Below are 288,358 nucleotides of genomic sequence, written 5' to 3' on the forward strand. Positions count from 1 at the left end.
TATTCATTGAAAATATTACATTTTAGGAGCATTGTTTAAAATCAAAATACAGTTGGGTTCATATTGATAGCAACAAATGTTCAAAGAATGAATGCTTTTAGACTGTAAATGCCTTAATATTAGGAGCTGGTCATCTGCTTTAGGACAGGAGGGCCCCTCTAAACACGTGTCTTCTTGTTACACACTGAATGAAAAGGGCGAGTAGAAACAATCATGCATGTAACCATCATTTCTTTCTCATTTCTTCCACTAACTTGATGACCAAGTAAGGATATTCAGCAAACTTTCTAAGAACTCTTTAATCTCACGTTATAAAAGAAAAATGACATACAATGGAACTCAGAGACAAACTAAAGTGCATGGAAAACTCTCCAAATACAGTTTAACTAAAAATTGTAACTGATTTATGACAATAGTAATATTATATAATCATATCCTTTGCAAAGACCACACTTCAAAAATTGAAATATTTCATAAATTGCATTCTATCTTTTAGATTACCTATACAGCAAACAGGCGGAACAAAGAAAAGACTATTCATCACATTCTGATAAATCAAATTTTGATGCCTAATAAATATTATTGAATCTGCATTAACCAACAGTACATGTAAAACTGGTATGCAACAATAGTAGCATATGTGTCATCAACCTCATTCTGCTGCAAGTGGAAATGTTTGGACAGGTTCCCCATTCAATTGCATGGTCATTATTTCAGAAAGACATTAGTTATAAATACTTCTCATATGTTCCGCTGTTTCTCGATAAGAATAATTGATTTGTTTTACTAGTTAAAGTATGTCTTTGGATTATTTATAGGCAGATAGTAGAATCAAAAATATAAATATGTTTCAGATAACATTCAAGCTTGTTGTTTAAGGAGGAGATAAGAATACTTTGGTTTATTATTAGGTAGAAAATGAAAGCCAGTTACTACAGTCTTTATATGAAATAAATCCATGTCAATACCTAGTTACTTGCTTTGAAGTGCTTCTATTTTTATAATAATAACCAATGGTATCTCCTGCCATGTAGAAAATGCAGCAGTCCATTCAAAAATGGCTTTTCTTTGTTGCAATATTTGTGTTAGATGCATTTTTTTAATACTTAGAACAATCATCCAGTTTTTCAAAGCAGCTGACATAATAGAAATCTGAAATAAATGAGCAAGGAAGAACTATCAGGTGGCCTCACTGATTAAAGTCAAAGCAAAATTTTTGTCCAGCTGGATGTAACCCCTCTGTGAAAATGCACAGAAATATATCCTGATAGCCAGTGGTCTTCTTTGACTGTTCACATAATTCAAAGCAATTTTCTAAACTTAACCATATCTGATATGGAGTGTACATCTTGTAATATCTACTTAATGTTTTTCTCTTTAATCTAGCAGGCATCATCTAGCAAATTTTATAAAAGGGAATACTTGCCAAATAATATTAAAAGCTATTCAGTTTTAATGTTTCTCAAAGGATTATGGCATATGAAACTATAAACATTGGTTTGAACTGTCTGTGCTAGGTGAAAGGCTTCATCTCTCACTTAGACCTCAGTCCAGCAAACACTTCTGCACATGTTGTAGTCCCATTGATCTCAATGGGACTACTCGTGTGTGAAATCAAGCATCTGTGTAAGCAGTTGGAGGATTGGGGCCTTATTCCAGAAAGTGCCATGAAAGCAATGCCCTGCTGATTATGTGGACTTCATAAAATTACTTTTTTTTTAAGTCAAGTCTCAGTGGTTTGTTTTGACATTAGCCTGTGGAGGTCCTGGAATAGGAAAGAATTTCATGTAACACAACAGTGTTACTCAACACCAAGGCAATGAGAGGAAGACACAGAGCAGAAAAAAACCCCAGGCATAAAGCTGGAAACTTACACACATCCAAATAGGTCTGTAAAGGACCAGTACTCTTGTAGAATCCACTGACATCACAGGGCCTTCCCTGTGAGTGGTTTTGCACTCTCCTGACAGGTCCAGTGATAGGACAAAGAGAGCTGTGATGCTCCAGCCATGAGTCATCCTGCTGTGGAGATATTTTGGTTCAACATTGTTATTTCCACCCTGCTCACTACACTGCATTTCTGTGCAGCCCTTCTTCATGGCAGCAGAAGGCCATGTGGAGGCAACAGACTGAAGTGATTCTCTCCAGTCTTTTCTATGTGGGACATGGAACATAAGGAGAAAAAAAATGTTACCAATCTAGGCTCACTATTCAGAAAGACCATGAAAGAAAACAAACTAAAAGTAAAAAGAAACAGAGAGACAAATTATCAAAGCTGAAATAATAAAAAAAGAAGACTCTCACGCCTATTGAATGGTAAATGTATATCCTAATAAGTATAACAGGGAAGTAGTTACAAGTAAGGGCCCAATACTGAAAACTCTCATTCAGCTGGAAAGAAACAATGAACTTACTCAGTAATAAAGCTACTAAAATTATATTCAGAGCCAGAGAATCAAGACAGTTGTGGTGATTCTTGCTCCCAGTGCCTCTGAAAACAGAGCACTGTTTCCCTTGCAAGATAATGACAGAGCTTTGGACATTTTCTTGAAGGTTCTCAAAGCTGCTAGACATTGAAAAGTGAAATTAAAATGTGTTTCTTTCATATTTTTTCATTCCTTTACACAACAAAATATTCCAGAAGAATGTTGGCAGATTTAGTCACTCAGCATTAAGTTGGATAACTCAGCTGAAACAAGTGAGCAAGTCCTGAGGTGGCTTACTGATGACTCTATGACCTCAGAGGAATCACTCAGGACCAAAACAAACTCATAAATGGAAATCATTCTGATTTTCCCTGATTCTTAAACATAAGAAAGAACAAAATTATAGAGGGTCTGTTCCTCAAACTCAGGGCTTACCTTGCTTTTAAGAGGAAGCTGATGGCCCAAGAACAGCACATGTTTTCATCCCTCATTCCTATAATTTCTGTTAAACACTTTTTAAAAACACTGTTCCAAACTGTGTTTTCATAGTTTCATGCATGAATCAGTACTTCTAGAGAGACAGCAGATCTTAGATGTACAAATCCCACACTCAGTCCTTAGGGATATTTTTCAGACATACTGAAATATGGTGCATAGAAAATATGGCACAATTATCATTCTCTAATTGATTTTAGTTTGGTTTCAGTTTGCAACACTTGGGGATTTTCATTATTTTCATTACATTTAGGATTTTTAAAAGCTCTAATGCCATGTTCTTTAAACATTTTAAGAACTAAATTATAAATGTACTTCTCTTCTCAAGCACAGAGCTGCTGGAGGTTCTAAGGGATCCACAGAGAGGATGTCAAGAGGATGGAGTCTCTCTTCTTGGTGGTGACAAGCAAAAAGACAAGAGGCAATAATCAGAAATTGATGTTCGGGAAGTTCCACATGAATATGAAGAAAAACTTTCCTCTGAGGGTGTGTCTGGTTCCGTCCCGCACCGGGCGGGAGATGACCTCTGGCTAGCTCGAGTCAACACAGCCACAGAATGGTCCCGGTTCGTTTCGGCTTCTCGGCTTAGCAGCTGGACCCCAAAAGTGTTGTGACAGCAACAGCAGCAGAAGAGAAAAGGCTGGCTCTCAGCTTAGCAGGTTAAAAGATGTTTATTAGCTCCAGAGTTGAGGAGCAGAGAGGCTCCGAGCTCCGAGCTGAGAGCTCCGAGGCTGAGACGCTGAGAGAGTTTTTTCCTCCCTCCTACCCCCTACAAGTGGGGGAGGGGTTCCAGGGAGAATAAAACAAGACAACAAATCAGGGAATTCAGGAGGTAACAAGGTGTGCCCACCCCCAAGCCTTGGACCACTAAAATCCAGAGCTAAAGGAATTCCCCCCAGGGGGCCTATCACCTGAAGCCCTCTCCCTGAGATTTCGCAATCTGGGAGGGCTCCTGGAGAGACAGGCTGCCCCAGAGCAAGGGGGGTGGGAGGACTGACACAAAACACCTTGTTATACAGAAAACACAAAAAGGGTTACAACATTGGGGATACAGTGAAATGAACTATAACATAAACTTCTTATAAAAACCTAATAAAACAGTTGTGCACCACCACATGAGGATGACTGACCATTAGACCAGGCTGCCCCATGAGGTTACAGAGTCTCCTTCTAAGGAGATATTCAAAAGCTGTCTCCACACAGCTTTCCTAGTGTGCTCTAGGAAACCCACCTTGAACAGGGAGGTTGGACTATGTGACTCAAATGGTCCCGTCCTACTTTACATGAAAAAATCTCAATGCTAATGCAGAAATGCGTGACATGTATCAGAAAATACTCTGAAAAGAAAGCCTGTCCACAAGTAGTCTCCCCTCCAAAAAATGTTGAGACCATTACTTTGTTTTAAAAAATATTGCTGCCTAATGTAATGGTTGTGATCAGATGATAAGGGCTTTTTCCTGGACTAGGTCAATAATAGTTATATTCAGATGTGCAAACTTAAGTTCCCACTAGTGTTTCTGGTGGGTTCAAGTATTCCACTAAACTTCTGCTAAGTCATTCCAGAAGACAAGCAGTTATCCTTAAGTTCTGAGCATTACTTGTCAGCCCTGTCTGTATGTCTTAGACACTTTCCCGGATTTAAAATTCCACTAAATACCTCCATTCAGACACTTGAATTTTTCTGCAGATGCCTGGGTTTAGCTCCTGCCTTGAAAATGGTTTGTCACATGGCTTACAGCAAGTACTTAAAGTCTTGATCCTGTGGCTACAGCAAACAGGGATTTTGATAACCTTTTTTTTTTGCACCATTTGCTTATCTTCACTCTGAGTTTGTAAGTAAATACGGAGGGGACTGTGTTTACAGTGTATGTGTAGAACATCTAAGACAGCAGAGCACCCGTTTACTACTACGATACAGACTCCATGGATAATTCTTTCAATCCTCTTTTAAACTTCTCATTAAGGCTTACCATAAATGAGGAATTTCAGTAAAAATTACGTACCTTAGAAAATTTACTTAATTCCTTTGTGAGTTTTAAATAATGAAGCACTGTGATATTTTTAGTTTGGAATATTTTGGAATGTCTGGAATGTCAAGTTCCCCAGATGATGATTAAAAGGTCAAGTAATAAAGTATATGATAAACCGTGCCTGAGATTCCTCATAAAACAAATGAGTAATGGCTGTACAAACTGTGTTGCCATGTTTTCATATAAAAAAATTCCTAGAGTCTACTATTCCTTTAAATTTGTTAAATTATAGGATTGTCTGAAAAATAGCTCAGGAATGGCTAGTTTGCAGCTTCTTTGGGGCTGAAGTCAGAGTGAAGAATGAAAGGAGTGCAACAAGGAGTAGTGCTGATGTTACTAGTGGACGTCATAGCAGAGAATGTGAAAAGGGTTTTTTTCATGAATGCGGGTCTGGTGTTGGTAAGTATCATGCTAAGTTTCTTTAGAAGTGTGTTTGTTTCTGTGAGGATTATAACATTAGATTAGAACATTGCTTGAGACACAATCACAGGAGCTCTCCAGAGCTGTCAAGCATTTGGCATATCTCAGTTATCTCTAAGGGTGGCAGGGGCCATCAATACAAAGTGGACCATCAATCAATAAGGGGTCTTCTTCAGACATTGTCTGTCAGCTGATCAGAGGAAGACTTTCAGGAATCAGCTTTCCATTATCAGGATTTGGTCTGTGATCAGAACAAGCCACTAAACCTTTTACTTTTCACTTGGCAAAAACATACACACTGGAAAAAAGTCCTGACAGTTCATTCATTTTGCTCCATCACTGGAGCCAGATGATGTTTGACTGGGGAGACCCACCCTCTTTGATGTTGTACTCTTTTGAGAGTGCCCTGCTGTGAAGAAAATTTTCTCCTTCCAAATTAAAGAGAAATATTTCTGTGTCCAGCTGTTAAATGTGACGTTTGCCATTTTTCAGTGCACTGGCTTTGTGCCATCTCGCAGGCTGTGTTTCAACCCTATCTTTTTCCTTTCCCCTTCTCAGCAGCAATATCCACAATGTGTTAGTGTCTCCAACTCCTACATACATCAATACCAAAAGGGAAAATACAAGTAATACTGCATTTCTCTGAACTACAGCAGCAATATTTACATCTTTTCAGATTTTTTTAATTAAAGCCAGTGATCCAGCATGCAATGAAGGATAAAAACCTAAAATAAGATCTATAAAAGCCGACTTCAGTTTCATTTTGATTGCAGTAGGCAAACCACACTGAAGCAAAGCCTTAGTAGAAAACATTTACTGGTTAAATGAGTGCGGATATTACTAAAACTTGTTTTGTGTCCACATCAAAAAAATGGCAGCCATTCAGCAGCCCTTGCTCTGTTTAAATTAAGACAAACTTCTCATGGTTTCTTGAATAAATATTTAGGTTTATGTAAGCAGGAAAATCTGTATCTCTCATATTTATTAAGTGTAATTTTTAGAGTTATAAAAACCACTGTCACAAAATGTGTATACAGTAAATAAAGGGTGAACTCATCATTATAACATTTTGCCTGTTCTTTGAGGTGAACAAAATGCAACAGGTTCCAGGTATTCTTCAGTTCAAGCTCTCCATAATATTTTTCATTTCCATATTTGCTGATACATAAAATGATCAATATTTGATGGATTTTGGCAAAGTCATTATTACAAACCTGTGTTCTGTAATTAATCTCAGACTGTGACCAGCAAATCTGAATAACCGCTCATGTACTCATCACATCCTCACGCTGTGAAAATTAAAACCTGACTGAAGCTCAAAAGATGAGAATGGAAATACTTAATATGGAAAATTACATGAATTGTAACAAAAACAAAGCACTTCTCCTTTAGGTATTCACTTTGTAGATACATGCCAAGAAAGAGTATATTCAGATAGATTTGATCTAGAAATAAGCAGTAAAGATGCTCTTAATCTGAACTACAAGTAACTCATGGATGTTTTTTTAAATTTTAGAATGATACTGGTTTTCAAATAAATATAAATTAACCTCTCCCCAAAAGGCTAGCAGAGACCCAAGCTACATTCTGTGGGGCTTCAGGCAGTTCTCGAAAGCTACCTGTTACCTAACAAAGGCAGTACTGGGACTGGTGATATCCAGAGATGCTGGCTCTAATGGTGTTGGCCGTTCAACAGCAGACATATTTACTTGTTCCTGGAATTAATCAACTGCTGCCACTCCTAGAAATGCGAGCAGCCCATGCCTGCTCTACAAATGGTACATTATGATGTATGATCTCTGCATTATGCTGGTTCCATGGCTCTGGTTCCAAAGAGGTGACCTTATTGTATGAATATAATTTACACTGCTCTGGTCCTTCTCTATCCTTATTTCTATACATTTTAAGAAATAATTTTCTTACTGATAATTCTAACTTTCTCTTGTTTAGCTAACCAATGTTATCCAAAATTTTCTTTGCTTGCCTCTAGTCTTCCATCAGCCACTCTTTCTTCATGTTCCTTTTTTCTGTCCCTCAATCTATCAGGTGACAGAAAAACACCCAAGAATACCTCATTAGAGTGAAAGTGAAGGACCGATTCCAAAGATTTGTGTTGGCCTCTTTCACTATTACTTTCTGCATTATTGTCTTTCACATGTAAAAGTATATACCTTACCTTTATCCTTCCAGCTTTTGTCAACACTCCTCTGTGCCAAAATTATTTTTGGTAAAAGGGAAAACTTTGCCCTAAACAGGTCTAAGTGAAAAGGTAGAAGTGGTTTTTACAGGCCAATACAGATGAAGGAGGACTATTTCAGAAATAGTCAAGTAGCTTGAGTAGCAAATCTGCTGGTCTTAAATGACCACTTTTTTACAAAGAAATTCAAGGCAGATAAAATAATTTGCTGCCAATAGAACCAGTGATTATAATCCACCTTGAATATTTTACCAGTAAAATGATTTATACAAAGCAAGTTTTATTTTTCCTCAAGACTAAATTAAAAAAAAAATAATAAAATAACCCAATTATTTTTGATGGTTTTCCCACATCCTCAAAATTTATTACAAAGGGGAAATTAACAATTTTTTTAGCAAGGCTGCCTGTAAAATTATTTTGTTGGAACTGCTCAAAACCTCACAATGGTTGTAAAAAATAACAATAAAAAAATATTTTGTAGCAAGGGTTTTTTAGTTGTTTTTTTGGTTTTGTTTGGTTTTGGTTTTAATTTGGATTATTTCAATTTTATTTATCAAATTATAAATTTTCATTGTAAGCTTAGTGTGCCTTAAAAAAATAAAAGAATTTTGAACTGAAAAATACACCTCCTGTTTAGAAAATGTAAGAACTCCTAATTAGATAATTTTTAAACTATTTTTCCCCAAGCTTTATTAATGAGAAATTTCCATTAAAACTGACTCTCTTTTTTTGCCAGGTTTTATTTTCAGAGTATTCACTTGAAAACGAAAAATGTTTCCTTGGGAAACTCCAACAATTTGTAACTAGTTATCTGTTGTACCCCAGTTAAAGACACGCATAGAAACACTCATAGCACCTAAGAGCTTGCAATCTAAAAGACAGATAAGGCTAAATGAATTGAGAGACCCAGAAAATGTGATGAAAGTGTAACCTTTCTCCACTTCTTTCCTATATCTTTCTCCCACGTGCTCAATCACAAAAAATTGTCTGCTTAAATATAAAAAGAAGAATAGGGAGTACAACTTCACAGTTTTCCTGAGTTAAGCAGGAATAGCCACGCTTCCCCTCTGCCAGATAGAAAAGCTTTGGTTTCCCAGTGTGGTACAGATCTCTACCAGCTTCCTCCTATTCCTGAGGAAAATAAACCTTGGATGTATCTGCAGGGGGATTAAAATCTAAGCCCTTTCTTGGCCAGTTGGCATCCCCTGACTGTCAGTACATGGGAAGGCAGGCAGTGTAAATCAGATATGTATCACTCCACGTATTTGAGGACAAAGGGAAGACATAGTAAAGAAAGGGCAGAGAAACTAAACAATGTAGAGAATAGATATTTTTGCAAAGGGTTCCTCAAGAACCCCTTGCTGATAGTAAGCAAATAAGTCCTTGTTCAGCTTTTTTTTAATGGTTCACAGACTGTATATTTACTCTATGTGATTGACTTTTCTAACTGGTTTGACCATTATATTTGTAAGATGAGAGAATATTAAAAATAACTGTGAGCCAATTCTTAGCAATACCCTCAGACTAACTGTTTTCAAAGAATTTGATGAAGCTATAATAAAAATCAATTTATCCCCAGAAAGAAGCACTTCTTGTTCTCAAATGATGGATTTATGATTTCACGCAAGCATGAATATCCTAGAGCTCACCCTTTTTAATAAGGAGTCTTTTAAAATACATAAAATATTTGTCCTAATGAAGTAATGGTTTCCTAAGGTTTTGCTTCTTTTCTGTACTGCCTACAGTTTTATGTCTTTGTTGAAATGTGTCATTTCTTAAATTATGTTGTTTTCCTAAGTCTACTATATTCTTTTTCTAACCCACACTAAGAAAGCATAATTGTCAGACATTATGTTTTGAGGGCGAACTGACCTCCAACATATTGTGGATAACATAAATTTAATATTTTATAGTTATTCTGAAATCATTCTTAAATCCAAAATCCTTGGTTGCTTAGTATCTTTTAACTCACTCCACCTAACAACAGTAAACTAAAGAGGCCAATGTTTTCTGCAGAAAATCAAAGTAAAAAGTGAGAGGCAAAGATGAAAAAGTACTTTAACTTTTAGGGAGGCACTGCTATTACAGAGTCACTGCCAGCTCTAAGATAAGACAATCCAAAAAGCTGCTGCAATCCCAGGACTGTCATTTTAGCCTGTTCAAATTTGTCTAAAAATTCTCCAAGAATCTGGGAGTATAGGATGAGTGAGACAGGAGAGGTTAATGCACTGTGATTCTAGTCTCTGCTGACTCATTCTGTCAAAAAATACTGAGGTTCCTCCAGCAGAATATGATTGTATGTTACTGTGGTAGATTTTGTTTATTTTTCTCAAATGCCTTTCATTGTCCAGTAGAGAGCAGAGAAGGATCTGAGTTACTCCAGGCTTCAAAGGGAAGACATTTATTTTGTCCAGATAAGTAAATTGTCTAGTAATCCCATGTGGCATCTGGATAGGAAATATATTATACTTACTAGAAAATTGAGAAAATCCTTGGAATCAAGGGTGAATAAACAAACTGACTGAGAGGAAAAGACACTTACCAGAGTCTTAATAATGAGGTACATTCAGGAGCATTCCATGCTTTAAAGGGTAGTTTTGCAGTGGGCATGATGAATGAAGCCTGGTTTTAGTATGGATGTGTGTCTTTTGTCCCCAAAAACATTCACTGCTGTAATAATCTCCACTTTGACACTGATTCCAGTGTGTGACACTTGTGTGTAAATACTTTTCATTTATTATGCACTTACTACTGCTGCTATCACTGGAAGTTCAGCGCACAGAAGATCAAAATGTACAGTGCAGTCTGTCACTGTGAGTGTAGGAGGAATGGGGTCCTGGGGCACTGCACCTTGCAGCAGTGTAAGCAGAAAAAGTTATAGTGGTGACTAAAATTGCTCCCAAAAATACCCAGTAGCTTTTGCTCAACAGTGAGACATAAATTGGGTGACTGAGCTTTGCTGAGTTGCAAAGGTTTTTGGTTTTTTGTTTGTTTGTTTTCTTGAAAGCATCCCAAAAGCATTTAACTTTTAGATATCACTTTGCGAAATGTAAATTAGCAAGAAGGTGAAATCTGGAACCGTGCAGGACAGAAAAGTCCTGGTGCACAGTTTGTACATGCTCAACAAACCTCATGTGTTTTACCAACTGTGCAGGCAATAGGTCCAGATTGCAGCTATTGTTTTCCCAAATCTCTGAAAATTTAAGCTGCTGCATATTTGGAAAAATACTGTTGCCCTGACAATACCAAAAAAAGTGTGCCCTGTATGCTTTTCATATTTGACTTCATTATATATACAGGATATCCTGTATTATACACACTGGTGGTTCTAAAAGATGAAAACTACTTTCTCTCTTTTCTTTTTTTTTTCTTTTTTTTCTTTTTTTTTTTTTCCCCCTGTTTTTTCCACATTTCAGGAGATTTACCTTTCTGTCTATGAGATCAAAATCAGTGAAAATGAAGGTGCAATTACTGTATTCCTACCAATATAGTTCTGACTGTTAATTAAATCCATTTTAATCTCTACAGGTAAATCTTTAGCAATCAAATTGCTAAAATGTTCAATTGTAGATGCTTTCCATAATAATTACACTTAAATGTCATGTTTTGTGACATTTTCCCAATCTAAAATGTGTTTTATCTAAAAATGTTCAAAACCAACATTGACCAAAACAAACCCTCAGATTCTAATGGAGTTTTTAACACTGTACATACAGTCTGAATCAGACCCAAAATTGTACTAATATGTGCAGCTCTTAATATAAAATTGGGTGGAAGTTCTACAGACAGTGTCAAAAGGCATCATGCTCCACAATGCAGAGCATCTGTGTCTCAGTCTTTTAATTACACTGTAAATCCTCTAAAATTCAGTACAATAATAACCAGCAGAAGCACATAGCTAGCAGATTTTTAAATTATAGTGGTAATGGAAGAAAAAGAGCAGGAAGGCCTTACTACACTTTAACAAATGATTGCAGCACTTTTCACCTGTGATATTACAAAGATATGTATTGCAATTCCCACTTTACATCTGATGTAAACCATACCATTAACTTTGTAAGTCTGTTTAGTCTGTCAACTTTAACGTTCATCTACATATACTGTTCACATAAATTAGAAAAAAATCCAAACCTCATCACATATGTCATTCACATACTGAATACAGTCAGTTCTGAGATTTGTATTGATTTGATATCCTCGAGAGTAAAAAATAAATAGGACTCAAAAGATCCATCATGATGTAATTATCCAAAGTTTTCCTTTTAAAATGCATCCCTGCTTGGTTCCTGACAAAATAATTTTAACTGCAAATTTGCAAATGTCTCAGTTATAAAACTGCACAGATCTGAACTATTATAGTCAAAGCTCAAATGTTTTATAATTACATTTTAAATATGGCATTAATATAAAAATCTCATCTCAAACAACCAAAACAATTTAATATAAGTTGCTATGGCAATAACCAGGTCATTATATATATATATATATATATATATACACACACACAAACACACACACATACTTCATTATGTAATCCTGAACTTCTTCTGACCTTCTGGCAGCTACGCTTGGGAACAAATGTTATACAATAAATACATTAACAGCCTTTTATTTGGGGGGGGGGGGAAAAAAAAAAGAGGACAATAAATTTAAGCAACTTTTGTTTTGGTAGATATGTTGGATGCATTGCATAGAGAAAGATATAATATATATGGTATATATCATATATATCTGTAATAATCACAAATTTAAAATCTTACTGATTTAGAGCATATCTACACAGCAATCAAAGTGATTTGGACTGGTACAGACAAGTCTGTGCTCTGGGTGTAAATTAGTTACCTAAGTCTTGACAGCAGGGGATGTACTTACAGCTACTTAATATGCCTTACTGAGAGTTTGCTCTCTTGTGGTAAGGTAATTTTTGCTGGAATTACATCTCTTATAAGACTGAAATAATTATCCTGATTAAAATTATTTGGCTTGTCTGCCCAGAAGTGCAGAAACATCTTTACAAACAATACAATATATTCTGAGTGAATTTGCAATAAAGGAACCTGATAATAAATATTGGGGCATTATAAGTGTTTTCCTTTGTTCAGATGCAGCGTAAAATGAAGCTTCTCACTCACTTGAGGGCAGGATTCATTTCACAAAGCCATAACCAGCTAGGGTTAAGTATATAACCTCACCCTATTGCCCAATGTCCTTGTACAGAGAGCTGAGAGAAAGAGGCAACATCAGAGCGCAACGTACAGTAATCAAGGTTAACTCCCGCAGATCAGGTACTTACTGATATCAAAAGTTATTACCTGATGCTGCAAACATGACTTGCTGTAAATTGTCGCACCCTAGATGTGGCCCCAGTCTCTTACTGAGACTTGTTACTGAATAGTTCAGCCATTTTTTGTATTGTTTTCTCATGCTCCTGAAGAAAAGGGTATGAACAATTTTTATAATCTCAACATGGAAATGTGACTATTGCAGAACATTTTTTATTAGAAAAACAAAAATACCTTCTCTATACAAATTTATTTATAAGTAAATGTATAGAATTATATCAGTCTTAAAACAGTTAGCCACCACTATGACTATGAAAGCATGCTGTTGGGTTTTTTTTCAATATTCTTTCCAAAATGTACTTCTCCTTTTTTTTTTTTTTTTTTTTTTTTTTTTTTTTTTTTTTTTTAAGTACACAGCAGTAACACCAGTTTTTAGGAGAGCTATGGTTTGAAGCCTGCTGAAAGTTGCTTCCCTAAAGTGACTTTTCCTATTCAGTAAATGATTACAGCAGGGCAAAAGGAAAAAAGCAGAAGGGGAAAAACCACATTTTTTTTCTCATATTGCTCACAAAATTACTGTGTTGGTGAAGCTTTTCAGACACATGCTCAAAACTTAAAATAAACAAATAAATAAATAAAAGTGTTCCCCTTCCACTCAATTTTAATGCCAAGACTTGGCAAGCTGGCACATCTCAAGCCGTTTTATGGAAACCTTAAGATAATATGTGGTGGCAAGAATATGAGAATGTCTGGAGCATGACAAGAATGGGATACCACTGCTTGAACTGTAGAAAAATCTTGACATTTCATATGGCAGCACAAAATAGTAAAGCCTGGTGAGTCTAACTATTTCAGCCTTATCAAACAGAGGAGCAAAAAACCTTTACTTAAGACCAGAGGCTCTAATTCCTCCACTGGGAGGAGGGCCAAGTGAAGACATAGTTTCCACATGGAAGATGCAGCAGTTCCAAACAGTCCATCACTCCATGTCAGAACCTGGTTGCTCTGAGAGGGCAGGTGGGATTCTGGAAAAGCAGCTGTGGCTCCCCTTGCTGACCTTCCTCTCTTTTCTCTCCATGCCAGATCACCCAGCAGGCCCAGTGTAAACACACCTTGTCCTGTGGTGCACATGAGTATCTTCTGGGCTCTCCAAAGGCAGAGGTCTTTGCAGATCTTTGTCTTAACAGTGGAGAAATCACTGCTGTTGAAATTGGATTTTTGGGATGAAAACCATACCCAGCCATGTACAAAATAAAGTGCCAACTCTGCCTTCCAGCAAAATCTAATTAGAAAGACTTAATCAGAGAGAAAATCATCATGATGCTTGCGCTAGTATAAAGTAAAAGGAACTGAAACACAGAAGAGAGTCCAGTGTATCTACACAGCCACTAAGAAAAAGGATTGTGTGAAACTATGTAACAGTGTCATCTAGTGACCCTTTCCACAATCTTATCCAGACAGCGCAAGCAGCTCCAGGGAAGGCCATTTTTTGCCCTGCTGAAGTGACCTGTGCCCACGCACTCTGTTGACACTTGGCATTCAGCTGTAGCAGGACTTCACAAGCAAACTGAGAGCATGTATACACAAATACAACATTTGCAAACAATTGTCTGGTGAGTGTACCAGATATCATTAACTCTCTATGTGGAAATCCTAGTGGAATGCCAGTGCTAAGCATGGTATAGGTCCTGCCTTGTGTCATAGAAAGCATCTGTCATGATGCTGCTGAAATATAGCCCATGATTATACCACCTAGTGAGACTCCTTTGAACTCAGTCCTTCATGTAATCTGCAGGACATTTCACAAGGTCCTGCAGACCACCAGTGAGCTGCGGATAGCATTTTAGTAGCCTGTAGTGAAAGTAGCCACAGCTACGAGCAAGCAACTTGGTTGTCTTCTTTTTCCTTTCTAACAAGTGACCCTATCACCAAGGATTACCCTGGGGGTGTTCAAGGGTAGGATGGATGGGGCTTTTGAGGAACCCCATCTAGCAGGAGGTGTCCCTGCCCATGAGACAACAGAGGGTCATTAAGGTCCCTCCAAACCCAAACCATCTTATGATTATGTATCAGTAACCAGTGACTAAATCCCATATCATACTTCCTTATTTCTAAGCACATTCACTGAATGCAAACTAACCAGCCTATACGGCTCATGAGAGCCCTTTAGCATGTAACTAGAGAGTTGCTTCTCTGTTTTTTCAATTTTTTTAATTCTTCTTGCCTGAAAGTCTGCTTCCCACACAAGCAACCATATAACAAAGACCATTAATAAAAATGAAAAAGCTTAACTAAATATATTGAATACCTTCCTTTTTAGAGTTATGAAGTTCTTCATAAAGTGCAATACTTGCCAAAGAATACAGTTAAAGGCACGAGCATTTTGTTATATTTCCATTATAATTAATTAAATTGTCAGAAACATTGTCCAAAGAGCATTCATTCTGACAAACTTGGAAAATCTGGAAAATGTAATGCAATTGTCTTGTCTATAATTCATGCTCCAGTTTACAGGGGTATTAACTACACTGCTACATTTATTGCCTATTTGTAAACTAAAAAAAAAAAAAAAAATAGAATAAATGCAGTTTAAGTGCATTGAGGCTTTTTGCAGAAAGTTTAATTTTTGAATCATATTCACCTCCTTCCTTTGCTTTACACTGTACTGCTTAGTGCTTTAAATGATATACATCAAAACTTAATGTAACATTCCAGAAAAATTAAGAAAATGTTTTGTCATTGGTTTGATAATTAATATTTTGATTCTGCTGTAAGCTTAATACTTTAAATTGAGTTTAGCACACACACACACACACATACACACACATGCACATGCATATACATACAAAAATTAATAAAGGGTTGTCATTCATGTTCAGATTTTTCTACTTGATCTTTGTACTTACCATGCAGCTGAAATACATTTGGCATTAAATTAGGTACCATCATAATAGTAGTTCAGAAAAACAAGCAAATTGAGACACCTTTTTTCTTCCTAGGGCACTTAAATCTTGTATTCAGTTTAATCACCAAGCTCTGATCACTAATTTGGGTGCTTTCAGAATCTCTAGCCTTGCTAACCTGTGAATGCAGCTTAGTGCATCACACCCAGGCACCCGGAAAGGATGCATCCAGGCTAAGAACATTGAAAACTCAACTATATCGTGCTATGCAGGTGCAATAGCTCATTCAGATATAAGTCAGCTCAACACCTCATTTTAGAGGGTAGATATTCCACTGGTGACCAAGGGGCACTAGCCTCTGATGAGCATACCTCTGCTTTTGGCGTATCAGCTCAGCTCTCTCTGGGCGAACATCTGTACACAGCAATCTCACAACTAGTTCTATATGGCTCATTTTTGGCAGTCCTACAGAAAATAAGTTTAAAAGCCAAAGCACGGGAGGGGGGAAAGGGTGAGGAAAATGTTTACAGTAATGCTCTTAGAGCAAGGTTAAGACAAACTGAAAGAATAAAGACAAAGAAAGAAAGTTCCAGATATGTGAAGGAGTCCCTTGTCTTTTGTTTTGAAACAAAGTTATAAGCACTTTGCTTTGCCAGAACAGTCTCAGAAATGTGTAACAAGAAAAGAAGGAAAGGAAAAACCTAGCAGAATTTCAGCTTATATATATATAAATACCCTGAACCTCCTTTCTGTACTATGAATAAGAGAAAAGGCTTCTCTGCATCCTTTCCCAGACCTGATCCAAGGACCAGCTTACCAAGGGACCCCAGGGCCCAGGCATAAGCTGTAACCAAAGCTGAAGCAGCACAGCCTTTTGCCTTTAGGAAGAGAAAATCTCAAGATATCATGAGCTGTTTTCAGGTACCTCTTCTCAAGGGGAACAGGAGGGCCAACGCTTCCACTTCTTCAGCACAATATCTCAGGACAGCTTATGTACAGCTGTCACCTCTTGTTTCTCATATGCAACACTGCTGATCCCTCCTTTCTCACACTGATCCATCGCTTCATTCCTTCCCCACCCCCTCCCTTTATCCACCCATTCTTTCTTTTTCACCTTCACACTGTCTTCTTTCTCAGGCTTTTCATCCCAACCCCACTCTGTGTTCCCAATATAGATAGATATAGATATATAGATATATACATTTCAATGTTCCTTTCTAAAACAGAGAAGCATTTGGATACCTCAGCAATCTGTCAAGTTGCATCTAACAAGAAAACAAGAAAAAAAGGTATTTTTGTTGCCTTGAAACTCATCCTCTTTATCTGCCCTCTTCCATGATTTCCTTTATGGCACCAAAACGACCATAAGCTAGATTTTTGTTGGGACATGATTTATATATTTATCAGGCAGGTGACTCCAAACTGGTAAAAAAATGTAAGCATTAAAAATGTGAGATAAAAGAGATTCTTCTGTAATAAGTTGGCTTAGTTCTTAACCAACTTTATAGGAATAAAATGTAATAACAATGCAGTGAAGTTGAGAGAATGCTCTGAAATCCTTGAGCATATGAGTTTGGGGTTTAATTTCACATGAGTAACATCCTTGATACAGCCACATTTGGAATTGTAAGGTATCTCTGCGAGAACTATTAGACTGAAATGACTGAACTTCAGACAGTACATTTTCTTTGTAACTGCAAGGACAAATCAAACATATATGAATGATGTTCAAAGAAATAAATTTATAAAGCTAATTCTTACTTAGAATATTTATAGCAAAATAATGCAAGGTTTTGTATGTGCTGCATAGATCTATTAGTTAAAAAAAATTATTTAATAAGTGACAAACCCAAAAGAAAAGTTTTATGTGGTACTGGATACCCACCCAAGTAGTTAAATCAATTCCTTTCTGTTTAATTTTGCTTGTTGTTTTTCTATCTGAGCTGCCAATTTTATAACATATTAGGGAAGAAGTAGGAAAGCCTTTTTGATTGATAACAAGTTCAGATTTTTGTGTCAGATCAGTAGAGATTTTTTTTTTCAGAGTAAGAATTTCTTATGTTGCTTTTACATTCTTAGACAATTATTCTACAAAAATTATTTAAATGCTCTTTTTTTAGCTGCTTTGACAAGAACACGAAAACAGTTCACATCACCCTTGACCTGTAGGGTGTACATCATCTTGTCAACATATAAACAAACACATGATGGGCTGTATTTTAATAGATTCTGTAAATATCAAGATCCAATTCATCAAAAAGTTTGCCAAAGTGACAGCTGTGGGGGTTGCAGTATGTGGTCGCATGTCCATTCAGCATTCTTGCAATAAAATTCATTGCAAGAAAATGCAGAGCTACTGTTGCTATTTCTTCCACATTATTATTTCTCTGGAAATCTGGGTTAAGCTGTAGCCTGTATAAGCCACTTCATGTATAAGAGAAATTTGCAGTCTTCCGGGCAGAGCCACAGGGACAGCTTTTTTTATAATAATCCCTCTCCTCTCTCCCCATCTTTATCAGACAATTCCTCTGATGTGCTGCACTCTGTCATAAAAGAAGGCTGGGAGGAATTCATAAGCACAGAAACTCTTACTTTGGAGAATGAACAGAACTCAGTTTTGATAAGGTTTACACAGACACAGTAACTTTTCATGGCTGGCTTCATAGCTTTATGAATTTCAAAGCTAGAAGGGACTGTTCGATCATCTGGTCCAGACTTCTTCATGGCCATTAACTTCTATACAGGAAAAGACATAGAAAAAAGGGAGAGGACCAGTATGCGCTTGAGGATTGAGTGACATAGGTACCTGGTGCCCCTATAGTGCCAGGGAGTTGTTAATGGAGTTAATGGCCTGAGGCCTAGAGAGAGCCAGGACAGCCATACCTGAAGCTCTAGAGATTGTTACGTGTGTGCAAGGACAGCAGCAGTCAGCCTAGGGCACAAATATGCTGGCCATGAAATGAAGGGCTAACACCTCACACCACTCCCCCTGATCCAAGGCCCTGCAGCAATTCTCTGGCTCCCTCGGAAAAACACAGAGAAAGCAGAATTTATCTGGACAGCTGAGGGAAGAAATTCTCAGAAAACACCCCAGTGAAGATGAGAATCGTATGTAAAGTACTAGAAGGAAGATGCAGACAGTCTTGCTCTCCTCATGTACAGCCTGGGAGGTAAAGTAAAGGTTTTGGAGTTTCACAGGCCGTGAAGGCAAAGGCTGAGGTTGTTGAATCCAAAGATGCACAACTTGACACATATGCTGACCTTTTAAAAGCCAAAGGTGCCAGACTCTTCTAGCAAGAGATGCTTATATTTTACTGCTAAATATATTTACCTTCCTCTTTTGAGATGCATTTTTTTCTAGCTTCAGCTTCTAAACATGGTATTTGCTTTATCATTTCTCATCCATTAAATGGAAAATCCATTCTGCTGGGTTGAATTTTCTTTTACATATATAAATGTCTAAACCAAGAAGTCAAATCAACTCTAACCTCTTCCATAATGAAGGCATTACATCACACTCCATTAAGAACTATACTCAAAGGCGTTTTTTTCCAGAAGCTGATCACCTCCACAGCCACAGTACTCTTTTTCCACAGTAATCTAGTTGTGGTCTCTAGATACAAGGTAACTTTTCAAAGACATTTCAGCCATACGATACTAGTCATATTATACAATTTATAGCTACCATGACCATTTGCTGGAGAGTTAAATGCCACTCAAACATAAATTCCTACTCTCACGCAGAAAGCCAAATTCTCTCTCCTTGGCCCCTGGTGCCTTTCCAATAGACTCCTCCAGGATGAAAAATTAAAGAGACTGATGTATGAATTTTAAATATTTTTCTCTCTTTGAAGCTCCTAGCATTTTTGGTTTTGCTTGAATGGAAAGTAACATTGGAGTCTTTTTACTAACTATAAAGTACAAGCAACCATGAAACAGAATGAAAATGACTAAAAAATCTTGCAGTCTGACAGCAGGGCAAAGCTCAGAAATCTTGATTCTGGAAATGACTTCATACTTTCTGTGAGTTCCTCAACACCACCAGCTTCCAACAAAATTGAAAGGAGCAAATGAAAATGCAGAACTTTGTAGCAATGTTGTGATGTGAGCTTAAACATCCAGGCCTCCAGTTGTGGTATTTACAATTGTCACACACTCAAGAGAAAAGTCTTCTAACCCAATTGGTTGTAGTTAGGCACAGCAACTGATTTTTGGTTTGGTTTACTTTGGTTTAAGTACTGAAGCTTACCTAGAGTTCTCAAGACCTTAATATGAAACCATTCTACTTTCACCCATAAGATTTGTGATCAGTTTGAGCAAATGTTAGAACTGATTCGGCCTGTATATGCAAAACTGCCTTAATATAAATACACAAATAAAAACACAATATAAAACCTCTTCTGGCTTTTGCAGTTGCATCACTTGCTTTTGATTAACTTAATCCCACTGAGCAGTCCAGTCCGTGTTAGAGGTAGGATAAATCACCTGCAGCTACAAGTGGAAGATTTAAACAGATTCTTTCTGTTTTCAGAAAGAATAGTAAGGTGTTGGTCAAACTGTCACAATTTTTTTCCTGACAGGAATGGAGCAGAGTCATGTCAGAAGGCATGGAGATTCAGCTCCCTGTACTCATAACGCTGTCTGGGTACAATGGGGTTTCAGCCCATAAGACAACTACACTTGCAAGGATTTACACCCTTGGGCATGGCACTGTGCCAGCAGACATATGCCCACACGGTTTACACCCCACAGCAAGCTCCTGTCTGGTCAGCTCTGGTCAGCTTAGACCAGAGACACAACAAGCTGTCGCCCAGGTGTTCCTGCCCATGGTCCACCCTTGGTGTTTCCTAGTACAGTGCTGAGGACATTAAAAGAACTTTAAGAAAACCTTGCATGCCCAAGTCTGTACATAAAGCTATCTTTTAAGGTACTTTCAAGTTTTGAAACTTTGACGTAGATAAAATATTTAAATTTATCAGCAAAAGTCTGGGGAAAATCCAGAGTAGAACACGTGCGTGAAAATTACTGGTTTTGAATGCTATAATTTTTTAATGTTTTGCCCATGACATTCTGTGGGATATACATGACTTATCATCAGACAGCACCAGCACAAAACTGAGTAATAGATTAGTAACAGCCGCGCAATGCTCATGAGACAAGTCTAGCCTGGTTTGCGGGAGTGCTAAAATTTCCTCTAATCTTTGAGAACAAAGAGAAAGAATAGCAGTAATCTTCTACCCCACTCATAGTCAGAGAAAGCCCTGGCTTTTTCTCCAAACTCGTTGTCATTACACTGCCTATTCTTCATCTTCCTCAAATACATTGTTTTAACAGCCTGCATCTCTCTGCTATTCCAATTTCTCCTGTGACTTAAAGGTCTGCTTTTTCAGCCTGTATAGATACTTGAGTTTGCTGAGAAAAAGATATCTAGCTCTCTGATTTTTACATTGAGACTTTCAAAGGGTATGAAGGAGAAATTTAGTCAGCCTTTCAGTCTATGGCAGTCTGATACTTGGATGCTGAACTACAAAGTCTTTCTCAAAAAATTTCTCAACATTAATCCTGTTAGATATTTAGCAAAAAAGTTAATATCAAGTTGCAATGAATGGCTGCAGCATTATTTTAATAAAACAGCGGAATTAACTGTGGAAATATTAATGTACATCCAGACCAACTTTGCTTTTGAATGAGAATTTTTTTTCCATATTTGATGTCAGATGACAGCTATAATGGTTGCTCTCAACAGCAAGCTTAGGGTTAATTCTTCAAATAAATCAAATCACTGTCACTACAGAAGGAAAACGCCAAGACGTTTGTTCCCTGTACAGGAAGCCCTAAAATAAAATCATATCAGTTTGCACAAAAATCACAAGAATAATTTTTACAGTAACAAATAGTTTTAAAATAATAATTAAATAAAAAATAAAAAATAAGAAAAGTAAGAAAAGTAAGAAAAGTTAAAAATTAGTAAAACAGACCCAATGGTGGTCCATATAGGCACTAAGTTGTCTATAATCATAAATTATTGCCAAGACAATAAATTGCCTTGTCTTAACTATCACTGTAGCCAGCTATTTTCTCTGCAGATGCAGCAGCAGTGTTATATCCTTGATGTCTTTCATCCCTTAAAACAGACAAATGAAAGCCAAACACACATTTCTCCTAACCTGACTGCCAACCAGTGGCTGGGTGCACAACAGAAGCAGAGTTCTGCTCATCTTCAGAGAGGGCAGGAGGCACTGAGCAAACTTCTTCAGTGGCTATCCCTGTTATTTCCAATTGTGATTGATAGCCTCCTGAGAGGCATTGCTACTTCTGATCATAAATACAGCCTCTGCAACTTGCAGGCCATAGGGTGTAAATGACTAGTGTAAAGTATAATACGTGGACCTGTGAGATTCCAGAAGAGATAAGTAATAATGTGGAAGAAATATAAATTAAGAACGAGGGATTAAGGAGAGTAAGACTCCACCAAAGTCTTTAAAGTGATCCAAAATGGCAGTTACTATATCTTTGAATGAGACACCATCTGATTTGGCTTCGCAGCAAACTACAAAATTGCACACAAATTAGCCTCTCAAAAGTAAAAGAAAAATCAGTTTTAGACAACAAGGTAAAACTTCTGCAATGCTACTGCCACTGGGTCATGTCATTTTCATGTAATTTGGGCATGAAAATTAACATCTTATTGAATAAACAAAAACTCACAAAGGTTAAGAAAAGAGACAGACAAATATGGTCTTTGGAGGAAAGGGAGGCTACGGACCTCAGCCTGACCTTCGGCCATCTTTTGTTGGGAGTGGCAGACCTCAAGGTCAAACAGCTACTCAGCCAGAGTTATGGTCTGAGCCCACCCAGGCTCAGATATATAGCCTACTCTAATGCAGGCTCTGCCATGTGGTGGGCTGCAGACACCCCTGAGCCCAGGCTCTGTGGCTGCTGCTGAAGTCCCGACTGCTCAAAATTCACCAACCTCCTAGACTGGGGGCATATGAGCACCATCCAGGAGAAACAAGCAGAAAGGTTAATATTCCTAAAATACAACCTTTAATTCCAAGCAACTTGAATGTGATCTTGGTTTGATCAAAATAGAGAACGGAATTCAGATGAGGTAACACTGATGCAAAGATTTGATCATCTATTTGGCACCCATTTTTTCCTACATATTTTCATGATTAATGTGTGGTCTAAGGAAATGCCAGTATTAATCTTCATTTTGCTTATATTTTGATAAAATTTTATCAGAAACTGAGCTTTTTAAACTCTGAATTTTAAACATGCTGAAAGATATGCAAAAAATTAAACTCTACACTGTTGGTACATGAGCAACAGAAGAGATTCAGGTGGGTGAAAATCTTTGGTTCCCACACAGAAATAAGACCTCACAGTTATCAGGAAGAAAAATGTTAGAATCAGGGCATGGTATCTAACAACACACAGGCTTGGGTCCATGCAAAAAAGAACACTGCTGGAAACACAGCTGAGGTCCCAGCTTGGTACATTTCAAGAACTGCCCCAAAGGGTTACAACAGATTCGGGTGAAATTTCTAAGTTTGTGTAACTTTTTGTGCATTTCTATTAGAACTGGTCAAAACTAATCTGCAATTTACAGTTTTGGATGTAAACTTTTTTAAAATTAACCCCTTTTTTCAGGTACCTATTAGTTTTGTGTAAGTATTGTGATGATAATTTTGCATCAGTTAAAAAGAAACATATTTATGTTCATTAAATGTTTCTTCCTGAACTTTCTGAATGCATGCCATTTAGGAATCCTACCAGTCTTCCTGCTCTGAGATGGTTAATGGCCCTAAGTTATGGATAAGAATTTTTTTTTTTTTTAAAACGGTTTATTCTTTTTTTCTCAACAAATGTCAAATCTCATAATGTTTGATCTGAAAGACAAATAATTTTTTGTAGTGGCAGAAAAATGTCACTTTGTTACTGCATCTATCACTGAAATATTTCTGGTCACAATAAAATAAATTATTTAAGACCATAAACCCAGGCTAAAATCTACAACTCTCTCTTCACCTCTCCAATTGGAAATTAGTATGTGCTTTATTAGAAACTGATTATACAACAAAACAAAACAAAACAAAAAACCACACCAAACACACAAACACACCTACACCACACCAAACACAATCTGAGTTCTCCTCATTTTTGTCAAAGTGACTGAGCGTCTCTTTCATCTCTTTTTATTGGAGCAGTGAAAATGGGGAGGGCATTCAAGACAGCTTAATAAAGGAATAGGAATAGGAATAGGAATAGGAATAGGAATAGGAATAGGAATAGGAATAGGAATAGGAATAGGAATAGGAATAGGAATAGGAATAGGAATAGAAAGAGAAACAGAAACAGAAACAGAAACAGAAATAGAGAAAATAAAAATAGAATCTAAAAAAGAGGTTACTTTAAAAAAAAAAATACTTACATGGTGAGGTTTTTTTGCAAAATTATGGTCTAAAAATGGTGTTAGTCACCAGTACACACTGTTATAAAATTCTTTTCACAGTTTGACAACAGTTAATACCTTGCTTTCCACAGTGAATGCTGACATGGCAACAGGCAAAAAGTACGTGTAAAATATTCCAAAAAAGTGACCTTTGCAGAACAAGATTAGTCTAGGTAAAAACAGATTTGCGTACTTCATATGCATTTCAGATGACACTTTGCTTAATGTAGAATTACTAGTTTAGGGTTTTTATACTGGCCACTACTCAATTTGCAAATCTAGGGCTCCATTATGGGTGAATAACATGAAAAACAGAGTCTTCCTATGGCCTCTATTTCATAGGAACTGGCAGTCATGATAAAAACAACTATTCTCTACTTTGTAGTTCCACAGATGAAATCAAAACATATTTAGAAATACCCTCAGGTCAACAAATTTACATTCTTATATACCAGTAGGTCTCCACACAGAAAGTATGAGGTTCAATTACTGATAAAATATAGAATTGTTTATGTACATCTTGCTAAATCCAGGTAACTAATATACAATGCAGTACAAACAACAAATTTATGAGCTGTAAATTTTCTGCAAGATACAGAAAATAAAAGGTTTTTCTTTGATTCTAGTACTCATCTAACTAAACACAGTGCAATTACCACACAGCTACTGGCAGTGCAAACCTCACTTTCTTCACAGCAATATTGTCTTTAGGTCTAATGAATGCATTTATACAAAGATCCCTTTACATTTACTGTAATATTGTTGCTGTATAGACAGCAGCAGACAATATGCAGGTGGTTCTGCCAATCTGAAAGAGCGACTAACCTATCTTAAAAAAAAAAAAAAAAAGAAAGAAATAAGAATTGTGATTACACTGGTACTGTGTTATTCAGTCATGCCTGAAGACGTCCTTAAATCAAAGCTCCCAGTGACATCAATGGCTGTCTTGTCTAGGCAGGGACTGATTAACAGCTGCAGGACATCAGTCTTGGGAACTCCTGATACGTATATGATACAAAATAGCTTTTTGCCAGCTACAACTGGGTCTCATGTACAGTTTGCAAAAAGAATCTCCTGAAATCACCTGCATTTTAAGGTTTTTTCCATGCAAATTACCTTTTTCCATATAAGTAGGAAACAGTGTGGTTTTGTGGTTGGTGGCTAGCATTTTGTGGCTTTATTGTGATTGTTTTAATATGGGAAATCTTCTAGAGCATATTTGCTTTGTGACATCATTTCTTGATCGTGTCTTGCAGAAATAATTGACCTACATCAAGCTACTGTGCTCTATATCTATTGGTTAATTAGAACTTCAAGATGCAACAAATAAAGCACACTATTGACTTTTAAATCATCAATCAAATAAATATTTACAGCTGCAATTTGCCAAAATTATTTGTCTTTCAATAACAGATCACAAAAAGTATATGTACTACAGATTCAAGTGAATGACTTGGCTGTCAACAAACAAATTACAAACAGAAGGAAAAATAAGTGTTCCGGCTATCATTACGGGCTATAAATAGCTGATGTGGTTCTACTTTAAAGATATGTGATCCTCTATATTAGTACACTTTCTCAATGCATAATTGACCTTGAGATGGAGAGTAACCTCACAGCAGAGTGGCTTTTCTTTTAAAGAACAATGAGTATAGGTATTAGAGGATGCGCCTGTTGTCAATGATCATTGCTGAAATCTGCCTATACCACACCGGGACAATCAATTTTGTAAATGATTGCAATAATCAAGGAAATTGCCTAATTTATAAATCCGGGCATACAGCATTTTAATGGATTTCTACATTTTAATGCTGATGCTTTCAAAGCCAAATGAATTGTTGTCCAAGCTGTCACTACACAAAATGATAAAAACATTCAGTCTTCCGGGTAACTACATCTCATGGATATTCAGACCATCAGGTAGATAATCATTCTTTAGTGAAACCTCTGATAGTTTCCAGTTACAAGACAATGGCAAAAAAAAGCCACAGTTTCCTTATGAAAAAACCTTCTGGGAACTGAGGGCCAAAAATAGTTAAGAATTACTGAAATAAGATGCTAAAAACATTCTTAACATCCCTTGTCCAGGTAAGACAGCCCACAGTTCTACCCCTTACACCTTTTTTCCATAGGTAAAAAAAACCCACCAAGAAACAGAATAATCATATTTCTATAACTAAAAGGCTGGTATAACAACTTTTTGGCCATGGATTCTCTCAGAGCAGACATTTTTCAAACAGAAGGAGAACAAATGCAGGACATGACGCCAAGGCTGTGGCTAGTCAGTAATTCTACCTAAACCACCCTCCATCTCACTCTCCACCTTCAAGCTGGTTGTGCAGATGTAGTTGTACAGGTATTGCTATTCTCAGTTAAACCTTAAGCAATTGATTTCAGCCAATAGTGGGCTGGCAGTGCTTTACTTACTGCTCAATCTCACTAACCTGACATTTATGGTGTACTGATTGGCCTATGTCAGTGGTGGTGGTTGTAAATTCACTTTGAAAAGCTTTGTGTTAACAGCCTTCAACCAGGCTCCGAGACGAGCATGAGCAGGCAAGCTGACAATTGCTCGACCTCCTGCCCTTATTACAGTGAGTAAATCAGGCTTTGAGCCATTAGGCTGGAGCCCGAGGCCTACGCAAAAAGGATTGACATGACTAAAGGTCAACCTCTGTCACACATGTGTAACAATTTGGATAATGGAATTCTGTAACTTATCTGGAAAAGGTGCCAAGTGCATAGAGGGAAGGTATAGCCTGGGCTGAATTTTCCAGCTTTTATGGTAAGGGATGGCTTAAAAGTCTGCACTTTAAAGTCCATGCACATTTGGTGCCATGGAATCTGGGAGACCAAAATGCATAGAGCAGTGATTGAGGCAGTTCTGCAGAACACTGAGTGTCACCACCACCTGGAAAAGCTCACAGCGCTGTTTCACTTAGTCAAATCGATATTAAATACCTTACTGCCATCAGGCCCACAACACATTTTGAACACTTGCATAGGTCATTAAAGTACTGCCTTTATTTACCAATTTTGAATCAAAACCCAGTAGAAATAATTACCTGTTAATGGTATGATAAACTAATTGCCATTCCAGGCCTTACAAACTAGTCTCATCCAACAGTGGAAATTACTGTAATAATTAATTAAATTAAAAGGTCAAATGTTTCCATAACACTGGTGCCTAGTCAGCAACACAGAAAGGTAGTGGTCAAATAAGGACAGAATTGAGGTTTTTTATTTATTTGTGTTCCACTTCGGTATTTTTGCATATTACATAATGAAATCTCAAAGGTGAGATTATGCGCCATGGAAAAATAGTCCCTGCATGACCTAGCAATTTAGATAGATAGATATATAGATATAGATATAGATATAGATATAGATATAGATATAGATATAGATATAGATATAGATATATTTTCTTTTTTTTTCCCCCCTGGGAATAGTGTGGGTCCAGACGCGTGCGTGTTCCATGCAGTCCTCAGAATTGCTGTTTTCAGTAACACTGTTAAAATTCTGGGGCTGTATCAAACTCCAAACACCAAAGTTTATTCCAAACTTCACTTTGTTCAATAGGAAGAGAATCTGTCCCTGTGCCGAATGAGATTTCTTTTGTAGCACATGTGCTTAAGCATACAATACATACGCTGTGTAGACAGAAAGAACATACCAAAAACATGAAGATACATGAAGATAATGCATGGGAAAGTCTTGTAAAAGTTGCGGGTCCTCTAAAAGATACATCAGGATTTTGTTTAGCTTTCCTAAGAACAAAAATTATTAAAGTATCTTCTACACTTGGGATCACACTGACTTTTTATGGAAAAGAGTTTGAAATTTACAGAAGTTATCTGGGAAAATGTGTTAGTAAAAGATCCAGAAATACTAATGATAGAGGGCTGTTTTGTAGATGCTTAGCACAATTTTCTTTTAAGGTACATAAATCAAGGAAGCTGTAGTGCTGAACATCTTTTTACTGAGCTTACATCTTAGCATGCTAAATGACCATGACATTAGTGGTATTTTTCCACAGCATGGGAACTTAAAATACATGTAAAAATAAAAATTATTGGGCTTTTTCAATGGAAAAAGATGCAAGAGTCATACATCATACAGAATCCTCAGAAACAGCAAAACAAGAAAATAACAGAATGGCACCAGCTGTTACTTTGAATAACTTAAGATACAAAAGTAAAGTAACTAAGGAGGTTTTTCAGGAAAAAATTACTTGAATTTCATGAACATGACAAATTTAAAACAGAGCTGACAAGGAGCCTGGAATACTAGATGAAGGATTGCTGAGAAACATAATTTTCACTTTAACAGAATGATAACATACACATAATTCTATCCCCAGTGCTTTTCTGTAACAGCAAATTTAGTCCAAAACTGCAGCCTTGAGAACTTAATACAAATCTGTCACTATAACTGTAATGACTGCTTCATTTGAAGGGTAAGGATTCTCTGTGTATATTAATTTGCTAAAAAATGTCCAGTATTGCTGCATGGGCCTCGGCCAGGGTGCATCCCAGCAAAAGGCCTGGTTTTGGTCCAGCAGAAGGCACAGACAATATTTTCCTTTGCTTCAGTTGAGACGCAAGAAGGCTGATTAGTACCCATACGGCACTTTCTTAAGACGACATGCACACTTTCTTGTGCCAGTTAATTTTTTTCTTTTTTTTTGGGGGGGGGGGTTAAGGGGGGGGGGGGACGGACCCAGGGGTAGAAGGAAGCAGTGGCAGAGAGGGCATTTTTTAGGGGAAAAATGCGTAACACAGGTTTAGCATGTTGCACTTACTAATGACTGCCCTGATACATATATATGTATTTATATATATAATTTTATTCATCCCTGTAGAAAAAGCTGCATATGATAAAGCATTACTTCCAAAAATGTTAAACTTCAATTAAGTAAAATTGAAACAAAGTGAAAAAATATATTTTATAGTCTTGGGCTGTTGCAAGAAAAATAAAAATAACTATTTGACCACTGATAAAAGAAAAAAGAAAAAAGAAAAAAGAAGAAAAAAGAAAAAAAAAAAAGAGAGAGAGAGATAGGAAACTCTTTATCAGTCATATGAACAACAGGAAACCATAAGACTGTATCCTTTGATATGTTTGTCAGTAAAAGTTTTCTTCATCTAAGCTGCATTTGTAGCTGTTTCCAGAATTCACAGTTTAAAGTTGGGAGCCTGAAAAATTTCAACTACTAGAAAGTATGCCCATTTAAACTTCAGTGTTTTATTCTAATATAATTTAAGTGTATATTGTATACATTCCTTAAGTCTACTCTTATTAAATTTTGATGTTAAACAGAAAGGGGAAACCATGTGCAACTAGATTAATTTATCTCCAGGGAGTAAGGACACATTAATAATTGAGATAAAGTTTTCATATATGTTGGAATCAAGTGTGCCTTTCCACTTCTTTATTAGAAAACACATTAGTGGAAAATTATCTCATCCTCATCAGTAAGACCTAATTGCAAAGAAAGTCTGTTTCTTTGCAATAACAAAAGGATTATTCTCACTACTTCAAAATAATATTAAAAAAAAAAAAAAAAGGATCAGAAACATTATCAAGCACTGCTGGAATAAATGCCTGTATTACCAAAGAGAGTGTTTACTTAATACACCCAGTCCTGTTTTTGTTTTAAACAGAGTTTTGTTTTAATCAGAGTTTATTTTGTTTTTTGTAAAATACAAGCAAACCCTGGTTATAGAAGCGGGCCAAAGGGGGGGGGGGGGGGGGGGGGGGGGGGGGAAGCACTACAACTGAAATGACTTATATTTTTGGCTTTCTGAAAGGCTGATCTTTCTGTAAGTTACAAAAAAATTATCTTGGCTGATTGTGAGAGAACTCCATCATTTCCCATGAACACCCATAGGTGTCAAGGCCGGCTGTGAGGTAATGGAATAGTGTGTAATTTACTCTGCGTTGTTGTACATTATGCTGTGTGGATTACATACAAAGCAAACATCGAGTGCATGGTGGGAACACTTGTGCAGACAGACTGAAGCATATTTCCATGGTATTGAACTATACATCAAATGCAATGCTTCTGATGTTTCCCACAACAAAGAATGTTTAAAAAAAGCCACAAAAACAGTGACTACACTTAAATGTGTTCGCAATAGCCCTTCTGTTTTCCTGGCGTACACAAAGAACTGTAAATTCAAACAAATATCTAGCAACTTTACAGTGCTGTGACTAAAATATCAAAATGCAATTTTTGGTACTAAAAATATTAAATTGTCACCATAAGGTCCATCAAGACCTAATGCTGAACAGCTGATTTGTAAACACACTTGCATTTGCAGCTCTCTGGGAAATATTGGTGGAAGAGAATTGATTAAAGTCACAACTTTTTATAAAGGGACTATGATGAGACATTCCTTTATCATTTATAGTGATTTATTCCACACTTTTATACCGTATAGACTACATGAATACAAATTACTTAGATATATACTGTCATTCGCTTTTATGCATTTTCATAGATCAGGTTTTGTAAAATCACACACACTCTCTGATTACTTTTTAAAATATATTTTCTTTATTAATTATTGGTTTTCTTATAGATAAAGTATTCTAAATTGAAAGACAAAGCAAATGAGAAACAGCAAAATTTCAGCTAGAACTTGGAGTATGTGTTTCTTTGATAACAGTTTTTGTCATTAACAGAAATAATTCAAGACTACGAGCTGCCCAGTAATATGTTACTGTTAAATCAAATTGAATTCTTATTTTTAAATTAATTAAATTAAAATACATGCATTTTGCTAGCCAACGGGAAATCTCTGCTGCATGTTGAGAACACTAGAGTAATCCCACACACAAAAGCTGACAACCACTTATGGGCTTAATCTGGTACATACAATAGTACTGGTTTTTATTTTTTCCTTAGTATTGTTTCAGGGTTTGCTTATATACATATTTTAAAAGCCCTAGCTTCTTTCATAGTTTCAAAACTTTTTATGTTAACCTGAAATATGATTAAAAATTCTTGTTTATTTGAAAAGATACTGTCAAGACTTGCAAGTTTACTTGCATAAAATGAATTATTTTTTTAAAAATTGATAATGTAAATATTTATGGAAAAATTATCTGACTCCATTTATTTTATCTAAATGTCAGTATTTTATGTAATATGTGGATCTGGCAATCTTGTTTTACTATTATATATTCTGCTAATTAGAATAGTCTAAACCACAATACCCTACTTAAAAATTAGAGCCTCCAATATCATTATAAAGTGTTCCATAAAAAATATTTGATTGATAACATTTCCCAAAATACTGTAATTATAATCACTGGGCTTTGGTAGGAACACATTTAAATCCAAATTATGAATATATGTTGTACAAGAGAAATTCCATCTCCACAGGAGGCAGCAACAAAATTCCCAGTCATTGCAATTCATCCAGTTCTACTGATCACATTCAGGTGTGTTATGAGACTGATCTTTTTGATGTGAAAATCTCTGTCTTGCCACTGTGATATTTTTGGGTAAACAGTTTGAGACAAAGACCCTGATATGTTGTTTATTATTTGTTCATACATAGGAAGGCATAGGAGCTCCTATTATACCACCCTCCCAAATATTTTTCAAAGATCCATTCACTTTCACTGTACACACACTGAAGATAGCAAAAACCCTCTGCATCTTCATGGATTCCTTATATTCTGAAGATTTGTATTTGGTCTAGATGAGCAAATAGGACAGATCTATGGGTATGTTTCTACTGATTGTTGCAGTTAGTTTCCGGGCAAGCAGAGACTGCAGCTACAGAGGACTAAGCAGAACTAAAAAATTACACCTTCTAGTAAAAAAATCAAAGAAGAAATTAATGACAAAAGACTATGAAGAGAGTAAGCTCTTTCTGAGATGCAGGGATTATAGGTTTTCCATAACAGTTATCACTGTTACCCTCTCTAAGACGGTGACAAATATTAAAAACAAACCGAAAACCACCAAAACCAAAAAACAACCTTGAGATACCTGAAAGTGGCTTTCACACAAAAGTACTGGAAGCTTCATTAGGAGAATGCATGGTAGGTACAGGACCAGAGCTGAATTAAACTGAAAAAACATTAACTCCTTCACTCTGCAAAGGGTCAGGCTGTAGAATAGGATCTTGGGCTTGTTTCAGCAGCTTTCTTGGACTGGCTGGGGGCCACAGCAACGGTGCAACACTCAATCTCAACCCACAGGTGCTGCTCTAACATGATTCAGCTGGCGCTGTGATCTGAGAGCACCATCTGCTCTTGCAACTCAGGTCAAAATATAGAAAGCTGTGGGTGTTGTAAAACCTTCAGACTTCTCTGATCAAGCCTCTCTACTACACATTACAACACCTGAAACAGCCAGCTCTTCTGCAGACCAACTGGAGCTCTGTGCTGGTTTTCTGGCTAGCCTGTATCACAGCAAGGCTTTTGCTTGCCCGGGCTACATTTTTAAATCTGCTTACTCTGTTTATTTGAATTGAGGTTTTATTTGCTTATTTTCATGGCTAGTTTTGGTGCTAGTACTTCATACAACCACACTCCATGCTTACTTCAAAAAGATCAAATTTGACAAGGAAGGAAAGACATAACTTACTTCCCAGAGATGCTGAGTGTTCCTGATGGCACCTGCTTGAACCTTCTCTGGCAAGAGCAAGATTCCCTGGAAGGGCCCAATCCAGGTGCCCTGTTGGATCCGTTGTGCTGCACAAATGCCGTAGGCTAGGCCAGGCACTGTACTGGTGCACAGACACACTTCCCGGGGCAGGTCCCGGAGCCACTCCGGGATCTCGGGTGGAGGAGCTGCCGCGGCCGCGCTGCTAGTGCCCACCAGCCGGCGTAGAGAGTGCAAGGGCCCGTGCATGGGGCACTCACCATTGCGGTTATCAGCACACATGTCACATCCTGAGGGACAAAGAGGGAAAAACACTATCAGTACGGTGCTGCTGGCCACCACCACCACCACTGCCATGGGCCATATCATGCACATCACGACCCCTGTGCTTGCCCTGTCATTTTGTGGCAGTACAGCCAGTACCCATTCACACCGTGCCCCTTTGTGTGCTGCTCAGGCTGGTTTCCCAGATCTCACCAAAGCCCTAAATAAGAAATTCCAAAGGCTGAGCAGAAGTCCTGCAGACAATTTGCAAGCCTGGTGTATTCACAAACCTGCCAAGATTCATTTACATTAACAATGTTTTTAAAGATGAATTTTTTTACTAATACAAACAGCCCAGTTAAACCATCCCAACGTGTTTAAGTGAGACATTTTAAAGCACAGTCATAGTGCCTTACCAGTCCCTCTCAACTGCCTTACCACAGCTCAGCCGAAGCATTTAATTGGAACAAGATTTAATTTAATCCTTATTTTAAATGAACATTCACTCTGCTTTTTACATTAACATGTGTGTGTGCATGCCTGTCTGTTTGGAAAATAAAACAAATAAACCAGAACCTTATGAATGACAAATTGGAACCTGCATGTCCATTTACATTCCTAAAGACAAATCTAATCTTAAAACTGAAATTATGCAGCAAATAATAGTGGTTCCTAGAACTCATTTGAAATTTTATTTATTGAATAAGAATGCATGGGTTTTTTGCTTGTTACATGAACTGAAGCTAGGCAAAAAACAAACAAACAAACAAACAAACAAACAAATAAAAACCCACTAAAACAGCACATCTGAGATTGTGAGCAATTCCTATGAAAAAGATCCATTTTTAAAACTGTTAATTTCCTTAACTGTTGTTAATAATGAATGATATGTCCCTATTTTGGGAAGATCCTACCATGATTTTTCTTTTCTGAGCAAAGAAAAATTTGGTTAAATGTTTCCACTACACACCATTCCACATGCCGCAATTGTACATCTTCCAGGAAAATGTTTTATGTTCAAAAAATTAATTTCTCTGGAGATATGCTGAGTTAACATAACAGTGAATCTCTTGAAATAGGTTGCCATCTTCTTCACATTTCATTTTTGCAGCACAATAAAGGTTTTAATTTAAATTTATTCCAGAATTATGAAGGAAAAAAAATAATTATGGCATACTACTCTCATAGCAAGTCCTAAATCTTTCTCCTAATAATTTTATATACCACTCTTTATAAAAACAGAGCACAGCATTCATTACAGAAGCGGGAGTTTCTTGGTCTGTGCCACAGATTTAGACTTGCTAGACTGCCTGCAACCACAGTTTCAATTCTCAGGGGCCCTGACTCAGATGTTCTCCTTTCCAAAGTGGATGTACTGTGTATTAAGTAGGCCTCTTTCCTACAGATACTTCGAAGAAAACCCCTCCCCTCATTTCAGCAAAAGCTCCTAAAGGACAATAAAATATGCATCTTCAAATTATGGCTTCTATGTGTATTCTGCAGTTTTAGACATGCTATGTAAACACTCTTTCCTGTTATCCTCTTAAATTTTACTATTAAAAAGTGGAGCATTCAGCAACAAGAAATTATTACTAAATTACACGTGGAAGCTAATTTTGCTCAAAATCTTTATGCCTTTGGGTCTTGCAGAAAACACACTTCTCCACCCGTTGCTTGTCTGTTCAAGTTCCCTTCCCGCAGCATCCGTCACAGAAAGCAAGGAGACAAGCCCTGAGCTGTGCACGGCTCCGGCGGTGCCGCTGCAGGAGGGCTACATGCGAACCTCGCCCCAAGCCGCCCATCCGTGACAGGTCCGGGCAGGAGGCAGGGGAACGTGGGACAGCACGGCAGGACAAAGCCGACTAGTGGGGACCGTGCTCACGTCGGCAAAAGCGTGACTTTGGCTGGAGGGTGAGATTTCGCCCCACCTTAAGGATATAATCCCTGCCGCCAAAACGATTTCTGTTGGGCTAAACCGCAACTGCAGAGGGGTTTTTGCTCTCTCAGCCACATCAATTAGAGGTGGATGGAGGATGGGATTTGCAGGACCCCAGGGAAGATATTTCTGGCAAGTCCTAAAAGAAGATTATTATGCAGCAGATATTCCTACAACTATTCTGAGGCATGATGAATTAAAAGCATCAGGTATATGCTGGGGGGGAGGAGGGGGCAGCTGGGGGGTTTTTTGTTAATATTTCCACAGCTCCTTTGGAAAGCGAGGTGTCACCACAGTATCTTTTCTTCCCTTTCCTCTTCAAAACCAGTCATCAAGAAGCCCTGTGGTTTTAGCATATCCAAAGATGTTAAGGGCAGCACTGTGGTTTGGCACTGAGGGTCACAATAGGAAAGGATCCCAAATAGGAGAAAGGAAGAAAAAACCCCAAGCAACAAAAAAACAAACCCACAATCCAAAACAGTTTGGCATGTGATGAACTCTAAGCAGATGATGGCTGAACTCTGTGATCTACAGTTGGACTTGATGACTTCACAGATCTTTTCCAACACAAATTGTCCTATGATTCTATGAAATCTGGCATCTACCCATGCAAGTTAGAAAGAAAACATCTTACAGGAAAACTGAGAGCTTAAATAAATGGTGTCTAACCATGATGTCATTTAGCACTCAGGGTAGACCCTTGAGTTCTCCTCACAATTAGCTGCTTACAATGGCTTTCTTAAAGGAACTGTATCTCTGGAGAAATTTACATTAAACATGCTAAAGTATCTTCATGACTCCAGTCAGACAATTTCAGCATCAAGTTCCTGCATCTGACCACCAGATACCCATAACTTTTCATGCACAAAAATTTCAGTACCTGCCTAGAACAATAATTTCTTAGCTTCATCTTGACAATATATGTGCATGCATTTGGGTTAAACGTTTTATTTCTACATTTCTGGCAAAAAGAAACTAAGAAAAAAAAAAAAACCAAAAAACCTAAGAAATTGTCAAAAAATATTAAAAACCCCCAGTGTCACTGTCATTTACCCTTACAGAAAGTCACGCATGGTGATATTTATTTTCCACTGTCCAAAAACAGTGGTAATGTCTTAATGTTTGGCAGTGACAGTATCTGATCCCCTGCTGTGTTACTTTCCCTTTGTCCTGCCAAAGCTGAAAATTTGGAAAATGGAACATCTTTTGAAACTGTTTTGGCTAATGACTTGTTGATGAGAAGGGAAGAATCTGTCTTTAATACTAAGCAGTACTGAAATTCTTCTTAGTTTCATGCTTTATACATTTAACTTTAGTTGTTATATAATTGTACAAATAAAATCTTAAAAAATTCTCATAAATGTTGTAAGGAATGGAAGCCATCCTAGATATATTTTACCATGCCTGGAGTAAAAAGCTACTGTGCATCTTTTCCTTTTCTGTGACTAACTTCTATGTAATATGTAGAAGTGTCCATTTAAAGACCATCACTGTAGGCAGTGTATTCCTTCGCCTCAGAGGACAAGGGGAGGATTTCCTTCCTGTCAGATTGGGAAAAAATAAAGAACTCCAGGACTTGTATATTATCCTGCCTCACAGCGACATCAACAGCATCATCTTCATGTATACTGCAGAGTACAACGGGACACTCTGCACCAACATGCTTAATAAGAAATGGAAAAGAAACAGGAATTTGAGAGGGAGAGCGCTGTCGTCCACTGACATCACCATCATCTCCAAACTGGATGGTGGCCATTATGTCCCACGCTGCTGCTGTGGGGAGTTCACAAGAAAGGGATGCTTGTACAAGTGTGAACTTCCCAGAGGATGGCCACACAGGGTGACAAGGAGAGGTATACTGGGCCCTTCCAGTTTTGGCTTCAGAGAGCACCTGTGCGTGAGTGCAGGGCTTCACTGAGAACAGCTGAAATGGATAATTCCACTGTCTGTAATAGCATCAGTCAAGCCCCAAATCAAGTCAAGAAAAAGCAAGAAATGCGAGAAAATTGGAGGACTTGCTGGAAATGGAAAAATAAAGGAGGACTGCAGCCAGAGCAGAGTATGTCCTGATAAAATGTAAAGATGTAGAAGGTAAAGTCAGTGGGAATATTCCATTACAGGCCCAGATACAGCCAAATACTTTGGAAGGAGATCAGTTTCTTACTTTATACCTTCATATTCTATAGATAAGGAGGATTAAGGAAAGGAAGACACAAGAAAAAGAAAATTAAAGGATTTCCTAGTGGCGCTGTTTGGCACGGTTCTTATGGAAGGACTGCAATATGTTACTGTTTATGTGCCTCCAGAAAAATGAACGCAGTGTAATGCCAATACTATAACTCTGTGTGAGAACAATTAAAAGTACTAAACCTAAGCAAAAAGACATATCATTGCCCCCAAAATATAATTTTAAACACTCACCCCCATAAATAACACTACTACTGCATGCTTTAAAGCAAATGTGAAAGGAAAACCCTTTTGTCGGTGAAAACTAGGGTTCAACCCAATGGTTTTACCAGCAAACCAGCTGTAACAATAAATGAAAGATATACATTTTTTCCCTCAGCAATAATATGCTTCAAAGGTGCAGTTAGACTGGATACCTGCAGTTTGCTGGTATTAAAGAAGGGTGGCCTCTGACCCTCTGCTTCATAATTCACCACAAGCATGCAGGTATCCAGTGTACGTGGCCATCATTTCACATGGTATTACTCACTTGCAAGTATAAATCACTGCGGCTGGCCCTGCATCTCTGTCTGGGCCCGAGTACCCAGCTAAGCAGGAGGGAGGACTGGAAGAGACAGTACTCTTTCGTTTCCTGAGGGCTGGAGCTTTCCAGGGAAGCAAAGCCTCCCTCGTACTTCAGTTTCCTCCCCATCGATGAGCCGATATCTACCTCCTTTCACCAAATTATTGGCAGTTTCTTTCAGACTGCCTCACTGGAGTCAGACTTTCGGGGGGCGGGGGGGCCAAAACACAGGTGTACTTTCTCGTTGGGTGCCCGCTGTTTATCTACTTATTTATTCTAAATACTCTTTGCTCTAAACACTCTGAGAGCGGGACCAAGCTCAGCCCTCTGACCCACGGCCGTCTCCGGGTCCGGCCTTCCGAGCCCCGTCTCTGGCAGGGTTTTAACCCCCTGGCACGCCCTGGCCGCTCCCCCCGCGGCGCGGGGGAGGCGAGCGGAGCCCCGCCGGCAGCACCGGCGCTGTTCCCGCACCAGCGCAGGAGCCGCCGCGGGGTCCGTGACTCCCGGTTGGGGGTCAGGCACACTCCGCGCCAGCTCCTGTGGGGAAGACGTTGTTCGGGAGTCCGCTTGGGGGCCCCGAAGTGGGTCAGAGGGCTCGCCCCGCCTGCGGAGAGGTTTTCGGGTTATTTTCAGGAGGTGAGTGGGGGGCAGGTTGAGGGAGGTGGGTTTGATTTTCCCTGCCTTCTACTTTAGGTACGAATGAATTAAATTTCCGTGTCAGGTATGAGAAGATTAGGAGAATATTGTGTGTAGATAAACCTTGCCACCCTCTGCCCCTGAGAGACCCCCATATACAATGCAGAGATGATGAATAGGCGCTAGGAGAGGAGATCGAAGTTCAGTCCGCGCCGGCTCCACTCTCTCCTACAAAACTATAGGGCAATTAATTGTGGCTTGTCCCCTCATCCTTCATCTCCTGGTGGCACATATCGATGGAGATTACTGCTGATGGACCATTTTATCACCCTAAATAAACAGTCACCACCTTCTCTAACCTCAATCTAATGTATGGCTATCTGCCATGTTTAAGGGTGCTGGGTAACTAATGATGTAAAATAGCTAAATCATACAGGTTACCAGCAGTCCAGAGGAGAGGAAAAAAAAAAAAAAAAAAAAAAAAAAAAAAGGAGGGCCGAAAATTTTCCACACCGATCCACTTCACAGCATGTTATATATACATTGTCTCCCCATAAATTGAATGGGAAAAGGTGTGCAAAGTGCTTGGTCGCTTGACGCTTCAGTTTTACACAGCGTATTTATTACCGTGGCAGTCTGGTGCTTTTTGGTGAAGGTGGAGGAGTCACAGAGTTCTCAGTGCGGAATCGTCTCCCCAGAAGCTAGGGGCAAGCCTCCAAGGGAACAAGCTAGTCCCGCAGTCCCCGAACTCACCCTAGATCTCCTCCTGGCCGCTCGAGCGCTCCTCCCCCAGAGCCCAGGAATACCCTGGTCCTTCCAGATTCAAGGCTGGGAAGCAAACTGTCCCCAGCCGCCTGCCTCATTATCGGGGCTTTAACATAATCCCCGTTACTTCCCTGGGAGTAAAGACTGCTGGGCTCTAATTGGGGTTTTGTCTCTTGATTGCTTTTTTTAATTATTATTTTTCCCTAGCTAACCCCGTTTCAATTTAGAACAATTACATACAGACGCTTAACCCACAGCTCCTAGGAGGCCCTTGCCCCCCTCCCTCGCCCAAGATCGTGCCATATTTATTGATATTTGACGATCAAGGCGTGTGTCTACTGGGAAGCCGCCGCTCATTCATCTTCCCGCGGCGGCCGCCCGGCGCCAGGCCGGGCCGGGCGCTGGAGAGCGGGGCCGGGCGGGGTGGCGGGCGGCCGGGACAGCCTCGGCAGCCGCTCGGGCTCCCCCGGCCGGTCCGGCCACCGCCCCTGCCCCGCCGCGGCCCCGCAGAGTGGCCGGGACATAGGCGGAGTTCGCCGGCGCCTCTCGGGAGCCGGTGGGACCTGCCGGGGAGCGGGGACACGCAGGGTTGCCCCGGAGAAGAGGGGGATGCTCTGAATGGAGAGACGGGTAGTGTTTGGGAAAGGAGGGGAGACGGGGCACTCTCTCGGTTGGTGAAGGAGGTACAGCTAAGACTAGAGCCCGAGAAGCAGACGGAGGCCTGCTGGGCCGGGCCGAGGAGCAGACCGACGCCCCCGCTCCCGGGAGGGGATCAGTCCCGGCGGGTGGGTGTCTGTGCCGGGTTCGGGAGAATCCGCCCTTCCCGGGGTCTCCGTGGGGCTGTCCGGAGATGGAAGCAAGTACAACTCAAACTAAAGTAGACGGCTCCTCATCTCACCCAGAGCCCCCACCTCCTTCCCCTCGAATGGGCAGTGAGGGTGGGAGTGATGCGAAACGGCAAGTGAGGAAGTCAAGACGGCTGGAAATCCCGCCTGCCCACGGACCGCTAGCGTGACCCCGGCAGCGCTCCGGGAGCCGCGCAGGGGCAGCCAGGCCCGTGCTCTGCAGCTTGTTCCCTTGATCGTGCGACTGCTTGGAGTGCGTGGCACGGCACAGGCTGTGGTTGCGGCACTCCTTTACTGAAAGTTTACTTTTTCCTTTATTTCTTTTAAGCCCGAGCTGCCCAATGCAACTGCCCTTGGTCCCGGAAGACTGAAACGCTCGCGTTGGAAGTTTTCGCTCAGATGCAACTAATAACGGCTGGAGCGAAAGCCGCCCTGTAAACAAGTAAATTATAAGAATGTTTAGAACTAACTGAAGACAAACAAAACAAAACAAAAAGGCGAGATGGCGCTGGCTGCCCTCTGCCCGTCCTTCCGACGGCGACAGCTGTCCCATCGGAGCCGGACGCGATTCACAAGAGTCCTTTCTGCAATCGACCCGTTTGCTTTCCCGAAGACACCTTTAATATCGCGCTCGGGAAGAAATTATCTAGGCTTAGCCTCTGACTCTGCGGGGTGCTATTATTCCACTCACTCCTTAGAAATGCCCCTTCCCTGAACCGCTTTTTAATATTCCTTTCTCCTTTTAAAACCTTTACCCGTTAGATTTACGGAGCGGCTCCGAGGAGCAAAACGTGTATTGTCTGAACGGTTCGGCTGTGGATTTAGAAGAGCACTTCAGATTCCATTTTCTGCATGTAATTTATAAGATCACATTTTCTTCACCCGAGAAGACAAAATACACGAACAGGTTTCACCACAAGGTAAAACTAAGCATGAAGAAGTCGCTCAAAATAAAGCCGACATCTAATATAGAAAGATTTGCAATGTTAAGAAGGCGGAAAAAATCTCCAACAAACTCCGACTCAACTTTCTTCCCGGACATACGCACAGAGCTGAAGACTGTACTTGCATCCACGCAGTTTAATTAATACACAACAGGGTGTCATGGAAACTTTCAAAACAAACTGCTCATCTGAAATTAAATTAAACGAATCTGCGTTTTGTTTGGTCGTGTGTTTAGGGATAGCTGGTTTGGAGCACATACTGTCTGTTCAATAGCCTTCCTTAAAGAGACATTTGGGGAGGGGTGGTTGAGAGGAACAACAAAAATAAAGAGTTTTAAGAACTCTTAGGGTAAAAGAGAGTGTTTAAAACAATTTAAAAAAAAAAAAAAAAAAAAAAAAAAAAAAAAAAAAAGAAAGCATGGGCTGAATCCATGTGTTTTAAGAGGGACAGATCAGTGTGCTCAGAATGTTAGTTATAAAACTGATGAACTAGTAGGAGTTCATATAGTTCTTTCCATCCCGTGCATTTCCTCTATCGTGTCATATAGATAGATACAGGGGGAAAAAATACAGGCAAAATCAGTTTCTAAAATTACAAACCTCTCATCCATACAGATGCTTAATAGTAGGGACCCCCCCTTCCACCCCCCAAAAACCCATCCCAACTGTATAATTGGAAACAGCAGTATAAGACTCATTATAACCATAAAGTACTAAATTTACTCTGACACTCAAGCAGACCTTTTCGTCTAGAAAATCGGCTTTTCTCTTTAAATGACTATGTCATGCTTTTCCGTAGGGGTGAAAACTAAAACCAGCGAGGTGTTAACGAGGTCTGAAAGGAAACCATATTCCGAGATAAGAAAGAGGAAGACTTCTCCCTAGACCATCTGATGAAAACTGCAACTTTTCCCCTGACCAGCTCGGAGGAGTAATTGATTTCTGAGTATTCAGCGAAGCCTGGGCTTTCCGGGCAAGAATGGAGTGGGACATACAAGGCGAGAAAGGACCGGCTTTGTAACTAGTTGCTCTGAACCTTTGCTGAATCAATTTTCCTAAGCAGCCCTCCGAAAAAAAATCTGCCCCCACCACAGCCTTTCCAGGGAAGGACCTGGGTTTCAGACAAGGAAAACTGCTACTGAAGGGCTGCCGCCCGTCTCCTGAAAGAACTGATAACAACGCAAAAACTAACGAGAGGGAAGGGCGAGACGGTGGATGCTCCTCGTGGAGTGAGAGCGGTGGAGACACCAACTGCGGTCCCCAGCCTGGAGCGTCCCCGGGCTGGCCCGTACGCGGAGAAGCGGAGAGCGGGGGTGGAGGAGTGCGAGAAAGGGCACGATACGTACGGTTGTTGGGGTCGCTGGTGTGCTGGTTCAGCGGGATGATCTCCATGCGCTGCTGCCCGTACAGGTAGTAGTCCAGCTCCTCGGCTGTGCAGCGGAACCGGGTGGCACCACGGTCGCCACATTTGCCGCCGCCGCTGCCGGCCCCGCACAAATCCTTGCCCTGCAGGGGAGCGGGCGCTCCCCCGGCCGGGAGCTCCGAGCTCTGCAGCGGGCCGAAGACCGGGAGCTGGGTCACAGGCAGGGAGGTCAGACCAGCCAGAGAAGCCGCCGACGCAGCGACGCACGACGAGGTGGAGGAGGAAGACGGAGTGGACGAGGAAGAGCAGGAGGAGGCGGAGGAGAGAGAGGTCGGACGCTGGCGGAGGCTATCAGCCGGGGGCTCGGCTCTCTCGGGCGGCTGGAGCTGCGAGAGGGGCCCGCTGCTTTTGAGCTGGCTGCTCTGCGGGAAAAGCTGCTGCCAGTGCTGCAGATAGGCGGGATCCACCTTCAGGAACGCGGATCCGCCGGGGTCTCCGGGCTTCAGCATCGCTCTGCCTGTGGAGCGGGGAGGAAGGGGACAGAAGACGTGAGACCCCCGCCCCGCCCCGGCAGGGCCTCTTCGACTCCACGCTCGGACACACGCTCGGACACACGCGTGGGCTCTGCGCCGCGGCTCTGCGAGATCGGCGGAGGGACCGTGCGCCCGTTGCTTTCCCTGTCCGTGCCCAGGTTCGTCAGGAGAAAACCTCGTCCCGAAAAGCCTCAGGACGAGAAACGTGGTGGCCGGAGAGACCAGGCTGTCCCCCGGTACCCGGCCCGGAGCACGGGCAGGACGCGGGCGGTGGCGGGCAGTCCCTCAAGCCGGCCCGCGGCCGGAGAGCCCCCCCGCCGCCCCGCAGGGCGTGCAGCTCACCCCGTACCCGGCGCACGCACTGTTTTCTCTTTTCACTCCCTTCCCTCTCTCCGCGGAAGCAAACGACTCTCCGCTGACAACAGGGAGGAGGAGGAGGAGGCGGAGGAAAGTTCAGTCACACGCACACGCGCGGGTCTCTCCTCTCCGGCCGCTGCTGTTTTCCACTCGGGCGTTCACAGGCGCGGGGCGCGGGCCGGCAGTGTCCCTGTCCCCGGGAGAAGGTGCCCCGCTCTGCCGGACAAGTCGCAGGGGCCCCGGCCCGGGTCTGCCTTACCTGAGCGGGGTGAGCACTGCTGCGCGGGAGGCGTGCGGAGGTGTCGGCTGCCCCGGGAGCTTCGAGCTCGACAACCGCAAAGATTTCTCTGGTCTTTGTCCACGCGGGAGCGGGGTCCTCCAGGTGCCGGTGACCGCCGGACCGGCTAGCTGCGAGCCGCCAGGCTCCCTCTGCTGTGGCTGCGCATCGTAGTCGCGGCCGGGCGCTCGGCTCCTCTCTGGCAGGCTCTGGGCAAGACACGTGGGTTTTACGACACCGCAAAATAAAAGTGTGTGTGGTGTGTACGAGAAGGATGGGAGGGATCGGGAAGTTACCAGCGAGTCTGGATGCAGAGCTCTTTTTGGCAACTTCCCCCACTTTGTTCCTTGCTTAACTTTTAAAGCTGCCCCTTTCTTCCCTTCCCTCCTCCTTCTCTCCCTCCCACCCCCCAGCTTTCTACCTCTCTCCCTCTCTCCAGTTTCCCTCCCTCCAGTTTCCCTCCCTCCCTTCCTCTCTCTTTCACTCTCTCTCTTCCCGCCTCCCCCCCCAACCCACCGCCCTCCCCGCCCCCCCCCCTCCCCCAGCTCCAAAGCACGATCGCCCCAAAAAGAGCTGTGCTTTTTGGCTTTTATCTTGACAGGAGGGGATCGGTGGCCCGGCGCCCTCCCGAGCAGGATCCGCGCTGCTGCGCCGACCCCAGAGCCGAACTGCGGGAGCTCCCGACCCCGCCGGCCCAAGCGTCTCGTACCCGGCCAGCCTCCCGTTAGTTCTGCTCTTTCCTTACTTGTTTTTTGCCCCTCGAGGGCTAGGGTGGATTTTAGACACCCACCCGACCTGTCCTGATACTGTCTCAGGTAGTTTGCTTAACATGTGTGCTGGATGGCGTGTCTTCCTTGCGCTCTGTTAACTGAGGCCGGTGCCAACATAGCGGAGGGAACCCACCGCCCCAGGGTTTCTCCTTCCTCAGACCTTGCATCCTCCAGCACTACAATCCCGCCTCACTCCTGCTCTTTGTGCTCGGTTACAGCGCAGCTCAAGAAGCGTGCCAGAGAGAGATGCAACCTGTGGTGAGAAACTTCTCACCTCTAGTGACTTTTCGTCCTCGCTCTGCTTAGAAATTTGCGTTTCCTGCCTCGCTGCTCAGTTTTTGAGCTCACGTATCAGTGAGTATTTAACAGGTTGGGTTTTGTGTTTTTTTTGGTTTTTTTTTTTGTTTTTTTTTTTTTTTTGTTTGTTTTTTTTTTTTAATCTTTCTTTTCAGTTTTTTCCCTACACCGTATGAAAAACCAGACGAGAACTATAATCTCCTAGGTACATCGCACGTATGCCTTGCATTTAGGACAAAATGCACAAACTACCTTACCAACACATCTGTAAAGAGCCCTCGCAGACAGGTGTTGTGCTGACACTGAATGCACAATTGCCTACAAACATAAGGTGTGAGAGTGTAAAATGTTATCACCATTCTCCCCACCCCGTTTCTAGTTTGTTTCTTTCCCAGCCTTCATTCTCGCAGAGCCTGGGAAAACTGCTGCTGTTTAGACTTTGTCTGTGTCTAAGGCAGGACATTTTAACACAAATTTGAGCAGGACTGGGGCAAAAAATGTTTTGACTGGAGTAATTTTGACAAGGTCATCCGTCATCTGTTGTATAGATTGATAACACCTAAATTAAAGGCAAACACTAGTAGGAACACTCCCAGCACCCATTTTTAGGGGTTATAAAGTTGGATATAAAGACCTTCTTTAAGTCTTTTATCAATTCCCTTACGCAATATGTAATAGTTTTCATCCCTCTAGATCTATTAATCCTCTTTCTGAAGTTCTGCAGCGCTGCCACTCAGCTGCGGGACCGAGGTGCGGGCTGTGAGTCTGCACCGTGGCTGGCGGTCGGTGTTGGATGCACTGACAGTGGGCGCGCTTGGTTTTCCTGTTTTCACTGCATTCATACAATGTCTCGCCCTTACCCAGCTCCTTCCTGGTCACAATTTTATTACTCCCCATCCAAAACTTTTTTTTTTTTTTTTTTTTTTTTAACGTGCAGATCTGTGCTATGGTTGTTTTCCTTACTGGACTTCTTTCGAAAACACTGACTTGCTTTTGGTGGTAGCAATTTCAAAAATTCGTTTCGCGCTAGAAAAATGTGACGAAGTAGAGGAAAGATCTTAACTAATAGACTCAAGTACATAGTCAATACCTGCATTTGCTTCGAGTTGCGAACAGAAGTATTCCATGAGGGTTCATATTCATGAGTACTCCAATCTGTTGCTTTTGACATTGTTTTAATAGACAGAAAAGTAGTGCTTCGAGCTATCAAGGTGGCAGAATAAAATTTATAGTCTCCCTTGACACTCCCGGACGCTGCCGAACCAGCGGAGGGGAAGTAGGAAGGCTCGCCGTCTTTGCCCGTTCCGGGGCCATGCGGACGGCAGGGAGGGAGCCGAGCCGGTGCCCTCAGCAGCCCGGGCCCGGGCCCCGGGCTCTGCCCGCTGGTCCGGTCGGTGCCTCACCCCGGCGGGGACGGCGGGCACACCGGGCACACCACGCTTTGTCGTTTGGCTTTTGTCCTTAGCGACAAGGAGCCCCGCTGCGCCGGGTTCGCTCGACCCAGGGTGCGAACGGAGGAGAGCGCCCGCGGGGAAGGTCGGTGAGACGCGGGACAGCGCCGGTGCCGAGCGCGGGCGGGAAGAGCGAAGAGCGGGGCTCCCTGCACCGGGAAAGGCGGCGGCGTGCCTCGCCAGGGCAGAGGACAGCTTCTCTCCAAAACCTCGCCGCTCCCGGCCCCTTTACTCCCTCGGGAAGTGCAGAGCAGGCAGATCCGTCAGCAGGACTCCCAACCCTGGACGTGCACCTCCCGAGGACGGCTTTAGCCAACCCTGACCTCTGGTCTCGCTTTCCCAGGCAGAGCGATCTGAGCGCGTCCCTTCTGTCTCTCCCGAGTTAGTCTATTTGCTGCTATTTCTTGGGTTTGCTTTTGTTGCGAGCGTTTGGGGTTTTTTTAAAATAACTCAAAATTTTTTTTATTTCTTTATTCGTGGATGTAAAGATGAGAGGGGGTAAAAAACAAAGGAGGCTTTTACTACTGCCATCTCCTTCATATTCTCTCAGGCTTTTTCATTATTTAGAGGACGAGTGCTGAAACAAATCACATTGACCGTTTAGAAGGCGATCAAACCTTTATAAAAATCCATCCCCTACGAATCGATTGGTGAATATTTGCTAGGAATTTGTTGAAAAGAAATAAATAAGGAGGGTAAGTGTATTAAATGCAAAGAGGGAACACAGTGGTGTTTTTCTTCATTGATTAATGACCTCTAAAATAAAACAAGCGGGAAGAGGAGCCAAGATCAATAAATTAGCTACCCAAATTCATCATTTTCCCTGTAATTTTTTTTTTTTTTTTTTTTCCTTTTAGGGTGTTTGGTTGGGTTTTCTGGGGGTTTCTGGTTTTGTGTGGTTTTTTTTTGGGGGGGGGGGTGTATTTTTTTTTTTTTCTCTGCTTTGTAAACAACACTTATGAAGGATGCCATTCTCTTTGGAAACTCGAAGGCTTTATTTTAGGCTTGGGTTAGAAAAGGGAGCCAAAACCCTTTTAGCAAGGGATTGAATCGGGGACACCCTATCTGATTTCGTTTGACACACAATTTAAAAGTTTGCCTTTCATATTAATTAATTCTCCTGATCTGGGGAAGACAAATGGTCGGTTACCTCTGACAGGAGTCCGATAAAGGATTCAGCAGCCTTCCTTCTCGCCCTAGGCGTCTCCTCATTTCAGTTTTAAGGTCACGAGCGGCCGAGTTAATAATTCATTAATATAGACATTTATTCAGATGGGATTCACGGGGATTCGCGCTCTCCTACATCTCACCGTTCGGATTCCAGTTCCCCTAGAAGAGAAGAAGAGGGGGAGAAGAAAGGATGGAGGAAGGCTCTACACAATGCCCTACACGGACCTATCTCTACGCACGTGTTTAAAACGTGGTGCTCCCAACGCGAGCCCTGCCGGGGCAGCCCAGCCCCGCTCAGGCGGGCGCCGCTCCCCAGGCCTGGCGGCACCCGCCCCCTCCCGAGCCCTTCCCGAGCTGAAGCCAGGCACTGCCCTCCCCCTTCTACTTCCCTGGAATCAGCAAGCAGCCCAAGCGCGTCTAGAGTCGATGAAATTGCCCGAAAAAGCCACTGGCAGCGCGCCCCGGGGCCGGGCACAGGGTGCAGGTCAAAGAGGGCTGCGCGGGAACGGCCGCGACCGCGGAGCCGGGGGTGTCAGCGGGGGTCTCTGCCGGGGTCTCTGCGGGGTCTCTGCCGGGGATCGCGCCCGGGGGGTGCGCGGGCGGTGCACAGGCCGGGAGGGGCCCCCGGGGGGCGCTCTCGAGGCCCGGAGGGCGGGTGTCGCTGCCGCCGCCGCCGCTGCGAGACCCCGCGGGCCCCGGGGTGTCCCTCCGAGCGGGTGGGACGGGCGCCTGGCCCCGCCGTGCGACACGAGCGAGGCCGCCCCGCTGCCCTCCCCGCGGCGTGCGGAGCTGCGGCGGGCGCAGGAGCCGCCGGCCCCCAGGGGAGCACGGGCGCTGAAGGGGCTCCTCCACGAAAGAGAACTGCGTCCCTTCCTTGGGAGCAGGTGGTAAGAGGTTGTCCGAGGGGGTCTGCTGCGGGGAAGAAAGGAAAACACCTGGCCACGTGGAACCGGACAGCGATTGTTAAATGGTTTGGCCACGGCCACGAGGCAGATGCCAGCCAGATCCGTAATGACTTTCTGCCACTATTGACCTGATACGGATGTGAAGTAGTGACCCTTGGGGGGAAATGCGCTATAGTCTATTATCAATTTCCCCAACCAGCAAATCCTTATCAGAGATTCAAATACTTATGCCCGTCAACAAAACTCTGCTCCAAGAAAAGCACACTGCAGATGGGACGAGAAAAGGAATTCTCAGTTGTAAAGACCAACTAAAAAGAAATCAAGTCATGGCATGAAGAAAGTTGCCACGACAAATTTGGGGTAATTTAATTCCTATTTTCACACAGAACCCATCTGAAATCACTCTCAATTACGTGAAATTTATAGGTGGGGTTTTTGGTTTTACTTTTTTTGTTTGTTCATTTGTTTGGGATTTTTGCTTGTTTTGTGTTTTTGTTTGGTTTTGTTTGGTTTTTGTTTTTGTTTGTTTGTTTGTTTTGTTTTTGTTGTTGCTGGTTTTGTGGGGTTTTGTTATTATTGTTGTTTGTTTGGGGTTTGGTGGTGGTTTTTTGGGTTTTTTTTTCCCCCTTCCTAAACCCAAAGACAGTGTTTGATCTATAATGCAAGTACTTCAAGATGTTTTTCCAGACAGGATTCTAGAACTTAAAATCCATTCTCTGGGTAATAACAGGATTAATTGGCAGAATACATTAATCACCTCTGACATCTTTAAGCCCAGCTTTTGAATTTTTTTTATGTTTGCAGTATGAGTGCACACTCTTACTGAACATACATCATTCAACAATTAAAAAAAAAAAAAAAAAAAAAAAAAAAAAGTGTAAGGGAGCAGTCTGAAAAGCAGACCTCCTTTAAAACCCCTGATGTCAAACCTTCCAAAACCAAGTGACTCAACATTTTGAATACAACTCTGGGTGGCTACTTCAAGCAGCAAAACAGTGTAGAGAGTTTTCCTTTATCTAAAAATATCTCTCGGAAATACAGAATCTATTAAATATGATTGTTTGCATGTGACATAAGAATGATAAGGTCTGGACAAAACTGCCATAATATTTGTAGAAATAAATGGAGATTAAGGAGTTTCTTTCCAAATTTGGTGCAGGATTATAATAGAGATTCAATGTTTCAGACAGAAAAACCTCACATTCTCTGTTTTCCATTTAAGTACTTTTTCAAAACTTTACTTTTCTAACAGGTTTCTCCAGGCCTGAAGTCTAGTAGTTTGGTTTTTGTGGGGTTTTTTTAAAGAGGGACAGGGATTGTTTGGGTTTGGTTTGTTTGTTTGGGTTTTTTTTGTTTGTTTGGTTTGGTTTTTCATTTGTTTGTTTTTTCTTTTTCTTTTATAAATCACCACTGATTCTATTGATGGGCATAAGAAAAGACTGACAGTTCCAGTGAACACGAGTTTAAAGCAAGGATTGTATCTTCCTTTGCTTTGCGTACTATGTGGTAAAAGGCTGCAGGTACAATTCTGAAATATCTGCCCTGCCAGTGTTCACTATTTCTTACTGGTCTATGTCTGGTATGATCTTTTGCTTAAAATAAGACCACATGTCAAACTAACTTCAGCAAGTCTGATGCTTGAATACCTTGTTCATTCTGACACCAGTATTCAGGAAAAACCACCTTGGATTTTATAGTTTAATCCCAGCCAGCAGCCACTCGTTCCTCCCCCACCACTGGGATGAAGGAGAGAATGGGAAGGGTAAAAACCAGAAAACACATGTTTTGATAAAGAAACAGGTTTATAGGGAAAGCAAAAACCATGCACACAAGCAAAGCAAAACAAGGAATTAATTCACTGATTCCTATGGGCAGCTATCTTCAGGAGAGCAGACACATAAAGGTAACTTGGGAAGACAAACACCATCACTGCAAGAATATGTCCTTTCTGCCTTCTTTCCCCCTCACCTTATGTACAAACCATGATGTCACCTGGTCTGGAACAACCCTTTGGTCAGTTGGGGTCACCTGTCCCAGCTGTGTCTCCTCCCAGCCTCCCATGCACACCCAATGTCCTCACCGGGATGGAAGTACAAACAGCAGGAAAGGCCTTGGCTCTGTGTAAGCCCAGATCAGCAATAACAAAACATCTCTGTATTGTCAACCCTGTGTTCAGCACAAATCCGAAACACAGTCCCATACCAGACACTGTGAAGAAAATTATTCCAGCCAAACACAGAACATTGGTAAAGTTTTGTGTGTAGAGAAGGAACTGGGGAGGGGGTAATAGTCCAATAGTCCTGGAAGGGGTGCTAATGAGTACCATGATGTGTACCATGCATACTGTGAAAAATATCTGGTCACTACTTTAGCCGGAAGTAGAAAATTTTAGCTGCTACAATTTAGCTGCAACATTATTGCTAAGTAACATCTGAGGGATGGAGTTTTCTAGGTGAATGAATAAAACGGAACATTATATGAAGTTGAATTCTCATGGAATATCTAAATCAAGAACTGTAATACCTAAGTAACTACAGGAGAGTACTTGCCACTCTACCACAGTTGCTCTAGATCAGTTTCCAATGCTTTACCAGACAAATGTTTGTTTCAGTTCTTCACATGGTTAAATATTTCCCATAAAGTTACCTAGAACTATAGAAGTCCAAAACTGAATCCAGAAATACTGATGTACAAAAATAAATGACACAGATTAAACATCTGGCTTTTCAATAGAAAGCAAGCATACTGAAGCTGGCAATTTTCTGCAGCAAGGTTTACATTCTGACATACTGTAGTGTGAATTATTAAAAGCAGAGAGCCAAAACCAAAACAGCTCATGTATGGAAATATATAAAATGACTACTCACTTCACGTGCTGCCTAAGTACCACACTGTGAAATCCTGCACTCTTCCCTTCTGACTAACAAGAATCAGTTTTTCTAGATTCCTGTTTGGTTTCTGACAACTAGACTAGCCTTGCTATTTCACCTTGTGCACCTGAGCTAGATCCATACTGGGAACTAACCCCCTGATCAAAAAAAAGCAAGTAAGCGTTCTGTAGCCCGTCACAGCTATTTATCCTCCATCTAGCTGAGCTGATATTACTAAAAGGCAAAGCTCTAGAGACACATGATTTTGTCGGCTATTCCAAATTTTGGCTGGAACAGGTTAGGTACTCTGCTACACTGGCAGTGCAAGTATGGATTTTGGGTTTAGGATAAAGAGAAAGCATAAACTGAGAAGAAACACTTTGGTTGCTGAGTTCAGTACATGGACATTGCAGTCAGCTGAAGAACAGCTGTGAAGTAAAAAAAAGTTTAAAAATAAATAATTTCTCTACTGCATGCTGAAAGAGCTCTACACCCTCCTTCTTCCCCTGAAAACAGCCAATAAGAATCTCAGGGCTTTTAATAGAAAAAGGAGGGAAAAAAAAAAACCAACCCAAAACACATAAAACTTCAGAATACAATGCACCATAGGTAAAGAAATGGAAAGACAATTGATACCATAGACCTCTGCTCTGAAACAAGAGTTTGTCAAGTGGAAATGCCCAAAGGACCTTAGAAAGTGAATACCCCACAGGGAACAGAGGATATAAATATGTCAAAGTGTAGTGGTCAGGTTTTTTAATATTCATATAAAACCAGTTAAAACCATAAACCTTTCAAGACATTAAGCACATCAGTGCACTTTTATCAGTTCCTGGTATTTGAAAGAAAGAAAAACAAGAATAATTTAATAAAACATGATTTTGTATCAAGAAAAAATACAAAAAACCCCTATGCAAAGCATATATGCCACCGCATGGTGGCATATAAAGATCCAATGGGGGGGAAAAAAAAAAAAAAAAAAAAAAAAAAGTACGGGAAAGTGCAGTTTAAGACAGGTGCAGCAGTTATTACAGGAAACTTATAGGACAACACATGGTTAGTAAGGTACAGGTGTTTCATATGTTGGTAACTTAACTGAAGTATTATACTGTCCCTTTGAAATTTATTCTTAGAGCATAAGAGGCTATTGTCCTGAAATAACTTTAATCACATTTCTTCTGGAGCTTACAATCTGCAGACAGCATTATGAAAAGGAATCGAATCCTTATTCAGTCCATGCCAGCCAGACTAATGCAAAATACCCTGAGAGGCAGGCTAACGTTAAGTCTCGTGCTGAATGAAAGGGACCTCCCACACAGCTTGTTCTTCTGGTTCAACATGTAATTTTTAGCTGTCAGGTGAAAAAAATAAACCATAAAAAAACATAAAAAATCAACTATATAAAATTTACTGTTACCATATTTTAAGCTAATTAGCCATATAAATGTATTTATTTTTTATTGTAAAGTTCCTAGTAGGACTATTGTTTCCACTAGAGCCTTTATAAATTTCAGATTTCCTTAAAGTTAGTAATTTCAACCTGTTACATTTATATTTCCAGAGAACGTAAAATTGTCACAGTGTCCACAACGCTCCGTCAGCGTAGCCACAGGCTAGCTCAGCCTCACACTGCATCTAGCGTGTGATGGGGTCGGGGTGGCAATCTGGGCAAGCCACCTCCTACCTGTGGGGTCTTTGCTCCCCCACACCAGCAACAGCACCTGATGGAAGTCACGACTGCGGCGGCGGATAAAGAGTCGGCACTCTCTGAGAGGGTAACAGGATGGTTTATTGGAGGGGAGTCCGGCAAGGAGCCCCGCCTTGCACAGCCACTGCTCAGAGAGAGCCCTGAACAGAGCTGCTCCTGATCTTTTAACCAGGGGAGGATCCAGGGGTGGCGACAATGGATCAGCCAATCAGGGTACATGGGGGTGTAACAATGGGTGTAAACCTTCAATAGGGATCCAACCACTGAATGGGGGTGGGGGATTTCCCAGGCTCCCTCCAATCCCTCGATGCCCTCCCTGGATGGTTATGTAACAAGCACATGGAGAAAGGAACTACAACACAGAACAGGGGGTACACTGGAACAAACCATTACAGAATCCAATATTAAATATATAAAACAGATAAAATAAAACATGCACCGCCACATAAAATAAACAAAGTCATGCTGTCAGTATCATGTATAATAAGGAACTTAAGGGACAAGCAGCATATGCAGCTCAGTGGAGTTCTCGCACAAGTCATTACTTTATTGCCTTTTTTCAGACGCACAAACACAAATCATGCTTCTTAAATATGAACGGATTAGTGGACTATTTCTGAAATAGATTTATAAAATTCCAGGATGTTATCACTACTTTTCGTATGAAACAACCCATTACTCTGGTGGAACAGATTTGTAATGCATAGACCTGTATGGATGATTAAAACATGCCACACAATTCAATACAGTGACACCACTTAAGATAAAATGCCCTTAAACCCACTGATAACATAAAAATATGACACTTTAGCTAAGAGTATTTGTACTATACTATATTTACAATAATGCTAGTTCACTTAGCATGCAAGTAATCTTCATTATAGAGAGGAAGCAGATGCAGTCATCACACAAATACAATGTAATCTAAACCACGACATGTCCTAGACATCTAAACTAAACCTGCAGTATTTTAAAAGCTCAAACAGATCCTAGCAAGAAATTAATTTTACATTCTCTGTTGACAGATTTCTGTCCTTCCTGTTCCTGAAAAGCAGATTCTAGTTACATATCCAGGAGGTGACGTGAGTACACTCCTGATCTTACTCTTCTGCTCTGCTAAACTTCACAGTCCTTGAGCAACCCTGGCATATACCTTTTCAAACATATTCTTCCTGCCATTTCACTGTTAATTTGGTTGCCCCAACATGTAATCTTGTTTTTCATGGAACTACCAGAGAGTTCCTCAGATTTGCAAAGCCATTAGAGAAGAGCAGAGACAGAAAAGTTGAGCAGCTAGCAAGAGAGCCAGAGACACTACATTCAGAAATCAGCATCAGGAAATGTAAAGATATAGAAGTGGTGCCCAGGAAAAAAAATAGAAAAAAATGCAGATGATGTTTTTCCTGATGTTTTTTCTAGTTCTTTCAGACCGTAAAGCCTCGAAATAAAGGACCACAATATTAGACTCAGTTCAGTGAATGCAGAACAATGCAAGTAGTACAGAGCATAATAAATGCCATATTAAAGCATTCCTTTTATGACTATATTTATAATTCCAAAGCAAAAAACTATAGGACTGGAAGGGAGGAAGACAAAGTATACATTTTGAGAAGATCTCTTATATACTATATATGATTTCTTCTTTTATATTTAAGTTTTTGGTAATCAAGAATAAAGGGTAATAAGAGTGGGCAAATTTTGATGACATCAGTGCATCCCAAGTCTCGCTGATTTCAGCAGGGCAAGTATTACAATAAACACTATCAGGCACTCAGAGTACGAAGCTTGCATTTTTAAATCAAGCACTCGTTGTCTATCTTATTCCTAGAAAAGACTGAAGGTTTGCAAGATGTGGCTTTGATCACATGCTTTATACAAAAGAAGTATGGACCATTTTAATATAGATTTATGATCTATATGATTTACATAACTAAGGACTGCAGTAGTTCTCTTGAGTAGTTTGTAGGGAAAATGATTCCTCAGCTAAAACCACATGACCTGAAGAAATTACAGAATCATTATTACTTCTGTTGAAATTTGCCTAATCATGTATAAAAGGAGACAACATTCACAGACTAGTTCAGAATAACCTAAGGACCTCATTCAGCTTCAGCAGGTGAACTGGGCCTTTCAACAAAATCTGTTTAATCTTTGAACAAGAAAACTTTCAAAGACACATTTTTCAGAGTGCGTTTTCCATGGAGGGTGTTCAAGGGGCATTTTGTGCAATAATTTTTATAAAAGAGAGTTTTCTAGAATGGTGCATGGTATGCTGATGTGTGCGTAGGCTTTATAGTGCGCCCTGAGTGCATTTTCAACTTGAGTTCCAGTGCATTTATGTCCATTCATTTTTGTTAAAATATGCACATACAGACAGCTATAGAATTCTGGAAATTAATCTGACAGCTATGTATTATGTTACCTTTGTATCCTAAGAAGCCAATTGCAAATCAATAGGGGTTCAGTGAGAAGGAATAGACACTGCATAAAATAGAGTATGATACTGGATTCATTGCATCTGGCTTAGTATTCAGTAGAATCTTGGAACGTATTTTCACTTGCCAAATGACCAAAGCATATACTTATACCAAGATCGATCGATCGATCGATCGATCGATCGATCTATCTATCTATCTATCTATCTATCTATCTATCTATCTATTGCTATACACACATGGAATATAAGAATATATAAAGTATATATAAATTACTAGTTTGTTAAATGTAGTCATACCCTAGCTTGAATAGACATGTGAAAATTGCCATTTCAAAGCAAATATTACTGTTAAATGTACTTAATTTCACATTATTTAATGGGAACTTGACACTGTGCTGAAAGCTGTCCCTAAGCCATTTACACTAAGATTGCTACAATTGTATCTGTTTAAAATAAAAATATGACTGTAGTCAGGAAAGTGACTACATAAAAGTGACATCTTTCAACAGCGTTACTCCTGGTCTTCACTCAGTCATAGCTGTTTTTCCTTCTTCTGTTTTTCTATGATTTCTATAAAAATACTTTTCCACCACTTTTAATTTCTGCTAATTGTGTAGAATCAACATGGTGGTAGGAGAATTAGTAGACAGTTTTCCATTTATGCAAGATAACCAGATTTATTAGTTGACCTCTGATTCTTTCATTTTTATTATCTGTGATATGGTGTGATCAGAAAAAAAAAACAAAAAACCTTTTGATTTTTGAACCCAGGTTGTATTTTCTGGAATAGCTGTATTAAAACAACTTTGAATTTCTCAAAATAATAAATGCAGTGTAGAAAATGTAAGAGACAATGTAAAACATAACCTTCAGTACTGTACGGCGAGAGTCACTTAAAATTCTTATTTTAAGCATTTTCCCACATAAAGTCTGTTATAAAAAATCACCAATATTGGAAACCTGGGGTGTTCTATTACTGGACTCATCTAAAAGATATTTTTTATTAAATAAACCCATATTTCATACAGTCTTATAAATCATGGAAACAATGACCCAAGAAAAATGGAATTAAGCTTTCCTTTTTCTAACTTTTTAAGGCTTCTTTTTCAACTTGAAGGAAGTCAGATCACTTACTAAATATCCCAGATACTTTCAGAATATTCTGGAAAATAGATGCTGACATTAGGAGGACTTGGTTATATAAAGCATTTAAAATAATATAATCTATAAAGAGAAACGGACCAGCATTTTGGTATCCTTTTTGAGAAACATGATGTGTTGGGTCTGTTGCACGCAAGAAATACCAAGTGTAACTTAAATAAAAAGGGCTGAGAATAACCCTTATTAGTTGTCTATAAGATGAGAGCTGCTAAAATAGGGCATCGGATTTGTAAGGGAGAAATATCTAGAGTATCAATACAGAATGTAATCAAGGCAACTATGTGCAAGTACTTTCTGGAACCAATGACTGGTGATTTCACTTTACACATCTTTGTTTTACATCTCCAGAAAAGCTGAGGAAAAGACCAGTGCTAATAGACACTGTGTTGCAAAAAGAAGAGATCTAACACCCGAAGACCTAAGCAGACCTGCCAGACTGTATAGAATTAAATTATATCTGGGCAGGTGGGTACCCAGTGGACAGTGCTGTCCACATAAAATGGCATGGAAACCAGCAAAATGCCACAAAAGATTTGCACTGAGACACAGAGAATGAAAAAAACACCAGGACCTAAATCTGTTTATATCCTGAATAGTGTGCACAAAACTGTGTCAGATAAATAGGCTGAGACAGGATGGCTGGAAAACCATGAGAGCTCTGTAATGATCCTCCTTTCTTCATGATCCCATAGTCCTGGTCTCTGTACCCAGGTTAACTATTTTTCCCGAAAATGTAATAGGCAAACCTTCCTGTTTGCAATAATGTCTCTACAGAGGTACTGGTTATTACTGACTTGTAAAAATATTTCGATATCTCCTGATATCTTTGATATCTCCAGGTGAAAAATAGTGTATGCGGTAGGTATATAAACTATTAATAGAATGGCAGTGAAGAAACCCACACACTGGCCAGGAGAGCTGGTTATTAACCATCAGAACACCTTTTCTTGCCTGTTTTTTGCTATGATATGTGTAACATGCTCCGGAGTGTGTGCGCCTGTGCATACGCGCATGAGAGAAAGGGACAAAAAGAGAAAGGCAGAATGATTATGTGCATAAGAGATCTCAATGAAAGCTAGAACAAAATCAATCTGAGTTGCCAAGAGACCTGATGTTCTATTATGATCAAAATAATGTCAAAATAAATTGAGAAGTCAAGCAGCAGCAGCAAAAAATTTTGGTACAAAGACCAAAAATTAACTCCTCAGAATACTGTTTCCCAATGCAGAGAACAGAGTCCAGTTTGAGATGAAACCAAGAAATGTTCTTTGAAAGATACTGCCACATTTACACATTTACACAATCACAAGAAAAAAAAAAATTAAATAGAAAATGCAAGCTCTTCTATTGGTACTTTTTTCTTAAAACTGGACTGGTAATTGTTTTACTTTGTGTCATTATTAAGACATTCTCCATCATCAAAGAAAGATTAACAATGTGAGAACCCAGTGGGATTAGAGAATGAAGAAAAACTGTAACTGTTTAGACCAAAGATTTGGCAAAACATAATAGTGCCCTGAGGTGCTGGAACATAAAATGTCAAAAGTATTTGTAGTTTGAAAATTTTGACAGGCTCAAGATTTGGAATTAGAGAATTGTTAGTGTTGGCAGCTTTGTTAGAGGGCGAGTAACTCATAATGATCTTAATTTTGTTCTCCAAGTGAGATGTGAACAGTTCACAAAGTTCTGTTGATGGAGGAAGAGCCAGGTTAGTCAGCTTCCCTGCAATAAAAAGTTACAAGAAAGTAGGGCAGTCTGCCCGTTCAGCAATTAAGTTGAAATAATAAGCAGATCTGGCTTGTTTCAAACCCTTTCTGTACACATTTATATAGCACAAACTTGTAAATGTACATGCAGACAAGAAGTCCTCAAAAAGCATTTAACTTACAGCCCAGAACATTCACTTTTGAGTACATCTTCTGGAAAGAAGTGTACAGAGTTGATATGCCCTTTAGGATACTATGAGGATGGTTAAGCTATTATATATTTAAGAGAAATCTGAAAATCTGAAACATCCTGAAGCAATCAGTAGTATAAAAGGAAGCTGCTTTGGTCTGGAAGAAAACTACATTCAGTTAAAAATTAGTGGAAAGCTAAGATGTCACAAACCTTATTTAGGTTTTATTCAGGTTTTATCAAGTGGTTGAGAGATGGGGTGTTGTTGGTTTTGGTGTTGTTTTTTCTTGTGTGAGTGTGCACGGGCTTTGTTTTTTTTGTTGGGGGGTGGCTTTTTATTTGGCTAAGAATAAATGGTAGTAAGAAGTAAAAAAGAAATCATGTTAATTAGTACCTCCATCAGAATTTTTATCTACAAAGCCTCTTACGAGTTTCACTAACTGCAGATGGCTATGCTCCAGATGAAGACACCAAGTCAGTGAAAATAATGTAGGTCTTGATCCTGCAAGGATTAAGTATGGCTTTAGATTTCACACATAAAAATATATTCTTTGAAACCACTGGAATAAGTGCCCTGTGAACAGCTAAGCATTCAGAGGAAAGTGATCCAGAAGTGAGCATATTTCCTTTGCCTCTGTGCTTAAATTTGATGAATACAGCCTTTGGTAAAGCTACCAAAAGTTCTAATCATGGCAAATAGATCACAGTTGATAGACCACAATGCTGTTCTTGGAGCTAACATGACATGTAAGATTTGGTGTTTAACTATATAATCCAAAATCTTTCCAAAACTGCCTTCACATTTGTATAGATTTTGTCTTGTTTCTCTTACCATATTAATTACTAGCAGAGAATGCTTCAGTTATTTCTCCATGAAGAAAAAGATGATAACATGGTGCTATTTGTTCTATTTTAGGAAATGGAGAAATTTGCTTCACCCTTGATGCCTTCAGTGTTTATTTTGGTGAGATTAAAGACAGAGTACATATGGCAGTAATTCTGGTATTTCTTCTTGTGGGTGAATCACACAGATCAGACAAATTCGGAAATGATGTTACCACGTAATTTATTATCAGAAAGGGCCATAAACAGTAAGTGAGAGAAGTTCAAACTCTCAGCAAAAGTAGGGAGATTATATGGTATCATGGAACAGATATGATGGGGATCATCAGACACAAGCCCCTACTCAAGCAAGACACCTACAGCCAGTTGCGCAGGACTGCGGCCCATCAGGTTTTTCATATCTCCAAGGATGGAGTCTCCCCACCATCCTGGGCTACCTGTGCCAGTGCTCAGTTGCCCTCACAAGAACAAAGTGTTTCTGGGTGTTTAGACAAAGCCTCCTTTGTCTAAACATCTCAGCATGTGACCACTGCCTCCTATCCTGTCTTCTGGGCACCACTAAAAAGAACCTGGCTCTCTTTGCACTGTGCTTTCGAGTATGTACATGCATTGGTGAGATTCTCTGAGCTTCCTGCTCTCCAGGAGGAAGTCTTTCAGACTTTCTACATAGGAGAGTGTCCTAGGGTAACTTAATGATGCTTGTATCCCCAATCGTCTGTTCTGTTTGTGCTGTACATTGAGTCCTGTGCCTTTAAGACTGGTTCTAAGAGCAAGGAGAAGCGCGGAGTTTGTTTTGAGAAAACTGCCTGACTCCTCCACATTCTTCTGCGGACGGGGTGTTCGGCAGAGGCTTGGAGAGACTGCAGGACAGAGATCTTTTTTTTGCTTTTAGTTAGTTTCAGCTAGCTAGGGCAGAGAAGTTCCCTGGACTGTTTTTTTTTTCCTTTTTCTTGGAACTGTTTAAACCTGCTCTGGACTGAAAACCCAGGGGAGCACTGGGGGCTGCACCTGCAGCCCACCGGGGCCTGGACCTCGGCATTTTCCAGCAGCGCCGGAGAGACTGGGACTGAGGAGACGCTGAGAGAGAGAGCCGAGCTACAGCCACGGCAGGGACTTTCTCAATTTGCCATCTCACTTCAGAAGGAGAGGTTTTATTGTTTCATATTATTCATTCTTTATACTTGTATGCACTTTATTTGTTTAGTAAAATAGCTTTTTCCACTTTTCTCCAAAGAGGTTTTTTCCAACCAAAGGACTGGTTGGAGGGAGGGGCCACTTGGGTTTGCTTCCCAGAGGGATCCTATACAGGGGTTTTCCCCCAAATTTGTCTCCAAACCAGGACAGAGAGATACTCCAATCCCTTCATTTTCTTTTTGGCTGGACTATCTCCAGTATGTCCATGTCTCTTTTACTGGGGAGTCCTCAACTGGGGTGCAATCAGTTTTAGAAATAAAATTATGGCAAATAGTAGCTGTTTTTCCTGTTTTGGTGTGTTAATTAATAGGAATTGATAATGTAATTTCAAGTGATGTAACAGAGAAGAGTTTTGAGGAAAAAAGTGAGAGCAGCAAGAAAGCTGTTATCAAAGACTGTACATGTGAGCACAGCTGCATGCCTTATCTCAACTACCTGAATATCCTGATCAAACCAAACATCAAACCAAGCATCATATACCATCTGTATAACTTAACCTTTTGTAAGAGTCTTAGTGCTCATTTGAGTGAGAAAGAGGAGTTAAAGACCACTGCAGCTAGTCTCTAACAAGTGGTCAGAAGTGGTACAGATGCAGACAAAGGGTAAACGGCAACACCCAGTGGGCAAGTCAACACCAGAATCTACAACAAATCCTCAGCAGAACTGAGTTGCTGAATTAGTTGTTTTTGCAGTGCTTTGGAAGGAAAAAAAAAACAAAAGCATTTGTTCATATGTTGAGTGGAAAAAAATATGGGTACAGAAGGGTGCAATAGGGTATGAGATCCTAGAACTGAGTCTGTCCTGCTCTTTTTTAGGGTACATCTAGATGTTCTGTATAATCTTACATAAGAAACCACTTTTCTATTTTCTTTCTTTCACCAATGTAAAACTGGATCTATTAATAATGAGGCTTTCGACTGAGGTGTTCTGGTTCACTGATCCATCAAATAACTGATCAACAAAGAAGAAAAGTACATTCTCTACCAGATCAGCAGATTTACATGACCTTCTGCATACTAATACTACTATTAGTAGTATTACATATGACATAAAGGACCAGATAGTCTGTCACTCGTGAAGCATAGGAAGAGAGAAGGAATGGATCACTACTGGCAGTAGCCCACAACTGAGTCAGATTAGCTGAAACACAAAGGGCATCTTAAAAATAAATGTGTAATCAATGTGGTTTCCGATTTTGACTTGTCCTGTTGCACCCATAAGAAGTCCCAGAAGTCTGGCTTTTTATACCACATCACAGACCCAGCCTCCCCCTCTCCCCCAGGGAGATTTATCACAGCTCCGCATTATAGGCTACGTATTCCTGTAACACGTCATATTTTTACACATTTATTAGTTCCCCTTTTCAATGACCAGGGAAAATGCCTTAGAGAAAAAACAGATTAAGGAGTGTAGACTATGAAATTACAAAAAATAATGTGTAGCTGCAGTTACACAGAAAAAGGATAATCTCACCAATGTTATAAATTGCCTATCACTCAATAACCTACAGCAACATGCAGGGACACAATGTAAAATGAGAGGCTAGTATTATCATTAATGAATGAGTTACTCAGACTTGTTACCTTTCCCTCTCCAATCCTAACTACGGAAGATATAATCTGTTGGAAAATTCTGAGTAATTAGGGGTTAATACAAAAATCCTGCAATGCCCCTTTCCCTTCCTCTGAAACTCAGTAGGAAACACTCCTTTGATGACCTTAGGATGTAATGTTATGATAGCTTCATAGCCTTGCAGCTACACTAAAGTTACCTGCTGGGCTGGTGAAATCAGGAAAACTTTTGGGAACTCTCCTCTAGCTGAATAATCATGGTTCTTGGCCACTAGACACACTCAAGAAGGAAAAAAGGCGTCAGTAAAAGCAGCTGAAATTTATCTACATTACTCATCTCTCAGGCCCTTTTATTTGCCATGTTGAAAGGAGAGGAAGATAGCTCTGTCATTAGGTTTCAGGTGTCTTTTGACTAGCAGTCTTTGAAACACCTACTTCAGTCCTTCTGAAGAAAAAAATCCTTTAGTATCAAAAGAGTTCCACTTCAAGTGACTTCTCCCAATACCTCTCCATTTTTCTCCAAGTCCAGTTGTGCTACTTCTGTTTCCTATGTGGTTGAACCAAGGTGGGAAAATGGGATAAATAAAATGTAACATAATGCAATTAAGCAATCTACGACAATATTACCCCAAAAAGGTTATGCCTCCATGATGCATAACCGCAATTCTTGAGCATATAAATCTGTGAAACAATATGAACCTTTTTTTCCCAAAACAAAACACCCTAGATGTATTAACTAAAATTTTATGAAAGACTGCATTTTATGTCATCCCTTCTGATCCTTACTCCTTTCAGAGTCAATGGTAGTAGCCACTAGGGCTATGTGTAGTCAATGGGAAACTTTAAAAACACTTTTCTTTTGCATTCAAGTGAAAATGGAAATAGAAGGCAGGGCTGAAAATATGTATTCCTTAGTGTACTTTTGTTCTTATCACTTCTGTCCATCCTTCTTTTTGTGCTGTTGGCATTACTTAGGGGAAAAAGGGTATACAAAATAAACATGAACTACTTGAATTTTCACTGAGTCTTGTCTTCTCTTCACATTTATGCCTTATTTCTAGGATAAACAAGAGTGAGTCTGTTCTCCAAGTCCTATTGAATTTACTGCATTGATCATGATATGGGGATAAAAGTGTTGTTAAGTGTCTAAGCACCCAAGATTTGATGTATACTGGTGTTGTGGTGATATTAGTCTGAACCAGGTCACAATGCAGTTCTTAACACCAGACTTTTATTCCTGAGTTGAGGCCGTCTGAAGTCAGCTTTGTACGAAGGCAGCTTTGATGACACCTGAAGTCAAGACGGACATTCATGACTTCTGTTAGCTCACTTACTCTACTCCAGAGGGCATCTCCTGGCTACCTTTTTTAGACAATTTCTTTCAGAATCTTCTAGGCTGATATATAAAATTCTGAGTTTGTTTTGAAAAGCAAATCCTCTTACTACAAAAGTCTTTATTCAACTGCTTTTTTTTTTTTTTTTTTTTTTTTTTTAATGGGAGAAATTAAACTGCCACTGCAACTTCTTTTCTAAGTAGTTGAGTATATGTCAGAGATGGATGGGACAATGTGCAAAGCCTTTTTCCTGCTTCTGAGTCTAAGAGTCCTCTTACATGGATTATTATACTTTCTGCCACCCCAGGACTGGCAGCTGTCAACAACTAAGGTCTGGGTCTCCTTAAAGTTTGTAGAGATAATGTTCTTAATAAAACAGCAAATAATTAATGATCTGTAGCTATCTATAATAATTTGTCCTGAGAAGGGACCTGTAGCTGATTCTGTAACAGATGCCTTCTTCCCTAGCCAAGACAATTTTGAAAAACACTTCCTTGGGGAGCCCAGAGTTCTAAAAACAAACAATTCTATTAATCTGAAGTACAGTGCCTTCCCAACATGTCTGCTGTTCAGAAAGCAAAATGCAGATAATTTTCAATTGGCTAGTAGACTACAATTTTAGAATCAAGGAAGTTAGTTAACTGAATTCAACTGTTTGCCCAGAATACTGAGGATGTGCTTGTCTTATAACAATCCCCTGCATAATATTAGTGACAGCAAGTCTTATTACTCATAACAGCCCAGATTGCTCATGACAAAACACTTGGTTTATTTTGTTGCTTTCCCCTGCTTTCCACCACAAGGCATCTTTGGTTTCTTTAGCAACTCTGAAGGCCTGTGAATACCCTTTGAAAATATGCTTTCTATTAAGTTTACTTGTCTTCCTGACACTACTGCTAGGTAGACACATAAATGCAACATCAGCAGGCAACACAAACAGGAATTTAGGGAAGGACAACTGCTTTCCACCTCATTCCATTCACTCAGACAATACATGATTTTGAACATGACTGTGCTGAAAAAGTAGATGCAAAACTGGATAGGACCTCAGTGACTGATGGTGTCCTCAAAGCCTTAGGCAGTCAGCTTCAACTGAAATATCTGAGATTGTTCAAGATCTCAGCAAAATTCACTGTTTGCTTTATCAGGTACCTTGCCCAGCAGGCAAGAGTTTCCAGGCAAGATAAATGTTAAATAAAGCAGTTGTAGATACTGACACTATCTGGTTATCCAATTTCAGACAGGATGCCAAGGCCTCAGAGTGACACAGAACTCTGTGTACTACTGCAAAGAATGTCTCAGGCAGATGGTTAAAGCACCATCACACAGCACAATTTTGCCCTTACTGTGACTCAGAATGAGCTAATAGCGTAACAACTTTCTTGTCAGGATCCCAACGTCATAATCGAGGAGGCACTAGCATCCATTGGAAGATGAAGACAGAGTTGTCATTGTACTGCTGGAAGCAGCTTCAGAGGGGATTCACCATTTTCCCTCCCAACTTTTGGAAAATACAGACTGAATCTGCAACTGAGCCACTGATATGTATGTAACAATGAGGCAGACAGATGAACTAAACTGTTTTGTAAATCTCTGAAAATGTCAGTGGGAGAAGAAGAGAAGGAAGGAAAGTGAATGTGAAGTCCTAACTTCATGTTTTTCCCGGTTTGCCACAGTTTGAACTTGTGCCTGTCTTCTTAGCTGTTCTTCAGAGACAGTCTGCTCCTGTTCCAGCTTTCACAGAGGAATTATTTCTAATTATTTGAAATCTGAAATCCATGGTCATCTTATTTTCCTCCAGAAAGCAGGATTGGGACACCTTACAATTTTTCTTATCCAGTTCATGATGAAAATGTAGCTTGTGATAGTATCCATAGTCACACAGTCCTATTCTAGGTCTGAAGGGAGAAGCATGAATCACACCTCTACCTTTGAACTGGTAAGACAGACACAGCTATGGATAAGCTTCATTTAATCACATCATAGCTGTACAATGTCTCTTCTACCACTCTGGCAGAAAAGACCACATGTGGACACTCTTAGCCTCACTAGAAAAACATCCTTAGCCAAGTTGATCCTTAAAGGCTGCCAAATATATAAATCTTACACCAGCAAATGTAAAAATCCTACTCAGACAGAAAATGCAATTAATGGGGAAGCATCACAGACAGAAGACAGAGAGAGGAGAAGGTCAGCCAACAAGGACACTCCTGCTGGAATGCCTCACCAGCACACTGTTCCTGTGCTCTGGAATATCCTGCTCTGACGGACGCAAACACCACTTTGTTAGAACTGAGTTTACACTGATGCTAAAGAGGCAGAATAAAGATCCAAGTTCTAATTTACATTTCACACATTTTTCCAGTGAACTTAGTTTGCTTTTGTAAATAGTTTAAATTTAATTTTATAATGACGTTGTAATTTATGAACCACACCATTAAAAGACAACACTTTAGCTGTGGATGACATTGTTTATCCTTTAGGGGAACATTTGCTGCATTAGTTATAATATACATAGCCAATGTGTTTATGAAACAAGTACCAACTTTGCCTTCATGTTCAGGAAGATTTACTGGTTCAAATTTACAGATTGGTGTCCTAAGCGTGAAAACAGTAGTTTGCATGTCACATGATATATCTATCTGCCTTTACAGCAGTGTATAAGCACAACAGTTGTGAACATATTCTGGATTTACAATACTACTGAGGTCTTCTACAAAGAGATACATATAAAGCTGTCACTTCCCTGACTATGTTGTCAGAAGTTAGAGAATTTTGACGTAGAACATTGCTGAGTCTAAAAAAGTCCTGGATTTCCTGACAATGGGCAGAGAGACAGAGCCCCGAACAGGAAAAAGCATTCCTGGAAATGAATTTTATTGTAGTCCTGTGTCTTCAGCAGCAGTTACAACTGGCAGTCTTAGGGCTGACTTTTTTTCTCACTTGTCAGATTGATTAAAGGAAAGACGTGAAGGAAAAGATCTGTAAAAAAGGGAATTTCCTAGAAGCCTGCAATGCCAATGAAATCACAAGAATGCTAATGTTTAAAGAAGCCTGAACATTTTGGAACAAAACAGTACATGGACTTTATCAATCTGATGTTTTAATGAGAAGAAAAATGCCACCATTAGTTTGCCAAGCCAAAATTTCTCTATTTCTAAGAATACCTTTGACATATCCTTAGATACAATCAGAGAAACATCTGCTTTGTTTCTACTCTGATGCTGCTTCTGCTAGAAACCAGGGCTGCATTTTAAGATATGTAAAAACTGACATAAAAGTAAGTCAGCTTCCAGGTAGCTTTTATGGGATTACATTTAAATCCACCAAGGTCTATTTTGAACTAAAAACCAATAATCAATGCAAGTCCTTGGGGCCTCTAATGAAGATTGTATAGAATTTAATGGATTAAATAAGGGGGACTCTCCAATCTGTTTCACCATCCAAATCATTAGTTTGTCACCACAACTGTGGGATATGCCATCCAAAGCATTATGATATTAGCATGTGTTTCCAGACACAGAGAAAATATAGCATCCAGCATTGTATAAGCAATCTAAAAAACTGAAAGAAAAGCAATGTTTTCAATGGTGTTAACAATTACATGAAGTAATTTGGCACATAAAATACAATGTGAAATTATATTTCTGAGAGCATTGCCCAATGATGTCTGATCTTTGAGCTATTTATCTCAGGTTTCTTCACTTGCAGTCACAAATTTGATAATTTTCATAGAATCAAAGAATAGTTTGTGTTGGAAGGAGCCTTCAAAGGTCAGCTAGACCAAATGCCTGCCATGAGCAGAGACATCTTAGACTAGACCGGGTTGCTCAGAGACCTGCTCTGTTTGCTCAGACCAATTGAAATTTCCCAGACTGTTCCTACTTTTTTTCTTACAGTTCTTCATATCAATGGGTGACAAAACCAAAAATCAGTAAAATATTTAATCACAATATACTAAGAAAATGTACTGACATTTAAGGCTTAGCAGTATTGTTTCATAGGAAATACAGGGAACACAAATGGCAAGTGGTAAACTTGCCATTAGCATCAGTTTCTGATGAATTAAATATTGAGAAGTGACAGCTGTATGAGCAAATTTTCATTCCAGACAATTGCATTTCCATACATTATGAATATTCTATGTATTTTGTAAGAAATTCTTGGTTTAAAATGCTTTTCTTCAGGGCTTAGGGGGTTGTTGACACTTTTGAAAATAATCACTAGACTACTAATCTTTTTCACTAGCTTAACTGTAAAATCTAAAAGCAGGACTGAAAAATTCCACCATGACTGAAAACTACTTTCCCAAAAATGAACACGATGCTTAAAATCCCAACTTTTCATGTCAGACCTCCTGGTTCCTCTTTTGATGGTAGGAATTCAATGCTGAGATCCTTCATATACCTCAGCACCAGAACTGCAAATATAGGGGTGTATTGGGTCTGGCTGGGATGGGTTCTTTTCTGCACAGCAGCCCTCACCTTGCTTTGCTGTGAGCTGGTGGCTGGAAAGGTGCTGGTCATGCTTTGGCTGCTGCTGAGCAGCCCTAGCACAGCACCAGCACTGTCTCCCCAGTATTCTGCCTCCTCCCTCACCGCAGCAACTGGTACGTGTACTGAAGCCCTAATTACTGGGAAGTGGCTGGATATCACCTGCAGTTGGGAAGTAGACAATAAATATTTTCCTTTCCTTTGCTTCCATGCACAACTTTTGCTTGCTTTTTGTTGTTGTTAAATTTCCTTCTTCTTAACTCATTGCTGTTTTCTCAATCTCATTTTCATCCCCCTCATACTGCTGAGGAGATTGATAAAGCAACCTGGTGAGCAACTTGTATGCAGCTAAGACCACCCCACCACAGAGAGGTCCTGCTGCCATCTCCTAAACTGCGAGTCAGAATTATTTCCAAATTGCCTGAAATTCCTTTTGCAAAAATAACACACATTTCCATTCATTACAAGCACTACAACAATGAAATGCAAGGTTCACTGCTGGAATAAGTTACTAGGCAGAAAATGTAAAATTTACGAAGCATATGAGAGTAGGATTTTTATTGAAAAAATCACTCAGAAAAGAGACAAGCAACTTAGCACAGAAAATGCTAAGAGAAAGAAGAATAGTTTCAATGGTGTTCATTTGAACATACACAACTGTCTTGATTTATGTAACCTAAAAATGTGTATTCTATTTCATCTGTTGAAAGCTGGTCTTCGGGAGGTGTTTTATCCTTCTTATTCCCGACGAGAGGGGGGCGGATGCCTTCTGATAATGGCCCAGCCATTAAAACCAGGTGGGGCAGTGTTTCTTATCTCTTTCACCACCCCTCCATCCTCCAGGGGGACATCTTCTGATAATGGGCCATTAGGGCCCACCAATGACATGACACATTCCCTCACCCCATTGTGAGATGCTCCACGCAGTGGGGGAGGAGCCAGCTGTTCCCAGCTACATAAAAACTGGGACTGAAGGACACAAGGGATCCTGTTTTTCCACTGGATGCCCGGAGGAAGACTGGACCCATCTTGTCACCACTGGATTTTCTACAAGACCATCTCTATTCCACAGAACTATATCTATTACTCCAGGAGGACTTATTTCGACTGCTTCCAACACCCTGACCAACAGAGTGCCAGCTCATATCCCTGACTCTGTCTGGGTTTTTCCAGGATTTTTGTTTGCTTCCTTGTTTGGGTGGGTTTTTTTGTTTGGTTGGTGGGTTTTTTTGGGTGGGGTTTTTTTTTTTTTTTTGGTGTTTTTTTTTTTTTTTTGGGGGGGGGGGTGGGTTGGGTTGTTTTGTTTTGTTTTTTTTCCTTTTTTTTTTTTTTTAAATATATATGTATTCCTAGTAAAGAACTGTTACTCCTATTCGCATATCTTTGCCTGAAAGGTCCTAATTGCAAAATTATAATAATTTGGAGGGAAGGGGGTTTACATTCTCCATTCCAAGGGAGGCTCTAGCTTTCCTTGGCAGACAACAGTTTTTCAAAACCAAGACAACAACAAACACTACTAAAATGTCAATACATGCAGAGTTATTATATCGTGTTCATCAGAATATCACCTTTTCTTTTAAATGTGAGAAATCGTTACATTTTCCTAGATACTGTGACATGGGAATTCTTAATGAGCATCAGTGTACAGAATTTTACCTGTGACTGATTGTATCACTGTTCAGAAAAAGGATACTAAGTAAAAACACCAACTATATATATTCACTAACAGCTGATCACGTAATGCCCACCTTGCACACAGGACTACTGTCCTTTCCTTGATCCTTACACAATCTTGGCAGAATTCCTCTAGCTGTTGAACCAGTTTAATGTACAAAAATGTACACAAAATTTTTCATATAGGCAAAGGATAATGGTAGGTATTTCTCAAAAATTTGATCTCTGATTGGCAAGATCTCCAAGAAGAATATTACAGCTCTAATAAAATACTTTGTTTACTTCAGTGTATATTTTCTGAAAGACCTGAAACATGCAATAAATAGGGTGGTGCCTAAGTCAAGTGTGGCAGTTACCTGTATATGCATAAGAATAAAATATAAATAAAAGTTAAAGTAAATAAAGACATGAAGAACTAAACACAAATCCCTCTTAAGGTAGATTAAGATATCTTTTCTACATAGTGCAATCTGTCAGATAGCAAATAAATACATCTTTTCAGAAACACTGCATTTTACTGAATAGAAATTACATAGAAACTAGACAGATGAGGTCCTTGATCAGACATTACTTTTAACATGACAATAACAATGCAGAACTTAAGGACACTGAAATTACATTGCTTTGTTGTTGTTTTGGTTTTTTTTTCCCCGCCGCTGTATCTTCTAACCCATATTTCCTGTACTAATGAGGCTAGCTTTGTACCTCTGTCAGCACAGCAGGAGAGAGAAATATCAAGTATCCTCACCTTTCACTTATCTTGAAACAAACCACCAACATATTTTCCTTCCATTTAAAACCATCCTGGCAGCAGCTTCCTCCCTTGTTCTAGATGCTCAGGTCTTTTCTAAAATGTTCAGTTTTCATACAAAATATCTCTAAATATCCAATGCTTTCTTTATGATTTGTAAATGAAAAACTCTTGTAATTTTCACTTTCCTTTTGAACTGCTTCAAGTTACATTTTCCCTTTTTATTACTACAAACTCATCTGGTATTTGAAGGGTGAGGGTCAAACCTATTCATATGCCCTAGCACTGCTGATTATGTTTGTTTTCTTCTGAATGTTACCCCTAGGTTGCCATTTACCTCCCACACAATTAGTGAGCTTTCACATGTCCTTCTTTCCCTATCTTTCCCTCGCTCCCCTCTGCCACCAAGAACAATTATAATAATAATTGAAATTATCATATGAAAAGAACAAACTTGTACCCATTCTTCACCATAGACGTGATGAAATGCTACTTTTTCAGTGTCCCATTTCCATATTTGAGGAAGGAATTATCTTTTTTTCTTAAGAGTCTAGAAACACAGATTACATATTCTGATTTGTACCTCTGGGCATTATCACGCTGGAAGTATCAATTACTGGAACTTAAAGTTATTGACCAAGACATACTTCACAAATACCTATGTACTTACCTTTAGTGTAAGTAGTGCCATGGAAAAGAGACTATAGCCGTAATTTAGGGATATGCAGTAGTGTTTGGAGAACTGGAATGAGCAACTTACTATAATTGGAAGTAATATTTGGGGAAGGGAAAAAAAAATAGGATCCTATGTAGTTTTAGGGTTTTTTCCCCCTAAGTTTTAGCTTTTTTGCCTTGACAACAAAGAAACATTACTGTACATTTCCTTACAGCTATGCTTTACTGGGAAAAAAAAAAAAAAAAAAAAAAAAAAAAAAAAAAAAAAAAAAAAAAAAATCAGTTTTGCCCTAAGGGATCTTATGCAACCACAGACATTATGAAAAACAGAATTTAAATGAATGACTATGTGCTAAATGAGATGTGCAATTACAGATAGCTCTGATATCCTGTAAACATATAGGCTCAAAATGGTTCTGCCTCCAGCTGCACTATTTTAAAAACACATTGCTGGTATCACCTAAATAAATGTTTTGACCATTAGAGTGGAAAGGGTGACACTTCAAATTGTGTTTAGATACAAATTTTAAAAAGCTTAAAAACTATTCACCAGAAGGAAGACACTTATCCGGAGCATAGGACACATTTATTTTGCATAAGTGCACCAGATGACAGGAGCAGTCTAAGCCATTTTACAAGTAGTTTAATAGAAGAGACAGCACATAAGATACACTCCATCTTTCTGAAGTCACATAAAGGAAAAGACAAAAGAACACAAACAAAACTTCCCATAAACCTCTTTCTTCATTATTCATGAGGGCCATATACAGTGACTTACAATTTGCAGACCTTAAGCAGTTTGGTTTTTTGTTTTTTTTTTAAAACTGTTGCATCTTAGAATCATATGTCAGGCCACAACGGCTCTGATCTTTTATCACTTTTAACCATTTTATAATTCAGCTGGTATATAAGATGTAATGGGGCATTTCTTAGTCTTTACGGGATTAAAGTTTGGCTTTAAACCTATGATTTTATTCTGCCAGTGATACATTAAATAAACAAGACAAGTAACGTGATGACAGTGTGAAACTTTATGGACAAAGATCAGTCCTGGAAGGGATGACACACTCCCAGTGAGTCAGTCTTGAGCATCAAAAATCCATTTCAAAGTGAGAAAATAAAAATAAAACCTCAGTTACAGCAGTCTTACAGGACACAGTGCTTACTCCAAGTCTTATCCTGGCAGCTATCAAGCAGTTAACATCCATGAAACTGCCTACAGAACCATAAAACATTCTTAGGTGTACCAGAATTCTTTTACCTGTATAACATGATATACTACAGCAATTTGGATATTGAAATATTTCTATATCACTACAATAAATCATAGCTCATATCTTGCCATAGTGCTGAAGGGAAGTGCTAGAATTACTGCCAATGCTAGTACTACTAGAAAAATCTGTCAGACTCTATACGCTCAATCGTTCTCTCTTCTGCACCCATTTTAAATTGTAGAGAGCCTATAAGAAACAATGAAGCATCTTACTACAGACACTATTACTTAAATTGAAGACTGTCAAACAGTAGCAAATTACTCTTTTAAAAGTTTGGTGACTACAAGAGACAAACACCCAAATAACCCACCAGCTAGCTCTAAAATGCAATATCCTGTGTGCCATAATACAAACACGAGACAGCCTAAGCATATTCTTTGAATGGGCTACACAATCTTTGCTACAACAGCCTTCTGTCACTTGAAAAACTTTAAAATACAGGAGAAAAAAAAAAAAAAAAAAGAAAAAGGCAAGAAATGACAAAATGTGCTTATCTGAAGCTTCTACTCATGTGTAAGGACCAAGGTAGTATTTCAACTAAAAGCTATACATCCAGATGATGCCTGCTCCAATGCTTGACCCATGTGGAAAGATAGAAGGAATTGGGGTTGTTTAGTCTACAGAAAAGAAAACTGAGGGAAGAAATGATAACAGTTTTTCCAAATCAACTTCACTGAAGAGGTGAAAAAAATTGTTCATGGCTAGGAAAGATGTTCATGGAACAGGAAAGAATGTTTTTCTGTTGTAGACCCTCTCTTGATTTTGCAACTTTTTTTTTCCTTAATTTTAATTTTAATATGGAGAAGTTGCCTCGGTGCAAAGCCACAGTGCATTCAGTGTAGCTCTCAGCACACTGTAACCAGTTGGTGTAAAAGAGTTTGCAAATACCTCAAAATTCTTCAAGAAAGCTATGAATAATTAAAGCAGAAAAGTAAAAACTTCATAACAGGTTTTTACACATTGTCTAGTTTCTTTGCAAGGATTTCTTTCTTTTTACAGCTAGCACAAAGTTTACTGTTTGTCCGGCTTTTGTGTACTTCCAATTTGATAGTCATGACATCAAACTCCTACAAAAAAAAACATGTACAAGATGTACTTCTTTTAGCATCAGGAAGAGATTTTCTGTGTAAAATTGACTTTTCACTGAACATATTAAGTTTCTGCCTCTTTTCAAGTTTTCCTCTTTAAACATTGTTTTATCTTCTTCCAAAAATTATTTAGCAGCATCACCAGTATGCATAAACTTTCCAAGATAATGTAAACCAGATCCCGTCTCATCTTCTCATCTTGCTGTTTCTAAATATCTTCGGTGCTATCAAGCACTCCTTTCATTCTTCCTGCCTTATACTGCCATCTTGTACATGGATGAAACATATTTACACTTCAATAAACAGGGAAGGAATCCTTGCAAGCATCAACATTTTTATTGAGGGGGAGTGAAAGGGAACTCTTGGGAGTACTGTGATTAGATAGTGTCATTCAGCATAGCTACACCTTCATACACTCTGCATTAAGGAGTATTAAATTAAGGAGCATCTCAGCCAGATCATCTTTTTTGTGTCTTCCCAGGTCCTTGCTCATTCTTCTGCACCTCCTGGTTTGAATCAGTGTACTGCTCTGACTGAATTGCTCTGAGACAATACAGTCTCATCAGCCAGCCTTGGTCTTTCAAATTCAAAACTTGGAATTAGTCTTGGCTCCACATTTTTCCTTATTTCTTTATATATTCTTTATATATAAAGAATATATTTCTTTATACATTCACCTGCATTTGAAGTATCAAAAATGTTCTGTCCCATGCATGCAAAATCTAAAAATACTTCAAATTAAAAGACTAAAAGGTTTAGGTTAGATATTAGGAAAAATTCTTCATGGTGGTGGTGGTGAGGCATTGGAGCAGGCTGCCCAGAGAAGCTGTGGATGCCCCATCCCTGAAGAGTTCAAGGCCGGGTTTTGGATGGGCTCTGAGCAACCTGGTCTAGTGAAAGGTGTACCTCCTTATGGCAAGGGAGCTGGAACTAGATGATCTTTAAGGTTCCTTCCAACTAAAATCATTCTATTATTCTATGATTCTCTAAACAAAGATGGAAATGTAAGTTTACACCACCTGGATTTTAAAACTATTGAGACTTATGTGATTAGATACATATACAGACTGAAAATATTTCTGTCACTATAAGACAGAATCCTCAGCTACCGTCTAATGAATTTATACAGCAACATAGATTTTTTTAAAGTTTATATCCAACTACTGGAACAAATCAGTAAGCCTTTGGACTTTGTTATATTTCTGCGGTAAATCTTAATGTCAGAGTTAGCTGAGCACCATTGCTATGTGTTTGCAGTGCAAGGAAGGCAGCTGAATCAGAATATTAAATTCTCAGTACCTTATAAAACTGGCAGTGAATATAAACACATATTCAGTTTACTCTGAGTAAACACTCATGCTAAAATACCTGCTAGAAGTGCACTGACATATCAAAGAATATAGCATAAGAGACATGCTTCCTTTTGGGTCAGCTTTGATATTTAAAGAATATGACTGTGTAATATTGTGGTCATTAACAATGGGATCAGAGAAGTGCCATAACCACCTCTACACACATGAACTAGTTTTGGTTTACTAAAATGAACAGATCTAAATAGCTGCAGGATAAGCATCTTGAACCATGCCCTGAAGCCCCATATCCCTTAGTGCTGATGGCATTCCCCGGGGGCAGGACTTCAGTAAAACTCTCAGTTGTACAAAATGCCAGCACATAGGTCAAATGTCAAAGTTAAGTCCTAGACTAGTCCAGATGGCTCTTCGACTCAGGAACTACAAGTATGTTTTACACCTCTTGAGGAAAAAGGATCTATTTCTGTCAGTCATCCATTAAGCAAGATGTTAATTTGGTGATTCTGATCATGTCCTATGTAACGTGGAAGCTGTAACCACCCCCTCTGCTGTGCCCGTGAAATTAATTTTTACTGTAGTAGCCTGATGACAAATCTCGTTACACTCAGATACACTAGTGCAGGCAGCATGTGGGCAGAATGGAAAAGAGCAGGAAAGTTACATCCCCAATGAAAGACAGTGATCCCCCCATAGAGTCAAAAGTGAGCATCAAGGTATGCTGTGTTCTGGATTAGATGAGGAATGAATTTTGAAATGGATCTTTTTAATGTACCAGCTTACCATGTTCAGAGGAGCCTTGCCATACAGGAACCAGATGCCTGTCAAATGCCTGCCTGAGAGAATGTGTTCCACAAACATGCCTGCACACTTCAAGTGCAGTAGAGTTTGGTCAGCTGCACAAGCCACCTGAAAACACACAGTGGAGACACCATTTGTTCATGGACAAGTGCACCCTTTGCTGCCCAAAACCAGCTGGACGGCCAGGCGCAGAGAGTGGAGGTGAATGGAGCTACATCCAGTTTGTGGCCAGTCACAAGTGCTGTTCCCCAGGGCTCAGTGTTGGGAACAGCCCTGTTTAAAATCTGGAGAAGCCACTCTGCCCAGAAAAGGACCTGGGGGTGCTGGTTGACAGTAGCTGAACATGAGCCAGCAGTGAGCCCAGGTGGCCAGAAAGGCCAATGATATCCTTCCCAGCCTGTATCAAAAATGCTGTGAGCAGCGTGACCAAGAAAAATATTATCACCCTGTATTGGGCACTGGTGAGACCACCTCAAATTCTGGGTTGAGTTTTAGGCCCCTCACTACAAGAAAGACTTTGAAGCGCTGAAGTGTGTCCAGGGAAGGTCAATAAAGGTGGGGAACAGTCTATTGCACAGGTCTGATGAGGTGCAGCTAAGGGAGCTGGGGATGTTCAGCCTGGAGAAAATGACAACAAGGGGACACCTGATCACTCTTTACAATAGCATGAAAAGAGGCTGTAGCGAGGTGAGGGTCAGCCTCTTCCTCACATGTAGCAAGCCTTAGGAGAAGAGGAAAGAAATATCCCTAAACTGTGGCAGGGGAGGCTTAAGTTGGATAATATGAAAAGTCCTTTCATGAAAAGGGCTGTAAAGTACCATCCAGGGAAGCGGTAGAATCACCAGCTCTGGAGGTATTTAAAAGATGTAGATGTGGTGCTCAGGGACATAGTTAAGTGCTAGGCATGGCACTACTTGGTTTATGGTTGGATTGATGATCCTAAAGGTCTTCTCTTACCAAACCAATTCTATGGCTCTGTGGCTATTGTCTCTACTACTTGTCAGCTGAGGCACAGTCTCAACCTGAGGGGTTCAGCAGACATGCAGCACACGTGTGGTGGTACAGAGTGCATTCTCCCCTTGGGCACTGCACCTGAGCTCCGGGATGGCTTTGCAATTTTCTGTGTAAGTGCTATGCCACACACCCACAAGCACAGCGCTGCTGAGTTTAAGCCTGAGTGTGTTTACATAAGCCACTGACAGCCTCCTGCTTGTAGTGTATTAGCGTCTATTATTACTTTCATATGTTGGCAGCTGAGAGGCCACAAAATTTCACTGTGTGCTACAATTTACAAATTTTCTGGGGACTGCAGCAGCAACACCATTTCAAGCAGGCCCTGAATGCAAATGATTTTTTTAGCAGGTAATGGCTTGGGAGAAATGTTTGTGCTTGATGAATTCCTTTAGTACTGCTATTTATTGTCCAAAGCCACAGGTGCGAGCTGAAGTGGGTGCCAAGCAGCGCAACACCACTGCTAACACAAATTAACCAAAAAGTATTACAAGTGCCTCACAGGCTTCTGTTTCTACTCAGCACATAAAATACAGCAAAGATGAAAGACCAACAACCCACTTCCAAAATCACAGAATCAGAGAACTAGTCAGGCTGGAACTGGACAAGGCACTCCAGGTATGTCCTTACCAGGGCTGGGGAACAGGATCACCTCCCGCGACAACGCTCTTCCGAATGCGCAGCCCAGGGTACCACTGCCCTTTCCCACTAGGGCACACTGCTGGCTCAATATCTTAAGCGTTTACTGTTTTGGCTACCTCACCCACATGCGGGACCCTCCTGGGCACACAGCCTGGCCGAAGCCGAAGGCTGGGGGGTCGTGCCCCTCTCAGGTACCGCAGCTCCCGTTGGGAGAGGCTGACCCGCGGCTCCCGGCCGCCCGCCAGGAACGTGCCCCACCGACCCCCCCGCATTTGTACCCGCCCCAAATTCAGCCAGGGCGCTGGGCCCGTCCTGGCGGTCCCCGCACCCGGGCAGTGCCGGGGCCGGAGCTCAGACCCCGGGCAGGTCACCGCTCCTGCCGGGATGGGTGACGGCTTCCCCAGGAAGAGACCGATCTCTGAGATGAGAGATCGCTCCCCGGGATTGGTGGCCTTTCCCCGGGATGGATGGCCGCTCCCCGGAGCCCCCCGCCCCGGCGCGGGAGGAGCCGCCCTTCCCTGGCGCAGGCGCCGCAGCGCTCGGCCGGCGCCATGGCCCGCGGGGCGCTGCTCGGTGCCGTGGCCTGTCTGTGCTTCCTGGCCCCGGCGGCCGAGGCCTTCAAGAGGAGGGGACCCAGCGTGACCGCTAAGGTGACTTTCGCCCGCGGCCGCGGCGGCGTCTCTGCCGCCGGAAAGCCTCGGGACGGGTCGGGCGGGGCCCGGGCGGGGATGTCCCGCGGCCGTGGCGGCAGTGCCAGGGGAGCCGGCCGGCCTCTGCCCTGCCCCGCTCCCACAGCCAGCCCCGCGCCGCATCCCGGGCACAGAGGGCTTGGGGCGGGCTGGCAGAACGCCAGGACGTCACCGTTTTGTTAGCTGGTGGTGGTTGGTTGGTTGGTTACTTGGTTCTTTAACGCCTTTGCTTTGGGCATGCCGCCTTTCTGTAGGCCCTAGGACCCCGCAGAGTTCAAGCCAGCAAAGCCTGTCTCTGGCTCGCAAAAGTGGAAATTTTTAAATTCCTCATTCCTCCAGCGCTGTTGCGGTCTCTACTGATGCCAGGACAGTTTGGGGCTGCTGGCGCTACCAGGCTGCCCCGAGTAGGGGGTGTTTAACTGCGCTGCGGCTCGTCAGTGCCATGGGTTTTATTCATTCCCCCCTGCCCTCTCTCCTGAAACGCCTGAAGAGGATCCAGCGGAGGGCTGCGAAGTTCATCAGGGGAGTGGGGTATCTCTCTTGCCGGGGGAGTTGGGCCTGTTCAGCCTGGAGAAAGAACGACTGAGAAAGGACCTTATCAATGTCTATGAGTATGTGAGGGGAGGGTGCCAAGGGGATGGACCAGGCTCTGCTCGGTGGTGACAAGCTGATGCACAGGAAGTTCCACCTGAATATGGGGAAGAGCTTCTTTACTTTGCAGGTGACTGAGCACTGGAACAGGTTGCCCAAAGAGGCTGTGGAGTCTCCCCCACTGGAGACATTCAAGAACCATCACACAATTCTCTGCCATGTGCTCTGGGACGGCCCTCCTTGAGTGGGGAGGTTGGGCCAGGTGACTCGCTGTGTCCTTTCCTCTCCGAGCCACTCTGTCATTGTGTAGAGCTCTTGGTATTGAGAGCAGTCCCTTTGTTGGCCCCAGAGGAGGTGTCCGTGGTGCCTGTGAGGCGCTGCAGGCCAGGATCCGTGGGGCTCCATGCTGCAGGGCTCCTGGGCAGGCATGATGGATGGGTTGTGGGGCCTGCAGGCAGAAGAGGGATGCACCTAGTTACTGCAGCACGCCAGTATCTCTTTCTAAAGTATGTTTGGTGCAGGAGGTGGGGTGTTTAGTCCAACTTTGGATAATGCAGGAATTCCGTGTTTCAGCCCCCAAGTGTCTTTCCACTTGCAGTCAGGAGAGAGCGTATGCATGCTGGGAAAGACACCTACACTCATGAAAGTGTGACAGGGAAGGGCAGGGGCAGAACTGCTTTCTCTAGCATGGCTTCAGCATCCTAAGCCCTGGACTGTGCCTTTGTCTCTGTACTTCATTGCCACTGTTGTCTGCAGCTGCTTACAGTTTCATTGCCATGGACTTCTAGACCACAGGTGTGGGTTTTTTGTGTGGTGGGTTTGTGGGTTTTTTTGTTGTTTTTTTTTTTTGGTTTTGTTTGTTTGTTTGTTTGTTTGTTTGTTTTTTGTTGGGGAGGTAAATTTGGTCTCCAAATAATCTTCTGGCAATATATTCTCATTTAATTATGCAAAAAGTACTTTCCTTGCTTATTCCTTCTGCCCAGGCCATAATTTTATGCCCTTTTCTGATTGTTGTGGCACATAAAGAATTGCATTGCAATTTCCCGTGTCCTAGGCAGTGGTAACTTTACAAAGCTCATCAAATCAAACCAGTTTTTTCTCATCCAGTTTAAGTAGTTTTCTGTAACCTTTGTTCATATAAAAGATATTCCATACCTGTTGTACATCTGTTCTGCCCATTTTTCTTCATTTTTTTAGGTTGGTTTTATCATTCTGTGATAGAGAAGCCAGTATTACATGCAGCACTCAGGGTGCGAATGCACAATACAGATGTGAGCTCATCTCTTTTCTGTATCCATTTAATTATTTCTAGTATTTTTTTCCTTCTCTGACCTTCACAAGGCCAAAGCCAAACCTTTCACTAAACTGCTCAGGATGATTTCAGATGTGTTTTGGCCCACTTGTGACTCTACACCATGTACAGTATTTTTGCATTTATGAGGTTATTACATTCCCTGGTCTCTAAGAATCGTGAGATCTTCCTTTCACAGTCAGCTTTAGTTTCCCTGAATAATTGAATGCTTTTGTCCATTTTTTCAATTAGATATACACCATCTTGTGTAAATTGTATATTTATATGAGAACCAGCCACTTTTACTGGTGTGTTCTTTTTTCATTTCAGTCTTGAAATACTTAACTTCAGATTGTAAATATAATTAAATATTTATAAAAATATTAAGACTGAAAATTTATAATATTTATTTTCTTATCTTCTTGGTGAAGAATTCGGCCAGATGTTTTTTGAGATTTAAAAGTGCTGTATTGACCAGCTCATGAGTGTCTACATGCTTACTGAATTTCCAGAGAACCTGTGGAAATACACTCATGAGAACATGGCTTTTCTATGCAGAAATAGTGTCTAGGGCTACCAGATATTTCTGTACTTGATTTTGTGGTGAAAAATACAGAGAGACACATTTTTAAAAGCACTGGGTCTGCTGCTTAGGCAAGCAGCAGTGCCACATATGAAGCCTTGTGGCTGTGCTAGGCTTCCAGCCTATGATGAACTTGTCTCCTTGTGCTGTCAACAAAGCATATGATGTTCCTGCTCTGTGGGGTGACTGTTCGGTAGCCTTGGCCTTGTTATTTATATATGCCTATGTATTTCAAGCACAGTCCTACTAGAATAACATTTTGAGGCAAAATAGACAGGCAGTGGGTTTAGAAAAGGTAGGAAGGCAAAACCCCTTACGTAGATAACCCTGGCACAATTCAGAGAGATTTGTTTATAAAACTGTTAAAAAGTTAGTGAAAGTGTGCTGTTAATACTTTGGGAGCCACACATCTAAAAAGCAAGTTATTCAGTGCCTAGTGCCAAGGAAATGAATGAGGTGTATCAAAAGGAATTTTATTTCCTTTATAGCGCTTTTATAGTGCTAGCCAAAAGTTCAACACTCAAAACCACATGGAAGATCAAGAAATGGTAGAAATGTTTAGTAGGAGAGCATGAAAGAGGCATTCACATTGGAGAGACTGTGGTCATTTATTATCATTATTGGACTAATTTTTAGCATTACAGACAAGTAATACTTGGTTGAGTGCCACAAGGAACAGCAAATACCACATCATAGGAATACACATTGCTGTTTCCTAGAAGTTGTAATAGCCTTTATGTAACTTTTTCAGAACTTCAAAATGCCTCATTTCCTGACAGCTGTTCCTATTTTCAGTAGTTATTGGAACATTTTTGCACATTCAAATATGCATTCATAGATTGTGAGCTAAATTAAAATGTCCTCATAACTCATTTGTCTTTTTGAAGTTGCTCTTCAGTCACATATACATTGAAGCTTTTAGGCAATCAGCTGAATAATCTGGCTCAGTTATTTCTCTGCTGGGTTTGAATTCATGCTTAGGAACGTGATAGCTTGCTTGAGCCATAGGATTTTCTTCTCACTGTTTGTCAATTCAATGAAATTCAGGCTTTTGTGTATATGTACTGATGCCTAGAACAGTGAAGCTCATGAGTGGATACCAAACTGTCATTTGTGGGGAGTGTCAGTACTGTAGTTCCTTGTTATTTTCCCCCTTATGGGAATAGCATGTTGTTCTTCCTTACTTTCATTTTATTTTTTCCATTCAGCTTTGAAGACTTATGTGTCTGGGAAAAATCTTCTTGGACGCAAGAAGGTATCTTCAAACTTGAGATACAGCAGTCCCACTGAGCCATTAAAAGCAGTAAGAATCAAAATACACAGTCACCAGTTCTCAAATAGTTTTTTGCATAACCTGATTTTGGTGGCTCTGAAAGGATTTCTCTGAAACAGCACCCTTAGGAATTGCAGGATAATATTAATACAGACCAACCAGAAGTAATTTCTTACCACCTTACTCTTTGAAAAGCTTGGCTGTTTGTTGTGCTCACATCTATATCACTTTTGTTCCCATCACAAAAATATTCAGGTGTTCTTTGATGTGAAGATTGGAGACAAAGATGTTGGCAGAATTGTAATTGGATTGTTTGGAAAAGTTGTCCCAAAGACCGTGGAGAACTTTGTTGCGTTGGCAACTGGAGAAGTAAGTTTGCGGTTTTCCTCTACTGTGTACACAAGTTTGGCTTGGGAAGGCAGTGTTTGATTAATACTGTTTCATTTGTGAGCTGTCCATCTTCATTCACTGGAGCCGGTGCACAAGTGACATCCCCAAGGACGTGCACTAGTGTGTGTGTCTTCTCAGGTCCTTGTTTCACAAGACTTAATTATGAGATGCTGGGTATGAGCACCTCAGTCTGTCCCTACCTTGCAGATCTAGCATGTGGAGTTACTGTGGTCAGATATCAGTCAAATAAAGCCAATGGCTTTGATCACCTGAATAATACTTTCTTTCTGGCAGTGCAGTCAAGCTGTGTTTACCTGCACCTCAGTTTAATGTGTTTCTTGACAGTATTATTATCGCTTGGTGGTATATTCTGTGAAATCTAGCCGTTCACAACTTGTGTATTTCCACATGATTGCATATAGAACTGGATGTTATATTCATTTAAAGAATTATTTCATTTTCTTAGAGAGGATATGGATACAAAGGAAGTAAATTTCATCGTGTCATAAAAGACTTCATGATCCAAGGCGGAGACTTTACAGCTGGAGATGGATCAGGAGGTAACATACTTAGTATCTTCCAGGTTCCCTTTTCTTTGTTCAAATGTGCTGAAAGTATGGGCAAACCAGCATATTCCTTCACGGTTTCTGCTCAGATAAATGAAAAAACACCAAACCAGCCCACATTTGTTTTAGACCATCTAGTACTTTTCCAAGTATCATGTAGCCTAAGCTGCAGCTATTTGGATTATCGGATTTATAAGTATGAGTAGTTCTTCCTTTGTCCTCAATTTTTGCAGATAGCTCTTTTCTGTCTGTGACTTGTCCCCATTCAAGAAGCATGGCTTTGTGTGCTGGGCTGGAGCCACGTGACCAGCTGAGCTGCTCCTACAACTTACCGTCTCCAAAAGATGGATGTCTCCACCCTTCCCCTGCTCTGGCTTTGTGACAGCGCTCCTTCCCTGAGGCACTCACTGATTGCATGTATAGGTGAACCTATTCAAGTCATCCAACAGAAGCCTAATCCATGATGAAACACTGAAAGCGCGTAGAGGGAAGGCAGGTAGGGAAGGAGGAGGCTGTCCTCTCTGCCCTCAGCTCAGCCTGTTCTGAGGAACCTCTGAAATGTGCTATGAGTAGGAATTTCATAACAGGGAGAGAGAAAGAAATTACAAGATGAGGGTCATGCCCTCTCCCCATTTTTCTCTCGCTCACTTAAACTGAAACCATAAACTTGCTGGTGCTGTGCGTCCTGGCTGTGTGTATCACTTCTTCCTCCAGAAGAACAGTTCAGTCCACACAGAGGGGCAATACCAGTGCAGCATCTCTTGCACTGCACTCACTCTGGCTGCAGATTTCTTCTCTTCCTTTACATGCACATTCTTCACATGCTACGATTTGAACTGTCTGCATGAACTGTTAGTGATTTCCCTGCTGGGATAGAATGGAAAACACACATTCCTTTTCCTAGCAGTGAACAATGGGGAAGACCATGATACCAAAGACATAGTTTTAGCATTAAAGATAGGCAGCATTTATTTGCCTGCTGATGTTGTTTATTGGGATAGCATCAGGTGGTGTTGAGAACAGCATCCTCATTGTGCTAGGCACTGCACAAGTAAAGAGTGAGACAGACAGCCTTATCTTTTTGGAGTGATGGTGGTTTAACCATAACTGATGTGTTTTTTCTCTGAACTATTTTAGAAACATCAGAATCTTTATATTGTGGTTATACACATCCATACCAAGTATTTTAGTCTAACTTCCATTTGGTTTTCATATGTTTCTAAACATGCCTAAAGCAATTCCTTAGCATAAGGGAAAGTTTTAAATACTGAAATTGTTATGAAACATGGCAGCCTTATTGTTAGTGCCCATAAGAATGTACTTTAATTTGCTCAACAGGATAAAGTATACTATTGTTCAGTGGTGTCTGTAAACCAGACCTTTGAAGGTATGCAGCTTGCTTAAATTCAAAGGATAAAGCATCATCAGCTTTAACTATTCTCTTCTTTTTTTGTGATGGTTTAGCTCACCTTTACACACAAAATAATTTTAGTTATGGAGTTGCTGATGGTTGAACAGTGATGCTGCTCTGTTTACTCAAACAATGAATCTTCAAGTACTGAATTCATACTTTGTTTTTCCTATTTTTGAACAAAAATGGGCGCTTTTTTTTTTTTTTTAAATGTTTGCATTCTTATTTTTTTTGTCATAGGAAGAAGCATCTATGGAGAAAGGTTTCCTGATGAGAACTTCAAGCTCAAACACTATGGAATTGGATGGGTTAGCATGGCTAATTCTGGCCCAGACACCAATGGATCCCAATTCTTCATCAGTGTTACAAAGCCTTCCTGGTTAGATGGAAAACATGTAGTATTTGGTAAAGTCCTTGATGGAATGGTAAGTTTAAAGTAGCAATTGATCCGGACAAATTGTGTCCCATATAGCCCTCTTACCATAGTTCAGAAACAGTTGAGTATTCATCTAATATGTACGTGGTAGAAAATGATTGTGAAGAGCCCTGGCTGGACAATTTAGAACTGAAATAGCAGAAATGGAAACTTGTGCTATGCTTTTGGCTTTCACAGCCCTTGTTTCAGACTGCTAACCACTGAAATCAACACTGACACCTTTGCAGATTACAAAGAGCTTTGGAGAAAGTTCAGCTTCTCCTTTCAGTAACACTGTTACCCATGAAATAATTCTTTTTCTACAGGCTAAAATCAAATTTTGTAGCACATGCTAGTTAACTTTCACTGTTAAAGGTTTTTAGAAACATGTGAATGTAAAGCATGCAAACACATACTGATGAGAGGCCAAATATAATTTTAAGTTAAAAAATTATATTTTCAAGTGATTATACTTTTATATGTCTGGTTTTCCTTACAAATTATTCCTTTTTAATCTGTGTTTTTAAATTATGGGGGAAAACATGAGCTGCTGCATGGACTTTGAAGAGTTTGAAAACATCAGAATACTTTCCCCTCACTCCCACATTCATACAGAATTCCATTTTCATAATCTATACTAGCAGCTGTAAATTTTTGAGAAGATACTTAGATTTATGTTTCAGTTTAGTCAGATTAATGGACAAATACCCAAAACCAAGTTGTCAATATACCTAAATTAATTTTATCCTTTAAAAATATTGGTGGCATTGGTTGCATCACACTAAGAACCTCTACGTGTGTGTTATATGCTTAAGGTAAAAGCAGTAACCAGCACAGTTATGCTGTACAATTAGAAAAATAACGCTTGCCTTTTCTGATCTCTGGATTCACTTTCTGCTCACAGGCCACAGATAGAATGTGCCAGTTTAATCAGCTGAATGTACATTTTCAGTTGCCCCTTCAAAATGTTTTTGTTGGCTGAAAGATTTTCTAGGAGGGCAAACAGCCTTCCTTGTGCTTCTGTCAACTGTGTGTGATTTACAGAGTGGCACAACTGCTAATGTTGAAAAAAAAGGATGTGGGAAGTTGACAGGGTAAAGGTCTTTGTTCACAAGCTGGTTAATAAGCAGTGATGTTAGGCGCACTTCATTGTTTCTGGGGCACCAGGCTTCAGCAAGTGGAGTTTCTCTGCCTAAACGGAACCTTTCTGTTTGTTCTTTTATTGTTTGACAGTCTGTGGTGCACTCGATAGAACTCCAGCAGACAGATGAACATGATCGCCCTCTTCAAGACTGTGTGATTGTGAACAGTGGCAAAATAGCTGTAAAGGAACCATTTATAGTTGAAGTTGGTGACTGGTGAGACCAATAGTCAGAATGAAAAGTAAAACTTAATCACTTCTTTAATGCCTGTTTTTGAGCAGTCTCAATGGTCTACTGAGTTTTCTCCTCAAAACGTGAAGACACTTTTAGGCAATATTTACCATTTGCCAAATACAGAAAAGATATGACTATTTCTATAACAACTTGCTGGAGCTTCCATTCCTTGAAATTCAAGACATATCCCACCAAATTCTAGATCTTGCAGAAAAAGTCTTTAATTAAAAATTATAGCAGTAATTCTATTTTTTCAAGGTTTAAAATACAGTAATTTTGTTCTCTTTGGAAATTTTAGCAATATTTGTTTTTGTCTTTTCAACTGAAAATATTTACTATAACAATACCAGCATTTTAAAAAATGTAAAAAAAAAAGTAAAATATCAAAGCGTTTTGAATAAATAAACTTTGATTTCAAATAAATACTTGAGAGCATTTTTTCCTCCACCCCCAAGGCCTTTTTTCTCACCTCAACTGATTCCACAAAATTTACAAGGGCTTTTGCTTTTCAGTAGATAAGGTTGTAAGGTTAGAGCAGAGATGGTAAATTTTCCTAATCTTCTGTCGATAAGTCCCTACTGTATTTTAGAGAACCACAGTACTCAGATACCATTCTGTGATCAAGAACCAGCAGCTTTTCTGTCTATTATTGAATAAGATAATCAGTTAGAAACTGATTAAAACAGAAGAATCTTTGTTTTACAGCATGGTAGATTTTTTTGTATTTTGTAACACCTAACTAATGGTGTTAGTTTTAAAGTTTTGCTGCAAGTTTGAGAACTTCAGGTTCAATTTTTGTGATGCTTCATAAATAACTCTTAAGCTGACAACTGGTAGCTTTAGAGAAGATCAGTGTCGGGTAATCCTTAAGAGACACTTGGGTTAAGTTCATACAGAACTTCACAGGGCAGATACGTGCATTTTTTTCCTTTTGAGTTGACTGTTTTAGGACTCAAGATGGAAGAGGCAGTGCCAAGATCTGATGAAGGACTCATCCTGTACAGTGGGCAGCACACCACTCCTCTTTGTGGTGACTAGATTCCTGTAGGGTGTCCTGGAGCCTGTGTGAAGTATCGAAAGGTAGAAGAGACTGCTACAACACAGAGCTTGTAGGTACCTACTGGCATTCCACTCACAAGGAAACAGGAAAAAGCTGTGGGCAGGAATTTACTCCATGTTCTCCTGACATGTCATTTGCAGTTAGAGGATGCTTCTGCTGGTTCTTCATCCACAGCCCTGAGGTCTCTCCTGAAGGTAAATACACTTCTTTTCTGAGACCTGTGAAAAGATTACTGTCCTCTGCAAACAGAACTGGAGGAAAACTTGGCAAGGGCTTCTAAATTTGCCTAGTGCTAGGCAATCAAATTTCCATTTTACCCCTGATCACTTTTCTTTCTACTAGCTGTTTGAAGTAAAATTCTCTGAAAAGCACCTCTGGGAGTAGGGTTAACAAGCAGGAGTGAGAATACCCCAGACTGCTTTGCCCAACTGGCTTTCTGCCAGTAGTTGAAAGCTTTCCTGGAGGCTGAGCATACAGACCTCATAAAGTTATGCTACCTGAACAAGTGCTGCAGTCACAGGCCTACCTTTTATCCAAGTCCCACCTTTCCACTCTTCCCAAACAGCTTCCAACCACATTTAGTAGTTAGAGCAGGCAACCCATGTGTCTCCAGGATCAGACTTAAATCTGTACCTAGCTTTGCCATTGCTACTTTTGTGTAACATTCCATTCTGCTGATGAGCCCAGTGGCTTGCTCTGTGTTCCATTACACTGATTTTTTTTTTTTTTTCATGAAGACATACAGTTTTGTAAGGCTACCATGTTCAGCTAAGCTAAGAGCTCTAAATGAGCAGACACACAGGTATTTTCTCATACTTCATGTGGAGACATCTATGAGGCCCATCTCAGATGACAGAATCTCAGAAAAATTTCAATAGAAAAGCACAAAAAACCCCACTGAAGTGGTACATTCATGTCTTAGTAATTTATTTTGTAATGTCCAGTAGCACACATACAAATTTCCAGGTAAATCTGAACATACATATATATGTATCAGTTTTAGTTTGATCATAGTATTCTTCCTTTAGTTTACCACAGAGTTGTATTTTCTGTGATTTATAAGATGTTAATATATGAAATACAGTCAGCAAGTGGAGAGTAACCAAACACACAGGGTAGATGTCATAACTGAATGGAAATGTGTAAAAGCCACGTAAAAGCTCCTGGTAAGTAAAATAATTTCAACAGGAATCTAGAAGATTTCCTTAGAGAGTGCTATGTGTTTCAGAATGTGAAAGCATGTTTCCAATTCTGCGCACACACTCTTCAGCCCTTTTAATCCATCCAGTGCCAGCAGTGGGTCATGTGCTGGGAAAAATCCTGGTGCAAAATGGTTTAGTGTTTGCTTTAATAGAAATTACAGAAATAATTAGTAAAACTTTTCAAAGGTTAGCATAATTCAGTGTATGACTTAGAACATTTAGTGTTAAATAGAGCATGTCAATATATAGTAGGCATAAATAACTTCAATACTGTTGTTTCCTTATCTTTTTTTTTTTAAAGCAGCAACTGTAATGACAGTGATTTTATTTAAAAAGACATAATGCTTGAACTTAAACTGAGGTTGTGCCTCTTGCTTCTGAGCATAATTTTCACATCACAGAATTTTATTCCTGTTAATTCTATTAACCACGACTCAGAGACTTGTTTCAGCTTCTTGTCTTGTATTACTTCTACCTGGGCAGTAAATGAGGATAAAATATTCCATGGAGAATTCCGTCTATAACTACATTTGGAAAGTCATCTGAAAAAAGAAAAAAAAAGAAAGAAACTTACTTACTTATCAATTTCAGTACAATATAAATGTTTTTGTGAAACTTAACTAGGTAAGGCCTCATTTACTTAGGGTTACTGCATCACTCAACTGTTTATCCATGTTGGGGATGTGGCATTAGTAATGCTGTTTCAGCACTAAAGCCACTTCAGGGTAGCACTGGGCATTGCATGAATGTGCTGGCAGATTTGTAGCTTATTGATTTAAAGGAATGTTCTAATACTTAATGCTGCTAGGCTCCAGTTCTTTATCTGAATCTTTTCTTGCAAGGAAGATGGATTACACTGGCAATTCAGTTTCTAACAAAATCTCAATATACTTAAAGAAATTTCATGATTACTACTGGGAATACTTCAAAGCTGTTTTTTGTATTGTGGTTTACAGCAATGTTTAGACTGAGAAGGCTTGAGGATGCCTGTACAAAGATGATTATTTGAGGCAAGAAATTTTCAGGTTGTCCAATCAACATAAAAAGTCATGTTACAAAATGTCATCCTACGGTACCACTACTTTGTTGTCATGGATGCAGAGGAAATCACCAGTTAATTTTCATGTTGCATTTGGCATGAAAGAATTGCCTGATAGAACACAGTAAATAGATCCATGTACATGAATGTATACTGTTGAGTTGGAAAGATTTTTGAAATGCACCAACACCTAAGGTTTTGATGAAAGGTCTATTTAAATCGCCAGGCATTAAAACTAAGAATTTCTGATCACATCTTGCAACCTTAAAATTGTTAGTATACTAGAAGTGGATTTTCTGCTATGAACAAACTGTTTCTGATGCAGAAACACTAATCAAACCTTCAACTATCAGCCTACAGGATATTCACAAAAGGGAGATACAACTTTTATAAAAATCATTAGTATTTGATAAATTAGATCACCTAATATGGGCGGGAATTAGGATTTGTCCGTAATTCTTTCACAGAAATAATTTTGGAAGTAAAAATATTGAGAAATAGTAGATTTAGACCCTATAAAAACAATCCTTATTGTCTTAAATGTGTTATTTCATTGTTATTAACAAAGTGATTTCAGAATATTACAGATATTATGAACAGAGGTATTTTAGGATGTTTTCATGAACTGTAACCTCAACTGTAATCAGTATATGCATAATTCTACCCAGCTTCTCATAGTATGTTATAATTATAAATTACTTGCTACTATTTTGAATCCAATAATGTTTCCTCAAATCCTGTAAGCTCATCTGTCCCAAATTACCCTAGCAGAATAACCCTATGCAGTTTTCATTAATGTTATCAAAAGTACACTTGTAATGGTGATCTGATGCTTTCCTTCTAGATTAAATGATGCAGTTCCAGAAACCAGTTTTTATTGGTTCTCCTATAGGAAGAATATATAGGAAAATAAGGATTGATTTTCAAAATGATACAACTTCATGACGTTAGATTTAATGTGAGCCTTTTCTGCTTAAATCAAGCATATAAATTTTAAGTTAAATACAACTAAAGTGTGTATGTGTATATATATATATATATATATATCTTAGGTATAAACACAAAAAAAGCACAGTCTTGTAGATCTGTGATGTTTGTATGAATTAAAGAATCATCAGAACAATTTTCAAGCAAAATAGAGTAAATCTAAAATCCCATTTTTTAATCTTCCAAAGTATCACCTCCAGTTTGAAGCATATGGAAAAATTGTTTCAACAATTCAACAGTGTTTAAAGCCCAGTCACTGGAATACTAGCAAGATTATATTTAATATCTTTAATAAAGAAAAGTAACAGTGCAATGACATGGTAAAAATGTTCTTCGAATATTATATTCCAGAAATAGTTATTTATTTTGTCTAAAACTCACATTATTTTCTATTTATTGAAATATGTTAACACTGGCATTCCTGTATCCAGGAAAGACTTCTGATTGAAATTCACCTTCTTCAAAGAATACATACAACAAATATTTATTTCTTACTGGACACTTACTTTTGGTCATAGGTTGAACAACCTTGGCTGTTTTTACAAAGGAATCAGAGTCTATCAAAGTAAGAACTGATCAGAGAGGGAAAATTTTAGAAAGCTCATCTATATTTTCTCTGTGCTGCAAACTAAAAACAAGAATTAAAGGCAATGGTAGTTGTGTAAAAACTTTGTTTCTTTATAACTAGACTTGAGTCAACTGGTAGAGCCTCTAGACTCAGGATTTGGTTTTCTTCTTCCTTTTTTAAACCACAACTCACATTCTAATTTGTGTTGTAATTCATTAAGTTATAGAATGACTTGCAGTGTATTTGATGTTTTAGGGTTTTCAAATACAAAGAATATTCACCTGCCATATAAAATTCTAAATACTGTGGATCAAGACCAGAAAATGGCTTGGCGAAAGTTTGAAATGTCCTTTGTTTCAGATGTCATTAATGAGGCCTACTCAATATTTAAACATGTTACTCATTAGAAGAGGCCTTTATCTTAAGGCTTTTTTTGCATAACTTAACAATTACAAAATTCATTGGAAAGTTCCTAATGATTTCACAAAAAGGAAGCTTACCCTTACTCAGAGTACATATTATGGAAGGGAGATAAATACCATCACAGAACTGCAGAATCTTGAAGTCTTATAGCAAAATATTACATGTCGGCTGGAAATACTAAGCATCCCAACTTTTTGGCATAACTGTATACGAAATCCATTTTCTCTTTTTGGAATGGTATGGAGTTACACGATGTTTGTTATTTATTACCAGGGTTTTGAGGAATCAAGTGTACAATTAGCAGGAACATTAAAGACTAAGATTAAGACATGCAATGTGGTTTATTCCAAATATTAGTATAGGCAGCATCTGGACCAACTTATAAACAGAGGTTACTCTTTGGGTGATTCTTCATTACTGTAGTCACTTGGGTCAGACATGACCCTCTGCAGTGACCTCCTCCCCTTACCGTGCTTTGGTTCATCGATTTTGTGATTTGCACTTCAGCCTCAAATGAACATTGGGTCTGTGAGATCAGACTAGTGCTAAGTCAAAGTAAAAGCTAAACAGCCTTGTAATGTGTCTTCTGATGTGGACCTGAATCACACTGGATCTCTGTTGTCTGTGTTTCACTGTAGTTGCATGCCGGAGTTCAGTAAGACTTCATGGGTCAATAGTGTTTGGCCTCACTACTAGCTAGTGTGGACACTGCCTGCAAGAGAGACTACTTAACCCTCTCAAAATACATGAGCTTGTCCCTATGGTTTTGATAAACAGCTTGGAAAAAAACCCAACAGAACCACAGAATAGCTGCCACTGGGAGATGACTGAAGGTGATCTGGTCCAAACTCCTGTTCAAGCAGGAGAAGCTGCAGACAGTCACCCAGGATCAGGGCCTGGCAGTTTCTGAGTGTCTCCAAGAGTGGAGACCCAACACCACTCCAGACAACCTGTGTCCAGGCTTAGGAAAATGTTCCTTATGTTCTAGTCCTATCACTGGGCAGCACTGAAGAGATTGGCTTTCTCTTTCTTATGCCCTCCCTCCACTCAAGTATTTATAAACATCTTGAGAAAATCTCAAGGAAGTACACTCCATTCTCCAGAAAAAGCAAGAAAGTGTTCTTTCCTAAATTGATTCTTAAAAATTCAATGAATTTCAAGGCAGTGTGAGAAACTCATTTCTACACAGTATTTTGTAAAATGAAACAAAATGCCACATTAAAAAAGAATCTATGTGCAGTTTAGGGAGAAAATTCTCTTCTGAAAGCATATTACATTTTTTAATAAAATATTTAGTAGAAACAACAAGTTCAAACAGGTAAAATGACAAAGCCAAGAGGAACATACTCTGAAAATGGTACTTTTTTTTCCTGCACACATTTAATTTAAGACAGGGTAAATTCCCTGAATTATTAATTCAAAAACCTTTTTATATTAAAAAGAAAAGTTTATAAGAATTTCAAACACTCTTTTGAACCACGTAAGTCTAATGTAAATGTCCTGTGAAAATCACTTACACTTAAAGTACACTTTTTTTCCCCATAGAGAGTTCTAGAAGTTAGAAATTATAAGAAATAATCCAAATGGAAATACAAACACGCTTGCAGTAGATTGACTGATGTTTAGGGAAAAAGCACTTACAAAGGACTAAGCCTCAAAGTTCACATCCTTCAGGCAAAACAGCCAAAGGGTCAACAACAAAAAAAGAAAAGCAGCTTTCTTCATCTTTTGATTTGAATTCTCAGTAGGTTTGCCTGAAAGAAAAACTGGGGGAGAAAATTCCACCCTTTTACAAATCACCTATCCCACTTTGTGTTTTAATGTTGGTTTTTTTTACACAAGAACTATCGTTTTATTGGAAAGTTACTAGATTTTGGACCAGTGTCATTTGACTAAGTCGGTATTAGTAATAATAATGTGGTTTATGCAGTGCAGGGTCAGATCAGTAAAGTGCCGTTAACAGATGACAGATTTGATTACCGTTGGCTTTAGGCAAGACATATGGATCCCTTAGGAACAGCAGCACAGGCTGGTGGGACAGTTTGCTGGAAAGGTCAAGAACAGGGATGTAAGTATCAAGGGACAGCAAACAGACTATTCTACAAACTAGCTTTGATAAAGTGAGGAGCCATGCAGTGCAGTTTCGCACACCAGTGCTGCCCAGAAGGGCAGGCTCCATCTCCTGAAAGCAAACCTCACTCGTCCTCAGCCATATAGTGAAACCCTCAATGTCAAGCCGAAATGAAGGGGCTACATACAGGAGGAGTGGCCTGCAGCTGTCTCTGAGATCTCCTGATCCTGCTCTGCTCCCCTCTGCTCCCTGGCATCTGGTGTTGTCATGCAGGCTACCAGACCACAACGAAGCTCCATGTCTATAGGCTCTCCAGGCCACCAAACAGACTCAAAATGCCACCATGTTCTTACAGCCCCTAAAGAGGTTGGTGTACCCGTCACCCATGGAGAGAAGTCCTTGGAAGCCCCCATGCCTGATTTCCGCCCTCAGCCATGGCATGGACAACCTCCCCAGCCCAGCCCTCTCCACTCTGCTCTGTACATGTACATTCCAAGCTCTAAATGCATAGGGAAGAGCCTAGACCACTAATTTCTTCTGCTAAATCTTCTTGCTATAAAAAATACATTCTCAGATACATTTTGGAGCTGGCAGTATTCTGTCAGTTTTGTAAGGAATTTCTCAACACTAGTATAACTATGTTCAAGCCACACTAAAAATGGATAGATATAGCACAGCTGATGGTAACATTTAACAAATACATCTAATTTTAATGCTAAACTACTTCTAACTTGTTAACTGAAAGGAAAAATTAAAGTAAATGCCAACAATTTAAGTAGTTTATTAATCAGGTGCCCTACAAAGAGTTGAAATCAAGCTCACCTTGATTCTTCAGATTCTGTTTCATCAAAAGAGCTGCAAGTAAAGTGAGAGGAAGCTTTGGTTACAACAAAATTAATTTTACAATTAAAACCCCCAAATCCTTTAAGAATCACCAAAGGGGTTCTGGTCAGTGGCCACATAATGCACATAAGGAAATGTATGTGGGAGATTGTATCATTTTATAATCACCACTACATGAAAATTACAGCACGCACTTTACTGTAATAAATTAATTTCCATCCCTGTATCTATCTATCTGTGAAGTACTGAGGTATAGTTCCACTGAAGATACTGGCTGATGTCATTAACTGCAAGTGAAAACTACAAGCCTGATAGCTTTCTGAATCACTCTGGACACTGCCCTGGGCCATAGAGACCTCCAAGCCCTCCAAGAAGGCTTCAGAATTATCTTCAGGTAAACTTTCCTTGTCACCACTGCAGCTTACCCCAAATGGAAAAGGGCCATGTGGCTTTCTGGGAAGCATGTTCTGGTAACGCTTCTGCACTATCAACCACGTCATCTTACACAGCAAAAGAAATCTTCCCTGCAAAGTTCATAGCTGCAGATGGTAACAGAGCTTCCAGTTACACTGGAAGTACACTGGCTCAGGTACTTCTGTAGTTGTTACACTCATCATACTAAGATTGCCTTCTGCCACCCTGGTTAGGAACCCTTCCTAGGGAATGGGCAGTTGGGTCACTGGGGTAAAGTCATCAGAATGGTGAAAGAACCTTATTTTTGAACACACAGAGTGAAATCATAAGATGATCATGGAATGAGCTTCCATTTTGTGCAGATACTATGATCATAAAACACATGTAAAGGCTTTCTATGCAATTTTAGTCTGTGCTTATGAATATCTTACATTTCAGTAGATATTTCACGATCTACAAGAAAGTCATATTTTTCTCATCTAAGCTCTCCTTTGCTTTCCAAGAATATTAACTTCCCTTCTGTCTTTTAACATGCTGGATTTATTTTACGACCCTTTGGGGATATATAAACATACTTAACATGAACCTAATGCCCATTTATTTTATAGTGTTAGAGTTGGCAGCAAGACCATTTTAAGTCAATAGAATTGCATCAGCACTGAGTGGATATGGGCCTTTTGGCCTCCGTATATTTTTCAGTAAAGGAGAGCTTACCCACAGCTTTCTGCTTTTGGCAAGGTAGGTACATGACGAACATTCAGAAAATCAAGAAATATCTTAGGGAGCTCTTCATTTTCCAGAATTACTGTCTATAAAAAAAAGGCACAATAGAAACCCACATATTAAAAATATTTTAGATATCACACAGTTTCATTCAAGCTGCTAAAACATTTCTCTCTTGCAATAGTTTTCAACTCTCCATTTTTCTACAACTCTGTTGAAATGACTCATTTTGATAGGAAAACCACAGTTCTTGATGAATCACCCAGAAATACATTCAGCTTATGCTACTACATTCTTTTTCACCTGCCATCTCTGGTTCCAACCTACATGCCTCTCAAGCAGAGATGTTTGATTCTGGAACTAAGTTATGGCATGCTCATTTGTGAATAAAATTCTGTTTATTTAAAATATAAAATAAAATAGCCTCAGCTCAGTGCTTTCATGTTCAACTATCACCTGGCTTATGAGCAGCAGAAATCTCCATTTGTGCAGTCTTTTTAATGCATGTCTTGGTAAATGACAACAAGGGAAACTCCTTGCTTGGCTTGACAGGTCAGCTTATAACATAACTCCATGTACCTGCACTACGGCTGCGAATGACAAAGCTCTGATCACACAGCTGCTGGCCAGACTTGCCATTATACAATGGCCACATAATGGCCAGACTACATCCTCTGTTTTTTTTCTTTGATGAGATCATCTACAGTTTTCACAAGGCAAAGAAAAACAGTTCATAAATTCAACCAACATCTCACCTGAAAGATTAAGCTCGTATTTCTTTACTGTTCATACTGACATACATTCTGAAAATGGGTATTTCACAAGAAAAAGGAAGCCATAAGCTTTCTTAAAGAGATTTCCTTCATAAACCTCAAGTGAATGTATGAATGGAAGAAACTTCACTGGATTAAAATTAAATTGACTCTTCACTGGATTAAAATTAAATTGAAAAAGCTTTCCATGTTCATCCTGTTCACTTTCCCACCCTATGATAGAAGAAATAAACATAGAGAAGCAAGTCTGGTGATGGAAAGACACATTACTCCTACATTCAGGAGGTAACTTACTCCTGCGTGTGTATTTTTTAACATTATAATATCACAAGGGAGACACAATGGTAGATAGAGGATAGCAGGATCACAAAAAAAGAGAAAGGTTGGAAGAGACATCTAGAAGTCATCGAGATTTTATAGCAGGTTTTATAGCAAATGGTTTTGTTATTTGTGTATGGAAAACCTGCTTAATATTAAAATTACATAAGATGTCAATGGATTTGAAAAGCATTTAAAATCAAAGATATTTGAGAACTGGATCTTTTTTTATATTACATCTGCAACTCTGAATTCAGAGGCTACATTTTCTCAGCAGCTGAGGCCATCACTAAAATGTTTGAAGAAAAGAACAAGGAAAAATGCAGCTTTTGAACTTTGTTGCTCTAGATTTTAAGGGATGCAACAAACAAGGAGGTCTAAGATGCTGGTAAGTGTTAAGCCTTTCAGTTCACCTCTATATGAAGATGCTGCATTAAAAAAATGCCACTTTGTTTGCATTCTGCAAAATCAGCACCCTGCTGTTGCAAAATTTATCCCTTTCTGCATTCAGGTTATGCACAAAAGAAGGTGTGGAGCTGGATGCATATTCAGAGGATGTGTGAATTGCATAGAAATGTGTATTACTGGCTCAAATAAAACCACCTTGCTAATTATATGCAATGAGGAACCACAGAAAGTCATAGAAAGATGTATAAGGGCATCCAGTGCTTATATGCAACTTCATGCTTAAAACGCTTGACAGCTTTTTCTAAAAGATGAGCTGCCTGCTGAGGCTGCTGAATGGAGCAGGGAAGAACAGAAGGTTACACCATTTTATAAAAGGAAAACTACTGACAGCTTTTAAAAGCCTATTTGCTTCTACTTCCACTTGCTTGAGATTAATACCTCAGTCTATTTTGTTGTTGTTTTTGGGTTTTTTTCCCCACAACATGTATCAAGTCAACCCAAGCCCTGCTATTTCTGGCCTAACCAAACACCTTTCACAAGAAGAAGTAAGCAAATAGCATCCATTTTAGTGTGTTAAGCCATACAGTTTTTTAGCTGTCAATAACTCTCCTTTGGTGATCACTAAACTTGAAAATATAGAATTTGCAGAGAAGCAAAGGCAATTTTGCATTGCACTGTTTTTGTACACCACCACTGCTGATTGGGAATTTTGTCATTTCCAGAATTTTATGAAGGAAGGAATGATTGCATTGACCAAAGAAAGATTTTTCAAGTGATGTAGTGTAATGTGACATGGATTTTTAAGCATCAAAAAACCCCCAAACCCTGAAGTTTACAAGTTAATTATACTAATGGGGGCAAATTATCTTCTGGCTTGACTTCATTGGCTTTGATTCAACAAGTGGTGAGGACATAATCTTGCCATTTAAAATATATGGTGGAAACCAAAGGAAAGGGAAAAAAAAAAGCCTGATAACAACAATAAAACTAAATCAAACCAAAGAAAAAACAACAAAACCCCCACACAAACCCCAACCAACCAACCAATACCAAAACAAAACCCCCACAAGCACCAATCAGCCACCATGGATTTGTTGTATCTGTCTAAACACGTTTCCTAATTCTGGTGGTGACCCAAAATGGATGTCTAGAAAAAAATAAGCATTCTCAGCTTGCTATTTAAGTTTAAAAAAAATATACTCTTAAATCACAAATGTTATTATAATTGCTTTAATTTACCTGGAACAGATTTTTTTACTTCAGTCTGAAAACTTGTAAGAAATCTGTATTTTGCAAACCTGACAATCTTTAAATGATAGGTATGCAAAAAAAGGAACCAGCAGGTAGTTTCTCAACCACTGCCTATAATTTGTGATGTAATATGCTCAACTGCAGCATTTGTTCAAGTGAGTACATGACATTGGCTTGTAAGCATGGCTAGCTACCTTTTTTGCCCTGTTTTATTTCAAAGAGATAAAAACTTCCATTTAGTTTTGTTGTAATGTGAATTTTTGTTGCATCCAAATTCTATCAAGATCATAGTAATGAGTTTCAAATACAGGTCCCAGAGTGCTAAAAAGGCTAATTTAAGAAAAAACCCCCAGGATACATATTTCCTTCCTAAAGTAAATAAAACCCTCTCTTCCCCCAAAACTAAACGAGCTAATACAACCTCTAGCAAGTGATTCGGCAAGTGACTCCAGAAATACATTTTTTAACTCATTGATTTCAGCTGAACTAGAAGTGTCTTATTTCCTTAAAAAATTGTAAAGGGTGTTTATCTGATACTGTCATACTTTAATGAACTACTCTGTGCTTCGGGAGATAAACCCACAACACAACACAAGGGAAAGTCTGATGTTTACATCAGCAGAAATGTCTTTTTCATTGGAAGGGTGCAATTATTATTATGTAAGACAAATAATAAAATCCCCAATTTGTCTACCTTATCAGTTTCATAAAATCATGTTCCCTCAGGATGTCATTGATTAGTTGCACATGTTCTTTCAGTGACATCTGAAATACTTAATTGTCGGTTATCTTTTCTCCTTCAGTAAGTAAAATATAGTCACAAAATTGCAAAGGGACTTGTTCTGCCTTAACCTTAGCTAGATGCCATCATGCAGTGGAAAATAGTCCTAAAATATCACAGGACAATGCACTCCAACAAGGGAGACATATAAACAGCATAATGATTTCCCATGAGTTTCCTTTTTAGAAAATTGTCACTAAAGCCAGGGTAAATGGTGACATATCTTCACAGAGGACACTGTGAAATCGAACACTGGCATTCTAGTTAGGCCCAAACCTACTCATCAGCCAATTATAACAGTAACTGAACATCTTGCTGAAAACCTAAACAAGACCACTTTGCTAACCTTCAGAGATCATGCCACAGAAATGCATCATTTTCTATTATTATTATTATTATTATTATTATTATTATTATTATTATTATTATTGCTGTTTTTAATGAAGAAATATTTAAAAATCAATTTCTTACAGTCTCCTTTCACACTTTCTTGAGGTTGCTGGAAGAGCTGTTGGAAAGGGAGAAAAGTGAGTGGGAGCTGAGTTACAGGGTTCTTACAGACTTTTCCATTCAATCGGGTTTATTTTGAAAGGTTGTACTGTTAGGGTGAAAAAGTTCATGACAGTTTTTCCTCTCTTCACAGGGAAAGATGCTTCACAATACCTAATTCAGTGGTGCAGCTAAAATGGGGGAAAAGAAAATCAATACATTCCAGCTACAGTAAGTAGGCTGGAGTGTCAGTCTCCACTGGGACCAAAATCCACATCTTTTAGAACATTTTAGAGTCTATATTCTTCTATTAACCTGCTTTTCCTGAACTGCTTTACACAGCCCCATGAAATGATTAAAAGGTAATCAAAAGAACATATTAGCTAAAAAAACCCAAAACCCCACCAAGTAGAAAAAGGAACCAGACTTGTAAGAGTAAGCTTTTTTAAAGAAATAACAGATACAATAATGTTTTATGGTATCCATTGTGAAGAACTATGAAGAAACTCACTCCCTTGTTCAGTGAGGCTTCTTAGAGGTTATTAACTAGGATTAATTCTAAAAATAATTTCCCTTTTTCATTACTACCAGAAGTATACACGTATATAAGAATAGAAGGAGTTTATCAAACGTGCTTAAAAATGTGCTTAAAATTTCCAGAAGCGTGCAAACACACGTACAACACAGAAGTGATGCTCCATATGAAGCATCAGCTAACTAACACTCCCACAAAGAGTGTTAACACTTCAAAGGAAAGTCAACAGTAAGAGTGACATCGGCGCAGTGGACCTTGAAAGGGAACAAATGTTGACTAAAGGTATTATAAGACAAAACACATCCAACAAAGGTCCAGAAGTTCTAACTGAACTATCTGAAAGATAATGTAACATCACAAGAGTTTCAAAAAAAGGACAGAGGGGAATTGCACCTCTGAACCTCACAACTGGAGGACACTTCCTGTGAGCTTAAAACTCCCCCAGTATGTCATGAGTGACAAATCCATCTATCATAGGAATATCAAGCTATGCAACGATAAATTAGATGAAAGGGAAGTCCAATAGGTTAAATGACTACTGGATCATCACCAAATGTGTATGCAGGAATTCATAACAGTGTCTATAACTTAAACTGCAAGGCAGTTTGCTCATTTTGACTAAAAATACTACCACATAGGTCTCAGGATGAGAGCACTTTAGCTACAAACCTAGTTGAAAACACATTTACAGTTCCAACTAACATTTAACTATTAAGTGCAGACTCGTGACTAAGTCTACAAATCCATTTGATGTGAAAAATAAAATATTGATTTTTTTTTTCCAGAAAAGTGGGAACATAATTTAGTGGGAGCAAACAGTGAACTTTAGTAAAAAAGGAGACCAGTCCTTGAATGATTAGAAACAAAGTGCAAGAACAGTTCCTTTGAAAAATACAAATGAAAGGAAGCGGTCAATACAATTTCCTGACACACTGCTCAAAGAACTGGAGGTTAATACAAAGCTGGATGAGAAATTAAGAAATCAAGAGTAAAAGGAAAAGAAACAGGCAGAAAGGAAAAGAAGGGCAGGCCAAGTTAATGATATCATAAAAACACAGCAGGAACAAGAAAGGCTTTTAAAAATAAGTAACAATAAAAAGTAATACAAAGAATGACTACATCCTCTAATGACAGACACAAAATTAGATGCTGATTTCAAAATGTGTAAATTGAAGTATTTTTCAGAAGTAACAGACCACTAGGAACATGGAAAATGAGCAAGTAATTAAGACAATGTGAATAGTGGTGGTGATAACAAACAGGTACAGAAATACCTTAGATATATATATATATATATATATATATACACACACACACACACACACACACACACACACACTCTCACAATATATATTTTATATATATATATGAATCAGTAGAGCCTGAAAATATACATTCTAGGAAGAAACACAAATTAGATAGTTAGGTTTGGAAAAGTCTTCTCAAGAGTACAGGGGAAGAAGGCTTGTTAAAAAGCAAGCATATTTACAATTACAAGACACAGTAAGTTGCAGTACTGTTCTCTAAAAGCTTAAAAGAATTAAATACAAATATACTAGAGTAAAAAATACACTGAGCATTCAGGAGAAGCAAGGTGCCTCATTTACCCTGCCTTCTGCCAATTCTTCTCCCAGGGTAAGCTCCAGCAGGCAGTGTCATGGAGTACCAGAATGCTCACCTGAGACAGGCAGCATCTGAGTCCTCTTACACAACCCCTCAGACCAACACATTCACTGGTAAATGCCAGAATTTCCTCATAAAACACTCTAGATACAAACCAGCCACAGGAACCGCACACAGCACAATTCATGTCACCAGAAGCGCATGCATTTTCCCTGTTCAGGATATTTCTGCTGTCCATTACCAGAGACACTTGTTATCTATGAATTACATTTTGAGAAACATCATCAAGGAAAGAGACCACTAAGACAAACAAGGAAAAAAAAAAAAAAAGAAAAAGAGAGAGAAGAAGTGAAGAAATGTAGTTGCAAACTATAACACCTGGCAAATTTCAAAATTGATAGGTTTTTGTTTTCTGTCCGGTACTGCCCTTCTTCTACGCTGATCCTTGTGTATCAGGGAGAAGGTTGTATAGGAAAAAGCAGCAAAACCCTGCAACAGATCTCACCAGGTAACTAAATACTATCATAAATACATCATCTATTTTAAGGTGGAAATACGAGTTCTAGATTTTCCAAATTTGCAAGTCCTAACCTTCTTCCTCTAATATGAGGGTTTAGTGTACATTTTTGTCTATTTAGTGTGTGACAACCCGTCCAACCCTTAACCCAGCACTGCTGAATCCATCACTAAATCAAGTCCCTAAGTGCCACATTTATATGTCTTTTAAATACCTCTAGGGATGATCACTTCCCTGGACAGCTTGTTCCAATGCTTGATAACCTGTTCCTTAAAGGAATTTCCCCTCACATCTGATCTAAACCTCCCCTGGCCCAACTAGAGGCCATTTCCTCTTATCCTGACACTTATCTGAAAGAAGAGACCAGCCTCCATTCTGCCACAACCTCCTTTCACGTAGTTGTATAGACCATCCTTTCATGTGGAGTGATCGGGTCCTCCCTGAGAAAAGTTTTCTCCAGGCAAAACACTCCCAGGTCCCTCAGCTGTTTTCCCACAGGACTTAGGCTCCAGACCCTTCCCCAGCCCTTCTCTGGACATACTCCAGCACCTCAACATCCTTGAATTGAGGGACCCAGATCTGAATCCAGGATTCAAGGTGTGGCATCACCAGTGCCCAGAACAGGGGGACAATCCCTGCCCTGGTCCTGCTGGCCAGTGTGGACACAGGCCAGGATGCCATTGGCCTTCATCACCTAGGCAGTAGCTGGCCCACGTTCAGCTACTGTTAACCAGCACTCCCAGGTCCTTTTCTGCTGTGCAGCTTTCCAGCCACTCTGCCCCAGCCTGTAGCACTGCAGGAGGCTGTAACAACCCAGGGGCAGGACACAGCTCTTTGCCTTCTTGAATCTCATCCAATTGGCCTCAGCCCATCAATCCAGCCTGCCCAGATCCCCCTGCAGAGCCTTCCACGATTCCCCAGCAGATCAACATTCCCACCCAACTTAGTGTCATCCGCAAACTGAGAGGGTGCACTTGATCCCCACATCCAGATCATGGGTAAAGATTTTAAACAGGGCTGTCCCCAACACTGAGCCCTGGGGAACAGCACTTGTGACTGGCCACAAACTGGATGTAGCTCCATTCACCTCCACTCTCTAGGCCTGGCCATCCAGCAAAGACTATGTCTGTCCAAGACATGAGTGGCCATTGTGAAGCCATCAGCATTCATTGCTGTCAGATTTAAACTCAGACTATTCAGCATACACACTTCTATTTTCCCTTTTTTTGGATCCTCATCAAAGCATTTCTGTAGTTGACATCATAAAACACACAGGCATTTTCTTATTACAGTACCAAGTCAGCAGGAGCATGGTATTCCTTAAAAGAAAACTCCACTTCCTAATTTTCTGGATTAACAATGGCGTAGAACATATATTGTTTATAGCTGCTTTAGAATCAGAGAACTAAAAATTACAGTAATAAAGATGATGATGATAATGATTATGGTAACAACAATAATAGTAATAATAATAATAATAACAACAACCACCACCACAACAACGGTGATGATGATGACAACAATAGAATACCATGAGAGAACTAAGTATTAATAAAGTATATGCCTGTACCAGGAAGTTAGTAACTACAACAAGGAGTAGAATTATTTGGAACAAAAATAAACACATCTGAATGGAAACATATCACAGAACTGCTGTGACCGAAATAGAGAGATTTTGGTTGGATGGTTACTGACTAGGTACTACAACAGCGGAAAGGGACTCTGTTTCAGATCTTACTCTGAACCCTGAAAGGATAGAGACTACTTCCATTTCCAAAAAACTTTTGACAACTCCCAACCCCCACACCCTCTCACCTCCCCCTGAAAAGCCTGATGGCAAACTCAACAAAGATAAGTAAGTAATTATAAGATCACTGTAAAGATAAATAAGTTGTTACAACATAGGTTAAGAGAACATAGCTCTGAGTAATGCAAAGAATGATGAACCTCAGAATGCCCATTAGTGATTGGGGGAGTTAGCTGATGATGGCTATAACAGCATTTTCACTTCTTTTTAACTTCATATGGAATCTTCCACAGCTCCAACTCATTTTGCTGGCTTTGGTGAGAACAAGGAAAGAGCCAGATGTTTGATAAGGTCTGAAGAACTTATCTATGAAAACAAGTCTTGCTTCCCACAAGAATGACAATTTCATACAAATCTCATATCAAAAATTTAAAAGTCATCTAAGCATGATTTCCTCTTCTGCATTGTTTCTACAAGATCCTGTAACAAAAATGCTATTCAACTCTACCATAACTTCTTATTTTGTCTCTATGACGTTTTCTTGTCAGATGTTTTGGGTCAGAGTAAACTCTTGAGAAATGATTCTACATTCCCTTTGAAACTAATTAGACTAAGCAGCAGGTACCCACTCTGAAGTCCAAACAAGAGAATGTAGAAAGCCCAGGGAATTCACTGCACCTGGGGTTAATGAACTCAATTGTGTCATTTTTGCAGAGGTAAAGCAGGGGTAATATAGCTAATGAAATATATTTAGATTTATATGGTGGTGGGTTTTGGGCTTTGTTTGCTAATTTTGAGAGCTGGTAGCCCTTTCAGCACAAAATACAATGTTGAATAAGTACTCTAGACTATTTTGTAGTGTTGGAAGTGTAGTTACAAGGAAATTGGCAAGCTTTATTTTAAAATCTGAAGCTTACTTAATTTTTAATCAACTTAACAAGAAAATACATGTTGTGTGCAGGACATTTACTTACCTTTATCAGGAAAGAAAGGTAAAAATCTCTGTGTGGGACTGGGGTTTTTTGGTTGGGTTTTGGGGTTTTTTCCCCCTGAATAACTAATATACTAACAACTTTGATATCTTGATTCTGTACTTGAGGAAGCTGTTGCTAACACAATGGCAAAGAAGCACAAAGTATATTTTGACCACTGATGAACTCAGAAATGGAGAAAACAAAGAAAACTGGAGTCAATCCTAACAGTATAGAGAGACACCCCAGGTACAGAACAAGAATATGAATGTATTCGTTTAAATTTGTAAAGCAAAATGCCTTCTTGTAGCAAGAGAAAATGCTGTTTTGAAACACACACATATCCATGTTCTTTATGTTAACTTCTGTTTGTAAACTTTCCTATGTTTCAAACATTTCCTTAGCCCCACAAGAAAGCAAGACCAACACAGAACAATGCAACAAATGCTGTGCTGACAGCATTGGTAATTGATTAAAAACTATCTGTTTTCTGAAAAAAATCACAAAGGTTTGCTTTGAAAAACACTCATAAGAAATCTCTACTATGTATTGGAACCAACAGGTTAAAGTCAAAGATTCAGACAATGTCTTCTTGCCTGCTTATGCTATAGACACATCATAACAAATGGTCAATATATAATGATACTTAACCATATGGATATTAAAAAGGCATAGATAGCATTTCATAAATTACACAAGTAAACTGAAATCAGTGTCAGAACAGAGAAATCTGAATAGATAAAGTAGGAAATTTCTTAACATCTACTGATATGCATGTTTAAATTAAATTCTTGATAAATAACTAGCTATTTACTATGATGTGACAATGTTTTGCCAGGGGTCATAACTCAGTCATTATTTTCATTAAAAAGAAAAACAATATAAAAGAAATGGAGGACAGTAGAGCAGTTATAATGGAGTAAATTATTTAATTTTATTTTCCTAAATAAGATAAGAACAGGAAGATGCTCAAGACTGTCCAAAAGCAACAGTAAGCATTTCTGGCAGTAAGTCACTGCAGAACAGTCAGGTGAGCAAGAAAAGCTTTAATATGGGTTGTGGAAACACTTAACCAGTCCTGTTTTGTCACAAAGAATCTGAATTTAACTCTCATACTACAACACTTGTGGATCGTGGCAGTTGGGTTATTACTGTGTGAAAACAGATTGATCAGAGACTATAACCTGCTCCTCAGAACCACCCACTAAACTACTTTCAGGATTAATAGTTAACTAAATTAAAAATAAACTAAAATGTTTTGTCTTAGAACAAACATGCCTATACTACATTTGCTGATACCCTCTTCTACCACATATCTGCATTTTGTTAAAATGTGCCAAAGAATTAGAGACCTTGTTCATGCCAAAATTCTGCATTAAATATCCTTCCACATAAATTTTCAGAGAAAGCTGACTTTGTCATGTCTGCATGTCCTCCATTACAGGAGAGATCCAGCAGCAAGTTATTAAATTCTGTATTCTTCAGTCATATTCAGCTGCTGAGCAGAATCAAGCCAAACATATTGAAGTATGATTTTATTTCACTAACAAATCAACAGTCTTTACACAAGTAGGACGAAACATGTATAAATCAAAAAACCATAGCAGTTAAGACTTTTGGTGTGGAGCTTGTGATGCTAAATTCTGGCTATTTTTAAAATCCTACGTATTTGTTTGCTCATGGATTCAATCTGCATCAGGAATTAATGTCATCAGAAGTGTCAGAACTGCACAAAGTGTTTCCCTTCCTCTGCAAATACAGAAATCCTGATTTTGTTCGCACAGGAATTCACTGTTTTTCTTGTAAAAAACCCAAAGAACCCCCCATCCTTCCTTTTTTTACTCCGACCACCCTGGCAAAAAACCTCACCTCTCTTTCAGAGAAATGAGCATGCCTTGTTACATGCTGCTCTGTAACTATAGGAGCAAATCAATAGCAGCTGAATGCCATCTGCTTCGGGCAGCAGAACAGCACCAAAAGTGTGAGCAATGCATCTTCCCTTATTGAAAGGTTATTTTATGCAAGTAAACAATTCATCGTCTTCTTGCACGCTTGATGCTCATTTACCACTTTTGATCAATAAAATATGCAAAACAACAAAAAAATTGAATCCTAAGAGTAGTTCTGATGCCAGTGTGATAGCTAATCAATACCAGGTCTCTGCTCAGTAAGGCAGCCAGTAGGGTAACTCCTTTATTGTATGAATCCAGGAGAAAGTGTGGAAATGTGTCTGATTATCTATAAAATGCAATAAGAGAGTGGGAAACACAACTTCTATCCTGAACATTTTTAAAAAAAGAAAAAAAAAGAAAAAGAAAAAAAAAAAAAAAAGAGAGAAAAAAAGGAAAGGAGAGCCACTACTTTAATTGTGTTTCCCCCTTAACTATGCAAAGGTTAATAATGTCAACTTGCTTGATCATTTCTTGGAAAGAATCTGCTATTATGGTGTTGATAGAGTTTTACTATTATTAATACAGGTATTTGGTGAAATTGTAGTCATTACAAGACATACTTTGGACAACAATCCCTCTTCCTTCTGAAGTTGCTCTACCTTATTAAGCCTCAGTTTTCAATGTATTTATGGTTCAGGTGAACTCAGTTTTTCTGTTAAAAACAAACTGCTATGGGAATTTCTTCTGCACAGTGTTTCTTTTAGTCAGACCACAAACTGCCTTATTACATTAAGCCTCCTGACAATTGATTCAAGGAGAATACTTTTCTCCCAACAAAGAAAACAACATCATTTTTACAGATACTGCAGAACAAAACCTCCAATTTAAAGAGTTTCCTAAAATAACATAAAATACTTGAAACAACAGTTGCTACCCACAAATGCTCTCTAGTCTAGTGTACCAGATATCCTAATATTTAAAAAAAAAACCCCATTAAAATTACTTCTCTCTCATTTGAACAGCAAATTTCTAGATTGTATCACAAAGCCACAAGTTAAGCTGCACACTCTATATTATGATCTGCACTTAACACAAAATTTCCTTCAAACTTCTTTCCTGCATGTTTCTAGAAACACAATTATTTCAGTCTGTGACCTTTACATATGTTTGGTTATTTGCACTACAAAAAAAAAAGCTTAATATTCTGTAGAAGAGTATCTTATGCAGGGCTTCCATTTAAGAGAACGAAGTACAAATTTTATTTTTAAAACCTTGATTTTTTTTTTTAATATTTGCAATGCAAAGGCATTTTCCAATGCACAAGTTATAGTATTTGAGAAAAGTTCTATTAAAGTGAAACCAAGAAATACTAAATAAAACCCAATTTCACCATAAGATTATAGCCAAATAGTAACTTGTAGTCAAGCAGCAGCACTTCTACACAGAAAAGGCAAAAAAATCTCTTCTTATCAGTTCAGTTCTCATTACTATTGCAAAAAGAAGACAAATGGAAAAACATATCTGTAAATCAACATATGCAGAATTTTTAAGGTTATTACTGGTAATTAAAAACATATTCACACATGTGGAAAAAGTCCTTCTGAACAGTCAATGAAACTTACTGAATGTAAGATAGATTTGGGTTTAGGATTTATTTAAATCTGTGAATTAGAGGCAGGTTTGTAAGCAACAGTTCAAAATTTTTCTTTTGTAACCTTGTAAAACCCCTAACATTTGTAGCGGTAACAAGCAACTGCCTCTTCTGTATAATGTAGCTTGGATCATGTTCCTCCTGCATCCCTTCTTCAGAAATGCTTATGAGTTTATATGAACTTCAATATATGCCTTGCACACATTTATAGAAGCCAAAACAACTTTGATCAAATTAATAATACAGAACATAATAGTGAAAGTGCAGTAGCTTGGAGTCAATGACCCAACCAGCAGCAAGGGTATAATTTAAAGTCAGAAATTTCCAGTGCATGCACTGTTAGCCACAGTGAACCTGTTACTGCTCTAAAGGGAATTGTTTGCCTCTTATTAGATTTTCTACAGCACAGCCATAAGTGATAAATGTACTGCTGTACTCACTGTCAAGTTAATCAATGCTGCCAAAGTTTTGTTGACCTAACAGTAATCCATAAACTGAGCGGCATTTTCTCTATCCCTATGACATCTCAGTCCTCAGCGGGGATACAAATCTTACAACAGCTTCTCAAAAAAACAAAAGAAACCCAAAAAACCCCAAACCAGCAAAATAAAATAAAAAATAAAAATAAATAATAAAAAAAGCAAAGCAGGGGGAAAAAGATATTTTCAAAATTCTGTCTTTGATTTAGCAGACTGTGAGAATGCCTTGCTCTCTGACAAACTGCTTAAAAATGATGGCTATGCAATCAGTTTGATGGCTAAAATAGTAGCAAATGGATAACTTCATGGAGGATACAGCTTTGCCTACTAAAAAGAAGGTTAAAAACAGCTTCATGAGTCTTTCAAGGAAAACAAGGAGTTGTGATTACAATTTACATGTAACTATAGATTAGTGCACTGGTTGGAACAGAACACATTGCGGCAATTCTGAAGACACTAATGTGAAAACAATAATAAAAAATCACCACCAATAAAACTTGTCTATTGCTGTGTCTAGCTGTAATTCACAGTCCATGAGAGGCATCACCACTAGAAAGAAGAAAAAGTCAGGAAACAATCCCTGGTAGCTGCTCTATAAACAAACTGCTGCCATGCTCTCACAAGCAATTATAGACATATGAAATATGAATTGCCATTGATTTTTCTTCTAGAGGTCACTCTGCTCCATGTTTTACGCAGTCTAGGCATTTATTTGGGTGGCAAACTGACAAGTTTTTACAGAATTAACAGAGCAATGTAATCCATGCTCAATCACAGGTACTTCATTATGGCTCTGTTCCTTGACACTCGTCCCTCCCAAAACTCACCGGCAAGGGAGTCCTCGATTAAGTTGAGAAATGATGCAATTACTTGTGAAAAGCGACCATCCTAACTTGGTCACTGAATGCTTATTTACCTTTTCTGTGCTGATGGTACACAAGCAGCATCAGCGGGAAGGCTGCGTATCGCACCATAGCAATTCTGTGGACAATGTTTTGATTTGGCTGAAAAACTCTCCACATTTTTGTTACTGAAAGAGCGATGACTTCTCCAAAACAGAGAAAAACTATTGCAATTTAGCCTGCTAACAGAAGCAGAATAGCTATCTGTATTTCAGTTAAAAATTATCATAACATTAGAATGCTACAAGAATGCCAAGATGTTCTTATAAATCCTGTATTTTTGATGTTATATTCTCACTTAGCAATTACTTGATGTTCCTCACTTAGCAAACAGAGAAATACTTTATTATAGTCAGTAAACTCCACAAATCAGGTCGAAATTGAGTATCACAGATAATGAATCATATGTTCATTATATAATCCATATATTTTAGACAGCAATCTCCCTTATTTCTATTACTCCCTTTGGCACAGGTATTTGGTCTCCATGTTTCCCAGAAGAACTTGTAAAAAAACCTGGTGTTTCACCTCTTCTTCCCAGTGGTTATTCTTTCTCTGAGGGCTCTGGTTTACCTTACAAGAAAGCTTTAGCATCTGGAGCTAGGTAGAATTGTTATTTAAGTCACATTTCTTGGTGCTTCAATGAAAAGGCAGAACAATACTATATACAGTGCAACAGAGAGCTTAATCTAGACTGCACAATGAGCAAATAAAAGTGAATTTATGCCACCAGATGTGGATGTAGTGTAAGGGTTCAGAAAGGATTCATAGTACAACAGAAATCTACAAAAGACCTAGCATTGTCTGTTAACTGGCCAAAGAGATGACCTCCTATGGCCACAAAGATGACCTTCAATATATCATCATCAGAAAACAATACTATAACTAGTTATGTAGATTGAGTAAGATTGAATAAAGTCAAAGGGACAAAATTAAATTTCAGGGGAAACCCAAAACAAGAATAGGTTGGAAGATGGAGAGATGAAAGAATCTGAAGTTGAAAGAATCTGCTATCGATACAAAAAGGACAATATGGTGGATATAACTGGTAAATATACTACAGGCAAAATAATTTACATGTCTCCATACACAGAGTAACAAACCCATCAGTCTTGTCTGATGATAGACTTCACTCTGACTTCCTTAGTGAACATCACTGCTTTGTAAAATTGGAAAAAAATTATTGACAAACTAGAGAAATTTGGATTCTTTGGGGGATTTTTTTGCCACTTAAAATTTGGGATGTCAAACTTGGCTGCTGGACCTCTTCACTGAAATGTTGTCTGTACTTTTACACGAATAGTACAGTTCCTGAGTATCTGCATTGAACCATAGTTATGAAGTGTCTCTGACGACATTAGAGGGCAAATTTGTCAGAAAACCCACTGATCTTTATTTCCAATACTACAAAAAGACCCCAATATTTTGTGGTAACTTACTCTTGCAGTACATGTTCTTGTGATTCCAGCACTTAAAGCTGCATAACTAATTCAGGTCACATAATTAAACTTGCCTGAATTTGATTAATTGTAAAAAAATCCCCCTGTAAAGCAGGTAAGCACTATTGCATGGCATACGACAATATCATACAGAAGTACAAACGGTTTTTTACTGTGAAGTTATACATCTGCTGCTGTTCATAACTATTAGCACGTATCACTGCTTGACCTTGACTGAGTCCAAATCCACAGAGAAACGTCTGATGGGATAATGTGGAGATGGCTGCTTAAATGCTGCTGATTGCAAGACTGTAGACTCTGAATTCTGTGCATGGTCTTTGTTCCTCCACACACTTCTGTGGCTTTGTGAGTGTTTTTTTAAATGAATGTTACATCAGGAACCTTTCCCACTGAACTAGGTGCAAGAGCTGGATCCCACACTGAAAGTGCACTTGAAGAACTGGATGCCTTGACATCTAAAGAAACTAGGAGAGGTTTCACTTGTCGAACTTCCTCATGATTTTTTTGGAAAATCTAAGTATTTCAGAAGCCTTAGAAATCTAAAATTTCTAAGTATTTCAGAAGCCAACATTAAGGGGAAGATGCTCAGAAGACCATGGTTACACAGAACACAACTGTGATCTTATTCAGTTGCCAGCAAGGATACAAAGAAAAATACTGTAAATTACTTATATTCAAAGTCCTGTGTCTGTTAAGTTTGTCTCTTATTGTCAGTTCATGAGCTGATATGACACCTTACTACTATGGTTATGAATGCTGAATTCTGCTAATGATGATGATATTCCAGAAATAAAAAAATATGAAGCTCAAAAATATATGAAGCTCAAAAAATGGAGCATGAACTCCCCCAGTTAGATCCATATAACTGGAATGACATTTTCTCAGAAGGTTTTATTGGGAAAGTTATCACTGACCTTTTCATTTTCCTAGAATAGATGTACCCAGTGGGCAGCAACAGCATAAGAAATAAGACTTTTATCCAACCATTTTAAAACTGTAATTCTGCAAAAGCAGACTCCAGCCACATTGCTGCTGTAAAGGCCAGAGATACACCACACAATCTGATGCTCTCAGAAGTTTTAAAAGTTCTCTCAGAGCAGTTTTAAAAGCTTTGGCAGCTGGTATATTTGTGCTATCAATTTACAGGAATGATGCCAACACACAGAGCAGCAATATAACTTACCTAGCCAAGGTAGTTCTATAAAAACTGACAGAAATTAGGCTATTTCATATGCTTTCTTCTTGATGAAGTACATTACTCCAAAGCAGAATACACAAAGCAATTATCAACAAACAAGCAACTTGTAAAACCTTTTTAAAACATGTAAGTATTCGGAGCCTATAAGTTTATTTCAATATCTCAGGTGACAGAGAGGCTTTCTCCTCATAATGATGTGTGCACTGTCAAAATGCTGACATGTAAGGAGAGCATCCAGGTGCTTTTTCTGTGTTTTGTCACTAAGAGAAATACCCAGAGAACCCACATACTGAATGATGTTTACACCATGTGGACCAATGCAATTTGGCATGCACAGGCAGCTGGAAGAAAGGAACACCCATTCAAATGTCTAGATATATAGGAACACAAACCTGTACTAAAGGGGATTCAAAATACAGTGTGTAGGCTGTCACTACCAAACACAGGGGTTACTGATCAATAACATAAGCAAAGCAAACTTGGAGATTACTGTGTCTATAAACACAAGTGTTGAAGTATACGCAGGGCTTTCTTATGCTTCAGATGCAATTGGAATAAATCTTGTGATGATTTTGAATTGTATAATCTGTGATTTTCGCATGTCTTTTATTTCTATAGCACATGTAAAATTTTCCTTTGTTCTTAGTGGCTACTCTCAGCTCTGTTTTGTTGCATCAGTTCTTCTTACTGCTTTATGTAAAATTTGCATCCATTGATAATGTTGGTTCAGTCTAACTGTTATACTCAGCTTTGAACTAATTGCTCTCAATTAATCTGTTCCACTCTTAGATAGCTTATTTATCAGATTGGGAAAGATAGATTTAATGGTGCTTGCTGGAAACAAGTTCTTTAATTGGAAATACCTGAGTGCTTAGCTCACTTTGTGCTCTAGCAATTAAGGACAATTTGGAAAAGCGTTTTTCCCCCTACTTGATTAGATCCAAAGAAGCAGACAAAACAAATGACAACATCACCTAGCAATATTGGTTCAAATAAAAGCCCAGCAGCCAAATTACTTACTATGAGAAATGTGAACCATCCCCATCAATTCCAATGCTGTGTTACATTCATTTTGCTGTATCTTTGCCTCCCAAGTAGGTAAATGGCAAAATTTCTTTCAAAATGCATAGCTCTATGCCTGCCTCTATACAATTATCCCTTTCCACAAATAAGCCAAATCAACCAAAGAAATTATTTTTCTTGATTAAGCTCCCACATTTCTCTTGGGACGAAACAAAACAAACAATTAATCTTTCCTTATTTGTTCTCAGAAGAACCTGCATCCCTTAAATGTACAATAACCAGGGTACCTGTGGCAGGCAGTCGGCAGCAATTAGGCTTGTGCTGAAATGAATGGACTAGAGTCAGAATGCCTAATCTGCTGAGAGTTTCTACAGGAGGGCAAGGTTAGACCAGGAAAATTCCCTTGCTGTGGAAACACTGTTAAAAATTACCACCTGACTTCAGCATAATTAACAAGGTTTGGGAATTTATATGAACTGAGTAATTGAAAAGAATTAGCAAGAGATATATACATTAATCTTCACCAGTTACAACATGCCTAATGAAATTAAAGGTTGTACTTCTGCTTCATGCTTTGTTTCTGCAAACTTTTTTTCACCTACAGAAGAAAAAGTGTATTAGATAACGGCAATTACAAGTATGAGAAATAAAACCCAAGAAATCGCACCACAATTTTTACATCGATACTTCTTGAAAATTTTCTTATCTATAATTCACAGTATTTATCAGAAGTAACCCTGAAAGTTTCTTATTTTAATGTCCATATTTTCAAAGTCTACAGGAAAAATCCACATCAGAGTTATAAATTTAGGCATAATTCAACAATGTGCATTTGTTTGCAAATGTACCTTCACAGAAATCCAAGCCCATCTTAGTCAAAAAATTCTACAATTAATAGGTTTAGTATAAAATGAGCTTACATGTAACTAAGTCTATATTATATTCACACAATGGAGACAATAAGCAGGTGGAAAAATAAAAGGGACAATCAATAGTGATGTGGGTAGAGACAGACAATGTTAGAAAAGATAACAAGCATTTGTTAATCTTCTAAACTACCCATGACCACAGGACCTTCCCCACTTAGTTCACTCTGAAATCTTCAACATCTTTCAGAAAGGAGTCATGTAAGACTGCATAAATGCCAAGAAAAGGCAGCACACACAGACACATGGGAATTAGATCTAATGCAGGAGCATTCAATTTACTGCAGAACTAAAGGAGAAGGCTCACTAACCACCCTGCCACAACCTATCTCAGGAAGACTATTCGCCTCTTCCTGTGCTCACCCCTTTTACATACTTATAGACCAGCTCTCATGTTTTGCTTAGCAGTCCTTCTCGCAAAGAATTCTTCTGTTCCTATGCCCCCTCCTTTCAACATCTAAAGCAAAAGGTCAAGAATTACTGCCTATTTCTTTCAGCATCTTTCTGGTAAACCCCCCATGATTAGTTTCACAGCTTGTTAGGTTTTGTTTGTTCATTTTTTTTTTTTTTTTCAGAATGGTCTGTGTTAAATGATACAAACAATATTGGACAATAAAGTTAGTATGGCACACTAGAATCAAGCTTTAATTCAGCTTCCTTATGTATAAGGATTTATTTAACACTGCTTACACATGTGGCATGACCCTACACTACTCTTTCCCCCAGAATGAGTTCTTCATCCAAAGCAAATAATGAATAGTTCAGTTATTCAGCATATATTCCATATTTTGTTTTCTTCCTCTGGCTTCCAATCACAGCCTTGTGCTTTACAAGCAGATTCAAATACTGCTGTTAAAAAAAAAAAAACAAAAAAAAAAAAAAAGAAAAAAAGAAAAAAAAAGAAAAAAAAAATCACTTCTTCATGAACATTTTTCTCCTGCCCTCATGTGCCATTTATAAATGTGTAAAGAATATTAATGGTGCATCTTCATTTACACACAAAGAGTGCATGCAGAAGAATGCTTCCAGATTGCATGAAGTTAATGCAATCTAGGTCTAAACCACATTCTAATTTAATGCTGTATACTACTGAACAACCTTAACAAAACACAGTGTGTTACACTACACATACAATAATAACATACTCCTTCAGTAGAAAATAAGTTTATCCCTTTATCAGCATTTCATTAACTTTACAGATTAATTTTGAAGAAAAAGCCCTTAAGATTTAACTTGCTTTGAAAGTCCAATTTAAAAAAGCAATAGTCATTTGTATAAATAAATGTAAGAATTACTTTATGTAAAACAGCACAGAATAAGAACTGAAAATGTGTTTAAAATGCTATGAATTGATTAAAAAGATGGGAGAAACCTAAGCCTTTCTACTGAACTTCAGGTGGTGACAATAAGACTGCAGTAATAAGTGCCCTCTCCTTCCTTCTTTACTATAATGGACAAAAATTTTTGACTTCCCTCCACTTTCCCCAAAGATCTCAAGCAAATCTATTAAATATCTATTAAGGAAAAAGAAAATTTATTGCCTACGCATCAAATGTGGAGCTGCATTCAGGATAAGGAAGGTGAGTACATTTTCTTTCATCACTGCTAAATGTATTAAGCATCTCATACTTTGTATGTATTTAGAAGGAATCAGGGCCATTAGAACAATCATCAGCAGACTACAGGAGTGTGCCAGCCTTTGAATTTTAATATCCCTAGTTCTGCCTTCATGGACTGTGACTTAGACAGAGAACTTAATTTCTTTCTCTCCTCTTAAATATTTTCCAGTTATTCTGAGCATATGCAGCCATGACAGAGAACTTTTCTCACTGTATGGAAATGCATGATTAGTTCATCTTAACTTGGGCAAAAGTATGTAACACAATATTATGATACACAGTATAATAAAAAGAGAACAAGCACTTGGACATGGTTTCTAAACATGTCACAACTACTAATGCAAATTCTGTGCTTAACTGAGTAAAATTTATTTTGATCACCTCTAACATGTAAGAGTGAAATAAGAGAGTTCATACAGCACAATCCTATACAGCAAAACCAAACTGATTATTGAAGATGAAGGAAAAAAGTATTAATCATAAATCACAACAAAGCACAAGCTGAAAAGCAAAAAATTAACTCCTGAAACACAAACCAGGTAATTTTCTGAGCATGCTTGAAAAATGCTTCAAATAATTCTTTATAAATCTTTGCAGGCAGGCACTTTTAATAAATGAGTCTCCTTTAAATTATCTAAAGAATTATTTTGCTTCCCTGTTTTCTTTGGCTTTCTGCTTCCTCTTAACAAATATGCAATCCTGCATGTGTTAGGCACACTTCTTTAAAATCCACAGCCATCTAAACCCAGCTATGTATCTTTACCACCAAAGAAACAAGTATGCACAACAGAATCTTAAAAAAGCCAGTCGCAGCAATGATGGATTTAAGTTATTAACTGATCAAAAAAAGATGGATGGTGGTCTGCTTTTCTTAATCTACATCATCATCTAGATCTATTTAAGGATATGTGGTACACTAACAAACTTAGTTAAGGTTTCGATAAAATCAGTAGAATAATCTGCCCTGTTACATTGAGACTGTATCGATCAATAAAATCACTTGTACTAGGAAAGTACTGTTAAGTACTGACAATCTCAGCCATTAATATTATTTAACACTCTGCTCACAATCTTTAATGAGGACAAAGAACATTTTGTCTTTTTACTTTTCATACCATTGCTGTTAGAATTCCTTACAGGAGCTGTTCAGCCTTGATTACTGCACACTAAATGGAGTTAGATACGGAAGACACTGAATAATTTTGGATAATGGAGAGAATTTTCAATGTGATTAATAGATGTGAGTAATTCAACAGACTTACCAGCAAAACATCAGTTAAAACTTATTTCACTAAATCCAACTTTTTTTGCAACTTTCTAATGCTAGACCCTTTCTTCTCAGCATATTCACTGGCATTGAAAACAAAAGTGGTTTCCAGGAACAGCAATCAGGAGATAAGCATCTGTTCTGGACTTGATGGGAATTTTTTTTTCTGCAAATAAGCCAATTTGATCTTAAATTAGTTAGAAATAGATCCTAACAGTGAATGTATATGGGACAAAGGAAGAACTGCCTCTGCAAAAACCTTAGTGGCGCCTAATGTATGATATAAGGAAGTCAGAGTGATTTCTAACCAGCTCATGCCTTCAAACATCGGAAATGGTTAAACAGAAGCCTAGTGGGAAAAACCCCCACAGGTCAGGCACACACAGAATAAGGTGGAGAAGAAAAAAAAACTAAAACCACATTTTGCACAAAACTTTTATAGCTTAAAATTTCAACCTCTGAATTCAGCTTTTACATATATAACCAATAACTTCCCATGTGTAAAGCATTTGGTCTGAAAAAGCATTAGCCTTTACAAGTGGCTTTGCACAGTCACATCACCTGCACACCTCTTCATTATCTATCATCTATCTATCTGTCTGTCTATCTATCTGTCTCAATAGATGCACATCTCTACAGATATATCTCTATTATTCAAATGTGTCTTCTCAACCACACAATTGACTCATTTTTCTTTTAGAGAGTTTTCACGATACATACAGGGGTTAGTTCTTGAAAACATGGTAATGTTTAAACAAATCTAGTAACAAGCTGAAACACAAACATGTCTCGAATTACTTTAAGGATTATATAAGAAAGGTCATTGCTTCAGACCAAAGATCCATTTAGCACTGTATCCTATAACCAAAAATGGCTATAAATGGACACAAGGAAGAGTATAAATGTGCAAGACTACTATATAAGACATTTTTCTTCAAAACAAAATCAGCTTCAAAAGTTATTTCCAACTACAGGACCTTCTATGCTTGATATAGGCTGTCCTTTCATATACCTTTCCAGTCTTCCAATTGAACTAACTCAAAATTTTGTGTTCACAACACCCTTTGGTGAAGGTACACAGGTATATGGGAACAATTAAATGCTTGATACAGAATGAATTTTTGAGAATATAAAGAAAGAAAAATTATAATGAATGGATAAAGTGTGATGAATGGACATGGACAGAATGGATAAATGTGATGAATGTGAACTGCACAGAAATAAAATTTAAAGAGTTGAATGATCAGCAACTAGTTTAATATCATTTTGCAATTGCATTTCCATGATTAAATACTACTTGATTCATTTTTATTGGGCAAAGGTAATAAAATGTCTCATAAAAGGGCATGTATCACACAGAAAAATCTCAATAATTTTAAACATCTCCAACAGCACCAGTTCACCTCTACAGACATTACATATGTAACATCAAAAACTGTTCCACTTAGAAAGGACTTAAAAATTACATCTGATCCTAGAGATCCATATCAGCTTAAGCCACAATCAAGATCTTCCTGTTTTAATATGAAGCCTTAGTTTTTCGTTCTGCTTAGGAGAGCTCAGATAATTTTATGTACTACCATGCGACCATTTTTACCTCTATTTCACAAAGAGAAAACAATGAAAAACCATGCACATCACAACAAGGATTTCTTTCCCTCAGATAAATTTCTTTTCTTTTCTGATCCTACTCCAGGCAAGAGAGTTCTGAAGCAGGATTTCAGCTGCAGTTACAGAACAGGCATGTTTGGCTATTGAAAGGCAAAGCTCTAGCAAACACGCTACATGGAGTACTTGCACATTGGCATCAGGAGCCTAGATCTTAGAGCAGAGATCTCTCCAGTCTTCTTGACAATGGACAAGGTGATAAATGGCTGAGTCTGGATTTCTTCTTGCTAGAATTGCAAGAGATCAACAGAAATTGAGTCAGTTAAGCAGTGAAGAACTAATGAAACTCCCCACAAGGTGATGGAAAACTCTTTGTCTTCGCAATTTGGTAAAAAACCCTGAGAAATCATAATGCAGCCCTCAGTGAAAAGGGGAAACAAGTGAAGCTCAAGGAAAGCACAATTTTTATCCCCAGTTCAATATGAAATGCTGTATTGGGTCTGAAATGCTTTGCAACAGAGTTTTCAAATAAACAAAAAGAACTTTTCAGTATTTTTCAACAGAATCTAAAACTTTCATGAAGTAACATTATAAAATTAGATCAACTTAAAAGAAAATAGTACAAAAAATTTGTTCGTACTCACTGTCCGGTCAGAAAAGGTTATTTATTTCTTTAAACTTTACCACAAGAGTTTTGTCTCAATATTTATGGAAGAAATTAAAGAAAATCATAGTGACCCATGAAGAAATGACACTTTGAGCCAAATTTTCTGCATCGACACTTTGTCCTCTGGAGTCTAACTAACTACAGAAATAGCTAATTGGTCCCCATTTTTTGCAGTTGTGGTTGAACTATTCCCCCAAAAAGAGTAAAAAAAATTAATATAATAATGTGGATTTTTCTTCTTTGTATTTCTGATGAGCTTACACATAACGCAACTACACATTATTCATTACACTATTACATCCACTGTTTTCCTAACTCCACCCTGCTGGAAACTAAGACAGCTAAGGAGTACATGATTGGATTTTAATTTCTTAAGAGTAAAATCATAACAGATATGGTTTTACTTATGTTTTTCAGGAAGAATTGGTAGTTAAAATATTTTTAAAGAGAACTGAATTCTGAAGAATACTGAAATACGGGTCAAAGTGCTTCTCAGATCTCCAGATTACTTCCTTAAATGGAAAACAAATCTCTAGACCAGTTTCATAAATGCCATAATTCATTTTTAAGATCATGGATTCCTGAAACTGCTGGAATGTTGAAGTTCATCAAGTCTTCATGTCTCACAGCCAAAGAGCACTTTAACCAATCTTATCTCCAGGAATCAGGACTGTTCTCTTTGTAAAAAGTTCAAGAATAAATAAAAGGCAAGTATGTTTTCTTGACCTGAGCCAAGAGAGAAATATTAGCTCTACATATTAACTCTGGCTAGAGACATACGTACAGAGAGACCCTACATAGACACCGAGCACTTCAGTAGGTGTACCACACTCTGTTTTATATTAGAGTCTTGCTAGTCACAAGAAGAATTTCTTCAGGTCACCCAGACCACGTGAAATGAGTCACTACCCTGAAACTAATAAAAAATATGGGTCTCTTTCAAAATCTCTCACTACAAGCAAATTATTTCACTGAAGACTAGCAGCAGCAACCAAGTCTCATGCTGAGGTGTGGGTGCCACTTCACAGTGAATTCTGTTAACGATGCTTGTTATCTTGTTGGACTGATGATATCAGCAAATGATGAGATTTCTTCATCCCAAGGGAGTTAGAAAATATCTATTCCATTGAACTTTAAAAGGCATACCTGTCAAAGGGCAAGTCCCCAGGGCAGACTGACTGGATGGCAGTAACATCCAGTGTCAGCTTACTGGGACAAGGATATGACCTAACTCCAAATGAGCAGGTGGATAGATCAAATTCTTCCCCATTACCAATTCACAGAAAATAAGCTCTGTAAAAACTGCTCCTCCAACAGTATATCATATCAAATGTATTTGTAACAAATACTAATCTGATACGCTGCAGCTGCTCTGATAGCCAGTTAGATAAGGTCCCTGCAGTGCCGCCCTTGAATGCTCAAAACAAGATCCCATCTATCTGTTCACTTGGTCAATCTACAAAATTACTGAACTCAGACACAGTAAAAACTGTGGAAGAGGGAGTTTCCAAGAGATTCATAGCTTATTTAAATACACATGCAAACCAAATTATATTTCTGTATTGCTTTGTGATAACAATCAGTCCAAGACTGGACAGTGGATGAATTAAAACCCCAAACCAAACAAACACCATCCAGAAGTTACATTACTGGTTATCAGCCTGTTCCATCATCTTCCACACTTACCTTCACTTTCTGGTACTTTCAAACAAATACATTTATCTACACTCACTACTGTGAGGAGTCATAGAATTTCAGGGCAGATCCTTTTGGCAGGTCTTCTCAAATTATGGGTGTCTTATACAACCAGCTGCTTAAAATCCTTACCTTCTACCTTTCTTCAACATGAAACTCCTTATGAAGCTCATCAAGAGAAGATATTTCTAACCATAAATAAATGCTAAGTTTAAATCTAATTGCAGACTAAAACTATCATCAAGCGAGATTTTTGTCAGCAATGGTGTAACCCAGTAATTTATTTTACAAATTTAAAATCAAAACCACCTGGATTCTTAGCTCTGCTCTACCGCAAGCTACAAGCTCAGATATACAAGATATACAAGTAGGTAATGATAAAGTTACAAGGTAATAAAAGCTGGATTAGTGCTCTTCTACTGGCAGTAACAGGCGTTTTGAGATTTACAGGAGACCAAGAGGAGACCTCATTTTCAACATTCTCTAGATGGGAAGAGGAGGGGCAAGCAGTGATCTTTTCTCTGTGGTGACCAGTGACAGGACCTGAGGGAATGGCCTGAAGTTGTTTCAGGAGAGGTTTAGGTTGGATGTCAGGAAAAATTCTTCACCTAGAGGGTGGCTGGGCACTGGAAAAGGCTCCCCAGGGAAATGGTCACAGCACCAACTTGATAGAGTTCAAGAAGTGTTTGGGCAATGCTCTCGGGCACATGGTGTGACTCTTGGGGTATCCTGTGCAGGGCCAGGAGTTGGACTGGATGATCCTTGTGGATCCCTCCCAATTCATTTTGTTCTTGATTCTGTATTTTCTTATTTAGCAAAGACTAAATCAGCTCAGTTTAAGTCCTTTGTGCTGCATGTACAGAGACATTTACCATGATAAGCAGAGTAGCAATAGCTTATTTCTTCACACTAATTTGCTTGAATGTTTGGGGTCACAATCTGTCACTCACTTATCTTTGCATCTGTTTCCTCATTAATAAATTAAACATAATCCTTCTTTCCTCTTGTCAGTCAGTTGATTGTTCTCAGTATTCACAAGGACTCTGTAAATATTATTATACATGCTGTTGAATTACTAAGCATATTAGCGCTTCTAGTCAATTGTTTCACTGTATAAAAAACAAAACTTGCACAATTCAGCCAACTCGTAAAATATGAAAGTCTTACTTTAAAATAGTGTAAGATAAATCATTCTTTCAAAATACCATGAAAAGTGGTCTATTACAACAAGAAAAAGTCCTGACCCAACCTTTCAAAAACAAAAGTAAAATAAGCAGTCTTAGGACAATTAGCTGGCAGGGGCTACTGATACATTAAAAATATTACTCCTCGCAGTTCACAATTTAATAATACTTCATTCATTTGTAATTTCGCTACTCTTCAGAAAGATATAATGAAATATCTCTGAGCTCCTGTCCATACACTCCAAGAAACAAACAACCTGTGCTGAAAGGATTTAAAAGGGCGGTTTCACCGTGAAAAGGTCACAAAGAAGAAACAGGTCCTGGAATTGAAGCACCTTCTGTTTTAGACAGGGGTGTGTCTCTTGCTTTCTCTACTACTTAGTAGAGAGTGATTCTACCACCCTCATTTCATGTCAATATTTATATATCTATATATATATATAAAATATATATATATTAATATATTGTTATATAATATATTAATGCATTTAATTATAGACAACTACTTAATTAAAAATGTGTTAAGAACCAAAAATGGTTAGACCATGTCATGTACAGGTCTGTATTTAACGGCCATCTGCATGGTATGCTAAAACAAATTCATTGAACATTACATCTATGTAATAGCTCAGTATTTGCATATGGCTCTGGCTGGTTTTATACAAAATAATTAATGATTGGCATGACTTCATAAAAGTTTGCTGCACAAATGTCTGGCTACAAGCACAACCAATGACTAGTAACAGTAGTAGGCAAACAGCTCCTACAGATTAACTGCCAGTAGTACCACCTGAAAACATGCCTGCAATATTTTACATACCATGGTGTTAAATAAAAAACAGATTGTGTCTTCTGAAATTGTAATATATTTCTACACTGTGCTTTGGTAAATGTTTGTCACTATGAAAAAAGTATCACAACTGAAGTGCCTTACTATGAAATTTTCATTGTCTAGAACCGGGCTCTAATTATCTTAAAAGTTAAAATTTCACTGATGATTAATTCTGCTTTCTTTTAGCAGAAACAGTAATTAATTACTTTGAAAAAATATTAACAACTTTTCTCCTTGTTTAAATTAGTATGCACATTAGTATGGATATAACTTAGTGGCGTGTCATGTTTTAAACAGGTGATATCCAGCAGTTCCTTCCAAGCTAAACCAATGCACGATCCTATGACAGCCAACAGCAGTCGAATAGAGGAAGAGTTAATTAAATGTGCAAGACTGCAAAAGGACAAGAGTTGACTAACTCTTCCAGTAGGGGGAGATGTTCTTTTACAGTTTATCAGCAATTAAAAAGCAATAACCAAACTACCTCTCTATCTCTTTAACAAAATCAACTGCTCAGGACAAATTGGCATATGTGCCTTGGTAGTGATTATGTCCAAAAGAAAGCTGTATGGAAATCAGAAAAAAAAATTCACTGCAAGTGGCTGATGTGAGTAGAAATAGAAGACTGTTATTCTTGCCTTCTTCCCAAAACAATTACATTATGACACATTATTTCTATGATCCCCTTCAGTAAAAGAGCACTTGCATTAGTGCAGCTGAAAGTGCAGGAAACTGGGAACATGTTTAGAGAAGCACCTTCATCTGGCTTTGCCACCAGAGAAAAAGCTGTGAACCTACACCACAGGGCACTTTTTAAAGAAATCATGGTGACAGTAGAAATTCCATTTATTAAAAATGAATGGGATTTATTCCTGATATATTTAGATGTCTATACAACTGCATCATTCCTGAAGACTCCTTTTATTGTCTTATCAAAATCACGACCCATTTATGGAGAACCTAAGACTTAAAATGCAAATATTCAAACCAACTGAGATGAATATGAGATGACAGGTGCCTATTTCAGCTAGAGGAACAATTCATATACAGGCATTTATAGCAGAGTGATATGAATTTGATGAGCTCATGCTTCTCTAGTCTGTCTAAATAGAGGTAAGCTAAATAAAGCCCCCTTGTATTTTTTCTGCAACACTTTTGACTTTGGTACAGTCAGAACAACTTTGGAAAGAATAACATTATTTTCCCCATTTTAGGCAGAGGAAAATGAAGGTTCACCAAAGTCAATAAGCAATCTTTGAAAAAAAATCAGGAAAAAAAATGCAAAACAGTCTGGTTTTCTAGCTGGTAGTCCTAAGTGAAGAGAAATCACTGCTGCTGATAAGTATCTAGATCACTGCCCACGTCTAAAATTGCCTATTAGTAAATTGCCACACTTCATACTTTCTAATGCTCTGGAAACAGATGCTGCTTTTACTTTCAGCAGGCAGCAAGGAGACACACCTGCAAGTACAACTCCAAGCCCTGTCGTCGCTGCTCCAGGACCTTGGGGACCCAGTTTCTCACATGCTTTGAAGGGATCTCTGGTGTTCTTATGAACTTCTTGAGCTGCAAGAAAAGACAAAAAAAAAAAAAAAAAAAAAAAAAAAAAAAAAAAAAAAAAAGGCACAATAATGTCTCCTTGAAATAAACAAGTTTACATTAGTGATGCAAAAAAACTACCCATTAAGGAAAACAGCATGAAAATGAAGTTACTTACAATCATGTCCCTGAAATAACAAGAGATACCATACCTACAGAGTGCAGTTAAAAATCTTCACATCCAGTTGCCCTGGACAGTAAAGAAGAATCCTACTAACAATTTTTTTGTGACTAATGGCCTGAAAATAAAATGGCAACTACTACATGAGAATACTTGAAATTGGAGTTTCCCATTAGTCCACCTGGGATAAAAGCTCACAACATCACCATGACATAACAAGAAATAACCTTGCTAAGTGCAGTGAACACACCATGATGGCTTCTAACTCCAGATTTAGGCAATTATGAACAGGCATGAAAAGTACAGGGAGGAGTGCTAACTATTTCTCTAGAGAGCTGGCAATCAAAAGAACAAAATATCCATGCTCTCAAACTGTACCAACAGACTGACACTCTGTGTTTAATATCTTACACAGAGAAACAGCAAGATTCTCAGTGATTATATTTCAAAGAGAGCTCCATAACTATTCCTCTAAAGATTCCCACAGGAAAGCTTATACATGTATCTACAGAGACCTATATATAACATGTATCTATGTAGACTCTATAGACACACACACACACACACACACACACACATATACATTTTTTAATATATGCATACATAAGATTGCATATAGAGAAACACAAACATGCAACCTGACAACACCAAAAATCAGAGCAAAAATACTAACTGAAATAGACTCCATTGCATTTTAATAGAAGGTGGCATTCTTTCTGTTGGATATTGCCTCTGAATAAATCTGAAGCAAAGAATGCAAGGAAAGAAACTCAAAATTGACTTTGACATGCATACCCATGGGAGACTGAGAATTTACATTTCATCATCTCAGCCTGCTGAGATGTCACTATAGGAAAAAGCAGTGGCAACATATCAACGTCTCTGCAAGCACAAGTATCGAAGCTGCAGCCGGGAAACCTCAGTTCCTCTGGAAACATTTTGGAACTTTCTTATTTCCTAACTGCTAAATTACAATTAAAAGTGAAGTGAGAAAAACAACACTCCAAAATAACTCTCCAAACCCAGCTACGTTTACTGACTGATCTTAAAAACAGAACACAACCCCCCATTTTCTCCCTCCGAATTGATCGGGGATGTTGAAGAAACTACGGTCACCGCTGTTGCGAACTATGACAGCATCTGCAGGTGAACAACAAATGAAAAGAACACTCCAGATGAGTGCAGATAAATCTGAAACGATACCAGCAACCACCAAGAGGTAGCTGCTTACAAAATAAATACTCTGTGGCTGGTAACTCAGCTGATGATTAACAATCCTTTTGTGCTCTGTGGCCCTGTTACATATAAAACATCCAAAATCCAATTACTTAATGTGCTGGCACAGATACTGGTTGTAAGTATAAAGCCAACATTATACAGATATACAAAAGATATATTAAAAGTCCATTTTCTTATGCTTACAATAATCCAGTCATATCTATTGCTAGGAATAATTATAACAATATTAAGGAATAATAAGCAAAGCCAGATATGCATTAGCTGTATTGCTTCAGACTTGTCCCTACATAAAACATACTTAACTGAGGACTATTACTGCCCACAGCACCCTCCTGTCTGTAACAATGACCTAACGCCTATTGACACACTGTAGTCTCTATTTCCTGAAAGACTTAAAGATGGCTCACATTATCAAGTAAAGAGTTATTTGTCCAATTGTGAAAATACAATATGATCTAGAGTATACACTAGTTATTCTAAAATTATAGACAACTTGCAAAACAAGATGTTTTAAACTTCAACAAAATTTGCAAAAATTTCACTGCGGTAGTTTTAATACTGTGACGTTCTAGCATTATTGTAATTAAAAAGAACTACCAATATTTAATAAAATTTAGGCAAAGAACTATAAAAATATATTTGGAAATAAATATGAACAAATGGTCATATTTTTAACTATGTTATACACCTAGAAATAATTTAATTCTTCCTAAAAAACCCCCATTCCATGAGTAAAACTTTTGTTCAGATTTTATATATAATAATGTAATGTGAATGGTGTATAGCCCAACAGGCAAGGTTTGTTGTTCATAATTAGGGCAAAGCATAATGGCCTATGCAAACTATTTCAGAGAAGCCGACTTCTGTGGGTGGTTTCTGTCAAAAGAATAATTTATACTCTTGGTGTAACATGGCAGTCTTGAAAATATTTTAAACCATTTCCACTACAGCCAGATTGCATAGGAAGTGGAGCTTTACTCTTATACAAGTGGAATCTATGAAAGACTGAACCCGAGAGAGAGGGAAATCCAGACATGTTCTTGGAAACAGCCCTGTTTAAAATATATAATTAATCAAAACACTGATTGGCATTCTGATGAATGAATAATGTCTTTAGGAGCAACAGAGTCCTCCTCCCTCCACACAATGCCAGTGAGGCATGTTGCTCCCCAGTGAAAGGCACAATTTCCTCATCACCTTCTACACCCATTTTCTACCACATGTGTTCTTTACAGCAGCTTTGTTTCTCCTATGCACTACAGACATCTCCAACACTAAGGGCACCTTGAATATTTGGCAAGTCTAAAGAGACCTTTCCAACTGCCATGTACTCACAGCAATTTAGAATGAAATGTACATTTTAAATTAAAGGGGAAGAGAGGAACAAAAGATAAATACCGTATTGGCATGCTGATAGCAAACTGATGCAAATGCTTTCTCTACGATTTCTGTAACACTGAAGGCACTAAGACAGGTTCAGAGCAGGAGCTGTTCAACAATACTAACCAAAATTTTACAATTTCAAAAAGTAAGACATTAAAAAGGCACATTGTTGCCAAAATATGTTACACGTTTTGCATCTGTGCAGGGAACATATATGAAAAAGTCTCTATCCATTTTCAGAGTAATATGAAAAGACAGCAAGTCAATGAGAAAATGAAACAAATTGAAACATGGTGCAAAGTGCCTGGTTAGAATATCTGTTTTTCAGGTTTGTTTATTTTGCTGCTATTTGTGCAGAGAGAGAAAGGGGGCATCATCTATGGCTTTCCTGGTGTTCTATGAAATTTCTGCAAAAATTGTAGTGTTCTATGAAATCTCTTGCACTGAAAGTGGTGCAAGAAGACAAATCCACCAAAAGTGGTGAAAGAAGACAAATCTGAGAGTGAAACTGCAGTCATCCAGTCACAATTGTACAGCTTCAGAAATTACAGGGCAGTTAGACCTGCTTTCCCCCTGCCTGGACAGCTGGGAGAAAGCCAGTTGTGTAACGTAGAACCTCCACCAGTTCTGCTACCTGTCCATCCTGCAATGGGCTGAGAAGAAGCCTGAGTACCCCCTCTGCAAGAGGAGGATACTGTCAGTCTTGCAATCATTGCAGCTGGATGATGACTGCTTGGAGCATGTTACCACACCCCCTACAACGTAAGTCATCCACCAGGTGGGAGTGGCACTGGGACATCCAGCTGCCCAAGCCCTTCATCATCCTGTAGCACCACAAAGGTGGGCTTCAAGGAGTGCTCAGGCGTCCTGTGGGTGGCATCCAGACTCCATGCTCATTGAACTGCTTTCAGAATCATGCAATCCTCCTCAGGACAGTGCAACCCTGGATCCATCAGAAGATGAAGATATTTGGCAACAGTGTTGGAGGAGCATAGGGGAGGACACCATCACAACCATTCCAACCAAGCACAAGATGGATGCAGAGCTGCTGTGCTGGATGTTGGGGGTGTCCCTCCAAAACTGCACAGTGACATTCATGCAGCAGTGTGCCTGTGTCACTGTGCAAAGCAGTAGCAGAAAGGCCTCCTCCTCCACTGCTGCTGCTTGGGATCCTGGCAGCCTCCCCTCAGCTCCCATTGCCATTCTACAAAGCAAGAAGACAGGACAGGTTACTGCACCCAGTGTTGCCACTTCCAAATGGTGTAATAAATCCTCCCCCAAAGGGTCACAGCAACTTCTGAAGAGAAAGAGACCCACAAGGCCTCTACAGCAAACAAGAGGCCAGCACCACAACAGTGATGCTGGAAGGTGCCTTGGAACATGGCTGAAGCAGGACTGGGCCACCAGCTGTGGCATGTACCAGCCCTCAAAAGCTCCCAGCCCCAACTACCAAAATAAAATAAATGTACAAATCTACAGGAAAAGTCTCAGTGTTATTAACAGTATAGAATCTATCCTCACCTTTTTCACTTTCTTCTAGGTAGGACGGAATGCTAATGCTGATGGGTTCTACTACTTGTGCCAGACAGTTTCATCATTCCTCTAAAAGCAAGTACTGCCCAGCTCCATGCTTGTATCTTTGCAGCTGGTCCCGGGACAGGTGTTTCCAGCTGGGGGTCTCTGGAGCCAGTCCCTGACCCACAGCTCATCACCTCAGGCCTAGCCTCCTCTTCCCTCTACCTTCTGCACCATGTCCCTGGGCTCTGCTCTCCTACCAGCCTGCATTGCCTGATGTACCATTGCTGTGGTGGCCCTCAAATCTCTCCTCTTGCCTGGCATCACAAATTGGTGCTGCTCTCTACATGACACCACAGCAGTAGCCCAAGAAGGGGAAGTACAAAGTCCTGCCCCTGTGAAAGGACAGTCGCACATGGGGAAGATGCCCAGATGGTGAGCAGCCTGGGAAAGGCTTCTGCCCACAAGCACAGGCTTTCTCCTCCCTCTTCCAGATCCAGCCTTGGTGTTGGCTTTTCTTCTCCTCTGTTTGCAAAGGGCACATTTGCAGGTGCTCAGCAGACAGATTCCAAGTGGCTGAGGACACTGAGTTGCTTAGTTTTGGAGAAAAGCATGATGAGGGGTGATATCATTGCTTCCTGAGGAGAGGAAGTGGAATGGGCGATGCTGAGCATTTCACTGGGATCCAGTGACAAGACATGTGGGAATGGCTCATAGCTGTGCCAGGTGAGGTTCAGAATGAACATCAGGAAACATCATTTCTTCACCAAGAGGGTGATCAAATACTGAAACAAGCTTCCTCCAGAGGTAGTGGATGCTCCAAACCTGTCATGGACATTTGAACAATATCCTTAATATAATGCTGTAATTTCTTGTCATCCCTGCATTGCTGAGGCAGTTGGACTATGTAATGGTTGTATGTCTTTTCCAACAGAAAATATTCAATTATATTTCTAATTCTAATTCTGTATTACATTGCATTATACAATACTATACTATTCTAACAATAGGAGACATTACTTAGATAGGGTGCATTTTGAAGACGCAAATCCTGATTTTCCCCTCCTAATGTTCCTACCCTATTCCATTATATAAACTCTATCCATCTGCTTTACCTTCAACTGCAGAATTATTCTCACCTGTAAAACAAAGGATTCATATACTGCAAGGCTTAATGGTGGGTGAGTTATTTTACTGTTTCTGACACTGTTGCTTATTTAGTTTCATATTTAATATGAACGCAAGGATGACAATATCTGAGACGTATCTGTACTAAAGCAATAAACAAGGAAATGAGTACTAATAAGTGGCAGATGATACCACTACTGAGACAAGAAGCAAATAGGCAAGAAGCACTAGCACATCTTAATTATGGTGCAGTAAAGCAAACTTGTCTTTGGACTTTTGATAGGTCGGTAGTTGCCTTTCACTCAGACAAATCTGCTTAAACCTATACACCTTATATACCATCCTCTGTAGCACCAGGATAGCCTCTTTCCTGAGCTAATTCAAAACCACCAGCATACATACTGGTGGAAATAAACTCCTCCGACGTTGCACTGACAGGAGCTGTAAATACCCATGCTAGTCTCTGTTGTTTGCAGAGGAAGCTTTTCCATAATGAAGGCCAGCAGCATCAGTCAAAGTAGCTGACTCTGCCCACACTCCACTGACACTCAGACCTACAAACTATGAGACATTTAGCTGACCCAGATCCTAGGACTGAAGCTCTTTAGTACAGCTTCATTGCTGTTAAGGGGCTGCAATGCTCCTCCAAAATTCTCCTTCACAATACTTGGCCTCCATAAAGAAGAAAAGCGGCTAAGGCTTGTCTTTCAGCAGCACAACTGCACAGCAGCTTTCAGTTTAGCTTGGAAAGAAAAAAAGCATACTTTAACACCAGTCAAAGCAATTTTAAGAAGTATTAGTAGATAACCGGCCTTGAAATTACTGAGTTCCCGTCTATATGTTATTAAAATGATTCAGTAGACAAGCTTAGCAGATATTTTATATTAGATTAATTGAGACGGTTTACTCAGTTATTTTCATGTCTGGTTTCCTCATATAGAGAAGTTGTTTGCTCATCTTCACATATGGCAGGTTAGCAACAAAATTTATAGAACAAATTATTTGCCTAACGGAAAAAAAGCCCACTCTATTAATTTGTTGTTGGAATGTGACTTATTTTGTGACTTCACAAGAAGACAAAACCATACCATAGACCGGCATTTTAGCCATACAGCATGTAAACAACAATGAAAAAGAAAAAGAGACTTAGTAACATGTGACAAATCATCACTCCCTTCTAAGAAAGAGAGAAGAAATTGAGTTAGGAATTAATTTCCAGAGGCATAAATCACAGGACGTATTTAAGATATACCATGTATAGTAACAATTACAAGAGAGAGGAAAAAATTGCCTAGGCAAAGCAAAGCTACATATTATAAAGACAATCAGTACCTTTTTATGAAGTGCATGGAATTCACTATACCTCTTCTCCACAAAATGTTTCCTTCCACTCATCAGCACTTCTATTTTAAAGACCTGAAAATTATAAATAATAAAAAAGAGGGTAATGTTGCTTGCACGAAACAGTTCAGTGACATGTCTGTGACTGCCCATTTTACCACAGTCATTCTCCTAGATAGTCTCAAAAAACCGAATGTGCCTCATAAGCTGCAGAAGTACAACAGTGTTTAATGGTAAATATGGCTGAATCTTCTGTTAAAATGTTTGTTCAACAAATGCATAAAACAACAGCTTAAGCATGGATTATGTGCTTTACATTAGAAATTAAGCATTAAAATATCTTTCAGAAAGATATAACATACTTTCAACTATTAAAAAAAAAAAAAAGAATGGTAGGAACAGAAAAAAAAAACAATCAGGGAGAAAGGAAACAGAGTTTAATCATTTTCCCCTTCTTACAATATAGTGTACTAATACATTTACACATGTTCAGTAAGAGCTGGATAATATACTCATTATGTTATGCATGGAAATAGAGAAATAAATGGAAGCACAGGATAATTTCCTCCTAACCTGCAAATTCATCTCTAGTCTCAATTGAACTTGGGCTATGTACACACTAGGAAAAAAACAAAACAAAAGCATACATGGCAAATACTTGTTTTCTTTGTGTGATACATGTGACAGCTTTTGTTGCTGCCTCTGTAAGGTTGAAAGGCCAGGAGAAGCAACTCTCCGGATCCACTAATTAGTAGTCACTAACATGACATATTCTTGATTCTCAGGTCAGCAGGTCAGTTTTGAGGGCAAGTGACGAGAAATATTTTGAAGTACTCAAGAAAATATGGTCTATTAAATGAAGATAAAATCAGCAGAGAAGTAATATAGAAAAGGTGCCTGTTCTATCCAGGAGGTCTTTGTTTTCTGTTTTGCCCAGAAATCTGGGAAATAATTATTTTCAGGACAATGAAAAACAATGCGAAGCACAAATGATCACATCAAGACTAAAAACAGACAAATAAAATGTAGTTTGAAATAAATTTGTAAACAGTGTTTATTCCTGAATGCAGAAAAAAGGGTTTTCTGTCACAACATGGCCAGCTAGCATTGATTAGAGCAAACACTGACATACCATACTGGATAAACACTTTCTATTGTCCACTAGAACCCGCCTTTCAAACAGGTCAAAATGCAATGGTTTTCACTGGTTAGCCAAAGAACATTAAAAATAGTATTTTATTAAATCCGGACTGAAATGCTTTAACTTTTGTTTGAATGCAGTATGGATAGGATCATAGTCATTTCACACCAATATTTACATTACCAAAATTCATTTGCTGTAATAACCAGGGCCACATTCTACAGCTTTGAATAGGACTATGTCTGTGTCCTAACAGTTTGAGCAGATGCCCTTATTTGGGTGCATTGATTTTTTTTCCCCCCTCCTATCTATTTGGAATACTTTGGAAGAACAGTAAGTGGCAATTAAACAATTTTCTTCTACACATGAAAGAACTCTAAGGTACCCCTACAACTTGTTTTATAAGTTCGGAGTTGTCAAGAGGATCATACGCAAAGGAAAATCAATGTAGATATTTTTCTTTAGTCAAGATATAACATACTAAATAAATGAGAAAAAATATTATTTATATTTCATATTCTACACACCATATGAAAGAAATAGTTCTGCAAGGAATAATTGTTTTGGATTGCACAGGAACAAAGGAGTTTTAAGGATAACTAGTTAGAAGGAATGGATAACAAAATATGAAAGTAGTTAAGTGAAAAGTGATTGTGAGCCTCTAGCTAAGGTGTAGCAACAGTTTTGTATTTACTTGATATCAAATCTCCAGGAATTAGGAGGAACTCGTAACACTCACACCTCAGTCAGCTAAGAGCCACTCACCACTTTAAGTTTAGCACTTCTGCTGGCTACAAGGCTTGCCAAGCAATCTGGAGAAGTCTATGGGGCTCCTGTCTCAGCTATAAGCACTCCCTTGGCAGGTAACTTTCTTGTGAATCACAGGTTAGCATGTGTGGTTCCATTTTGTTTTTATTCACATGAGTGTCTTCAGAGAAATATCTATCCCTCTGAAATCTAAAACCCCATCTTTTCATAAAGAAGAGGAGTTGGATTATGTGAAAGGACCTATAAATCCCTTTGTAGACCTTCTTTTCAAAGCATGTATCTATTTTGTTCTGTATTTCATTGTGGGTTAAAGAATCACAAAAATGGTTTCAGAACACCTAAAACTATGCTATATTTATTCTTCCTCCTGTTTTAATTACAGTTTCACAATTTCTGCTAACATCATGACATTGAACAATATATTTGACAGTTACTTGCACAGAAGGTGCAAGACGGAAGCACAGCTTCACGTGCAAAGTAATGTTATTTCAAAATACAGACACTGCCACCCTTAAAATCTCAACTCCTCCTCCCCCACACCACTGTAGAGGCTTTAACTTGCCCCTCACTATCCAGAGGCCTCAGATCCAGCTTTAGGAGACATCTAAGATTTGCAAAACCAACAGCTCTGCTAGGCTTGAGGTTGAGTATCACTGTTTGAAAGCAAAACCATGCAAATGATGTTTCTAATCTAGTCACAGTTTAGGCACCTATACTTCAGAAATATAAAGCAATTTATGACAAGTAAGTGGATAACCCAGAAATATTTTTTGCTTCATTTAAATCTAAATATTAAACCAATTTACAGAGTAACTTGTAAAGCAGAAATGCAAGAAACAACACAATTGTGTTTATAAACTTGTATTATTACATGACTTTATTTAGACTGCATACATTCCAGGTTTGCCTCCTCACTGTTTACCAGATCAGAATTCATAAGACCAAATTAAAAGTATATAAATTAGTTTCCATGCCATTGTTTCATAAAATGACAAGGCTTTGTGTGAAAGACAAAAAGACGCATTAAGCTGTGAGAAAGAGATAGGAACTCTTCATGGATACAAATAGCCATAAGTAAATTTCACAAAAATTTAACTGAGTAATTGCAGGCCTTAGCAGAAAAATAATGTAAGAAAATTGGTGAACATAGATGAAAGTGCCAAAATTAAGATGGATGAACTATGTGGGAAAAAATGCAACAGTGCTAGGAAATTATTTTTCTAGTAAAAATGTTCATGTTCTTTGAAGAGATAACTCAGAAAAGATATATGACTTTTTATAAGTGACAGATAGTTAAATGAAAAATGTATGAATTATACAAGCAAAACACTTTTCCCATAGTCATTGAAATATCAGAAATTACATGGCACTGAACAATTGGCATTTCACCCTGACTAGGGTGACACAAGGGACCACAGATTTGAAGACACCAATTAGAAAACTCCAAGAGTACTTTGAAACTAGAAACCACTGTTCATGGTTGCTGCCACAATAATTATCAGCAATGTCTGCCCATAGCCAGATCATTATCCATTAAAAGCATTCTTCCAACAAACTTCAACCCACATTAATAATGTATGGGGCAAAAATATCTGAATTCAGTATCAGTATGAATAATGCCCATCTTTTAAACTAATTGCAGATCTGCCACTGTAATTCATAACCATCAAACCTGTGACAAAAATTAAAAAAAAAAAAAAAAAAAAAGAAAAGAAAAAGAAGAATTCCTAAGGTCTTTGTTAATAAAATAGTAAAAACTTTCAGGTCGGAGTACAAAACAGATATAATTTTTTTTTCCTCTTCACTTTGTTCCAATTATATGGATTTTATTCAGATCCCAGAAACCATTTTCTTATTTTCTTATTGTTAGCAACTATGTCTAATTTTGCCATTTTCCTGAATTTATCTATTTTTGGTCATTATCAAACGTCTAAATGAATGGTCCTTTTTCAATATTTTCAAGAACACATATATTTCTCTTCTTGTAGCAGAAACTAGACAGTACTACATAGCAACTGAACTGGATTATATATGGGCAAAAAATTGATACTGTATCACGGTTAATTTCAAAGACAGAAAGCACAAGTGGAAGAAAACAGGAACTAGTAAGATGTACAAAGACTGCCCATGGTGCCCACAAGCATATCATGAATTGTGGGTAACACTGACACTGCCCCTCTTCAGTTCTTACCTGTGTCATGTGTACATTGGATACAAAAGGACAACTTTTATACGACAATCTGATGCCAAAATATGCAGCTCCAGTAACTTAGTCTCAAAAAATCCTACAGTGATCAATTTAACAAAAAATGCAGACAAGTATGACATACATGACCATGAGTAGGAACAAAACCTAACAAATTTACTAACATCTTAGCTTGGTTTTCTATTATATAAGACATACACAGATGACTATCACATTCACTCATGGAAATCATGCTAGCTACATAGTTTACGTTCATGGTAAGTTAATCCTAACATATTGTGCATACTTATACATGGAAAATTGAAATGCAATACTTTTGAAAAATTACAGTTGAAAAAGAGATTTGGGGCAGTGCCATTTAGAATAAGGAGATGCAAAAAAACAGAAGCAGAAAAAGATAAATTTACAAAAACCAGATACATTTGTCTAACACTCACCAGGAAAGAAAACTCCACAAAATTCTAGTGTCATGTTTTTGTCTCTCAAGACCAAGCTTACTGACCCTGGTTCTATTTAATATATTACTTACAGAAATAAATACATCCCTTCAGATGCTTCAGTATACTTGACAGACTTTTGTCTGAGGAACAGTTAATGCATTCAAAATGTCAAGAAAACTCAACCTTAAACCTCTGCCATGGCCATATGGAAGGAATTCCAGAGCAAATGAAATGACAGCCATGATCCATGAAACACTTAATAGGATTTCCATGTGTTTAGTGTTTCATTTCTGCTCCGGCAATGGCACATTTTCTCTCTTGGTTGTGCAATGACTAAAACTAGAAGAAGACCGCAGGAAACAGTAGAGATCAAAAGATAACTTTAAGCCTATTTCCATCCTACTGTTTCAGGAGAAAACAATATTCTACACAATCAGTAAGAGCATCTGGGTGGTGGTGGTAACCAGAGCTGCACGTAGCTGCAACAGCAGTTTGGCAGCTTAGGAGTGTCAGTGCCTCACAGCAATGCTCCATACTTCTGAATGCCCTGCACAGTACAGGCAGAAATGAGGGCAGTATTCAGAGCCAACTCAAACTTCAAAGTAGCCTTCATAAAACTGAATCTCACTATCCTCCAAATGAAAACACATTAACTTATTCTGACTTCATCTTTTGGAAAGCAGGGCAGCAAAACTCAGTTCTGCAGCAGGCACAGGGCAGCTCAAGGGCATAAATGTTGACATGGGTTACAGAGGCATGAGGCAAGGGAAATCTCCCTTTTGTTCTCCAACTATATTCTCCACAGTTCTAGTTTCTCCTTTGTCTAGCACCCAGTGTCTACTTTGGTTGTCACCACCATTTCAAGTTACTGAGACTTAAGACTTTTTGTTCCTTGGGTGGGTTGCTCATCATCACATCAGTAGACTCCTCTCTTCAGAAACTGCTCTTCTACACAAGTAGCCTTTACATGAGCTCATGCAGTCTGCCCATAAGAATTGGGCCCTCCATTCTGCTGCAGAACTGCAAAATGAGTCGGGGCAAGGTAAAGAAGGAAGCAGCATAGTCCCAAAGAGACCAGTTGGCTCCATGTGGTTTTGCTTTGGGCACCAGAGAAGAGATGAGAGTATCTGCTGGAGGTAGTAAAGGAAGAGAAATAAATGCCCGAGGAATCAAGATGGTTGGGAGGGAGTATGAACAGACACAGAGCTAAGAGTCATCCACCCTTCCTGGTATCATCCTCACACATGCTGAACATTTTCCTGATGGCTATGAGAGCAGGCAGAAAGCCATAGCTGCAGTGGGGCAAGTCAGCTGGCACAGACGTTTGGGCACTGGTTCTCGCGGCTTCTTCAACCTCCCTGCTCGCCTGGGGCAGGTGATCCTTGGGCCTGTGCCTCACCCTCTAGCAGTACAGCTCTGCCCAACACACACTTCACTTATACTGAGGGGCCCCAAAGAGACTCAGATCCACTCTATTATCAGTTATAAGATTTGTTTATCTCACCTAAATTCAGCCCAAAATTTGGGTTAAAGAGTCCTTTCCCTCACCCCAAGCACTGTGACATCCGTTATATGAAATCAGACTTTTCACTTAGTCCCAAGTACAATGTACAATATTTAGTTACAGCACAAGGAAAAAAGTACACCTTTTTATTGACTATGGAAATGAAAGCTTGATATTATGCAATTATGACACTGCCTTGTCCAGAGTTTCTGAGGGAGAAAAATCATGACAGAGAAGTGAAATGTTTATTGTAGGAATTCCAGAGAGTATTCCAAACAGCTCCAGCCTGTGTGAAGCAATTACCTGCCCCATTCTGGCCTAGGAAAACAGCCTTATTGTTTTTAACTTACAAAAACAGATTTTCTACTGTGACATAAGAGAACAAGTCTGATGTTTCACTGACTCCTCTTAAATCTCATGTTACTGCAGTCTAACTAGGGCTTTCACAGGTAAGAAGAATAACAAAATAAAAAGATGATGAAGAAATAAAAATAAAAAGAAGAACAATCACCTGTTCTTATAAATGTGACTCCTAATTCAAATGCCTTCTTACTAATTTATATAATCTTCAGCTACTTGTTTACTTAAATACTCTTGTCTTCTCTAACAGTTACCAGTTTTACTGGTACCAGTATCTAACTAAATCAGATAACAATCTCTTCAAGAACCTTCCAGTGCACAGTTCATATTTTCAACCAACAATACAAAATAGTTTAAAATTAGTTCCTTACACTTCCTCTACACTCTTGCAGTATGAGGTTCCTCCCATTGTAAAATGGCAGTGTTACTAGGAATAATGTACAAAAGGTGCACACAGGATTCGGGGATATTTTTCCTGAAGATGGTCTTTTAGAAGTGTCTGTCATATTTCTTAGGGTTTGGAAGAAGAGATAGTAAAACAATTTATACTGCAACACAGTCAGGCAGTTTTGTAATTCTTATAACATGGGAAGCTCAAGGGAGGCTTCTACGGAGCTGTCACTGTTGAATGAAAGAGTAGCTGACATGTAAGAGTAAGTAGTTTTCTGGTTTTTTTCAACTCTCTTTAAACCAATTTTTTCCAAACACATGGTTCATAAAATCCCATAGGAACCTCTCTGTCATTTCCTGAAAAATAACTTACTTGACTTTCTAAACTGAAAAACTTCTCTGTTGCCAATGATAAACTGGCTATGGAAATCTAATTTGTAACCAAACCAAGATGCTACAAGACCTGATTTGTTTTTGGTATTTTTCTTTATTGGCCCTGTAGAGGACAACTATTACACAGATGACAGACATCCCTTCAAAATCTCATTGTCACTGTGGTTACCTATTTGGCTAACTTCCTTAAGTCAAACTTAAGGGAGAATGTATTGATTGCTTACTGAAAAAGGAAAAAGTTTACAACCCATACTAAAGCCTATAGTTATATGGACGAAAAATAAAATTAACCTAATCTGCTCTATTTGCTCATCTGGATCATCTCAATGCCTCTTATCATAAATGTTCTACTAATAGAAAAAAATATGAGCCTTTTAATGGAAAATACTAGCTTTCCAATAGATACAGTAAACTGGGATAAAATACTTGAATACTGCAAAAAATAATTGATACCAGAAGTGTATTTACAAGAAACAGATTAAATCTAAGTGGGATAAAATATAAGGAATCTTCTATTTTGTCACAAAATCCTTCACTATTTTCTCTGGAGAATGTGTAATGAATCCTCTTACTTCCCAAGGCAGAATGCAATTCCTAACCACAATGAAAGTGCCCTCATATGGCAGCCAACTAGCAGCAAGAAGCTCCTTTTTGTGAGAGGTTAGACACAACAGTAAGTTTCTTTCTAGAAACATTGAATCTGTGTTATTCTGTTTGCACTTGAATTTGCTGTGAATTTGGGAGACCTATTGCCTCCAAAGCACAGATATTTTGTTTACAAACAGAAATGTAAATGTGACAAAGAACACATACAAAGATATACAAGCAGCAGGGTAATAAGCATTTCAAAGGAACTCACTTTCCATGGTCTCATTTTCCATGATATGTCTACCATAGTATATGAATGTAGTCTTTTTCTCTGCTGGTGACTAACAAAATACACATGAATATGAAACACAACAGGATTTAGTCAAGATACCATACATACAAGCTATTAAAGTCAGATCCACATTCATCATGGTGATTAAATAACAGGGGAAAAAAAATAATGTATATCCACTTTGCATAATTTCTTATTAGGTTCTCTGCAGTGATCCATCTGAGAAGTCTCTGCTCACCTTTACCACGTAAGTGGTTCATCCAAATAAATTTTTAAGAGCAGTAGTCAAAGGAGGTTGTTTTTCTAAATGTCTGTACAACCTAGCAAATAGCCTTCATATATTACTTAAATACTGTGATTACCCTATCTTCAGCCCCAAAATGGAAGATTCAAATGTTATTCTGTTAATAAGAAGATGAGCAATCACGATCCATGTAACACCTTCAGGCACTTCCTTTCACTGAGCTACATCATCCAAACTTCCTCTAAACTGGCATTGGCCTGTCTTCCAAAATGGAAATCTCATTACCTCTGTGATTGCCTGCCACCTGTGTTACTATTACACAAAACTAACAACACTGCTTCAAACATTAGCACTGGTTCCTGGAAAGACAAGGCACTGCATCAATTTATCAAAGAATGCCATCCTGCTCACCAAAGGTTTCCCTTGCCATGTCAATCTCAGGAATGGTAATTCAAAGTGGAACAAAGAAATAAGCTCAAACAGAAATAAAACAGTTGTGTTACTGGACTAAGCCTGCTGTGACTGAGACAAGACCTGAAACAGGTTACCAGGATGCTGTTATCGATGTATCCAGCTTCGGAAAATCAAATGCTTCTTCATGTGCAAGGAAGGTAGAGAGAATGGAAGTGGGAAACTACACAAGAAAATGCAACAGCAACTATCATAAACAGTGCTCAAAAATAATAAAATATTGCACCCAATTTGAGATTTAAGTTTTGAGCTTCTGAATTTACATGATGCGACTAACAGAGTATTTATATGGTTGGTTTGTTGAACACAGTGAATGCAGATATTCCTGAATCAGATTTAAGTAGGCTCAGGAGCTGGTGACAGCATGAACAGTAGCAGCAGCATGGGCAGCCCACACTGTAGAACTCATCATAAAGTTTGGACAAAGCTCAGTGACAAAAGGGCTGGCCTAGGTCTGTCCCAGGTATGTCTGCGGCAACTGCAGACAGCAAGGTGCAGGCATAGCACAAAAGGGAGCAAGTGAGAGCTGAAGCTCAGAGCAGGGTTTGGAATTTACTTGAACATAAAGAAATAACACAGGAAAGAGAAACAAGTATTTCCTAACTTGCTTTACTTACAATAGAAAACACAGCAAGTACATATAAGTAAGTATAAGTATAAGCAAGTAAGTATAGCAGAGAACTATACAGACATTAGTGGAAGACCTAAGACAGCACAGATTTTTGACTCAAACAGCCATGTCTTAGAAAAGGCAACATATAAACCATTTATGGGAACTACTTCCAGTAGAATCAAGTCAACAGATTCTATGGCTTCAAAGGCAGTAAAGATATTAAAACAAGACAATATTGAGCATAATATATAAAATAAAAGTATCCTATTAGTAATTTTATAATACAAGATTGAATAACCTATCCAGGAACACTGGTTTTATAGTCATGTATTTATCATTTCAAAACATGAAAATTGTTTCAGTGAATATTATGTTATTTTGCAACTAGTCTTTCAGTCACTTGGAAGATGGTGAGGTAAATATCAAGTAATTACATGCCTGCACAAGTATTCAGCCAAATAAGGTTTTATGTATCTAGCACATTTCTGAGAGATTTTAAGTAAGTTATAAATTGAGTCTGATACAGGAAATAAAAGCATGCATACTGCAAACAAGCAATAGGATGTGGATGACTGAAAATTGTGCTGTTTTTAACTGCTGTCTGTTGCTTGAACTAATAATATAATGTGGCAGTCTCCTCAAAAGTTAACTCAAAGCATCAAACAGTACTACCCGCACATCTAAAAATCCACAACTGCCTTTTCCTCAATGAAGACGAAATAGAAGACACAGCCAAGCACAGATTACCAAAGAACTAACTTGAACACTTAAGTAATAAAATATAATATCTTCCTAAAAACAGCATCATGAGGAAACAGAATCCATACACTTGTTTAAGCTGAAGTATGAGTCACATTTCACATCCTGAGCTCTTGGGTGTGAAAGAAATCTTCATTTATTTTACTTGATGCTCATCACCAGCACATACCAACCAAGTTCCCTATTTAAATACATACAGACTTAAACCCCTAAATTTAGTTGGACAAAAATACTAGCAAGAAAATATTACAGATACCACTAAGAAGTCTTACAGATACAACATGATACTGTCACAGGTATTACTGCTTCCTTCATTCTGAGGTTTCAAATTTTCTTCTTGCTTTATTAGGTACTTAGTGAAAACTTTACCCGCCTACCCAAATCTCTTAGAACCTTGTATTTTCTCAGTTTTTACCTTTTGTACTGAGTGAGTTCTTTTGAATAGAAAAACTTTTGCCATTTTTATTCACACAAAACTCTGCCATAAATAACTTTTTCTATTCTTTTTCTGCTACAAAGGCTCTATTATTATGAAAGTGCAGTACACCCCTGCAGAAGCTTGCAAATGCTTAGTTTATTCTAAGTTACCATTTGCAGCGCAAGTTGATTCTTCTCCATATTTAGAGAAAGTGTCACTTTTCTATTTACAGGGAAAAAAAAAAAAATCCAACCTACCCTATCTTACATGTGATTGAGAAGTCACCTCCAACTGCCTCAGCAAGAAACTAATCATCCTCCTGTACAGCCTCTTACCTTCTGTACAACCCTACTTAGCTTTTCTCCCACCTGCAAGTTTTTCCCAGGTAAGAATTCTAAAGGGGTAACGAAGAGGGACATTCATCAACTAATTCCTCATCCCCTGTTTCATGTTGCAGCTCAGACACACTGCTGTTATTTTTCTTTTTACAATCTCAATAACTCTGAAGAAACATCAGATGGAAGTAATTCAATAAAACAAATTATAGAATTCAATGGCAGAGCCAGAAGCAATTAGAATAATCTAATATTTTCTGTTACAAGACTGTTCTCGGTTACTTATAGTTTTGCCAACCTTTAATTTTTGGGCTTAGATTTTCTGTATCAGGTATGTGATTTAGACAGAAAGTATTTTTAGAAAGTTACAGCTGAAACAGTCCAAACACATACTTAAGGAAAAATACATTTTACATTATCCATGCCAAAAAACCCAGTCAAAACCCTCAAATACAGTCCAAAACAAAACCCAAACTGCTTCACTCAAATTTCTCCAAGATGTCAACAAGAAGACCGGGAAGACATCTGGGAGGCAAATTTGGCCAAGTCATGAACTTCTGGAAAACTGCCTAACTACTAACAAAACCTTGCACTAAGAATGTTAATAATGTAGTTTTTCCAATAGAATAGGCATTGCTGGTGCTCTGCTGTTTTAACAGCGTGTCTGTTCTAATCTGATTGAAAGTTCATGGCTTCTCCACAAAGTTAGGATAAATTTCAGGCCTACAGAACACTCTTCCATTCAGGAGCAGCTCTAATGTTAGAAACAGAAAAAGACTGGAGGACATTTTAAAGTTTTGTATAAGAGATGCTGGACAGGAATCTATTCTATGGCAGAGGGAAACTACACCTGAGAAGACCATACTGCGTTACTGTTAAAATAAGGTGGCCGAGGAAGAGTAGGAGAAGGGGCTTGTAGCCTGAAATACTCCCACTCCCGTATTCTTAAAAGGAATGCACAATTCCACTGTGTATGAATCAGAAGCAATATGTCACTGCATTTACTTGCTCTGAAAACCCACTGGTAACACATGGCATCCCTCTCCCTCCCTCCTCAGCTAGTGGGGCAGCTGGATGATGAAAACCCAAGTGTCTCTTGGTCAGGAGGTCTGTATTAGGGACCACAAAGCTCCACATTGACCGGTCACATGTCTGGGGCAGTATCTATACAAATGATATTCCTTCCCTTCCCTTCCCTTCCCTTAATTCCCAGCTATCTGCTCAGGGGTAAAAGAAGCAAAAGGTTAAACTGTTAGGAAACAAGGGTTGTGAATTTAAATGCTCACAGTGCCATTTAAGCTTTTCACACAATACAACCGACACTGTGCACGTACTACTTGCAGCAGTCAGTCACACAGCCCTTTTCCCCACTGAGTGTCCACTTAGCTCAGCATGCATGACTGACCGTGGTGGGAACAAATGAGCAAAGGACAACGTCCTTATGGGCTCCTTGCATGCAAAACCTAAAAAAACCCCAAACATTTAACGAGGCAGAAAAAGCACACAAACTAGTATGGCAAGTAGTAACATCATGGTTACTTTGGAAACTTTAGATCTAAAATCCAAGTGCTTCTGCAAAGCTGAACAACTTGTTTCTTGTTTGTTCTTAGAAAAACCTACTTAAAGCATTCAGACTGGGTACAATTCAGAGACCTGAAATTAAAAGCCCAAGACCTAAACCCATATATTTTTATTATATTAGGATATTCTGTTATAATTCTATTCCCACATCTTTCTTTCCACTGAAAACATTTTCTATCAAACCTCCTATCCATTCTTTTAAAGAACCAATGAAAAATTACTGCATGCAAAGATCACTCAATTTTTCTGGAAAAATAAGACCAGACCTAGTGTGAAATCTGGCTTATTTAACAGTTTCATTGGAAAGCGTATATTAAACAAACACTGGAGCTGGGGCCCAGAGAAGTAGTGGAGGAAGCCAAAACATGATAGGACATGACCCTTTGGAATCTGATCTATATTGGCCCTGTGTGGAGCAGGGGTGGTGGCAGGGGATGTGCCTGGAGCTCCATGGGCCCCTGCCAACCCAACTGCCCCTATGATCCTATGAAAGCGCCTTCCAAGGCAGGCATAAAAGTAAAAAGATGAAAAAAATTGCATCTTTTATTTTCTATGCTCATTTTTTGGAAGACACTTAGAAGACCCAGTTAGACATTCACGACTGTCACAAATTTTACAGAGTGTTTTTTGTTATCCACCAGCAATTTGCTCTTCAGGTTTGCGAAGTTTCTCTTGACAATCCTGTTGCAATATTTTTAAGAAGGTGAAAGGAACGGAAGATGATAGATATTCCCATTAGCTTCATGCTATTTCTCTTTCTAAAAGAGTCTTCCATCTTTCCCACTAGGTACAGAAAAAAACCCAAAACCCTTAGGTCCAGTAGCTACTAACAAAACAGCAATTTATTTGCAAATGAAAAATTCCTTCCAAATTACAAAGAATGCTGGTTTGTTCTTATGGAAATTCCAGTGAGCCAGGAAGGAATCTCAAGCACACCTCACCTTTCTGGTTCTTTCCATTTCCTCTGAGACTTCTGAAATGCTTTCTTATGCATCTTTTACTTCCATTCCAAACAAGGAAAAGATTAGCTTTTATGGGTTCTACAAACAGAAGTGAAATGTGTCAGATTACTGGGGATCCAACAGCGGCTTCATTGCTGATTATCACCTCGCTGTATAGTATAGTACACTGCCTGCAACACTAGCAATAACTGTAGCTTTCCATACATTGTAAAAGTTGCTGGATTAGTGAACAGGTCTATCAGATTACCAACAGTTACTAATAATTAACTTAAAATGACACACTAATTAATACACGTGTATCACACAATGAAAGCTACTATTTAATCCCATGTGATTAGGATTTGAGGTGAAGCTTCCAGCTAGAGAAGCCTTTTCTATGTTCAGAAACCTTCAAACCATCAATCTATGTTCAATGAGACATACTAAAAATTGAAAGTTCAGCAATATTTTGCACTAAAATGAATTTAAAAATCCAAGAAACTGGATAAATTTACATAATCAAAACTTGTTCCATGTGTATCAAAACTAATCCACAGTGTAATAAAAATCACATGATCTATGCTCCACTAATCTACACCAATCCAAATCACACATGCAAAATGTGCCCAATTCTGTGTATGCATTCTAAAATGCAGCAGAAGAAAGCATTATTCTGCCAAAGCAAACTACTATTAAATATGCAGCATGTAAGAGGAATTGTACTCTTGGTTAAAAAAAAGGGTCTCCAAAAATGCTGAAGGTGTCAATGTTTTTTAGGCCGTGTCTGTTTAGCTGATAACTAAAGCAAAGCCCAATCTCAAAATGATAAAAAAGACCCAAAGATACTCAAATGATCTTTACCAACAAAAACCAGCTCAGTTATTAGATGAAAAAGGGAAGCATGTGAGAGACAGAACAATAAAAAAACCCAGGAAAAACAATTCTTGTAAGCACAGGCTTTTACAACCAACTAACAATACACAACCGTGAAATTATCTGATTACACTGCCAGATCTATATATATTTTGAAGTGCTTTAGGGGTATTTTTTTAAATTTTGAGATAACACTAAAAATCTAGTAATTAATGAACAGATTGTGCTAAATACATCAATCAATCAATCAGGCAATCCCCTGCCTGCTTGTAATACGAGGCATTTAAAATACTAACATATCAGGGACAGGGACAGAAGACTGAAAACAGTTCTCATGGTTTCCCTTGTTCTTAAAATGGGAATTCAAATGCCTTAATTTTTTAGTGAAAAGTCCCACTACTGATTAAACAATGACACAATACCTCCTCTCCTCTACCCTCCTCATACAAGTGGACTCACTGTGCTGTGATACCACCCTCAACAAATACTCTTCCACAGACCTAAACCAAGAAATTAAAACATGTTTTCTCCTTTCCCACCTTGCCTTTAAGGTATTTTAATCAGTGAAAAGTTAGCACTTTCTAGACTTTTGTTAATGTGAAGAAAAAGGTTCTCCAACTAAAAAAAACCTCAGGTGACTTGCTTCCAAATCAGATTTCTACTGTCCCCTCTAAAGACACCTATTTACATGAAATTTCTTATAGTTTCTCTGCCTGTATAAAATGCAGATGCCATGGCACATCAGGCCTGTGTTTGCCTCTTTGCACAGACAGTCCAAAACAGTTTTCCTGATCTGTTTCAACTTGAAATGTTGTCAATATATGGATTGTCTTGCTTTCTAATTCAGTGAAAAATCTAGTTTTCCATTAGTCTCTGCCTTTCTAATTTTCGATACAGCTTTACTAAATGTAATTATTAAAGGCAGATTCAAGAAAGCAATTACTGAGCTACTGGTTTGTATCTCTGAAGTCTTAATAAGGAAAAAGAAGTTGAAGTGACAGAAACACTGAAAAATCTGTAAATTTAAAAAAAAAAACAAAAAACAAACCAAAACAAACCAGGTTATATGCTTACTTTATTATGTACAATACTACAGAGAGAAAAGGAACAGTATGGAAAATCACTGTGTTTCGGGCAACCACACAACCATCTGTTACCATAAATGAGTTTTAATCTTTTTATCACTGGGCCATGCATTATAATCACAAGTGTATTTCAAAACTAGAGCAGAAATAGCTCTGAGAAGAAATCTTACAAATATCAGATCCAGAATGGATCTGCGAACAATGGAAAGTGGCATTTTATACCCTCTTTCGGGGGGAAATTTCAATGTGCCCTGGAGGTTACAGTTTTTGGAGGTGTTGTACTGGGCTATGAGATATCTAATCTCACTTGCCAGTATAAGGAACAAAGTATTAAAAAAAAAAAAAAAAAAAAAAAAAAAACCCACACCAAAAAAACCCACAACACACCAGAGAGACAATTACATTAGATTGATTTAAACTCTTAAGTATCCTAACACCCCGACAGGTGCTAAGTTGAAGCAGAACCCTCTTGCTAGTTTCTAGAGAAGATGAATAATTATCGAGTCCAGACATAAAAGACTGTATAGAGAATATCTTCCTGCTGCGTAATGACCTCTTCTACTCCCAAAGTCAGTCACCTCCCTTTCTACCCCCCCAAAAGAGTGGATAATATCCTGGTCACAATGAATTTAGTTACCAAAGTCCTGCCTAACAGCTATACTGTGACATCACTCTTTTAGTTACCATTATTGTATGCGCACTAATGTTGTTTGGTTGTTTTTGTATCAGAAAAAGTGACATTTTTTTATTTGCAAGATCAAAATACTGGTTCTGAGTGACTTCATGTGGTAAATTAGAAATAAACTCAAAATAATTTTCTGATTTAAAATAAACATCAGCCTGTCCAGCAGTCTCTTTTACACAACAATAGTTCATAATACACAATAAACTAACTGAAATACACTAGCAGACTAACAACTAAAGACATGCACCACATACTTTGCATTTCACTGTCCTCCTTACAAATTTATAATGGCAGGTGGGCACCTGGTACCCTGTATACAACACAAAGAACCAAATAACTGACAATATAAAGAAAAGGTATGATCTTATGTCTGAGAAAACAGGGAATGCATGTCATTTAAAGTGGTTATGCTTGGCTATTCTTAACCAAATTTCATGCCAGTCTCAAGAAACCTGTTTTAAGTGTTCCAGATGAGGACAACTTGTGTCTGAAAGCCCTGCAGAAAACCCCTTAGAAAGAGAGGTGATGGAAACCTGAGTGCGCAAACTGAGAACTCCAGAAGCCAATGGGAATCATGACACCTGCTCTGAATCCAGGCTTCTTAGCTGAGACGTCTTGATATATATGAACAGTATGGCCAATGACTGCTGAAGACCCAGTCTCCAGTTACCTAAGCACTGACCTCATGGCACACACCCAAAACCTGACACAGCAGAAGCATGGGCTTTTCTTCATACAAATTATATACTTCAGTGTAGTGGATAAGAACACTAACACATGACAACGTTATTAAGACAGCAAAAATATTGAAGAACCACAAAAAGGTTTGGGTTGCAAGGTGGCATAAAGATCGTGTAGTTCTAACCCCTCTGCCATAGGCATGGACACCTTCTACTAACCGAGGTTGCTCATGGCCCCACTCAACCTGGCCTTGAACACTTCCAGGGACAGGACATTCATAGCTTCTCTGTACAACTCACAATAAAAAATTGCTTTCTTATGTCTAATTTAAATCTGCTCTTTTTCAGTTTAATTCTATTGTCCCTTGCTTTATCACTACACACCCTTGTTAAAAGTCCCTCTTCAGCTTTCTTGTAGACTCCCCTTAGGTACTGAAATGTCACTAGAGAGTGACTCCAGAATCTTTTCTTCTCTAGGCTGAACAATCTCTGATTCTCTCAGCCTTTCCTCATAGAAGTGGTGCTCCAGCCCTCTGATCATCTTTGTGTCATTCCCGTGGACTTACTCCAACACACTGTTGGTGTCCTTCCTGGGCTGGGGACCCTACAGTTGGATGCAGCACTGTAGGTGGGGTCTCACTGGAGTGGAGCGGAGGCGCAGACTGTGAACTCCATTACTTTCCTGTATGCACATGCACACACCATCACACAGAGACAATACTCCCACTTTCTCAGTAGTTGGTTGTGCCAGTGGCCAGTAGAGTAAGGTAGAGTGCAAGCTGGTATCAGCGGCATTGCTGTTACAAGTAGGCCAGAGTTCAGACTGCTCTGTTAACATATCAGCAGGTACTACTTTAAGTTACAGAACACATAGATTTTTTTTAGAAACAGACTTTATTTTACTAACATACTTAGTTTCTCTTCAAAATCATGACTTCCATATTTTGCTTCTTACATAGCAGCAAATATAGTAAAGTAAAGTAAATATATGGCAGAATACATATACTGCATAGGAAGGATTAAACCAACCCTCAAGATGAAAGGCCAAATACCATGCACCCATTCAAAAAGCTTAAATGGTTATCTACCCTCAACCATCTATTACAGAAACTTCCTCTCTGCACAGAAAACAGTGCTCTGGAACTCGTAAATTTCTTTTGGTAAAATAGGAGCCAAGAATGTTTCACAGTACAAGACCCATAATATAGCAACTATAAATGAAATACCGAATAGTGCTAAACTCTTTCCTCTTCATCTTAAGTCCTGGTACTTGATCTTCATTAGAATCATGAACTGTATCAAAAAGACTTCAAACTTGAAAAAACTCTGCACATTTCAGCTAAAATTCCCCATTACAGAATATAACCAGTTTTGTTATCACCACTTTTGAAAGTATTTTTACGCTTCTTCACAACTGAAAAACAACACAAGCAACCAAAATACCTCCAGTTTTTTGATTCTGTAATGGAATATTGAAATGAGTTCTCTAATGCTTTGAAAGAGTATGCTAGCATGAATACATATTTTACTCATTGTAAAATGCCTAGGAGAACACTTCTAATATTTATTTATTCTTCCTTCATTTTAGCATCAAGTAGGACCCAAGATCTAGTACCAAAAGGCGAGAATGAAAATAAAGGTAATTTGTAAGTGGGCCATTCTGTTCAGTGCTGTCTTGCAATATAAAAATCTTCTTTATTCTCTTTGGTCTTTTTGAATGATTTGACTTGTACAAGTCAGAATCATTTTGTTGCATGCTTATGGAAAATGAAAAATCTTGTCTGTAGCAATATCAAATCATTTATACGCAGCAGACAACAGCTGTCATTTCTGTCTATCCTAACAGTACACTCCCTCCCATACTTCTCTCTTTAGTCTAGGTGAGCTGTCAAGTTTCTAGTTTCTGATGTGTATTTACATCATTCAATGACATCTGACAGTAGTGAAAGGCCACAGAAAACTGCTTATTGATCAGAGCAAAACTGGTTGACGGAACAGATGAGGTTGTATCACAGAAATGCAGCCACACTCAGGTGATGACATTTTGCTCCCTTGTATACAAGTGCTTAATGGAATACAACTTCATTATATCATGCCACTAGTGTTTAAAAGAATTGCACAGCTCTCATGAGTGTTTTGTCTATGCGGTGATGAGGACAATCCATTTGTACTGGTCCCACACATTACTAACCTGTTTTGCTCATGAACACTTGCAAACTACCAGCCAATGTGTCCTGATGAATATAATAAGAGACACTGAAGACTCAATCTTGCCAAAATCTAATTGAGCTGACCTTTAAAAAAAAAGATGGAATTACCATTTAGGGAGCCAGATCTACTTGAGATTTAGTTCTGCAGAATACTGTGCTGCTTAGTAAAGACATTTTAAATGACCACATTTATGCTTGGGACTGGTACAGTTTCCCAGTGGAAGTGATAACTCATCATTAGTATTTCAGAGGTTATTATATCAACTTGTATGAGAGTCTTTCAAACTGTATTGATTTAAATGCTGAGACGTTCATAAGCAGAGGCTCTCCATAAGCAGAGGCTCTCCATATTGTCCTGCAGCAAAAGTATTAATTTTCTTATTTTCATTACTATATTTTGTTATCCTGAACAGAAAACTAATTTTCCACAGAGTAACCTGTGAGTGTAAAATTACACTACATGACTATATGACAATTTCTTAAATCTGTGTTTGCATTAGCAGTCTAACTGAAAAACTCAGGACAATGTTAGCACTAAGTAAACTGCAGTGATTCAAAAAAAGCTAGTATGTTACAAATAGTACCTGAAGGGCTTGAAATCATGAAACTTCTAGGGGTACAGCACAGATGTCAGAAGAACTTGCATTCCATCTCATATCATACAGAAGACAGCAGCAGTAGATTTTTGTTTCCAAGAAAAAATCCAGAAGAAAAGATGCTGATAGTCCAAAAGTTGCTCTTTACAGTAGGTAAGTGATGCTCATCCTTTCTAAGTTAAGCCTTAAATTCAGACTAACTGCTTATAAATTAATACAGTCTTCTGATTCAAACAAAATTATTCACCACCTCAGACACAGAAATTTCTTTCCATTTCAAGGGGAAAGAGATAAGACTCAGTTATCAGAGAAGGCATTTCCCATACCTTGATATAGGCAGGCAGCATGAAACCAGAGATTGACTAAATACAAATCTCACACAACTAGAGAAATCTAAGCTTCAAAAATAACAGAGAAATACATGTGAATAATGTCTTAAACAAGCAGAATACATCTTCTGCTATTTCACAGTAGAAACAATATGAACGAATCGGTACAAACTCATTAACAACAAAGGAAAAATGTGACAGCAGTCTTGCTAATTTTCAGTCCAGTTGTTATCACCAAAACTTCTCTCAGACAAAGAATTAATAATTATTAATTATTAGAAGTGTCTTGTTCTTTTCTTGGTGTTCTTGTAATGCACTTTCTGCAAAAAATCCAGGCGAATTTTGCTTTCAGGCTCAAAAAACTTGGGGTAAACTGAGATTTTCAGAGGTCATCTGGCTAAAACTGAATCAAGCTACAGGTACAAAGCAATTACTCTTCCCACTCTAATAAAACTTACTAATTACCACAGAGGGAAAAAAATAAGGCAATACTATAGTTCCATGATCAAATTTATTTTATTAATTCTGGCAAAACAATTTCCTCATTTTGTTGGGGGTTTTTTGTTTATTTGTTTGTTTCTTCTCAAAGCAGATGAATTATCTCACTGAACCTTAAGAATTTCAACGTGTACTAATTATTTGTGAAGGAAAATTTCAGCCCAGAAGCCAATATTTACAATGATTACCAAAAACAAAACCAAGAACTCATTCATAGCAAACAGCTTTCAAATACATCTTCAACATTTTTCACAGCTAGCTGAGTCTGCACCTAAAAGAAACTGTGTCATCTCAGATGCTATGGTTAGCTGTCAGCATTTGTTTGCACATACACAAACTCATGCATATTTAATACGTACAGATCTAAGGGGAAAATGGAAGATAAAGAAACAATCATACTTTCAGTGCATATGATGCCAAATGTCTAAAAAGCAAACTGTCTGTAATCCTCTTGAAGTTAGTGGGAAGGAAAGAGGAAGTACTCCAGACAATGGAAAAGGATGGATAGGATGCTATTTTAAGTATATTTATGAAACCTATTTTAGCTCTGACTTTTTTTTTTTTAACAGAGAAAGCAAAGAAGTGTTCTATATTCTTCTGTAAACTCTTTTACTGCATAAGTTTTATTCATTCTTGATAATTCAAAATTATCAAGAAGAACAGAACAGTATCCTTAGACAAGAAGTTGAAGACAAATTACATTTTGTTCCTTCCAAGTCTTGTCTTTCTACTTTGTGCTTATACAGAAAACAGGAAATTCTCTTAATCTCAGTTGTCTGATATGCATAAATATCTGGGCTGAAAGCCTTGACACTGATGCTGATGGCAGCAGCAATTCCTAACCAATTATGAAAACCAAAAAATCTGTAAGCGAACCTACTTTTAATTTAATACTGGATCTAAAACTATTTGTTTTATTTGAGCTATAAAGTGTCTGTCCAAAGCACAAGAAACATCTATCTTCATTCAATGAAGTCACCCTGAAAATTAAGGAAACACAATTCAGTATTAATAATTCCCAAATTGCACTAGTATCATGGAGTCAGTTCTCTCAGGAAAAATATGAAGCCATACATTTCCACCCTATTAGAAAAAGAGCAAAGAGAAATGGAAACAGAGACTGTACAATAGGCTGCTGACATAGCGATGTATAAATGATGTGCAGAATTTGAAAGTGAATTATGATGAACATATTTCATTCTTTCAGTCTTTAGATAACCTAAAACAACTTTACATCTGATAATGTTATTACTTATTTCTTTTAGATTTAGATTTTCTTTTTCTATGGCAGATCCTAACTGTACCATGCAATAACACAAATGGCTTGCTCATATTTAGGGCACCATTTTAATATTCCTTGATTTTGTTACAGAAAAATTCGCATCACAGGTATTTATTTCTGTTTTAGATGGCACAGAAGACCCAGGAGACTTTTTCCTCCCTGTGAATAATTCACAGAAAGCTACATCACTTCAAAAGAACAGAAACTGACTCTTTATGACAGGGATATATGAACTGGGTAAATGCCCAAGCCATTGCCCAAAGCATGCCTGTAGCAGTATCATCACTTCTTCCTGGACAGGCACACTTGGCTGAAGCAATGACTTTTCTGTTTTCTTAGTTAAACTCAGTGGAGTTAAAGTCAAAGTCAAAAGAAAAAAACCTAATACTTGGATTCATTATGCATTAGAGGCATCTTTCTTTGTTAGTGAGTAAGTGTGGATTATAGTGCCATAAACTGTTGTCTTATAAAAGGTTCACAATACACCAAGAACCCAACATTTCTCAAAGGAATCCTGAAAACCTAAGGAAAATAAATGCATGTAGTCACAAACATTACAATATTTACTATTTTGCAGTAATTTACAGTTCTCTCTGTAATTTTGAATTCCAAAGCAAGAAAAACTACAACCTGCATCAATCATATAATTACATCTTTCCACTGCAAAGCATCACTTAGGAGGGCTCTTTTAAGCAGAGATTCATCTTTGCACTGAAGGCACACCACTCAAAAGGAATCCACATTGAGCATCTATGACAACTTCAACAGTGTCACTTATTGTTGCCTCCTTCAGGATCAGTCTTCTTACTCTGCTCCTTGACAAAATTACCAAGTTTTGTTCTGTACAAAGTTCAGTGTACCAGAAGTAACTTCCAAAATCCAAGTATGACATTTACTACTGTATGATGTTACATTTCTTTTCACCATCTTTAGCTGGCTTGACTGACAAATTCTCAGTTACATTACTGCTTGGGCCTTTGAAATACTTTTCCTTTTTGAATTTTTGTTGCACTATTTTTTTTTTTTTTTTTTTTTAATTATGTTTTAAGCTTTTCATGTTAAATACGAGCATACTTGAAAATGAGATTGAGTTTAAAAAAGGTAAATTGATACATCTGTAATTTAAGAAAAGCCTAAACGGAATCAAAATTTATAATGTACCTGCAGGAAAGCAGTACGTAGACAAAAAAGGCATGTTTAAAAGAAACCACAGAAATACTGTTTCAGTCGATAAAACATTTTGATCTTCTCAGATCTTACAACCTGTTCCCTTTATCTGGTCTGAACAAACAAATCTGATGATTTTCTCAACATTCTTATGGCTCACTCACTTCAATACCCACATGCTCACTCTTTTAAAGTTATGATAAACATAATAAAACATAATAAAGTATTTGAAATTAATTTGAAATTAATTTTGGTGGGGATCTGAAGTTAGACAAGCAGCTGTGTTATAGTACACTGAACCAAAAGGAACCACGCTTGATCCCCACCACTCCCTGGGAAATCCTCAGCACAAAGAGACATGAAATTCCTGGAGCAGGGCCAACAGAGAGCTTCAAAGGTTTTTAGGGGAACGGAGAATCTCTCTTACAAGGAAGGCTGGGGGAGATAGGACTGTTTAGTCTTGAGGAGAGACAGCTAAGAGGGGACCTCATCAATGTCTATGAGTGTCTGAAGGGAAGGTGCCAAGAGGATGGGACCAGGCACTTCTTGATGGTGCCAAGCAACAAAATGAGGAAACGGGCAGAAACTGATGCACTGGAAGTTCCACCGGAACATGTGGAAGAACTTCACTGTGCGAGTGACTGAGCACCAGAAAAATTGCTCAGAGAGGTTTTGGAGTCTCTGTCACAGCAGGATATTCAAAAGCCATATGGACACAATCCTGAATAAGGTACTCTATGAGACCCTCCTTGAACGGGGAGATTGGCCAAAGTAACCTCCAGTGGTCCCTTCCAACCTTAAAGATTCTCAGATTCTGTGAAAAGGAGAGCAAGCTTTTCTTTCAAAGACCATTTTTGGAGAAATAAGGGCTACATATAAAGGTATTAGAATATGTTAGGCTTAGATGACCAGAACAACTAGTATACGAGGGGGCAGCGAGAATAAAGAAAAAACTATGATTTATTTAAGCCATAATGACTTCACAGGAAATGCAGAGAAAAAACATTGCAAGAAGGAAAAGCAAGTCATTTCAATAATAAAAAATACACTAAAGTTGAATTAATTTTGAGAATTCAAGTAACATTTGCTGGAAAGATGCTAATAGTTTTTATGTTACAGGATTACAAAATTTGTTCTTCCATTCCAATTAAAAATGCAGCATAGTCATTTAAAGACATTTTTCTGCTTGTAAGATATGAATTTTTGGACTACCTAAGAAACAAAGTACCAGTTTTATGAACTAAGAACAAAAGGAAAATATCAATACTCTCCTTATCACTTATTTCTTCACCCATCCCTTTCTTCCCTGCTACACACTTCTAAGTAAAGAGATAACAGCTAACACAAAGAAGAAAGGATACTCTTTATTATAATAAACTACCAACATAAATAGAATTTCAACCATTTCACTGAAAAAAATGGAGACAGACACACACTCGAGCCTATCTTTTGTTTTCTTGTCAAAGTGCAATGAATGCAAAAATGATCAGCACAAGTTTTCGGATACCCTTATTAGTCAAATTAAGCAAATCTCATCAGGCACAGAAAAACAAGAAAATGGTAGTCCTACTACCTTGCTATTACTTTTTCTGCCCCCATCTGCCCTTGTGCCAATATTAGTGAAATTAGTCACTTTATCCTTACAGCCAGCCTCTGAAGCAAAGATCATGAATATTAGAAATATGCTCTTACTCTCTATCTCTGTTTCACCTGACTCTGTGTGGTTACCCATGCCTTTCTGAAGCAAACTACCAGACCACTGTGACTTGCCTGAATCAGAAACTGAACTCTCAGGTCCTGGATTTCAGCTAAGCCACCGGTGTGGAGTGATTTTTGCTGGGCTTTTTCCATAGAACACTTACATTGAAGATTCTTCATGGCTTCCAACTCTTTTGAAATAAGACCTGAGCTCCTACGCAAACTGTGGCACAGAAAAACACAAGTACATAAACTACTGCAGTAAAGGAAGAGGAGGTCATGGAAAGGATAGGAATATAAATAGCATAACTAGCTCCATCAAAAGTGCAATGTATCCCTCATTAAGAAATCTTAGTAAAGGAAGTATTATGATGTACAAATCTCAGTCTTTAATTTAAAACTGGACAAATGCCACATTTAAGAAAGGATTATGTCCTTTCACAAGCATTAAGATACTTTCAACTTGCTACAGTCTTATACAGAAAATATTTTAAATCCTAAGATATAGATTTTAGAAGAGAGAAGGAGGGAAAGATATATTTCACAACACTGCCACTACAGAAAAACTGGAAACAGATGGATCTTATATATTGGTTTGAAGAGACCACATTGATCATCAACTAGCTGCACAATTAACTGCCTGACTTAGAAGACCAGGATATCTTCAGCCATCTATTTCACTTAATAGATGCACACATGCTTTATATCCTTTTGCTAGAGTTTTAAAAATGGCCTTAAACTTTGACTTTGAGAGAAATGGAAGAATACATTATTGAAGCATTTATGTGGCACATTGACCTGCCTCACCAGACTTTCCAGCCCCTTTTATTGAGTTGGGGTATGGAAATACAGTACCCCTAACAAGAGTCACTTTTTTTTCAGCACACTCTCTTTCAGCAAACTTTGAAAGCTTTCTCAAAGATTCTTCTGAAACTGTATCATTAGCTATCCAATCTGTGATAAAGCCATGCTCCATAGTTAGCTTAAAAAACGTTTACTATCATACATGCTTTGTACAGCTCAAAGAAAAAAACAGTAATTTAATAAAAATGACTAGCATTCTTCTATAGGATGTCTTCTTTTCAAGTGTGTTAGCATACGCAATTAAAAAGAGTAATTAAAATTACCAACATGTTCCCTAAATTCAATGCATAGAGCGACCCCTACTGGTCTGTTAGGCACCCCAGCAAAGATACAAAGTGACAAGAGCCATCACTCCAAGGACTCAACCTGAGCGAGCTTATATGGACAACTCCCAGGCTGAACATGCATACCTTATTCAAGCTACAAAACAACTAATAGTAACTTAGTAGAAGCAAAAATACTCCAGCACCTATGGCCTTTTAAACTTTTGGTTATTCTAAATACCCAAAATTATCAAGTAGATGGATTGTAAAGAACACTACCTATATACCAGTATAGATACTGGTGAAACTAGCTGAAAATCATATTATTATGAAGAATTTTTATTAAAGGTAAAAAAGCAACTTAAAAACCAGACAGAAGAAACAAACTTTAGAGTACTAGATGTTTCTAAATGAGAAATGTATACTTCCTGTACATTCACAAGTGAACATGAATGGGAACTACAAGCCCCGTGATTCAGATTTTGCTTGCTACTCTCTTATTTTATACATAAAAAGCAAGTCATAAGAGCATTTAATTATTTGTCCAAATACTGTCTGCTTTAATGTCCAACTTATAAGTGAGGTAATCAATAGGCTCCATAACACATGCAGTTTATAACTTATTTTAATGCTGTAGGAGAATATATTCAAGATCTTGGCACTAATACGAGTACATTAACAGGAAAGTAAAGAAGGGTATTCTGTTTATTTGAAGTGCTGAATGTCCTATTTATAAAAGACATATATATGTATATACATATACATACTTGGACCAGAAGTCAGCTAGAATCAAGAACTAGAAAACAGCAAAAATAAGCTAAGTGTGAATTCTAAATCCGTTCCTTTGACCATTGGACTTTTTAGTAAAAAACGCAGGATTACAACATAAAGTGCAGAAGATGAAACAAAAAAACCCAAACATTTGTTTCTGACTCCACTTCATCTAGGAGTAATCCCAACAACCTAGTAAGACGAAACAGTGCTGAGTCACTCTTCTGAGGAAAACGTTTTCTTAGAAAGCTTACTTCAAAATTTCTGCTAATTAAAAAGGAATATTTTGTAATGACTGCAAGTTTCCATTGCATCTAAACCAAGTCAGTCCTATACTGCTCAATATGTGCTCAGACTAGTAGCTCACAGAAAAGGCTGTGCAGAAGTAGCTGAGTTAGCCTCTAGGTCCATAAGCAAAAACTGGACCTCTAGCTGTTTCTGTAGCCATCAGCAGACTGACTTACACCCTGGCTCTTACTTCTGATCACTAGTCAAGCTGTTGAAGCAAATAATTACAGCCACAAGTTATTTCTAAAATGCATTCAAAATGTTCTTACTCAGTACACCAAATCCCTAGAGCCTTCAACAGGAGCTCAGCATTTTAGAGAGATTTTATTTTGGGGAGCCATATTTAAATATTTACAATGTTACACAAAGGAGAATAAAAATAAGAAAAAAAGAAACCAATAGTGACATGCTATAAAACATTTAAGAAGGCTGTAACCCAGCTCAAACTATACAGTCAATTTTTCTATTGTTTTCACTGAATTACTGAGTACTACAACATCCACTGTAAAGTATAAATTTAGACATTATTCCATCAAAGAAATACAATGAAACCACTGAGGTTAAAAATTAAGAACTCCAAAGTCACAGAATTCAAGAAATAATCCTGTACATGTACAATTTAATCAATCCCACTGGGCTTGCCTCAAGTGATAATTAAATACTTATTCCTCAAGATTTTTGCATTATTCATTGAGCAAGCGTTCTATCATTGTTGTGGTTGGTCTTGCTCATGTTTGATCCCAGGCCCATATAAGTACCCTCTAAACACAAAACTGAACCAAGCACCAAGTTGAGTGGTGTAGTTCATTCAATGAAGAGAAGGGATGTCATCCAGAGGGACCTTGACAGGCTTGACAAGTGAGCCCATAAGAACATCATGAAATTCAACAAGGCCAAGACCAAACATGGGTTTGGTTAATCCTCAGTATCAATACAAGCTGGAGTATGAATGGGTTGAGAGCAACCTGGCAAAAAAGGATTTGGGGTACTGGTGAATGAAAAGTTGGGCACAACCCAGCAATGTGCACTCGCAGCCCAGAAAGCCAATTGCATTCTGGGAAGCATCAAAAGCAGCATGGTCAGCAGAGAGGAGGTGTCCCTCTCTGCTCTGGTGAGATTCCACCTGATGTGCTTGGGTCCTCAGTGACATGAAAGACATGGATCTCTTGGAGCAAGTCCAGAGAATGGACAGGAAATTGACCAGACAGCTGAAACATCCCTGCTGGGAAGAGCTGTAAAGGAAAAGAGTTGTGGCTGTTCAGCTCAAGATGAGAAGGCTCCAGGGAAATTGTTTCATGGCCTTTCAATATATAACAGGGGCTTAGAGGGAAGACAGAGACAGGCTAATTTTTACTGAGGTTTATAGTGACAGGAAAAGTGGCAATATTAACCCTTAAAGTAAGAGTGTGGATTTAGATTGGAAACAAGATTTTATTTATTTATTTATTTTAGGACGTGGTGAAACACTGGAACAGGTTGCCCAGAGAAGCTGTGAATATGCCACCACTGAAGTGCCAAAGGTCAGGCTGAATCTAACCCAGAATGTGATCTAGTGAAAGGTGTCCTGGCCCATGGTAAAGAGTTGGATTAGATGATTTTTAAATCCAGTCTTTCCAATCCAAACCATTTCACGATTATATGCATGAGCACATTTCACATTTCCAAGCTGTCTATACCAGAAGAGGGCCCTAAATCTACAGGGAACCTTGACTCCCTCTCTGTGGTAGTAGAAACTAGTGCAATGCCAAAGCTATTGCTAAGCCAGCTTCAGTACAAAACATACTACTATGCCAGAAGGCTACCTGATCAAACCGCAGCTTTTTACCTGTTTTACTTTCAAACCCCTCATCTCTGTACAGCAGTGAAAAGCTGTGGTTTGATTGCATGGGTACAAAACCAAATTGGGCAGACAAATTGGGCAGACTTGGTGATTTCCCTCCTCAGCCCCTTTTCCAAATATACTCTCATGGCACCTTGTCTCATCTACTCTCCACTAGCATCTGAGCAGTCCATGCATGCACAGAGTTCTCGGGCGTGCTGGCTTGAAGGCAAAACCAGCAAGAGACTCCAAGTCAGAAAAAAACAAAGAAAGAAAGAAAAAAAAAAAAGGTAAAATAAAATAAAACACATGCAATAGTACAAGAGATCACTGACAGAGTCAGAATACAACCTGAAACCATGGTGGTAGCAGTCCAGATGAAGTCGTCTTGTTGAAGCCATGTTCCCACAGAGAGGTCTGGTAGCTCTTGTTCTCTGGGAATCCAGTGGGTAAGGCTGCCTGTGCTGTCCCAAACCCCAGATTATACCCAGGTGGGAATGCTTGGCTGCTCCCCCTGGGCGGAGCATCTCACAATGGGCTGATAACATTTTATCAGTCTTGCAATGGGTCCTTGATTGCCCATTAAACAGAGATAGCTCCTGGAGGGAGTTATCTATGAGTCATGCAGCAGGGAATTGATGGGCCATTAACAGAAGATGGTCTGGAGGGAGGGGGCAAGGGAAACACTGCCCAACCTAGTTTCAACAGCTCATGTAGATGGTGATAGAATACATACTTTGGGCACATCTTACATTGTAACCTAGGACATCGGGTATAAAATACTCAGAAGGAGGTTAATCAGTAATCAAAGCTAAATTTTGTGTTCCCATTGCTTGCAGGATCCAGTGCAGGGGCCTATGAAAAGCTGACAGTCAATATATGCCAGCCATAAGATAGCTTACCTGGCTACAAACTTACATTCTCTGGGGAATGATAAATTAGTTCTCAATGCACTTCTGCAAGTCTGCTCACAATTTGTAAAGGAAGCGTGTTTTACTGTCTACAAAAAAGAAATTAAAAATTTTTGTAATGTAGGAGGTAAGAATGGGTTTATAGCTGGAGACTGAGTAAATGTCGACTTGTGTTGCCTACTTATCATGATGCACAGCATAATCTCACCCTGTTACCTTGTGAAGTATAGATGTAGCCTATTTGAGCTACGAGGAGTAAAAAAAAAATCACTTTCCTTTTCCTAATCATATTCCTTGTCAGTGACTGTGACTCTTACATACTATGGATATTTAAATCACTAATCACTTAGCATCAAAATCCCGACTAATGAGAAAGATAGCAGTGAAATATGAGAGGTTTCTATTTAGAGTTCAGGACAGTGGCACATCACTATACTGCTGTGCATCCAATATTTTCCACCAAGCCTTCTGTTTTAAGGTACTATTCTTGCTGAAACTGCAGAAGACTTTTTGATGATTTCCATGGTGTGAAGGGTAAAAAACTACGTCTAAATGAGCAATAAACAGATTACATACATCTAGGATTAAGTGAAACTGAATTACCTGTGTATGCCCTCGGATAGGAGTAGCAAAAGAGAACTAGAACGGCAAGTGGCAGAGCACTATTCTTTGGCCATTGCTCTGTCTTCATCTTCTGGCAAGGCACATGATCACATCATGGAACGGATCATAGTAGTGCCTAACAGAAAGCACATGTAAACAAGCAAACAATAACCTAGTACTGAGAGTTAACACATCATGCCTCCTGCACCAGGGCAGGGACAAGGTCTACATTACCAGTGAACACAGAAGAAACATCAGGAAATGGGGATTATGCTGATGTTTGAGCACACACTGACAAAGCAGCAAGTCTTCCCACAAAATTAAATGTACATATTTATTAATCAAATGCAAGACTAGGCGATACCTACTGCAAGTTCTGCAGAAAAGGTATATAATTTGGCAAAAAATTGTTGCCATACAAATCCCTCTAAAATAATCTTTTAAAAATGCAATCTTTCATCAGCTCCTGAAAATACTCTGGGTGGCACAAAGTCTGTTATTTCCATCGTTTAGTAAACCTGAAGAGCCTTCTAAGTTGTACAGTCCATCTTCATGCCCTTCAGATGAGACATGATTGAGGTGAAATGTATCTGTGAGCATGACAGGGATTAGAGACTCAGACTTCTGTTGGGATTCCTAAGCTTCCTGTCCCCACACTGCTTTCTGCTTCACAGCTAAGCCACCAATCTAGTCACCTCACCACACATCTAGCAATTTAAACACTTAGAAAGGTTTAATTTTGTGGCAAATACTATATATGGGAAGAGGTATACTGACTGAAGTAATAGCAGCACTGAATTTTTGCAGTTTCTTGACTAGCTTATAGAGGGAGATGTAGCCCTGATGTTCTGCAACTCCCTTCATTGCTATGTACATTTACATTTATGGAACCAGACACATGCAGTTCAATTCTGAAGCACTAAACAGGATATATGCCAAACACAAATGCTTTACTGAATAATATTGGCTAAAAATGGGGGAAAAACATAGAATTTTCACCTCCCAGGAAGATCTTAAAAAAGGCTTACATGGGCAAATTAACAAATTACATTTTTTCTCTCACATGAAGAAATAGAGTTGGAGAAGTTCGTGATTGCTTCAGCAACTGTTCCATTATGAGATGCCTCTGCATTTCCGAGGAGAAGAGAAAGAACTACTCTGCGTGGACTCTTGAATAAGAGTTTCAGAAAGCCACAGAATTTGTAAGAGATAAAAGGTTAGGGGATAGATACAAACAACATTTTTGAAATAATGTAAAGGATGACAGCCAAGTGTCAAGGGGGGTGCTCACAAAAAGGAGCTTGAGATCTATTCTGGCTCTGTGTTTCTTGGAAGAAACCTGGGTCTTCCTGCTGTCTCCAGGCAGGACCAACTGTATTCCTTACTCTTGACAGAAACTTCTAAGCCTCATACAGACAAAGCTTCCATACCCTGCTCTGAAGAGTGTTCTGGTGCTGTAGTATCATTAGCATTCAGCACTATTACATAATTCGCCCTGTACTTCTGGTGGGCAGGACAGAAAATTGCACAGCATAAGACCACAACACTGCCAATACACACACCAACTGTCTCTGTTATTCAACAGCTTTTTGTTGCTTGGGATTGTCATGTGGTTCCTACCCACTGTTTTATTTTCAGTCTAAAGAGCTCCTGATCTCAAGAGCTCCTTCACATTGAGGAGAGATCCAGAAAGCAATGTAATTTCTTGTATTTGCTCCTATATTGCCTTCTTCTGTCTACAGTTTTTCTCAGTCACTATTTCTCAGCATGCAGTACCTAAAACTGGACACAGCACTCCACTCTTAGTACATACCCCACATCACTGACCTTTTTGTTACATCATTGACCTTTTTGTCACATTCATCTTTTGAAACCCCAATAGGCATTTGCCTTGTGACATGGCCATCTTGTGATGCATGATAACCCCCACATCTTTTCAGGAATATCTGTTGCCAAATCTTTTGGATGTTACTCAATGTAACTTATTATTTTTTGATAAATGTAACATTTGGCACCAGTTCCTATTGAGTTAGCACCCCATTTACCTTTCTTAAACTACCTCTCCAACTTATCAAAATTATTTTAAACTCTACTCTTGCTCTCCAGCATGTTCACAGTCACTTCCACCTTGGTGTCAATGGCAAATTTAAATAAGGACATTCTCATTCCATCACACACATCACTGAAATATCAAGTCATATTGGAACTCAAACAGACCCTTCAGCAATACAATGCAATAAATCCTTCCAATGCTCACATATGCATGTGCTTCTGTGTATCTGCACCCACAAACACTTGTGTGTGCATGCCCATCTATGTTCTGCCCCATGTGAATATAAGAATATTATGGCACTGACCACAGTACTTTGTTGGTTTTGATGGTGATGTAGAAGCAACTGATTTAGATTGCCTTCTGTACAAACAAAGCCTGTGGCAACAGTATGCTCATTGTATTTAACTAACTTGTACTCTCCCCAGCCATCCCTAAGAAATCAGGCAGAGATGTTTTACTGTTGCACAAGTAGCATACACAAAGCCTAGCACACTGTAAAAGTCTATGTTGTTTTGAGAAGACATCCTACAAAAAACTCGACCAAGGAATAAAAGCAAAACATGCTTTCAAAAGTTAACACCAAGCTCAAAAAGAAACTTTACTTCTTACATGCAATAACGAACAGTGAGTTCTAATCTTAACACAGAATTATTCTGAGGAATTGTATAAAACAACACGACTTTGCTGAACATATTTAGAACAAAAAAGGGAAAAAATGCAGGCTCATTTAAAAAATTTGCTTAGCTATGCAAAGCTGCTAAGCAAATATGGAAGCTACTGCAGTAAAGAAAGTGGCAGACTCGTACAGACTTGCTAGCGGGGGGCTCAGAGTTACACTGCAGTCAAAAATTCCCCAGATAAACACAAAAAGAAATAGTTTGTGCTGAAGCATTTTTATAAATTCCTCAGAGATACCTTAATTATTAATAAGAACATATTTTTTTAAAGTATTTTAAATATTAAGGCATGTGCATGTATACTATATTAACGTATGATTGAATTAAATCTGTTCTTCCCACAAGAGTCATTTCAAGGTGTTGGGGTTTTTTTCTTTTTGTTCTGTTTTTTGGTTGGTTGGGGGTTTCTTTTGGGGGGGGATGTGTAGTTGTGTAGTTTTTTTGGTTTTGTTTTGTCCTTTTGTTGTTGTTGTTGTCTCTCCAGAGAAATCCTTGTTAACCCAAACTCACATGTTCAAAATAACAAAATCCAATGATCTGGCAGTTTTTAAGAACCAAGTACTGACATGGTTTTGAATGTTTCTTAGATGAAATCACTAACTAACACCGTCACATTAATCGATTGGTGTCTGCAGAATTCTGGAGAGCTATGCTGCAGGCTCCAACACCAAAGTAGTAATCAATTAAGGAAGTCAGCTGAAAAAAATGATGCAAAGATCAGAGCTGTCAATGGCAAAATAATCTCATCTCAGCAGTGTCAAAGGAAGAGTAAAAAAATGCCACATACTTACTCATAGTGTAAGAAAACAATTCCAAAGAAAGATTTAGTAATCAAATCATTGTCAAATAAATATATCAATTAAAATCTATGAAGAAAGTCGTCAGGAATTTATCTTTTAGGCCACATTTACGTAATTTTATAGAAGACAAATTACTATGAATTGCATAAGCCTTTAAAAATTTTTTACAGTATTATATAACACACTTGCTAAAAAAGATCAGGGATTTTTACTGAGAGAGTACTAATACTTCAAACAAATAATAAAAAGGTAAACACCAAGACAAAGTTATATCCAGTTTACTTCTTGGAAAGTAATTAATATTTTTACATATTTTACACAATTTTGAATAGGGACAAAAAAGCCACTGTCTTTCAGCTGTATCTCTCATCCATTAATAACTCCGAAGTACAAATAACATTGCTTTGGTAAGCTGCTAAGTTCTTGGACCTGCTGAGTTAGCAAGGATGTCCACAGCAGGATGTTGAGAAGGGCAGTGTTAAATACCATTCAAAAGGGGGTTCTCATTTCTCCATACTCTTTGTTTGGCTATCACCATCATGAAGGCCTCCACCAAACTACATGCCATAGAAAGCTACCTGACACAATCTGTAGTGCATTCTTTACTTTCCACAAGCGAACCATCAGAATCTATTAAAATTACTTTACGCCGATAGCACTAGAGACATGACAAATCACAGGCCAAGAGTCAGATACCAAAGAATGTGTCTCAGGGCGTTGGGGCCAGGCCCATTTGCAAGCAAATGATATTGTGTGAAGCTGGCATGCTCAGTGCATGACAAACTGATGCAATTTCAGTACTGTCGGAGAAGCTGGGTGAGATTTCTCTGATGCTGGTTAGTGTACAGAATTGTGCAGAGTTCCCAGATTTGAATCGCTTGGGGCCTGAAAGGGCTTCACTTGACAAGCCACAAATAATTACACTACACTCTTTCTGTTGTACTCTATTACTTTGCCTCTTATCTCTAGGCTTTGAGCACTCATGAACAAGCAAGGTCGCTTCTATTTTGACCATGATGCAACAAAACATTGTTCTTTTGAGATATGATAAATAAAACACAGCCCTGCAGACTAAACATTTTTATCAGGTCCATTTTCCACTCTTATAAACAACAACTTTGGAGCTTGTTAGAAGAGTGGAGGTTGCAAATAACCATGCAGGCAAGTTCATGAGCTTTTCACTTAGGAGTGTGATATAGCTATCTCGTTATTGTAAAAACTCATTTGAGCAATAGGGCATTAAGTTCTTAGCCCATAACAGATAACAGTTGTATCTGTGATTACTTTAAGCAGGTTTTTACCCCCTTTCAAATCAGCAATTTTTGACAATTTAGTAGCAAAAAATAGCTTACAATGTGCAGCATGTTACCATTTCTTTCCTAGACACAAAACACACCTCAAAACTAACATTTTCTTTATCAGTTCACAAAATGTATTATTTAAATGCTTAGTCAGTTAGGAAAGTTTTGTGGTAGTGGTATTATCCCAGTCACAGCATTCAAGGAGAGTAATGCTAACATTAACAATTTATTAAAAAACAAAACAAAAAAACAAAACCAAAACAAAACCAAAACAAACAAACACCCAACAAAACAAACAAAAACCAACAAAACAAAACAAACAAAAACTAAACAAAAAAAAGCAAGGAAAAGAAATGGCAAACAGCAGTGACTTTCATGGTTTAAGTAACCAACTTCTAGTCATCTCATTTTTTTCTTAGCTTACAGAACTATTTATTTCAGCAGAAATTTCCTTCTTTCTCCCACTGGTTAGACAAAAAAAATCACTCTTTTAATTTAGAGTTCTATACTATGAACCAGATGGTACTAGGTTTTTTCACCCTTAAAACTATGTTTAGAGGTTTTCTAAAGCTGCAATTAGATACAAACCAGGAAAAGAAAATTCAAATATGAAGACTAAATGCACATAGAGAAAAAAATATTCTAACAAGAACCTTCAAACTGTTTCTGATCCCCATTATCATATTCTCCTTATTTTCCAGATAAATATATAGTAGCAAGTAGATAGCAAAAGACAAAATGCTGAAAGACTTTTTAGCTGCAAGTGCTAAACTTTTTCCAAAGTGTATTTTCTTACTGTGCCACTAATTCAGGCAAACATAGGGACTGGGTTATTTAAGAGAAGATAATTACCATCTGAAATAACACTTTCATCAAGCTCTTACTGAATTGTTTCAAAACACACAAAAAGATATTCTCTCCCTCTTCCCAAATGGCAACAGGAATTAATGGCAAAACTTGGATGTCTGACACTGAAACACTTCTGACAAGGGAAGGTAAAATCAAAATTAGGTACAGATTTTGACAGAGAAGACAAACATGAAAAGGAAATTTTAAATAAAAAACCCAACAAAACTCACAAAAAACACCCCCAAAACCAAACACCAAACTAAAACAAACAACAAAAATATCAACTCCAAAGTCAGCCGTACTTCAGAATCTACTTGAGCATTTTAGTCACTGTGTCAGAGGCAATGGTGCAAAGACAATATTCCTATCAATCACACAATCACATCCACATTCTGAGCATGCAGCAAAAGGAAAGGCCTTTGGCATTTCCTATTCAACACCAAAAATAGATGTTTTCAGTAATTACTGACTTTTTAGGCTTCCTTGCTAGAACATAAACCCGGAAGGGAGGTCTTTGGCTTTTAGTAAGAGAATGAATATCTAATCAGAAACCATTTTTCAAATGTTCTTAATCTTGTTTGTAAGAACAAAGAATTTTGAAGTTTTTTAGGAAGTATGTCAACACAGAAGATATTTTTTCTTAGCATTTGGAACAAATCAGAAAAATATAATAGAGTAATATATTTTTTGATTCTGTAGTGGCATAACTTTCAAATCCAATGTTGATGTGCATTTTTTCCCGCATATTCACTTCTTCACATGAAGAAAAGGCTTTAAAGCAAAGTGAATATTTTTATTACATTCCCTGACATTACCATAAATTTACTAATCTATTAATTAATTATTAAATTGAAGACATATTCCTTTTTTTTTTTTCTCTCCACATATTAAAAGAACAAGAAAGTCAGATTGTAATTACCATCACAGCTCGACTGCAAGGAATACACATGATCAGGGATTCCTGGTAAGAGCTTGATTACACAATAAAGAGTAGAGAAGGGAATCTATACACAAAGGAAGAGTCCGGTGCAAAACCAGAAGCAGGGACAGTTACCCGTATTTCTCAACACATATGGTCCTTTTTCATAAAAGCAGAGTATTGTAACCAATGCAGACTTGCTGCTGAAAGATCGATTATTTCATTACCATATCAAGACTTTGTATCCTTTTGTAAAAGATTATAAGGAAAGCTTTAGATTTCATTATTTTCCAATCTGAAGATACGTCAGCCCTTGAATACTTTTTGCATAAAAAGCGGTTCTAATTTTTAGAAGTGAATCAAATACAGGAGAGTCAAGAAATTTAATAAATAAAACAGTGAAGATCAGTAATTCTTATCTTACCATTTTCAAGGTAACCCAGTGGGACAGAAGACTTTCACAGAAGTTTTATGCTGTTTACACTATATTAAAGAATTAAGTATTCAAATAGTAAGAATATCTTTTTGGCTATACAATGCTTTTCACAGCATCTCATCAGGAAACAACAATTATCAAGTGTAGGCAAGCCTTTTCAAGAGTGACTTTTGAAACCCTGTGTAGCACACACATTATTCCACAACTCTCATAAAGCCCTTGGACTTAACTGGGACCCACAAATACTGTCACATCTAAATAAATAATATACTAGATGGAAGTTGCAGTGGAAGTTTGGCTGTCACTTCTCATAAATTACTTACATTAGTGAGTATCCTACACTGAGGGCAAGTTCAATACCCAAAATCTCTTTCTCGGATTTCCTATTTATATGGTCCTAGAACTGAAGGTTTTTCTGAACAAGAGGTGGAGCTGTCACTGTACCAACAGAGAAGGAATGAGAAAAAACATATTTTGTTTTGAACATGGCATGGACATGGTGCACCTTTCTCACGGTATGCTCCTACTGTCTCATCTTATTTCAGTGCCTGAAAGTATCCAAGCCTGACTGTTGTGCCTCAAATACTTAATTAATAAAACAAAACCAAAACAAAACTAAAACCCAATAACATTTATTGGCTTATGAAATGCAAAATTTATAACATAATATATAGGTTGAAATAAAAATTTTAAAAAGGTTGTTCGCATGAAGAGGGTATTCTGCTCTAACTGCAAGACTTATGATCACGACATCTCAGAATAAGTTTAACAAACTACATACAGTTCTCCTTTCATTTTCTATTAAAAGTACAATGCCATTTTCAAAGGGAATGACAACACTTCTCTTTTGTCTTTAAAATTCCCTCACAGAAAACTCTCCAAAAAGCTATTTTAGTCTTCCCCAAACCACAAAAATTTCAGGCTTATAGAAAACTGAAAATGAAAAGTTGATACAAGTCCTTATATAATTCTTGTGAACAAAAAAAATGGCAACTGATAGTAAGAATATTCAGAATACATTGGCTTGAAAGCCTCCATTAGCACATTCCCATGGTGCGTACCTAAACCAAATATTTCCGCTGTACCCAAATGCAGCACTGAAGTTATCCCACCATGCACTCCACACAGAAGCACCTCTTAGGTATCATATAGTGAAATTCCATGATAACTTAATAAATGCCATAACAATGGTGACTAATAATCAATTAAACCTGGAATGAATTACATCAGGTGCTAAAAAATTCAAAGACCAGTTAAAACTGCATTGTAGTAAGAAAAGAAATCTATTCCATCTTCCCTCTTGTTGCATTTTAACATCAGTTAACAAGTTAACAAGTGTGTTCTTACTCCGGACTAATGAAGAATGTACATGTGTTTAAGACTATCTTTGTGGACAAGATCTTACAATTATCATGACTTGATGCTATCTGGAAACATCACGAGGAGCAGTTAAGCATGAATCCTCTGATGAAATAATTCCACTGATAGTATTACATTACTAACAAAATTTTATCACCAATACCTCTCAAAGATACAAGGGAATTCAAATATATCTTTACTGTGATGCATGTCCGAATGCCCTGCTACCTCCACCCTTTCTGAAAGTGTAAAATCCTCATTGAAACTGCAAACCAGTAGATACTGGGAGACAAATGGATAATGGATGCTTTGCAGTCGTAGTGTACTGATAGAATGTGTCAACTTTTGCTCTTTCAGAGAGAAAATTGATTAAGGTAATCATGCTGCTGCTTCTCTACTCAGCTGTCGACCCTCCCATCACAAACAAAACAAAAGGTATTTCCTGCTCAGAGAAATCATACGTGGCTCTTTCCAGTAAGATTCCATGACTATGAATCAGGGGCTTTCAAGAAACTGCCCAGCAACTGGAGATCGCTGGAGCTATGTCTCCATTTCATCTGTCCACAGCTCTAACTGATCCCTGTGTACAAATTCAGCTAGTAAACCTTGGTTTTACCTTTTTCTAGTTTCTACCTTAGCAGCCATTGTGTGCACTGCAAAACTCTTTGTGTCTTACTTTACACTCTTCGAGTTCCCCGCTGCATACTAAGTGGTCAGTTGCAGATCACTGACAAAGTCTGTCAAACAGGAAAAGTGACTGGAGGAAAGAAATTTAATCACCACTGCTGATAAATGCACAAGTTAATAACTTAAAAAAAAAAAAAAAATTAGTTACAGCAATCTGGCTTAAATTACCAAGTCTATTTGCTCCTCTAACACATGCACCTTCATCGGAACATCAAACCCACCAAAACCAATGATCAAAATAGAATTTTTCTGACATTACAGAATCACTGACATCTGTCAAATTATCTTCTATTGTCTTCACCATCCCTGTAGGAGAGAAATGCATCTCTACAGACTCTGACTCCCTTGTAGAGAAACCAGAACATTTGAAAACCCTCTTTGAAGACACTAAGACTGTAAAAAACTCAGATTAGATAAAAGATCAATTAGATAATAGATCAAATACCTCCGTTTAACTTCCTTGAACTTGGAGTAACTGGTGCATCACTAATTTCAACAGTATTTGTGACACAAGGTTGTTGAGGGTTAAGTTTCCTGTAGAATTTTTCCCCCACCAAGTTGCTAGGAGACTAAATGCTGAGTGCTTAACCTGGACAAAAGAAGCTGATAACTTAGTTTGGGGGAGGGAGAAAAGCTCCGGGAGAGAGTTGAGGGTGGGGGTTGTGCGGCTCTCGTCTTCTGGGGAGCACAGATTCGTTTGGCTGCTAGCTGCCTGGAGTCCACGGTTAACGGAGGAGTCTGGTCCTGGGAATTCTACCATCTGTTCGAGCACCCAGGAATTCAGAGTTTTCTTCGCTGTCCTGCTGGATTTTAGGTCAGCCCAGGTCCAGCTGCTGCGGCTTCTCCAGCACTGCCACCTCTGCCTGCCAGGACACCCCCTGCCTGCAGAGGACAGTCCACCACGCCCGGCTTCCAGCCATCAGCACCAGAGCTTCCACTGTTTGCCCTTGGGGTATTTGGTTCTGTTTTGCTATTATTATAATTGCTGTTAGGTTTTTGTCTGTCCTGTTATATTTACTAGTAAAGGACTGTTATTCTTTTTCCCCATAGCTCTGACTGAAAAGTTTTTTTTTTAATCTTCCAAATTATAATAACACGAAGGAAAGAATTTAAATTCCTCATTTCCTGGAGAGGCCTGCCTCTCCTTAGCAGACACCTGTATTTTCAAACCAAGACAGAATTTGGTGCCCAAATTGTGGGGCATTGAGAGAAAAAGGAATAAAAAGTTCTTAAGCGCCTACATTGTTGTGTACTGGATATCATGTGGTCTGGCTTAACCTGGTTTATGTGGCATGTGGTGGTGACCGTATTTCTCCCATTTGCAGGCCCTTTTCTAAACATGGGCCCTGTAACTAAGGTTACTGCGGCTGTCATCCATTTTGCTATATGGGTTAACGAAGTGAGGAAATCGTGGATTTTTAATTTCCTCTGGAAGGCAGGCACATAGATTCAGGGCTATCATACACTAACGGTGTGTTTCTGGGGTTACTTTAACAATGGTACCTACTGTGAAGAAATGACACCGGGGGAAGTTTTTTCACAACCCTTCACCCAGCTCTTTGGGTCTACGCCACCAGTCTTTGAAGGGTTCAAATCTCTGAATGTTAATGACATCATACAGTGGCTGGTGTTGCTGGTATGCCTGTTCTGTTTAGCATTTAGAGATAAGGGGAGACTGACCTGGATAACCACCCTGATACCTACCCTAGAGAATAAGGATACTTCCCCACAGCCTGACCCTGCCCCACAGCCTGAGCCCGTCCCACAGCCTGAGCCCATCCCACAGCCTGACACTGTCCCACAGCCTGCTTCAGGAATAAATCACCCAGATTGGGTGAGATGGGCCAGATGCTGAGGGAGTACCTTTCCCCTGTAGTAGCCTCATTAGCCACAGCTGCTGGGAAACCCTCCCCCTGCCCCGACAAAGGAGAGTCTGATGGTGCAGCAGCAGAACCCACAGACATTACAACCGTCCAGGTTCCAGCTGAACCACAGGGGCAGCCACAGCCAGCAGCAGTGGCCCCTGTGGAAACAAAGAAGTATAAGGTGAAATCAGAGCACCCAGGCAACAAGGATAAGAAAAGAGGGCCCTCTCAACCCGGGGAGGAGTCAGAGGTTGAGATCATCACTGAGTCCCTGACATATGAAAGTCTCCGTAATCTGCAAAAAGATCTTGCACGACGGGGACATGAGGCTTATACAACGTGGTTAGTTCGGGTCTGGGACCTTATAGGTACAGGCGTGCAACTAGATAGTAGTGAGGCAAGGAATTTGGGACCCTTGACCCAGGACTCAGGTGTGAATCAGGTATTCGTAAGGGAGCCAGGGCCCCTTTCCCTTTGGGAGCGGCTTTTAATGAGTGTACGGGAGAGGTTTGTCCACAGAGACAGAATGCAGGAGCACCATCATAGAATGCGCTGGAAGACCCCTGAGGAAGGGATCCAACAGCTGAGAGAAGTGGCAGTATTGGAGGTACTCTTTGGGAGGGGTGGACAGCATGATAATGACCCCGACAAAGTCAGGTGCACAGGGCAAATGCTGTGGAATCTGGCAACTCTAGGACCATCTCAATACGCCACATACATTGCAACAATTCATCCTGATAACAACCGAGAGACAGTGGGTTCTGTAGCCAACAAGCTTAGAAATCATGAGAGTATCATCAGTGGCCCAATGCAGGCTCAGGTCTCTGCCGTGGTTAAGGAACTCAGAGAGGAGATGAGGGAGATGAGGGAGGAGATGAGGAAGAACAGTTCCCATGTAGCACCGGTGCGAGTTACAGGCCCCAGAGTCAGAGCTCAACAGCCTCCAGCTAGAGAGAGAGGGTACACCCCATGAGCTGACCTGTGGTTCTTTCTGAGTGACCATGGGGAAGACATGGGAAGGTGGGATGGAAAACCCACTTCTGCCCTGGCAGCACGGGTGCGTGAGCTCAAGGAGAGAAACACTAACCGAGGGGGTCCCACTAAGATGAAGGTAGCCTCGACATCGCATGACCAGGCTGCCAGGTATTATAGAAGTGAGGATGATATGTCAGATCCCCGTGAAGGAACCTCTACCATGTATGGCCAGGAAGGGAATAATGACCGGTGCTAGAGGGGCCCTGCCTCTAGCCAGGGAGAGGCACGGGAAAACCGGGTCTATTGGACGGTGTGGATCTGATGGCCTGGCACATCAGAGCCACAAAAATATGAAGCTTTGGTTGATACTGGTTCACAGTGTACCCTGATACCATCAGAATATGTGAGGACAGAACCTATTTCCATTGCCGGGGTGATGGGGGGATCACAGGAATTGACTCTGTTGGAAGCTGAGGTGAGCTTGACCGGGAAGGAGTGACAGAAACATCCAATTGTGACTGGCTCAGGGGCACGTGTATTTTGGGCATAGACTTCCTCCGGAATGGGTATTACAAAGACTCTAAGAGACTCAGGTGGGTTTTTGGAATAGCAGCTGTAGAGGCAGAGGGTATTAAGAAATTGAATAGCTTGCCTGGACTGTCAGAGAACCCATCTGCAGTAGGACTTCTAAAAGTAGAAGAGCAACGAGTTCCAGTTGCCACCTCAACGGTGCACCGCCAACAGTATTGGACAAATCGAGATGCCGTGATCCCCATCCACAAGATGATCCGTGAGCTGGAGACCCAAGAGGTAGTCAGCAAAACCCACTCACCCTTCAACAGCCCCGTCTAGCATGTGCGCAAGCCTGACGGAGAATGGAGATTGACTGTGGATTACCGTGCCTTGAACGAAGTGACTCCACCATTGAGCGCTGCTGTGCCGGACATGCTGGAACTCCAGTACGAGCTGGAGTCCAAGGCAGCAAAATGGTACGCCACAATTGACATTGCTAACGCATTTTTCTCCACTCCTCTGGCTGCAGAATGCAGGCCTCAGTTTGCTTTCACCTGGAGGGGCGTGCAGTACACCTGGAACCGACTGCCCCAGGGGTAGAAACACAGCCCCACCATCTCCCATGGACGGATCCAGGCTGCACTGGAAAAGGGTGAGGCTCCGGAGCGCCTACAGTATATCGATTGTGCCTACAGACATCATTGTGTTGGGGAACATGACAATGGAAATGTTTGAGAAAGGTGAGAAGATCATCCAAATTCTCCTAAAAGCTAGTTTTGCCATCAAGCAGAGCAAGGTCAAGGGACCTGCCCGAGAGATCCAGTTCCTGGGAGTAAAGTGGCAAGATGGACGGTGGCAGATTCACAGTGAAGTCATCAATAAGATCACTGCAATGTCCCCACCAACCAGCAAAAAGGAGACACAAGCTTTCCTAGGCACTATAGGTTTCTGGAGGATGTACATTCCTGAGTACAGCCAGATTGTGAGCCCTCTCTACCTGGTCACCCGCAAGAATGATTTCCACTGGGGCCCTGAACAGCAACAAGCCTTTGCCCAGATCAAGCAGGAGATCGCTCATGCAGTAGCCCTTGGCCCAGTGAGGACGGGACCAGATGTGAAGAATGTGCTCTACTCAGCAGCCGGGAACAATGGCCTGTCCTGGAGCCTTTGGCAGAAGGTGACTGGGGAGACTCGGGGCCGACCACTGGGATTCTGGAGCTGAAGCTACAGAGGGTCCGAAGCCAACTCACTCCAACAGAGAAGGAAATCTTGGCCACCTATGAAGGAGTTCAAGCTGCCTCAGAGGTGATTGGCACAGAAGCACAACTCCTGCTGGCACCCCGACTACCGGTGCTGGGGTGGATGTTTAAAGGAAAGGTTCCCTCCACCCATCACGCCACCGACGCCACGTGGAGCAAATGGATTGCCCTCATCACTCAGCGCGCCCACAATGGAAACCCAAATCGCCCTGGGATTTTGGAGATAATTACAAACTGGCCGGAAGGTGAGAACTTTGGTCTCACAGACAAAGAGGAGCAGGAACAAGTGACACATGCCGAAGAGGGTCCACCATAGAACCAACTGCCAGCAGAAGAAACACGCTATGCTCTTTTCACTGACAGTTCCTGCCGCATCGTAGGGATGAACCGGAAGTGGAAAGCAGCCGTATGGAGCCCAACACGACAGGTTGCACAAGCCACTGAAGGAGAAGGTGGGTCAAGCCAACTCGCTGAGCTCAAAGCTGTTCAACTGGCCCTGGACATGGCTGAAAGAGAGAAGTGGCCAAAGCTCTACCTCTACACTGATTCGTGGATGGTGGCCAATGCTCTGTGGGGTTGGCTGGACAGGTGGAAAAAGGCCAATTGGCAGCGGAGGGGAAAGCCAATCTGGGCTGCAGATGAGTGGAAGGACATTGCCACTCGGGTAGAGAAGCTACCTGTCAAAGTCTGTCATGTAGTAGATGCAAAGTAGATGCCCATGTCCCCAAGAGTCGGGCTAATGAGGAGCACCAAAACAACGAGCAGGTAGATCAAGCTGCAAAGATAGAAATGTCAAAGATAGACTTAGATTAGCAACACAAGGGAGAGTTGTTCCTAGCCCGATCAGCCCATGATGCCTCAGGTCACCAGGGTAGAGATGCCACCTATAAGTAGGCACGAGACCGAGGGGTAGATCTAACCATGGACAGTATTTCTCAGGTTATCCATGACTGTGAGATGTGTGCTGCCATCAAGCAGGCCAAGCGGGTGAAGCCGCTATGGTATGGCGGGCGATGGTCCAAGTATAAGTAGGGGGAAGCCTGGCAGATTGACTACATCACCCTTCCCCAAACCCGCCAAGGCAAGTGCTGTGTGCTGACCATAGTGGAAGCCACCACTGGATGGTTGGAGACCTACCCTGTGTCCCATGCTACTGCCCGGAACACCATCGTGGGCCTTGAAAAGCAAATCCTGTGGAGACATGGTACCCCTGAGAGGATTGAGTCTGACAACGGGACTCATTTCAAGAACAGCCTTATAAACACCTGGGCTAGGGAACATGGCATTGAGTGGGTGTACCATATTCCTTATCATGCATCAGCAGCCAGGAAGGTTGAACGGTGCAATGGCCCGCTTAAAACTACTTTGAAGGCACTGGGTAGAGAGACTTTTAAGAACTGGGAGATTAATTTAGCAAAGGCCACCTGGTTAGTGAACACTCGAGGTTCTACCAACCGAGCAGGCCCCGCCCAATCTGAGCCCCTGAGAACAAGAGATGGAGATATAGTTCCAGTAATACACATGAGAGGAATGCTGGGAAAAACTGTTTGGATTAATTCTGCCTCCAGCAAAGACAATCCCGCTCCTGGGGTTGTTTTTGCTCAGGGACCTGGCTGCACACGGTGAGTGATGCAAAAGGATGGAGAGACCCGCTGCATACCTCAAGGGGACCTTGTTTTTCGGTGAACACTGTGACTGTGTCTGTATTTATATTCACATGTATATATATGTATATTATTTAAAGGTTTAAATTCAATATAATATGTTGGTGTGGGAAAAAATTCGGGGTGGATAATGTTGAGGGTTAAGTTTCCTGTAGAATTTCCCCCCCACCAAGTTGCTAGGAGACTAAATGCTGAGTGCTTAACCTGGACAAAAGAAGCTGATAACTTAGTTTGGGGGAGGGAGAAAAGCTCCGGGAGAGAGTTGAGGGTGGGGGTTGCGTGGCTCTCGTCTTCTGGGGAGCACAGATTCGTTTGGCTGCTAGCTGCCTGGAGTCCACGGTTAACGGAGGAGTCTGGTCCTGGGAATTCTACCATCTGTTCGAGCACCCAGGAATTCAGAGTTTTCTTCGCTGTCCTGCTGGATTTTAGGTCAGCCCAGGTCCAGCTGCTGCGGCTTCTCTGGCACTGCCACCTCTGCCTGCCAGGACACCCCCTGTCTGCCGGGGACAGTCCACCACGCCCGGCTTCCAGCCATCAGCGCCGGAGGTTCCACCGTTTGCCCTCGGGGTATTTGGTTCTGTTTTGCTATTATTATAATTGCTGTTGGGTTTTTGTCTGTCCTGTTATATTTACTAGTAAAGGACTGTTATTCTTTTTCCCCATAGCTCTGACTGAAAAGTTTTTTTTTTAATCTTCCAAATTATAATAACACGGAGGAAAGAATTTAAATTCCTCATTTCCTGGAGAGGCCTGCCTCTCCTTAGCAGACACCTGTATTTTCAAACCAAGACAAAGGTAAATACATGGTGAGCTTACAAAAGCTCAACTGATAAGTAAGTAGACTTGACACAGGCAGATTTCATACTCAAGGAACTCAAAATATTTTATAACACAGTCTAGAAAAGAGAAAGTGAAAGGGCTAGAACAGTAATACTTTAAAATCTTTTTACATAGACTTATAATTACTCCCTCCATACATTATAATTAAAAACTTATACATTTATAGGTTGTTATTGTGGGTTATTCTAGGTCTTCACAGAAGAACAACTGAAAACTTCCCTTTTTGACTCTACGTACATTTATTTTAACAGCAAAGAATGCTAAAATACATAAACTATACCAAACCTTAGATCCTTGTGGTTTCATACTCCATAAAGGAAGTACAGCCTTGTAATTAAGCTGCTGCTTCTATGGAGGTAAAGCCAATGGACTTTCAAAAAACCCACATTAGTTTATGATTTTACACGTCAGATCTTGCTTCTACATTTGCAACTCCAGCAGCAATCTGGAGAGTGGTACTGGAAGTGTTAATTAAAAATGCAGTAAGCACTTGTGTCACTCAAGTATGCCCTCTGCCCTACAACACATTTAAATGTATGTCACCGTGACCTGCAATATACCCCTGTAAATTTTTTTTGGTCAATATAAATCAAATGTACACTAATTTATTCAGTAAGTTTCCGGGGATCTGAATCAACATTAGAAATCTAACTAGTATTTATTATTCTGTTATTGACAAAGGGAGCATATTTAAATGACAACAAGAACATGTGAGTGTCATTTCGAAGTTGAATTGTTCTCCAGGGACATCCTTAGTAAGCGCCTACATTTAAAGGTCATTCACTGCCAAATTATGAACAACTGTTGCATTTATTACCACAGGCTCAATAGTTTAGAAGCTAGTGTCATCAATTCAAACTGACAATGAAATTTAATTCTCCACCAAGAAAACTGACATTTCCCATATTCTGTGTTTCATCATTTTATGTATACTCCAAACAGAACTGGAACAAGAACAAGTTTACTCTGTGGTCTTTGTTTGGGTTTTTTTGTGTGGGGGATGAGGGAAACAGACTTTCAAGATTTTATATCAGAGGAAGAGCGCCTTAGAAAATCTGGGCTCCTGAAACAAACACTTAAAAGGACTGTGTTTCCCATTTACTTTATTGACAGAACCCAATCTCAAGCATTGCATAATATGATTTTTCCCTAATTTTTCTTTCTAGACTTTTATGTCCTTAATATTTTCTCTCTCTGGTCAAGACTCTCTCCCCCCCACTTTCTATTTCTTAATTGCACTTAATTTCTTAATTGTAGTTTTCCCTCTGAAGCTACAGAGAAACTTCCACTTTCTATGGCAAGTCATTTACACCTTCTACACAAAACTGATGGATCTCTGACCATTCCACTTTCCAAGTGCTGCCTAGCCACACCAGGGAAAAAAAGAAAATAATCTGGAACAACAGGCTTAAGCTGAAAATAAACCAGTAAATTAGTAATGAATTCCCATGAGGAAAAGGACAAACATCCGTTTTATGTCTTTTCTTTCCAGGAAGTAAGAACACACAGTAGCAGCCTGCATCCATGGGAACTGGATTCTGTTCTGCTAAAGATAAGGAATCAGAAACCCAGGGATGTCAGGAAAGCTTGTTATGGTTGCAATACAGAACCCCCATAGAGAGAACAACTCTTCCTTCAGTCTCTCATTTCATGCAGCAGGTGACCACAGTCACTGTTTCTAGCAAAGATGCTAGGACAACCATCACTACTCTTCTCAAAAAACTAATCTTGACCGCTGTGTGTCTGCAGCAGCCCCAGCAGTCACAGTGCAGAAGGCATCCTCTGTAACCTGCTGGTATGTGACTGGGCTTGTGGGCAGTCAGCACATCAGCAAACTTCTATTTGCTTCCATCATCCTTTTCTGCTATTAGTTGCACAATCTCTGATAGTTCCTTGTTCCAGTTACTCCAGTCCAATAAAACACTTTAATTTTGAGCAAGTTAGCACTTCTGGGATCAACTGTCTAAAGTAGTACTTCTGTGATCACAGAATTGCATAATAGTTTGGGTTGGAAGGGACTTTTAAAGGTCATCTAATCCAATCATTCTGCAGTGAGCAGGGACATCTTCATCTAGGTCAGAGCCCCATCCAAAACTGGGCTTGAATGTTTCCAGGGATGGGTCATTTGAAACCTCTCTGAGCAACCTGTGCAGGGTTTCACTATCCTCATCGTAAAAACTGTCTAGTCTGAATCTACCCTCTTCTAATTTAAAAGCACTCTCATTATTCTCCTGAAAAAGACCTACTAAAAAGCCTGTCCCTGTCTTTCTTAAAAGCCCTGTTTATTGTAAAAATGGACCACCAGAGTCCTCTCTTCTCCAGGTTGGACACACGAACTCTCCTAACCTTTCTCCACTGAAAGAGGAAAGCAGAGGTCCATGCCTCTGATCCATATTTTTGTGCCCCTTCTCTGGACTGATTCCAACAGTCCTTCTGTTTCTTGTGTTAGGGACCTCTCCTACAAATATGCCTGACCCAGACAACTTTAGCTACAATTCCTCATACAGTTTCATGGTCAGTATAAAGTACAATCATGTTTTGTATGAGATGCAGACTAGAATCCCCTCACCTGATTAAAATGGCAAAATAATCATGCAGGAAAAACTACCAAAATCTGCTTAACTACAGCAACTTTCAGATACATGAGACTGACTCACCACCAGTAAATTACTCAAGATGAAAAATGCTGTAACAATCAACATTGTTGTAATAGAACATGTTTGCTCTCAGGATCATTTTCTGGGAAGACTCCTAGAATCATATAGTTTCATTTCACATTTCCTTGAAGCCTACAGGCTTAACATTTCTGAAAGTTAAAAAATCCAAATCCTCTAGATAGCAGGAGTCACAGAAAATATTACATTTAAAGAAATAGGAACTCACTAAAAGCAAATACTAAAAAAACACATTCCTTTGAAAAATCCTATTTGTGTAATATGCACATCTTAAAAATCACTCTGTCATTTCAACTAACTTGCTCAACTAGGATGTGGTGGGACCAGTCTATGCTATTGTAATGACACTCAATCACATTCAGTCGAAATGTTTTACAGCCAAGTCCCCAAAATCACACAGGTGTCTTGTAGGGAGTCACTTACATTTAAATTCACTCAAGTGCAAAAATATTAATGCTGCTACAGTCCCTCATTAATACAACTGAAGTGGTTTACCTTCTGCAAGGCCTGCAAACACTTGCTAATAGTGAGGACCAAATAACATAGAGTATTAAGCAAAAGGAAGATGAACTTGCTGCATGGAACTATGCCTACATGGATTAATCTTCTAGAAGTTCTACACGATTCATTTTTTTTCTAAGCTAATAAATAAATATATTTAATAAAAAAGCAAGCTTTGAATATCCACTTTCAGACAAATACCTTGGGTTTTGGTGTACCTGTCTCCACCCAAGACTATGTGAATGTGCTACTTTCCAATAGTTTTGTGGTATGAGAAAACTACTAGGAACAAAAAGGATCTCTAAAAACTGTGCAGACTAACCTGGCTGTTCAAGAAGGGTCAACTTTATATCTGGCTACCCAGGATAGTGTCCAGGCAGGTTTTGAGAACCTCTGAGAACTTCACAGTCCTCTGGGCAACCCTATGCCAGCGCCTGACCACCCTCATGATAACAAATGAGTCTTGTCTTATGTTTAAAGGGAATTTCCTGGTGTTCTGACGTTTGCCCACTGCCACTTCTATCACGGGGCACCAACACGAAGAGTCTGGCACCCTCATTCTGTTCATTCAGGTCATTTGCACACACTGAAGAGATGCCCCTGCCCCTTTTCCTCTGCAAGATGAGCAGTTCCAGTTCTCTCAGCCTTTCCACACGCAAGAGATACTCCAGCCCCTTCACCGTGTTTGGCCTGGCACGGGACTCCGCAGGGCCGAGTGGCGGGGAAGCAGCTGCCTCTCCTCCCTTGCCGCTCACGCTGCACCAGCCACTGTCGCTGCTGCCCCGCAGAACAGAGCTCGTGTGAGGCAGCAGGTGTCTGGCGGGCTGAGACCATCATTCCTGCGCCGAGAGGGGCAGGGCAGGGATGGGCTGGGCTGGACAGGGCACGGCTGGGCGTAGAAAGGCCGGGCTGGACAAGGAGGGCAGGCTTGGGGTGCACAGAGCAGGGCTGAGATGGCTCTACAGGGCAGGGCTAGTCAGGGCAACGCTGAAGAGGGCAGGGCGGGACAAGAGCAGGGCAGAGATGGGGAGAATAGGGCAAGGCTTGCCAGCGCTGGCCAGGGCTGGCGGGGCAAGGACGAGCTGCGCTGGTCAGGAAGGCTGGGCAGGGCAGGTCGGGTCTGGCCTGGGAACGGAGGGCAGGACGGCACCGGCACGCTGATGCCCGCCCGGCGCCCCAGAGCAGCCCCGCTGGCCGCCGGCACATGGCCACCCCGAGACGCGGGCGTGCCCCGCCCGGCGCACCTCACCGTGTATCCCCGCTCCAGCTCGCTCTCCTCATATCGGAAGGATGGGATGAACACCTCCATACCGAGTCCCCTCAGCGCGGCGGCAGCACCGCCGCCATCGGCGCGCCGGTCACGTGATCCTCCGCACGTGACAGGGGCGGGGCGGGAGCCGCGCTCGGCCCCGCCCCCCGCGCCCCCTCCGCTGCCGGGATGAGGCGGGAGCAGCTTCCTCTGCAAAAAAACGTGGAATAAAACAAACGGTGCTCGACAGCATCGGCTTCTGGTTCAGCCAGAGCTGCAGCACTACTGTGGAGTACACAAAAAACGGAGGGAAAAAATTTAATTTCCAAAGGGACGAATTTATCCAGTCCTACATTCACACAGCAGCTCAAACCTGAATTACAGAATCGTTAGGATTGGAAGGGACCTCGGGAGATCATGCTGACCAATCCCATGCCAAGGCAGGGTCACAGGAAGACATCCAGATGGGTTTGGAGAGAGGGAGAGAGCAAGACTCCAGGCCACCTGGGCAACCTGTTCCAGTGCTCTGTCATTCTTGGTCTAAAGTTCCTCAGGTTGAGGTGGAATTTCTTGTGTTTTAGTTTATGGCCATTACTTCTCATACTATCACTGGGCAATACCGCAAAGAATCTGGCACCATCCTCTTGGTGTCTGCCTTTGAGATATTTATATGCTATGCTGAGATCCTCTCTGTCTTCTCCAGACTGAACAGGCTGAGCTCCCACAATCTCTCCCCATAAGAGATGCTCCAGATCCCTCATTATTTTTGTGGCCTCTACCAGATCCTCTTTAGTAGTACCTTGTCTTTCTTGTACCAAGACTAGAATGGAACACAACACTCCAGATGTGGTGTCACTGGAGCTCCCTCCACCTGCTGGCCACACTCTTCCCGATGCACTCCAGGACACCACTGGCCCAGCTCATGGTCAACTTGTCACCCACAAATACTCCCAGATCCTTCTCCACAGAGCTGCTTTCCAGTAGGTCAGCCCCCAACCTGTGCTGGTACTTGGGGTTATTCCTCCCTAGGTGCAGGACCTTACATTTGTCCTTAATGAACCTCATATAGTTTCTTACCACTCAACTCTGCAACCTACTAAGCCCACTGAATGGCTACACAGCCTTAATCTATGACCAGGTCAGTCAACAAAAATATACAGCACCTTCAGTAACCTCATTGTGAACAGACATGAAATTACGAAGGGGAAAAAAATGTGGTGCTCAGGAAAGTTGCCTGTGTTGTGTGTGCTCCCAAGAAGACACCTCTTTGTTATTTAGCAGAAAAGTGTAGATGATTTTTAACCACAGGAGAAATTAAGTAAGACTCCAAAATAAGCAGCTGTTTTTACAGCTTAAAGTGTAATGGAGGCAGAAACAGAAGGGGTAATACCAAGTATATTTAGAAGGTCATGCTGTTGGCACAGGCAGATGCTTTGACTTCACACAAATTTGCTAACTCCAATATTCAAACCATTTGGAAGCACTGCAAAATGTCAACAAACTGCTACTGTATTAGACAGTTATATCTTAAAACTCACCTTGTGAGTCTGGAGAGTCTCAGGAACTACCTGAGACAACCTCAGACTCTCACTGACCTTTTAGAGTAGCTGCCATGATAAATCCATGACCATAGAGGGTTTGATCTTCATAAGTAGATTCAAGTATGAAAACATACCTCAAAAAATGGCAGAAAACAAATTTATCTGATGTCTGTGGTTTATGCTATCAGCTTTTCGAAATTTCTTTTGAAAGCTAACTTGTTTCCTTCTAGATTAATAGCACTGGGCAGTGGGTGAACATTACAAGCTCCTTTTACCTCGATTTCTCTTTATTTTACTGAAAGGTAAATTTAATTATATTTTACTCTAAGCAAAGAACTGTGACCTTGAAGGATGCAATACAAAGTAAACATCATTTGATTGAAACCAAGACTTAAGCAAATAAATACTATTTTACTTTGCTAAACTAAAGCGAAGTAACAAACCAAAATTTTTTTTAAATTACCTGAAATCAAAGCCAGATATTCCTCAAGCATCTGTTCGTGCACAACACTGCTCCTGGGCCGGCGTCCTCAACTGACAACCAGCAGGACAGTCCCAGCACCGCTCTGGGGTAGTAGTGGCAAGAGCAGTGTTTCCAGCCCCCATGTACTCTCCACCATGCCCTTTGACTGAAAGGTGTGTACAAAATCCCATTCTGCCACAAAGCACCCTCTGATAAAGACATTACAATAATCCCAAGGGAAGACTAACCATTTAGTAATAGTCTTATCACTCTAGTAAGTGAGAGCATACTAGGTAAATAAGTACCATGTCATCATTACTGTTACTTTCTGGTTAAGAATCCAGTCTTTAGGCGTTGTTTCTGTTCTCCCCCCAATTAAAAACAGAGGGATAACTCTTAGGACACCACTTATGCCATAATACATTTAGAATTTCATAGGAGCACTTTTTTTGGCTGTTTGCAACCTAGAGAGCAGTAATTTTGAAAACTTACTTTTCTCTTTAATATCATATAACTTATTAACAAAGAAAAGATTTCAACATTAATCTGGTTTCAAATTCAATAAAAAATAATGGAACTTTTGACTCTTTGCCAAGAGGAACAAGGAATATTACATGGTGAGCTGATTTCAAATATGCCAATATGTTTTGGAATGTTAAATACTTCATTTACACAATATATCATCATTAGTTGGCTAATCTTTAAAGTTACATCTGAAGAAAAAAAAAGGATTTTTCCCCATGGCTGGCTGGCCAAGGATTGTCTTTCTGTCTAACACACTGAGGATCAAAAATTTAAGAAACATTAGTTCACAGAATGCATCAAAATGTGTTCAAAACCATCCAGGTCTTTGAAAGCTAACTGCACAGATGCTACAGTGCTTCCCACAAAAAACAAAACAAGGTGAATACAGCTTCAAATGTAGCTTGACTTGAACTGGCATAATGTGTATTAAATGATGTTAGTAATCCTAAAAGCAAAACTGTAGAATAGTTGAAGTCTACTGGTAACAGTGACATAAACTGTCTTCAAATTCATCTGTTGAACAGACTCCAAAGTACTCTAGGACGTGTTGGTCTTCAGTGCTAGGTGTTGTTGCAGGCATCAGCATCTTGGGTTATATTCTTAAATTACCTTGATCCAGAATGCGAAATAAAGTAATAATATAATCCCTCCAACTGTAACCCTTTACTGTCATTAGATTCCACCTAACCTTCCATGATTGCAGAAAACTAGGAAACCTCAATCCACCCCTTTGCTGGCCATTTCTGTTTCTTTTTTTTCCAAAATAATCACTATGCAATTGTTCTACAGGGAGGGGGAATTCAGCATGTGTCATGTTAGAATGATTCACAGGAGAGAAAAAGGAACAATTACAGGTGAATCTGAAAGATCACTTTCCACTAATTCTCACAATTCAAGGACTTTCTGAATGGCTAGTTTTCAGAGTAGAAGGCAAAGAAACCCATACAAAAATTCTAAACTAAGAATAAGTGATAAGTAAAATACACATCAAAAGAAGAGGTCAGATCAAAAAATGACAGTCCTTAATTAGATCACAACCTAAGTTTGTCATTTTTTTCAATTGCTACAAAACTCGTTTTAAGTCAACTCACAAAATTCAAGCACAGATATGTGGTTTATCTCTGGTCTTTTCTTGTCCTTCCATTTCCATTGCATATTTCTTTAACTTTAGTTTGCATGTGAATATCCTGCTAGGACAGGTCTGCCTATGCTACTTTGTGTACTCATCTTTCTTAGTGACAGAAAAAAGATTTGGATTATTTTATACCTCTTCCCTTTGTTAATAATTTCCTCACTGATCTGAGGTGGAGGAGGGGAAGGAATGACTTTACCAGTAAAGTCAAAAGATTACTAGCAAGTCACTACCATTGCAATTACTACCATTGATTCAACTGGGGAAGACAAGAATTTTTTAAAAAGGAAGAATTGTCTTAGCAGGTAACAACATTCTGAACAACCTGAAAATTCAGCTTCCCAACCTGTTAAAATATTGCTCTTTTTTCTCACGTTTGTAAAGGACTCATATTTTGCTACAAATTAAGATTATTACATAGCCTGTTCTACTCTAAAGTGGAAGGAGAGAAAAAAACCCAAAGGGTTTCTTTTCTTATCTGTTTTTCCTTAATACAATAATGTCATCGTACACATCATTTTAGTGGATGTTGGCTGTTCACTTAAATGTGCAGGATCTACCAGCCAGCAACTCATCTCCACAATTTGAAAGAAACTGACATATTTGGGGCATAAACTCCAGAGATGCTGAAACAAACTCCCATATCAGGTTTTCAGAGGGAAATAACTTAGGGGAGGTAGAAGAAAGAATAATTGATAGGGAAGCAGAATATTCTCTTTTAAAAAGGACAGTGATGAAAGAATTACAGACTTACTGTACACTGAATATCAGTTTAAGAAAGAAATAACAATGTCTTCAATTTGAGCTACTTTATGTCAGATGAATTTAGCTTAAAAAGGGCCATGGACATGATGAATAGAAGAATTTGTTGCAAATATCTGCATTCTATTTTAACCTAAAAGGTAAATTATAATTCAGTAACACCTTGTCTTTCACACATTATTCCAAATGCAGTTCATAATTTTGCAAACATTTATTTATTGCTCATGCTCATAGTTCTTCAGTGGTAATTGCCTTTTAGTTTCAATGAAATATACACATAAATTTAGAATAATATCTAGTTGCGAGGTCCACAGAGTTCAGTAATACCTCCATTCACTTGGGTTGAGAAATATCTGCTAATATGGACATTATTCGCACAGAGAGACAGTAACCAAACTTCCAATCTTTACAATGAAGGGGAATATTAGCAAAATAAATTTCCAGATGACAAGATATTCTGAGTTGAAAGGGACCCACAAAGATCATCAAGTCCAACTCTTAAATGAATCACCCATCTGGGACTTGAACACGGAACCTTGGCACTATCAGCCAGCTGAGCCAATTTCAGGATCATTAACAGCTTCTTGAAACAAGAGTTTTATTCTTCCCAAATGTGACAGCTGATATGGATCTTCTGTTCAAGCTAACTTTGTGATGCAAAGAAAACCCTAAAATCTTTTGTATTAAAAGCCAACCCAGTGTGACAGTGAACTCCAGAAATGCCATTATCTTTTTGTTCCCCAAAAGACTTCTGTTTTAAGAAAAAACTTGCACAACTCATTCTTGTTTTCAGTTGACTGGTATAGATGGCCACACTAATCCTTGCTAGCAGACTTTCTCATTCTCTTGTCACAAAGAAAAGAAAACTGATCCATCATTCAAATGAATTCTAACCCTGATAGAAGCAAAAAGAGATCAAGAGCTAAGAAAGCTGGACAAACCACTTACAGAAAAAAAGATTGTGAAAGGATATATTCACCCATTTTGACCTCTGCTTGTCCAAACGGAGTCTTTTAGTTCTGAAAATACCATTTTCAGTGTGAGTGGTATATATCTGAAGTTTAACACTTAGCTGCTGCTCACTTTTCATTAGCAGCAAACAAGCCAACATTATGTACATTGTAACACTTAACAGAGGGTTATGCCTAGATCAGTTTCTTCATCATAAGCATCCTGCATAATTGACCTCCTCAAAAGGCAGTTTTAAGATCAATGACTGAACAAATACTGATGCATAACGTATTACTACATTAAGGTTTTAGCATTTAACCACTTAAAAATAAGCTTGATTTACACTTGATAAATTTTGGTGGGGGTTTCTCTGTTCTAGTTTCCTTGAAAACTCCTAGAAATACTGAGTCAAGAGAGGCACGTAGAGAAACAATAGCAAACACTAATCTGTCAAGTTTATACTAACTTCATTGTAAAAATAGAGTATGACCTTCCAATTGAAAGCTGAATGGAGGTTTTCATTCTGCTCAGAAATGCTATTATGTGTTTATTTATATTTGACTCCAAACAATACAAATTCATGGCTTTATCCTGCACTCTTATGATTAGCTGAAAGCTAATCAACAGATTCTCTTGGTTTTTTATGTGATTAATATTTGCCTAAGATTGGTTAACATTAATACCTTCCATTAATACTAATATATCAACAAGCTCAGTATGTCATTAAAATGACAGGACAGCACATCTTATATTGTGTATTTCAGAAAAATGTTTACCTGCTCTGATTTCTTGCAAAATGTTTAACCAGTCCCCCCTTCAAATGTATTTTCAATTCAAGAAAATCCAAACAATGCTGGATCTTACAACCAACAGGCACTCAGCTGAATTACCTACTTTTCTTGCAAGATTTTTTTTATTATTTTTGTATCCTGAGACCACTGAATACAATTGATGCAATGTATCAGTCCAGTAAGACATCAATATTTGACCATGCAGGTGATTTTAACTCTGCAGCAGTTTTGTATACATTTGAAAGAGATTTCAGTTTCCACCTGTCTATTGCCCAAACCCTGTGAGTACTACCCCTATGAGTACTAACACAGCAGACTTTGCCAAGGCAGTGATAACTTTAAGTGAAAAGAATACCTGCAATGAAGAGACTCAGAATTAAAAACCAGAACAGCTTACAACTGATAATTGTTTGTGGATCTTTAATACCTTCTCTAGAGCTTTTTGCTAAATGTTTGGTTTGCCCTGGATACATCTTAATTTGTTCTAAATGGTACTCCTAAGAACACCAGTAAGTATCTACAGACACAAGCCCAGAGTGTTTAATGTTTCACAAGGTACATCCCTTTATTACTGTAATCACAAAAACATGATTTTGTACAGGAATGTTTAAGTGAACATTAATCAATGCAATTAAATTTGTTTCATAAAGATCACAGAACAATGTTTTGTAGAGAACAAAAATATCAGCTTTCTGGCCTTGCAGTGCACATTTTAGTGCAAGTATTAAGACACAATAGTGTTCAATTCAGCAATGTCTTGCAGAACATCATGCCACAGTCCACTTCAAAGAGGGTCAGGACATGCAGCTTGTTAATAAAATGCTGTGGTATATTAAAAAAAGCCACGTGTTAATTCATAAAATATATAGTGGTTTATTTGGATGATTTAAAGTGATTTCATTGTGGAATTTAGTTTTATCCAGGACAAACATCCAGAGTGTCTTGTCGTTTGGAATATTCTTCCTTTAGGCAATGGCTTTGGCTTCAGGTAGGAATGCCTCCCAGTATTTTATTAGCTTGAAGAGAAGGAAAAATCACTCATTAAGTACTAAATGTTGGAAAACGCAACGTATACCTACCTCCTCTTGCAGTAAAATTGCCTCCACTAGGCAAAGTAATAACACAGGTACTTATTTCATTAGTATTTTTATATAGTGCAAGAAAAAACACTAGTAATAAATATACAAATCTGCTCATAGCTATAGATATATTGCCATATGTTGAATACAATGTTATAGAATACAATTATACATATATTTTTAAAAGATCAGTCACTTATTCTGAACGGTAAAGATACTGGGTTTTTGATTTTTTTAAATTAAAGCTGGAGGGTTATAATCCTGCCAGAAGCAGAAGAAAGAGCCCAGACTTTTTCTAGTAACAAGGCCTACTTCTCAGACATTGAAAATTGTTTTAACTGTTTCAAATATTCAATAATATTTTGTACTTTTTAAAAAGAGCAATAAATATTTAAGAATCTGATTACATATTAAGAATCTGATACATACGATTACAATTTACTCCAATCTCTAAGTGAAAGTACTAATTCCGTTTGAGAAGATGACAAGACCCTCTGCTTGCCCATATCCTTAAGGTAGCTTCTCCGTTGCTTCCCTGAATTACAGTTCTGCAACAGCTGGGAAACCGCAATCATCATGTCATTCGCCAATACAGTACAGATTAATAGTTCTTAATGCTTTAGAAAATGCTGTGCTTAAAGCCCGTATTTTTCTAGCTAATCTAATATGGAAAGTATTATTTATTAACTTGTACGAAACTTAAAATTTATCTTACCTGCTGTTGTGTTTGCACTAACGATTCTAAGTACTCGATAATAACAGTTTTAAAGTCTTTCACTCGCTCCTTCTGTTAATAAATAAATTATGGCACATTAACTTCTTAAAAATTTTACTTGTAATGTCAATATTATCTACAGTAGAACTGTCATTTACTTGGACAAAATTATACATGCCTCAAATCTTCCCACTTCCTTGCGAATGGTTTTGGAGATCTGTTCAAAATCTTTTTCCCCTTGTTGAACTTTTGTCTCCCACTGGCAAAGGAAAGACATACAGAGGTAAGATTTTGTGTTGTCCATTCAGTCTACATGTACCTGAACTTTTTTAGCACATTTAGTCACTTAAGAGCTAAAAGGACCTATTTGATTGTTTTGGCCTATTTAAAAGAAAATCTTACAATAACAATTTCATGTTACAGTATGCCATCAGATCAGTTACAACAAAGGTATCTTTAAGGCAATGCTCTCCGTAGATAAAATGTAAAAATATCTTAAGAACATGTAGCAACATTTAAAATATACTCTTCAGAAAATGAAACAATACTATTCCCTTTACAAACTTCATAAAGGAAGCTAAACCTGTCCAAACAAGCTTGGAAGAGTCTCAAGTTAGTTCCCCATATATTTCTAATTCCACAAGAGATGAGTAAATCTTCATCTCTGCCTCTGGTCAAGTATTTGATTATCGCTATCATATTTGTTGCAAATGACAAGCTACTGAGGATGCGTTTATTTGCTTTCCAGATCACAAGCCTTCTTTTTCAGTGGCAACTGTTTTAATAGAAATCTGGAGTAGAAACATTACTGCAGGTAAGAATATCACTAGAGAAAAAATTCAGAGGAAGATGTTTCTAATGGCATTTTGCTTTATTGGGAGCATAGCATTCAGGTAACAGTATATGACACTAGGATGTTTCTCCTTAGTTTCTGTGAAAAGAAATCCAGCTAGATGAAGAAGGGGCGATCAGCACCAACATCGTTGTGTAACTGCTTTTACACACCTATTACATTGTTTAATTTAAGCTAGTGGCGACGATAAACTGAGAGCTCCACAGGGGGCCAGCAGTTCTTTGAAATGCAACTGTATCTGTTTATCTCAACATATTAACAGAGAACAAATACATCAGTTACATTTATCTTCATCAGAAAAAAAGCAGTAGAGAGCAACATGTTTCAATGTAGCATCTTTCAGTCAGCAATCCAGCGGTTCACAAAAAAAGCATTTTGTGACGCAGCATCAAATTTCTACTGTGATATGAGAAAACACCTTCTGTGTTCCAATAAACATCTTATTCACAGTCCCCTGACTGCCCTTTTAGATATACATTCTGAAGCTATTTAGTAAGTCATAATACTATCTTCTCCATGGAAGATTGCCTGAAGAGCTGGCGAATAACTGAAATAGTACAAAACACAGCTAAGGAAAAGTAGATTAGGAGGGCCCATACCTTCCTACCGTTTCCAGAGGTGCCTGAGAATTCTGTGAAAGCTTCTACAGGCCTAATGAATTTCAGTTTTATCATGCTCAAATCCCAGATCCTATGTAAATTATCACTGGGTGACAATTTGCCACTTTATAGTATCTGACAAGGAGAAATTTCTCATTCAATAAGGTATCTCTAGGACTGTCCTTTATCCCTTTATCCACACAAACCAACCAAGTCGTGGATGATGCTCAAGCCGCTTAGGCTTCCACTTTGCAATTTCTCTGCCAGAGGGCCCACTATTACCAAATTCAGCAACTCTGAACACATTTCAGTAGCAGTGAGAACTTTCAATTGGCACATTTAAACTGTAGATTTACTAAAATGTTCTCTAATTATCCAATAATGCAGGAAAAATAATTCATTCAGAAAAAACCAATTACTTTAATACTGGGACTGGGAAAGGATCACTATTTCTCACTATCAGTAATCAGGAAATTCAATTGTGCATGGATGGATGACATCAGGAGAGGCAATCAACAAGAATGTGGTCCCACAAGAGTAACTATAGGTTTTCCCAGAAAACAAAGGACATTTTTAGGGAATAGAAAATCAAGTTAATTAGTTATTTCAATACCCTATGTGAAATATACCAAAAGGCAAAAAGAACAAAGAAGCATGTGGTTAGTGACCAATGAGGAAGCCAAACAAAGCAACTGTGTAAAAGAGCTTGAAATCTGCAATAACGTTCTTCCATTATTTAATGGGAGAGCACTAGAGCATACTTAGAATGCATTAGTGTTAAATAATTAAGTTGTCCTACCTCTTCAATTTCCTTAGTGAAGCATGATAGAAAAAGTGTATAAATTATGACACTTCAACATGTAAGATTTATTTTTACTGAAATTACACCATATATACATGCACATATATATGGGTAGAAAAGCTGCATATTTAAACAAAACATGGGAATAGTTCTCTATTAGTTGTCTTTGCTGGATTTACCCAAGTCATCTTAGCTTTAGAAACCAAGAGATGTTCCTCTGCCTATCCAAGTGAGCTGTTAACAGTTAAAAGCATTAACTTGTCCATGTTCCCTCCCTCCAATCTCCCAGACTCTGTAGAAACAGTATTAACTGTCTTACAGATCCTACTGAGAGTAAAAATTGTACACATTTAGTGTTTTCAGTAAATTCCTTTTAAAAATCTCTGTAAATATGGGAAACAGCAAGTAAGTGATTTGTAAACAAAAATGGTATAAAGCAGCATTAATGCAAAATGAATGAGCCAAAGCAGAAAGGCTAACCTCCAAAAAAATGTTTGATAACATTACCTCTTTTATCTCATCTTTAGCTTGTTGTAATTTATCAGGTTTGTTGGCAAGCTGGAGTTTTGCTTCAGCTTCACGTTTTTTTTGTAAAGTGACCTGAGCATCTTGCCACTTCTGCCAGCATTTCATTCGATGGTCAAACACACCCTATGAGAACAGACAAACTTATTAAACAACTGGAATTGTCAGAGCTATCTATATTCCCAGTAGGAAAAAATAATTGTAGGATAAAACTGGAACAAGCAGTATACTCAGAGAAACCTTAGTGTGTCTACCATGCACTGCATTTCACTTGACATGCCTGCACAGTTCAATACCCTCCACAAATAACAGGCTATTCAAGAACCCTTTTCAGAGCAGACACTTCAGTGCTCCAAATCATTTTATACCCCTCATTTTATCAAGACACTACAAAAACACCCATTTTGATGTGCTCTGTTATGCAGACAGTTCTCTAAATGCAGATACTAGCAAACTGTTCATGCATATGGACTACATGCATTTTCAGCAACACGTTTATGTTAGCAATGCACTAAGGCAGCTGAAGTACACGTACCAAGAAATTTTTTTATATATATATATATATATTTATATTTATATATTTATATATTTTTATATATATATATTTCCAGCAACCTGGCAAGTTCAAAGGTGTTTCTGGACAGAATTCAAAGATACCCATTCTCATGTCTAATCCTAATCATGCTGTGCAGCATAGCTTACACTTAAATAGAATCTTTTATTTTTTTCTTTAATGAGATGTAGATTCACAAATTGCATTTTTTTCTTATTTAAAGACATTACTGGCTATCTACCAAATATAGAATACAAAATTATGTTCTTCCACATTTATGCATGCTTACTGTAACAGTAAGTAATCTGAAATAAACAGGTGTAATATGCTTAGACTCAGCAGAGTACAGTATCCCCAAATACTGTACACAATCAGTATTGCTCAAAGTAGATTTGCACTTTCTCTGAATCTTACCACTCCATTCACATTTTCAATCACAGCCATTTTTATCATTGGAATAACTCAGGAATGCTTTCACTTTACTATGCTAGAACATCAGGCAAAAACTTAATTGTGTTACATGAGCAAATGCACACATTCATTTACCCATAACCTATAAGCTGAAGAATGGGACTTTAAACACTTAATCAGTATTTTTCCTAGTAGTACTCACTTTTACTGCAGCAATCAGACGAATGTAATCACCAAGCAGTTCTGAGAACACATAGAAATCTGCAAAAGCTTGTTCCTGATGCAACTGATCTATCTTCTCCTCAACCTCTGCAAGCTGAGACAAAGCTCTAGATAGAGCAGTGTGGTCCTCTGAGTTACCTAACATGGCAGCGCTTTTAGCAAAGGCAGCGGTGTTGGCTGAAAGCTCTGAAACACAGGAGTAATGTTCAGCACGATTGTTAATTTAATTAACTTGTTATATTACTCTGCAGTATAAATCAGTGGAGCAGAGATTTAACTTAACTGAAAAGAAGCTACAGATCAGGGGAAGATACACAAGGACATCACAACAAAGCCATGTTTAAGAGAAAGACTCCTGTGCAAAACAACTCTCAATCAGTAAATGCTTTGCCAAGTCTGTTAATGTCATGCTTACTCTGTCCAGAAAAAGACAAGAAAAAAAGTTGCTTCAGTATTATCCAGTTGCCTACTTCAGAGAAAATGCAAACCTACAAAATAAAAGCCAAGTCACCTACAGAGCAAATTTTCAGAACAATTTTAACAGGTTTACAGCACATTTTTTCTATTGAATTCAGCATGGAAAAAAACCCAACCTTCTCAGAAACTCACCACTCCCATGAGTGGAATTTATTTCTTTTGGCCTGTTTTATTGACTTTAAGTAACTCTTCTGTGTGCAAACTGTAATGTATTGTCACATTCTGATCTACCTTAAAAAACAAAAACAAAAAAACAAAAACAAACAAACAAACAAACAAAACCCCCACACAAACAAAAAAAAAAACACAAAAACCAAAAAACGGACACACACCACAAAACAACCCTCACATATCAGCATCTGTGAAAATGAAGTTTTGAGCTAATTTATTAACAAATACTGGTGCAATTGTTCCAAATTCCACGTAAAAAATCCTGTACAAAGTTTAGTTCCACAAAGGATCTTTGAACAAATGTTTGGTCCAAATTACTTCAGGTTAGTTTGCAACTTTGCTGCTCCTGCAGAACCATCAGAACCCCAGAAGTGATTGCAGAAGGAAGCTGTCTTCGGATATTTAAAACCTTTACAATTTAAACACAGCTCTTAGGAAAAACCCAATGAACCAACAGTTCTTAAAATCTGTAAGGTGTCAAATCAAATGTTAATAAAGATTTCTATTTTCCATTACTTACTAAATACTCCATAGCCTTGAGGATAAGTGGCTAAAAATATTTTTGTTGCAGAGAGTAATTCTTGATTAGAATTATGAGAAAGCAACTTAGGATGTTTTCAAGTATTTTTGGAAATTGTCAAAGGTGACACCACATTTTAGCCTAATACAATATTGTCAGAAAGTACACATGGTCTTCTTGAGCTACAAATTCAAAAGTGTGGTTTGATTGAGGTTTTGTTTGGTTTGGTTTTTATTATGCTTGTTATTTTTAATAATCTGATGGAAATCCATCTCTGACAAAGACCAGCACAGGTTATTATAATATAAACTTACAGGCTTTGGTTATATCCAAAATAAACAAACAAAAAGCTGGTATTCTGTGACTACTTATCTTCCCAGGAAAGTTTACCTTAACAGTAGGTTGAGGGGATATCATTATGCAGACTAAATTAAGAATAAGAAATTCCTGTGTAAGCACTTAACTCAGCTAACATAGTAATACTGAACTAAATAACATTTAAATGGATTTATGCAGCCATTTTTTTGTTCAGGAATTACTCTTGCCATGAGACCTAAAGATAAATTTATGGATGTCTACTGTAGTAGAAACACTTGCTAGGTGTGATAATGAAACTACAAGGGGAAAAAAATACACTAGATCATTATAGTGACTCTAGGAATGACAGATACTCTGGTTTAATTTAAAGACAGGCATACAAAAATTGCAATTTAAATAGAGAAATTTAAAATAGAAGACACAATTAGGAGCACTAAAATACATTGTGTAACTATTTTAGTTAAGAGTTCTGATATGCTGAGCTCGTTTCATCACCATTTCCTAAGGTTCATGTAGAAATCAAATTACCTTTTCTATGGCAGACTAATGCTTCCACACTGGCATGAAGCTTCCTAAGTTGCTGATCCAGATTCTCAAATTGCTGCTGTTTTTCCTCAAACCACTGACAAAAGATGAAGGAGTCAAGCATTACAAATTAGATTACCAACAACATTTCTGGTTCTAAAGAAGCAAATTACCCAGGTACTTCCAGGGTGGTCAACTGATACAGCTAAGAATTCAAGCCAATAAGGAAATTAATAACCCATTTTCTACTTCTACAGCTTTAAAATGCAATTGTTGAGGCTCATTAATTCATCTCATTATTCAAGCTAAAAAATCAGCTCTTACTGCATCCGATTCATTCATCTTGATTGTCATTTTGTTGACAGCGTCGGCAGCCTTGTTCACCATCCTCAATATTCCTGCTCCACTCAGAGCCTGAGTGTTAACTGCTCTCGGCAGCTGGAATTGAATGACAAATAAGGGCAAAGGGACTGGTTAAAAGGATGGAGGTTTAACTGAGCACAAGGGGGAAAGAAAAGGATATAGTGTTTTCTTTACTCCTGTGTGTTTCAGTATAGTGGAATCTAATTTCTCAAATTTACTACTTCTACATTCTCAAGAGGAATACTTAAAAATATAGACTATTTACTTTGCTTCTACATCTTTACATTTAAATGGAACAAACAAACCACTTGTCCAAAGCTGTTATGAACTAGCCAAATGTCCTATATGGCCACCTATATGCTACAGTGAACAAACCGCCACTACAGAAACCGAAAAGCTTAGATTTACAACAAATTAGACAAAGGAAATTCTGTTGCACATTCAATGACATGCGCTGCATGCTGATAATAGAAGGTTGGTGACATTTTGTTTTCAATATAAGGCTATAAATGTATCTCAAGTATCAAGAGAACATGTTATCTGCTTAGGTACTGAGAAAACCCCAGATTTAAATTAACAAACTTTAAATTTAATTAATATTATTATTCAGGCTAGACTGAACATGCTATACAAGGTGGCCCCTATGTCAGACCATTTACCCTTCATGTGATGTTTTGTCTGTCAGCAGCATTGACAAACCCGCTGTAAGTTATCTATTGATGCTTTTGTCAGTAGGGAGGCCTCTGTGACTTATTAGTGTAACTAAGATACTGACATTAGCCAAAACACAGCTCAGTATTAGAGTGAAACCACCATGCACATTCATAAAGGATATTACGTATTTTTAAACAATATATTTAATACTGTGAAATGTACCAGATTAATAGTACAGGTGACTGAAACCCTTACTCACAAAATACCTAGCGTGGCCAGCAGCACTGACAGCATTTTCACATTATCCTACCAATACACCTCAACCTGAACTCCTAGAGGCTAGAGAGCTGTTTCCAAGTCAGCTTAATTTCAGATCTTACTTAACAATCTGTACAATCAGAACTGAAAAGACCAACTTGTTTGAGAAGTCACTGTAGAGCAAATAGCTTTTTATCACTACCACTTTAAGTTTTACCAGAGCCTGAGGCACACCATCACCTAAGTAGCCTTTGTCATTCTATCCCATGAAGAGTATGTTCCAATTGGATTTCATATAAATTTAGGGATTAAGTCTCAGTACAAAGTGAATACATTGCTTGGTAGGTTACCATATCCAAAATAAGTAAGAGAAGTTAAAAGCACGAATACCTCAGAACTTTCCAAGAACTGTCTCAAATCTGGATCCTGTAGCAAGGTTGGGTGCTTTACTGTTCGTTGTAGATACCTATTATTTTAAAAATTAAAGTATCAGCTAACACAACAGATTTAATGTACCTGACTAACATAATGCAGTGCCACACTCTCCACACCACAATGTAACATACTAAAGGTTGGGTAGTGTTTCACAACACAGTTTGTCTACAACAGAAACTCCTTAAGGTGGTGCCTGCCTAATCTATATGTTGTGGTAAAATAATATGCTTCTTACTTTAAACAGCTGAGTGAAGAGCTACTCCTTTATTAACCAGCCAGAAAAAAAAAAAAAAAAAAACACCACAACAAACCAAGCTTATTTAACATTTTTATACAGTGCAGTGGACAGACTTTTTGTTACCTCTGGCTGATTTATTTTAGAATTATAGGAAATCTTGGACAAGTGAGTTGATTATGGTCTAATACATAACTAATTATATGCTGGATAGACTAGTCTTAAACCGATTTTAGTTCTAAAAAAGTCATACAAATACAAGTAAAATTCAATGCAACTCCTTCCTTTTTGTTTCCTGCACTTCTACTTAGACCTCAAGCATAATTTTTTATCCACCCTCCCTTAAGTATGACCACCAGATTTTCATTTGCTTTTTCCTGAAGAAGGTAAGGACTGCAGTAAAACTATTTTACACATTACATTGCTCAACGTTTTTTCCTTGTTCCATACTCCGTATGAAGTACAAGTTAAGGCTAACATAGGAGTATACCAGGGATAGGACCCTTCTGTGAAAATTATACTTGAACAGTATCAGCAAGTATAAGATCCAATATCTCTTATGCCAAAATTCAGCAAGTCACATCAGTGTCATCAACGCACATCATCAGAAGCCCATTTTACTTTCAAGTGATTGAAGGTCTCTTCACCCACTTTCCTTTCACCCAATAGCTGATTTGCTATGGAACAAACACATTGCTGTAAGTGTATTAATTCCTTCAACCCAAAATGTCTACAGAAGCCGGTAATGGTAGTTTTACTTATTCAACCTCTGCAATCTTAATTTTAAGTCTGAAACAAGTTACTTATTTTTATGAATAGGTCTACTCTTCCTGTTATTAATGGGAATTATTCCATTTCTACACAAAAGTTTGACAGTTGTATAGTCTCCAGAATTCATTTAAATACAGATCACCATCACTGTGATTATAGAACCAATATAGAATACTACAAGTAATAAATAAATAAATTTTAGTTAGATACATACCTTTCTAGAGCTGCTCTTCTTTTCTCTACAAATTCAGTAGATGAAGAATCTTCTTTGCCTACTTTAACCTTGGTCATACCTTGAAGGAAACAGCATCCATTGATTTTATCACAGATAGATCATTAACATAACTGATGTGATTAGAATATAAGGCTCACTTAAGTTTACATATGTAAATCAAACTACAATGAAAAACACTATGTAGAACATAAAAAAAAATCAACACTGCATGCTGCACAGTTTTGTGGAAGTAGCTCTGTGAAATTCTCGAGTTCCTGTAACATATTAATTGAGACTAATAGGTAAGTAAAACTAGGTTAATTTGCATTTATGAAAACAAACTAAATGCTGATCAGAGTCTTACTGGCAACTCATGTAATGAAAAAGAAAACAGCTATATAAAGCAGAACACAAAACTGTCCTCAGGTTGTAAGCCTATTCACTGGTAAGCTTATTACCATTACTTTGATTCTACTATTGTTCTCTTTTAAGTTCTAAAACTTATAGTTTTTTAATTAACTAACACAAACTAACAAGCTCTGAAAATTCTGAACTGAACAGAGAATAAAATCAGCAGAATACAATGTTTGCAGGCTTAAAATGATTCCTCTGATGAAGAGTGGCAACCACTTACTGATGTGTCATGACATGGGAAATAGATTCAACAAGAGCAACAGAAGAACTCTAAAACAGTCAGATTGAAATCACAACTTTTCATGCTAAAGATCTAAATTCAGAGTTCAGCAACCTGAGTCTGATCAAAAACACCATGAAACACTGGATATCAATAATTATTCTTATTTCCTAAAAAAACGGGAATGGTATTTTATTATACAGTCCAAACATCTGATTTCTAGCTGTGGTATATTTCTTACCTGTTACTTATGTGTTTCTTCAGCTAAAAGTTTTGAGATTCTGACTATGTACTCACTGATCTGTCAGGTCAACAGTTCCCTAAATTCCTCACCCAATCTCTCCTCTGGACTTAGAAGTGTCACATAGTAATCCCTGGGGGAAACAAGCAGCAAAGCTTTACAGGAACAAGAAGGAACCCTTGACCTCTCAGTGAAGCCTTAGTTTTTCCCTACTCTGTAACATGATGAAAATAAATCTGATAAAGATTTTTTTCCAAAAGTATTCTACATGGTGTAATGTAACTAAATCCATAAATTTGTCAGTAAAATTGAGTATATCTTCAAATACAAGGATTAAAGTATTCAAGGGAAGTTGAGGTAATTCACATGCCTCATTTCTTTACATTACAGTATTACTATACAATAATATTTTACTGCAAGAAGAAGGAAATCCTATGGCTTAATAGAAAAGAGCCCTCATAATTGAACTTTGAACAGAAGTTCATAGGGAAAAATGAACACACAAACCCATCACAAATGACCCATATGAGGAATTCTTACTCCGAAATAATGACAGTTATTTCTAAATATCTTGCCAGATTTCTTTCTCTGCTAATATAAGCCTATTTAAATGCAAGTGCAAAGACTGTTTTTTGTAGACCAAGCAGCCTTTTAACCCTTCACAGGAAAAAAAAATGACATTTTCTTTAAAAATGAAAATGTGATTTTCATACACACTTATGTATGCAGTGAGTTATCTTAAAGAATGTCCAGCTCCAGTTCACAATTGACTCATTTTTATCCTTTTGTTCCTTTTGTCAGTAATTGATGGACTTGAATTTGTAGCTAAGATCTAAAATTCCAGCCCCTACCACTCATCAACGCAAGAAAACAAGCTTAAAACTCCAGGTGTTACCAACAGTGTAAAAGAATGAACAGACCAGAGACTTTTTTACAACACACACTGCATAACACTGAGTGCATTGCATTATGTGTTAAGACTTTAAACATAAACATGCATAATGTAAGGACTGTGTCATCTTACTTTTAGCTGTTTTGTGAGCTTTCTGCATTAAGACGCATTATTTCAAAGCAGACTAGAATCAATTCCTTCTTTTCTCCAGAAAAGGAAATGTACTGACTACATACTCTTGAACAGAACTAAATAACACCTGTGAAGTTCAACTTCAAAGACGGAGTTTCATGCTCTTTTGAAAATATTCTACAGAGTCTGAGTTTTCCCAACCTACCTGTAGCTTGAAGTCTACACAAGGCTTTGAAGCATCAGCCAGTGCTTGCTTGCACTGCAGTAAGTCCCACTATTTTATGGTCTTCCAGGTGTATCAATTTTTAGGCTGGTTTTGTTCAAGTGGTAGCTGAAATCCTGTCTAATCTAAATTGACTGTGAAGCAAGCACTACATTTTCATGTAAATGCACAGTGCCTTAAATGTTGTATTATCCAAAGGGCATGATCAGAAGCCTCATTCCATTTCCATAAGCCCTGTTAGTATTTGGAATTAAACTTACTTTTGTTATAGGAAAATCTGACTATTACAGAATTACCCATAACTTTTAAGAATTACCAAAAATTCAGGTCAAATTTTCAGTCTCACAGGCTTAAAAAACAGAGTGCTTTTTCCACAGAAGTAAAATCATGAATTTTCCAACCCTCCTGCTGCCTACAACTACTAAATCTACCTACCCTACTTACATGAAAACCTGCTGCTCTGATTATTTTTATAGACTAAGCTACTGAAAAGAAGTCCTGCCATTGCCTATGTATCAAACAACATTCTAGATTCAAATCACATATTTATATGAGTAACACAAAAGTCTTTAAGGGGCTTTACTGTTTCAAATATTTACCTACTTTGAAAGAACCTCTCTTACTTAGGGATCACAAAACTGAAGTAGTTTTAATGCACCAGGCATGCTTCATAGCTCACAGAGAAAGGATCTGATCCTTTATGGTATTCAAGTCAAAAGTAATTTTCTGCATTTAAACCTTGCACAATTTATGAGAGGTTTTGCATTCACCACGATCAAAAGAAACAAACAGAAGAGTCAGAGATCTGGAGTATGTATGAAGCTCTATATATTGCAGGCAGTTGATAACAGCTCAACTTAAAAATAAACTTTCTTTTAACATTCTTGTTTACATAGACTAATCAGCTCTTGAAAGCAACAGCAAAGAAAGAATCACAGATAAGAAACACAAGGCCATGCTGTACGAGATATCCTCCTCATTATCAACACTAGTCTGAGTCAGGAAGAAGCCATTACATATCTTTCCAATTTAACATGAACTGTTTGACAATACAGAACACAAAGAATATTTGGACCACCTGAGAAAAAGCAAGAAGTATTTATGCAGAAGAGTAATTTGTATTCAATATTTAAGCATCGCTTTAATGGAATTGCACTTACCTACGATACTTTTTTCTGGAGCTGGAGGCACAATATAACCAATATGCATGTATTTTGTTGCTAATTTGCTGTGCAGGCCAAGAAAATCACTGAATCTTCTTTTAACAGAGAATTCATTTTTGTGGAATATTGAAAGTGAGGTCTTAAAAAAAATAAAATTGTTGTGAATTACTGATCCATCTTAGCTACAATATGAAGTATTTCCAAATTTTTGTTGTACTACCTACCTTTGTTGTTACTCTGTATGCCATATAAGCATTCATGCCATCTCCTGTAAGAAATTTAAAATACTTATCCCAGGGGAAGGTAGTGTAATCCTGCCATACACTTTTTAGTCCAAAATATACAGTAAATCAATTTCCATTTAGATACTTAATATTTCCAAGGGAAAACTAAAGAGGAAACCATGCTAAAATCTACAAAGAGTCTTCAAGAAATAAGACAAGTCTACCATTGGAATTTCTAGGCTCAAGGAACTTACCAACTTTCTCTGGGTCTGATACATTGATTTCTATATCAAACAAATCCCCATTTGCTTCCTCTTCAATCTAGGAAAAAGAGATACCACATTTAACAAGGTAACAGACATCCATATTATGTATGGATACAAGGATCAGGATATAGAGGAAAGAGGAGAAAAAGTCAGTATATTTGTGTAATTATGAAAAAATTTCCAGTCCCAGTGTTAATATACTTTCTAACACTAACTGACTGCAACCAAGGTTCTTGTGGTGAACTTGGTAGTGCTAAGTTTACAGATGGACTCAATGATTCTAAAGGTCTTTGCAAACTAAATGGTCCTGAGATTTCAGTTTTAAGCCCTACTGCAAAAGCTTACGGTACAGCAGACTTAGGGGTCTGTTCGTTCTATCACCTACAGTGCCAGCAGATGTGGTTCACAACCACTCTCATTCGCAATGCTTCTATGTGCCTCTAATCAAAGGACAGACATTCCTTTCCATTAACAGTTTCTGAGGCAGAAGGGCTTGGGACAGGAAAAGCAACAGATAAAAAAATTTCCGATAACTTGTCTGAGTTCTGTTCTTCCAGAATTTCATAATCTTTCATGTACTATACCTAAGTTTGATAAAAAAAGAGATCTTAAGAAATGGCAGAAGGGACAGTACTAGAGCTGATGGCGGCAAAATCAGAATCAAATGCCATCACATGGTATCTGGGGAAGTAGGCATCATTAAGTCACAGGCACGTGTTGTTTGCAAAGTCTAGTAAGAGAACTCTCCAGAACGAATGACAATCAGCAATGTCCATGCTTTGACAGGAACTTAAAATGTAAATAGCAACGTTAAGACTACAATTACAGTCAGCTGTTTGCTAGCATACAGGATAATGCTAAAAACTCCTTGTTCAATTTTCCAATTAGGATCTGCTTCAGAAATACAAGTTGAAACTGTAACATGCTGTCAAAATTATTTTATATTAATAACATTTCTCCTGTATCAAGTTCACAGCTTACTCCTACACACACTTTTAAAATACCTATTCTGAAGGAACAGAACTTCTTACTCCTAATACTATGTATCTCAAATATTAATCACCTCAGTAGTGAATTCTTACAGTATTTTCATGAGTCAAATTCACACTAAACTTCTTTTGCAAAACAAACAGCAAGGTATAATGCCATGCATCAACATTTAGGAACTGGCATTTTAAAACAAGATAAAACTGAAAAATCCAAATGAAACATTTACATAGTTTAGAATTTTACAGTATACCTCTTCCCTGGATCTATCAAAAATCACTGGGGCTGTTACACTTTTCGATTCCATCCTGGGAGCTATTAATGTAGTAGGTGTTACAGGAGTGACTGCAGGAGTAGGCTCTGGCGAAAGTATTGGATCCCTCTCTGGACTGTCCAATGAAACTTCTTCTGTCGCTTCTAGATAAAGATTTTGAGTTAGTAACAAATTTCCTGAGCAACACAGAAGGATATTCATCACAAAGACAACAAAACATACACAATAAAGAATGATGATAAAATAAATAGCACCCATTTGTGCAGGATAACTTTTTCAATACATAGATAAAACCAGACACGACATTTGGGCTTGTAGTGCAGAATGGGTTAAATTAAGATCAATATTGCTTTTTTTTTTTTTAAATACTGTTCAGTAAAAAGTCTTTTAAAGTAGTAACAAGTCAATAATTTAATTCTGTAAGACATTTGTGAATACTAATTAATTTTTTTTACTACAGAAGCAGCCTTTTGTCATCACTTGTTTCATGCTCTGAACAATAGCTGATTTACCCATATCGGCTGGTAGTTAAGCAGACTAAGCCATATAACAAATGAAGCTACACAACCATTAATACACACCCACTTTTGCCAAATAGCCCACAAAATATAAAGTAGCAATATTAGCAGATGAGACATTATCTTTAGTCTCTACCTCCATTCTCCCTGGAGCTTAAAACAGCTCACCAGAAACTGATTACTTCTTTCAGACTATGGACAGTTCACCTACCTTTAAACACAATGCAAACCCCTATTCTACAAATATCACTAACTGGTTTTGACCACTGGGAAACTACACATTTCCTGGGTCTACAGAAGTTCCTGTTCTAGCTCAAATAATTGAACAATGCTGTGTTCTCACTAGACATGCATTTGCAAGAAATCCAGGTTCTTAAAAGATAACATGGACCACAGAAGAGTCATTTGATACCAAAACTGACTTTCTAATAGACCTCAAGTCCTTTCACAAGCTAGACTTTTGTGGGTAGTACCTACCAAACAGATAAAAGGCACTAAACTAAAGCTCATTCTAAACTAGAGGCACTAAACTAAAGCCAGACACTCATTCTGGTTAACAAAGTTTACTGTCATCATTTAATTTTGGAGTATATCACAGAATTGTTGAGTTTGGAAAGGATATTTTGAAATCATCTAATCCAACCTCTCTGTGCAAGCAGGGCTCTAGCTAGTGCATGTTAAACTGGACCATATCCAGATAAATTTTGAGCATCTCCAAGAAGGAGAATCCACCTCTTTCTTCGATAACCTGTGCCAATGCTTGACCACCGTCACCAACAAGGAAAAAACCCAAAAGCCAACATGACCCCCTCACCCCCACCAAAGACAAACGAAAACATAAGATTTGTCTTACGTATTATCTGATTTTCAGTGTGTAGCCATTGCCTCCTGTTCTCACTACCGAGAACACTACTAAGAAGTCAGGTTCCCTTTCCTCCATTCTCTACCATATAGTACTAATATATACTATAGGATCCTCCCGACCCCAAGCTGCTGCTCCAGGATGAACATCACTAACTTTCTCAATCTCATCTCTTATGCCATATACTTTATGGCCTCAATCATCTTCATGGCCCTGCCTTGAAATCACTCCCATCTGTCCGTGTCTCTCTTGTATAAGCTCAGACCTGGACTCAGCACTCAAAGTGTGGCTTCAGCAGGGTTGAGCCAAGGGGAATGATGAATTCCCCCAGCCAGCTGGCCTATGCTTTTCCTAATTTCAAATTACAGATTTTTATAATATTTTCAAACTAAAGTTAAAACCAAGCACCTCCTTATATTCTCCATTTTTAATATGAACAAAGAATCTACAGCCTTTCCTTGAAAATATTTATTTTCATAGCATTGCTTTATTCTTACTGCTAAATCTTAAAGAACATAAACATCCATTAATGCTTCCTTTCCTCAAATGCCACAGGAAGGACACTGTGTCTTAAATCAATAAGGAATTTTAATTCAAAACCTAAGATCAGGTGGGAAGTCATGCTGAGGCAGTTGCAAAAGAACTTTTAGATTAGCAGAACAGCAACATTTCAACAAGGGGCAGTTCTCTGATGGCTAGCAGCATTGAACACATATGTTTACAAAATAATATTTCACAGAAACTTTTCTCAGGAAAATATGCACACACATCTGTAACTACGTATACTACACATAAGATGAAATGTAAAATATAAAATATTAATGAAATAAAGCAATTGCACTTCAGTTCCTCCTTTCTTCTATCACTAGATGTATTCTAGCACATTCAGGAAACAAACCATTAAACACTACTATATACTTCTCTATATCTTCAAATTTTAGACAGGTTTATAAAACAAGCTGCTGGACAATTCAAAGCACACAATTCAAAGAACACAATCCTCTTATTGTAAAATATAATTTCACAAAAAAAAGAGTGAATCTAATGTAAGAAAGCAGCACTGCTATCAGATGAAACAGAAGCACATTTCTCCAGGACTCCTCTTCTTCAGACTTGTATCCACATACCCATTAGTATCATAAAGTGATCTAGGTTGTGCATCAAATGAATTCCAAGCAGGATTAGCAAATTTTTAGAGCTGCTGCCTGGTGTTTCTTTTTTATTTTCCTGAAGGAACTTACCCAGACAAAATAGTATCTGTTTATTTGATAGCAGTAAGTCAGTTACTTTAGAAAGAAATTAGAATTTATGCCATTTTCCCTCTAGTTACAAGTTTAGCATGCCTCCAGACGTTATGCAAATCTATGACATTGAAAAGATATGGAAGGGGATGATGGGACTGAGTTGGACAGGAAGAAAAGCTATTGCTCTTTTTGTTTGAAACAAAAATATTCAAGGATTCTGAAAGGAAAAAGAAGCATTAGCGTTACATAAAACAGCAGGCCCTTAGTTTTAGCCATTTTTCCCCCTTAGAACAGCAGTCTTCAAGTAGTACATGAGCTGAAGATCTGTTTCTCACGAAACAGATTTCTTCTGATGAACTCTGGCATTTATGCTTTTTACATACATCCCTTTACTCTGAGTAATCAGATGACATGGTCTGATTAAAAGATTTTATTGACAATAATTCTGCTTGTTTTGCAGATGTGCGTTTTTTTCCCCGTGGAAACATCAATTTGGTAGGCTTCACTTTCAGAAATACTTTGGTAGGCTAGACTTTCAGAAACATTTGCTTAATCCATCCATTTTAGATCTTCACCTGAAAACTTAGCATGAAGTTGTGGTTTTGTGGTATAGTTTATTCTTTGGTTTGGGTTTGAGGGGTTTTGTGTGCTTTTGTGGGTTTTGTTTGGTTTTTAAAATATTCAGTATGAAAAATGAAATCTAGATGTCTTCTTTTCCAGGACAGTTCTCCAGAAAGTTCTCAAGAGCTTTAGCTCTCAAAGAGGCAAGCAACTACATAGAGGAAAACAATGAGATCCAACACTTAATATCAGCTATGGGAGTTACCAGAACATATTAAGAACTCCCACCAATCTAATAGTGTAGACTGCTACACATAAATACATATTTTACAATCCATAAACACTTTGTTAGGGATCACTATAAAGTTGCTTAGCTCCAAAAGAGCATGAAGACAGGTCATTCTGCCGTAGAAGACAACTATGTGTGATAAATTAACATTTAACAGCCAACCACAAGTTTCTATCAACACTCAAGCACGGGGCTTAATCTCAGCATTACACAGAGCTTGTTTCTTTATTTTCCACCAGCAGTTTTTGTGAAATATCATCTTAGAAAATCCAAGTTTGTGATTTCTCACCAGCAGCTCACTTCAGCCACAAGTTATTTTTACTAGTCACACCTGCAAATGTCAGACCTTTAACATTCTGACATAGCTTGAATTATTAAATCGGCTTATTATCTTTGAAAGTTTGCCCATGTGAACATATAAATTTGGCAGTAAACTTAAGCAGAAGCTGTTATACAGAACAGAGGACAAGCTATTAAAAAAGGCTTCTCTGGGCACAGCAATATTTCAGAGACTTAACTGAACTAACTATAAGACTGTAAGAACTTCTACATCAAGGTCATAGCCCATTGTCCTTACTGTTGTATCAGAAGTACTAAGCATAACCCTAACGAGAACAGAAATAGTTTTAACACAACAGTCAGACACTAATATGACCACTCTCTGACTTCAAAACTGTAGGTTCACATGCTGTTGAGCATTTATTTTTTACAAAATAACTGAATAAGCAGATTCTAAAAAGCAGCAAGGCATTTGCACAAACTCTTCATATCAGACACATTACACGATAACAGCCTGACATCATCAACTAGAAGATTTTCTGTTCAAATGGACCTGAAGAACATATCATGTCTGGACCAGAGAATTATCACTTCCTTTTCTGTCTCAAATTCCAAGAAAAAAGCCTAAAGGGAAAACAAAACAAACCAAAAAACCCACAAAACCCAGCAAAACAAACAAAAAGCGCACTCAAACCCACAAACAAACAACAACAAAAACCACAAACAAACAAAACCCCAAACAACACAAAACCCCACCAAACAAAAAAAACAACCCAATGAAAACAAACATCAACCCAGCCCCTTGCACAATGACTTCTCCTCAGGACACAATAGCTAGACACTACCATAACATAATCCATTCATATTTCATAAATACTCATAAAACACATTTCAGAGCTGAAAAGGCAAAATAGCAAAAAAGAAAAAAATAGTTATACTTGTGAGCACAGCACTGGGACACAAATTCAACACAGTTTTTCAGAATGTCATTTCAGAATGACAGTGACACAAACACAGAAGTTCATAACTTGGGCGCAACTGCATTATGCAAACTTCTTGCTTAGAACAGGAAATTGTGAAAAATATACTTTTATCTCACACTCCATAAATCACATTTGTTTTTTCCTCTATTTGAGAGTATTAGACTCACTCTCTACTATAAATTGAACTTTAAAAGACCAGTCTCAGCTGAGGTAGACCCAAACTCATTAAATCAATTGTGTGTGTTATTCTCACAGCATTAATTTCAGCTGAAACAATCTGACTGCAAACATTTGCTCATTCTGTCTGACTCCCCTCAATACTTACTCCAGTCTCCTTTTTTCTTTTCTTAGTATTATCCAAAGGAGAATTGGCTTTCTTAAAATATCCACTCCAGATGGCTCTATGGTTATAAAAAGCTGGCTTTATATACTGAAGCTAAATAACCAAATTACTGACTAGTACTAGAAAATTTCATTGCTAAAGCACTTATGGTCTTTGTAAGTTATAATGAAAAACAAACACAGAAAAAAGTAAGATTACCACTCTAACCTTTATTCCCTTTTTCTCTTAAAACACTTTCAAAGAAGTACTAAACTAGTCAATACATTCTAACAGTATCATGAACAAACAAGTTCAAACACATGGAAATACAAATTACAGAAGTTTAGAAAAAATGTAATGGGCACATTTACATACGCATTTATACAAATTAACCCAGAACTAAAGGCTATAGAGTTTCTTTTGGAATTATTACGTCAGGTAATCAATGAAGATGAGATGACTGTATTCAAAGCAGACTGTCAGCTGACTAACTCAATATGAAGTAAAAGGGAAAATGATAGTACTGAGATGTAACATTCAGAACCATCTTATGCACGTAATATATTCCAAATATTACACCTCCTTTCTTGAATAGTTAATGCTCTTACAACTGTAATTGACAGCAACAATAATCCTTTTTAGGACAGTTAAAAACAGACAGAGAAGTAGCAACTGATTTATGAAGCTTTAGAAACTATGTGTCTATTAACACATCACTTACAGAACTTTTCACATCTTTTTCTAAAGCATGCAATACTGTCAACTGTCAGAGACGCAACCATGCAACACTGAAATGACAGGACTGGTCCCATATGCCACTTTGTTATCTTTCCATTAAAACAAGAGTACTAAGAAGGAAATAGTTTCAATACAATCTGAATTATCTCTCTCTTTATAACTGGAAAAAAGACTGGGACAGCTTATGCATAATTAGTAAGTAGAGAACAAGAAGTAACTTAAGTAATACATTTCCACACAAACAGATTTCAACATTTTGAATCACAAAATGACAAAGACTATTCTTACTGTCAGCAGAACATGTTAGTGACCAGGTCAACACTCCCATACCACAGACTGACAGCACACATCACCAAGAAACTCATAAACAAACTTAACTAACAACATTTTTCACAAGAAAAAACCTGTACAACACTGTCAAACTACTTATAGTAGTTTCAATCCTCCCTCTCAGAAAAGCACATTTCTTTCACTTCAAGGGTAAAAGCGTTTGTGCAGGCATGCTAGAAGAAAATGGTAATTTACCAGCAAAGAGGTCTTCCCTGTCACCATCCAGCATGATTTCTGCTGGCTTTGGACCATTAGAGTTTGTGCTGAGGTCTTCTGCAGGAAGACTTGCCGGGTCTGGAGATGAAGGACTTGACTGTTCAAAAAAAAAAAGAAAAAAAAAAGTGAAATAATTAGAAGAGAATGAGTTGCTATGTGTCAGTATATAAGAATTATTGCAACATTCTTTCATTGCAAAGAAGCAAAAGAAGATGTACAAAAGGGAAACCCTCTCAGCTATTTCCATTTCCCATTCCTAGCACAGCAACAATGAATAAAAGATATGAGCTAGTCAACAGCTTTTTTAATTTTTTTCAATTGAGAGGAAAAACAGTCAACAGTTTCTTCAGGTTTAATTAATGTGAAACAAAAGCTGCTACAGAATTATCTAGAATAAGTTTATTAGTAATGCCAAATGTAATTTGATTATTAGGTTCCTCTTGGAAAGGCTTGGATTTCAATCTGGATTTGTACATAGACGAAAATCAATAAAGAAATCTCCAAGTGCTCTATGATTGAAAAGAATGCATTAAAGCCAACCAAATAATTCAGGACTGCTTGGAGCTCTAAGAAATTTTGATAGCTGTGCAACAGGATTACTGCCACAGAGGATCAGAGGATCAGAATGCACTGCCCATGCAAACTGGGCTTGCCACAGATACAATTTTTTAATTCACTGAAGACTAGAACTTGCCCAGTTGAAGACACTCAGCAAAACTAAAGCTATATTAAAAGTGGGCCACCAAGTGAATAGCTTGCTTACAAAATAAATACACACATAATTGAAAATCAGTGCTTCAGTTAGAAAAATCTTTCTTGAAAAAGTATCAACTGTGTTTAATCTTGTAGTACCAGAAAATTTGCCAAACTCACTTCTCACAACCTCATCCAGCATAGCTAGCTAAGGACTTTTCATCAACAGCATATTTATTCATGGATGCATTAAAAGGATACTAGATGTTTAAGAACATCTAAACTAGATGTTTAAGCTTCGAAGAACACAGTAAACTAGAAAAGATTTTAAAAAAAAGAGACTGAAAAATACTGAAAAGTTACTGAAAAAGTCTGTCCAGATTGCATTTTCACACTCATAAATGCAGCAGAGGCAAAAGTCCTAACAGATAGGCCTTCCTTGTAACTGGCTTTCTTCCTTCTTCCCCCACCTTATGGTACAGACCATGATGTCACCTGGTCTGGAACAACCCTTTGGTCAGCTGGGGCCACCTGTCCCAGCTGCGTCTCCTCCCATCCTCCCATGCACTCGCAACATCCTCACCGGGATGGAAGTACAAACAGCAGGAAAGGCCTTGGCTCTATGTAAGCCCAGATCAACAATAACAAAACATCTCTGTATTATCAACCCTGTGTTCAGCACAAATCCAAAACACAGCCCCATACCAGACACCGTGAAGAAAATGAAGTCTACCCCAGCCAAACTTTAGCAGAACTAAAATCTTTTTGGCTGCAACAACAAACTGAGCCGTTCAAATGACAGAGGAGATCACACCTCTTTCCTTTTGCCAGAAGCAGACACTCTCTGAAAAGCCCACAAAAAACATGGGGAAGTCAGAAACAAACCAACAAAATGATGAACAGCAAAAGGAGCAGTCTCTCAAGCTCTTGGCTGGATATTGCCCTGGAGCCTACAAGGAACATCAAGGACAAAACACTTAGAAACTGTATGTAGGTAGTAGAGTTTATAACCTTGTAAGGTTACATGAACACTTGTCATCTCATATGAAATGAATGCCAAAATGACCCCACAGAAAACAGTGCTCTGGGGTAATAAAGGTATATTTGTCCACTCGGTGAAGATTCTGAAGCATCTTAAGTAGATAAAACTCGTTTAAATTGTATTACAAGACTTGCAATAACTTAGATTAAATGAGATAGGAAACGCAAAAAACCCACAGCACTTGACATGCTTCAGTATTTTACAACTGACAGTATGTATGTGTTACACATAATAGCCAAAGGTTTTAAGCAATTTCACAACTCAGCATATTTCAGGAGAAATGGCCTGGCTCTCCAGTCAGTGTTGTGTAGACATGCAAGTACAAAACCTTGTATTTCAACTAGAACAGAAGAGTATGGAAATGCTTGATTTCTCAGTGCTTGAGGTTCAAGAAGTTTAAAGTTCTACCAGCAAAAGAAATTCTTCACTGAAACATCATAGGTACTCATTCCAAACCAGTTTTGCTGCTATTCAGTTTTGAACAGCAATCCATTTACATTATGTTAGACTGGAGGTTTAGGACACAGTGGGAGTTCCACACTGCACGGATGCAGAATGCACATAGGTTTGTGCTTGTCAAGTCATTGCCATGAAAAACAGCTCTAACACAGTCACAGGGAAGAAAGGTCCCCTTCAACAGCTGTTGCACATCAGCAAAGAGCATTCTGCTTTATCACTTAATTATGCTCTTGCTTAATGAATGGTGGAAAAGAGCCTTTGGAGAATGCTTACACCTTCAAGCTATTCCCTCAGTCTATCTTCTCAGTTTTATCAGCTGTTTTGGTTACTAATGGTTATTTTTGACTATACCTGGCCTCTAATAACAAAACTACTCTATCAGACACAAAATTCTTTGAACACTTAAATCTGATCAACCCATGGCAAATATCTGCATGCCTAAAGTTACAAGTTAACCAAATGTCAATACAGAACTGTGGTGGTTCTTTAGATAGAGACCCAGACGACCATTGATGGCAAAAGGAAAGAGAGTCTGCTCCTTCCAGGGGAGAATCAAGGCCTTATTTGGGTTCCAGCCCTGTAGCAAGTCCGGAGCCAGTAGCTAGGTGGTTCCTTGCCCCCGTTTCCAGGTGAAAGAGACCGCCCCTCCCACTCCCGGGGCTTTTTCCCGGGGGGGCAGGGCCTAGAGGCAGGGACAAGCCACTGTCCAATCAGGGATAAGGTGGGAGTGGAACAGAGCTGGGTTACATTCCAGTGCGGGAGATGGGTGCAGCCAAGCAGGGACAAACCACGTGATACAGTTTCCAAGGGGATACAATAGAAAAACATTATAGAACTCAATATAAAAAACCCCAAAATATAAACCCAATTAACACACTGTAACACAGAACTATTTCCACTTCAAAGAAAGATCAGATTCCTCTAAGAATGGCTATAAATACATGGCACCAAGCCTCTTTCTGTTACTGAGTTGGGAAAGATCCTGTCCAATGGAACAAATAAAGAAAGCCAATATTTCCGCACCGGATACCAGGCTTCATAGCTGTAGCTAGTAGAGCAGTTACAGGCAGCTTTCTCCAAATTCCATGAGAATGTTTGCAAAATGCAAGGACTCAAACAGACCTTATGGGCACCTCAGAAAGCTGAAGAGCAAAGCTGACCAGAGAGATATCCCATATCTTGTAAAACCATGTTCAGCAAAGCTATGGCAAAGAGGATGGAGAGTATATCTGGAGTTACAATATTTGTCTAAGTCACCATTACATGTCCCTCTCTTCCTGGAGATGGCCAAGCATAGGCCTGCCCACGCAAGAGGTGAATAAATCCATCATATTGCTTGCATATGCAACTTTACCCATAAAATTCTCCTCATCTTTGTCCACTGGTCTTCTCATTTTTACCCTTCCAATTCTCTCACATGCCAGGGGGGGTCATGAATGCTAGATGAAAAAAAACTTCAACAAGCTGTTAAGTGAATAAGGTTCCTACTGGTCTAATAATCCTTCTGCAGCCCTTTGGGTTTTTTAAACAGCTCTGTTCTCAGACAAGATTAAGAATGGGATTAAATATATTCACTAAGAGTTGTGACTTTTTCCCTGAAATGTACACAGCTGTGAAATTTCTGAACAAGTCCTGAGCTGAAGGTTTGGTGAAGCCTCCAATAACCAAATACTCAATGGCCAGGACATCCAGGTTTGCAGGACAGTCAGAATCCTGCCTTGTTTTTCTTGAAAACAAGTTACTGGTAAGATGCCCATGGGCCCATTCCAATTTAAAATGCCAACAACAGGCTGAAATTTCTATTTATTTTATTGTTCATTACATCTGGAGGCAATAACCAAGTATTCTACAGCTCTGACTTAAGAGGAAATAAGAATGAGATCTTGCATTTTTTGCTGGCTGAAATTGTAGCTCTAGATGCTTGGACATCCTCCTTTCGCTTAATAGTAGTTCTGCTTGTATGAGCCACTCCTAGCTTCCTTCAGTCAAAACACAGAAAACTGACAAAAGGTGGCCATCACAGTACTCTAGTTGTTCAGGTCTGCTCACTGTCTGAAATGGAGCTACAGGAGCTCACAAAGCAAAGCGTGAGCAGAGAAAATAGACTCAACTGTAGGAGAGTGCCATTTGCAGCAGAAAGGAAGACGACACAAGCAGCCGCAATGGGATGAGTTTCCACAAACTTCCATTACAGCCTGGATTTAACAACAAGCAATGAGACACACATTTTCAGTAGAATTACACCAATCAATCCTGGATACAGACTTAGCTTTCTGTAAAGATATAGTACAGTATTGAAGGACTTAGTGCTTACCTCTCTGATATTCCAGTGGAAGCTTTATTGCTTCCTCAGTAAAGGTCACTGTTAAATTGAATGGAGTTCAGTTTAAAGCCACCTAAGCTTCTGTGGCTATCTAGTGTTTTGTCTCATGTGCAAAACACTGCACATCTTTGATATAAACTGATCAACTGGCAATGAGATTATTACACACCCTGCCCTTAATGACAGCCCTTGATAAATTACCACATCTACTGCTCACTGATTATTTTCATGTTCCTCCATGTATTTTTCCATTTAAAAAGCCCACACCAACAAACAGGAGTATGGGAATATAAATACTGTTTGAATGAGTAAGTGGCAGCATAGGTTCCTGTGTTCACACAGCACCTTCACAAAAGACAGACTGGCAATACAGAGATAAGTAAGAAGTTTAGGGAAAGTGAAATAAGAAATGGTGCAACAAATAAACAAGGACAGTCACAGAGACACAGACTGGTGCATGGTGGAAGAAGAAGGTAGAGATGCTGAAAAGAGAGTAACAAGCAGTGAACAAACAATTTTTTTTAAAATCTAATATATCTCTTACACATATGTCACCAAATTTGACTTTCACATAGTTGTTTGTGGACCCTTCTAATGAGAGCAGAGGACACAGACAGCAAATTAGCAGTTTGTTGATTAAACTTTTAATACGGAGTGATTCTTCTTATAATGCACAGCTAACTCCCAGAACTTCTTGTTGTGAAAATCATGGACACTTTTTAAAAAAACCCAAAACCCAACAACAACGACCACCCACCAAAATCCATGCACTTGAAATTTCAGCAAGTAGAGAAGTCTACCTGGGCCTCAGGAAGATATTGAGCTACAAAAACTCGATACCTAGGAGACCACTGCAGACGCCAACCAGCACATATATATAATAACCAGCAGTATTATTCAGATGGAAATCACCACTGATTATCTTGGTAAATGCGATTTTGGCTTAAACCATCTACATGATTCACCCTGGCTGTTCTCACTAATGAAAGCTACTCTGGCACCTAGAGAGAAACCTCTCAGTAACCTTGAATGTAAGGGAGGCAGTTGTCCAGACTCATAATACAGTTGGCACAATGAAAAAAAAAAATTATTCTCATTCTACTACTCACAGGCACTGTGGATACCTGACAATAAAATGAGGATCCCATCAGCTCAGACAAGTTGCTGCCCAACCTGGTTCCCAGCTCACTGGAGTCCTAAGACCGCAGGAAGGAAGAGTTCTCATTCTCTGCCACAAAGCAAATTTTCAAGTCCTAAAATGTGTTTCCACTGCAACCCAGAAATCCCAGATGTTATAGCTCAGTGAGATCTTTCAAATGTTTTATTTTCTACAATTGAGAATTCAAGTCAATTCAAGACATTGACTTTTTTACAATATGCACAGAGAAAGTTAAAACTCCATCTTCTTTTTTCTTCACACTAGAGAATTCAATTTGAAATAAACAATACTCTCCATTTGAAGCCACTGAAGTAACTAAGCCTCCCCCCCATTTAAATGCTACATATTCACCATTCATAATATACACTGAATGTATATTTTGCTAAAAGCAATTTAGCTTGTGTTTTCCAAACGGAGACTTTATTAACAGGGAAGCCATTTGAAGATGTATTAGAAACCATACAGCTTTCCCATTGCACAATCCAATTGTAGATAGGAAAGGCACAGCACACATTTTATGAACTGCAAAGAGAACAAAAGCAAGATAAAATAGGAAGGGACTGATATTAATCATGCTAAAAGCAAATGGACAACTCCAAAATAAACCAGTTGGGAACCCTTTCCAAGTACCAAGGCCTTCATGTAAGTTGGGTTTGGACCTCAGTGTCTCTTGCCACACTCTCTCTTCTGGTATAAGCAAACAAATACATGATTAACTACAAAAAGCATCACACCATTCTGTTGTTACTACACAACTCCTGCTGCCATTTATAATCAGTTCATCCATTAATATTTACCAGATTAAAGTAACACGCAAGACAAAAATTTAACTAGGCCCACATCACGAGGCAATCACTCTTCTCTGGACTATGGTACTCTATACACTGAATCCATCAATTTATGTTTAAGCTAGTAAGAAGTCCAAAGTCAATTTTCATGACCTCTTCCTTCCAAGTTTGCAGAAAAATCACCAGATTAAATCCTAAATGCTGATGTCAGAAAAAACTTACTGACACAGCTTTTAAAAGCTTCTCCTTAAGCAAAGAGGCTTCCCCTTTCTGCTTAGAGACTCCATCCCAGACAGACTGTGTATGTAAACAAAGCAGCACAGTAGAACTGTCAGCCAAAGCAACTGATACAAAGCCCATTTCTTTGCCAGTGTTTGCAGTTAGAGGAGTTTTAGTAACTTTTTTATCTCAACTCAACTGTGAATTAGACACTAAATCTATCTTATCTCCTGCAGCTTTAGTTCCAGACCATATCAATAAAAACACTGTTTGTGTTACACTGCAGTCTTTCTCAGTGCACTGAAAAAGACTCCAGTAATACACACTGTGTCACACAGAGACGCACAGAAGTCTGCTCATGCAATTCTTGTCAACTGCAGATTCACAGTTTCTTATTCCTTCAGTGTACTTTTTCCACAGATCTTTTTCTACCTATACACAGATTATGCATCTATAAAAAGAAAGAAAAAAGGAAGTAGCTTGAGAAAACGCAAGTGACTTTAAAATACAGTTAAAAGCCTCTTTGTAGACTGCAGGGTTTTTTTGTTAAGGACAGATAGCCAGAGCAAAACCAAAGGAACACACGCCAATCCTATTTCTGTAAAGGTCAGGGACAGAAAACACTTCAGGAAAAGAGGAACAGAACAATTTTCTTTTTTAATGAGCATCTGTGTACAGGAAGAATAAAGTTCTTCCAGAAGATGCCGGCAAGACACCGCAGGTGGAACGTGACCACAACAACGTGCCAAAAAGTCTCCCACTATAAGGAACACATAAGCATTTCACCTATCTTCTCGTGCTTCTTTCCCAGCAGGTCCCAGCAGCAGCCCAGCACTGCGTCGGCTTCCTTGGAAGAAACCTCAGAGACAAATAAGTTTCTGCGAGATTTGCAAACTGAAATGGAGTGAACCCTCGGAAAGAGGCCAAACAAAGAGAATGGGTCGTTTTTAATCTAGTCAAAGGCTAAGGCGGAGACACACACACACCCACACTCACACCCACACGCACATACCCCAGGGAAACTGGAAAGAGGTAAGGTGAGAATACTCCCCCGGCAGCACAAGAAGAGGGTAAGAGAAGGGAAAAAGGCGGTATTTGGAAAAAAAGAGTTTTGAGCTTCTCTGGGCAGCAGAAGCCCCCTGCTCTCCGTGAGGAAAGCACCGACGAGCCGAGACCGAGGTGGGTGGCGCGGCCGCGGCCGGAGGCCCGGTCGCACAGGCAGCGGCGGGGCGGGGGCCCGGGCAGGAGAAAAGTACCGGCGGCCTGACGATGCGGGAAGGGTACGGGAGGGTAGGCCCCGGCGGGTGCCGGACCGGCCACGGGGCGCAGGGCTCTCCTCACCTCCAGGGTGGACACGGTGCTGGTGAAGAGGTCCTCGCCGTCCTCCAGCTCCTCGAGATCGGCGGGCCGCGTCTCTCCCAGCGGCGGCGGCTCCCGCTCCGCCGCCATCTTCCCTCCGGCCCGGCCCCCGCGCTCACGTGACCGCCCACCGCCCCGCCGGCACGTGACGGCGGCGGCCCGGCCGGGCCGGGGCGGGGGCGGTGTCCGCTTCCCGCCCTTCCGTTCCACGGGCCCCGCCACGGCCTCTGCCGCTTCCCGAACCCCTGCCGCAGCCCCTGCCTCTTCCACATCCTCAACCCCTTACCCTTCCCAGGAAGAGGTAAAGAGGCAGAATTCTCTAAGTTAGCTCGGTTGGTTCTGTCACTCATTCAGAAAGGTGTGTGAGAAGTTTAGCTTCTTTGATTCACAGTAGCATTATATTTATATTCAGGCTAAAGAGATCTATGACCACGGAAGTCTATTTTAGGGGGTTTTTTTTGGGTCAGAGGGGTCAAGAAATAACTCAGATAACTATAAGACCTGGATTTTTAACTAATTGAGGCTCAATTAGACTGGATTAGTAAATCTGTGTGGGAAAAGAACACAAATTAGAGAAAAACAAGGAAATAAAATTGAAAACAATGCTTCAGAAAAAATTAGGTTTACTGCAAAAAGCCATATATGAGACTGTGATGTGTTACTGCAAAAAGCAACCCCCCTATTTAATGCTTATCCTTGTCAGTGTAGGTATTAATACATATGTCATTGACAAATACGTAAGACCTATCAACTCTACCTCATGCTACTAAGAGAAAAATCTAAGAAAAGAGGAAGCTACCCAAATATCCTAATGGAAACTGCAGCCACCCCTTGCTTTGCAGCCAATAAATCCACCTTTGTAATGCTGTGCGAGATGGATATGAATAAAGCTGCAAAGCTGCTGAACAGTAGAAGTAGAGGTACTGAAGCTAAGTTTACATTTGGAACTTGTGTATATACCATGTTCCTGCTTTAATTACATGGTTATGTGATAAGATTCTACAGGAAGCCTCTTTGTAAGGAGCATTTACTACACAGTTACAGTTTTTTCTTGTTTCCTAACAGCTCCATACTTCATTTATTATATACAATCTCAAGTCTACACTGAAGACAAAAGGATTTGTCATGTCACATCCATTTCTCTGAGGTCTGTCACTGCCTGTTTCACATGCACTGATGAACTTTGTCTTCAGGATATGATGCCCATTATACAGGAACTTAATAGAGATGGAAAAATTTAAACCTGAACTGTTTACTTATTTGGATGCCGTAACTGAGATCACTAGGATTTGGTGGTTTTTTGGTTGCAGTATCACAGTACTAGCCTTACCCCCACTCATTTTTAGGAGTAGGCTTTTATTTCTTTCCATCTCTATTGTGTCACTCACTTTCCCTTTATTGGCCCTTGTCAGGCCCAAACTTTCTTGATTAGCCTTGGGAGCTATTGAGAACCCTCCAAAAATGGTCATTTCCGGATTTGGCCCACCAGCCAGTAGTTCCTCCAGATCAGTACATCTGCTGCATGAAACTCCCTGTACCACTCCTGCTTCTGCCCCCAGCACCTGTGGGCTCTGCAAGCCTTCGTAGCCCAGCACTTAAGAGGGCATATGGAAATCAAAAATGTATTTTGCATAAACACTCTTGGGAGCTCTTACACAATAAAAAGCTTACTTTTTTCCTGCAGAATCAGTTTTCACTCAGGAGCATAATCTCCTTGATTTTAGATTGCTTTTAAAAAAAACCAGCACAACAGTATTACAGCTCTGTGTCATTTCCCTGCTTCAGGTCACAGAGGTGCTGAAGCCTTGAAATAGTTACAAGAAGTTACCTGGGTTTAGCACTATACTGTTTACTACCTTCTGCCTATCTGTCAAAAAACTAATAAGTTAGATACAAAAAAAAGGATGGATTTGCTCTAAGCAATGTGAATCAAGGTATTTACAATCAAATACATCAGATTTTCAGAGAGTCTGTCTTCACTGACTCTATTTTAGGGTTGTACTAGTGCAATAGCCACTGTAATACTGTGTTATTTTAGTAACTGAAAAATCTATGAAATGGAAAGAAAGTTAAAACTCACGGTTTAGAAGCAGCTGTTTTGGAAGAGAGAGTGATAGTGAATTACGCAAGTTCAAGGTCAGCCTGCATGGTTTTGATCTGGAGAGAGCCGCAGGAGATTACCTAGTCTGTTTGCTGGAAAATGTTTGTCAAACCTTTTCTTCAACAATGCCAGTGATGAAGACCCCAAAACTTCTGCAGACAAACTGCAGAAATTTCATCGCTATCCTACCAGTCAAACATCCTCATATGAAGTATGATTTTGCAGCAGCATGACACTGGCCTTGTTCAGTTTATGGCCATATTCAGGACAAATATTAGCCTAATTTTGTATATAGGAATTGATTATTCAGACGGGATAAAATCTCTCCCTACTGAACTTTGTCTTTCTTTTTACCAATATTTACTCAAGTTTGTTTTGATGATTTTGAATTCTTGAGCTAAGCTACAGCTGTTTGGTGTCACTTAAAAATACAGTATGCATTCTTCAATTTCTATTACTGGTGAGAATATTGTATCAGGCCTATAGTAGATCACTTCAGTCATCTTTCATTCAATTCATTTTTCCATAAAAATTGTGATTACTGAAAAATAGCTTTTGACTTTGTTTTCTACACAGGTTTTGTACGTCCTCTATAATAGATTAACATATGTTGTTTCATTAGCTTTCTTGTGAAACAGTCATAAAAGATAAACATTCAAGAAATATCAAATTAATGTGTCCTCACTAAGAGATATTTCCAAAAAAATGGCTAAATACAATGGGGGAACAACAATGACCAGAGTGCTTAGAATTAGACGAAATACATTTTTGAGATTTTATTTTTCCCATTTATAAAATATGTAAAAAGGAATGTTGTGCTCTTGTATAGTGACTGCACTTGCTCACAGCAGTAAAGACTTTCAGTGAGTTGGCCTTCCGAAGAAAAATTACAAAGCACAAGTATTTACCAAATCTGACCATTTGGTTCTTGTTCCCACTCTTCCTTTCAGACAAATAAACTTTACACTTCAGATCATGATGACTGTTGTTTCGTTCTGCCTTTCCATCTGAGTATTTAATTGCATATCTTAAAAAACCCACAACTTTTTCTGTCACCTTTTTTTGTGTTTTTGTGTTCTCATATATTACAGAAAAAAATATTTTAAGGGGTGTGAAAGAAACCAATTCTTTTATTAGTTAGAAATTTAATTTGCCTTTGGAGTAGTGGCAGGTCCTGCCTTCTAACAAATAATGGAATGGGAATTTCTGTTCTCTAGTTCATCTAATGTTCCAGTACACTCAAATATAGACTGCTATTAGTATTAGCTGGGTATTAGCTTACCCTGAAAAATAGCAAAATGATGTTGAAGTGTCTTCTTTTGAAGATTCAAAAGTACTAGCTGTAGGTGAGAACTAAGCGAGGAACTTTGGTTACTGTGATATATGCTGATCTGCTATTTAGATTTTCCTCCACTGTTTATGATTTACAAGAGAGAGAATGTCTTCCAGCAAAGCTCTGATTTTACTTTGCACTTCTAATCTTAGACAATCCAGGCTGTTGCAACTTGATAAAAGACACTGAGATCCTGATTTGCTTTGGGCTTCAGACTCTTGCTCCCTGACAACTGTCTGTCAAATCTCATGGGTTGTGTTCTGATACAGGAGTCATGCTGGAAGAAATATCAGGATGTTGTTAGAAGGTGGCAAACCTGAGACGTCCCTTGCCAAAGAAGAGTATATGTTTAAAAAGACCCAGAATGGATGGAGGTGGGACAATACTTGAAAAAAGCACCATATGCACTTGCCTGAAATTAACCCTTCTTCAGTCATAAGCTTTTGTCCACAGAGAGAAGAATAGTCTTAATCACATTAAAGGGAACTAAAGGTTCCCCAAACTCAAGTGCAATGGCCTGTAAGGGTGTTAAACCCACAGCTTGGTGTTATTAGCATCACGCTCTGACCAACTGTTAATCTCATCTCTCTGACTAGTTTGCTCAGTTGCAGAGCACTTAAATCTTTGTGCCATGTAATTTCAAGCCTGTGGTGCATGACTAAGTCAATGTCATACATTTCTATAACTATGAACTGTGTATAACTGTCTTGACCTGCTTTCCTTCTTTCAGAGAATGTAGAAAAATCATGTGTCTAGGTTTGAAAGACAGGTATCTGGTAGGGAGAGGTGGGGCCTCTCTAGGGATGGGGAATTCCAATCCCTTCCATCCAAGTTATTGTAATTTAGATGATTAAAGAGGCTTTTCAGTCAGAGCTGTGGGGAAAGGAATAACAGTTCTTTACTAGTAAATATAACAGGACAAACAAACAACAACAACTACAGCAATAACAATCATAATAAACAGAACCAAGAACTCTGAGGGGCTTTGTCTTACAAGTCCCGGGCAGTCTGATCTCTTAGGACCCCAAGAGCACCAAGCCAAAACAGTGGAAACTCGGGGCTGATGGCTGGGAATGGTGGGTTGTCCTGGCAGGCAAAGTGAGCAGTGCTGAAGAAGCCATGGCGGCTGGACCCGGGCTGACCCAGCTCCAGCAGGGCAGGTGAGGAGTTCTGAATTCCTGGGCGCTCCAGCAGATGATAGAATTCCCAGGACCCTCCATTAACAGTGGACTCCACACAGCCGACAGTCGCCCGACCGTCCTCTCCAGAAACCAAGAGCAGGAGGAGGGCACCCTGAGCTCCTGGTGAGACGTTAATTTTGAGGAACTAAGGATTTTTTAGGAAAGTTAAGATAATAAGTTGCTGAATTAGCTGAAGTAGATAGGTAATCTTTGTTCGCAGTTAACAGAAGCCGGATCTTAGATAAGCTTCCCTGGATCTTGTAACTCATTTCTTGTCAGGTTTGTGTTTATGTAGTTGTCCTTGTAATGAAAAACAAAATGTGGTAAATAGGACATAAGATAGTTGCAGATTTCCTGCTTAAAGGACCCCTTGAACACAGGAAACTGTAAGTTCTACCAAGGAATCATTTGTCACGAATGCATTGAAAAGGTAGAAAGGTCAGGACGAGGAAGACTCATCTTACTTCCTCATTTTAGGTGACCCCTCCCCAAAATAGACCCCCGAGTCATTTTAAGAAACAAAGTAAGCATGCTTAATAGCCTTTTTGTCAATTAGCATATGAAGCGAGGAATGGGAGGTGACAGGGGTATGAATATGCATTTGTATTTTGGATATTCAACACTTTTGTAAATAAAAGACTTTGTAATTACCTGTGAATTTCGCAGTGCGAATTAGGGAAATATCCCGCGTGCTGCCCGGCCGTAATAAACATACACTTTCTAACTTTAAACTGTTAGAGTGTTTTTGTCCGTCACAGTTGGGTATCGATACTAGATCAATACCCATATTTCTTTAATAAATCACTGGAGCCCCTGAACCTTTCCCTCCTCCAAACTTAAGTGATCTTCCCCCACCCTCGACACTTCTTTTGTGTGGGTCAAGCACCCTTTAAGCATCAGTATTTAGTCTCTTAGCAACTTATGGGGGGGAAACTAAAAAAACAACAAAACTAAACCTCACCCCCAACATCATGTAAGGTGTGCAGCTTGTTCCATGTAAGGCATGACCATTTGCAGCATCTTATTAGTCAGTTTTATCAGGGATAAATTGTTACAACCTTTTTATGTCAAATCACTGAATTCAACATATGTTTTTTAGCATTCTCTGTCTTGCTTGGAGTTTCAGTTAGATATAAGTACATTGGAAGCTATCAATATTTTCAAAAATTCATGTGCAATCTTGGCTGTTGTCCAAATGATATTTTTAATCAATGGATATCAGTGGATATTCTTTGATGCCCCTTTTTTTTTAGAGCTATCTGTTCGTACTTATGTTGTGAGTTGTCTTAATTCTTTCATCCAAAACTAGATGACACGAGAAAAAGAGAGCAGTAAGGAAAGTAGGCTGGACCTTCCATACAATGTCAGAGACAAGTCAGTGCAGAATATCGGTTGATGCTATCCCTGGGTTACATCAAAAGTTACCAACGGAAAATTCCTCCAGTTAGAGAAGAGGTTTCATGTAAGGGAGGCCTTGATCTGGGCAATTTTTCTTGATCTTTGCCAGTTTTCTTTAATGGATTCCATGTTTCTTAAACTGTGGAATATAGTCTTTTCCTAAGGTGGGACACAGGGTCAGAAGTGATCCTCTTTCTTGCATCTAGTTTCTGGAACTACATTAGGAAATGCTCAATGCCTCATAACTCTTATCATTGCTGCTTCACTAGTGATGAATGTAACATTGCCATTCAATATCATCTAATTTGTCTAGGGAAAATTTAATCTAGTGAGAACTTTGAGGTCAGAACCATAATGAAAATGCTTTCAATGGGGAAAAAACAAATCAAACCAAAACCACCAACAACAAACAAACCAACAATTAATTTCCAAGTGTCTATTTGTAGAAGAATTAAAAAAAAAAAAAAAAATCACCTGCTGAAATCATGTACTTTGTAAAAAAATTCCAGTAAACAGATCTACATCTCATCGCTATCGGCCAGCAGTACTATCTCCATCTCATGTAGGACTTACTAAGATGAGAGTTTAAAATGATTTCCTGTTAACACTTGATAGATGGGGAAAGTCTGTATTGTTTCTCTCTCTCAAAGTGTTACAATTCCTGAGCTGATCTTAGTTTAGAAGATTTGAAGAGGGAGTAGGGCAGAATGTGAATGAAATAGAAGCTTTTTGTATATTTTTTATTCATTGGACAATCATGGAAGAAGTCTAAGGGTAGAGAAAGTGGCAGCATGGAATAAAATGAAAATGATATGCAGCAAAAAACAGTGTAATAACCACTTCAGCTCACCTCTTTAAACCTTGGAAGAAGTGTTGTTCTGTCAAGTCTGCAGCCTGTGGGAAGGAAGCTTATTTCCCTGCTTGCTTGTCACAAAGGCTGTGATAATCATATACACCAGTTTACTCCTATATTATGGGATTGCAGTAATGGGGGCCTTGATCCATCACAAGGTAACTGAGAATTTTGAGATGTTACCATCAGAATATATGAAAGTTTTACTGATCGCATTATTTTTGTAAAATATCTGCATTCTCAAAATGTTAAACTATAATGCTGGTTAATTGATTCAGTCATAAAATGTGTGTAGAAGGCAAGGGTGACACTGCAACTATGTCTTTGGGATATATAAGGAACAATATTTGTTATTTACATTCCAGACACAGGACACTATGTATTTTGTATGTTCTCATTATTTTGAAGTCATTGCTAGGGAGTTGCCAAGAGGGTCTCCTAAGAGATTTTGGAAGGTCAGCTTTTTGGCTTCCAGCTGTTCCCTTCCTGCCCATGTGCAACTGTTCCCATGCTGTACCCATGTACAAAATGAGGGAGTTGTTGCATCTGGTCTTATATAGGTGTTTAGTGCTTCTGAGTAGTCTGTCCCTCTCAGTTGGCTGAGTATGGCTGATTTGAGGTAATTCACCTAGATTTTAAAGCAAAAAGTAAGAGAATGGAAATCTGCTCTCTGAAACCACGGTCAGAATTTTAAGATCATGCGTATTCAACACTTCTTCCAAAATTCTGCAGTTCCGTTCTCCCTTAGGTCTTTCATTTGCATTTTGAGTACAGTTCCCATCTAATAACTTTAGCTGACTAAAAGGCAGCAATCTAATGAAAGCCATTCTGCTTAGTTTTGGCTGTGGCAAGAGGTAGTAAAAATAAATAGATGATTTCTCGGGCATTTTATCAGTCTTTAACCCTTAGACTAGGAGCAATTTAAAGATTAGTGCCCATTCCCATTGCCAGGAGAGAAAGTTTATACTTAGGTAGATACTTGATTTTAGACCAGCTGTGAATAAGTGAAAAAATCTCATTCTACAAAACACATGCACATATCCTACCTTATAAAGTCTCTAAGTTTATGAACCTTAATATTAAATGTAGCTTTCTGGCTGAGAATAGTATTTATCATAATAAAAATTATAAAGTGACTGCAGAATTAACCTGAGACAAAATATTATTAATAATACTCAGTCCAAAATTATTTTGTGAAAAATTTCTTCACTCCCTCCAGACACACTGGTACATGTCTGCTGCTGCTTTAAAAGAACCAGAGCCCTAAAATAAAACAAAGAACGCACTCCAACTTACAAATATATCTCAAAAATTTTTGCATTTGCATGGATTATGAGGGCTAGGCACCAGGAAGATTTGTTTCAAATATCTCCAATAATTTTTTTCAGACTATAGCTTCCAATCCACAGAGATTTTTTTTTTTCCCCCCCCCACTTTGTGAACATACAAGATAAAGGCATGGGAAAGCAATTTTTCATTGAAAATTGCACAGCGGATATGCATAAACCAGGATTTGATTTATTTCAAGTTTCACAGCCCAAATGCAGCTGTAATTTGCATCATTTACAATTTTGTTGTAAACTGACTTGAGGCATCTGTCTACATTATAGCCAAACTAGGCAAAAGATAAGTAGGAATAATGGAAAGTTTCTAACATAATTTATTTCCACCAAATAGCACTGTCTCTGACTGTTATAACAATTAGTCTGTCAATTTAATGTTGATTATGGCTTTCTCACGGAGGAGTAGGATACCTTGCAAAACAGCAGTGCAAAAGAATCTGGCACCGTTGCCATTAGAGTTGATACAGCATCTAATATATATATTTACCTTTCTTTAAGATATTTTCAGACGTTTTAAGCAAAAATCTGGCTTTGTAATATAATTCTCCTTTGACAAATTTTATTTCACTATGCTCTGGCTAATTTTATCCTCTGGAGTCATAAATTTGGGCTTTGAAAAATCTATTTCCTTCAAGCTTGTAATTCAAGTGATAACAGATGCTAAAAACAGACAAAAAAAAAAAAAATTAGTCTCTCAAGAGTATTGAGAAAATGGCCAACATAATTTCTAAATAAGTTAATAAACACATTTTCAAATTTCTTCATAAGTAAACAGCTTCAAGAGCTCAGTGAAGTCATAAGATAGGAGGAATCCATTGATGAAGAGATCAGAACTTAAGTAACAAACCATTGAAATTAAATTCATATCTTAGAAGGGATTTTTCAAATGCTTGACCTGCATAAACTACTGTCATGTGTTAGTACAGTCTGGTTTTTTAGTTATAGAAAAATGTAGAATAATTCTCCACGTCAAGACCTGGGAATTGCTTTGGAAGAGACAGGGACCTTAACAGAGAGTTAGTTGGAATAGTGGCATCTATTCTGACCACTGAAATTGTTAGCTGCAACTTTGGGAAGTACCATATAAAACCCCTTGATTTCCTGTAGGTGGGTCCTTTTTTCTTCTTTCCTTTGGCCAGAGAGAGACAGGTAACATCGAGCTGGGCCTGCTGCTCCCCCCTTTTTGGGGGCATCTGGCCTGAGGCCTGACCGGATTCCATCGGCTCCTGGGTGAAGGGGGGAAGGAGAGGTTGCTGCTTTACAACAGCTACTTTCTTCAGACTTCTCTAGAGCAGGGAGAAATCTCTGCCAGGCCCCTGATGGGAGCTATGGGCACCATTTGGGCCGAAGCCACCCCAGTTTGCACCGAGGGGTGGGCTGAGAAGGCATTTATGATCCTGCCTGGTTTTTTGTGATTCTGGACAGCCCGAGTGCTCTGATTTCTGACGTTTCTGTGAGTTCTTCCTCCCTCATCAGTTCGGCCTTGAACATCTTAACACCACGAGCTGCACAGAGAGAGACAAAGACTCTGAGCAGATTTAACTCTTTCTTAGCAACATGAAGCTTCCAGAACTTAGCTCTTCTCTGAGAGAGTAAGAAAGGGCAGAGTGAACATAAAGAACAACAGCATGAAGTCAGTAGAGCAAGAGTGAAAAGACTATTGGGACAGAGGGTTGAAGAGTTGGTTGTTCTATTCTTACTTGAGCCATGGAAATGAACTCTATATTTAGGTCATTCCTTTAAATCATGGGAAAGATAAGCATTTGGGGAGATGATTGTTTTAATTTGTGTGTAGATTTAAGCAAAGGTGTTTGTGATGAACTAAGTAATATCCTATAAGGTGCTTGAACAGAGATAAAGATGAGAAGCCCCCTGCGCCAGTGAAGAAGGGAGAAGATATCTCTGTACCTTGAGGTGAAGAATCCTTTGCTTTGGAGTTACTCATCTTTAAAAGGTGACACCCCAGTATGCAAAAGTCTAAGACCCATGACCTATAAGCAGCTTGGGAAATTGCTCCCAGGAGGGTCACAAAAGCAGGTTTCTCTGGGCAGTTGTTTTTGTGACAGTTTAAAACCCACAAGAGAACTGTTCTAGGTTGTCAGTGGGATCCATGACTGTAGAAGATACTCTTCCCCTAATGAATTGATGAAAGATGAAGATTATCAGACAGTGAAACTGACTGAAAATTACAAGTTTTTTCTCTTTATGTTGTTTTGTAGGAAAGTGAATAGTTTCTAAGGGGAGGGAAGAGTGTTTTTGAAGTTTCATTCTGTTTTAGTTTTTTTTCAACTTTATTTTTTTCTATTCTTTTAGTGTATGTTAATAAACTATTTGTTAATTTTAAGGTTGAGCCTGCTTTGTTTTTCTCCTAGTCTCTCTCCCACAAAAAGAGTAAGTACCAAGACCAAAATTTAGTGAACATAAAACCACTACAACTGCAAATGTAATTATGGAGAGGACATGTGTCTTTCTAATAATCTATTTATCTGTTTTACATTGCATTGTATAATATACTTGATTTGCCTTGATTAATTTAGTGTTGCATATATTGAAAAAACAAGGCATCAAACATCTCATTTCAATAATAGAGGTTACAAGCATGATTTGCCAGTAAATAATAAATGAAATTAGTGAATCTGCTTAGGAATATTTTTTGTGTCAGCTGAAAGTGATACTAACAAAATTCAGCATGAGTATTCCAGAGTAGCACGTAGTGGGATTGTTTTAACTTCAACTCTCAAAAAGCTCAGCACCATCATAAGGAAGCTCATTCTATCTTAGGTTTATTTTCCCCTTCAGATAAAGAGAGACAGTAAAGGGATTTTGCTTACCTATTTTTAAGGCTGATATTGAATTTCCTTTAGCGTAAGTATCCTCTTTTTTTTTATGTTCCCCATTTAGTTAGGAGATACACACATTCAAAGAGGAATTCCAATTTACTCAAGATCACCCCCCTATCTCTTGTACCTCTTTTAAATGACCGTACAGGAAATTTATAGAAAGTCCTACCTTACCGCTGGGCCTTTCCTTGGGTAACTGAGGTAGATGTCTGCTTTGACACAAGCTACATTTTAGATTTTTTTGCTTTGATCTTAAATTTTTTACAAAAATATGCATATCCACATGGAAAAAGCCACTATAAATCAATACACAGAGAGCAAAAGGGTGTGGAGGTAAATATATATCTCTGCATATAGATAAGGTACTTATATACAGTGTATAGTCTATATTTGTGGTATATAGAGACTATATATATTCTCATTTGAGTATTATATATGTAACACTCTCTAAATATCTATGTGTACTCTTTTGGTATACAAAATATAATAACATCTATCCATGTGTATCTATCACTGTGTGTATTTTATATATATATATATATATATATATATATATATATCGGTCAAAAGAGAAACAAACATAATTATTTGAGAAAAAAATATTTAATTAAAACAAAAAAAGCTTGTCCTGGAGATTACTAAATTATCTTGCTGCCATTGCTAGTGTACTGGCAAAATAATATATAGATAGTGGACTGATATCTCAGTTCCTCCAATTTTTGCAGTTCTAAGATTAAAATGGAAGAAGGAAGAGCAGCCTCCCACTTCCTGCCTGATTCTAGGAATATAGATCAGAAACAGCTGACATGCTGAATTCTCCAGAACAATCAACACAACCAGTCCATGGTACTAATTATTTTAATATATTTGAAATTCTTGAAGATTTTGAATACTTTCTTCCAGAAAATATATGCACCTTCCTCTTCAAAGACCAACTGAGTTTTTACAAAATATATGCTGTTTTTAAGCCTTTTTTCTTCAAGTGGTGTTGAGATCTGTGGTGTCACAAAGATGTTTCCCCAGCTGCTCACCTGGGTGCTGTCTCTGGCCATTCGCCTCAATGGACCTACCTGCTGTGCCAGTGAGAGTGATCACTGTTGGAAGCCATCAGATGAATGATCAAACAAATAAGATCCACATGCTGTGAATCACTTAGTGGAAACCAACAATCCGAGGCATGGGTTCGAAGCAGTACCTGCTCTGGGCAAATGTGTCACCTGGCTCAGCTTAAGTTTGGCCCAGTTTCTCCTGTGCTAGCAGAGGATGCACTTGTGCTCTGTTTTTTGTCGTCCTCTCCTATGGGAGGTTATTGCTGGCTGAACCTGACAGCTGTGAGGCACATTTAGAAATTATTTTGGCAGCCCAGGCAGGATCCAGCTTGCTTTGTACTCCAAAAAGCCTGACTGATTTTTGTCTCAGGTGGACTGAAAACAACTCCCACTTGCACTTGGTGACAGAGACACAGGACTAAAAGTATCATGTTGTTCTTGTATAGCACTTAAGTTATGAATAGCTTATGAATAATGTGAGTAGAGGTGAAGAAAACATGACGGTTTTGGAACAACTGTTAAGAATCAAGAGCCATGTTGAGAGAATATTTATTATGTCACACCTAATGATTGAACTATTTTTTAGCTGCAGTACCTTTAGATCTTAAAAAATTAAATAGATATGGCTCAGCACTATAATCTAGGTCTAAACATAGTAATTGAAATTTTCAGAAAGGCTTAGCTGTTCATGTGGTGTAGTGTCACCCCCAGCAAAATCAACTTAAATATTTATAAGGATAATTAGTCTTCAAATTTTAAAATATAAGTGATCTGGTTGTTGAAATTTGGGAAATTTACCCTATATTCATTTTGGAGAGCAATTTTTTTAGGGGTCAGGATAAGACCATAACTGTGTTGTAGCTGTTGCTCTGATCCTACATTTGGGTAAGTTTTATAAGATCTATATTTAGAAAGGCAGTGTATACAACTCTGATTTGCATAGACATGCAGTGACACTGGTTTCATGCATTTTTATCTAAAAATTTTCTTCACATACCCAACAGGTCCTCAAGGTACCTGTTTTCTAGTGAATTCAAAAGGATTAGATTTGCACACCTGTGTGGATTAAGCTTTAGTTTCTTTGACTTTTACCTAAACATTCCAGAGACTTCATAAAAGTGCATACTGCCGTGCTGGTAGCAGGCACCTGCTGGGAAGGAGCCTGCCTCCATCAAGGTGAAGTTCCACCTGGGGCTCTTGGTGCAACAGGGGCCACAGTCAGAGAAAACAGAGTAAGCAGTGCCTTCTCTGTGCTCTCTGGAGAAGAGACGTCCCATCTCCTGCCCAGAAAACAGGGTTGGTTATATGGAGAAGAAGAGGATGAAGCACAGTTCATGCAGCCACAGGACATGGTCTGCCCCCTCAGGAGAGGGTGCTGGTTCCTGCGGATTGGTCATCCAGGAAGTGACTTAAGGACAGTCAGTGTGGTCCTCACCATCACTGCTGTCCCTGACGCCAGATTAACAGGGGTATACATCTGGTAGGTACTATTTCTTCATTTTGTGGTATTGGTATGTGCCACAGCATTTACTATCATCCATCCAGTACGTGTGCCAGGGTGACTTCCATGTGCTTATTCATCAAGGAAGGGCTGAAAAAACAATGCTGGCACATATTTCTCATGCAGCAGGCTGCTGCTGTACCAGGGTTTGTCCAGAGACAACACTGTCTCTAGAAATGGTGTTGACTGGGGAGACTGGTAGAAATGCGAGTGCACTTCTGCATGAGTGCTTTTGCACAGGTCTTCAAGCAGCAGGAGCCTGTGAAGACAGATGTTTGCTGTGCTCCACCTGATACAGGTTGTCAGGTCCAGGCACTGACTGTTCATGGAGAAAAGATGAGGAAGGCTCATCATCTCACAAAGAACTGGATCCTACCTGTGCTCAGCACTTGTTCCTGTCCAGGCTCCAAGAAATGTTGTAGCAGGGCCCCTTCCACCCTCTCACTGGGCACAGATGGGTGGATGGGGATTGAGGAGGAATGGTGTATCTTGAGGTGCTGTGAATTCTTGTATTTATGGCATACTGAGGATACAGCTGGAGAATTCAGGAGGTGCCTTTAAAGCTGCAAATGAGAACATAGGGAGGTGTATAAAGGTACGATTACTTGCTTAGCTTTTTGTATATTCCGTGTGGGATTCAGGGTATAATTTAAAATTTGTAATACATCTTTCTGTAGGATGTGAACAACCTGTGTATGCTGAGCTATGATCATTATTAGTGTAACCTGTTTGAAAATTATATGGGATAAATTCCGTCCTTTTTTTTTTTTTTTTTTTTTTTAGAGGCTTATACATTTTTACTTAAGCCTTTTAAAATGGGAAATCATAGTGATCTCTGATGTTCTGATAGATAGAATACTTAAATGCTGACATTGTGTTACTTATTAGATCTAAGTATCAGAATATTCAAATAAAATCAAATGTTAGTGGATTTTTAATTATGACTTCAGAATGATGAGAATCCATTACAGGTTTTCTGGTTTAGAGAACAAATATTGTTTCAATGTCACTTCTCTTAAGGGATCCTGAACATAAACCATCAGCATTAGGAAATACCCATACTATGTTTTAACCAGAATATAAAGAAATTAAGAAAATGCTATTTTGGACTATTGACCTTTTAGTTCTCTTATAACAGCTCTGAGCTGTTGCCCTCAATATATTTCTTTTTGCTAAGTCCGTATATTGACATGGAACCTATTATTTTAGGTGAGAATGCTACTTCTGGAAAATTTCATTGGTCTCAGTTAAAGGATTTTATATTATTCTTTCTCAAAGAAGAACAGTGTGTTGGTTTTCATTTTTTTCAGACATTTACATCAAAGCTGACACAAGCAGCAGGTTACTTAATTAACTGAGTAATTTAAGATACATCAACTTGCTTTTCCAACAGAGATGTTTACGCTACACTCATGTTATTATATTTTGTATTCTGAGACATTCTTGTAAAAACTATGGTCTGAAATTGTGAAATCAGAGCATATGTTGTCCTACATGTGGCATTAGGTGGACTCCCTCTGGTGGTAAATTCCAACCTCAACTGTATAGGGATTACCATTTCTTTTTGTTGATAAAGTAGCTACTGGCAGAGAACTATGTGCACTAAAACTTACTGTGAAAGTAATGTGACCAGAGCCTGTGTTTGTCCTTCTTTGTAAAGTGGGTAACAAAAGTCACAAAGAAAAGTCACAAAGAAAAGCGTAATAAAATCTGTGCACCCCCTAGACAGGTAAAAAATACTTCTCATATTGCGTGTCCAAGAAGATGAAGAACATACAAATGACTAACTTGCATTGCTGAAAAATAAAAATCTACTGAATCAAAGCCATTGCATGTAACTGAACCAAAACTCTAACTAATTTTTCCTCTAGAGAAACTATTTCACTTGATATCTTTCAGTAGTTACCGCAATATGCATTTTCAAAGAAACGACTGCTTCCCAGAAAAGCTATCTGAAACTGGTGGGAAGTTGTCACCCCATCTGCTGACCATAACAAAGAGTCAAAAAGCCATATCAAAAAGGAATAGTCAACACTTCACAACCAAAATACCAAGATGATATAAAGCTGATAGCACAGGTCTTGGCCAGTCCTTCAAATGTAATTTAGCTGATGAAACAAGTTCAGTCTTAATAATTCTGCACTTATGCTATAGATGAGTGAAAAACTGAAAAAAGATTAAATTATTTAATTAAAGAACTTGAAAATTGTCTGCTAGAATTTTGAAAAATAGTATCAGTCAGAAAGAAAATGTGAAACACAAATGCAAAACAAGAACTAACCCATAAGTAAACAAAATATCATCTGCATTTTCATTATGGGTTTATTAACAGCAGCATTTTACATAAAGCATGAGAAACAGATTTTTATTTTTTTTACTTAATGTTTGGGGCCCCAGGCCAAGAATATTGTGTGTTTGCAGATGACAGCAAAAAAGATGTACACTAACTAAAAGTACTTCAAGGAACAGCAACAAAAAGGATAAAAAATTAAATTACATAATCTCTGAAGAAAAACTGAGGAGGCATTGAAGGATGTGATGCTAATCTAATATATGAGAAGTTTTAAAGAATGGTATAAAGAAAAGCAATTGTGCACAATCTTGCATATCCCATACAATGTTGCAAGAAGTCTTATTTGCATATGAGAAATTTTGGGGCAGATAATAAGAAAACCTACTAATATGTGCAGTGTTGATGAAATGTGAACCAATTCTTTCAAGAGATATAGTACAGTATTTTGGAAAGTTTTTAGAGTGATCTATGTATATGTGGCCTTAAAATAGGGATCAGATTGGGTCACTTTCTTAATTCTAGGTGGCAAGGTGCCATGTCTTAATGCTAGACCTAAGCAGCCTCTGTAGGGTATGCTCAGTTTTAGTCTGTAACTAAATGCAAGAGCAACCACTGATTTTTCTCATTATGCTGTAGATACCCACATTTTATGGATTGTTGAAAAGTGCTTATCAAGAGACACAGAATTAAACTGTCATTTTTTTCTTGCCTCAGACTTTTCATGAGAAAGGTGACTATTTGGTAATGCTTGTTGTAAACTTACTTGTTATGTTTGGCATCTCCTGCCACTGAATAGTACCAGGGAGTCTGGATCTGTTGTTTTTCCTCCTTCATCCACACTCCACATATTTTTCTCTATTTCATTTATATCTTGAAAAGAAGCCTCAGGGGATTTTTTTGAAAGGGAAATATCCAACAGAAACAAGTGTTCCAGTTCACGTGAAGCAAATACTAATCCTGAAACATAAACCAAAATCACTTGGATCATTCTGTCACAATATAAATCCTGTACAGTATTTTCTTAAGAATTCTTTAAAGAATGATCTTGTCTCTCATATTTGTTCAACATGATCACTTACTTTTGTCAGCTGGGTATCTGTCTCTGATATCATTCTGCCTTATCATGGGATTATAGGAAGATGGAGTTGGAATAGACCTCAAGAAAATTCTGGTTCATCACACTGCCTTATGTTCATCTGTCTCCTATCTGGCAATATGCACAGATCAATTTTTAAATCTTACAATTTTTTGTTTTTCATTCTGATTACTGAAGAATTATTGATGTGAAAATTTAAAGGTAGAGTGAAAAGTCCTTAACAGCACCTGGGACAATATGGTGAGCCTCCCTGCCTGCCTTCCAAAATTTTGCTCTGTTGGAAGTATAATTTGTTTTCCTTCTACTCCTTATGCTATTTTACAGATTATTTTTCTAGAATTGTTTTTTTCTAGCTTCTGTCCTTCATTTTCTCTTATTTTCTGTTATTTTCACAGATGATGGTACAAAGAGAACTTGGTGAAACAACTTACTATAGAAGAGCTGTCAGAAGTACAGTATCTCTTCATTGAAGCAAACGGAAATGCAGTAAGCACAGAAATTATGCTGGTAATGGTTGATAATCATCTTGACATTCCTAGTCCATTTTTCCCTACTCTGATTGAATTTATGTTGTGGTCTGGACATGCTGCATAAGGACACGATGATTATCCAGTGTTGTGTCCAAGCAGATCATTCCCTCCCTTATTTCTTTGGAAGCTCCATGTGGTTTCCTCTGAACATTAGATTCCCTTCTCTACTCTTTTGGGATGAATCTGATGCCAGAAGCATGACAGAGAGCCAGGCCAAACGTGATGGCTGACTTCCCACCCATGTACTTACAGGAATCTAATGTGTTGGAAAAAATTCTAGGGAAAAATCCAGCCTGTTTCTTGGAAGGTTCTTTGCAAAATGTAAACCGGAAGGTAGGAAAAAACTCTGCAAAAGAGAATAGTTTGTAAAATCATTGAAAAATGCCTGAAGAATAGAATCATTCCATTCTACACTCCATGAAGATGCAGTATGAGCCACTCATGATTTATCAGGACTGTTTAGGCATGCTAAATTTAGATTTCAATAATATAAACTTTTGCAGAGTTTTTTTGCAATCAATTTTCAACCTTCTTTGTGATTCTTTTTCCCTCCTTTCTCCCTTTCTTTCAGTAACCATTGCTATATCTACATTGTTCTGCAGCCAGTGCCATTGTCAGGTTTGGGACCAGCTAGAAAAACCAGTCACATCCTCTGCTACGTCTGGACTGCTGTGCATTCAAGTGCTCTCTGGAATGGTTACTTAATGCTAGCAGTTGGATTGTAAAACTTCAGTTTATAAATTATGATTAAAATGAAAAAATAACAAAAAAAAAAAGTGCACAAAGAGAGAATGTTAAGCACACGGGGTTTTATAATACAACTCAATGAGCTTGGACCTTTTTGTTTAATCTTATATTCTACTTGCAAGAAAAAGAATTTAAAAAGTTGAAAAGTCTGTTGACTTTCTGAATGCTTGGTAGCGAAGACCCCTTTGCCCTAAAAACAGGGAAGAAAAGTGATCTCAATGCCCATCTTGTAATATGACATTTTCTGGTATAAATGGAAGAACAATGTTGATTTGCAGCTGTTGCTGTTGGCTGGGAAGTTTTTTGAGTGGGGACCGTTGATTTCAGTGTGGAATCTGGGAAACACCCACAAAATATTGGGAGTTATGCAAGGTACATTCTTTTCTGTGGCAGAGAAAATGAGCTGTGGCGACAGGAAATTCCAGTAGTACCAGCAAGGAAGCACTTAGATCCTTGAAGACGACAAATTATAAATAAACAAACAAACAAACAAACAAACAAACAAATGTATTTACGTGATTAAAAAATTCACAGGAATTCCATTTATCTGCAGGGCTTCCATTTGTTTTGGAGCTGTTAGCCGGCTTTGATGCTAGAAAAGGATCGTTGCCAGCTTTATAGGTCTTCACAGCATACATTCCAGAAGGTCTACTATGTATGAGCTAAAACAGAGATGAAGAGAAGTACTGGAGTCTGAGGCTGCACTGGTGGAACTGATAAGCTGGTTCACCAGAAAGCAGCTAGAAATTTAATTTTTAGTGATTTTTTTCTCTAAGAAGCACTCTAAGAGTTGACATGGGCTGTACTTCAGGACATTTACACCCGCAGTATCTGTGAATTTAGTTTTTTGATAATAAAGTTCTGTTTGGAGGCGTAGTGGATTATGTAACCTAGACATGTGTATTCTATTTCATGTGTTGAAGGCTGTTTTTTTGGGAGATGTTTTGTCTATCTCTTGCTCCTCCAGGGGGAAGGAGGAGGATGCCTCCTGATAATGGCCCAGCCATTAAAACCAGGTGGGGCAGTGTTTCTTATCTCTTTCACCACCCCTCCATACTCCAGGGGGACATCTTCTGATACTGGGCCATCAGAGTCCCCCAATGACATGACACATTCCATCATCCCATTGTGAGATGCTCCACACAGTGAGGGAGGAGCCAACTGTTCCTAGCTAGATAAAAACTGGGACCGAAGGACACAAGGTATCTTGTTTTTCCACTGGATGCCCGGAGGAAGACTGGACTCATCTTGTCACCACTGGACTTTCTGCAGGACCATCTCTACTCCACAGAACCACATCTGTTACTCCAGGAGGATTTATTTGGACTGCTTCCAACACCCTGACTACCAGGGTGCCAGGTCGTATCCCTGACCCCGTCAGGGTTTTCTTCCAGGATTTTTGTTTGTTTCCTTGCTTGTTTTTTTGTACTACTTTTTTTTTTTCCTTTCTTTCTTTCTTTCTTTCTTTTTTTTCTTTTTTTCTTTTTTTTTTTTTTTCCCCTAGTAAAGAACTGTTACTCTTACTCCCATATCTTTGCCCCTAATTGCAAAATTATAATAATTGGAGGGAAGGGGGTTTACATTCTCCATTCCAAGGGAGGCTCTAGTTTTCCCTGGCAGACAACTGTCTTTCAAAACTAAGACAGGAGGTCTGTTCTGTCATTTTCTCATTTGCCACCACGGGAAATTAGGTAAACTTGGTATATTTTATGCTGTGCAAATAGCAAAAATATCAAAGACTTCCTTAACTGATGGTCTGAAAGCCATGAAGAAAACTCTTACATTATAATTCCCAGAGTAACAGGAAGTCCAAGAACTTATGTCTGATTTGGGTTTCATGAGCTGATTTTCCCCAGCCATATTACATCAATTTGCATTTGTTTTTCCAGCTCCTTGAGCATGATATCTATTTGCATGACTTTAAGTGTTATGAAATACAGCAGGGACTCAGGAGAAACCTATGCGCTGAGTTTTCCTACATCCACCATGGGATGCCCATGAGAACGCTTTCTTAAAGTGGCTGGATCCCAGCTCAGTGGGGAACTCAGAAGTGCTTGGATGGCTCTACTAGTACTGAAGATTGTCTCCTTTTGCTTTTGTAAAACCATCATAAGGTGTTATTGTTTAACAGCATCCCGAGTGCCTGGAAGTAAATGTTGCAGAGACTGGGGTCGTCCACAACATTTTTCTTAACTTGTATGCCTTTGCCTTCTGTGGCAGTATCCAGGACTTTTAGTACTGTCTACAGTCTTTTTTCTTTTTTTTTCATCAGAGATAATCCTAAATTCTTCTCCTACTCTTTGATTTATAAAAATACTACAGAGGTGAATACTTTGCTTTAATTTCACTTACAAAGAAAAATTCTTGTTCTGCATTTTGCACTATGAATTTTTTTGACCTCAAAGAAAAAGATCAGGCAAGCTCATGTAAAACATACTGATGCTCTATAAAACACAAAGAGAAAAGAGTAACAAATGGAGAAGGTCTGATTAGCCAAAATGAATTGGTTTTCCTGGGAAAATAATAGTGAGCACCATCTGTGTATTAATTAGGAGAAGTAAAGAAAAAAAAATTACAGTATAACTGGAACAAAGGGATATTTCCCACGAGAGTACTTAGAGTCTACTGTATGAATACACATTCTGATCCTCAGCAACTATGCACATTAGAAGTTAGTGACTTTCTGCAAGTAAACCCAATAACAAAATAAATCTGTATTTACTACCTACAGCATATCTATTTTATAAGAACAGATCTCTTAACTTTCACCATCTGTGCAATGTGTGCTATGGAATAAAAAACAAAAGGCAGTGCATACGTGCTGGTTTATGGCACATGACTTGAAAGCAACACATTTGTCATGTCACTAGATGGTCACCTGCCAAAATTTGCCCACATCCTCTTATCTGCTTATGTGTCAACCATGTACTTATCTTGGTTGTCTAGAGTTCACTTAAATCAACCAGGTTTCCAGGGAGTATGGCACAGTTTGTATGCTATGAGATGACTGAAAGGGAATTTGGGTGCAGTGGAAGGAGGTGAATGTATATTTTTAAACTTTCTAAGACATTCAAGCCTTCAAGCCTTTTAATGTTAACAAAGTACCTTAATTATTTAAACAAAAGGGCTGGCAGATAAGAGAAGAACTCAGACACTGGGTAGTGTCTAAAAGATGGAGCTGCCTAATAAGGTTAATATTTTTATATGTGCTCCGTCTTACTCTGTATAAATATCTATAGTAATGTTGTTTGTCACAAAACTAATGAACCTGTTAAAACTCAGGAAAACCATGTGATATATGGAACTGCACAGATATATTTAATAAAGCCTGTACATTCCAATAATGACAAACTCAGACTGATGCACTAAGATGTTCCCAAAATGCTATCTGAAAAAACCCTCAACACTATTTTTCTGCCAGACCAGCCTGATAAATGCCATGATGTATCAAGCAAGGACAAGCAGTATTTGGAGTAGCTCTGTGAGATGTTCCTTGTGGTCTCCCCTTCTACTCTGGGCAAGCACAGGCAAGGTCAGCTAGGTCCCTATAGTGTCTGGAGACCACCGACATGCTGGATAGTGCTCTGGACAGATTCAGCAGGGAGCAGTTGAGTTGGGTAAGTGCAAACACCTGCATTCTATCTGACCTGCTCACTTCAGAAGAGGAATGTCTCCTAATTGGTCTCTATAAAGAAAACTAATGCTAGGCGTGGGGAAAAAAAGCACATATTGGTCAGATAGTGGGCAAGAACCTCAGTCTGACCCATCTGTGTCTTGTCTGTGACAAAGAAAAGTGAAATGAATTGCAAGGTCATTTTACCCTGCCTGTATCAGACTGTCTTTCATACTCAATAAATGATGTGTGATTACAGTAAGCAGCTACCTTTGAGGGAGTATATTTTGGCAAAGCCTCTCCCCTCTCTCTTCAGCACTGGTACTATGGCTTTGTGCCATGGTATCCTCCTACCTGTCAAAATGCTTCAGTCTGAATGCACTGACTGCTACCAAGTGAGGATTAAGCCTGGTGTAAGGCAGCCACGGCTAGAATGCTCAGAGCGGTGAAGTCTCTGGGCAGAGGGGTTGCTCCACCCATATTCACAAGGGTCATTCTGATATCTTTAGGACATCCTTCTCAAACACAGGGAGTGGTAGTTTAGGATCTTTTGTCTAGGTCTCTGGTTCATGGAGAATACAGCAAAGTGATTGTCTCCTTTACTTACTTTTCCATTTTTGTCACTCCAAAATGTGACAAAATGACTCAGTCATGGTATGGAGGGGGTTTTGTTTGTTTGTTATGATTCTCTTTTTTATTTTTGGTTTTGGGTTTGCCTTTTTGCATAGGGGGATGATTTTTTTGTTATGTTTTGGTTTAAGTTTTTTGTACCTAAGGGTAGATTTTTCTCATTGCTTTCCCTCAAAAGCTCAATGCTTGAATTTTTTTCTTTTATGGGTAGCATAAACTGAAGACAGATTTTGTTTACTTCCTTTTACTAAACTTCTCTTGTTAAAAATGACTGATGATTGTTTATCTTTTCTTTTGTGCTTTGAACAGATATCAAATCCCATGCTTTGAGGAAGGAATATAGAAGGGGATCATGGATTTATCATCATTCATCACACACTTCATTGTGCATGTGTGTGCCTGCACTGCAAACTGAGACTGCAGATAAATTCATTTGTCTCTTTGCAGTGAGCTGTAATTAGAATTCTGACTGGCTGAAAAGTGACTGTTCATTACACTGCAAAACTACAGAGGTAGATTTACTTTTTCTGGAGGCTTTTCAAAAATACCACTTGCACTTTCTGGCATACACTGAATAATAATGACATAGCACAATAGTTTCTTAATATTTTGCAACACAATAGCAAATATGAGCCCATGTCATCCACGGAGAGCCCACTGGGTTAGGTAATGTATTAACACCATTTGTTTTGGCTCCATCTGAAAGATCTTACAATCAAGTAAGATCAACATATGTCCTCTACAGTCTTTATTGCGTCACCCCAGTGCAGACGGCTTCCTAAAGGCACAGGCGGAGTGCCCCAGTATAAGCAGCATCAGCACGGAGCCAGTGGAGTAACTCTGGTGCTGGCCACTCTTTGGTTGATGGCACACAAGGATGGCCACTGTTTGTGCCCACAATCTTCGGCTATTATCTTCGTCCCTTACATATGCTAAAAGCTGAGTCAGCCTCAAAAGATACCAGAAGGGAAGATAGGTAAGTGCCTAATCCAGAGCCCCAAAATGTAGGGGGGACCTTAATGAGACTACCAGTTCCTTTGCAACACAAATGGGTTCTTCAAATACAGCCAAGGATTTACAATTGACTGTCTAGTCCTTGAAATAATTTGAGTAACCTTCCAAGCCTGTTCTGTATATAGCAGATGCAAATTTCTGTTCCCTTGCCTGCAAACATCTTGAAGGAGGAATTCTTCTAGGTCAAACAAATTACTTAGCAGCCTTTGATTTAAGGTGTATTCTTCCCTGTAACAATATCAAATTCTTACCTTTTAGGCTGGAATATACTGTTCTTTTAGGAGTAATTTTCTTTAAAATTTGAACAAAATAAAGGTATACTTTTAAAGGAGAAGAAAATAAAGCTCCATGTCTGTTGCTAAAGAAAAAAAAAAAACAACAACAAAAAAAACCAACCAAACAAAACAAAACAAAAAACAAATAGAAAAACACTGAAGTGTTCTTTCTTACCATCTTTAATACTGAGGCCTAAAAATGTAGAAAATGTATATCTGGATCAGGAATGCTTTTGAAATTCCAGTAATCATTTTTTATTATTACTGGATAAGATTCAGTTAAGATTCTCTTTTGCTCAATAGGGTTATCACATTAAACAACTCTGTGTATATGTGAAATACAGCTGCTAGGGACTATTATTCAATTCTGTTTTCCTAGTGGTGTTTGTTTTATAGATACATTGAATGAGTTTTGAATCATATTAAAAATCAATACAGGGAAATTTGGGAAGTTTCAGTTCTCAGTGTATAAGAACTTGTGTCTGTGTGTGAATCACTGAAGGGATGTAAAGTATAAATCAGGATATTTAGCAGAATGGAAGATGGAGAGTGGTGCTACAATACCTCAAACAAAGATGCAGGTTTAATTAAGTCTGGTCTTTCATCCTTTGCTTTTCTCCCTTTACGCTTTTTTTGGCCAGGAATTCTGTATGCTGCAGCACTGTCCCCTTGACACCTTCCAGAGGTCCTTTGATGTCACAAAGTCCTTTAGAAAAAGAGATTTTTAATGTTTCTATTACTGTTCTAATGCATCAGGTGTACCAGGCCTACTGTACCATTTTGTTAGCCCCTTCCATTTGTTTATCTCACCTTTTTTTTTTTTTTGCTTGTCCTGAACTGTAAATGTCTAAAGGCAGAGGATGTCCTTCTGTGCTGTACTCATAAGGGGCCAAAAGAGCCATGGGTTGTTCCCTGTGACTGTGCACCCAAAGTACTAAAAGTTACCTATGTGGAAGACTTTCTGTGACTCATGTGGAAGAATTTCTGTGACTCATATGGAAGATACCTGGGTGTTACAGAAGCTGCTGTCAGAAGGACTGCTGTACTTCACAGTGGGAATTACTCAATCCGTCCTGAAAATTCTTAAAAGAATAATCAAAGCAAATCTGCTGCCAGCCTTAAAACTTGGAAAAAAGGAGATTGAAACCTTGCAAGAAAACTCACACAGATGCTGTGATTTCTACTGGAGGATAAGAACTTACCATGCTATATTTGCACTTCAATTGAGTGTTAAGATTAAAACAGTTTAATAATTGAAATAAAATACAATGTAATACCAGTACTAATGATAGTAGTAGTAGCCGTAGTAGTAGTAAAGAAAAGGAGAGAGAGAGAGAGGAATAAAACTTAGGAGAAAGAAGTGATGCACAATACAATTCTCACAACCTGCTGACCGATACCCAGAGTGTTCCCGACCCATAGAATCACAGAATCAACTAGGTTGGAAAAAATCTTTGAGATCATCAAGTGCAACCTATGACCTAAAGCCCTCTTATCAACTAAGCCATCGCAGTGGGTGCCACATCCATTCCTTTTTTAAACACCTCCGGGGGCATTAACTCTACCACCTCCCTGGGCAGCCCATTCCAGTGCTTAATCATGCTTTCTGTAGGGAATTGTTGACTAATGTCTAACCTGCATTTCTCCTGGCACAGCTTAAGACTGCTGAGCTTAAGATCAGCAGCTCCTGGCCAACTCCTACCCCCTCAACCGCACCCCCCCCCGCCTCCCCCCACCCCCTTTTAAATACTGGACAAAACATTCTATGGTGTGGAATATCCATCTGGCCAGCTGCTAAGATCAGGTGTCCTGGTTATGCTCCCTCCCAGCTTCTTATGCTCAGTGCCAAAGCAGGGGACACTAAAAAGTCTTTAATTTAGGGTAAGCACTACTTACTAATTATTGACACTATTCTCATACTACATCCAAAACACAGCATAGGATCAGCTACTAGGAAGAAAATTAACTCAGTCCTAGCCAAAACAAGAACACACTTCTTGGTGTTGCAATGCCCATGAATGCCTCCCAGATGACTGAGTGACCTTAAAAAATTTGCTAATTTCAAGGAATTCTCAATAAATCTGTTTATGATTAAAAAATTACAGAACTCACTCAGGTAGGAAATTCAGTGTTAAAGGTGCCACAAATGGAGCAAGTGATTTCTCAAGTACTTCTGATGTAAGGAATCTCTATGTCACTGACTAATCCTTGTCATAGAAGAATAGCAAATAGGCCTACATTTTATTCACAGATGACAGAGATAGGAGGAATGAAATCATATAATCCCTTTGTTATAGTAGGAAAACCAGCAAAATCTAGCAAGTAAGAGCTCAGTAGCTTCACCGGTTTTTCACTAAGCCTAATCAGAATGAGTTTCTCATTTTAAATTTTGCTGGTTTTAGTGATTTGCTCTGTAGTTGGACTTCACATATGCCGTCATGTAATGCTACTGTGTGCCAACGCTGGAGTAGATGTACTGTTCATTCCTGTTCTTCAAGGACCACAATAACTGTGCAGCTGCAACACAAGCTCAAGCACAGACCCGTGAGATATGCTTAGCAGATAAATCACTGTATTTGGCAGTGGTTTAAACTAATACCCTTGCTCTGAAGCAGAGTCCTAACACTAAGACAGTAAGGCACTGTTCAGGGAGAGCTCAGAGAGCCATTTTTGCCACTGCTGAGCTGCCTGGTGCCTGTGCAAAGGATTGCAACCTGCTGGAATTGCAGCTCCAACCTGATTGCACTCAGAGCTGTAGGCTAGGTTTCACAAACAGCTCTAATCTTAGCCTCTTTTTGGACAGTTTAATTACAGCTTAACTACAGATTGCACACATGCAGTGTATATTAAATACCAGACCACGCTGACTGATCAGCTGTAGCCTCAGCAGATCAAGTAACCAACATCACTTTAAATAAACTTCCTATACTATGGAGTTGGTACTGCTATTTAAATTTTTCAGTGAATATGCCCTTCATATTACTATTTCAATTCAGCAGTCCTAGAAAAATCCTTGTACATTCAGGGAGAAATATTATATACACTTTACCAAATAGAAAATTGAATCAATTCCCTCCATAGCTGATTAAATATTTTTCTTTTTTTTCAGTGTGTTTTATTGTGTATCAAATTATCCTCATCTTACCAACATAAGTACGAATTCTGGAGAAGCCACATGTAACATAAAGTGCTTTGGGATAGTACACAAAATATGACATGAATGTGAATAACAGGTTTGTGATCTGTATATTGCTCCATAAATGATTTGATTTTTTTACTCTCATGACACTTTGAAAAGGGTGGTAGGAAGCTCTTTAGATATTGAATATCATTTCCATAAATAGCTGCAAATAAGCATGAAAAAAAAATTCTGAGCTGCAAGAACTGGCTTTGGATTCAAAATGCAGCTTGAACACACTGAGAGCTTAAATTTTTGTGTGGCTTCTAGACAGGCTTGTGTTGAAAAATAGGATTTAGCTTGCTTTAGATTTAAAAATGTGACACTTTGCTAGGCATTCCAAATTTGATTTTGGAAGATTTAGTGCATTCATTTTTTTTGAAATACCAACTGATCCAAAAGAAAAAGATGAGATTTTAAAGTGAGTTGTTAAAATTTTGATGTATTAAGCATGAATAAATTCATACCTGTACACTGAATTTAGGCATTTAAATTATTCCAATTGCAAGTTAATTTGAAAATTCTTATCCCAACTTTTATAACTCAAATTTTAAAAATCCTAAAGTTCTTCCTAAGCCCCAACTTTCACAGCCAAAAATGTTTTATTAACCAAATTTAAATAGTAGTCTATTTCTCAAAGACCCTGTCCTGTTCAGGTACAACAACACAATCAAATGAAGAATGGCTGTAATATGTGGTAGTTTTCCCACACCAACCTCAAAGAACAAGCACTGATAACAATAACAGTCATGGCACCAGGACAGTCTTAGTGTGTGCTATCAGAAAAGAGGCTCTCCAGGGACCCTTAGTTAAATTAAAAGCAGTATACTAGGATATGGTACAGCTGCACTTTAATAGGCAGGCATATCTTTTGTTTCTCATCAAAGCCACCAAGAAGGTTAGGATCACAAATCTTTATTGACCACCAGTAAAATTTGTTATACTAACTCACTGAGGCACTTCATAAGTCTTCCTCCAACTTATCTTCGCAGGTTATACATACCATAAATATTGTTCGTCTATCCGTCTATCAATCAATCAGCAAATGAGGTTGTTTAAACTAATGGTGAACTAACGATATACTGATGGCTCTCTCTGGAAGAATACAGTGCGCTTCAGCTTTGTGTAATAATTGTTCTTCTCTTGCTCTGAATTTGATAAGTAGGTAAAACATACTACGTGATATCGTGTTCTAAGAACATACCATTACCTACTTCTGTATTGGTAGGGGTGACTGTTAGCAAGATTCATCTACAATCATCTTTCTTGTTGCATTTTATTCTGCTGCCATAAGAGCCGGTAAATAAGTGTGTGGCATTAACAGCAGTCCAGCAGTTAGTGTGGATCTCTGCTGTTAGACATTATAGTACACAGCCATTATTTTTTTATTCTAAGGGGAGTTTGGATCTCTGTGTATGCATGTATACTGTGTTAATTTCACAACAGCTTCTCTAAACCAGCCCAGAATGACTTCTTTTACTTACATATTCTTTATGGCCCTGAGTTCTGTTTTGTGCTGGTTCAAGATATAATAATAGTATGGTAATTTCTCTTCCTTCTGAAGACTTGCAACAGCTTTCAAAGCCTGACATAAAATCATTTATTTTAAAAACACTCAGATACTGCTGACCTAAGGTCCAGAGAGGCTGAGTGACATACCTGTAGGAATCCTCTGTTGCAAAGGAATAGTAATGTAGAAAATCATGAAAAAAGCAGTATTTCAATCCTTAAAAAATATCTCTAGGAATAAGACATAGGCTGCAGACACACAAAATATTTCTTAGAGGAACTAACAAGTAACATTTTACACTACACACCTAAATAAAATAGGATTCCACATTCCATTTAAGACCTGATGTTTTTGTCTAGAACATGCAGAAAAATCAATCTGAATTAACTTTTAAAATAGATTGGCTAAACCACTTTAAGTTTCTGCGTACCCAGCTCTCATTTAGAATGTATTAATTTACTTTGGAAGTAAATGTAGTTAGATTGAATTAGGGCCACTTTAATTTTGAATGAGAATGTGTACATAATGCAGTTAAAGTAATCACAACTTTAAATTCACACCCTCAGTTAATTTGTATTAGTTTTCTTGACTGTTCTCAGGCATGAAAACTCTAAATCTCACTGAAGTCAATAAGCATTTCTTCAGATGTGCATTGTTAACTATCCAGATAGAACAGAGCAAGCAAGACAGTCTAAAGAACATGTCCTGGCAGCCAATAATGCTCCGGACACAAGGTGAAGGTAGAGTTTCCTATCTAGTAAAAACTATGGTGAAAGCAACTGTGTCTTGTGAGCAGTATGATCCAGTACCTGAATGCTAAAAACACCTAAAATCACCTCCTGCCAACATTTCATTATAGCCGTGGTAGCCAGATTTTTGGTAGGGAAATAATGTTATTAAAATTGACTGCAGTGGGTTGCTCCCCCTTGTCAGGCAACATCACCTATGACAACTGAGAGGCATATAATGGACCATGGGTGCTGGCTGCACATGCCAAATTTCCTCCTTTCCCTGCACACTTCCGGTCTTAATGACCTGGTTTGTTGTAGACCTGATGGCCACCTCCTGCCGGCTGTGCCTGTGCTATGTACAGCTCACTTCTTTCAGGAGTTGCAAATGGAGAAGTTTTAAAGAGCACTTATGTGATCTACAGAAAAAGCAGTGGGAGATGCGAAGGAGGAAGACGGGGCAATGCAGTCTTCTAATAGGTCCCATCTTTACCCTTACAGTGCAGATTAACACTTACATGACAACAATCCACATGCCAAGTGAATGACAGGATTTCTGTACAGAATCTCTGCTATGAGGTTACCGAACATAATGGCTTCTTGACTGAGAAATGCTAAGGTATGAACATGAAGCAAATCACTTGGCAGTAGCTGCATATGGATAACAGGCTTCTGAGAAGCGAGAGAAACCAGATGTCTGGCTATCAGGAGTTGGTTGATTGAGATTTGCTTTTATGCTTGCCAATTGAAAATATGGTAACACTGTGAATCTCAAAATTTAAAAATTAAAACTGGATGGCTTGCAGTGAATTTAACTGTGTTTGCTATTTCAATAAGAGGAAAATTTACCAAAATATTGTTAAAAAATTACTGAGTTGCAAACACTGCTATCACAGATTTTTTTGAAATAAGTTGAAGGCACAGGCAATTCTGATTAAAATACTTTTAGCAGAGCTAATCTACTTCATTTTGGCTTCATTTTACTTTTAAAGGTTGTAATTTTAAAAAGTTGCATGGAAATAGACTAAATTCTTCTTTCCAACAGATGCATCAGATTTGTTATGAGGAAAGACTTTTTTAAAACTGTTTTGGCTTCTGTCTTAATCTTGCATAATATGAAACACAAATCCTAACATTTCTATTTTTAACACATAGAAACCACCTGACAATTTCAGCTTAACATGAAACTGCGCCTACAGTAAAATGAAAATTTATAGCAGGTTACCATATTAATAAAATATAACATTCTAAATCCACACTTACACATTTGAATATAAACCAATCTTTTTTTAGAAGATCAACATTATTATATTAAAAAAAATCAAAATGTTTTGTATCCATAGGCATATGGGTAATTTGTTTTAAGTAAATCAACCTTGCTTGTACACAAGTTGTTAGTGAGAGAAAAGAAGGAAAATGTAGCTGATAGAAAGAAGAATGTATATGTAGAATGCAATGCATGACAGATTACTTTTTTGCTCTTATTGTCAATTTTTTCCATTTCCTCAAGGGTGTCATTTTAATTATTCTTGGATACTAACCAATTTCAAGCCAATAACAAATTTCTCTCAGCAGTAAGAAACAAATTAGGGAAATGGATTGTAGGCAGCTTGCTCTTTTTGAGTGTTTCAAGTCTGTGATCCTATTTTGTAGTTCTAGCCTGGTTAAAAGTGTCTAATAGGTCATCAGAAGTTTCATGTCTATTCACTCTATAGGAGTATGAGCTCCAGGCAGTACTGGCATCCTTTCACAGATGTGCCTCCCACTCTCCTCTGTGAAAACCGGCCAATAGGATTGATCCTCCTGGTTATCAGTTCAGCAGTGGAAATTAAATACATTATTATAAAGATTTCCCCTGATCTGACTAAATGTTGTTTATACCGGCCTATTCTTGTGAGCAGTTTATCAAAGGAAAATGTTCAGCAATCTTTTAATTCAAAAGCTGCATCTTAAGGTGGAGGAAACTTCATGTACTCCAGGGCAAATCATAATGAAAATTTGAGGTTTAGAAACATCATTTTAATGGCAAAACACTTATTTTATCCTTCCCTATTTCATTTAAGCCATGGGATTTCTATTATGATTATTTATAGTTATCATTTTGGCTCCTCTGAGCAGCAATGTCTTGGCTTACTTGTCTTCTCTGCTCAGGATGAAAAATGAAGTTTGAAAGAATGTTCATTACCTTCACGGCATGTGTTGACTGCACTGATTCTTCATCTGCCAAACTGCATATGCTGGCTTCTGGCTCATCTGGAGACCTCTGTAACTAAAAGTAATTGATCAAATTAATTCTAATGTAATCCCACACAGACCCTGCTACCACTGCAACTTGTTAACCTTATATGCAAACTGTTTATTTAAACTGTCTGGATGACATCATGAAAATTACCTTCAATACATCAAAAAGCTATAAAATTAAAGCCCATTTTAACATTTTTTAAAAGCTATTACTTGTGTTATGCTAAATTTTCTCTGAAAAACAGAATTTAGAACCTCAGCACTTACAGAATTAATTTCAATTCAGTTGGCCCTACTTCCCAAATAATTGGATTTTCCCCCTACTCTTTAACCACAACTTTCAAATTATTAAGTTTATCACAGTAGCTTTGTACACAGAGTGAAGTAGCAGTTGAAGGATTTGAGCAGCAACTTTCTGACCTGTGCACTCCCTTTTATATCATATAATTGCAGAACGGCCTGGGTTCAAAGGCACGTGGAAGATCATCTAGTTCCAGCCCTGGTGCCATGAGCAGGATGGTGTTTCTCATTTTTGGATTTCGTGGACTTTTACATCTAGGTAAACTCCCTTATAGTTCCATAGCGCACCTTACAAACCCCAGTCCACCTATTACCTCCCTACAGCGGCTACAATTTCTGGTTATGCAAAACATTAAAGCAGTTCTGATAAGCACCTTTGCAACTGTTTGCACCACCCTGTGTATTTCCTACTTTCATACTGGCTGCTGGAGGTAGGGTGCTGTTGACACCAGTAATAAATGCCCTGTGCAATGACCTGGAATAATCTGTGAAAGACAAAATGTGTCTGATCACTCTGTCACAGCACAACATATAATTCTGTATAAGAGTAACTATTCATAAACCATCAGAAATGCCAAGGGTACCTAAGACAACAGAAAATTATTCTCATAACAAAGCAAGAGTGAGGATGTAAGTGCACATATGACTGGTAGTGATTTATAGGTACAGAATGTTCCCCATTGATTCAGGATCCCAGCTTCAACTAGACACAACACTGAATTAAAGGCAGCACAGCAGTCTCAGCTTCAAGATTTCCTATAATTTGTCACTTTGGCCCAAGCACTTAGCCATGATGAAGTTATATATATATATATATATACACACACACACATACATATATACACACACACACACACACACACATATATACGTTGCATAATATTGAAAAAAATGTGAAAAGCAAGTTTAAAATGTCATAAATGTATTAACATGATCATTGAAATATAAGGTAATACCTCTCAATCCTTTGCCTTCATCACTAGTGTTTAGTGGGGTAGCAGGTAAGACGTTCCAGATCTTACAGTACTACCTCAGGGTAAATATTTAATGCTTAGTAAACATAGCTTCTGAAAGGGCCCTGTGAAGACTATCATGGGAGCACTCCTGGGAAGATAATACATTATAACCCTGTCCTGTGATTATTCTTCTGCTTAAAAAGCAAAATTGCCTTTTGTAGGTAAGCCAGGCTTATTCTCATAGCCTTTCATGACAACTTTTTAAATTCTCTTGGCTCTAGGCTACTAGATAGTTTTCCCAAAAGACCACAATTGTAGCAGAAAGGATATAACACTCATTAAAGTTTGCAGAATTGCTCAATGCTATATACCACAATCTATCTACTTAGAGCTAAATGACAACTTTTCAGTTTAAGATTTTTTCTTAAAGCAAATACTGAGATGCAGCCTTTTTACAAAACTGTAATTTCTTTTTCAGATTTAGGATAAATCTTACAGTCAAAATGAGAGAGAAAATTACAAAATTATGCTTCTTTTCTGGGACATAGGAGTCCTCAGTTCAAGTCCACACTCTATTTTATTTGTCTTGCAGTAACTTAGGAGCACAGTTTCACCCTTTTAACAACGAAGGAAGGTAATGTGATGGTTGAAAAAATATATTATTCACTAAAAAATAAAAACCATGCTAATTTCTTGTTATTCATGCAAATAGCTGCGAAGAGAGTAAGATACCAGGCAATAATAATATACACAATGCTTTAGCCAATTATTGAGGCTATCTGGATGTGAAATGTGAGGTATGGCAGTTATTTTTAGTTTACATTAAACAAATACTAACTATGGAGAGTTATGGCTCCATTTAATATACCAAAATTCCCAAATCTGGTTTGTGTGCTGGAGTTCTACCCTGTTTTTCTGGTGGGTTTTTGAAGGTGATTTTTGAAAAGAAAGAAAAACAAAACAAAAATAAAAACACGGGGGACAGCCAGAGTCAAACACCTTCTCAGTGGTAGTGGCAAATGCTCAGTTTATTGAGGGTACACAGGGTTCTTTTATACATTTATCGTTCTTGTGCACAAGCTGTTCACACGGCATTTTACTCCTAGCTATTGGCTGGTGTTATCTGCATAAGCACTCCTTTGCAGTTACCTGTTTACACTTTGCTGAGGGGAAAAGCTGGTTCTCAGGCTCAGTGTCCTGGTTCTCAGGCTCAATGTCCTTGACAGTGCTAAAACAGCAGAACTTTCCCAGCATTGTCAGGCCTCTCTGTGTCTGTCTCCAAAAATCCTGCTACAAGTTTTTGTTTGTTTGTTTGTGGTTTTGGTTGGTTGATTTTGATTGTTTGTTTTTGATTGTTTGTTTTCCCCTTATTGGTTCGCTTTTGTAATAAAAATGAATATGTCTTTCCCACAGACCTTTCTCCAAGTACAGACATTCACAGTAGTCCAGTGATCCTTTAGACCTCTGCTCAGGTTCTCTAATACCTCAGATTAGATCCTCTAATACCTTAAGAACAAAATTTATTTATTGACAACCATAGTAGGCTGCCTTCTCCAAGCCCTTGGTAATTGCTAAAAATCATCATTCAATACCTAAGGAGGGAAATGTAACAGGCTCTCCTCATGAATAGTGGCAGTTAGTTAGAAGAATTTGAAAAACATATCCCTCAAGTGCAAAACTGTGTGTAGGAACTGCAGGTTCCACCTTGACGATCCAGATGATGGCCCCATGATAGCAGGGGTAAACCAGGCTGATGCAGAAAGCACAGAGCCCACCACAATGTACTAGCCTGCAGGAGAAGCAAATCCAAGTGTTTTCAGTCTTACAAAGTCAACAGGTCACTCTATCTATTTTTCAGCTGAGCACATGCACAGGCTGGCAAAGTTCCCTACTCGCCCAATCTTTCTTGATTTCTTTCCACACAGCTCGTAATTCTATATTAGTCTTCTATAAACAGTTCATGATAGATACAGGCACTTTCTGTTTATAGCTAATGATTCCTCAATGCTTTGTGAATGTATGAATTCCTCTTGCTTTTTAAATTTTGAAAGGGTAACTAATCCCACAGAAATATTACTGCAATAAAAAACTCAGAAGATTGTATTTATGGGCACATCAGTTTCAAGTTCTTGATGGATTAATCAAGAAAATTTTTTGCAAGAACTGTAAGAAACAAGGGAACAGGATTATATTTTAATTTTTCTCTAGAAAACAGAAGCAGTATAGACTACTTTTTTGAAAGTGCCACTGGTTTATGCATCATTGCACTTAATAACTTATTCTAGGTATTAAATCTGTCACATTCCTTTGACTTAGAATAGAATTGAAGAATTTACAGCCAGAGACCCAAATCTGACCTGGCAATTTGAAAGCATAACAGAGATATGAATCCAATTTTTCTCTGTCCACACACTGACACACATACCTTGTATCAAAGAAACATCTGAACAACTCATATTTAATATCAGACTGAAATTATTACAAAAATGAGAGCGTGAGGCTTATTAAACACTCATTTGCTGAAGAGACTTCACTCCCCAAAAGACATCACCAACAGGATGTAGTGGATAATGTTAAAATTTTCTTCAAAGGACAATAAATTTGGTCTGCTCTTATTTTCCACATTCCATGCCTTCCTATTTTAGAAAAAATACTTTCTTTTTTGACTTTATGTAAAAAAACCCCTAATGCACTCATCTTTGCAGATATCTTTGTAACAGCAGCATTATCAATGCTACACTAGTAAGATGCAAAGGATTAGTCACCAGTTTGGTTTGGGGATTTTTAATGTAACAGGATTGTGTGAGAAGAAAGGATGAAAATACAGCTTTGAAAATCTCATTTTGTACTGTGTGGGGGTTTTTTTGCTTGTGTTTTTTGTTGTTGCTGTTTTTTGTTTGTTTTGGGTTTTTTGTTTGTTTTGTGGGTTTTTTGTTTGTTTTTGGTTTTGTTTTGTTTTGTTCTTTGTTTGTGGGTTGGTTTGTTGGTTTGTTGGTTTGGTTTGGTTGTGGTTTTTTGTTGTTGTTGTTTGTTTGTTTGTTTGTTTGTTTGTTTGTTTGTTTGTTTGTTTTTTTCCCAAAAAATACAGAGCATCTTGTCTTCTGCTTGGTTATACTGAATTTTACATTTGAAGCAATGACTATTAAACACTGAGAGCTGATGACTTTTCTTGAAGATGTCAGAACAACCGTCCAGAGATGGAAGACTTTCATATTACCAAGTAAATGTAAAATTATATGTGTACGAAGTGGCACTGAAGCAGGGAAATACCCTACCAAACACTTATGGTCATGGCGAACCTTATGTTTGAGCAAGCAGGAAGGCAAGGAATCAGAGGAGTGTGATGAAGGTGTACATGTGCGGTGGGCCAGGAAGGCCAGGAAGGCCTTTGAAGGCATGAACTCACTTTCCAACTTTTTCCCAGGTAAGATTTATTCTTCAAGAGGGTGGAAACGTTCTTGTAAAAAACCCAAAAAACCACAAGGTCAGGCCCTCACCTCTTCCCAAATGGCAGCAGGAGATAGGCTGTGGCAGTAGCAGGGAACATCTCCTCCCACTGCATACTTGTGGAGTAGGTCCCAGCGTTATCTCACCCCCCGGGCCATCCATGCCATCCATCAGTCCTTATCTCTCTGTGGGCCCAGCACTGCCTCGAGCCCCTGCTGATGCTGCCGGGGCTCCAGGTCGGCAGTGCCCTTTGGGGCAGGGAGAAGGAGGACTGGGGCTCCTCCCTCCGGTCGCATCCCCATGTCCTGAGCTGGCTGAAATGTCAGTGCACACGTACAGGACAAGATCCTCTGAAAAGGGACAGAAGCTGAGGACTGTGACATGTATCAATGACGTTTAGTTTCCATTTCTTTGAGGCTCAGATGGAAATATCTAATCTCTCAGGATGTCTGCACATTTTCCCCCAGCAGCCAAAAGCCTGCAGGCTGGTGCATCACCTCATGTCAGAGGAGGGATGTTAAAAGCCCTGAGGATGCCAGCCTTCTCATTGTTTTCTTGGGATGATATTACCGTATCTCTTTATAAGAGCTTCACTGTGGGACTGAGGATGGAGTAATTTGCTCTTCAGGCGTTCACACTTCTCAACAGAGAGAAAAAAATGAAAATAACTTGATATTGCTTACGCAGTGAGCAAAAACGCAGGAAGGGACTGTGCTTTTCAGATTTTATATTCAACTCTGCTACTCTCTACTTAAGTCAGGAGCTACAAGTATAGTTTAAATCCTTAGAGGGGCAGCTCCTAGATTACAGGAAAGCAGGAAGATGGTTTGCTAACTAAATACCTTTTTTGATTTCCAGACAAGGAAAAGGGAAAGGGAAGGACAGCCAAAACAAAAATTAAGGGTAATTACAAAACAGTGTAAAGTGGAAAAAGAATGCTTTTACTCCCCATGGCTGGCAGCAAGATATTTCAGCTGCCAGGTATGACTGCAAGGGAAGCTGAGTGTCAGATCTCAAATATATATACACAGCAGAAAAATCACTTGGTTTCCAATTGATTAGTCTTTACGTATGTACAGTGAAAAAAAGGTAACATTTACATTTTAAGAGTTCTGGTGAAATTTCAGAAGTGGAATATATACAGAGATATGAGGGATTAGGCCCTCAAGACTGTACACAATTTTTTTGTGACTGCTAAATTGTATAATATAATATAATAAATATAATATAATATAATATAATATAATATAATATAATATAATATAAGGAATAGAATAGAATAGAATAGAATAGAATAGAATAGAATAGAATAGAATAGAATAGAATAGAAGTAATAACATTGTAATATTTTATAACTGACTTTCATTTTCAGCATAGTAGCTCATTCTTTATAGACTCCCCTATGGGATTCCTGATTTGGTCAGTAAGGGAAACTGAAACCACTTAAATAATAGCTTCCTAGAGCACAGGTCCTGTAAAAAAATATTGTTGAAGTCAAAATATGATACTAGCATTGGACATACCCAGGGAATTAAACCACAGGGATTAAATTCCCAAAGGGAAGTAATTTAGTATTTTCCAGTGCTAGCTCATCATGTTCATTACCAGTTTGTTCCACTAGGAAATGACAATGCTGTAAGAGGGGGTTTGAGATGTCCCTGACTCCATGAGCAAGTACATCTTCTGCATTTTACAAATGCTGGGAGGACTGGACGCTGCTGGCTTGCTCTCCAATCTGTTTATTTGCTATTCACAGGACATAGAGGCTTGCCTCTACCTGCCCTAATCTCCTGAGTGGATCGTGTGCCCTCCTCACATCAGGGCTACAGCAGCTGCCTCTCACTTATGTGCCAAAGTGGTCCAGCCCACACACTTCTCTCTGTAGCGCAGCTATTCACTGTCTGATGTTGGAGAGTGCGTAGGACACTGGCCAGTGCCAATACAGGGACCAGAAGCAAGGTGTTTTGGGCCCCACTCCCAAGTCTGAATTTTCTCGTTTACAAGGATTGGACATTTATCCAGAATTGTGCACTCTCTGCTGCAAGTAAAGCAAGGATGCTCTGATGTAAACCATTGCCTAAGTGTTAAACACTAAAAAGGAGAATAATAATAATAATTTATCATGTCATATAATTGAGTCCAATTATTGCTAAAAGTATCTCACATGCTATTAAAAAAACTACTTTCAAAATCCCTGTGTTTTCCCAATAGGATTCATAGCCCTCAGTTGATTTTTAAAGTCCTGGTTTAGAATATTCCCATGAGGGAGAAATTTTCTTTCTCTTTTCTGTATTTAATGACCCACTTGTCCAATAAAATAAGAAAACTTCCATTTTCAAATGAGGGTTTTATGTTTTAACTTCCTTCCATTTAAGAAACAGAATTAATTTCTGAGTCATACATAGGAATTAATTTTAAAAAATTAACTGGAAAAGTTCAGTAAAGGAAAAGTGCAGCTTTGAATTATCAACTTTATAAATGAGAGAAAAATATAAGATTCTGTCAGAGGACAATATTATGTAGTAAAACTGGGAAGTTTACATGACACAATGCCAGAAAACACAGATGTTGACAATAAAACCCGCTATGGAGTAAAATTGTTCAGAGGTAATTTTTCTAAGGAGAAGACAGGAAGTGGTTGAAAGCAACATAATATTAATAATTTGAAGGTGATAGTTTTTGACCCTAATACATTGTTTTATTCTGTACAGGTAAAGGAATATTTTATGCAGACATTATGAAGCAGGTTTATGCATCAGTTCAGTGCTTCAGTGCTGAAATTGCATGCAAGAAGGCAAATGCAGAGAGACCCTGTAGACCTTTGACACTTGGAAGACTGGCTGAGATTTATGTGATGTGGGATTAGACTGGTCCAAAATCGAAGCACAGAAGGCACAGAGTACTCATTGTAAGAGGACAATGCTTGGCTGATGCAATAGCTGCATTAGAACTTTTTTTTTTTTTTTTCCAAGCAGCACACTGAAGAAATCTTGAGGAAATCTCTTGGCTAAGAAAAGAAGAATGTTAATATTCTTTTCCTTTCGCTGACACAATCCTTATGAGAAGCTGTTACACCAGTCCCCAAAAGGAACATGTGTACAGGCTGGGCCTTATTAGAAACAATGTGTTTCCCCAAATTGGCAGGGCTAATGAGAACATGTAACAGTAAATTCATTTATGAAAACATTTAAGAGCAAGAGACAGGAAGAACAGGGAGTGTCACTGCCAGTCTGCTATGAAAAAGCCTGAGCTGGAGAACCCTGTTTAATCTTTTTGAATCCCTTCCAGAGTTGGGTTTGAGCGAGAGACAGATTTAGATGATTAATATTTTCAAAGTGAGTTAAGAAAAGACTGATGACAATCTGATATACTTTTATTTGAGGATTTATTGATAGCATACTACTGATGGGAAAAAAAGTAGAAATAACTCCATTTTATGCAGTTTGGGTTGATCTGTGTCTAATCACTAGGATATTTTTTGTCTTTATTGTTTGGTCTCATGCTGGAATTATTCCCTGCTGCAAATGTTTTTTTCTGAATTTGTGGACAAGTACCCTAGATTGAAGGAATCTCTCTGGATTTCACTTTTTTCGTTTTTTTTTTTTGTCATTCACCCCCCACCCCAATATGTGTTAAATGTGTTGTTTGGATTACTACTATTGCAATTACAGAGTCTTTGATTAGAGGCTGCTATTTCCACAGATACAAGAAAGGTTTCTGGAGTGATGAGCCAGCTCCATACATGCCCTTCAGTCCGTAAATAGAACAGAGATAGGTTTTGTAGGAGAAAACATTGAAAGACAGCCAGATGGCAAAGAGGTCTCAGTTTGGACTTTTCCAGGATTTAGGGTAATGGACTCAGAATAAGATTATAAAGTGTTAGAGGGCAACTCTTACCTTCTCTGCCATCTCCTGTCAGTGCCGTATGCTGAGGACAGCACTGTTTAACAAAATGTATGGTCTATATAGGTGTCTATTACTGAATAGTGTTTTTTAATGTAACACTATATACAAGATTTACCACAAAATAAAGAGGAATTAATAGATGGAACTAAAAGCTCAAGCAGCATCTTAGCTTTTGACATTGCAGGCTGGCCAGATCTTCAAAATAAGCCTATGCAGATGTCTTAGAGAAGTGGGCCTCTCTAGGAGTGGGGAATTCCAATCCCTTCCCTCCATGTTATTATAATTTGGAAGATAAAAACCCCCAACTTTTCAGTCAGAGCTATGGGGAAAGGAATAACAGTCCTTTACTAGTAAATATAACAGGACAGACAAACAACAGCAGCAATTATAATAATAATAAAACAGAACCAAGAACCCCGAGGGGCTTTGTCTCACAAGTCCCAGGCAGTCTGATCTCTTGGGACCCCGAGAGCACCAAGCCAAAACTCTGGAAACTCCGGGGTCTGATGACTGGAAAGGGTGGGTTGTCCCAGCAGGCAGGGGGGTGTCCCGGCAGGCAAAGTGGGCAGTGCTGAAGAAGCCGCGGTGGCTGGACCCAGGCTGACCCAGATCCAGCAGGGCAGGCGAGGAGCTCTGAACTCCCGGGCACTTCAGCAGACGATAGACCGTGGATTCCACACCACTAGCCGTCGCTTGACCGTCCTTCCCCAAAAAACCGAGAGCAGCGAAACCACCACCCTCAGCTCCCGGGAGCCTTTCCCTCCCCCTAAACTAAGTGATCCACTTCTTTTGTACGGGTCAAGCACCCTTTAAGCATCAGTATTTAGTCTCCTAGCAACTTATGGGGGCAAAAATTCCACAGGAAAACTTAACCCCCAACAGCAAAATTTAACCTCATCCTGGTTATAAATTGTTCATTGTAACAGAGTTATAACAGTTAAAACACAGGTTGTAAGACAGAATGAAATTATGTCAGAAAGAGACAGGAAGCAGGAATAGTAAAATAGAAGCTTTATGAAATTCTTGTCTGGTGGGTTTTTATTTGGTGGTGGTGTTGTTGTTGTTGGTTGTTTGTTAGGGGTTTTTTTTGGTTTTTTTTGTGGGTTTTTTGTGTGGTTTTGTGGTTTTTTTTTTTTTTTTTTTTTTTTTTTTTTTTTTTTTTTTTTTGTTTAGTTCATTGGTTGGTTGGGGTTTTGTATTTTCAGGATTTTAAAAAGTTACTTTTTGTTTGGATTTTGAGAATATTCCCTAAGAATGTTTTTTCTCTACTTATTAGATGTTTCTTCTCAAAAGAATACTGAAACAATAAACATGCAAAAAATAAAAATAAAATTTCTATGTGAGCTATTAAAAAATAAAAAGAAATTACTAAGGCTAGTCATTGAGTCACTATACTTGTCTGACTGAACTAACTAGACAGAATTATAAAAAGTTTTATCCTTCTACTCCGATATTCACCAGAGTCATTGCTGTCAGAAGAGTGAATAGTGTTTTAAGCAGAGACCTATTGTGAGGAATCCTTAAAAAGAAAACCCACGTTAACCCAGCTCTGCTGTGCTGCAAATCCAAGGTTTGTTCTGGGGGTGAAACAGGCAATTTTCCCGTACAGTTTTGCTGTGCTCACTTTACCTTTGCAGGAAATGTCTGGAGTACCCGGTCATGCGCAGGGGCAGCCAGCGCTGCTCTGAGGTACTGCTTGGTGCCTTCGCTCCTGAGCTCTGGTCTCTCAGGAAAAGAGAAGGGCACAGGCAGTAACCCTGTGTTGTACCCCGAAAATGCAGGACAACAATGATGGCCAAGGGATTTAACACTGTGGCAGTGAAGGGCACTGGTCTCTGGGCTGTCACAAGCTTTGCAAGGTTGAAATAGAAATGCTGAGCTGGCAGCAACAGGCATTATCTCCTTGAGCAGAAGAAAGGATTGGGCTGGCACCTGAGAAGTTCCAGGTAAGAGTCACTGACCACCAGGAGCATGGATGGGATGTAGGAGCACAGATAAAAATAGGAGATAATACTGATCTAATGATAGCTTTCCCAGCCATGACAGTACAAGATCCCCTGGGAAAAGAACTGGGATGAAATGGAAAGATGCTCAAAATTACATCTTCTAGAGGGAAGGATGACAAGACGAGGAAGAAGTCAGCTGCACAGCTGCTTTCTAGAGAAGTGCCCCTGTCTGGCAGACAGACTGTTCTTGGGCCCCAAGGCACGGTCTTTTCAGAATGGATGCTACCACGACTGATAGGAACTTTAAAACAATGTGAAACAGTACTGTATTTTCCAAACCTATTTTTTATTAAAAAAACCCTCAGGCATAAAAGCACAGAACAGGAGATGAAAAAGAAGAGAAAGAAGGTTGATAAGGAAAATGAAGAATACCATGGATAGTAGCAGAAGTCTTGCAGATAAAAGCACCAACTAAAGTCACGGATATAGTTTATAGAAGAATTTGAGTGTGTCTGAAGAGAAATTACTGAAACATTTTTTTACTGGTTCAAGAAGCTTACATAATATGCTGCAAGAACAACCACTACCAGTGCAAGAGGCAAAATAACAGAAATAAGAGAAGTGGGCTGGGATAGTGTTCAAGATAGCAGTATTTAAAGGGGTACTCATCTTGGGGAAAATTTAAATAAATAATTATAAAGTCTGGATAAGACATTGGCCTATAAAGCTTTACATATTATACTCCCAGATTTATGCCCTCTATGGCACCATTTCTTATAATTTCTTATATCTTTAGGATTGTTTACCAAAATTAAAGCCAAGGTTACAAAAGACTCTTCTGTAAATACAGCTAGGTATAAATACCTTCTGAGCAAGACCAGTTATCTAAGGAGGTTGTTGATACAAGGAAAAATAAATATGACCTGGCAAAAAATAAACAGAGACTGGAATTCAGAGGAACACTTCTGTTGGAACAGAGAAGTCTGGAAAGAAGATTCAGGTGTATAGTGGGGAAATGTATAATGTAAGAAAATTCTGCTTTGACCAATAACATGATGTTATTGTAGCCTTTAACAGTATTCAATACACAACTTGCCAGATGCTCATGCAAAGTTTGGGTGTGTTCTCTTTATAAATTATTTAGTTTATTTTAATATATTTCAGGTACTAACAATGGAACTGCTGCCACAGAGAAAGTCGCAGAAGCATCAAATACCCAGTACAGCTAAATCACCGGTCTTCAGAGAAAATCACAGAAAGAGACAGAAAAAAATATAATAAGATGCTTCCCTACCAGGAAAAAAAAAAAAAAAAAAAAAAAAATCACCTACTAAAGGGTGGTTTGGGAAAGGGACCAAGCTAATACCACAGGCAGGTAACAAGAGAGGAAAAACCTGCTGTGAAGTATTTCATTTTTGTGATTCTTTAACAATTTACAGAAGAAATGTCTCATAACAGAAGTTTGGCTCTCTTTTGGGAGTCATAAATAAAATAGAACTGTAATCAAAGGAGAGAAGAAAAAAGACTTGGCAGATATTTAATTCTTATTTATGCTTACTTCCAGAAATTATGACTTGAATGTAAACGGGAAAGGTTGCAGCATGAAATAATTCAAACTCTTATATGTTTTCCTGCTGCACCCTGCCTGCAAAGTATTTCCAAAGCCTGATCTGGCTGATTTAATTTACAGCTTTCTACCCAGTGATTAGAGAAATGTTTGAAAAGGTCTTTAGGGGAAAAAAATGGTGAGATATCCCTAGGATTTGTTGCTGTATACTGTTCATCTGTGATCAATACTTTGAAGCTGTCAGGGTCTCCTCCACGGAGAACCTGCATTTCATCCAGGGGAACTGCCATAGAGAGGGTTTCATGCAGGCACGTAGATTGTTCATTTTCTTCATACTGGGTGCAGAGATTTTCGAAGTGTAAGGAAAAATTAGAAAAAAAGTAGTGTTTCTAGATGAAGTGTTAGTACAAAATAAAATATTAACCACCAAATTTTATCAAATATTATTTAAACTTAAATAATAAATCTGTCCACTTTATTGATATCCTTTGTCAGAAGTAGACATGGGACCAATAAATGTACTGAGGAAATTACATGTTTTGCCAGGATACACTGTGAAAAACCAACTGGATTACCCTTGATTTGTCTCTAAATTTAGTTTGAATCCTGTAGGTTACACAGATGACTGGACTGTAAATTGCCTCCAAGGTATTTTCTTATGCTTTTTATAATGAGCAGAGAAAGGCAGGGCTGGGGAAAGAACTGAAGCTTGAGGGATCTGCTTTTCCTCCCTGGTCTCAAGACTCAGTACACTCAACATTGCCCCAGACTGAAAACAAAGCTGTCTCTAGATCAGCTGCCAGCTAAAAGCTTCCTGAACTGACTTCCATTTCAATCCACACCCAAGCCAACACACCCTTTACAGCAGAACTTTCAAATGCCTTGCATCTGCTGGCGAGAGTCTGCTGAAAATTACCTTTTTTCTCAGCAAAGCCAGACATTCCTTGTGGCAGCACAGTGGCAAGTCCTGCCCCATTGTACAAGCACTACGAAGGCATGGGAACTGTGTGGGACAGGAAAGTAGGAATATGCATTTTATTTTTCTTCTGATGCCACAGAGCAGTACTCTTTGTTTAAAAGAGGTAAGCCCTGTATATCTCCTTACCTATTACTTCCCATCCCTTGGTGGTTGTAGCAAGACACAAACCAAATTTCCCTTCTAAAACCATAACGAACAAGTCCATTTGGTTAAGTTCTTCTCACCCAAGAAATATATTGCCATGCTTACATATTGCATACCTTATAGAGGTCAGCTCCTGGACAAAGATGACACCTCTGTTGGATCTGGTAATTCACTTCAGATGGGTTGTGCTGAAAAAATCCTTTTGCAGTTTTACTTCAAGGTCTCCTCCTAGTTTTACTAGGTCTGTTCTGGTCAGTGTCTTTGCAATTCCCTTGAGACAAGCAAACAAATGTGAAAAAAGGGAGTCTGGCTTTGGGGGTGACTATATTTGCTGGACGCCTGGCAGTTAGCTGGGACCAAAGTGGCAATGTGGCACCTGTAGGAAAGAAAGAAGATAGCCCAAAATAAGCCTTGTTTTAAAATGCAGAATAAGTCACAGCATCTTCTGTGTTCAGCAACAAAGGTACAACATACCTTTGCCACGTCAGCTTTGCCACTATTCACTGCGATTAAGCACACCTTGCCCACTCCTGTAAATTCAGAATATGTTGTGCAGTCCCTAGTTCTTCCCTCTTTTCTTAGTCCATACTATGCTGTTCTTATTCCAGTTCATGCATCCATGTCATAGAATCCTTGGAGGTTGATGTCAGGAAGAAACTGCTAGTGATGTCTTTTTTCTAAGGCCACATTTTACCTCTAAGCTCACAGATGGTGAATACCATGGTCAGGTGTAGAAAAGAGTTTATATTGGTTTAATTTAGATTTTGCAATGACACTGTTACAGTACCTCAAAAGTTGAATTTTTTGCAGAATGAGACATGGAAAGAATAAGATTTGCAGCATCCAGGCAAGTTTTCTATACAGTACCTCTTTGCTTCACAAGAAAATGTCTATATTCTTTTGGTATAGAGGAGTAATTAAGCTTTTTCACAGAACCACAGGCACAGCTGTGGCTTGTTGCACCCCCAGAGGGTACAAAATGGCCACTTCTCAATGGCCACTGAACGGCTCCCATGCCATTGATTCAGAACTCAAGAACACTGCAGTGATAACAACCATGAGGAGAGTTCCTTCAGCTCATACTCGTGAAAGACATAAATTCCTTCAGCTAATCCAGATTCAGACAAACAGCATAGGCACAGGCAGCCAAAGCTATGCTATGCAGGAATTTATGATGGTTAGCATAAAATCTTGTCACTGAGTATTTAAGAGGTTAACCTGAACATATGAATTTACTGAGATATTATATTTGCATCTGAAAAAATAATGAATCTGTGTCCCAGTCCAGCCTCTTGCTGGTAAAGTCCCTGCTTTCTGCACGAAGAACTGCAATAGGGCACATGTAAAGGGAAGAGGCAACTTCCCCTAGAAAGGCAGCTGGCTCTTTTTTATCTTTTATGACAATTTGCTTTGCCTTTTCTTTGTTCACACAGAAGCTAAGGCCATTCTGAGAGAGGTTTCATTCCTTGTAGGATGTGTTGCCTGAATATGACACAGCTGGTAAAATCTGATTGGTTGATGTCCTTAGGGTATCTTCAGGATACTGAAACAGTTCCTTTAAAAAAAAAAAAACAGCAAAAACCCAACCAAAGATACATCATCACTGAAGCAATGCAGAACAGCATTCTTCAAAATTTCTTGCCCTTTTCCTTCCACTTATAAAGTCTCTTCAAATAAACCCTTTCCAATCCTACTGCCCAACAAGAAAAGGCAGAAAGGCATAGCTAAAATACTAGCAAGAGAAAATCTTCACTGCTCAGTCAGAACAATAGGGACTCAACATTGCAGGATTGCACATACAGAACATGTATGATAATGTTTGTTACTGTGGATGTGAGTGAAGGACAAATAACTCCTAATATTTTTAATTTTGCTGGTGGTGTCACAGGGAGCAGTTCTGGGACTCATGCATCAACATTCATTGAAGTTTTACTGAGAGGGCAGAACGAAAGAACAAAGAGGAACATAGATTTCAGCTCTTTTGTTGATTTTGCTGACTGTTGGTTACTTCAATTTCCATATGCATTTCTACAGCAGATATTAGTATTCCCAATTGCTAGGAAAAAAAAAAAAAAAAAGTACTAAATTGTTAGATATGCAATAAATACGTAAAATTGAGCCTGATATATAAATCTCTAAGACTAACTTTTGTATTTGAATATTTCCCCATTTCAATGTTGGTTTTCAAAATAGACCACAATTTAACAATATCCATATGTTATTCACTACAATCATCAGAGAACTTTGTCTTGAAACTTCTGTATAGATTGTGTCCCACATACACATAAAATAGTATATTCTTATGTACACACCAAAACACAGAAGGTAACTTGTCTGGAATGGTTTTAATTTTTATTACACTAAAAACAAAGAAACCTCACAAAACCAAAACACCCCAACCAATCAACCAAAACAAAATACTGGCAGAACAAAACAGGGAGATATTTTGAAGTTACTGTGTGTGAATCCAAGCATCTTTAATGTTGTTCTATGTTATAATGTTATTCTTTAATGTCTTTCTCAAAATTGGAGACCCATTCTCTAATAATTTTCTTCCTATATATAAAATGACATCCCTTCTCCTTGGAGGAACCCAGGTTATCTACTGGCTTCAAATGACCTTCATGTATCCCATAATCACAGAAGAACTGAGGTTAGGAAAAAACCTCCAGAGGTCATCTGGTCCAGCTTGCTTGCTCAAGCAGGGCCACTCATAGCCACTTACCCAGGTCTGGAATATTTCCAAGAATGGAGACTCAGACAGTTCTTTGGGAAGCCTGTGCCAGCACTTAGTCATTCCCAGCAGTAGGTTTTCTTACTGTCAAAGGAAACCTCTGCTGTTTCAGTTTTGTACCTATAGCCACTGGTTTTGTCACTGGGTACCACCAGAAGGAGCCTGGCTCCATCATCTTTGCACTCTCCCTTCAAATGTTTGTATACATTGATAAAATTCCCCTGAGCTCCCTTCCTTTCTCCAGGCTGCACAGTCCCAGATCTCTCAGCTTTTCCTCATAGGAGAGGTATTCTAGTCTCTGGTGTATTTTTCAATCAAGGCTTTCAACATGAAATCTCAAGACTTTCAGACTGATCATGTAAGAATCAAATGGTTCTGTTGGGACAAGTATGGAAGATGAAAAGAGGTTCGTGCTGGAAATGTACTGGCTGTGTTGGGAACTAAATTAGACTACATCAATAACTCTGTAAGTTTTGTTCATGCTGACATTATATCTGGTATCCACACAATGGAATTTACTGTAGTTAACCATGATGGAGGAATCAGTTAATTTCCAAAGAACTATTAATGGCATTTATGACTGTTTTTGAATGAAGGGATCCTTTCTTCCTAAAATTACGGACAAAAATAATGGGATATTACAAAGCCAGGATTTCTAAATGACAGCTTTATTTTGGCGAGACAAACATCAATTAGTGAACAAGAGAGCAGACAGAAGGGTGGGCCATGGTGGAAGAATGATATTACCCCGGTGTGCAGTATTGTTAGGTCTGGTAACTGCACAGGCATGAAGAATGAAATCCTGTTTATTTACATTTTTTTTTTTTTTCTGCTTGAGAGACAGCCTAAGAAGTAAAATAAAATGAGAGCCTACTCAAATACCTGCTATGTTTCCCCTTAAATTGAATTTCTCATTTTATCAGGAAGCAATACTTGCACTGATGTTAGACAGGCAGCTAAAAGGTCAGCAAGTTCCCTTGGTTGCCTTTTGTCAAGGGTTTTTGACTTGTCTGTGAATAAAGATCTCCCAGGAGGAAGGCAGACCTGGATTTCCTGTCATCTTGAAGACAGCAATGAATTTGAAAATGTTACAAAAAGCATAAGGGACTTGAAGCACACCTTCAAATGCACTGCTGATGCCAATAGCTTCCCTTGTAAACATGCACACAGAGTTGTTTTGGATTTGTTCTGTCAACTTTTTGTTGTGAAACAAATTGTTATACAGCTGCTTACCTTGAATACTGAATGAATCTGATGGTTTTCCATTACTGCACTAAACCTAATCGGGGCTACAATCTCTTTGGTTTAGCTGTGGTGCCGGTGCACTCCTAGCAGAGGTGGCTGAACCACTTTTCTCTTTCTGTCATGCTCTCCTGTGACTTGCATGGGTGTGTCAGCTCATCCTGCTCAATTACAGCTCTTGATACTCTAAAAGGGCTAAGAGTTGAGGAAGCCTGAACAGGTATCTGGGCAGAAAGAAAAAGCCTTCTCACTCATGAGGAGCATTAATCATTACAGGGAGCACATAGGTTTCTCTCCAATGGTCAGAGGCAGAGCTACAGTTTTTTATCATCTATGGGGACAGAACTCCTGTTCTTGATGAGTTAATAGGGGACAGTTTCTCAGAATTTACTTCAGTTGTTAAAGCCTCTATTACTATTTTTTGTTCACTTAGCTTAGTTAGTGAAACAGTAATGTATGTGAACAACATACTTTAACTGCACACATATTGCGTATGGGAAAAAATTATCCTGTATTTTTACGTCCAGAGACCCAGCCTGTTTTCCAGTGTTATATCATGCAGCTAGTAGTGTAGGAAACTGTTTACTTAGTTCAGAAATTCTGTGTGATACTAAATTTACAAGTAAGAAAACAAAAGCCCTCTGCAATCAGAAAGAGGATTTCTTTCATCCAGTGTTCCCAGGATGCTCAGGAAGTTGCTGCATAATGAGTATTGTTAAAATTTTCACTCTGTACTCATCTAACTACTTACAGATAAATTCTTACTGAAAACAAATTAGTACTTTGAAGTAATTGCTATCTTCCCAAGTTACTGATACATCCATTTTAAGTAGCTATGAAAATAAAAACAAGCAGAAATTAGAGGGTTGTCCACTATTACAAATTATTTACTTCCTGTATATTTGAGAATTCCTTTGTCCTAGGGTGACTGTGTATCCCCAATCATCTGTTGGGTGCAAAGGGGAGGGGAAGTGCCGTTTGTTTTTCCCCAGGAAAACTCTGCTCATCGGAGTGACCTTGAAGCGGGGGAGTTGGAACACGGCAAGACGAAACAAGCTCTGTTGTTTTTTCCCCGGCAGTTAGTTAGTTAGTTTAGTGCTAGCGTAGTTAGACGCTGTAGAATAGCTGAAGCTTTTTGCCTTTTTTTTATTTTTCTTTTTTTGTCCTTTTTTTTTTTCCTTCCTTTTTTCTTTTTTGCCCTCTCCTCGGAACTGTTCCAACCCCTCTGGACTAAGGACCTGGGGAAGCACCGGGGGCTTCCACAGGGGACCCACCCCACCAAGACCAGCCCTGCACATCTCCTTTTCTCCCAGCGCCAGCAGAGACAGAGCGGCGGAGCACAGTGACTATCTTCAAGAGGAGACTTTCTTTAAGTTTGTTATCCCTCCGTAAGCGGCACGAAGCTCTTGTCATCGGGTATTGTGCTGGGAGTGCTTTGCCTGTTTAATAAACAGGTTTTTTCCACTTCTCTCTGAGGAAGTCTTTTCCCGAACCGGTTGGGGGAGGGGAGGGGGGGGGCGCCGTGGGAGGGTTTCTCCCAAAATCTGCCTGAAACCACCACAAACTTTTAAATTTTTTCCCTTTGAAAATTGTGTTTCAGGACAGATTCACAGGAAAAATAGTAATGTTTGTAAGATTTATAGAAGAAAGAAAACTCTAATTTAGACAAGAATGTGAAAGTATATCTTAGCTGAGAATCTAATTTTTAACATTATAAAAACTGTTCAATATAGTGGAGAACTTGTTTTCTTTAACATTACTGTTCATTTAGAGTGACTTCTAAAGCAGCTCATGACAGTTCTAGGCAAGTCCAGCACACAGAAATGATGAGACCATGGCAGAATGGGAATAACCAAGAAATATGAAAATTTGCCACTTACTTTCACCTATTTTATAAACACATAGGCGCACAGAGAAATTCATATTAAAGCAAATGTTTACCACAAAATCTTTAATGGATTTTCAAAAACTCTAGATGAAGGATTCACAAGATACTTCCCTAATTTTATGAATTAAAATTACTTTTACAAGGGGCAAACCTGGGTTTTCTGGAATTTATGTTCCAGAAAACCTTCTTCTACCACACAGGTTACATATAGTGGGAAATTATTCTAATACTGATAGCTATATCTACAGATATTTACCTGGTCCTTGTCTACAGTTAAGACCTGTTTATGTCTGGAACTTACTTTGGAGTCACAGTCCTAAATGTACAAATAGGTTGGTACAAAAAGAAATGCAGCAGCAGATATTCAAACCAAGTGATTTCAGCTCCTCCAGCATTCTGATTTTTAAATAAAGTTAAAGGTTACTTTAAAGGATGTTCACTTAGTGCTCTTTGATTTGTGTTGTCTGATAAATTACATAGGACTCTAATTCACAGAAATTATGTCCTGCTCTTATTTTTTGGTTGGAAACAAAATGCAAAGACCAACACTTGTTAATGGGGCTCCCATAAGAGGAAAAAAACTAAGCAAAACTATGTAAAAGCCACAAAAGTAATTTGGTTTAATTAAATGAGGCCTAACATTTTTATTTCACTGATGGATGTATTAACTGAATCAATAGGAATGTAAACACACTAAGGACAGAATACTACAAATCCAATCACAAAGTCTTTTATTTTATTTTCTTTTCAGTATTTTAATGAACAAGTACAAAACAGATCACCTGGTAGCATTTTCAATTAAAAATCCCAAAGACAAATTTCATGTAGATCTACAATGAAAGCAAATAAACATCTATTTACAAGTATAGGGGAAGGATCCTTGCCCGGTCCTGCTGGCCACATTTTGCTAATACAGACTAGGATGCCCTTGGCCTTCTTGGCCACCTGGGCCCAGCCTGCTCACGTTCAGCTGCTGTAAACCCCCAGGTGCTTTTCCTCTGAGCAGCTTTACAAACACTCTGCCCCAGCCAGTGGAGCTGCCTGGCGTTGTTGCAACCAAAGTGTAGGACCTGGACTCCTCTCCCTGAGAGGCAATGCAACAAGAAGCCTTCTCTTTTCCATCCATTCTCAGCCACTGTGAAAACAAACACCACCTGGGATGAGAGGATGTTCTAGTTCACATGGTGGCTTTGGCTGTCCCACAGGTAACACTGCCACCCACCCACCTTCTACCGGCCTCAGGGTGGGCTGGGTACCTACACCTTGAAAAGAATTAGTACAACTTCTAAGTAATTTTATAGTTGCTTCCAGTGCCCTAAAAGAGTATCCAGTCACCAATCTGGAGACCTTAAAAGAAAAACTAAGGCACTGCAATTTCCTCCTCACCAATACATGTTTTCTTGGAGGCAGAACAAAACTGTAATCTTATCCAGTGCTTATATCAGTTGTGTCTACATGGACACCATGAAACAAGATCCTAAAAGTCATCCTGGCAGTTTTGTAAACAAATAAACTATAAGATTTTATCTGTTGAATAATTTTATCTGCTCGGGTGATAAATTTATTGTGTTAATATGAAACATGACTTTAAAAAATTGTGATTGCTTGTAATCTAGCCAATCTTGATAGTATCAACATTTTGCTGTAAGGCAAAAATGTGACTCTGAAAAATATTGTGCAATCTGGAATTTACATAGAAGAGATGTTATCAGAACGTATCCAAACATTAGTTACAATTTAAAATAAATAAATAAATAAATAGGGTGAGAGAAGAAAGGAGAGGGGGAGAAAATGAAAGATCTGTATGACAACACTAAACTGTGTTTATCTTTTTCAAGGCATGGACTCTAGACCATTGTCTGGCTAACAGGCTTAAAGAATATTACCCAATATGAGATGGTGTTCTCTGCTGTGACTGAAAAATATGGTACACAAGCAGGTTTTCACTGGCCTGCTCTTCCTTATTTGGATTCTTTCTGCGTGAAAACGATCTAATAAATATATTAACTAAAAAAATATTTACAGCCACCTGCGGACAGATTCTTTTGTATTAAACATCTCTTTAACTCCACTCACTTTGGTATAGAAAGTCAGTTTAATTTGGTGTGAGGTAACTCTTAAACTTTCTTCTTTGATTAGAGCAAAGCTCAAAAGGGGAGCCTAATGGAGCACCTATCGTTAGAAGTGTTCAATGATCCTATAGGAAAATACCAAATTTTAAAATTTATGAAATCCTGATAGATAAGTGATGAAAAAAATTTAAAAGTATCCAGGCTACACAATGTGAAAGGATGATCAATACCTTTGTAAAACATTTTTTAAAGATTCATCTAGGAGCTATCTTATGGCTCAGTATATCTAGTGTCATATTTTAGTCCATTTCTTTTGGAATGTTATCACCCCTGGTGCTACATAGAGATCAAAAATGGGTAAACAGGCTTTTACCCCATGCTAACATTTTTATTTTGGTTTAAAAAAATTACATTATGTAAATGAAAGGAACTTGGAAAAAGCAAAAGGTGAACTTGAACAAAATGTTGGAGGGAATAAACAGATCTTTGAATTCTTTATGTACAGGTTCCAAACCCCAAAAACGTTTTTCACTGTGATTGACTAGCTAAGTCTGAGCACAAATCCATTGTACTGGTTTGCAAAAAGTCATCAAATTGCTCCAGTGACAGTATCTTGTATGAATGCATGTGCTGTAGAGGACCCACACAGAGCTGCCAAGCCTTCGCTGTAACTTGGCAGAATTCTTAGTCCATTGGAAAGGTATTTACTCCCTCTATTAATTTGTGGTACCTACTTTAAACACATAATTAATATTACCTAAATATTTTTATAAATAGTTTAAAGGTGTGTTTCAAGGGGATGGGGCCAAGTTGCTCTCTCTGGTGCCCCGTGACAGCACAAGGGTCAACAGGTACAAACTGGAAGAAAGGAAGCTTAACCTGAATATGAGGTTAAACTTCTTTACTGTGAGTGTGGCAGAGCACTGGAATAGGCTGTGAGGAGAAGTGATGGAATCTCCCTCTCTGGAGATTTTTAGAAGCCATCTGGACACAATCCTGTGCAACCTGCTCTAGGTGAACCTGCTTCAGCAGGGGAATTGGACAAGATAATCTCTAGAAGAACCTTCCATTCCACAATTCTGTGAAATTAGAAGAAGCACATTGCAGTTTTAGAGCCTTTGTTGAACACTCCCCAAAGAAACAGCTGTGGAAAATGGTCTGGCTTGTTGGTGTAGCCCCTTGCACACAGCCCTCTACTCTGGCATGCTTGGAGGCTGTTTGCTCTCTAGGGAGTTATTTGATCACGTTTTTTTCTCAGTATATCTTTGTATTCTGCTCACAATGCTGCTGCCATTGAATTGCAAACATCACTACCTGCAGCAGGCAACAATGTGGGGAGGATCATGAAAATGTGTTCATTGCTTGCAGGCAGAGAGACAGTGTTCCCTGGGCTTCCTTCTGAGCTTGGCCTTTGTCTATTGCATCAGTGAATGAATATACACTTTCCCTAGCTGCAAGGAAAAACAAGCTGTCCTAGTCTTTTGTTGACTGCTTCTGACAGGTCCAGCTTTCCTTTCGACCTGTTTGGAGTAGCAAAGTCATCAGTCCTCACAGCAACCTGTGAGAATACATGGCTTGTTTGAAATTCTTAGACTTGATGTGATACAGGGACCAAAGCAAGGAATCCTGCATGCATGCTCTCTAAAGGATGTGCCAGAGGTACGGACTGGATGTTAATTTCTGTCTACTCTCCCATGGGCTATACTGGGCTTCAGCTATGAAAGGTGCTGAGTGTGTGTTTTCAGACCATAGTAGATGTTGGCTGGTATGTGGCTTTGCTCAGCAGCAGGCAGTGTGGACAGCTGCATGACACCAGTGCATCCCACAGCTCTAGCTCAGTGTGACCTATTGTCACAGCCACAGGAGCTCTGGACATTAGCAGAGTGGTGTGTGGCAATACCTGTGTGCCCTCCTTGCTCTGAAAGTCATTCACAAGTGTTGTGGTTTAACTCAGCAGGCAGTTTAACACTACAGAGTGGTTCACTCACTGCCCTCCAGAGGGATGGGGAAGAGAACTGGGAAAAGGTAAAACTCATGGGTTGAGATAAAGGCAGTGTAATAGGACAGAAGAGGAAAGGGATAATTACAAATCTCACAAAACAAAATAAAAGCAGAATCACAGAATATTTTGAGTTAGAAGGGTCCCACAAGAATCATTGAAGCCAAACTCCTAGCCCTGCATAAGACAGTCCTGAAAATCTTACCGTGTGCCTGAGAGCATTGTCCACAAACTTCTTGAATTCTGTCAGGCTGATGCTGTGACCACTTCTCTGGGGAGCCTGTTCCAGTGCCCAGCCAGCCTCTGGGTGAAGAATCTTTTTCTGATAGCTAACATAAACCTCTCCTGATTCAGCTTCAGGCCATTTCCTCAGGTTCTGTCACCAGAGAGAAGAGATCAGTGCCTGCCCTTCCTTTTCCCCTCACAAGCAAATTATAACTGCAGTGAAGTCTTCCCTCAGTCTCCTCCAAGCTGAACAGACCAGATGACCTCAGCCACTCCTTGAATGGCTTCTCCCTCTAAGCCCTTCACCATCTTCTACACAATTATTTGCATGAACAAAACAAGTAAAAGGAAGAACAGAAACATTTTTGGACGCATTCATCTACTGACTCAGTCAATTAAATTTTTTTTTTTTTGCTTTTTTTTTTTCAAATGGAGATGAGATTACCCACTCAGAGGGGAATGATAGGACTTTTTTTTTTTTTTTTTCTTTTTTTTTCTTTTTTTTTGGTATGGAATATGAAATGTTTGATATCTGCTGTTTTATAAATTTCTGGATTTTTCTTTCTGTCAGTGTTTCCCACAGTGCCATCTCTCACTTGCTCTTGTCTCATTTTTTCCTCCTCTACCTTCCTACCTTCTCTCTTCCAGTGTCACTGTATGGAAGGCAAAAGGCTCTGTAGAGATCTTAGTGCTATCCCAGTCCTTTTTGCTCTCACCTGGAAGGCAGCTAATTGTGCGAACAATGCAGTGATGCAGAAACATTTGCCTATATGTAATTGTGCAAACAATGTTATCAAATGCGAAGAGACATAAGAATAGAAATCAAATGCAAACAGATTGCATGAGCAAACTGGAAAAGTCAATAGTATAAATAAAAATAAGGTGGCATAAGTAAAAAAGCACAAACATTAATGGGAAATAACATCAGTGAAGGTGCATTAAAATGTTGAAAAAAGTAATAAAATGCAAGCGAAGTAAAAAATAAGCAACTGTGTCTAGGCAGGGGTAAATGCTCTGTGCTGTTGAGAAAGGGCAGGTGACAAAATTCATGACACCATTAAAAGAAGATAAAACTTAAGAAATAAACCAAAGTGTGAAAATCATAACAACTTGTATCAACACTTGAAATAGTGACCACCACTGCACATGACAACAGCCCCTGAAATTGCTTCTGTGGAAAACACTGCTCCAGTAAAAGCAGAGAGGTCTGAGGGCAAGGTATGAGGGCTGGAGAGTGACATGTAGGCTGTGGCAGGAAGGTGGCTGCTACAGCCTCCACAGCAGACAGAGTCTCAAATGACCTCTTGTTCAGGCAGCTCTAGCTATTGGGAAGTGACAAAGGGTGGGAGACATGAAGGTATTCCTGCTATGCAGAGAGCAGACAAGTTCTGGAGCTAAGTGAGTGCCTGAATGAAAAATCAGCTAACTTGGATAGCCATCTGGAGCAACAGAGCTGGCATACAGCTGGTGAGGTAGAAGAAGGTGAGTTGGCTAGGTGCCAAGTTGCTAGCATGATCCATCTCTTCAATACATGAACACGTTGGAGATGCCAGGAAGATTTTGACTAGTATCAAAATACCACTTTTCTCTGCAGTGCTCTCCCATGCCAGCCATTTTCTTCTCCCTCCTTCCTTCCAGCCATATTCTCCAAAAGTCCAGCAGAACATCTCCTGCCCCACCTCTTCCTCTGTCAAAGCACCTACCTCGCTGAGTTCTAGTTTGCACTGGCTTGCTCTCAACTTGCGGGCCAAACAGATCTGCTGGATGGATAGAAGTCCACCCCAGCTTCTGCCCTGGGCACTTCTTGGCCTTCCCTCCTCTTCTGCTGCTGTACTGCAACAAACTGTTGTGCAGTTCCAGCCTCCGCACATTCCAATCTTCAGTCACAGGGAAATCAATTATATCCTGCCACCAAATAGAATCACAAAAAATATCAACATGTAGCTTCTGAGTTTTGAGATATTTTGCCCCAAACAAAAAACTACATGTTCCTGGTCATGGCAGAGTGACATATTTTCCCTGCCTTCAAATGCTGCTAAGGAGCAAAGGTAAATACTGAGTGAATTCACACAAATGGTGACCACAGAAGTGGGCAAATCCTGTCGTCCAAATTTGGAGGGGAGAAATTCTGTGTACTTGTCTTTGATGCCACAGTAAGGAAGCCACACAGCTCTGGTTAAATATTAGGAAGCCTGCGCTTACTCTTCCCTTTCTTTCCTGTATAAGAACAGACTGGCAATATTGTGCACTGTATTTTTTCTGTACTTTAATTAAAATTCCAGCTAGGATTTTAAAAACGCAGAAAAACTTAGCTACTTGGAAATAACCAAGTATTTTTATTTCTAAGGAAAAAGAAAAGTTATTTTTTTGTTGGAAGGAAGGGTGAAGATTTAAGTCTCTACTCCGTACCCTTGTCAAGACTTCGTATGCAGTCATTAGATTTAGTTCTTTGTAACACTAGTTACTCATCTCAGTTTATTCAGTTTTATGACTACTATAATTTAGCCATAACAAGATACAAAACACAGATGGAATATCCTGTCTAAACAAAATATATTGATATTTGTACTATGTTACAAAAAGTCCTTCTAATATAAATGCCTTGTTATTTCCACTCTGCTGTGTTTGATTTTTCAGTGTTAAACTGTTTCTATGATTCATTAATACCATGTCCAAAATATATTCCAGCTAAAATATTTAGGTACACTTTCATGATATATGTTAGTTTATATAGCCATATCTTGGACACAGGAATAGTAACCACTTAGTCTTGAGGAGTGTAAAGATCCAAGAGAAATTACCTACCGTACCTGTAATTGGAGTTCTCTTAAAGGTCATAACCCTCTATAGATCCACACTTACCCTCCTTTCTCCCCTTGGGATTTGTAATACATTAGGCTTAGGATGGATTGTTTAGTTCTCTTTAGACCATAAAGAAACTGATGAGGAATAAGTCACATGGTGCTCCCTGTAAGGCTAGTATATAACTGAGCATTATATAAGTCAGTCTGACAGATGGCTAGAAATAAGCTTTCCAGTAACATGACTCAAATATTGCACCTAAAGTAATCATGATCTTCATGTTATTTAGGTTGCATAAAAGCAATTCAGTTTCCTTCTACTGTTACAGCATCTATAAAGCCTTCTCTTTAAAGAATATAAGAGTTGATTTGGCTAATAAATAATACCACTGTTTTATCAAACACCACACAAACAAAAGAAACTCAGTTTTGTCTTTTTTTTCAATATATATAGGATTGCAAAAAAATCATAGTAGAAATTATGTTTCTTAACAATGACAATGATGCAACAGTTTATTTATCAGTCCAGATGGGATTTGTGCTTTTTGTGCACAAGATTACTGCTTTACTTTACCTCTCCAATATTAACTGCACAAATATAAAGGGATGGCTTGAAGTTACAGCTTTCAGTGTAGATGGCTGTATTACAACTCTGATTTCATGCTGAATAAACAAAAATACCTGCTTTTTCACAAAGATTTTTCCCTCCCTTTGTTATACTTATTTCAGCATCACATAGTATTAAAATGTGTACATATAAAAGGTCACTATTTTTCCTTTCAAAACATTTCTTTGTGGTGTATGTTCCCAGTGGTACACATAGAATCAACAATCGATAACAGAACATCATATACCATTCTGACTTACCTTTGAGGAATATCATTTAGGTCAACACATTTTATCAGCGAAAGACTTTTATGGACAATCATTTTGCCGTTAATGCTTTTTCTAATCATGAGGTAGATTTACCTTGAATAGCAATAATACCACTCAGTTATTCAGTTTGATGCATTTTAGCAGGAAAAAAAGCAGTGAAAGCCTTAATTCTGAGCAATCCAGATAGATTTTTATGAACTGAAGCACTACCTTTTTAAAATTCTGAGCATTCCTGAAGTGAATAGAGACTTGGTTTCCTAAAGGATAGCTTAGCAAATTTCCACTGCACTGTGTAACCAGTAGAACACTAATAGAATCTTAACAGTGGCATCCTGGATCCTCTTACCATCTCTGAAATCTTGCATTTTAGTGGAGAAAATCAAATTCGTAAGTTCTTCTACTTAAGCTCAAGTACGTCTTTTAAAAATACTCTTCAAAGTTCAGGAATGCTTTTTATCAATGGTGTTATGTTTTTCAAAGTGGTCACAAAGCAGCACAGAAGACTTCTTTCAAAAGGCATGGTATGGATTGTTGTGAGCAAGGTTAGTGTTTATAGCCCACTGCCAAAACCAAATCCAAATGCCACATAAAATGGTTACACCCGTGATTTTTCAATTCATTGAAAGACATAGAAGAGACAGAAAAACTGTGATTTTGGAATCATGTTAGTCCTGATATATTGCAGCTATTGATTTCAATGTAATAGGAAAAATAATTTTAAAATATACATTCATTAGTCATTGTAGTACTTTTCTATAATCTAATTTATGCTTTCCTATATGGTATGAATAAATATTGCTGTCCATGGAGACATATGTGAAAGCCATTTGAGGAAAAAATATCATCTCTACTAACTGTTTGGTCAGCTTCTGTATTGGAGACTGTACAGACTTTCAACTTTGTTGAAACTACAGGTTTTCAGTGTACCATGCCCTCAACAGTCTAGTTCTGCCAACCACAAGGTTGTGCAACCATTTGTATGCATTATGATCTCATATTTTTCATAGCTTCACTTAATTGTTCAGTACAGAGAAACAAAGCATGTTCAATTTTTTTTTTTTTTTCCCCCCTTTTCATTATTCAGAGCATAGCCCTATGCTTAGGGTACATTTCTTACACCCTCTATTGAATTAAAAAATGTTAACTGCCTTGTGGTCTCCCTCATGAACACTTCCATGCCATTTACCAGCTTATGCAAAGGATGTGAAACATCTCTAACATTAGTATTATATATATTCCATTTTCTTCAGCCTTCCTCACACAGTGTGCAGCCACTCAGTGGAAGAAAATATTGAGGATGGATTCAATCAACAGGAAGAACACTAGTCATTGGTACTTCGTTATGCAGCAGCATGGATAAGAGAGTCAGTGGCTGGGGCTGAAAATGATACAAGATTTAGTCCTGGAAAGCCAGCTTGTGCTGTTGTGAAGCAGTCCCACAAAGGAACGAAGTTGCCCAAGCAGCACAGAGGACAATCTGAATATCCCATACCCACAGGTAATTTTGATTCTTCATGAGTTGGTACTCCACTGAGGCTGTGCTGTGCTAAGCACTGGTTTGAGGAGCTAAAAGTTACATTATGTACTTTTACAACTAATAAAATTTTACTGGTGGATAAACTCATCATTTCACTTTTTTTTTTTTTTTTTTTTTTTTTTTAATTGTGGAAACTAGCTCAGAGACCTTCTCTTTTGGCATCTCTGTACCAATGATATCCAAGCTTAGCTTACAGATCTGAAAGATTCCATAATGTTTGTCCACTGGAAGGTATGCAGCCAGGCAAAATAGAAGGCGTGACTTGGAAGGAATTGATTTGAAGAACAATAAATAAGAAAATAACCCATGACAATTTTAAGATCAAAAATAACCTTTACAGTCTGCTGATTGTATAGGAAAAGAAAAATCACCTGCACCACGGCGATGCAGCTTCCTTTTCTTCTTTTCTAGCAGTGCATGCTGAGTTCAGCGGGGTGCAGGCCACGTGTTAAAGTTTAGTGCTACTGTGTATCATTTTGTATTGTATCTGGATAAGATTCAGCATGCCCTACCGGCAGTAACTGACTTGTCAATTCAGGTTTGGGTGCAATATATAATATAAGATGTTTAAGAAAATTAGGAGAGGCACGGGAAACTGTCTAGACCAGAGAAAAAGTCTTGCTACCATTGATAGTCCTATGAGGGTCAGGATATATTTAATTTATCTGACTTTGTGTGGAAATTAGAATTAAATAATAGGAATCAGTTGAAAATATCATGACCACCCAAAGATGAAGTGGCATTTTTGCTCATTTCGCAATGAGCATCTAAAAAATAAGTTCAGTCATTAGCTGATGTCTTTTGCAAATATGCTTATTGTGAGCATAGGAAGCCCTTCTGAAGAAACAGGTACCAAAGGATGGGGGGATGCTATAACGAATTTCTCTGGTTAGCCACATGGCTTCTGTGAGAAGGAGCTTTGCAGACATGCTTTTAGGAGATGTAAATCAAACAACAACCAGAAGGCTGTGATGCTAACTCCAAGCCTGACTGGCTACCTCTTAAAGTGAGGATGAGTTTCACGCTGTGGGCATTTCGGGAACCATATAGTGAAGGGAGAATGCAGGCCAGCTTTAGGATACACATGTGAACCCCAAAGCATTTGATTACTTGTGTATGCAGACAGTTCAGGGGCCCTCTCTGAATGGTCTAAAAAAATGAAAAAAGCGTAAGAATAAACTTGATGCCCTTTTCTGTCAACTCAGTGGTTCAAAATGTGCCTCTCCCCATTCTAAATCCTTTAACTTCTGATGAAGAAAATCAACTATTTGAGGAGATCAGGCACAGCAAAAGTGCTGGTGAGGGATGAAGATTTCAGTGTTTCTTCACTACTTTTATCGCTTTTTTCCCCTATGGAGTGGGCCAAGGGCAGTATCATCTAAAAGAAAGATTTTCTAATACTGGGCTATGTTTATAAAAGACAGAAAATAAGAAGAGCAGAGAGAGAGAGGAGATCTCTTGAAAGGGTATGCTTCCTTACTCAGGGTGCAGGTGCAATTTAGGAAGTGAATACAGAAATTATCTGTCATTTGTGACAAAAGGCAGTCGGGATCAGAAAAGGTTGGCCCTGAGTGAAAATGTGCTTCCTTGTTATTACAAGATGACAAAGTACACAGAGAGTGCATCATAATTTATGGGATTTCTAGAGGTTATATTTTTAACATATACTCTATTGGACATAATATCTATAACAAACGACTCTGGATTTGCACCATGAGTAGAATCAGCCTGCAAAGGTGGCAGTGACATAAAACTGGCATTTTAAGCTATGTTCTCATAAGTCATTTAGTTCTGTTTACAAGATAAATCTTGTTTTCATGCAAACAAATCTTCAGAGAACCCTATTGTGTTCTAAAGCTAAAATGATGCAAGGGGAAAAAATGTGCCATATTGGAAAATCTGTGCTCTTTTAAAAGACTATAAAATATTGAGCTAAATACAGTTGTAAAGTGTCTTGAAAAATGTAACCCCAGACACATTTCCTTGGTTTCTTTAGGATCTTGTAAAGTAGTTTGTTATTGTGGGCAAAGGACATAAGAGAGGCACCCTGACAGCATCAAATTAATCTGGAAATATTTGTGTTAGCATAAGGGACCCCTTGTCCTCCCAACAACAACTTCTGCCTCCTCAACGTGGCCTCTTAAAAGAAGGGTGGAATTGTTTTTGGTGCACTGAGCCTTGTGGAATTAAACAAGTCTAAAGAAAACTACTCTAGCATCTGTCTTCTTTCAAGCAGATTGTCAACAAGAGGAGGGGGGAAGGGAAGAAGGCGAAACTTTGCAAGGATGTTTTAAAGCCTCGAGATAAACTGTCGCTTTGAGCCTTGACAGCTCAAGAGCCTGACACATGCGCCTGCTCCCTGGGGGCTGTCCTGCAGCTTGGCAAGCTGATCACAGCTGCTGGGCTGTGACGCCACAGCGCTTGCCTGACCTGACATAATGGGCAGCTATTTACTGCAAACAAGGTAGATGGAAGAACATAGACTTAAATGATGCTGTGGTGTAAGAAGGAATACACCAGGGCCCCCAGTCAATCTTCAGGGCTTTTTTTTTCTCTTTCCCTTCTTTTTCTCAGATTGTTTATTCTTTCCCCAAGGATCAGGTAACTGGCACAGTACTAAGCTTCTCCTCTCTAAATCAATAGGAAGAGATGAAGAAATTATTGCAGGACGATAAAGAGAAAGAGAAATTGAACTTTGAATAACCATACCAACAGTTTGCTTTGCTTGTTTTTCATGTATTACTGTGTAAAATAAAAACAAAAGCCCCATGAGGGCCTGCAAGAATGCTGTCAGCTTAATTCCATCATTGAAGCATGATAATACTTGATATGTAAAGTGCAGGTGTTGATGAACCCTTACAAATATTGTGTATTACATGACCCCAAACATATCTGTTTCAAGTATTTCTTGCACACCACACTTTCAGTTACGATTGTGTTAAGGCAGATACTTCCTGCTGTGGCAAGGAAGGTCATGAGTTGAAGAAAACCCTGGCTTTTTTTCTCTTAGCATGCTGACTGCATAGTACAAGCATCATTCTTCACTGATGTAAAACATTAACAACATTGATCCAATAGGCTGACTTAAATCAGATGAAAAAGTCATCCTGCTCAGCCAAAGCAAGTATATGTGTGAACATGGTGATTAAACGAAGAGTAGACTTACATGGCATTGGTGTAGCTTCAGCAAAAACAGAAAGATAAGACAAGCCACTGAAAGTCTCAATTTCATTGTATGTTTCCTGACCCTTCTCTGTTTCTGTGATATCACTACATTTCATTTTTTTGGCACAAATTACTTTTTTTTTTTTTTTTTTTTTTAAGAATAGGTTTAGCAAACGTGTGTAAGATATTTAGACAAAAGCTGTTTGTTTGTTTGTTTGTTTTTTAATTTATTCAATAAAGAATGTTTTGGTTTTACAATGGATTTTGGCAACTGCCTGCATTCATATAAGCCAAATTAACATATTTGTATATATGTCCAAGCACCTGACTGCCAGGAGTTAAAACCCAAAAATTTAAAATATTTGGATGGCTTTGGTATTTAAATTCCAGGAAGCAAATAATTTTATACTGCAGGTAAGCTGATATCAGAATGCTTAACTCAAGACATTATCAGAAGTAATACACTTTCATTATATTCTCCATGTGCACATAATGTTTTACACATGCCACTCTTTCAAATATTTATATATTACCTTGATGCACTCTCCAGACCTAGAGGCTTTGAAGCCTTATGCAAAATCTGGGCAAACTGACATTGTGTGTATGTTAAATATGAAGTAGGAAGTGGAACTGCTTGCTGATCTACTCTACTAGAAAAGCCTCGATACAGAGGCATCTCATTAGTAGATATATTTTAAAAAGCGAGCTCCTATACTGTTTACTGCAACAGAATGGAGCCTAAGATCTGTGGACAGGAAACTGAACAACCTTGCTACAACCTTGGTATGCCATAAGACATCAAAGATCCAGTGGGCAGACGTGGCTCAGCTGCTCCATCTGTCTCTATCTTGACATAAACCCTTGTTTTACATCCACAATTTCAGTGGACATTGCTCAAGATCATACTGTATCTTCAGATGAAATGTACCAATTGAAGGCCTTAAAGAAGCTGCACAAAATACTATGAGTAAATACGGCATGTGCACATCGATCATATTCACCTCTGCCTATGGAGGATCTGGTCTCTGCATATGACACACACAGTATAACCTCATCAAATATGTCTAAAAGACAGCTGCAGCTTTTCCATTCTTGCAAGTCTGGCTAGCTGGCTTGGTGCAGAAACCAAACACACAATTACACTCACAGATAAAGCAAAACTGAAATAAAATTTTTGAGACATTTATGGGTATCTGGCATGAAACTACATCTGTCTCCACATTGGTATGGCATACACATTATGCGCATCCAAAAGATACTGTCAAGGAGTATGCAGCTGGTGGTTTGGAGATAAAAAGTGGTTTTGATCAGAAACTTCAGCATATATGACTAATCACGAAGGGACAGACAGCAGCATGAGACTGCATTCCTCAATACTACCATGAAAGATCACACGTGCATTTGTTTATACTGGGATATATCTACTGAAGCCTCCGTTTTTTATCACTATTACAGTGATACAGCTGAAGCGTACACTGAAAAGCCCATGAAAAATGGCACATTTTCCCATGTCTTCTGTGAAGCAATCAGTATACATCAAGAAGAATAATAAATAATGATGCATGGATTTTTTTCAGTGTGTGGTGAATTGAATGATGAGTTGTTCCCTGCATAAATGAGAACTCTTAACAGCATCATAGTTTCCACAAATGACAGGTTACGGGATATTTTAGGAAACATCTTGCTTTGAATTAATTCACTCTCAACAATTTTTAGTATAATTATTTCTACTTGCCTTTTTTTAATGGATTTAACTAATGACAATACAACCAAACACAGAATAACTGAGGTAAAAAAAAAAAAAAAAAAAAGAAAGAAAAAAAAAGAGGGGAAAAAAAAAGTAGTAATGAAATAAGGAAGTTCACCAAGAAGAAACACCAATATTTACCCTTCTTTTTCTTGGGTTTTGACTGAAAGTAGAACTCATCCCACCGTGAAGACATAGCAGATAGTAGAAGCACAGCTCCCAAGCTCTACTGAATTTTATTTTCCTAGCAGAGAGGAAGCAGCAGCTTCATAATGTAGCACAAAAAACATGCTGACTACTGTCTCACACTTGTTGTCAATGTTTGGCAAGCTACCATAATTACACTGGGAGAATTAATGAGAAAAAACCCCAACATATCTGCAAGGAGAAGACTCTATACATTTGTTTCATACTGTTTGTACTAAGACTGTGGAGTTATTTCAGTTTCAGGAATGTCTGAAAATAACTTCCTCTCTCTTCCTATGAGAGTTGTATAGACTCCTTTTCCATAGAAATGGAATAAAACATTCACTGACAGATTTTTCTCTGATTCCATGCCATGCTTTTACTTTGTGTAATGACAAAACTGATGACATAAACATAAATTGATACAAATATGATCAAACTTCTAAATTATTAATTTTAAGGTAAACTCCACTTGACACCAATTCTCCCTGAAGTATCTGAAAGTGATGTAGAAGGTAAAAAAGTAAAGATTATAGAAATTATTTAAACCCTCTTTTTCCTGAATGTCTCCAAATCAGCCCTTTCTGTGTAGGTCCTTGTCTTTGATGGACCTGTATTGATGGACCTGCAGGGGACTTCAGAGCATGCGCTACCAGTTTCTTGGCACTTCATAAGAAATCCACAATTCCAGGCATGTGGTGTTTTCTCTGGCAGCAGAAAATGGCTCTGGTTCCATTTAAACATTTTAGAAGCTACCTGCTAAACTACAAGGCCAGTAATATACTATTTCCCTGGTGGGATCAGCCACTTGAAGTAAGAGTATCTTTCAAAAGACAAGAAGAGCAGTGTCCCAGATTTGGTTCCGCAGTTTGCTGTGTATATCATCTCAGGAAAATCATCTGTGTCATACTTCACATGAAAGACATTTTTACATTGTAAAACATCACAGACATGTGACTGAAAGTTTAATGAAATTAGTGGAATTCAAGTAGTTTATAGGAACTTGACACCAAAATTGAAAGTATCATCAGGCTGTTTCTGTTTGATCAGGAGACTGGCTTTCATGCCTTCTTTCAAGATACTGAGTTTTCTCTTTCTCATCATTCACAAGTTCCTGCACAAGCTGGAAAATCTCTTCTTCTCAACTGTGACACACCTTTGGTGTGCCTACAGACTTAGAGTTATAGCTTAGTATTTTATTGCATGCAGAGAATCTTCAGTGTGATCAACAGTCACTGCTGAAACACATCTCCATTGATCCTGGTGATGCCCACTCTCCCACGGCCCATGCAGCGCTAAGAGGGGCCTGAAATCCTCTGCCTAGAGAGTGGAGGATGTGCTAAGGAGATAAGTATTTCAGGTGTCCCTGGGCCCTTTTTTTTAGCTTCACCACATCCTTGGATGAGGAGTATCATGTTGTCTTCTAGTTTATTTAACCCACTAATCAAAGCAGGCTAAGTTTAGTAATTGTCCCTAAGAAAAAACAAAAAAAAACCAACCAAAAAACCCCCCCCAAAACAAAAACAAAAAAATCAACCAAAAACCCCCCAAACCAAACCAACCAAAAACCCACCCCCCAAAAAAACCCACCAAACAAACAAACAAAAAAACCCACACCAAAAAAACCCCACCAAAACCACCCGCCCCCCAAAAAAACAACCAAAAAAACCACCACACAAAAAAAAACCCACCAAAAAACCTAACAACAACAAAACCAAAAAACCACAAAAAACCCGAGTTAGAAATATTACACATACAATAGACAAACCTGAAGAATCCACAACAGCAAAAATTTGTCTCTTTATGCTAAGGCTGCATCAGGAAAGTGCTTTTTAATGATCTTATTTGACATTTGACATCACAAAAAAAGAGGAATTTCCCTTCCACAGGTACACAAACATACAAACACTCCAATATCAGGAGTCTACTCCTGGTATTGGGTAGACAATTCTATCCTTCAATAAAATGTGAAATTCATGGCTCTCCCTTTGTACCTACTTGGATTTCTTCAAATTAAGCAGCTAATCAGCTAATCTCTAACCAGTTTTTCCTTTCCTGTTAGCTTCCTGTGCAATATAATATACAATGCAAACATCTATGCAGTCTAACTGTATGGAGCGTATTACTGGTTTTTGACTGCAGCCAGAAATGATAACAGCCTAATACTTTGAAATGATCACAGGTTTATGTCGATGAATCTCCATTTTCAAATAAGCAAGCTGTATCAATATACACCAAAGAAATAATAAGAAAGAATTTATTACCCTTTGACTGAACTATGAAGATAATTCTACACTAACATTGTTCGCTTTGTTTTAGTATCTGCATTTGATTATCTTCCACTTAAATTACAAATGTTTACACATTTTTCTGGAGGTATCTGCCCTTGCAGGGGACCCAACTCTTTCAGATATTGCCCACTTTGCATTATGATTAGGCACACCAAGCCATCCAAAGGGAAAAGCTGTGAAGCTTGAAATCTGGGCAAACAATGGACTTCCTTTGTTGTATTTTTCCTGGAGATTTGTGGAAATAAGGGTAAAATCAGTTTTTAAATTCAAAAAGTTCAGTTTTTAAATGCAAAAAGAGGTAGTCTCCAGAATCTTACATGTCCACTGGTAAAGATGTTGTGCTGCTGCACAACCAGACAAACCCTGACGTCAGACTGTTCATAGTTCAGAAACATGCTCAAAGCCACTACCAGAAAAAGCTAGGCTTCATGATGGCTGGACCTACCTGTCCTAAGACAGCTTCAGCAAGTCAATGAAATCACATCCATCTAGTGTCCTACAGAGAGATCTGATGTTGTGATGCTTCCCCAAGTCCAGATACTAAATGTTGCTCCATATCAGACAGAGAAGGTCATATAAGCCATGACCCCATGGCCAGACATCATTTGTTGTGATCCACTGTATCTCTGACACACGTTGTTTGAGAAAAATCAGCTCAGAAATCTAGAGAAAAGAGGTTCCACCTGGCTAAAGGTCTGGCTAAATGAGGTGCCTCTCAGAGCGGAGCCGAGTCTCTCCATTCCACATACTTCCTTTTGCCTGTTTTATGCCTCTCACCCTAATTGGCCACCATCATAAACAATGTCTCCAGTAGTCAAGGAAGTGAATTCAGATCACTCAGTCTCTGGGCACAGGTCTTCCAAATTAATTTGCTAAAGGAAATATTTATGTGACACTCATGGGGAAATGTATTTGTGAAAAAAATTCTTAGGTCTTCTTGGATTTGCCTGAATTTTCTTCATGGATTTCTGGATCTCTGGGAGGTCATAGGGAACATTTTTTTCTAGGCAGTGATTCCTCTTACCTGTAGGTCTCAATTAAGAAGTACGTGGAGGGACATTCTAAACCAAGTTTCCAATTAGGAGATTAACACATAGAATGTGTTTGTCATCTCAGCCTAGTAACCATAACCAGAGACTGAAAAAATGGAAGGGTATGACTAGTTCAATATTCATGCAACCTGTGTGTTCACAGATGATGCCTATGTTCCCCCTAATGTTGATTCACAGGCATATTTACATTTTATGTCAAGGCCTCAGACTTTCTTGTTTAGAAGTGTGGACTCTTACTAACTTCCTTTTTATCCAGGTCCTCTGAATGTAGTTCTTCCTGAAGCAAGGAACTGGCTTAGAAGTCTTCTCAGAAAAAGTGTACTTATGATTATGTACTTTACATACTGAGACAAGTCCAGAGATGATGTCCTTCAGGAAACTGACTGATTGATGTCTGTGTTAACTCAGATCAAGCATCTGTCTTCAAAGGCAAAACTGTGCTTGTGTTACCACATTTTTTCTGCACTCTGCACTCAGTCACATGCACACAAGCTGGAGCTATAGTGTCCTCTGTGGAAAGCTGGGAGGCAGAATAACAAATGTGCGTATGCATGGTTATGTCAGCACTCTCACAGAAATGCTCAGGATGGTTTCTACACTGTAGTGACTTGAATCCAGGGACCACCAACCCTTGCCTCTGCAGGGCTGGGAGCTGGTCACCCAGCTGTGGTGACTATCTGTGGAGATCTGACTTCTCCAGCCACTTCATCCAGGCAGTTAGGTTTCCAAGCTGAGTTTGGAGATACTTTAAATCTAGGGAAGAGGCAGATCATATATATGACCCTTGAACTGATGGAAGGAGACAGTAAATATCAAATTTTCTAACACAAGGGGGAAAAAAAAAATCAAGGTGGAAACATAGTTTGCGTGAGTAAAAGTCTGTCCCAAAGCAACATCACTTTTTCATTCTGTAGTAATATACAGCTGTGACTGTTGATTCCTATATATTTGGTCTGCAAGTGTTGAAATCTTAATCTTACATTCTTACTGGCTGCATTCCTACTGCTTGCACAAAAGCAGGGTTTATGTTAATGCCCAGATACTTAACAGAAAAAAAAAAAGAAAAGTGTAGTGATCAGTATCCATCATCTTTCCAACTGCCATGTCACTACATCAATTAATACAATTGAGCAAAAAATGTCACAAGCTCGGTGGAAAAACCTTTACACAGCCTTTCAGGGGGAAGTTTACTCCCAGCTTTTTTTCCCTTGCATTAGCTCCTGTCATCCACAAAACAACAGAACCCAGTGGTGTCAATTATATTTGATTGACTGAGTAAAGCACACACACAAATAAGCAAAAACAATGGACACAAAAATCTATATATGACTCCCCTTGTCAGTGAGAATGCTTGTCTTCTCCATTTTCATGCTGTACGGTGTCCTGCTGCTACGGGCTTAAATGTTTCCTTCAGCCCCCAAACTATCACCAATTAAGTTAGCAGGGTCTTCAAAGGTGTCAAATGACTCCCTGGGCAATTGGCTGTAACTGCTGTTCAATAAATGAGGTCTAATTTATCAGTTTAACTTCACTTTTAAAAACCTAATGTCTCCTGGTACCATGTGCCATTTGCCCAGAGTGTGAAGAGATGCCTGCCACGTCGCATTTTGAAAGTTGGATGAGCTCATGTTAGCAGTCACGTGTTTTGTCTGTCATGCCTTTTCTACCAATTTGAAAGACGTATTTGAATAAAATACACTTCAGTGGTGTGAACTTGTGCAGTATCGTATCCAAATAAATTATTCCTAGAAAAATGAATAAAAGAACTCAAACACAGCTCGTTGCTCATTTTGATGTAGGGGGGTTTGATCACATCCTAAAACAAACCCCATGTTACTTTTTCTGCAATGATTTTTCATTGACCCCATGCAGAAACAATGGAAGCTGTGTTGAGGCGCAGAAATTGTGTGGCTATCACATGAGATACTCTTTCACAGGATATACTTTTCAAGGAACAAGGTGCAGGGTGGCTACCAACCAGCCCTCTA

The 288,358-nt window shown here is 38.7% G+C and overlaps 4 protein-coding genes across 6 annotated transcripts in view; 1 reads left to right on the forward strand and 3 right to left on the reverse strand.

Moving 5' to 3' along the window:
- Positions 1–43,561, reverse strand: part of PRDM6 (PR/SET domain 6) — a 77,078-nt gene extending 33,517 nt beyond the window's left edge. Inside the window, exons 1-3 of the mRNA XM_040090633.2 lie at positions 43,486–43,561; positions 42,320–42,853; positions 32,817–33,124 (exon numbers count right to left, since the gene is read on the reverse strand). Of these exons, the coding sequence (XP_039946567.1) occupies positions 32,817–33,124; positions 42,320–42,845 (834 nt within the window). The 5' untranslated portion in view covers positions 42,846–42,853; positions 43,486–43,561. The remainder of the gene's footprint in view (positions 1–32,816; positions 33,125–42,319; positions 42,854–43,485) is intronic.
- Positions 43,562–77,319: 33,758 nt separating this feature from the next.
- PPIC (peptidylprolyl isomerase C) lies at positions 77,320–85,830 on the forward strand. The gene is made up of 5 exons (XM_040090773.1): positions 77,320–77,476; positions 81,509–81,622; positions 82,110–82,203; positions 83,861–84,045; positions 85,269–85,830. Exons 1-5 carry the CDS (start codon positions 77,378–77,380, stop codon positions 85,395–85,397), a joined length of 621 nt encoding a protein of 206 aa, XP_039946707.1. The 5' UTR covers positions 77,320–77,377; the 3' UTR covers positions 85,398–85,830.
- Positions 85,831–87,381: 1,551 nt separating this feature from the next.
- On the reverse strand, positions 87,382–181,696 carry SNX24 (sorting nexin 24). 3 transcript variants are annotated; one of them, XM_040090891.2, is made up of 7 exons: positions 181,572–181,696; positions 130,875–130,958; positions 124,019–124,123; positions 94,733–94,827; positions 93,584–93,616; positions 92,671–92,735; positions 87,382–88,215 (listed from the first exon to the last, which is right to left on the reverse strand). In XM_040090891.2, the coding sequence occupies exons 1-7, from the start codon at positions 181,629–181,631 to the stop codon at positions 88,145–88,147; spliced, it is 513 nt and encodes a 170-aa protein (XP_039946825.1). In that variant the 5' UTR covers positions 181,632–181,696; the 3' UTR covers positions 87,382–88,144. The 3 variants fall into 3 exon arrangements, with proteins under 3 accessions (XP_039946825.1, XP_039946827.1, XP_039946828.1); XM_040090893.2 differs by having other exon boundaries at positions 181,567–181,684; XM_040090894.2 differs by lacking the exon at positions 130,875–130,958 and having other exon boundaries at positions 181,572–181,688.
- A 6,579-nt stretch (positions 181,697–188,275) lies between these two features.
- Positions 188,276–217,975, reverse strand: SNX2 (sorting nexin 2). Its single transcript, XM_040089568.2, has 15 exons — positions 217,839–217,975; positions 209,794–209,911; positions 203,452–203,615; positions 202,200–202,266; positions 201,946–201,989; positions 201,719–201,860; positions 198,437–198,515; positions 197,172–197,247; positions 195,831–195,944; positions 195,510–195,603; positions 193,476–193,681; positions 192,292–192,435; positions 189,709–189,789; positions 189,531–189,602; positions 188,276–188,752 (listed from the first exon to the last, which is right to left on the reverse strand). Exons 1-15 carry the CDS (start codon positions 217,944–217,946, stop codon positions 188,702–188,704), a joined length of 1,560 nt encoding a protein of 519 aa, XP_039945502.1. The 5' UTR covers positions 217,947–217,975; the 3' UTR covers positions 188,276–188,701.
- Positions 217,976–288,358: the final 70,383 nt, after the last annotated feature.

This window comes from Hirundo rustica, chromosome Z, assembly GCF_015227805.2.
Source record: "Hirundo rustica isolate bHirRus1 chromosome Z, bHirRus1.pri.v3, whole genome shotgun sequence".
Taxonomy (NCBI): Eukaryota; Metazoa; Chordata; class Aves; order Passeriformes; family Hirundinidae; genus Hirundo; species Hirundo rustica.

Excerpts from the sequence above, each read along its gene's own strand:
- PPIC (XM_040090773.1), top strand. The coding sequence starts at position 77,378 with ATGGCCCGCGGGGCGCTGCTCGGTGCCGTGGCCTGTCTGTGCTTCCTG. Across the intron at positions 81,623-82,109 it reads TTGCGTTGGCAACTGGAGAA|AGAGGATATGGATACAAAGG; the intron begins GTAAGTTTGCGG and ends TCATTTTCTTAG. Across the intron at positions 84,046-85,268 it reads GTAAAGTCCTTGATGGAATG|TCTGTGGTGCACTCGATAGA; the intron begins GTAAGTTTAAAG and ends ATTGTTTGACAG.
- SNX24 (XM_040090891.2), bottom strand. The coding sequence starts at position 181,631 with ATGGAGGTGTTCATCCCATCCTTCCGATATGAGGAGAGCGAGCTGGAG. Across the intron at positions 93,617-94,732 it reads CCAAAAGCAGAAAGCTGTGG|CTCTTTTGATGAAACAGAAT; the intron begins GTAAGCTCTCCT and ends CTTTACTTGCAG. Across the intron at positions 92,736-93,583 it reads ACAGAATCTGAAGAATCAAG|CAAACTGTCCCACCAGCCTG; the intron begins GTGAGCTTGATT and ends TGACCTTTCCAG.
- SNX2 (XM_040089568.2), bottom strand. The coding sequence starts at position 217,946 with ATGGCGGCGGAGCGGGAGCCGCCGCCGCTGGGAGAGACGCGGCCCGCC. Across the intron at positions 201,861-201,945 it reads CATACAGAGTAACAACAAAG|ACCTCACTTTCAATATTCCA; the intron begins GTAGGTAGTACA and ends ATTTTTTTTAAG. Across the intron at positions 188,753-189,530 it reads TAGTGCAAACACAACAGCAG|CTAATAAAATACTGGGAGGC; the intron begins GTAAGATAAATT and ends CTTCTCTTCAAG.